The sequence below is a fragment of the Dipodomys spectabilis genome, unplaced genomic scaffold (assembly GCF_019054845.1).
Source record: "Dipodomys spectabilis isolate Male_0828 unplaced genomic scaffold, ASM1905484v1 ptg000096l, whole genome shotgun sequence".
Taxonomy (NCBI): domain Eukaryota; kingdom Metazoa; phylum Chordata; class Mammalia; order Rodentia; family Heteromyidae; genus Dipodomys; species Dipodomys spectabilis.
In genome coordinates this window covers 21855653-22100000 of record NW_024870773.1, presented here as the reverse complement: position 1 = coordinate 22100000, position 244348 = coordinate 21855653, and the positions used below count along the sequence as shown (strand labels likewise).

General features: G+C 44.7%; 3 protein-coding genes across 6 annotated transcripts in view; 2 read left to right on the top strand and 1 right to left on the bottom strand.

Moving 5' to 3' along the window:
- Il2ra (interleukin 2 receptor subunit alpha) overlaps positions 1–8468 on the bottom strand; it is a 38494-nt gene extending 30026 nt beyond the window's left edge. Inside the window, exon 1 of the mRNA XM_042686093.1 lies at positions 8208–8468. Within this exon, the coding sequence (XP_042542027.1) occupies positions 8208–8271 (64 nt within the window). The 5' untranslated portion in view covers positions 8272–8468. The remainder of the gene's footprint in view (positions 1–8207) is intronic.
- A 24906-nt stretch (positions 8469–33374) lies between these two features.
- On the top strand, positions 33375–56181 carry Rbm17 (RNA binding motif protein 17). The gene is made up of 12 exons (XM_042686212.1): positions 33375–33540; positions 38439–38579; positions 41462–41578; positions 43262–43428; positions 44391–44488; positions 47178–47234; positions 48821–48962; positions 52328–52491; positions 53455–53528; positions 54261–54359; positions 55637–55709; positions 55893–56181. The coding sequence occupies exons 2-12, from the start codon at positions 38457–38459 to the stop codon at positions 55994–55996; spliced, it is 1218 nt and encodes a 405-aa protein (XP_042542146.1). The 5' UTR covers positions 33375–33540; positions 38439–38456; the 3' UTR covers positions 55997–56181.
- Positions 56182–73883: 17702 nt separating this feature from the next.
- Pfkfb3 (6-phosphofructo-2-kinase/fructose-2,6-biphosphatase 3) lies at positions 73884–142526 on the top strand. 4 transcript variants are annotated; one of them, XM_042686060.1, is made up of 16 exons: positions 114571–114921; positions 122769–122894; positions 124119–124215; positions 124839–124905; positions 125459–125533; positions 125833–125889; positions 128234–128358; positions 129172–129379; positions 129983–130129; positions 130266–130370; positions 132421–132550; positions 133560–133622; positions 133740–133804; positions 135762–135935; positions 137816–137838; positions 141706–142526. In XM_042686060.1, the coding sequence occupies exons 1-16, from the start codon at positions 114846–114848 to the stop codon at positions 141710–141712; spliced, it is 1545 nt and encodes a 514-aa protein (XP_042541994.1). In that variant the 5' UTR covers positions 114571–114845; the 3' UTR covers positions 141713–142526. The 4 variants fall into 4 exon arrangements, with proteins under 4 accessions (XP_042541995.1, XP_042541994.1, XP_042541993.1 ...); XM_042686061.1 differs by lacking the exons at positions 114571–114921; positions 137816–137838 and adding an exon at positions 73884–74101; XM_042686059.1 differs by lacking the exon at positions 137816–137838.
- The last annotated feature ends 101822 nt before the right edge of the window (positions 142527–244348 follow it).

Below are 244348 nucleotides of genomic sequence, written 5' to 3'. Positions count from 1 at the left end.
TCACAGTTTTTCCTGCCCTGTCTGTCTTTGAAATGTGATCCTCAGATGTCAGCCTTCTGAGGAACTAGGATTACAGGCATGAGATACACTGGTACTTGGCTTATGTCACCTTCTTAAAATTAAAAAAAAAAATTCAGGGGCTGGGAAGGTGGCTCAGTGGCCTTGCATGCATGAGGCCCTGAGTTCGATTCCTCAGTACCACATAAGCAGAAAAAGCCGGAAGTGGGGCTGAGGCTCAGGTGGTAGAGTGCTGGTCTACAGCTGAAGAGCTGGGGGATAACAACCAGGCCCAGAGTTCAGGCCCCACAACTGACAAAAAAAAAAAAAATTCAACCACCTTGTTGATAACTTCCATTTTGCTCTTTCAAAAATGCATTGCTTTTCCTCATTTTTCTGAGGAAAAACAAATCAATTGTTTCTAGTCTAATCACAGCAGCCTGTTCTTTTACTATGTCCTACATGGCAGAAAACCTTTGGAAGAGGAGAGTCAGGAGGTCATGCCTATCTGGCCAAACCCTTTACCATGAAGGAGGCCTGTCAGGTGGCAAGGTCAGTGTCTGAGCAGTGTCTTACCCCTTCCTTTCCTTCTACATATATAGCTCCCAGCACAGTAGTCATCTGGTCAACCTTGGCCCATGTTCCCCATTAGTATCTTAGAGTTTCCTGCTGTCTAAAAATCCCTCCTAAGTAGGATCCCTGGTGCTGGGTTGAGAGTTGCTGTGAGCTAATCAGGTTAGGTGGGTGCAAGTAGGAGTGGGCTTTCAGGATGGAAGGTGTGGAACTCTGGCTTTACGGTTTGCATATGGCTGGGGCTGGGCCGGGGAAAACCTTAGATGTAGAGAAATAAGACCCAGGATTTCTTTGTTATCTAAGATGTCATGTGGTGAGACTGGGCCATGATACATTGTGTTAAAATCTATCCAATACCACTGATGCCTGAAGGTACTGGGGCATTCAAGAGAGCTGAGGAGCACTCAGATCTTTCTGTCTGGGCAAAAATACTCATTTCTGTTGGAGACTGACACACACCAAAAACTCATATGTATGTGAACTATGCTTCATGTATTTAGTTGTCCTAGCAAACCCCTAAGTCTTCATTTTTTACTACTCATGGAGTACATGTGTACAACATCAGCAAAAATCAATACAAAATATGTCCTTCGATCCATCTGTTAGTATTTGACAGCTCCATGCAGAGCCAGGCCCAAAGCTACCACTTCTGAGAGCCTGTCCGCGTTATCAAAGTGGCATATTGCTCTCCTAATTGTGATCACTTATGGCTTTCATCAGCTTTGAAATATATACCTTGCAATATTTGGTCTTTTCCAGATTAGATTTTTTTTTTCATTTTACTTGCAAGTTCTACCTAGGTGGAAGTAACGCATGCGTCTTACCTCACATCACAATCTCACCACTCAAAATGGAGCCTGTGTACCCAGAACACAGGCCTTGTGTTAGAGTTGATTTAAACCAAAATCTCAGATTCCAAACCCAAACCTGCCAAATCAGAACCTATCTTGCAAAAAGATCGCCAGGTGACTCATAAACACAGAAAAGTTCGGGATATACTGCTCCATTCCCAGTGAATTAAAATGAAATAATGAGATTAGGCAAACCATGGAAATCATTGTGTTTTTTTTTGCTTTGCTTCTTTTTGTTTTTAGGTTTTTTTAACTTTTTATTTTTATTGTTTTAGCATTTGGTTGCTTGGTTGTTTGTGGTTTTGCTGTGTAGTTCATGCTGGCTTCAGATTAATTCACTCTACTCCCGAGTGAGTGTCCTGCATGCTAGAGTCAACCACTATGCTCAGCATGAATCATCCCATTCTTTCTGGAAAGTGGTAGGCTGCAGTCCTAACTGCATCCCAAATCATTTGAGGAACTTAAAACAACTGTGATTATTACATCCAGTTCTCCTCCCCGAAGTCTGTCTTCTTTCATCTGAATTAGTTTGGAAAACACCCCAGATGCACGTTCTTTGTGTGCAGCTGGTGTTGGGAGCCATTGTACCTAAGACATTTCCCAGTAGAGCTTCCATTCTCTTCTCCATTTAAGCAAATCTCATGACCATTAGTCAAATAGCTAAAAGCTATCTGTGTAATATTAGAGTAGAGGACACCCAAAATTTCTAGAGGTCAGTATATTATTGCTCTCCCCTCAATGAACAACTCACTTGAAAACATGACAGGGGAATCACTGATGGGATAGGAACTCATTGGCAAATGCTGTGGGCTTTCCCTTAGCAATCTTCAAGATAGGAAATGGTCAGCAGATGTGTTTACCCCACTGCTAAACCATCAGAAGTTTGAGAGCAACATCCCTATAATCTTACTGAATGACCACACAGATGAAGGAATATCACTGAGAATCAGTGTAAAGAAGTTCAGCAAATACAGGGCTAGAATTTAAAAGCCTTTATCTGAAGCATTGTCAGGAATGAAGACCCCGTGTGTATGTGTGTGCAACTATTAAATAACAACCCATAACAATCCTTTATCTTTTCTCATAATAAATGGCTTGAGATAAACAGGAGACACGTTCCTACCTCTCCTGTGAGAAACAAGGCTATTGTTTAGGGACAGAAAATCACTTAACAGAATACCTTACCCAGAGCTGGTGGTGTTTATACTTTGACATTAACAACTGCAGTGAGGCAGTTGATGCACATTAGTACTTTCCTGGGGCTTGAACTCAGGGCCTGGGCGCTGTCCCTAAGCTTCTTTTGCTCAAGACTAGCACTCTACCACTTGAACCACAGCTCCACTTCCAGCTTTTTCTGTGATTAATGGGAGATAAGAGTCTCACAGACTTTTCTGCCCTGGCTGGCTTGGAATCATGATCCTCACATCATCTCAGCCTCCTGAGTAGCTAGGATGACAGGTGTGAGCCACCAGTGCCCTGCTCGTCAGACTCTCTTGACAGCTGGAAATAACCTACTATTACGAGACACCAGGGCTTTGGGTTGTTGGCACCTGAAGATCTCTCAACTCTGACCCTGCTAAGCATGTCTTCAGTTGGGAAAACCTTTCACTTCCTAAAGTACCTAGCTCAAAAATGACGTTTTTCTTTTCTTTCCAAAATTCTTGACACAAAGTGATGGAACTGGAAGAGAATTTCAAGACCTTTCCATTACCCTTCTCTTTTGACAGAAGTGGGTCCAAGGTCACAAGCTTTCATTTCCTTCCTTATTCTATTTGCCAATGACCTCAGGTGACCTTTTTCTTGTTTCTGTAACATTTCTAGTCATTATTGGTCCATGAAGGAAGCAGAGAAAGAGCTGGAATGCTCACTGAGGTGAAGGGTAGCCTGCCTGAGCAGTGTCTGTAGCTATCACAAAAATGATGTCCACAGCCGGGTGCTGGTGGCTCACGCCTGTAATCCTAGCTACTTAGGAGGCTGAGATCGAGGATCATGGTTCTGAGCCAGCCAGGGCAGGAAAGTCCATGAGACTCTTATCTCCAATGAACCACCAGAAAACCAGAAGTGGTACTGTGGCTCAAGTAGTAGAGCACTTGCCTTGAGCTGAAGAGCTGAAGGACAGTGCCAAGGCCTAGAGTTCAAGCCCTACAACCGACCAAAAAAAAAAAAAAAAGATGTTCACATGAAAATTACACAAAAATATCAGAATACTCAAGATTTTGGCCAAAACATTTTACACATCCTGTCATTGAGCCAAACGGAGCAGTGGAATGATGAGCCTGTGCCCCTTTACCATCCCCCCCACCCCCCAGTCATTCCTTGTGGACATCTCTGATGGCCATATCCATTGTTATGGGTGGAGCTAGTTGTTTTGTATAAAATTATAATGTAAATTCTCCTCAGTGCTGAAATTGAAAATATGCAAAGACACTCTATCAGACTGCCTATTTAAGACACACTGTTTTTCTTTTCTTTTTGATCCTAGAGTGGGACTCAAACTCAGTACCAAATGCTTTCCCTCATTGGCTAGTTAATGCTCTACCATCTGAGCTATACCTCCGACCTTAACACTGTTTTTAAGCAAAGTAATGATTGGGAGGGATTCCTAATGCTTACCAACTCCCTATCTCTCTAAAGTCTACCTGAACATGACTAAAGTAACGGCAGCAACAAATACTCTGGGATCTAGAGGACATGATGGGTTAAACATTTGGTGTGTTAATGACCAAATGGAAGGTGGGAAATTCTCACGTGGGCAGTAGGCTTTACAAGAAGGTAACATTTGACATTTCATCTTACTGGGTTTCTACACTTTTTTTTTTTTTTTTTTTTAGTCTAGGGGATGAAGATTTGATCCCAGAATTCCTGGAATGAAAGAGAGATAATCAAGGGCCAGGTAATCTCTGAGAATTTCCACCATTCTGAGCAAGGCACCTTCAATAATGTGCTGGGCTGGCAACATCAGGAGAATTCTCTCTTAAACCACATCCCAAGGTGCAGTCATACAGGGATGCACACCACCCAGGTTGAGTAATACTTCCCTTACACCCTGTCACCATGTCTTTACATAGCAGCTCTGGAAATTTTCAGAATGAGAATCTGCCATATGAGTCAGCTAGAAATTGCATCTGATGACAGTCTGTTTGATTTTTTTTATTAGAGGACTCTCACCTTGGAGGAAGAGAAAGATTTGTTTAATGAAGACTGGGTTTGTCTTAGAGGGATTATTTCTGGAGTCATCTTTTGATCTCAGAAACTCAATGTATTCTTTCTCTTGAGCCACTAGGAAGTCATGGTTGGACTGCTTTAGGAGTCTCAGGACTGCCCTTCCCATACCTGATCTAATAGAGGTCACTCTCTCATCCAGTGTGACCTCTGACCTCATTTACTATGACCAGCAGAGCAACTCAGGGAGAATGCTACTCTCTCGTGGCCCCTGAGTTCACCCAGGAGTTCAAGACATCGCTCTACAAAGTGCTCACAGATATTACAGTAAGATGACCTGTTTGATGCATAGAAGGCATTCCATAAGTGATTTTTTTTTCTTGTGCCAGTCCTGGTGCTTGAACTGTGGGCCTAGGCACTGTCCCTGAGCATTTGTGCTCAAGGCTAGTGATCTACCGCTTGAGCCACACCTCCATTTCCAGCTTTTTTTTTTTTTTTGCTGGTCACAGGGCTTGAACTCCATTTCCAGCTTTTTAGTGGTTGTAGATAAGAGTTTTTCTGTCCATGATCTTCAAGTCTCAGCTTCCTGACAAACTAAGAATGCAGGCATGAGCCATTGGTGCTCAACATAAATCACATTTATTTATTTTTTCAAAATTTCAAGTAGTTGCCTACTAACTGAAGTTCAAAAGGTTTTTAAATTATTATTTCTTAATCTATGGGGTATGTGCATGAGCGCACATGCATGAGCGTGTGTGTGTGTGTGAGTGTGTGTGTGTGTGTGTGTGTATGTGTCTGTGTCTGTGTCTGTGTGTCTGTGTGTGCCCTTACTGAGACTCGAACTCAGGGCCTGGGTGCTGTCCCTTGGCTTTTTGTTCCTCAGAGTTGGCACTCTGCTATTTCTGGTTTCTGGGATATTCAGCTATGAGAAAGGGTTTCATGGACACATCCTGTGTAGCTAGGATTATAGGCATGAGTCACTGGTTCCCAGTCAAAGTTTTAACTTCTTACCCAAGAATTTGGATCATTCTTAGGCCTCTTGCTATTTTTCTAGTCCTAATTCCCACCATGTCCACATCCCTGTCGGGTGCAGGACTGCTTGCCATTTTCTAGTGACTCTTCACTACCTAGAATCTCCACTTGCAGAAACTGACCAGGGCCTCAGGCTCTGTAAGCACACCACCTGCACAAGCTTTCTTTCATAGCTTGCATGGCATAAGCACAAGTCCACCTGTATTCCTGTTATTCTTCCCAGGCCTTTCTCCAAGCAGTCTTGATACCTAGATCTAAAGTGAGCCACGCGCCAGTGGCTCACACCTGTAATCCCAGTCACTCAGGAGGCTGAGATCTGAGCATTGTGGTTCAAAGCCAGCCCAGAAGGAAAGTCCATGACACTTTTTTTTTTTTTGTCAGTTGTAGGGCTTGAACTCTAGGCTTGGGTGCTGTCCCTGCACTCTTCAGTTCAAAGCCAGCACTCTACCACTTGAGCCAGAGCACCACTTCTGGTTTTCTACTGGTTTATTGGAAATAAGAGTCTCACGGACTTTCCTGCCCGGGCTGGCTTTGAACTGTGATCCTCAGATCTCAGCCTCTTGAGTAGCTAGGATTACAGGCGTGAGCCACCAGCACCTGGCTACCATGACATTCTTATCTCCAGTTAGCCACCAAAAAGCCAGAGAAATGGGGCTGGGAATGTAGCTTAGTGGTAGAGTGCTTGCCTAGCATGCATGAAGCCCTGGGTTCAATTCCTCAGTACCATATATGAAGAAAAAGCCAGAAGTGGTGCTGTGGCACAAGTGGTAGAGTGCTAGCCTTGAGCAAAAGAGCTCAGGGGCAATGCCCTGACCCTGAGTTCAAACTCCAGTACTGGCAAGCACACACGTGTGCTTGCACACACACACACACACACACACTGTATTGTGTTCATTTTTAAATATCCTATAATGCTGAAAAGGAGCATTAGAGATAATGGACAGACTTTTGAAGAGTTGAGTGAATGAAAAACTCTCCCTGGCATTTTTCTTGCCCCTTACCACCAGGACCAGTCCGATCCCCAGATGAACGTCAAATGTGTTCCCCAGAGATGGGCATGCTTGATTGAAAAGATCTTGCTTGTTATTCTTGTTGGGACCAACCTGGCAAAGACTCTGCTGAGGACGAAATGACATCCCACCACCTCTTGAATTCTGTAGTAAGAATTTTGTACGCCTTAGACAGACATACCACAATACAACAGGGCCACTTTCCTCAAACAAGCAAACAAACCCCACGCACACATCATTTTTCTATCTTTTCTTTTTCTTTTTGTGTGTACTAGTCCTGGACTTGCATTAACGACCTCGCACTGTCCCTGTGCTTTTTCTGTGCTCAAGCCTAGTGCTCTACCACTTGAGCCACAGCTCCACTTCTGGCTTTTGGCTGATTAATTGGAGATAAGAGTCTCAAGGACTTTTCCTGCTTGTGCTGGCTTCCAAATCTGATCCTCAGAGCTCAGCCTCCTGAGTAGCTAGGATTACAGGTGTGAACCATTAGTACCTGGCTATTTTTCTCTTTTTAACACCTTTTCTTTTTTTCTGAAGCCAATTAGTATTCTACTTCTGGAATTTAAGGTTATGAAGTTACATACTTTCAGAAAAATGTACATTCATATCTATCTTTCTAGGTTAGCAAAGGAAGATACTATTAGAAAATTCACACTCTATTAAGAAGGGTGGTTTGAGGTATGGGTTAGTGGTTTTATTTCTTAAAATATCTTAGAAAACCCAGGATGATAAAATTTAAAATTTGCATGCAGAGTCACCAACATTATACAGGCACTGAGAAACATGAAAAAAATAGTAGTCTGGTAGGAAGTATATTTGTATTTTCTTAAAATTTCTATATAAATGCACTTGTGCTGGGCGCCAGTGGCTCATGCCTGTAATCCTAGCTACTTAGGAGGCTAAGATCTGAGGATCACAGTTCAAAGCCAGCCCAGGCAGGAAAGTCCATGAGACTCTTATTTCCAATAAACACCAGAAAACCAGAAGTGGTGCTGTGACTCAAGTGGTAGAGAGCTCACCTTTAGCTGAAGAGCTCAGGGACAGCACCCAGGCCCAGAGTTACAGCTCCACAACCAACAACAACAAAAAAATGCCCTTGCATGAGCTTTCTAGTTATTATTAGTAACTGAGACAGCAAAGCCAAGAATCCATCTTTGAGGTAAAACTTATCTGAGATCTTAAATTATCCCATATTCTACTGTCTTAGGTAGATTAACCTGAATTCACAGAAGTCTTGAGTAGATTTTTTTAAAATATTATCTTACAGGTATCTTATCGTATTATGATGAGAGATATGATAGAAAACTAGATATGTGAAAAGAAAATTTCTCTGATATGGTGGCACATGCCTATAATCCCAGCATTTGGGATTCTGAGGCAGGAGTATTAAGAGTTCCAGACCAGCCTGGCTTATATACTGGGATACTGGCTCAAATTGGTATCCTAGTAAGAGCCAAGTATCATATATTATGTCCTTGAATTCTCAGAATCATGCGTGAGCCAGGCACGGTATGCATACCGTCATTTTAGGCAGCATGTATTAACCTTCCCGGGATTTCAAGGGCAATCCACGGCCCCTTACCTGTCAGACAGCTGGATACCATGAGGGATACACAGAATCCCCACATCAGCAAGCTGGGCTCCATCTTCTGGTCCTTGGGATCAGCCTGGGGCAGATGAGATTTCTACTGGGAGGCTGTCAGCCTCTTCCTTCCATTGTGCTAAGAAGATTCCAGAAGAAAGGACCGATCCACTCACCCAGTCCTCTTTGTTGGCTGACCCAGCATCACAGACTCAGGAGCTGCTGCCTTTAAGTCTTAGAGCAGTGTGTTCAGCCAGGAAATTGTGCCCATCTCTTCTCTGATCTCAAAGATAGGAAGTGTTTTCTGATGACAATAGAGTTTGCGGTAATTTTCAAAGTAGGGTTTTTTTTTTTTTCAAGTTCAATTGCTGGGAGGTGTGGGCTGGGGTGGGGGTAAGGCTTTAAGCTTCATGCATGAATCCTATCTTCAGCTTCACCCATAAAAAGAAGGGGGAGATTTCCTTGCTGTGAAGGGAGGGATGAGCAAGCCCTGGGGTCCTGCCCCAGCGGTGTAGCCTCCAGGGAGCCACGGGGTGTAGAAGCAAGGTCACATAAGTGTGGAAGGGCAGTATTGGCCATGACAACTTTCCAAACTGGTCTGATCCTAGGTGATCTCCCCCCCTCCTGCAAAACACTCAAAACTCAGGGCCTTGCCCTCTTCCTCAGCTTATATTCGCTCAAGGCTGGTGCTTTACCACTTGGCCCACACCTCTACTTCCTACTTTTTGCTGGTTAATTGGAGATAAGAGTTGTATGAACTTTCCTGACTTTGAGCCTCAGGTCCCAGATCTTAGACTCTTGAGTAGTTAGGAATTACAGACATGAGGCACCAGTGCCTGGCTATTTTCTTTAAATTAAAAAAAAAAAAAAAGTTGTTCAAGTTGTAAGATTTCCATTTTGCATACAAAAATGTATCCCCTTCAATCTCACCTTCTTTTTTTTTTTTTTTTTTTTTTTTTATTGTAAAGCTACTATACAGAGGGTCACAGTTACATGAGTGAGGTTATGAGTACACTTCCTCTTGAACATTGTTACCCCCTCCATTGTTTTCCCCCGACCATCCCCTCCCTCCCTCCCTTCCCCGAGGTTCTTTTTTTTTTTTTTTTTTTTGATTGTGATTAAATGATTACATAATTTCAAAGTCACAAGTTCATTCTAACTTCCCTGGAGCAAATTGTCTACCACAGTCTGTAATATATAACAGTGTTCACATGTTATATACCATATTTGTGATCAGCAGCATGAGGATATTTAGTAGTGGTTCAACCAGATGAGCGGGAGTTCTTTGTTTCTTAAGTCCTGTTAGTTTTGTCGTATCACTAACCTTTTGGATTTAGCATCCACTTATGAGGGAGACCATGTACCGTTTGTCTCTTCGTTCTTGGCTTACCTCGCTCAACATGATTCCTTCTAGCTCCATCCATTTCCCTGCAAATGCCATTATTTTGTCATTTCTAATGGCTGCATAATATTCCATTGTGTATAGATACCACAATTTTTGGATCCATTCATCTGTGGTGGGGCACCTAGGTTGTTTCCATATCCTAGCTATTGCGAACAGTGCTGCAATAAACATGGAGGTGCACGTGTCCTTGTATATTGGTTCCTGTTGTTCAGGGTAGATGCCTAGAAGTGGTATGACTGGGTCGTAAGGGAGGTCAATCTTTAGCTTTCTAAGGACCCTCCAGACTGCTTTCCAAAGTGGTTGTATAAGTGTACATTCCCACCAGCAGTGTAATAGGGTTCCTCTTTCTCCACATCCCCTCCAGCATTTGTCGTTGGCTGATTTGTGGATGTGGGACATTCTGACTGGGGTAAGGTGGTATCTCAGGGTTGTCTTTATTTGCATTTCCTTCACCACCAGGGATGATGAACATTTCCTCATGTGTTTCTTTGCCATTTTTATTTCTTCATTTGAGAAGTCCCTCTTTAGTTCCCTTGCCCATTTAGTAATTGGTTTGTTAGGTTTGGGAGGGATTAGTTTCTTGAGTTCCCTGTATATACAGGATGTTAACCCCTTGTCTGATATATTGCTGGTAAATATTTTTTCCCAATTAGTTGGTTGTCTTTCTAGCTTAGTTGCGATAGATTTAGCTGTGCAGAAGCTTTTTATTTTAAGGTAGTCCCATTTGTCGAGTCTCTCTCCAACTTGTTGTGACCCTGGGACTCTGTTCAGGAAGTTCCTTCCTGTGCCTATTAGTTCAAGTGTCTCTCCTACTCTGTCCTGCAGTAGTTTCAGAGATTCAGGTTTAATGTTAAGGTCTTTAATCCATTTTGAGTTGATGTTGGTGCATGGTGATAGGCTGGGGTCCACTTTTAGTTTTCTGCATGTGGCTGCCCAGTTTTCCCAGCACCAGCGGTTGAAGAGGCTGTGTTTCTTCCATTGTATGTCTTTGGCTCCTTTGTCGAATATCAGCTGGCTGTAGGCCTGTGGATTTATATCTGGATCTTCTATTCTGTTCCATTGGTCTTCGGGTCTGTTTTTGTGCCAGTACCATGCTGTCTTTGTGATTATAGCTCTGTAGTAGAGTTTGAAGTTCGGCATGGATAGCCCTCCCATATTGTCTTTATCCCCTAGAATTGTTTTGGCTATTCTAGGTCTTTTGTTGTTCCATATAAATTTTTGGACTGTTTTCTGTATTTCAGTGATGTACGTCATTGGGATTTTAATAGGAATTGCATTGAATTTGTATATTAATTTTGGAAGTATCACCATCTTTACTATATTAAGTCGGCCTATCCAGGAGCATGGGAGGTCTTTCCATTTCCTAGTGTCTTCTGCAATTTCTTTCTTTAACTTTTTATAGTTCTCATTAAATAGTTCTTTTACATCTTTGGTTAGGTTAATTCCTAAATATTTTATTTTTTGGGAGGTTATTGTGAATGGGGTTGCTCCCTTTATTTCCCTCTCTTCCTGTGCGTTATCAGTGTATAGGAAGGCAACTGATTTTTGTGGGTTTATTTTGTATCCTGCTATTTTGCCGAAGTGACTTATGATTTCTAAAAGTTTGGGGATGGAGTTTTTGGGATCGTGGAGGTATAGTATCATGTCGTCTGCAAAAAGGGATAGTTTCACTTCTTCTTTCCCTATGCGGATCCCTTTAATGTCTTTTTCTTGCCTTATTGCCCTGGCTAAGGGTTCTAGGACTATGTTGAAGAGGAGTGGAGACAGTGGACATCCTTGCCTTGTTCCTGTTTTTAGGAGGATTGGTTGTAGCTTTTCCCCATTAAGTATAATATTGGCTATTGGTCTGTCATAAATGGCTTTTATTGTTTTTAGAAATGTTCCTTCTATTCCTATTTTCTCCAGAGCTTTTAGCATGAATGAATGTTGAATTTTATCAAAGGCCTTTTCTGCATCTGTGGCGATAATCATGTGATTCTTGACCTTGGCTCTGTTGATATGCTGGATTACATTTATTGACTTACGTATGTTAAACCATCCCTGTGTCTCTGGGATGAAGCCTACCTGATCATAGTGTATTATTTTTTTTATGTGTTTCTGGATTCTGTTAGCTAGAATCTTGTTAAGGATCTTTGCATCTGTGTTCATCAAGGAGATTGGCCTGTAATTCTCCTTTTTGGTTGGGTCTTTGCCTGGTTTGGGGATGAGTGTGATATTGGCTTCGTAGAATGAGTTTGGGATAGCTCCCTCCTTCTCTGTTTCTCTGAAGAGCTTGAGGAGTATGGGTATTAGTTCTTCTTTAAAGGTCTTATAGAATTCTGCTGTGAATCCATCTGGTCCTGGGCTTTTTTTTGTTGGAAGACTTTTGATAGCTTCCTGTATCTCATTATAGGATATTGGCTTATTTAATTGGTTAACTTCTTCTTTGCTCAGTTTGGGTAACTTGTATTTCTCTAAAAATGCATCCATTTCCGCCAGATTTTCTTCCTTTAGAGAGTATAGCTTTTGAAAGTAGTCTGTTAGAATTGTTTGGATATCTTGGGTACGTGTTGTGATGTTTCCCGTGGCATCCCTAATCCTATTAATATGGGTTTCCTCTCTTCTTTTTTTAATTAATCTTGCCAACGGGCCATCAATTTTGTTTATTTTTTCAAAGAACCAGCTTTTTGTTTGGTTTATTTTGGTTATGGTTTTCTGATTTTCTAATTGGTTAATCTCTGCTCTCAATTTGGTTATCTGGCTTCGTCTAGTAGCTTTAGGTCCCATTTTTTCTTGTTTTTCTAGCTGTTTTAGTTGCAACATGAGATTATTTACTTGGTCTGTCTCCATTCTCTTGATGTGGGCACTGAGGGCAATAAATTTGCCCCTCAGGACTGCTTTTGCTGTGTCCCACAAGTTTCTTTGTGAGGTGTTTTCATTTTCATTGAGTTCTAGGAAATGCTTTATTTCTTCTCTGATCTCTTCTGTTACCCAGGCCTTGTTAAGGAGTGTGCTGTTCAATTTCCATGTATTAGAGAAATTTCTGCGGTATGCTTTGTTATTGAGAGCTAGCTTGATTCCACTGTGGTCAGATAGGATACAGGGGATTATGTCGATCCCTTTGTATTTGCTTAAGTTCCTTGAATGAACTATGATATGGTCTATTTTGGAGAAAGTTCCATGAGCTGCTGAGAAGAATGTGTACTGTGTTGTTTTAGGGTGAAATACTCGGTAGATGTCAGTTAATTCCGCTTGAAGTATGGCCTCACTTAATTCGGTAGCTTCTTTGCCAATCCTCTGGTTGGTAGACCTGTCCTTTGGTGAGAGTGGCGTGTTAAAGTCTCCTAGTATTATCGTATTGGGATCTATTTTATTCTGTAAGTTTGAGAGCATTTGTTTAACATATCTGGGTGCACCGATATTTGGGGCATATAAGTTGATGATGGTTATATCCTCCTCTTGGATTGTTCCCTTTATTAATATGTAATGTCCGTCCTTGTCTTTCTGTACTGATTTTAATGAAAAGTTTATTTTGTCAGATATCAGGATAGCTACACCTGCTTTCTTATTGGGGGAATTTGATTGGTAGATCCTTTTCCACCCCTTCACTCTGAGTTTGTTTGTATGTTTGGCTGAGAGGTGGGTCTCCTGAAGGCAACAGATGGATGGGTCTTGTTTTCTGATCCAGTCCTCAGTTCGTTTTCTTTTAATTGGCGAATTCAGCCCATTTATATTAAGAGAAAGTATAGAGAGATGCATTGTTGTCCCTGCCATTCCGTTTTCCTAAGTTTTTCTTCTTTCCTTTCCTCCTGTGCTTGCTCAGTTAGACTTTGAGTAATGCCTGTTTGGGGCAGGTCCCAGTTCCTGGTTGCTTTCTTCAGGTTGTGTCCCCCCTCTTAGAATTCTTTGTAATGCTGGCTTAATGTTTATGTATTCATTTAGTTTTTCTTTGCTATTAAAAGTTTTCAGTTCTCCATCGAATGTGAATGCTAGCTTTGCCGGGTATATCAGTCTGGGTTGGCAGTTATTGGCTCTCAGGGCTCGTATGGTGCTTTCCCAGGCTTTTCTTGCATTCATTGTTTGTGTGGAGAGATCTGCAGTGATTCTAATTTTTTTCCCGTTGTAGTATAGCTCCTTCTTCATTTTTGCTGCATGCAGGATTGTTTCCTTATTATTCAGATCCATCATTGTTACTATTATGTGCCTAGAAGTGTTTCTCCTGGGATCTTGCTTGTTGGGTGTTCGATAAGCTTTTGTGATGTAGTTAAGATGGTCGTTTTTGAGGTGGGGAAAATTTTCATTGACTATCTTGTTAAATAGGTGTTGCATTCCCTTGCTCTGGAATTCCTCACCTTCGTCCACTCCGATTATGCGAAGGTTAAATTTTTTAGCATTATCTGCTTGCTCTTGAATTTCCCTTTGGTTTAATTTGAGTGATTTTTCCATATCTGTCACTTTTTGGTCCAGTTGGTGTATTCTGTCTTCTGTATCTGACACTCTACCTTCCATTTCATTCACTCTGTTGACCGTGGCTTCTATTGTGGTTTGCATGATGGAAATGGATCCCTTTATGGATTCAATGTTGGTTCTCAGAGTACTGATCTCACCTCTCAATGAGGTGATATCAGTATGCATTACCTCTAATTTGGCGTTTATCTCACTTCTTACTGAGGTTTGTGCAGCTTCTATTTTTGCATCCAATTTTTGTTTGATATCCTGTATATCTTTTGATAGTTCATCCTTGTGCTCTTTCAATTTCTGATCCATTTCTCGCTTTATTTCTTGAGTCATTGCCTCCAGCAACCCTTGGATGTAGTTTTTGTCTTCCATTCCTGCTTTGCTCCCACTGGGGCTCTCCCCTGCGTGGCTGCTGGCTTTTGAGGTGAGCTTGCTGTCCTGGGTAGTGGTAAACCTTGTGATTTTTCTCTGTGATTTTCGCATGGGGGTTCAGGAGACTGCTCTTCAATCTTGTTTTGGTGTGTCTGTCTTTGCTTGGTTGCTGATTCTCTATTGGTAGAGAGAGTCTGTGTCTGATCTGGATTCTGTTGGGAGCCTATTTCCAGCTGCTATTCACTTAGGATTCTCAGCTCTCTGCTGTAGCAATTCCCGCCTTTGGAAGGGTTGAGCAGCCTAGACTGCTTGTGTTTGCTCCTGCGGGTGCTCTTGGGAAGATCAGATGCTCTGGATGCACTCTCCCAAATACTGGAGTCTGCTATGGGCTCCTGATGTGTTTTTGTTTGTTTTGGGCTGGTTGTGGGCTTGAACTCTAGGTTTGGGTGCTGTCCCTCAGCTCTTCAGCTCAGGGCTGGCACCCTACCATTTGAGCCACAGCCCCACTTCTGACCCTTTTTGCTTTGTTCAGGCGCCGGTCCCCTGGCCTGGTTCCGGCCCCAGCCTGGAGCGCGCTCGTTAGGCCTGTGCTAATGTGTATACCACCTTGGTTATGCAGCCTGGAGGACACAGTTCAAATTTCTTCTACTGTTGGTAGTCTTGACCCAGGGGCACTGTTCCTGGCTTGAGCATTTAAGCTCCCTTCCCGGGGCGCTCTTGCTCTGGCCTGGCCAGCAGAGTGTGCTCCACCGGCTGGTGGGGCTCTCGAACAGTTCCCAGTTTTAGTGGGTCCTGTGGTCCGGGTGTTGGGGTAGGGAGTCTAGGTCAGGGTCTGGGGATTCCCTCCAGCTCTGGTCTCCCTTGATGGATTCCCTGTCCCCTGATGGGTACTCACCCTGTAGGTCGTCAGTTGTTGTTGCAGTCCGTCAGTTGTTGTTGCAGTCCGAGTTCAGTTGGGGTGGTTGCGGGCTGGGTTGGGCGGCCCCCCGCCGGGTCGTTGCGATCGCGACAGGTCCCTTTGTGGCGCTGCTGGTGCCGGGCGGCTTTGGCGGGATGGAGCCTCTCCGCTCCGGTGGAGAGTGATGGGTGGGGTGGGATCCTCCTGGAGACTCCCGGCTGGTAGGTTTCTCTGTTCCTGGCGATCCGCTGTTCTGCAATCCGGTACCTGGTGATCTGCAAGCAGCCCCCTGTGTCTCTGTGGCTCCGGCAGCCCCCGCGGGGCCGGCTGGCCGGCGGCTTGGCGCACTGCCGCGCGGCCAGTAAAGGTTGGGGGAGGGGTCTTCGCTCTTCTCTGTTCTGAAATTCTTCTTTTCCTCTCTTTCTTTTTTTGTTATTTTCCACCTCTGGTTTTTCTCTGAGTGTTCGTCTTTTTGTTGTTGTCGGTCTCTTGGGGAGATTAAAGGTTGGAACTCGAACTCTCTTTTTGGTTGGAGAGAGCTGTGGCGTTTCCCTACTGCCCCGTCGCCATCTTGAGAACTCCCCCCTCCCAATCTCACCTTCTTAAAACAAGGTCAACTGGTTTCCTTGTTCTATTTTCATTCAAGCATACCTGGATCCTTCCCTCCTTCCTTCCACTTTCCCTTCCTCCTTCCCTCTCATATTTTTTTCTCTCTCGCACACACACAGTACTAAGGTTTAAACTCTTGGCCTCATGCTTGCTAGGCAAGTGCTATAGCACCTACACCACACCTCCAGACCTGTTTTTTTTTTTTTTTTTTTTGCTGGTTTTATTTTGGAGATTGAGTCTAGTGAACTTTTCTGCCCAAGTTGGCCTTGAATAGAGACGCTCCAAACCTAAGCCTCCTGATCCCAGGCGTGAGCCACCCCATGCCCTAATTGGATCTCTTTGAAAAGCACAGCAGGATTTGGAACTGGGCTTCCAATCACTCAGATCACACTGGAGCAAGCAGGCACTGACTGATACTGAGAATTCATGAGTAATTCCCTAAGCACTACAACCAATACTAGCCACAATCATTTCCCCAGGGTGTCCTAGGTTCCTGAAAGTATATTGTCATTTTACAAGATATTTCGCCTCCAGGTTTGCATTTCTCTTAAAAAAATCTTACTAAAATTGGATTTTAGTTCTAAACTTTCAGACTTAAAAAAAAAAAATAGAATTCAATCTTGCTTGTTTATCAGAACTCCCTTCTGGCTTTCATGAAACTGGTCACACAGTTATGGTAAAGAACTGTCTTTAGACTATTAGAAAACGATCAAAGACATCAAGAAGAGGAAGATGTTTGGGGGAGCAAAGGAATCCATGATTCCAAGATGCAGTCCATCTGCCATGAATCGTCGCTTAAAAAGACAACTTATTCTCTCTAAGAAAGAGACCAGGGCATTCTGAGAATGAACTAAATAGTTTCTAGGCTAAGTGTAAGAGTTTAGAGAGAGAGAGAGGAGGTAATGGGGTCCTTATAAAAACATGACAAGATTCTCTTTGAAGATGTCAAACCAAGAATAATGTCATCTCTAGAAAATGTAGATAAATGTTTTCCCAGTAATTTCCATTATCCTTAGTCTGTCCAGCTATGAAGGTGAAGATTTTAGCTGTAGTTATTATCTTTGAAAAAAAACAAAAGAAGATACAAATACCTTTTCTATGCAAGCTGAAAATATTTTCCAATGAGATATTTCATCACTCTTAAATCTTTTGGGTATTTTCTACAAACAAGGATATTTTCCAACATCAAAAAGCTAACAACCCCACAAATCAGGAAATGGATACTGATACATTACTATCATTCAGTCTTCATTCTCTACTTTCTCTACATTCTCTACATTCTCTACGTCCTCTACTTTCTCAATAATGTTCTTTGTAGCCAAAAAAGATCCAGTTCATAATCACTTGTATGTAGTTTTGTTGTTGGTGGTGGTGGTCATAGATTTTGAACTCATAGTCTGGGCACTGTCCTGAGCTTTCGTGCTCAAGGCCAGTGTCCTACTACTTGAGCTACAACACTACTTCCTACCAAGTGTCTTTAACAGTCCCTTTGGCTATTCTTGGCTCTCAGGACCTTGACATTTTTTTGAGAATTATAGGAAAGAGTACTTGTTATAGGAAAGCATACCCAAGGCCCTGACTCAATTTCAAGGCTATTTATCAGAAGAAAAGGAAAAGTTACAACCGTTTTATTTTGTTAGTAACAAAATAATAAAATATTAGCAAGCCAGGTTAAATATGTTCTATTTTACAGCTATGTGTGTGTATGAATGCTAGTACCAGGGCTTGAACTCTGGCTCTCCTCCCTTGAGCAACACCTCCATTCCAGCTTTTCTGCTAGTTAATTGGAGATAGGAGTTTCTCATTATCACTTGGGACACACCTTCACTTCCTTAGTTTGTATTTTTATGATCAAAAAATGGCATAAAATCTATTAAAATGAATGTAGTGATTTGGAGGAGGGGGGCTTTTCAATCAAATAAGTTTGGAGGAACCAGGTGCCGATGGCTCACACCTGTAATCCTAGCTACTCAGGAGGCTGAGATCTGAGGATCACGGTTCAAAGCCAGCCCAGGCAAGAAAGTCCATGAGACTCTTATCTCCAATAAACCACTAGAAAACTGGAAGTGGCGCTGTGGCTCAAGCAGTAGAGCCCTCGCCTTGAGCTGAAGAGTGCAAGGACAGTGCCCAAGCCCAGAGTTCAAGCCCCACGACCAACAAAAAAACAATTTTTTTTGGAGGAAAATATTGCTGAGTTAGAACTTCATTTTACATCCTGATGTGCACAGGTGTGTTGGGGGTAAGAGAATAACACAGAAAGTTCATACTGCTCTAAGAGTTAATCTGTTGATTACTTTTTGCAAACACCCATTTCTTCTTCTTCCTCCTCCTCCTCCTCCTCCTCCTCCTCCTCCTCCTCCTCCTCCTCCTTCTCCTCCTCCTCCTCCTCCTTCTTCTTCTGTTGGTCATGGGTCTTGAACTCTGGGCCTGGATTCCTCAGCTCTTCAGTTCAAGGATAGTGCTCTACCACTTGAGCCACAGTACCACTTCTGGTTTTCTGGTGGTTAATTGGAGATAAAAGTCTCACGGACTTTCTTGCCCAGGCTGGCTTTGAACCGTTATCCTCAGATCTCAACCTCCTGAGTAGCTAGGATTATAGGAGTGAGCCACCAGTCCCCAGCTATTTCTTCATTTTTAAGATGGAGAAGTGGAGTTGAGGAAGAGAGGGATTAAGATAGAGTAAAATAAGGTGAGTAACTTTGGAGGAATAATAAGAGCTTAAAAGGAAAAAAACTAAAATCATTTGAAGAAAACAGTTGACAGTTTGCTTTGCAATATTAGCCCTTTCCCCCAAACATTCCTAAAAACTTGGCTGAAATTCCCACTTTTTGTTCATGCAATTTGGGAGCTGAATTCCCTGAAGGATATGTGAAAACACCAAGTTCAGCTTTCTTTGTAAACTAGGGAAATGTTCAGAGCCCAAACCTCTCACAATCGCTCCCTTTTCTCTCCTGCTCTCCTCCTCTTGGCCATTTCATTGTTACCAACATCTTCACCGGGGAAGTTCCAGGAAAGGAGAAGCAGAGACCCAGGAGACTTCACTGCTCTTGAGAAATCCATCAGCAAATGTTGACTGAGTGTCGACAGTGGAGCAAAGCACTATGCTAAGGGTCTAGCGTGAACACTGAGAAATGAAGACGTAGTCTCTGCTTTGAGCATGCTCATAATCTACTCAAAGAGAGAAAGATGTGAGCCCTTCAAAGGGAAAGTGGCTGCTCACAGATCCTCTCTGATCAGACCTGCCCTGCTTTACCCATCTGGCACCACATGAAAGCGGCCCAACCCTGTCATCTCCATCACCTTTCTCTAAAAGAGCCATATGCTTAGCTGTGGTCTCACAACCAGAAGAAAAGGTTTGTGCTCCTGGAGACTGGAAGCGTTTGATCAGGGTGATCACGAGAAAGCCTGTGGTTTTAAGTATTTGACATTCTTGTTGGATTTGACCAGAGGTGGCTTTCCCAGCATATGGTGCCCCACACCTTTCTATCCTTCATCTCTTACCCAGGAGCCTGAAACATCCCTATGGGCACTGGCCAATTCCTTTTTCCATGTGCGCTTGGTTGCATCCTGGATTAGCATTATTCAATGTAATGAATACTAATTGAGGATCCAGGCACTAGGTTCTCTGCCTAAAGATGCAAAAATAAATTACAAAATGATTTCTATTCTTCCAAAGAAGTAACCATCTAACTGCGGGGAGCTAAAGGGCAGGAACAGGAAAAAAAACCCTTATTAACTGCAAATTTGTCTGCCAAATTGATAATCCTATGAGAAGCCCAAAAGAGCCAGTGCAAGAGAGCTTGGAGCATGTAGGTCTCTATTGTTACTTGCTGGGTAGCTGATGGATAGAAGGGCAATGTCACTATGATTGATACTTTCCACTGTAGACAGACATATGAGAGCACTTCAGATTCTGCCCCAGCTGGCACTACACAAACAGGTGTTCCTTCTCTCAAACTGGGGTTGAAGAGAATGTTACTGCTAATTCTGTGAAATCTACAGGTGCATCCTGTTGTTGTGGCACCGAGTTGAATTTCTGGGTGTAATCTCTACCAGATTTTTGTGAAATCTGGTGGAAAACCAAAATCCATTATGAATCAAAGAACCCCTCCTCTACCCAAATGTTAGGTTCCCAAGGAGCTATCTGCTTTGTGAATTGCTCCGCCAATAAATTCATGGGCAAAGACAGTTGGCTTGTATGAATCATGAATTGAGTCTTCCCTCCCTAACAGTTGAAAATCAACTTTGCTATAATTTTGCAGCTTGTGATAACCCAGATTCCTGTTTCTATTTTCTATTTGAATGCTTGCTGCTTGGGTATCAACAAAAACTCGCTCACCTCTTTTGTGGCGGTTCTAGTTTAGGGATGAATAATATTTAGTTCATATCTCATGCCAGTTACTACTTAGGGCAAGGAGCCTGAAGCCCTGAATCCAAGGACAATGGGTCTTTTGAGGGAGGTCTGTATGTATATGTGTTATGTCCTGTCTAGACATCTACATGGCTTTCCAACTGGTCTTGCTGACTCAAATGTCCCTCCTTACTCCTCCTTCATTCCTGTACATTACTTCCAGCTAAATGTTTCAGAAGAACACTGTTTTTCCTTTGGCTTCCCCATAGTATAAGAATATCAGTAGGAAGAGTAGAGCTGTGGCTCAAGTGGCAGAATGCCAACCTTGAGCACAAAAGCCCAACCAGAGCCAAGAGGTCCAAATTCCAAATACCAGCACACACACACACACACACACACACACACACGCGCACGCGCACGCACACGCACACGCACACGCAGAAGAATGTCTATAATGTCTTTGAAATTTATCTCTAATTCCTCATTCAGATATTTAATTTTCTAAATAATCAGCCCTCACCTATGTCTTTAACATCAATCCGCCACCTTTCCTTTCTAGGTTGTCTTTGCTACAAAACAAAACAAAATAGAGCCACTATTTACTGTTCTTCCAATATAGCCTCCTCTTCTCTTGCTTCTCTCTACAAACTTTGCATGCTCGAATGTCATTCATTCTTTAAGATCCAATTCAACTTCTATCTCCTGAGATAATGTCTCACCTTAAGGCTCCCTCTATATTGAAGTACTCTCTCTATATTTATTTTTTTATTTTTATTTTTATTGTGAAAATATTGTACAGAGGGGTTACAATTACATGGGCAAGATAATGAGTACATTTCTTATCAAGCATTGTAACCTCCTCCTTTGTTTCCCCTTCCCACCCCTTCCCATCTCTCTTTTTTGAGCTGTTACCTAGGCCTAGTATAGTGTGTGTGTGTGTGTGTGTGTGTGTGTGTGTGTGTGTGTGTGTGTATGTGTGTGTGTGTGTGTTGTAAGGTTTGAACTCAGGGCTTAGACACTATCTAAGCTTCTTTGTGCTCAAGGCTAGCTCTCTACTACTTGAGCCACAGCACCATTTCCCATGTTACAAATGAAGACGTGTGTCTAGAGTGGTCATGAAACTACTACAATTTATGAGATGTCCTGTCTAGGCCCTCAGGTCTTCTAAACCCTTAAATATGCTACTATTCCATCCCTCTCAGTACATTTACTAATCCTTGACACATTGTGGATCTCTGCAGACACAACTAATCACTCCCATTGTACTCTATATGTCTTTAGAAAAAGAAAAAATTTCAAAGGCTCTTCCTTCTCCTTCCAGTGCCAAATGCAGGACATAGATTGTGACAGATGTTCAGCATCTGTGGAATAAGTACCAGTATGGTTGGGGGATGCATAGTTAGAAAGCATCTGGCCATACTGTTTTGCATCAAGTATGTTAGTCAGCTTTCTGTCCTTGTGATGACATGCCTGAGAAAAGCATGTTAAATGGAGGAAAGGTGTATTTGGGTTCATGGTTTAGTCCATAGTCTCTTGGACATGTTGGTTTGGGCCTGCGAGGAGGCAGTACATTGTGATGGAGGCATGTTTTGGAGGAGGTCTGCTCATTTCACCGTATCTAGGAAGTGAAAAATAACTGGCTTTCATAACAAAGCCCCAGCTCCTGAAACTCATTAAGCTATGACTGCATGAAGGATGAGTCCATTTATATAAGGTCAGTTCTCTCATGACCCAATTGCCACCCCAAGGCCCTAGCTCTGAACCTTGCCACGTGAAGCTGTCAACAGAGGAGCAGTGGGGAGAAATTCAGGATTTAACCCATACTATCAGGCTTGTCACTACAGAGCTGTTTTGAGACTAAAAGCTACACTGTGTTACACTATATTACAAAGGGTTTTATGGAAACCCTCAGTGAAGGATGGAGAAAGCTCAGTGGGTTCAGCCACATATCCAAGGAATTGAATGCTATTGGCCTGTGGGTGTGAATTTCTTTCTCTTAGGAACCTGGTGTGCTCTCTTCAATTCTGGATTTGCCTCTCCTTTGGAGCAGATGGTCCCCAGGAGGGAGGTTCACATGGGACGAAGGTGGCCACTGGCATAAATCTTGACTGCTTTAAGTTTTAAACAATTTTGTCTTCCTTCATTAAGACAAAGCATCTCATGGGCTGGGAAGGTGGCTCAGTGGTAGAGTGCTTGCCTTGCATGCATGAGGCCATGGGTTTGATTCCTCAGCACTACCTAAGCAGAAAAAAGCCAGAAGTAGTGCTGTTGCTCAAGTGGTAGAGTGCTCACCTTGAGCTGAAGAGCTGAGGGACAGCACCCAGGCCCAGAGTTCAAGCCCCACGACTGACCAAAAAAAAAAAAAGAAAGAAAGAAAGAAAAAGCACCTCAATTTTCCCTCACATATTTTTTTTCCACTTCTAGTACCAGATCTTGAGCAAACAAACCAAACAAAAACAAAAACGGGGACTTTCTGGGTAATGAGGTCTGCCTCATATCAGGCACACATTTTTTTTTATATGATACTTGGAAGATTAAAATAGAACAAAGGGACCAGCCACCTGCCAGAAGGTCTACAGAACCCAGAAGTGACATTAGAAAAGCATTCAATTCATGGAATCCAAAAATCTTTGCATCAGATGAGGTATTAGCAATACCTCGAATTGATGAAATTCACTTTTTCTGAGAAGACGGAAACTTGTTTTTGGTTGAGTGACCTCATTTTTTCCTGGCCCAACGCACTGTGAGATATTCTTCCTTCCTTCCTTCCGTCCTTTCTTTTTTGATAGATAAGTAGATTGAGTTCTATTAAGGTTGGGCAAATTTCCTCCATGGTGGAGACAGGACACACATTTCACCTTTCTAATAGTCTCATTTGTATTTTTCTGAGAAAACCGTCCCCTCCCCCTCCTATCATGACCTATGGATCCCCACATGTGGACACATCTGTTTCTTTTATACAAAGAACAGAATTACTCAGTGACCAGAGCTCACTGTGTGCTGTGTGGATGACCTGTACTGTTTGTGAGCTCCTACAATTAAATACCTACTATGTGTCAAGTGAGGACAAAACAGACAAAACCCTTGCCCTCATTATGTTACTCCAGTTACCATGAGGCAGATAGACCACAAGCAAGTAAGTGAATACAACGCATAACGTTGTGTAGAGAGGATGCTCTTGGAGGAAGAAGTGGAGAAGAGCCTGGTTAAGGGGACCATACTTGTATAGTCTGGGATATAGAGGAGCAAGCCATGCTGCTATTCAGGGAATGATCAGCCCACAGCCAAGAACACATTTGATATTCCTGGGACACTAAGCAGGCTAGTACAGTAGGGAAGACACTGGCACAAGTAAGAAGTGCTGTTGGAAATCAGACAGGAGATGGATCATTTTAAACTTTGAAGGCAAAGTTGGGAGTTTGGGATTGGATCATTTAAATATTTGGAGGCAAAGTTGGGAGTTTGGGATTTTTTTTTTCTTTGTCTGAATTGGTAGGATGCTATTTGAAGGTTGAAGGCAGAAAAGAGAAGCTTTCAAATTATTGCTGTTGTCTATTCAAGGTGACAGTGGTGCAGTCTGAGGTGACAGCATGGAAGAAAGTGAGCAGTAGCCACTGAGAGACCTGGGTTTAAAAGTATGAGCTACAGGGACTGGGCATGTAGCTCAGTGGTACAGCACTCAGATAACATGTCAAAGGTTTGATCTCTCTCTCTCTCTCACACGCGCACACACACACACACACACACATACACACACACACAATTTGCTCATGGATTTGATTGGGACATGTAAGAAAAACAGAAGAATCAAATTCAACTCAAGTTTGGGGCTTGACTCATCAGTGAAATTGCTACCGAGCTGGAGCTAAGTAGAATCCTGTTTGGAGTTAGGAGGAAGAAATTTCACTAAGAGTTCTCATTCGGCAATATCAATTGGCATGCAAGTGGAAATACTGTACCGGTATTGGTTAAGTACCTCACTGGAGAAGTTGTACTGCAGTGTGGGACATAGAATATAAGAAGGAACTGGAAGAAGTTGGAGGAGAATAATAAGGTTTGTTTGCCTGATTTTAATAGATTTTTTTGTTGATGATGATGATCCTGGGGCTTGAACTCAGGGCCTGGGCTGTCCCTGAGCTTCTTTTGCTCAAGGTTAGCACTCTACCATTTGAGCCCAGCTCCAGTTTTAGCTTTTTTTGTGATTAATTGGAGTTAAGAGTCTGACTGTTCTGCCTGGGCTGGCTTTGACCTGAGATCCTCAGATCTCAGCCTCCTGGGTAGCTAGGATTACAGGTGTATGCCACCAGGACCCAGCTAATATCAGCTTTTTTGGTGCTTACTTGTAGATAAGAGTCTCTGCCTGGGCTGGCTTCAAACCATGCTCCTCAGATCTCAGCTTCCTGAGTAGCTAGGATTACAGATGTAAGCCACTGACCTGGCAATTTTCCATGAATTTTTGATAATCTTGAAAAGTGTGGAGGCAGACAGACATGTGAGTTTACAAAAACACCATAGAAAGGCAAGGCAAGACAGAAGACTTGGAGAGGATAGATGGCATGAGAATGTTGAAAAGTGAATAAATTTAATGTCTACTTGGAAGTTGAAGGCATAGCTCAGTTGGTAGAGCACCAGCTAATGAACAAAGCATAAGGTACCAAGTTAGAGCCCCAGTCTTGCAAAGGAGAGAGAAAGAGAGAGAGGCAAAGTTCTGGTGATATATTTGCAAGCAATGTTGCCAGTGAGGAAGACAAGCAATTAGGCATCAAGTTCTAGAAAAACTAGGATTGGATTTTGAAAGTCCATGTTAAAAAGAAAATGCCAACAAAGGCGATTATAAGATGTGGCAACATGGTAAGCGATGGATAACTTTGTGGCATAGTAAAGGAATGCTAATGTCCAAATTGAGCTTCAATTTGAAAAACGAAAAGGAGAAGGATGACCAAAATATCTTTGAATGCAATACTAAAGGTATATGAGACAAATGATCTTTTCTTGTCTTTGTTTTTTTTTTTTTAATATTTTTCAGAGGAAGAGAGAGTTGCATAGTAACTTGCATGTTTTCATGAAGAAAAGTCTACTGTGGTACATCAAGATCTACAAAATGAGATTTCAAACAGTGCCACTGCTTGAATTCATGTTTTAGGAACACAATTGTGCCTTCGTTACAAGATTTATGCTATTTATTTCATTTTTCTTGTCTTACTGCATAGGCAGAATTTTCCTCAGCAGTTTAACTCATGAATTTAATGAGACTTTACTTCTTCATTACAAGAAAGTATTACTTATTATGGCTAGGGTTTTTTTTTTATTTTTCTATTAGAGACCTTTTGCCTATGAGTAAATATAATGATATTTTTTGCAGTGTTGGAGATTGAACCTTGGGCCTTGCATGTGCTAGACAAGTACTATACCACTGAGCTACAGCCTTGACCTGTAAATGTGATTATTTTAACACAGTTATCACATAATATTTTCTGATATGCAGTCCAATATAATGAGTCAATCCAAGACTACTCATTTGAGCAGCTAAAGTTTACATTTGAGAGAAGATAGGCTCTGATAGCTATTAAGCATACCTAAAAGTTTTTTTTTTTTCTAAATATCTGTTATGCAGAAGAAATGTTAGCTTTATTCTGTTAACCTTGCTAAACAGGAAGACTTGGGGCCAAGTTGCAGCATCAGTTTACATAAGAAACTTTCTAGAAGCCACAGTTCAAGTATGGAAAGCTGTGCTGGAAATACTGGATAGAAATTGTTCCCTTCTCTCCCTTCTTTTCCATCAAGAAAGAACATGACTGATGGGTAATCGTTATGAGCATTGGCCTACATTTCTTCAATAGGATGAGGGTAAATGAAGGCTTTCCTTCAGACTTCGTGTTCTGAAGTGTTCAAGGTGAACTCTTCCTCCACAGAGCAATTGCACAGGGGTGTCTTGCACACTCAATTTTCCTCACATAGGTCACAAGCTTGGGCTTAGACTTGAACCTCAAATCCACCATGCATTACAAATTAGCTTTACCATGAGTACAGCTCATGCTGCAATTTCTGTGGTCCTCCTCCTTTTATTTCTCAACTGGTTTAGAACTCATAAAGGAGTGAGGTGAAATTACTTAGCACCCTGCCTTCACCCATTTTCTGTTGCTATAAGAAAGTGTTGGAATTGCCAGACACCAGGGGCTTGTGCTACTCAGGAGGCTGAGATCTGAAGATCGGGGCTCGAAGCCAGTCTGGGGAGGAAAGTCCATGAGACTTTTCTCTCCAATTAACTAACTGCCAGAAAACTAGAAATTACCCTGTGGCTACAAGTGGTAGAGTACTATCCTTGAGCACAAAAGCTCTAGAACAGTGTCCAGCTCCTGAGTTCAAGCCCCAGGAACAGCCAAAAAAAAAGTCTGAGACTCAGTGACTTACAAAGAATAGAGATTAAACTTGGCTCATGATTTGGGAGTCTGGGTAATCCAAGAACATGGCACCAGCACTGGCTTCGCTGCTTGGACTCATGGCCGAACGTTGAAGGGACAAGGAGACATATGTCGAATAAATAAAACAGCAGGGGCAGCCAGGCTTTGCAACCATCAGTTCTTGCATGAAAAAACCCAAGCCCATGAGAAAGGCATTCACCCCTCTCTACTACCTAACCTTAGGTCTCACCTGCCCACCAATGTCACACTTGGCAATGACATTTCACCATGAGTTTTGGAGAGGATAAACCATATTTAAAGCACAGCATATCTTCAAGCCCCAACCTTGTGGATTTCGTGGGAAAACCTTAAGCGCTGAACATGACAACTCCTTTCCACCCTATGATAGAGAAGTCTATGAGTCTATGAGGTTGTTTGATTCCTTCCATCATGCAGAAAGCAGAGAGGCCTGTGGGCACCTCTAGATAGCTTCTGACAGCTCCTGGCAGGGAGTAAAGCAGATGTTTCGAATTTACTTTCTTTCTGGAAGGATGCTCAGGTATCCAATCCTAAAACATCTTTCTTTAATACAAGGGATAGAGATCAGCAATCCCTAGAGGAGGCAAAAGAATTAATTTCTCATTTATAATCCTTCCTGTAATAGAAAGAAATGTGGGGTTTTTTTCTCTCTCAAGAAAGAGGCCTTAGATTTTATTTTAAATGAAATGAAAGGGACTAGAGAAGGGGAAAATAACAGTGGGGAGAAAAATAAAAGTCAAGAAATTCACCAGTACTTGTTATGGTGTTTCGCTGAAGGTCACAATGGTTGATATCTTGATAAAGACATCCTCTCTAAGGCATGAAGTCTTATTTTGTTCTTTTTGTTTGGAGGGGTAGGTAGCATTGATGCTGCTACTCAGAGCTCTGTAGATTACCTGGAAATGCACTGGCAGGAGGAGTGGGGAGCAGCAAAGCCTTCTGACTTCCCCAGAGACCATCCTCATTACTTTTTACCAGCCCTCGCCCAACCCCTCCTGCCCCTTCACACAGATTCCCATGTTCACCGTGAATCATCAGTCCTCTGGTTGAAGAAGGTGTGTTTTGAAATATGAGTGTGGGTGACAGCAAAGAATTATCTGGAATTATTTGACTAGAAAAGGAACTAAAGTTGCATACTGAATCCATTTGGGATTACACCAGTCATAGTCAATAAATTCCTGGAAGAGGAAATAACAAGACCCAAGAGACAGACTTTTCATGGGATCAAAATGTTCTAATCTGCCACATGAATGATTTTGTCCCAGCTTTGCTGCTACTTTCCTCCTTCTTTTTCTTCCCCTCTCTACTGCTTTTCCTTCTGGGACTGTTTTTTTCTCTCTCTACTTTTCATGTATTACATTTATGTCATAGATCAAGCAAGAGCACCTGCTAATACTCTTTAGACCTTTCCTTTTATTTTTTAAATTTGTTTTTGAATTAGCATTTTCAAGTTCATTGGGGAAAACACCTTAAATCCCCAAAGAGAAAAAATAAAAATAAAAAGTGCTTCTTTTATACTTCCCTTCTCTTGAGGCATTTGTTTCTCTTCCTCAAAAAAATTTGTGTGTGCATTCATCTTGAGTTTTTTTAATTAATGTGTATCAATGTAGCCTACATTAAGATATATGATCCTAAGTGTGGGTTAAACACTCAGGACACAGATAAGAAGATGGATTTGGAGTTTGGGAAGGTAGCTCAGTGGTAGAGTGCTTGCCTCGCATGCATGAGGCCCTAGGTTCTATTCCTCAGCACCACATAAGCAGAAAAAGCCGGAAGTGGCACTGTGGCTCAAGTGGTAGAGCACTAGCCTTGAGCTGAAGAGCTGAGGGACAGCGCCCAGGCCCAGAGTTCATGCCCCATGACCAACAAAAAGAAGACGGAGGAGGAGGAGGAGGAGGAGGAGGAGGAGGAGAAGGAGGAAGAGCAGGAGGAGGAGGAGGAGGAGGAGGAGGAGGAGGAGGAGGAGGAGGAGGAGGATGTGAGATTGGGGTCAACATCTGTGCAAGGAGAGGGAATGATAGATTGGGGACACAAGGAAGGCAAAATACTATGTAACAATGGGTAAAACCTGACAGAGTCCTAGGGAAAGTTCTAGACCATATACAGCACATCAGTAGGCTATGATGTGAGCCAGAGATGACCCTCTATTTGAGAAGGACATCTTTGGGGTGTTATATTAATGTACACACGTTCTGGTCTTCCTCATGTCTGAGCCCTATGTCTACCTACTGTCATCAGATGAAGAGTGACTAAGATACAGTCCATGTCCTGCAAAATCACGATTCCTCATCTACCCCATCTCTTCAGCGTCTCCTGGGTTTCAAATCCAGCCAAGAAGCATGTCTTGTTTTTCTTAGTTCCAATGGGGGAATGCTGGCTTTGTTTTTGCTTTGCAAAGCTGTGTCCCTGGGTGTCTGAGGAGTTCAGAGCTGGAGACTTCTGGGTTTTTTTTTTTCTTCTCTGATGCAGAAGCTTTTCCCATGGTCTAAATCCACAGATGTGTTGTGGTTAAAGCTAGACTTAGTACTTCTGTGTCACACTACACCTGAGGCTTCACATGACATCTCAGAGGACAATGTGCTATTTCTCCTCTCCCCCTTCTTGAAACTGAAGGGTTGGAGAGATGATGGTGGGGGGCAGACAATGAAAGGGGTGACATTGATTGGGATGTATCGTACTCATAATCTGACATGTGGAATTGAAACCCCTTCGGATAGCTACTTCAAGTTAATTAGAAAATCACCTAGCTGTGACAATCATATTCCATGAGACTGCTTAACTTCTGAAATGTAAAACTCATCTGCGTTGAGTTTGTGAGAAACTGGACTCCTAACTTCTCTTAAGAAACTGAAAGCCGGGCGCTGGTGGCTCACGCCTGTAATCCTACCTACTTAGGAGGCTGAGATCTGAGGATTGCGGTTCAAAGCCAGCCCAGGCAGGAAAGACCGTGAGACTTCTATCTCCAATAAACCACCAGAAAACCGGAAGTGGCGCTGTAGCTCAAGTGGTAGAGCGCTCGCCTTGAGCTGAAGAGCTGAGGGACAGCACCCAGGCCCAGAGTTCAAGCCCCACGACCGACAAAAAAAAAAAAAAAAGAAACTGAAAAATACTCACATGGATGGGCTGTCCTACAAAGCTAAGGAATCACCCTCAAGTGTTTTAAGTGACTCAGGAATGTTGCTAGAGGGAAAGATGTAAGTGGGACTCACAAGTAGGTTTCCCTACTTGTGAGATGGCACACCCCGGAGAACTGGGCCTTGCCCGTTGCCCTAGTCTGAATCTACCATGTTCTCCAAAGGCCTCTGTACTCAAGTCATGACTCTCCCGTTGGTCCCCTAAAAGGGGGCTGAACCTTAGAGGGGGTGGGGCCTGTTGGAAGGTTCTATATCATAAGAGGCATGCTTTCAAAGGAGACCACGAGATGCTGGTCTCTTCTTGTACTTTTCTTCACTCAGCCATGAGGAGAACAGATCTCTGCCAAGTGCTGCCACCATGATGTACTGGGCTGCCACCGCTGGCAAAGCCACAGCCAAACATATACAGAAGCATTCAAAACTAGGAGCCAAAAGAAACCTTTTGTCTTTGTAAGTGGATTGTATTTGGTATTGGTTGTGTTTAGTAGCAAGCGGACCCACTCATGTTTCATAGAGGGTGGAAAGAAGTCAAGTTTAAAAGAATAAACCAGGCATGGTGACACAAATGTGTGGTCCCAGTTACTCTGGTGGCACAGGTAGGAGGATTCCTGTCTGAGGCTGTCCCTCAAGCTTAGAAGTGTGAGATCCTCATCTGAAAAACAAAAGCCAAAGGACAGGAAATATGGCTCATGTGGTAGAGCACTTGCCTAAATGAGGCTCTGGATTCTATCCTGAGCCCAGAGGAAGGGAGAAGGGAAAGGAAGGAAGACCAGGAAGAGGGAGGGAGAGAGCAAGCTTTAGAATTCAAGAATTCCTTTGTTTGCAAATGAGGACATAATAGGTCATACCTAGGAAGAGTTAATGAAGGACTTATTCCAGGATCTGGCCCCCGGAAAGACTCAGTGACAGGATTGATGCAAAGGCTCCCAGCAGGGGTCGCTGTAGCTCTTCCCTGCCATCTGAACCATGATTTTCCCACTCAGAAGTAAAGCACTTGGCAAGGTGTTTGCCCCACTGAGGGATGGACTGTCTGTCACTCGAAAGGATTACTAATCTCCGGAAACCATCAGATCACAGATAAATTCATTTCCCCGCCATGCCACGTAAGCCAATGAGCTGGTTTTGATGACCAGGTCACACACTGGGGACTACAGGAAGGGAACCATTCAGAACTGAACTCCCCAGCAAAGTACTGGCTTCTGCTCACGTAGGCTGCGGATGCACTGGAAGATACAGCAAAAAGGATCGGGTCCCTCAAAGAGATCCTTCAGACCATCTACTTGCTGTGGCCGCATGAAGAATGGGACACTGACAAGTTGAAAATGATAAAGATGTTTTAGCATTTTATTTACCATTTTAGGCATATGCATATATAAACTTGGAATTAAAAAAAATATCCGCATGAAAGAAAGCCATAAGCACGCTCAGAAATTATGTGTTGGTGTGTTTTGCCGTGCTAGAGAATCAAACCTGGGCCTGGTTCATGCCAAGTACTCTCCTACTGAACAACACCTCTGCCCAGCAATTACATTTTCTAACAAGTTAATTTTTTATTGAAAAGACAAATACATGGGGCACTAGTGGTTCACACTTGTAATTCTAGCTAAGTAGCACAGTGGGTCACTGTGCAAGAAGCTAGACAGGAAGAAAATAACTGAAAAAGGAAAAGGAAGTCAGTGCTAAAGAATAAAACCAGAAAATAATACTGTGGATGCAAAAATAATAGTGAGGAGCAAAGACAGAAGATACCTGGATGGGCCTCTCTCCATTCCTTGCTCAAAGCACAAGTGGGTATGTAAAGGCCCTGGAGCTCTAGGGAAGGAACGCCCTCACTCCACAGCCAATCTGCTGCCCACCAGCTCCCTCACCTGCTCCATATTTCCACTTCCTAGTGTTTTCTCCACCATGCATTGTTTTCCCCCTCTTGTCCCTTTTTGGTTGGAGTTTCATACATTTGTTTTCATCTCATTCAATGATGACATTGTGAGTATGGGGGGGGGGGAGTACTGGGGTTTAGAACTTAGGGCTCCATGCTCTTGCCTGTTTTGTTTTGTTTTTTTTTCCACTCAAGGCTAGCGCTCTACCACTTGAGCCACAGCTCCACTTCCAGCTTTTCTGGTGGTTAAATGGAGGGAAGAGTCTCACAGAGCTTGCTGTGTGAGCTGGCTTCAGACTATGATCCTCAGATCTCAGCTTCCTGAGTAGCTAGGATCATAGGTGGGAGGAATGGGCGTCCATTCCTTCACATTTGAAAGGGATTTTTCATTTGAGAACTATATATTTTTGTCCCAGATCCCCATGATCGTACTACCATATGACGTCCCTAATTCTCTACGTTAGGTTTTCCATAGCCTCCTTATCAGATTTCTTTCACTTCCTACTCTCTCCTTCATTCTTTTCTCAATCACCATGTTTGAGGTGATCAGACTATTTTGGTGAGTTCCTTGTTTTGTTTGTTTGTTTTTTGTTGCTTTTTTTGTCTACCTAAATCCCCAGTGTGACTTACCTTGAAATACTTCTAATGGAAAGACTTGGAAAAACTATATTAAGTGAAGCAAGCCAGGCCCAAAGAAACTTAGGCCCCATGGTTTTCCTTATTTGCAATAACCAGTATATGTCTGAGTCAAGCAGAAAAGGTCAGATAAGTTGATCTTAGGGAAATGAACCCTAAAATAAGTATTCAAATGTTTTTCTTTCTTTTGTGGGATTGTTTCTAACACATTTATAAGATTATTTCTTTGTTGCTTTGTATGTCCCTCCCCCACAGTATAGCCTCTGCTTTCACTGTATTTGATGTCGGTATAATTTGTGGAGGGGAAGGGAAAAAACAAATTGTTTAAATAGGGATACAGGTGGACCCATTGCAACAATGAGATGTACAAGTCGTTATGTGGAAAAACGAACTTTACAACTTTGTGGGGGGGGAGGATTGAGTGGTGACGGGGAGGTGGGAAGGGATGGAAGGGTAAACAACGGAGGAGGCTACAATGCTTGATAAGAAATGTACTCATTATCTTGCCCGTGTAATTGTAACCCCTCTGTACAGTATTTTCACAATTAAAAAAAAAAAGAAATACTCTTACCCCCAACAAATGAAGGGCATCCTAGTTACAGAAAGTCCCATTTTCTCTTCCCCTCCTAATCTTTATGTAAATCCCTTCAAGTTGGGAGGTTTTGCAGTATTGATCCCCTTTGTGGAGTGTTCAGGGGAAAAGTCCGTTTCTTCACTTTGGAGGTTCGCCTGTGGGATTCATTTTCAGTTTTGGCCACACAAAGATGGTTTTGAATGAAGGAGAAAGAAAAACGCACGTCTTACCCCTGGGGTCAGCAGCTCACGGACTTGGAAACCTTGAGCAAGGGCGACCCCTGTTGTTAGCAGAGGAGGCCGGCGTGGAGGCGTGTGCAATGTGGTCCTCCCGCCACCAAGGGCGCGGTGCGAGCCGGCAAGGGCGGCAAGGCGCTAGCGGCGCAGGCGCAGACGCACGCGCACGCGCACACACACGCTGCCGGCCGCCCGCGCTCCTTCGCCCCGCGCCCCCGAGTGCCCTGCGGACTCGGCCGAGGGTCGGCGCCGCCGCGGGCCTCGGCCTTCGGGGGGGAGGCTTCGGCGGAGTGCGGGTGGGCTCCGCGCTGCCGCCGCCGCCGCCGCCGTCGTGCCCTATGGGCAAGATCCGCCCGCCAGGCCCGGTAAGTCGTTCTCCTGAGGCCTGGGGATGGCGGCCCGACTGGGAGCGGAGACCCGGGGCAAGAGCACCTTCCCCGGGAGGGCGCTGGACGCGAGGCCGCGGCTTTAGGCCGCGAGGGGGCTGGGGGGACTCCGGCGCGCCTGCCGGACCCCGCGGTCCAGCCCGCCCTCCGCCGCGGGCGCCTCGCCCGGCTCGCCCCAGCCCTCCGGCCCGCCGCCGCCTCCCCAGCCCCCCGGGTCCCAGACCCGCTCCGCCCGTCGGTCCGCCCGTCCGTCCCTCCCGACCCCTTCCGATCCCTCCGTCCTTCCCCGTGCGGATCTTGTCCTGACCATATTGGGTCAGTGGACCCCGCTGACCCCGAATGTCTGCCCCACGGAGGCTCGGGGTGCCCGTGGGGCATCCCCGTAAACCGGAGCTGGCCGGGCCAGGTGCGAGCCGTCGGGGACGAGGGCCGGAATCCGCCCCAGCTCGCAGACGGATGGGCGGGCGGCCTCGGGAGGCGATGTTGGAGGGCGTCACGCCGTCCCCACGTCTTGAGTGGATAAAAGCTGCCGCCGTGCAGAGATCACGAGTCCAGGGAGTGCGAGATAACTTACAGACAGACTTCCAAAAGGTTGGTTAATCCGTGTACCGCCTGGGTACCATTAGGACAGACCGCTGACTCGGAGCCAGCCTATCTATGGATCTGTCTCCCTGTATAGAGATACCTGGATAGCCGTATATACCTCCATGTACAGAGAAAGACACAGATGTTTTTACCTATATATGTTAGAGGGAGGAGTAGCTCTGATTATGGAGTTCATCAACTTTATGGAGTACGTGGCGAGAATTGCTACACCCTTCCTGTAACTTCATTGGAGTTGGTTTTCTTTGTACCTGGCTTTCATTACCTGCATGTCTTCCCCTTATAATCTTTCAAGCACAAACAGATGAGCCTAGGATACTGATTTTTCAAACTCTTTCATAGTAGTAAATAGGGAAAAAATGGAAAAGTGTTCCGTTGAACACCCACATTACTGCTTACCTGTAGTGGACTTTGGTTTTGGTCCCCGCTGGTCTGTTGTTTTTTTGGCTGTAGCACATTATGAGTGTGATTGGGAATATTAAAACTTGACCAGGTGGCAGGGATGGAGGAATAGGGAAAAAAAAATCTTAATTCTCTGAACTGACAAATTCTACACAAAGTTGTATATTTTGTGAGCGTCCAAGGAAACCACCCTTCCACGTCCTTTCCTGATTATTTTCCTCTGTATGTGTGCAATATTTCTCAGGCTTCAGTGAGGCAGCTCTTTTTATGCTTGTTAGACTATGGTTTGTATGGTTGTATGATGGGAATAGTTTTTTCCTAATTAATTATGGTATGTAATTCAAGTCTTAACAATTTTTACTTCTCTAAGTTATGCCCTCAAAGGGCAGATCTGCAGACCTTAGTGTGTTCCATAATAATTATTTTAAATAATGCATTGATATTTGCCTATTCATGCACTCCTACATTCGGGAAATGTTTTTAGAGTATTTAAGAGTGTCCCAGCATGGTGATAAGATAGAATCCCTGCCTTTCAGTGGCTTATGGTAAGAGACAGAGGTGTATTAGGTAGCATGTTACCGTTAGGTAAATGTGTCATGAGCAACCAAGTTTTGTTATGTTAGGGAAAACTAATTGGGAGTGGTTTTATTGTGGGGAAAGCAGTCAATAAAGGCTCTTAAGGTAAACTTAGAAAAATAAACAGCTGTGGCACTTTGGAGATTTCTTCCATGTTCTTTTTCCTGTCACTTGGACATGTTTTTTTTTTTTTTAATTCTTTCCAGCTTAAATGGAACCTTGAAAAATCACCGTCTGTCTTCTGGCTGAACCTTTTTTTTTTCTTTTAATAAACATTATCACCTTTTTACTGTACAATGTGAGTACATTAGCTGACCATGGACAGTGTCACCCTCACTTTCTCCAAGTTTTTTCCTCTCATCCCACCTACAAGCCTTATAGTTCATTTTCAACTTAGTGTGTAGTGAGCGCCACTGCCCTATTTGTTCACTCTTTGTCCATCCGTTTCTGTGCCCCCCCTTTACCCTACCAGATACTGATAAACAAGACAGAAAAGAAAACTAAAACAACAACAACAAAAGCCTCTAGCTTCTGTTTCCTGGACAGATGGTGTTTATTGTATTTTTTTTAAAATGGCTGGGCGTTTGTGGTTTATGCCTGTAATCCTAGTTACTCAGAAGGCTGAGGTGAGGATCGCAGTTCAAAGTCAGGTGAGAGAGTCATAGTCATTTTTTATGGGCATTGATTATTGTTTGGTTTACGGTTTGAGTTTTCCTATGTTAAAGTTTAAAGATACATACGTGAATAGTGAGTTTTTTAAAGTTTGGGGTTTTGAGCTGGGCGCCGGTGGCTCACGCCTATAATCCTAGCTACTCAGGAGGCTGAGATCTGAGGATCTCAGTTCAAAGCCAGCCTGGGCAGGAAAGTCTGTGAAACTCTTATCTCCAATAAACACTCAGAAAACCAAAAGTGGTGCTGTAGCTCAAGTGGTAGAGTGCTAGCCTTGAGCTGAAGAACTGAGGGACAACACCCAGGCCTCCAGAGTTCAAGCCCCACGACGGACCAAAAAAAAAAGTTTGTTTTTTTTTTTTTGGTTCAGGTAATGAGTACTTGTGTTTTTGAATAGTGAGTTTTGAGCTCTGAGAGCTAGAAGAAAGTGCACAGAAACCTCAGAAGCCATTTGGTACAATGGTCTTCATCCTAACTAGCAATTTCTAAACAGGTGGCTTGGAAAGTATTAATGGCATAGTCTCATTTCCTGTTTGGCTGTGGGTCAGACACTGGTTTTAGCCCAGGGACAGAGCAGAATAAAGTGGATTTGGGTTTTCATGTAGTCTACAGCAAGAGGATTAAATGGGTTTTGAAGCAGGCCCCAGAAGGATTCTCTCTGAAACTTTGAAGATATGCTTACATTTCTGCCATACCTGTGAAGAAAAATCATCACTGTTTGCTTGATTTGGTCTGGGAGTTTCCAGAGGCATTTCTGAAGCTGGGCGTGGTATCTCCAGCCTATAATCTGGTTACTTGGGAGGCAGAGGTAAGGGAATTATGGTTGGAGGTCGGCCTGAGCCTTGTTAATGAGTGTGAGTGGCAGGTGGTGTTGTCCACGTCATCTCCCGTCATCTTCCGTGACAGGGGGAAGCACTAGTAGGAGGATCACAATCCGGGATGGTCGAGGAATACAGCAAAACCCCTCCTCAGGAATAGCAACACTGCAGACGCTGGTGGTTTATGTCTTTAATCCTAGCTACTGTGGAGGCTGCCCTCTGAGGATCACGGTTTGCAGCCATCTGGACCAGGGGGGGTCTGTGAGAATCTTATGTCCAGTTAATCAGCAAAAAAGCCAGAAGTAGAAGTGTGGGGGCTGGGAAGATGGCTCAGTGGTAGAGTGCTTGCCTTGCATGCATGAGGCCCTGGGTTCGATTCCCCAGCACCACATAAGCAAAAAGAAAAAAAAAGGCAGAAGTGGCGCTGTGGTTCAAGTGGTAGAGCACTAGCCTTCAGCTGAAGAGCTGAGGGATAGCGCCCAGGCCCAGAGTTCAGGCCCTACAACCGGACCCCCCCCCCAAAAAAAGAAGTGGAAGTGTGGCTCAAGTGGGAAAGCACCAGCCTTGAGCAGAAAAGCTAAGGGACAATGCCCACACCCTGAGCTCAAGCCTCAGTACAGTTACACACGTGCACATACACACAACTAAACCGTGCCTATATGGGCTGGAGATGTGAATGAAGTGGAGGAGTACCTGTCTGAAGTGTGAGGCTCTTAATTCAAACCCCAGTGCCTCCAAAAAGAAAAAAAGGCCTCTCTAGATGCCCAAGGCGGGGGCTTGTGTGCTATTCTTTGTGGATTCTTTGTGGATCTCCACGCAAGGAGAATCCTAGGTCATTGTTTTGTTTCTCATGTGTTCAGTGGCTGCTTTTATAAACCTTGCTTCTCGGTGGCTTAGGGCATTTCATTTAAAAATCCGAACAGGCTGGGCCCTGTAGCTCACATCTGCAATCTCAGCTTCAGTAGGGAGAGATCAGAAGAATCTGTAATTTAAGGTCAGCCCACGCTGAAAGTCTTATCAAACAACTAGTGAGTGTTCCTGGCTGTGTCCAAGGCATAAAAGGATCTTGGGTCCAGGTGTGTGTCTCAAGTGATAGAACACCTGGGCTTAGTGACACAAGGCCCTGGGTTCAGCTTGCACTACTAAATAAAATAAGATGGAGAAGGTTTGGATAATCCCAGGGTTCATGAAGGAAGAAATAAAAGAAAGCAGGGAGAGCAACAAAGGTTTCTTGGGGCACTGACTTCTGGCAGGGATTCCTGCTGCTTTTAAAACTAGAGCAGCGGGGAGAGTAAAAGTTGGTGTCTACTCCCTGTTCCCCACACCACTGTGTGAAACCAAGGTCACACAGGTGTGGACACAGCCCCCTCTTGGGTGCCCTTGATGAGGGGGGGGGGGGGTAGGAATGCATCAGAGGAAGTGTTTGTCCTGAGTCCAACAATGCAAGCCGAGTGTGCTAAATCTTTGCCTCCTTTGCTCATGTGTGCCTCTCAGTCCCAGCACACAGCAAATAGATCTGGTTTATGTGGGAACGTGCTTTCCACACACCGATTTGGACAGTTTTGGAATGCACACATAAGTTGGGAATTCATACAATGCATTGACACATTTACTTGCACTTGTGGGGTTTGATTTAGTTATTTTCTCTTTCTGTGAGCAAGCGATTTCTTACTTTAAGAGGTGGGCTCTGCTGGCAAGTTTAGAATGTTGAGTTGGTTTTAAAGACTGCGGTTGGGGTGTGCTACAAGGGTGTGCTCAGTGTCGGGGTGTATTGTGCATTCTTTGATCTCTACTCTGCGTGCCTTTCAGCATTAAACTGGAGAGAAGATGTCCCTGTATGATGACCTAGGAGTGGAGACCAGTGACTCAAAAACTGAAGGCTGGTCCAAAAACTTCAAACTTCTGCAGTCTCAGCTTCAGGTGAAGAAGGCAGCCCTCACTCAAGCAAAGGTAATGGCAAGACAGGTCCAGTCTCAGGAGCCTGTGTGTGTGCGCGTGCGTGTGCTGGGGGGGCGGGGACGGGGGCGACAAGGAGGGAAGATTGTAGCCTGCCCTTCTTCCTGTTTATTGGCAAGAGGAAGAAAGGCTTAGGTCACTTTGCTTCTCCTGGGAGAATGTCTAGCCAGGGTACTGGTTTTTCAGACTTCAGTCTGTCTGAGTTGGAGGAAATGTATTCAGAACACTAATTTTGTAAGTACAGACAGCCCTGATACAGGCTGGAGCTGCAGCAGTGTGCCTCTTAAGTAGCACCTGCTGGATGGCAGTGGGGTGGTGTAGGCGGAGCTCTGCTGAGTAAAGCTGTTGCACACGCATGGCTACAAATGTGTCCTGTATACTTCTAGGTGGAATCAGTCCTGTTACGGTTGTGAAACATATTAGGAATTGGAAATATCCTTGAAATAACGACATATAAAATATGAAAAATACGTGATTGACTTCATTTGACAAGTTGACTTGTTGAATGTTTTTAAAGATAAAAGTGATATTGTGCTTGCTTGTGTTTAAGAGTCCTTATGTGTTAGAGTATGCATTCTTTTTATTATTATTTTTTGGTTGGCCGTGGGGCTTGAACTCTGGGCCTGGGTGCTGTCCCTGAGCTCTTCAGTTCAAGGCAAGCGCTAACCACTTGAGCTACAGCACCACTTCCAGTTTTCTGGTGGCTAATTGGAGATAAGAGTCTCACAGACTTCCCTGCCCGGGCTGGCTTTGAACTGCGATCCTCAGATCTCAGCCTTCTGAGTAGTTAGAATTACAGGTATGAGCCAACGGCACCTGGCAGAGCATGCATTCTTTTTTTTTTTTTTTAATTTTATTTTATTTGAGAACATACTGTACAGAGGGGTTACAATTACATGGGCAGGATAATGCATACATTTCTTACCAAGCATTGCAGCCTCCTCCTTTGTTTACCCTTCACCTCCCTTCCCCCCCTCCCCCCTCCCCCCCTCCACACCGACATTGTAAAGCTCATTTTTGACATGACATTTTGTACTTCTCATTGTTGCAACAGGTCCACCTGAATCCTTAAACGACTTGTTTGTCCCCATCTCCTCCACAAGTTATACTGACATCAAATATAGTGAAAGCAGGGGTTACACTGTGGGGGAGGGTCATACAAAGCAACAAAGAAATAATCTTATAAATGCGTTAGAAACACAAGAGCATGCATTCTTATTCCCCTAGTGAGGATACTACTGGTACTTCGATAATGAAAAGATTTTGTTCTTGCTTTTTTTGTTTTGTTTTTGCCAGTCCTGGGGGCTTGTACTCACGACATGAGCACTGTCCCTGAGCTTCTTTTGCTCAAGGCTAGCACTCTGCCACTTGAGCCACAGCACCACTTCGGCTTTTTCTGTTGATGTGGTACTGAGGAATCAAACCCAGGGCTTCATGCATGCTAGGCAAGCACTCTTACCACTAAGCCACATTCCCAGCCAAGATTTTGTTCTTTGTATAAAGCACACAAATAAAAGATCGCAGATAAGCAGCCAGGTGCTGATGGCTCACACCTACAATCAATGTTAGCCAGCTGGGGAAGACAAAACTGCAAAACTCGTACCCAGTTAATCAGATGAAAGTGAAGGTTTGGCTCAAGTGGTAAAGTACAAGCTTTGATCAACAAAGCCAAGTGAGAATATGGGGCTCTGAGTTCAGCCCTAATACTGGTGCACGCACACATACAAAGAAAAACCAAAAACTCCCCTAGTACTGGAATTATAGGAATGTGCCATCAACACACCCAAACTCAGATTTTGTCTTTAAAACAAACTTGCATCCCAAATGAAAGGAAGGTTACAAAAGAAATCTTTTCTCTTTAATCTTAACTGGCAAGTTTTTAAGGTCTTTTTACATTTCATGTCTTTTATTTACATTTAATGTATATGCTGTATAACACACACATATGGCATATATATGGGGGGGGCAGGGCTGGGGTTTGAACTCGTACTTGCTAGGCAGGCACTATCACTTGAGCCACACCTCCAGCCCATTTTGCTGTAGGTTTTCAAATAGGGTCTTGTGTTTATGCACAGATGGTGATCCTCCTGTTTATACTTCTCACAGTGCTGGCCAAGGGCATCCTGCTCCATTTACCTTTTGTTGGTTGAGATGGAGTCACGCCAACTTTTTGCCTGGGCTAGCCTTTAATCACGATTCTCCTGATTTACCTCCTAAGTAACCAGATTATAGGTGTGAGCCATCATACCCATTCTCATGTGTTTTATTCTTGAAAGTCTATGTGTGTGAAATAATTTGCTCTAACAAGCAATTTCTAATGCTTAGTAACATGAATTCGATTAGTTTTTCAATTGTTCAATTAATGAACAATCTTAATTCAGTGGAAGATAGCAAAATGAAAAGGCAAAGTCAGCCTAAGAGAGAGGCATTCAGTTTTCAAAGTTGCTGAAGTTACCAGGTGCTAGTGACTTTGAAAAGTTTTGAGGTAGGTTCATCATAAAAGTGGGAGATCAGGATAATAGATCCTAGGAGAAAAGGAAGTCCAGATGCTCAAGTATCTTGCTCAGGCCTTCCCAGCATAGCTGTTCCTTTTGAAGAATCCACACACATTACAGTGTGCTGCAGATTTGCCCTCCAGAGGCTAAAATCCTATGTGGAGCTTTCTCACATCTGAACTTCACATGTAAACTTAAATATGAGGGACCACCAACGTGGACTAAGCAAAGTAGAACAGGATTGTAATAACTTCTGAGTTAAAATACAGGTGGATTTTTATCATTTCAAATTTTGTACAGAAACTAGAAAAAAAATCTTTGGTACAGTATTATGAATGTTAATTTGAAACTTCAGTATACCTCTCTTTTTTCTGCTTTTAGAGCCAAAGGACAAAACAAAGCACAGTCCTTGCCCCTGTCATTGACCTGAAGAGGGGCGGTTCTTCAGATGAACGGCAGATAGTGGACACACCACCACATGTAGCAGCTGGGCTGAAGGTAAGCTCACATGTGCCTGTGACCCGGCACGCTTCCATGCAACAAATCCAGTTCATGGATTTGTTGCTCCTAATATACAAGCATATCTCAACATGCAGAAAAGAAAAACAACTTTGAATCCTGCTCTTCAGCAATTAAACCTAAGTATTTTTCTGTTATAAGGCTCCTCTGACTTCTGTAACTTGTTTATTTTGGATTAAAATAGAGAAAAGGGACTTTTAAGAAAAGAAAAACACCAAAACATTTTTGTTACCGTAAGTTTTATTATCCCAGTGACTTTAGCTTAGAAACAACATCTTCCTGTAAGCTGAGTTAATGAGGAATATCTGATAAATGATTATTCAAAATCATTATTAAAGCTGCACAGAGGAACAAGTGAATTTCATATAAATTGTAGCTATTTCTCTACAGATGACATTCAGATGATATGTGGTAGTATAAGTGACTGACTAAAAAAGATCAAAAGCTTAACAGTAGCCAGGCTCCAGTGGCTCACACCTTCTATCCTAGCTACTTGGGGCTGAGATCTGAGGATTGAGGGTCAAAGCCAGCCTGGGCAGGAAAGTTTGTGAGATTCTCATCTGCAGTAAAACACCAGAAAGCCAGAAGTGGAGCTGTGGCTCAAGTGGCAGAGTGCTAGCCTTGAGCAAAAAAAGCTCAGAAACAGCACCCAGGCCCTAAATTCAAGCCCCAGGATTGGCACACAAAAAAGAAACAACTAGTGGTTAGGACAAAAAGAAAGAGCTAGCAGAAGAAAGTATGAAAACTTAGAAAAGAAAGTTGAATTAATACCAAACCAATGGTTTCTAACCAACCTATTTTCTGACTGGCTGTATATACTGTCTCCCTTTTGTGTTTTCTTGTTCTCTGTTCTGTTTTTGCACTACTTGGGACTGAACCCAGGGCCAAGCCAAATGCTAATCAATGGTTCTACCACTTGAGCCAGTCCCATACCCTTTGGTTTATTTTTTACATAGGGTCTCAAAACTTTTTCTAGGCTGGTCTCAGAACTCACATCTCTGCCTCTATGGTAGCTGAGGTTACATATGTATACTATCATACCTGGCTTCTAATTTTTTTGTTAAGTTTGTTTCTTTTCTAAAAACTTGATTTTAGAGGAAATAAAATTGTTATCATTGGAACCTGATCTTAATGGACTTCAAAAAAAATGATGCTGGGATAAGAATTGTGTCAGACTCAGATTCTGAAATGCAGGTTACCTGGAAAGAAAGAATTTTCTAGAGAATTTTAGAAGTCCAAGAAACTGCTTTTTAACATCGTAATAATGTAATGTTGGGCCCATCTCATCAGAATCTAAAGTTATTCTAAATGATGACTAACCGTGAATATGTTATTCATGTGTTGTCTTAAGTTGCCCAGAATGTTTCTGTAGCTAAGAGTTTTTTTGCTCCCAAGTGCTAATATCTTGAATGTCAGTTCATGGTGACTTAAGTACAAGTGTCATAGAGTAGTGGAAATAGTGGTAAACTAAGAGGCAAAATTCTTCACTGTGGTGTAGCAGGAAAGCTGGCTGCTGCCTGGTGAATGGTGATACAGGCAATTTTTCTACTCGTCTATAAAGAGGCGGTGTAAGTGATCTTCAGGGCCTCTTTTATTCTGTACCTTAATACTGTGAGTAAACTTGTGCGATAATAACCTAATTGGGTGTTTTTCCTTCCCCAGGACCCTGTTCCCAGTGGGTTTTCTGCAGGAGAAGTTCTCATTCCCTTAGCTGATGAATATGACCCCATGTTTCCTAATGATTATGAGAAAGTTGTGAAGCGCCAGAGGGAAGAGCGGCAGAGGCAGCGTGAGCTGGAAAGACAGAAGGAAATAGAAGAGAGGGAAAAGTAAGGCTTCATTTGGGCTGGGGATATTTTGCAACTGAAATGTTCATTGGATATTAATGAGTGCCAGCTCTAGGACTGAAGTTAGTTATGTAGATCTGGCAATCACAGAAAGAGTTAAAATGTTTTTAAGAATTGTGAGGTATTTAATATAAATAGTTAATGTCTATCAAATACACGGACCGTAAATCATTTCATGAGTAAATATGTACCTTAGAATACTGTTACCGAGCTGGGCGCCGGTGGCTCAGGCCTGTAATCTAGCTACTCAGGAGGCTGAGATCTGAGGCTCATGGTTCAAAGCCAGCCTGGGCTGAAAAGTCCATGAGACTCTTATCTCCAGTAAGCCACTAGAAAACCAGAAGAGGCGCTGTGGCTCAAGAGGTAGAATGCTCGCCTTGAGCTGAAGAGCACAGGACAGCGCCCAGGCCCAGAGTTCAAGCCCTACAACCAACAACAACAAAAAAAATGGCTGGGAAGGTGGCTCAGTGGTAGAGTGCTAGTGCTTGCCTTGCATGCATGAGGCCCTGGGTTCGATTCCTCAGCACCACATAAGCAAAAAGAAAAAAGCCGGAAGTGGCACTGTGGCTCAAGTGGTAGAGCGCTAGCCTTGAGCTGAAGAGCTGAGAGACAGCGCCCAGGCCCAGAGATCGGGCCCACAACCGGGCCCCCCCCCCCCCCAAAAAAAGTTACCATTCATTTAAATGTTAAAAGTTAAATGTCAAGAAAAATATTTTTCTTGTTATATTTTATAGGCCAAGTTCAGGTTGTCTTCTGAATGTTTCCTTTTTATCTTTGCTCCTTTCGTCTTGCGAGCAGTTGAGGCCACTGACATACAAATTAATCATTTATTATGCATGAGGGTTTGTATATTTCTCTGCTAAGAGAAAGTCAAGGTGACATCTCAGCTTCCTGTCTCTAAAATGGTGGATGTGAGGTGAACGATCATTCCCTTGTTGTTCCAGGAGGCGTAAAGACAGACATGAAGCTAGTGGGTTTTCAAGGCGGCCAGATCCAGATTCTGATGAAGATGAAGATTATGAGCGAGAAAGAAGGAAAAGAAGTAAGGCTTGCGTGTAAACACTGTGTTTCACACATGAGAAATAATCCCTGTATTTGCTTTGTCATCTGCAGTCCCATCAGTCCACATTTTATATAACAATTTCAGCTTACGTCATGTTCATAGACCTTTTCCTTTGAGCTTCAGACAGTAACGTGTATGCTGTGAGGATAGTGTAGACTCTGTCCTTACACTTTTCCTAACCTGTTATCTGCCTCTAGTCCAGCTGCTCTGTCGCTTTAACGTTAGATGAGGAATGGGGATGCGAACTCGAGAGCATGCTTGCCACCAACGCCAGTGAATTTGAAGAGACTGCTTAACCTGTCTGCATGTTTCACATCTTGCTTGGGAAAGCAGGGAGACAGAAATTTGTCTCTCTCTGTACAATGTTGTGAGCAGAGTTTTAGTTTAACCATTACTAGCTATAATAGGAATTGAAAGAATAGAATGCTTGTTTAGGTTCATGGTGGTGTGATCACAAATGAGAATAAATGAAGAATTTGAATCTTCTGTTTGCCTGTTAGATACCAGACACTCTTTTGCATTCTCATGGAGTTTTTCCTGTAACCTTCACAGCTCTGAACAGGCTCTGCTACTCTCCCCTGCTTTGTAAGCCTGGAACAGGAGGGCATGAATGCTTTGCATATCATACAGGTCCATTTTTCGTCTTACCCATGATTTTTATTTGCCTGTAACCCTTGTTACAATGTTACTGTTACCATCTTATCTGAGGGGGTTCAATACTCCAGTGGACTATTGGACTGCCACTAATAGATTGGTGTGCTTTAATCTGGTTTGTAGCAACTTGCCAGTAAAAACCCAGAACCTTTCTTTATTGAACTTATTAACATAAGTTTGCTTTCCAAAGCACATCAGAATTTGTTTTAAAAAATGGTAGGAAATATTCCAAAGAACTGTAAGAAGGTTTTATTCGGGTTCATCTTCGTAGGTGACTTTTATCACCCAGGCTGTGAGCCGTAGTGCATCTGTAGTGGTTTTAATTCCTTTCAGACATTTTATGTTGATGACATAGCATGGTTTTGTAACCAATTTTAATTTACATTTTTAAGTTATTTTATTTGTTAAGCCATGCTACGTTGTAGAGGAGGGACATTGAGACCCGTTCTCCCTGTGTAGCCTGGGCAGGCCTGGAAGCAGCAATGTAGTAACTTTACCAGCCTGGGGCTCACAGTCCTTTTGCCTCCATCTCCTACTAGGATGCAGGATACTAGAATGCAGGCATGCACCACCATGCCTGGCCCATAATACCTTAGAGCTCACACCTAATGAAAAATTTCCTGATGTCCACTCATGTTCTCTTTACAGTTGTCACACAGCCAATGGAAAGTTCTCTCGTATCTTTTGGTTTGTTTGTGTCTACATTCCCTACCCAGTGAAGCCCAGCAGGGTTGTGACAGTGTGTTCTAACCACTTCTTCAGGAGCCACTTCCAATAAAGTGTTCAGTTTGGGTCACTGAAGCGTAGAGGAGGGGTCTCCCAGCTTTCCAGCTTCCCTGCAAAATCGCAAGTCCTTGAGAGCTCATAAAAGCATTTCAGGGTGTTTCACAAAAAGAATTACACATAAGGTGAAAGTTTTAACAAGGGTTTATTTTAGTGAGACAGAGTGAAAATAGGGAGAATACATAAAGAGAGAGACATTTCCTGCCTCTCCTGTGGGTAATGGGAGTTAAAGACTCAAAATGGCCATTCTTAGTTACAGCTTGCAAGGTTTTTTAGCTAGGTGAATACACCTGGTCTTGTCTATATAGCAATTCTCAGTCCTTAGACAGTGGTTCTGGGTGGGCAAGATGGCCAATGCCTGCCCAAAACCCACATCACCTCCAGGACTTCCTGTTGCCACATGTGTCCTTTATTCTTTCTCTCTCTATCCTTTTATGAGGAATTCCTAGATCTCTAATATTTCAAAGAAAGTAGATTTAGATTGCCCCTCCTATGTCCCCTAATCTTGTAACTTAACATTAAAGAAAAAAAGCAAACCCACAGTATGGTGAGTGAGGAACTTACCTGCTTTTTTAGTTGTTTGTTTTAATTTTTGAGTCTGGCCCTCTGACATTTGTTAAATAACATAATTTCCCTGCTTCTTCATCTGTCCTAGCTTAGTTTGCACCCTTTAGAAAAACTTGCTGTGTGCTGGCCACTTCTCATTTGTTCTCTGGTTACTTTCTGAGCGGGAAACGGTAATAAAGTTAGAGAGGTTGTGTATTACAAGCATCAGATGAGTGATGCACTTACAGCAAATAATTATGCTACTCTTAAGGATACTGTTAGTCTGGATTTTTATATTTTATCTTAAAATTCACTTGATAATTCCATTCTGGGGATTTTGAATGCCTGTTAGGACAACAGTTTTGTGTGTCTGAGTTTCACTAATTTTCTATACTTCTAATTCTAGCTTTAGATGCCTGATGACTTAGATGTTAGGAATGGAGTAGCAGGATTGTTTTTTCCTTCTCTCCAAGAGGGATGGGTGGACAAATCTGGCAAGTGGACATGACAGGTGTTGCAATCCTTATGAGCCTATGAAAAAGTCTCCTTTGTTTATTTGTGGGGGCAGTACTTGGGATTGAACTCAAGCTTTCAAGCTTCCTAGGCCAGTCAGTGTTCTGCCCTTTGAGTCATGCATTTAGCCTTGGTTTTTCCTCCTTTAAGCACTGTGTTTATATTTTTGCAGGTATGGGCGGAGCTGCCATTGCCCCACCCACTTCTCTTGTGGAGAAAGACAAGGAGTGTAAGTAGTTCTCTTCTGCTCTGTGATACAATTTTTTTTTTTTTTTTTAATTTCCGGTCGTGGGGCTTGAACTCTGGGCCTGGGCGCTGTCCCTCAGCTCTTCAGCTCAAGGCTAGCACTCTACCACTCAAGCCACAGCGCCACTTCCGGCTTTTTTCTTTTTGCTTATGTGGTGCTGAGGAATCGAACTCAGGGCCTCCGGCTTGCAAGGCAAACACTCCACCACTGAGCCACCTTCCCAGCCCTCTGTGATACAATTTTTTTAACCCTATTGTGGTGACTAAGCTTTGATTCCTGAGTTTCCTGGGTTTAGGTCTTTGCCTGGAACCTGTCTCCTCTCAGAACTCCTGATACCACTGGGGGTTGGGTCTGATGCTCACTTCCGCTCTGGTAGTTAGGAGGCATTTCTTACCGTGCCCTTTGTTTTGTTTTTGTTGTTTTGTTTACAGTACCCAAATTTGACTACCACTTGAGACATGCCCCCTTTGCTTTTTTGTTGAAATGGACTCTTGCTAACTTTTTTCTGGGCTGATCCTCCTGATCTCTGCCTCCTGGGTTGTTACTGAAGTTGCAGTTGTGAGCCACCACATTGAGCGTATCAGGCCATGTTTATGCCAGTCTCTGAGGCTTAGATTTTTATACAGTGGAGTTCATCTTTTTTTTAAGCAATTTGTTTTGCTTTTTTCCCCCCAAGTGTTCATTTAGAATTAATGAAAACAAAAGTAAACACATTACCAAAAACAAAAGTATGTGTTTTGCTCATAGGATTAGGACCTGTTATATTCATGACTTTTCTCATGGGGACAGTACCTTCCTTGATTAAATTGTTTTCCTGTAATTCTCAGAGTAGATAGATGTGTGCCTGTTATTCTGTCCTCTGTCAGAATGTGTCCTCCTGCTTCTCCAGAGCTCTTCTAGAATCTGGGGGTTGGGCTTGGGCTTGGAAGTTGCATGTAGATCATTTTTTCATGCACAGAGTTGAGCCATACCTGTGGTATCATAACTAAATGTGATCAACTCTAATATTCCTTTGATATAGTACACTATTTGTGCTATTTTTAAAGAATGTAATTTTTTAAATATTGCTACATACCTATTAACAAACATCCCCAATTGAAACCAGTCTTTGAGAATAGGACTCAGGTATCAGGAGAGTTTACAGCTTCCCATGGTTCTGCTGTTAATCTAAGTTGAAAGCCCTGTTGGTTGCATGGCTTTGACCTCATACCTTTCTGTCTGAGAGGCCAAGGAGGAAAGTTAGAGAATCTTAGGACAGGCACACAGATACTATGAGGATCAGGATTGCATGTCTTAAAGATTTAAGCAAGAAAATTGTAAAGACTTTAAAGAATAAATAGCCCTTGAGTAATGCAAGAACAACATTTGAGGGGATATAAGCCATGGAATAAGCAAAAGTACTGTCCTACCTCTGTTTAAAAAAGAATTTATATAAAAGAGGATTACATAAAATTTACCTTTTTCTTTGTAGTAAGCAAAAAAATGTAGATTAAATCATTTCAACATAAATAATTGATACAAGATCAGATTTAGTAGTATTTTAGTGAACTTTTATCTTTCTCCATCAGTACCCCGAGATTTTCCTTATGAAGAGGATTCAAGGCCCCGGTCACAGTCTTCCAAAGCTGCTATTCCCCCTCCAGTGTATGAAGAACCTGACAGGCCCAGGTCTCCAACCGGGCCCAGTAACTCCTTCCTTGCTAACATGGGGTAAGACTTGAGGGTTCTACAGAAGAAAATGTACACGTGGCTCCAGGAACTCTGTGAAACATTGGTGCCTTTTCCAGTAGAACAGCTCATTTAAAAAAAGGGACCTTTGGGCCTTCAGGAAGATTTGTGGTATATTTGATCACACAGGGCCCTCTGCTCAGGGATGGGCATTCAAGGCATGTTTGACTGTGTTCCAGCTGTGGTTTTGTGTTAAACAGGAAAGTCTTGACTACTAGGTGATGAACATTATTTTCTGTGCAGGAACAGTTTTTGCTAATGTTTTACAGATACTGTTGTAATACTTGCAAGAAAAATGGCTCAAATCCGGGCGCCAGTGACTCACACCTATAATCCTAGCTACTCAGGGGCTGAGATCTGAGGACCAAGGTTCAAAGCCAGCCCAGGCAGGGAAGTCCATGAGACTCTTATCTCCAATACACCACCAGAAACACCACCAGAAAAAAGAAAGTGGCGTTGTGGCTCAAGTGGTAGAGCACTAGCCTTGAACTGAAGAGCTCAGGGACAGTGCCCAGGCCTAGAGTTCAAGCCCCAAGAGTGACCAAAAAAAAAAAAAAAGGCTCAGGAATAGAATTAGAGCTTAGCTTATTTCCTTTTTCCTTTATGTATCTCTTTTTCCTAATCAAATGGGTCATTTGCCTGAAAGTCCTGGCCCTGTACCTTTGGTTTCAAACATGGTTTGAGTGAATGACCTGGGGCAGTACATACACTAAAATTAGAACCGTGTGGAGAAGATTGGAAAGACACACAAATTCCTCAGTGTTCCATATTAAAAACAAAAGCAAAAAAAAAAAAACAAACCTTGGTTTGAGTTATAAATACAAGTAGGTCACTCTAACTATAATTGGATATTTGTTTGTTAGAGTATAAAAATCAATTTTAAGTCTGACCTTCTGGTAGGACTTGTGGATTTTTCTTTTTAACCCCAGTAGACTAGCCATGCATTTCGGTTAAGAGAACATTTTTTATGTTGTTTATGATTCTATGAAGGACCATGGAATACATCAGAGTCACAGTAAGTTCTTTGTTGGGTGGGAACCAGACACTTCCTGTGGTGAACCACAGCTGGTAACAGTGAGCATGACCTGATGTGGCCTGGTGCTACTTTGACGCGCTCACTTGCCTCTGCTTTGGTTGTCAGCCCTCAGGGTGGTGACTGGTCAGAACTTGTTTCTCCTTCCCACTGCTGTCATTTCAAGTGCTCAGCCACTCGTAGCTAGTGGTAACAGTGCGGGTACACATACATTGCCATTACTGCTATGAGTCTTCCTGGACATGGCCGCCTTAGGATGTCTAGACGTGGAAGTGCTACTGGGTTTGGGGTGCGCCCCTCCCCCTTATGATAAAAGGTGACTATTTAATTCCCCTATAAAAATGAATTGGATCGGGTTGGGAAGGTAGCTCAGTGGTAGAGTGCGTGCCTTGCATGCACGAGGCCCTGGGTTTGATTCCTCAGCACCACATAAGCAGAAAAAGCCAGAAGTGGCACTGTGGCTCAAGTGGTAGAGCACTAGCCTTGAGCTGAAGAGCTGAGGGACAGTGCCCAGGCCCAGAGTTCAGGCCCCACGACTGGCAAAGAAAAAAAAAATGAATTAGATCTTAGCTGGGAATCAGTAGCTCACGCTTGTAATCCTACCTACTCAGGAAGCTGAGATCTGAGGATCATAGTTCAAAGCCAGCCGGGACAAGGAAAGTCCATGAGACTGTTATCTCCAGTTAACCACCAGAAAACCAGAAGTGGCACTGGCTCCAGTAGTAGAGCACTAGCATTGAGCTGAAGAGCTCAGGGACAGCACTTAGGCCCAAAGTTCAAGCCCCATGACCAACCAAAAAAAAGAATTAGATCTTGAGCTTATCCTTAAGAAAGATGCATTGTGCTGTGTATAGCTTTGTGGTTTTAGTCTTTTTTTGCCCTGGAATAGTTTGTTCAAAAAAAGTCTAAAATCTGTGAAAGATGAAGTATGGAGACGTAGTTCTAATAGAAACAGGATTTCATGCCTCAAGGCTAAGCAAAGGCTGTCATTCAGAAGTGCCTTAAGAGTCAGCAGGCACTGTAATGTAATAGAAGGATGCTCCTAACTGTTAAAGAGTTGAGAAGCCAGGTGCCAGGGGCTCATGTCTGTAATCCTAGCTGCTCAGGAGGCTATGACCTGAAGACTGAGGTTCAAAGACAGCCCTAGCAGGCAAATCCAGGAAATACTTTTCTTTTTTTTCTTTTTTCCTGTTTTGGTCAGTTTTGGGGCTTCAACTCAGGACCTAGGTGTTTTCCCTGACCTCTTTTGCTCACGGCTAGTGCTCTATCACTTTGATTCACAGCACCACTTCTAGCTTTTGAGTGGTTAATTGGAGATGAGTCTGCCCAGGGTTGGCTTTGAACCACAATCCTCAGATCTCAGCCTCTTGAGTATTTAGGATTACAGGTGTGAGCCCCTGGTTCCTGGCCCAGGAAATTCTTTGTCTCCACTTACCCAGCAAAAATAGAAGTGTCACTCAAAGGGTAGAATGCCAGCCTTGAGCAAAAAGCAAGAGTATTTGAAGCCCAGAGTTCAAGTCCCAGTATTGGCACCAAAACAAAATGAAACACACAAAAAAATGGGCTCAGAAACATGAGTTTGGATGCTGTTTCACTTCTCCCATAACACCAATGGAAATAATTCCAAATGAGACCTCTTTTATTGTGCCCAATCTTAGGTGAGTTACTACTCTTGGCCTTGTTGTTGTTTTCCATGTGTTTACACCTTAGATGATCTCCTAAGGTTCTTGCATTTGAAAGTTTATTATGCAATTTAGAAAAATACCACCATCTTCATTCTGAAACTTCAGTCTTAAGTTCTTGACAGTGATCATAAGCAGTGTAGCAATGCAGGCAGGGAGCACAGGGAGGAGAAGTCATCAGAGAAAAGTAAGGCTCCTCTAGAGGTAAACATTATCCTGGGTGGCACTCATTTGTTTTGCTTTGTTTATGCTGGTCCTGGGGCTCAAACTCAGGGCCTAGGAGCTTGTCCTTAGCTTTTTCATTCAAGGCTGGTGCTCTACCTCTTGAGTCACACTCCCATTTCCAGCTTTTTGTTGGTTAATTGGAGATAAGGTCTTACTGACTCTCTTGCCCAGACTGGCTTGGAAATGTGGTCCTCAGATCTCAGCCTTCTGAGTAGCTAGGATTATAGGCATGAACCACCAGTGCCCAGCTTCATTGTTTTCTTTTACATTGAACATCCTGAACATCTAAAGACTTACTGTTGTATGTGATCTCTCACCGGAAGGTGATAGCTATGAAACAAAATCCAGCCTAAGCTATACTTGGCAGCATTGACTCTAAGGGCCCTTTTCCATTGTTCTCCTCCTAGGGGCACAGTAGCACATAAGATCATGCAGAAGTACGGCTTCCGGGAAGGCCAGGGGCTGGGGAAGCACGAGCAAGGGCTGAGCACCGCCTTGTCTGTGGAGAAGACCAGCAAAAGGGGCGGCAAGATCATCGTGGGTGACGCCACCGAGAAGGGAGAGGCTCAGGGTGAGTGCAGAGAGGGGGTGCGCCCTCCCTCTGTCAGCAGATGTCAGTCCTGCGCTCTAAGAGGGTGCATTTCCATTTCTGTTTGTGAAGAAAGAGTCCTGAGGCTCATCTTTTGCTTTGTCAGAACTGAGGTAGAGAGATGAAGGCCTGTGGGAGGACAAGCTAAAGCTTGGGCAGAAAATAAATAGCCCTGAGGAAAACAATGTCATACCTGCTTTGACTAGCAAAACATCTTGTTGGCCTCAGAGGAAGTGTTTGTTTTCATAGCGTGTATGCATGCCTGTGTCTGATCTTTTCCATAGTTCTTTTCCCCAAAATTTGTTACAGATGTGGTTCCTCATTTTCATACAAACGGCTTTCTGTCTACTGTTGCTTTGTCATCTGTAGTTGATGTCTTAGTATTTTGTTCTCATATGATTTCTATAATCTTCTGTACTGAAGGCCTGTAGCAATAAGATAAACATGTCTTAGCATTTTAAACAGAAAAATGAGTTGATTTTTGAGTCCATGTAGCTGAATTCTTTTTCCTAGAAGAAAAAACTGTGAAGTACCCACTTGCTCTGCAACTCAGTGAGCCTGGATGTATTTGCTAAAAACAGTAGTGTCCTAATTGTGACAATATCTGAAAGCCAGTGCTTCAGATGTTCTTGCTTACTGCTGTGGGCTAGTGACCATGAACTCTTAGTCTAGCTGGGACTCACCAATCAGGGTCATACTGTGCTATGTCCACCCTTTAGGAGGTGAAATATAAGCCAAAACTGGAAGGTAGTGGTAGAAGCTAGAAACTTCCAGAAAATATTATGAAAGCATATACAAGAGCAAAGGAGGTGTTTATATTGCAGAGGTTGATTGCAGAGATACTCATTGATGACTTGGGGACACAACTATTGTGTTTACTATTAGGTAATTAGTCACAATAATAGGACTTAGTTCTGTAATGTCTGATGATTTGTTTTACTACAGATGCATCCAAGAAGTCGGATTCAAATCCATTAACAGAGATACTTAAGTGCCCTACTAAAGTGGTTCTGCTGAGGGTAAGAAGCAAAAGGATGATACCAGTCTTACCTTGATTTTTGTGTGTTGCCCCATCCTACCCCTACTGCTATCATAAAGGTTAAGGCTGAAGACTGGACATGGTGGCTCACACCTGTAATCCCAGCTGCTTGGGAGATAGAAATGGAGAGAATTGTGGCTTGATGCCATACTAGTTCAGAAATTGGTAAGACCCCGGGAATGGCGACACAAGCCTGTCACTCTAGCTGCACATGAGGAAAGTTAAAGAAAACTGAAAATTTTATAAGACATTAGCAAATAGCACCTTCAGATAGGTCCTGTGGTGATTGGTTTTTATCTTATCTGTCACTCAAGTACCAGTTTCTTTGCTAAATACATTGAGAATGTTGTGAGTAATTGCTTTAAAATGTGAAGTTGCTAGTAATTCTGCTTCATTTGATGCTTGAATAGATGACCTTGTAACTCTTTTCAAAGCTTAATGTACTTTTAAAGAAATGGCAGCTTTTAGATATGTCAAGGACAGTTTTTCATTGCATCATTTGGGATTAGGAATATTTGCCGTTATGAATGAAAGTTTTGTTTATAAAACTATTACAGGGGCTGAAAGCTTGGCCCAGCAGTTTTCACACCAAGCAAGGTGGAAGCCCTGAGTTCAACTCCACCCTTCCCCAAAATACACCCCCCTTCAAAAACAACCCTCTGTTACATATGTGTAATTGTACTTGGGAACTGAATATTTTGTTTGTTTGTAGAACATGGTTGGTGCAGGAGAAGTAGATGAAGACTTGGAAGTTGAAACCAAGGAAGAATGCGAAAAATACGGCAAAGTTGGGAAATGTGTGATATTTGAAGTAAGAGGGGTTTTTGTGTTTTTGATTTGTTGTTTTTTTTTTTATGTTATTGATTATGTTTTAATTGGCAAGTTAGAAAACATGCTACAAATAGAAAGCTAGAATATTACTGTATGTAACACCGTCTTGCTGTGACATATTGGTTAGTTACACTTCTCATTTATACCAATTTTGATCATAAAAATGATTTCAGATTTTATTTGGGGAAGAAGTGGAAATGTTTTATTTACGATTGAGGATCAGCATAGTGATTACAAGCTTTGGTTAAATGTTGAGATTTAGACATGCGTGAGATTCCCAATATTTTTATTACCTGTTACATATTCCCTTCTGGATTGGGAGTGTTTAGGATACAAGAAACATGTTCTCTACTCTCAGGGGTTATGTTTAGTTGGAGAAATACAAACACATAACTAGAGAATATTTAGTTGCTAGTTTGGTAATACTGATGATAAGTACAGCAGTTGAGAAAAAGGTCATCAAGAAAAATAGAGAAGGCTTTAAACAGTATCAGATGTGGGGCTGGGAAGGTGGCTCAGTGGTAGAGCACTTGCCTTGCATGCCTGAGGCCCTGCGTTCAATTCTTCAGCACCACATAAGCAAAAAGAAAAAAGCTGGAAGTGGCGCTGTGGCTTAAGTGGTAGAACACTAGCCTTGAGCTGAAGAGCTGAGGGACAGCGCTCAGGCCCAGAGTTCAGGCCCCACGACTGGACCCAAAAAAAAAAAAAAAAGTATCAGATGTAAGCTATGTTTTGGACTGAGCAGGCAGACATGGGTATGGGGTGAGGAGTACTTCCAGTGGGGTAGCAGGAGATGGTGAGCAGGCCTACCCCAATGGAATGGTGGCTGTGGTAGATGAGTAGGAGATACACTGGCATGAATGGATTGGAGCCTTTAGAAGGCCTAGAAAGCTAGACAAAGCCAGACCTGATCAAAATGTATGTTGGTGAAACGCAACTAGAGTATGAATTCTTTTCATCTGAACTTGTGCTTTTATTTCTGCTGTTGCTGCTTTATCTTTAGCTGTTTAATGATTACATAATTATTCCTTGTCAGCTAGCATAGACAGCTTACTTGAGGAAGTAAAAAAAGCTTCTTATGTGAGTGTTACCTGCTCCTAACATGATGCCTGGCATAAAACAGACATTAAGCACATTTGTGCTAATGAATAAATTATACTTGCTTAGTCATTTACAACTTGTTCATGCATGATGATAATTTGCTCTAACACAAGTAGTGTCTCAAATAATAACTACTCATTCTACTTTATTTTCCAGATTCCTGGTGCCCCTGATGATGAAGCAGTTCGAATATTTTTAGAATTTGAAAGAGTTGAATCAGCAATTAAAGGTAAATTATACCAGTAAGCGTCAAGGAATATTACAAGCGGTAGGAGTTTTTGAGTTCTAACCCCAGCAAAAATAATTTTGCAAGTTGAACTCATGATTTTAATCTTTAAATTTATTTAAAGTTATTTAAGCTAAAGCTACAGGATACTTCTATTAACTGGTTGTCTTTGCGTTTTCTTTTTAGCTGTTGTTGATCTGAATGGCAGGTATTTCGGTGGACGAGTGGTAAAAGCATGTTTCTACAATTTGGATAAATTCAGGGTCTTGGATTTGGCAGAGCAAGTTTGATTTTTAAGAACTAACGTCATTCCGATGATCCTCAAATAAGCTACAGACTGGGCAGAAAAAGGCATCAGCTCCATAGCTGTTGGACACTGAGACTCTTGGAAGGACTTCTAAGGGATATGTTGATTGATCCCTTTTTTATTTTGTGGTTTTTTAATATAGTATAAAAATCCTTTAAAAAAAAAATCTGTGCGCCTCTGGTGTTTTTTTTTTTATTGCTGGTTTCTAATCAATTATAACTTTTGCTGGGATTTCATGATAATTCTCAAGTGCTTCAGTGATGTGGCATGTCTTGCACCAAAAACAACTATAGGATTTTTGTTTCAAGGAGATGTGGAATTTGTATTTAATCCTTTTCTTCCTTTTTTCATTTTAATAAAGCCTACAAGTTACTTAATTGTGGCCTCACAAATTCCATAATAATAAGAATCATGTTAACAGTCTACCAAAGGTAGAAATATCTCCATTTGCTAACAGAGAGGTTCCTCATGACTCCTGTCATAGAAAAAAATGGTTCACACCTGTAATCCCAGTTACTCAGGAGGCTGAGATTTCAGGATCATGGTTCAAAGCCAGCCCAAGCAGGAATGTCCCTGAGACTTATCTTCAGTTAACCCTCAGAAAACTAGAAGTAGTACTGTGGCTCTTAGTGGTCTTAGAGCGCTACCCTTGAATGAAAGAGCACAGGGACAGTGCCCAGGCCATGTTCAAGCCCCACGACTAACCAAAAAATTATTTATAATCTAAGATTGAGGAGTTGTTTGCCTACCATGACCTGTTTGGCTGAGTCATAACTCACACATAGGATTTGTGATGGATTTGTGGAGTATATAGGTATAAAAATAATGATGACTAATGTTTATTTTCAGAGATTCAAGCATAAGTCTCTAGATCAGAAATGACAAAACCCAAAACCTAGCATGTACATGGTAAATGTGTATCCAGTTATGTTTTGGAATGGTAGTTCCTTGGGATTTCTTTTAGGTTGGAAAATTTTGCATTTGTGTTATTTCTGTTTTATATGTATGTATGTGTGTGTGTGTGTGTGTGTGTGTGTGTATAAAACATTTATACTATTCAGTCATGTCAGCTACTTAAGCTGTATTACCAACTGATACAATTCTGGAATTGTGAAAGATCATACCATTAAAGTATAAGTTGTTCATGTTGCTTAAAAATGTAGCAGAGGGCTGGGAAGGTGGCTCAGTGGTAGAGTGCTTGCTTTGCATGTGTGACCCTGGGTTCGATTCCTCAGCACCACATAAGCAAAAAGAAAAAATCCGGAAGTGGTGCTGTGGCTCAAGTGGTAGAGCACTAGCCTTGAGCTGAAGAGCTGAGGGACAGCACCCAGGCCCAGAGTTCAAGCCCCACAACCGGACCCAAAAAAAAAATGTAGCAGAAACTCAAAAAAGGAAACATGAAAAAAAATACTCTGTAGTAAGGCTCATTACCAGGGTAAGAGCTGTTTGGAGAAAACAGTAATACTGCTGAGCATACCTCTGCACACATTTAATATAGCTCTTGGGAGCCTGAGGTCAGGGATCTTGAGTTCAGAGTTTAGCCTGGACTACGTAATGAGAACCTGTCTCACAAATCCACAAAAGGCGCTAACGAATTAATTAGCTCAGGTGGTAGAATCCTGCTTAGTAGGCACAAGAATTCATGGCCCCGAGTTAAAACGCTAGTACCACCTCCCTGAAAAAGAACAAAATCCAGAAGAAAGAAAAAATAAAAAATTCTCATCCCTGTATTTTGTTCCTTGCTTTCCCCAACATTACATGGGACTTTGCCCATCGGACGGCTGAAAGGTGCAAACCTATGTTTTTTCTTAGGTTATTTTGATGAGAAAGTGCAGTGTATTTTTTTCCTCTTGGCCAGGAGAAAACACTTAGCATTTCTACTTACTAACTAAAATTGAAACGAGTTTTGTGATTAAAAATCCACATCACATAAAGGCTTAAAGAATAAAAGTTAAAAAGGATTTCATAACTCAGTGTTTTGTTGGACAGTACGAAGGAAAAACAGCCCTGAAGTTGAGACTGCTGTACCATGAAATTGCCAGTCATCACAGGGACCTGACCCATACCGAATGTGACAGTGCTTAGTGTAATCTGAATAAACTCTTTAATTGCTAAGGTACGAGTTCCAAACTAATGTTCACAGTTATGCATATGTAACTATGTATAATATATATTCACATTATGGTGTATTTGCCTTAGATGGCTTTTCCAGCATCTTTATCAACAGCTAAAGAGATGCAGGTGACTCACTATTGCTTTCATCTGATGGCAGAGCCTAGTGAATTGCCCCAATTTCTTCATTACTTTATAAATTGTAACTGCAGTAATCATTGAGTGCATCTGTAATTCAGTATTAACAAATACAAATTCAGTATGAATGAAAAGTTAGCTGAACTACACTATAGGTAGCAAGGTCCGATGTAACAGTGATTTGTCATTTTTGGTGGCCCAGACAAGTTTTCTTCCTTCACTCCCCTCCCCCAGAAACAGTGCTCTTCAGCTGGGCTTGCTAGTCATTAGGGTATGTGCTACAGTCATCCCATCAGACCAAGACTTGTGGTGAGAGGAGTTCTGTCTGCACTTTGTCAGGGGTTGTCTGCGCAGTGGAGTCTGGCATTGGGACAGCAGTGGATGGATGGGCATGCATGGTGCCCCGCAGGCAGGACGGAGTGGTATAGGGATTTCCTGACTTAGGTAATACCACCAGGCTTCCCCCTTGCAGCCTGAAGATTCACTATTGGATTTGTTTTTTAATTCCTTTTCTGCTTATAGAAACTAGAATGGGTTCTTTCATTCATTAAGAAATGTGACTAACATGCCTGGAATGTCAAGTGACAAATGATCAGCCTCAAGAGGTAGGGCACGATCAGCCAGGATGCGTCTTCCTTAGGCTGACAACCGTGAACCCATTCACTTTGGTAAAATATTTAGCCACCCCTGCCTGTGCTGTGGTCCAGAAAACTGAATGGACTGATGTCAGGGAAAACAAGATGGTTGACAGCAGGTCATTGGGCAGCTGTACTGAATCCCGAGTGGAGAGTCAAACCCTGGCTCTATCACTCAGCATGTGAAAATGGAAATGTAGAATTGTTAGGAGTCAGTAGAGCAAAACCAACTTTCAACCTTTTTTTCCCACTGGTTATTCCTGAGATAGAACCTCCATTTTTGCATGGATGCAAACCTGACCCATGATCCTCCTATCACACATCTGCTGTAGCTGGATGGCAAGTACCAGCTTCTGTTGAGATGGACTCACAAACTGCTCTGCTCTGGCTGCCGCCCAGAGCAGAGGCATGAGTGACCAGCACCTGGTCCAGTCAGTTCTTAAATTTACTCACATTAAGGTTTATTCGGCATTTCATAAAGTTTTGTGTGTTTTAACAAATGCTTAGGGCTGGGAAGGTGGCTCAGTGGTAGAGTGCTTGCCTTGCATGCATGAGGCCCTGGGTTCCGTTCCTCAGCACCACATAAGCAGAAAAGAAAAGCCGGAAGTGGGGCTGTGGCTCAAGTGGTAGAGCGCTAGCCTTGAGCTGAAGAGCTGAGGGACAGAGCTCAGGCCCAGAGTTCAGGCCCCACGACCGGACCCAAAAAAAAAAAAAAGTTTAATATTCCATTTTCACCATTATGGTATTATGTAGAATAATGTCACTTTTTTAAGTTTTAGCATGGATTTATTTTAGTGTTACAGGATTAAAGTGGGGAGAAAAGAAGAGAAACATTTCTTGCTCCCCAAGCAGAAAGTAGGAGTTATAGATTATTAATTTCAATGCCTTAGAGAAAAAAATCCCTATATTTCACTTGTTTCTTCAAACCCACCCCTGGCAACTATTGATGTGTTCATCATCAGTAGTTTGCCTTTTCCAGAATGCCTGAAATCATACAGTATATACCTGAAACCATACAGTATATACCTTTTCTTTGCACTTTTTTTGTTGTTGTTGGTTGTAGGGTTTGAACTCAGGGCCTACACACTCTTCCTGAGCTAGCTGAAGACTAGCACTCTACCACTTTGAGCAATAGCTCCACTTCCGGTTAGCTAGTGGTTAATTGGAGATAAGACTCTCATGGACTTCCCTGCTTAGGCTGGCTTTGAACCGTGATCCTCAGATCTCAGCCTCCTGAGTTGTTAGGATTACAGGTATGAGCCACTAGAAGCCAGCTTCCCCCTTCTCATTTCTTCCCATAGTTTTCTTACACCTAGTGAGCTGCTACTCATGCAAGGCTCTTTTTATTCTCTTACTTTCCTCACCCTGCAACTTATGATGGAAAAGTCCTCCCCGCTTCCTCCATGGTGACTGCTTTTAGGTCTTGGCCAAATCACTCTGGTGTCTGCCTCCGTGTTTCTAAATACATCTTTGCAGGCTTCCTGCACCTCTGCTATGCCGCTTCCTTGTCAGACAAGCATGTGCAGTCCGCATCCTCATCCATTCACTCTGCAACCCACAATCCAGAAACCAGGGCATTGACTCCATTGACTCCATCCCACCAGGACGAAAGGAAGCCCTTATTCAGCAGCAGAGCCGAGGCCCAGGGGCCACTCCGTGCATGAGGAGGCCAGAAGGCTGCCTGCAGGAGGAAGCCTTGATTTCATAGGAGCTATTGATGCATGTACTCATGAAAGGTAATCGTGGTATACAGTGAGCTTAGCTAAGAGCAACAAATACTGGGTACTGGTGTGTCTCCAGCTTGAAAGAATCAATTCAGAAGGTAGGAGGGGGTGGCGGAAGCTATGGGGAGACTTGGGATTTATAGAACCATCTGGTAAGTCTTTGCATCATTAACAGGGAAATCTAAAAGGAAGTCCTGTTTTTGGTGGGCAGTTGTAGGTGACTGAGAGGCTGATGGAAGAAGACTTCCTCCATTTCCCCTCCTCGTCGATCCTGGCCCAGGGACTCAGTATCTCTCCCTCTGACTCTATTTCTCTTCTTCACTCTCAGCTCAGTGACTGCTGAACACCACCCTCCCTGCCTTGGTGAAGGGATCGCCTTCAGTTCTGCCATTTCCTTGTTGCCTGGCCAGTTAGTGTACCTCAGCACACCTGGGTAAGGGACTGCATTATAAAATATTCAGCTCTGAACCAAGACTGGGGAGTGGGGAGGTGGGGAAAGGCTGGGAATGGGGATGAGCAGAGGACATGAGTGTGGGGCACAGCACCCAGACACCTCTCTGTCTTCCCCAAGTCTTACCTTGGAGTGTGAGACACTAAATTGCAAGGCATGGGTGAGGCATGTTTTAGAGATGGGATCTCTCTTGTTAGTATAGGTGGATATGGAACTTGTAGGTCCAAGTGATTCTCCTTCCTTAGCCTTTGGAGTAGCTGAGACTACAGGTGTGAACCATTACACCCAATGTATAGCTATATATAGATATATTTTTGTATTAAAAAAAAAAAAACATTTTTGCTGTTCCTGGGGCCTGAACTCAGGGCCTGGGCACTGCCCCCTGAGCTTTTTTGCTCAAGGCTAGCTCTCTACCATTTGAGACACAGCTCTACTTCAATCTCCAATTTTATTGGAGGTAAGAGTCTCACAGACTTTCCTGCCCAGGCTGGCTTTGAACTGCAACCCTCAGATCTCAGTCTCTTGAATAGCTGGGATTACAGGCATCAGCCACCAACACCTGGCTAATTTTAATTAATTTTTGAGACAATATCTTAGTCTATACACCAGGCTATACACAGTCCTCTTGCCTTCTCCTCCACAGTAGCTGGAATTACAGGCGTGCACCACCACTCCAAGCCTTACCCTAGAAAACAAAGTGAGTAATATTCACTAGAATAAAGAGACTTCCAAGGGCAGTTGCTTATAAAATGTATGAGTGCATCCACCTCAGCAGTAAGAGTGGGATATAGTTCCCACATTTTGCTACATCTCACCAACCTTATTATTTTTTATAACAATGACTGTGCAGGAATAAGGTGATTATTTTTTCCTCCAAGCATTTGGACAAAGCATATTTCTTGGTGACAAAAATAAATCTCCCTCCTCCCATGTCCTTTCAGGCTTCCCACCAGTCACCCACATAGCCTCTGTCTAATGACAACCTTTGGGACAACCCAGAAGTTGCTCCCAAAGACAGAAAGAACATTTCTAATGAAGTAGTGCTACCAAACTTACTGTGCCATTTGATGGCCTATAAGCAAGCTTGTCTGTGTGGAAATGTGTCATCTTCCCAGAAAGATATTTAAAGCTCTGTCTAAATCAAATGAGTTTGGAAACACTGGATAGGGGAGGCGGGGAGGAAGGGAAGAGCCGAGGGACAATAGTGATATCATTGGCTTTTTCCATGCTACAAGATGCCTTCGCTTCTTATTTACATACAGTAAGAAATGTTAAAGGAAATTATGTATTTGTGCCAATTAGCCACAGCAGTAGTGTTTGATGAATACTTTTAGACTCCATGAGAATGATCCTAAAACCATGGTTAAATGGTTCTCAAATATGTAAACAATGATGCTAATAAACAGATGATGGTATATTATGAGTGGCCTTAAGCTTAGAGCATGGAGAAGAGACACTGTTTTTCTTATTTATTTACTTGTGTTTGTTTGTTTTTGAGACAGGGTCTCATTAGATAGCCCAGGGTGGTCTGCAATTCACTATGTCCTCCAACCTGACCTCAAACTCATGATTCTCCTACCACAGTCTCCTGCTTTATTAAAGCTGTTGAATACTCTCATCCACACTGAACTTCATGTGTTTAACTGGATCTCAGTTTCCCTGAACCTGGAAAGGCCAACAGACTCAGCCTCTGAAGAGAGACAACTTGGCCTCTTAGAACCGTCTTGTCCATCCAGCCAATGATAGGACACAAAGCAGCCTTGGTCAAATGGGAAAACCCTGATCAGATACTAAAACATGGTGCTCAGTAGAGAGGGAAGGTAGTAGGCAGCAGAGAGTCAGCCATTTGCGGCTGGAGTGAGGGACTTCACAGTTGATGGTGAACAGTCAGTTTTAATATCACCTGACCCACAGATCTGAGCTACAGTGTAAACCAATGGGAAGAATTCACCTTGCTGATGTAGTTATTAAAAGAAAACTCTGCTACCTTGGTCTTTGCTACGTTGCCTTTGCTGTAATCATTTGCAGCCCGCAGGTCATTAGCTTAAGGAAGACAACCTCATACTTCTAGATATGTACATCTTGGTAAGGTGAGTGGAAAAACTTGCGAAGGCTCAGTATCTTCCAAATCCTTGTGAGACAGTGTGTTCTAACAGATAGACGGGCTGGGGGCGGGGGAGGGGGGCTATGAAAGTCCACCCAGTTCCCTTTCTTATATTGGATTTCTTAGAAATATTAAATAGTCTTTCTCAACTTTCCATGCAGCTAATCAATAAAACATTAACAGAACTCAACTGGCAGGGAGATGATTGTTTCCGAGAGTATTCCACTTTCCAGCAAAAGAAGATTTCTTGTATCTCAAATACAGTTGTGATTTCTGCCATTTTAAGGAAAGTGTGAAATCATGGGCACTATGCTAGAATTCTGAAGTGCACTTAAATAAGGTGCACTTAAAGTGCACCTCCCCACCCTGACTCTCTTGTTATGGGAGAAAAGTACATCCCTACTTGTTTAAGTCTGCATGAATTGAGTTTCCATGTAGCTGAAAGCATGTCTATATTTGTGTTATGTTTGAGTTGGCATCTTTTTCAGTATGAGAGGGTTTCATTGTGATAGTTCCACATACTACATTGTGAGCAAATTCACATCCTCTCCTTACCCCCGCTCCATTGTCTTAATCAGCAAATGATTGGCTTCATTGTATCAAAGGCATTTCTAATAGACAAGTAGGAGGATCACTGTCCAGGCATAAATCATGACCCAATCTTGAAAATCACTGATGCAACAAAAAGGGCTGGAAGTGTGGCTCAACTGACAAAGCATCTCCCTAGTAAGTGTGAGGCCTTGAATTCAATCTACAAAAAAATAGTAAAAAATAGATACATACCATGGAATATTATAGCCATAACAAAATTATGTCCTTTGCAGGAAAACAGATGAAACAGGAGATTATCATGATGGGAAAAACTCAGTGGCTCATGCCTGAAATCCTAGTTAGCTAATCAGATCTCAGCCTCCTCATATGTGGAAACCACAAGAAAAGTTGATTTCATAGAAGTCAAGAGTAGAACGGTGGCTACCAGAATCTGGAAAGAATGGAGCAGGGGAAGGTTGACCAATGGGCAAATAGTTGGTAGAGGCAAGAAGTTCTGATACACTTTGGCAACCTAAGATGACTAACAACGATGCATTGTACATTTCAAGAAGCTGCAATAAAAAGAATTTTGAAAGTTTTCACCTTAAATAAGTGGCTGTGTATGGTAGTACATGCCTGGAATTCCAGTTACTTGAGAAACTGAGGCTGGAGTATGACAAGTTTGAGGTAATATGATGACATGGGCGTGGGCAACACCAATGTCGCAAATCCCAATGAAAGAAAAAGGAGAAGGGAAAAAGAAACACTGTACAAAGTATACACGAATGGGAATGTGATACCCTATTAATATGGAAAATGTGTATGTTTTTATGCATCAGTTAAAAATAGGCTTGAGGAGCTGGGAAGGTGGCTCAGTGGTAGAGTGCTTGCCTTGCATGCCTGAGGCCCTGGGTTCAATTCCTCAGCACCACATAAGCAAAAAGAAAAAAGCCGGAAGTGGCGCTGTGGCTCAAGTGGTAGAGCGCTAGCCTTGAGCTGAAGAGCTGAGAGACAGCGCCCAGGCCCCACGACCGGACCCCCCCCCCCAAAAAAAATAGGCTTGATTTAAGAAAAAGGAGCTCCTATGATAAGCAGGCTGGGCATCTTGGGGCTCTTGGCCCCTCAGGACAGCCCCATCTTTTGGTTTCTGACACCCAGGGAAGCCCTGGAACCGGCTTACCAAGCCTCCAGCCACCCAGAGGTCTCCTTTAGGTCCTCTTCCCTTGAGAAGAAAGAGCTGACCTCCCTCAGGTCCACCTGAGGCACATTCCCAGCTGCCCCTGTGGCCACCTCTGGGCTGTGGTGAAGCTGGCAGGACGGCTGAGCAGAAAACATAACAGTACTTGGCTTCCATCAGAAAACATGAACCAGCGATGTGGACAGAATTTATCCTCAGAGGCTACATCCTGATTCCTGAGATCTCCACTGAAAAGCGGTGTGGGGAGGAATAATTGTAATCCACCAGAGTCAGGGCTTGTCCTTAGAGCTGGAATTTCAACAGGAGGTTTGGTTTGAGTCAGAAGGGGTGCCTGCTCTCTAAAACCTCTGTCACAGGGCAGGGCAGGGCTGTGGGGATCCCATTCCCCAAGGCAGGCAGAGGCAGGCGGACGGTGAGTTCAAGGTCAGCCTGTGGTACGAATGAGACTTTGTCTAAACAAACAACCCCACTCCCAATGAATCATAATTTAGTGTACTCTGTCCATAGTGGACAGAATTCTAATATGACCCCAGATTCCCAGCCCTTTCCAATTATCCAGTGCCACACTGACCTGGGTGTGACACCCCCCATCCCTTAAAGGCATTTGCGGATTGAACCCAAGTCCTAATCCATTGAACCAGGGAGACAGTCTGGGGAGCTGAGTCCTTTAGAGCAGGGCTTGGAAGAAGCAGAGGTTGGAGTTCGAATCATGGAGGGATCCAGCTGCCCCTCTGCCGCTGGAAGATGGAGGGTACCACGTGGCAGGGGATATAGAGAGGCCTCTCAGAGTGGCCCACACACAGCCAGCGTGGCCAACAGAAGCTCGAGGATGGGGAGAAGATAGCTCTTCTGTCCTCCCAGGACGTGGCCAAAAGCAACTGGGGACCGCAAGCTGACATTCTGTGGGTCGATCTGCCCGATGGAGGGGACCCTGCGTGAGACATCACCCACCCCACGGGTGTGCACTGGAGCTCTCCACCTGTGGTCCAGATGTCGCAGACCCAGCCAGGGATGCAAAATCTCCAGCCCTAGCCGCCACTCCTGGAAACTAGGGTGACGCCTCGCTCTCTGATGCCACCCCCCTCAGGTCTGAGAAGCGCTGTCCCCAGGATCGTGTCCAGGCACCAAGTTCTGTGCTGTAAAGTGGCCACTCTACAGCCATGACCAGAAGAGGACTGGAGCCCAGCCAGGCCTTCTTGCACTTTCCTCAGAATTCCCAGCCATTAGGTGAGATTGCTGAGAGCGCCTGAGTTGCAGAGCCAGCAGGCTACTTAATCAATACCCATTATCACCAAAACCAAAATGTCAGTGGGAAGGATTGAGGGCTCCGTGAATGAGGGAGAAATGACACTGTGTTGTTCACAGGCCTGGGATCGAGTCTCCCTTTCAAATGTCTTTGCTCTAGATCTGAAAACCAGAACGATGGGGTGCCACCACCCCTGCCCACCTCTCTCTAGGATGTCTGTGCTGTTAGGTTTTCAGCCCTGGCCCAGCAAACCTGCACCTCCCATGTCCTGTGTCACCACTGAGGGGCACATGCTCTGCCACACACACTGCATTTTTCTGTCCTGTATGTATGTGTGCATGCGTGTCCGTGTGTGTGTGTGTGTGTGTGTGTGTGTGTGTGTGTGTGTGTGTGTGTTGGTATTGAGACTTAGACTCCAGGCCCTTGAGTTCTTGCATGGCTTTTTCTGCTCATGGCTGCCTCCAGTTCTAGGGGTATTTTTTTTGTTTTGTTTTGTTTTGTTTTTTGCTGGCTAATTGGAGAGTCTCACAGATTTGTCTGGTCAGGCTGGTTCTGAACTTTCATCCTCAGAAATCAGTTACCTGAGTAGCTAGGATTATAGGTGTGAGCCATTAGCACTTGGCTATTTTCATATTCATTACCACACTGTGTTCTTATAAAGGTTCAAGTTAGGAGTGGCCACAAGGAAGAGATGCCCAGGGCAGGGTGGTGGTGGCGGGGGACAAGCATCTGGGCCCTTCATGTGCTTTCAACCAAGAGGCTCCCCAAATTCTGTCTTCAGGGGTTTGGATGGAGGCTTCACTGTGCAGGCTAGATCAATGAAATTGTTTACCCTGGTGATAAACTGACTCTCTACCCCACTGCCTCCCCCTTGGGCAGGGATGTGGATGGAAGGGTCCAGTGATCTAATCAGGCCTTAGTCTTTTTGGGTTACCTTCTCCCATCCTGAAGCCCAATCTCCAGTCATCCCATTGACACACAAAGTCTAGCCCCAGCCATCTCAGGAATCCATGGATTTTAGCAGCTCTGGGCCAAGAACTGAGACCAAAGATCATATGCTGCATAGATTTTTAAAAAATTATTATTGCATCACTTTCAGTCACCTAGTCCTGTGAACTTGTGAGTCCATTGGAGTAAAAGTGATTTCTAGGAAGAAAAAGAATCCACCCTTATTGGGGAGCATGCGCGCTGGCTTGACTGTAACAGCTGTGCGGCATCTGATATCCGATACGTGCCCATGGATGGCCTCTTTATCTGGACCCAGAGCCTTCCATGGTAGCTGAGTCCAAGGAGCTAAGTCTGCCTCCACTTGACAATGTGCACGTGTCAGGGGAAAGGTCAGAGGGCACGACAGTCTCTGATTGCACTGAATGGGGGTTTGTCCTCATTGCCTCGTGTTCTGGGACAGGCTGGCACACACCTCTATCCCCAGTGATGGTGGTCCAAGAGTTCATGGCCCAGCTCGCCTGTGTTCAGGAAACTCGGGCATCTAGATGAAGAGCCAAGATGTAAAACAGTAGAGGTAGATTCACTACCAGGAGTCGGTAAGGAGATCATGAGTCATTTCCTTTTCCAACAAAGGAAATATGAGGATTTCTATTAGGGAGGCGTGTGCATATTTCCATATGATGACACTTAGGAGTATGCTTATTCTTGCATGTGCTCAGTTTTAAGTCATAGCTCAAGAAGGAGAGATGATGGACACATTTTGGGGTATATACTTAGCTCAAAGTCACAGAGCTCATGTTTGAAAGGTCATCAGCAGACAAGAATACTTTGGCATATTTACCTTGTACCATAAAGGTTTAGTTGAGCCAGGGTTTTGGTGGCCCAAGCCTGTTATCTTAACCACTTGGAAAGCAGAGATCAAGGGATTGTAGTTTGAGGTCAGTGGAGACCAAAAAGAAGTCTAGGGGACTCCCTCTCAACTAATGGCTGGGCATTGTGTACATAACCTGTCATTCCCAGTGATATAAGGAAGTACAAGTAAGAGGGTCACAAACCAGGCTGGTTGGCATAAAGCGAGACCCTACCTGGAAAAAAATAACCCACATACAAAAGAGACTGGAGCCAGGTGCTGGTGGCTCATGCCTGTAATCCTAGCTGGGAGGCTAGAATCTGAGGATCATGGATTTGAAGACAGCTTGGGTAAGAAAAATCCAGGAGACTCTGATCTCTAGGTAACCACCAAAAAGCCAGTAGTGGAGTGATGGCTCAAGTGGTAAAGCACTATGTTTGAGCAGGAAAAAAAAAATAAGGGACAATGCCCAGGCCCTGAATTTAAGCCCCAGGACCAACCAGTCCACACCAACAGAGAGACTGTGGGTGTGACTCAAATGATAGCACCTTGCAGGTTCGAGGCCCTGAGTTCAGTACTCAGTACTGCTAAAAGAAAATGAATGAAAGATTTATCTGGCAAAAAGGAGGACACGTTAATGATATATCTGCCCCTAACTGTGTTAGAGGATAACAAATTCTCTCCTGAGACAGTTCACTCTTCACTCTTGAGATGAAGAGCTTCAGGGTTCCAGAAGCCTTCTATATACTACTATATTCTCTTAGAGGAATGAAATTCTCTTTATGCCAACATGAAATATATCTTGGCATCTCCAGCAGTCACCTAACACCATAGCTTGAGTTCCTTTCATAATTGTTTTCTTGCAGCCTTTGGAGGTATATGACATATACCATGAATAAAATATGACTTAAAGAATGACACTCCTAATCTAAGTAGCACAAAAAATATAGGCTTAATGTCCTGGAGAATCTAGGCCAAAATTTATCTATGCAAACAAGCCAACTCAAAGGATAAAAACAAATATATATATATATATATATATATAAATTATCGTGTCTTATATTATGATTTTTAAGCTTCTGATTAAAACACAATGAGTGAAAGCATGCAGAACATGAAAGCTGGACAAAAGAGAGCACTGTTTACTGCTTGGCTCTACTTGTTATCTGACTTGCTTTACCTTTATTTGAGTCCTGGTCGTGTTCCACAGGAGGAGACGTTTGGAGCTTCAATTGAGTCTTTCCATTCTTGTGCCCTCTTTTCTCTGGTACTGTGAGTTGGGAGAGAGAGGGTCATACTTTGATAAAGGAAAAGTGAGTAGTTAGTAAAATTAAGATCCTATCCACATTGGGTTAGGTGGTCCTGAGGTGGACTTTTTCCTTTCCTTTCCTTTCCTTTCCTTTCTTTCCTTTCCTTCCTCCCTCACTCCCTCACTCCCTCCCTCCCTCCCTTCCTTCCTTCCTTCCTGCCTGCCTGCCTGCCTCCCTCTCTCCCTCCCTCCCTTTCTCCCTACCTTCCTTCTTGCTTGCATGCCTCCCTGCCTTCTTTCTCCTTCTCTTTCTTTCTCTTGCTTTCCTTTCCCTCCCTCCCTCTCCCCCTTCTCTCTTCCTCTCTTTTGTGCCATAATTGAGCCTGAACTCTAAACTCAGGGCCTCACATTCTTACTTGGCTTTACTTGCTCAAGGTGAGCACTCTAACCATTTGAGCCACAGCTCCACTTTTGTTTTTTTGCTGGGTAATTACAAAGTTTTCTGCCCAGGTTACCTTTGAAGTGATGGTCAGATCTCAGCCATTGAGTAACTAGGATTACAAGCATGAGCCACCAGTGCCCAGCTTCAGATTTTTAAGTGTCCCCATTCCTGGTTCCTAGTGAATTTATCTTTGTAGCTCATCTCTGTGAACGTATCTCAGGAGGAGAAGGAAGTTTTAGGCTTGTGTACATATTAAAGGTTGACCTCATCTGCCCTAGATTGATTCTATTTTATTGCCAGTTCAATTTCCGTATCAGGGTGTACTTTAGAGCTATTTCCCCGGGGGAAGCACCGACCTGACAATGTTTGAAAGTGGTTGAGCTTGAGCCCTTTGAGGACAGCTCGGATGTAGGTCAGAGCAGACCCGTTTCCAGGAATTTCTTGACAGTTTGGCCAAGGTAATCGTAAGTGTATGTGTGAACCTTGTGGTTCTGTAGATGACTGGGGTCTCCACGCTGCACACAACTCTCAAGGTTACATCAGGGAAACCCACACACCACCTTTGAAATCAAAGTGGGTCGGTTGCTGGGTACCAGTGACTCACACCTGTTATCCTAGCTACTCAGGAGGCTGAGATCTGAGGATCATGGTTCCAGCCCAGGCAGGACAGTTTGTGAGACTCTTACATCAAATTAATCATTAAAAAAGCTGAAGTAGAGGGCTAGGAAGGTGGCTCAGTGGTAGAGTGCTTGCCTCGCATGCATGAAGCCCTGGGTTCAATTCCTTAGTACTGTATAAACAGAAAAAGCCAGAAGTGGTGCTGTGGCTCAAGTGGTAGAGTGCTAGCCTTGAGCAGAAAGAAGCATTAGGGATGGTGCTTAGGCCCTGAGTTCAAGCCCCAGGACTGGCAAAATACAAAAAACAAAAAACAAAAAAGCTGAAGTGAGCTGTGGTTCAAATAATAGAGTGCTAGGCTGGGGCATAAAACCTCAAGGTCAGAGCCCAGGCGTTCAGTTCAAGCCCCAAGACCAGCACACACACACACACACACACACACACACACACACACACACACACACAGTTGGTTGATTGTCTCTTTGGACACCTTATGGTAACATAAACCTGGGGGTCATTTCTTTGAACAGTGGTTTCCTAACTTATACTGCCTTTTCTTTTCGGCTAGAGAAGGCTTATAGTCCCTCAGAAAATGTACCTGTAAAAACAAAGAGATATTTACAACCCTACCAGGGCTTCCAGCATGATGGTGAACTGTATTTATCTGTCCTTGAGGGCAGCCTGCCTTTGGCTGCTATTGCTCTTTTCTAATGGGGGCATACGTGGTCAGACTGCATGAAGTATACTCATGACTCTGCCAGTTTGGCAATGATGTCCTTTAAAATTTGGAGTTGTACTTTGTATTGTAGAATGGGAACTTCTTTGTACAACTACTTAAAGATAATAAAAAAAAAATAAAAATAAATTGGAGTTGTGCCGGATGCCAGTGGCTCATGCCTGTAATCCTAGCTACTCAGGAAACTGAGATCTGAGGATCACAGTTTAAAGCCAGCCCAGGCAGGAAAGTCCATGAGACTCTTATCTCCGATAAACTACCAGAAAACTGGAAGTGGGGCTGTGGCTCAAGTGGTAGAGTGCTCACCTTGAGCTGAAGAGCACAGGGACAGTGCCCAAGCCCAGAGTTCAAGCCCCATGACTGACCCTCCCCCCCCCCAAAAAAAAAAACTGGAGTTGTTAGTCATCCAATAAGCTGGTTGCACTGTTTCTTTTTCCATAAGGATCGGAATTATAGGCAAATTAATCCCCTGGGCTACCTTTTTGACCATCTACTCCCCTCCCTCCCCAACACAGGAAATATGTGCAAACTGGTCCTTTTTTCCTTCCTCTTTGTCCTTCTTTGAGTAGCAAAGACAGCATCAAAAGCAGCTGCCATCTCCTGGGACAAGACTGTATGCTTAGCTGCAGAGTTGGTGGCAGGGTTTTCTTGGATTATTTCTGAGTATCCTCCCTAAACTACACTGTCATATACAGCTGTTCCTCTTAGGTCTTTTGTTTAGAAGTTTCCTGAGTACCTATTCTGAATGGTGCTGGACCCTTGCGTCAGCTAGTAGAATCTTGATGACAAAGTGGAGAAATATTGGGTAGATTCGAAAAGTCTATGTGGGAGCCAGGCATGATGGTGCACACCTGTAATCTCAGCCCTTGGAAGACTGAAGCAGGAGGATCATGAGTTTGAAGCCAATCTGGGCATATAATTAGCCCCTGTCCCCCAACCCCCCAAATAGGTCAAGAAAGAAAGATGGAAGATGAACATTTTAGGCCTTCTTGGCTCTAGGTCATGGAGCACAAGTTTGAAAGGCTGAAATAGAGGATAGGAATACTTTGGAGCATGCCCAGCTTATGTCATAAAGTTTTAGCTGAAAGAAAGCAAAAGAGGTATTAATATGAGACTACTTTGCTTAGCAGCTCACACCGCGACAAAAGGCCATCTGGAGTCACAGTCATTTCTTTCTCCCTGGAGTCCTCTCTTCAAAATGGGGAAGGAGGCCAGGGACCAGTGGCTCACACCTGTAATCATAGCTAGTCCAGAGCCTGAGATCTGAAGATCATGATTTGAAAGCCAGCCCTGGCACAAAAGTCAGTGAGACTCTTTTCTCCAATAAACTGTCCCTAAAAAAGCCTACTAACATGCATGAAGCCCTAGGTTCGATTCCTCAGTACCACATCAACAGAAAAAAAGCAGGAAGTGGCGCTGTGGCTCAAGTGGTAGAGTGCTAGCCTTGAGTACAGAGAGGCTCAAGGACAATGCCCAGGCCCTGAGTTCAAGGTTCATGACCAACAATAACAATGAAAAAAAAATATTCCCAACTGGGGAACAAATAAAATCCATCTCAAAGCTGGACACCTGTCTCAAAGGACACATCTGAAAAAACCCATCCTTTGTTTTAAACATCTGGGAGCAGACCAAATTTGGAATGTTGGTCTGGAATGTCTAGCCCCATTGATAAACCACCGTACAAGAATGACCATACTAGGTGTCTGATCAACACACACCCTCAATCTACTTTTCACCACGAATGCCTGTGATTTTAGAGCACTCATTGCACCTGTTATCTATGGGCCTGGACCTGTGTCTGTGTAGTGTATTACCTTTCTGTCTTCCCGTTGCTTTGCTTCACTAATATACTTTCTTGATCTTTACCTTGATATGTCCTAAAATTCTCTTCCCCACCCCACAACATCACAAACTTGGCACTCAAGGGCTAGGTGGAGCCCCTCTCTTTTGGAGATTTCTTTCTTGAAGTTGGGTTCCTGGTGGAGTTGATCATTGCTGTTTGGCAACATTAATTCCAGGACATTCGGATCAGGCCGTCTCACTAGCTGCACAACCCTTTACAATTAAGGTTTTTTTTTTTTTTTTTTTGCCAGTCCTGGCACTTGAACTCAGGGCTTGGGACTTGAACTCAGGGCCTGGGCGCTGTCCCTGAGCTCCTTTTGCTTCTGGGTAGCACTCTACCACTTGAGCCGCAGCGCCACTTCTGTTTTTTTCTGTGGATGTGGTCCTGAGGAATCGAACCCAGGGCTTCATGTATGCAAGGCAAACACTCTACCACTAAGCCACCGTCCCAGCTCCTGCCATTAACCCTTAAATGACCCAAAAGAGGAGTTGCCCTTGAGGCATCTGGACCAGGGCGTGTAGTGTGGCTGCGCTTCCCCAGGGTGCAGGTCTCTGACCAGGGAAAAGAACGCAGTGCCAAGGGGGCCCTCCGCCCTCCCCCGCCACGGCTCCCCGAGGACACCCCTTGTCTTGGCTGACTTATTGAGCCAGGTGTGCAGGGGTGTTTGGAGACGGGGAATCAGCAGTGAAGTGTGAGGGGAAGTAGTCGCCGTCGGGAACCTGCTGGACGAACAGTAACAGGTTTGTCTGGAGACGCGTCGGGCTTCAGGCCGGACCCAGGCCCAGCATGGGTGCTGAGCTCTGGGGGCAGGAAGTCAGTTAGAGATGGGGTTTTCTGGGCTCAGTTCATTTGAACACTTTTCAGGACACACGTTCCCCGCGTCCCTGCCCGGGAAGGCGGCGGGAGCGGAGCCGACGCCCTGCCCCTCCCTGCATGCATTTCTAGGCTTCGGCCAAGGCCCGGCGGCAGCTCCAGGGCCTGGCAATGCCCCGGCCCCGCGCCCTGGCCCCGCGCCCCGGCCCCGCGCCCGCAGCCGGCCCCGCTGCGCCCCGGAGCGCACGGGGTGACGCGGCTCCCGCGCTTCCTGCTTCGCGGAGGTGACGCGCCAGCCTTTGACCAAATATGTCCCTGTCCCCTCCCTCGCCGGCCCCACCGCTCGCTGGCGCCCCGAGCCGCGGGGCCGCCGCTCGCTCGGACGTCGGCCGGCCCGGGAGTCGCGGAGCTGCCCCACGGGGAGCGTCCCCTGCGCGATGCCCTTCACGAGAGGTAAGGGGACCCGCGCCGCCCCGCGCGCCCCGGAGACCCGAGGTCCGGGGGTGGGGGCTCCGATCCTAGCAGGGTGCGGGACCCCCGCGCACCCCGGGGACCCGGGGTGAGGGGGGGGCGGCTCCGATCTTCGCAGGGTGCGGAACCTGCGTGCCCCGGAGACCCGGGGCGGAGGGGGCGGGGGGACTCCGATCCTCGCCGCGTGCGGAACCTGCGCGTCCGGGAGACCCGGGGACGGGGGAGGTGTTCCGATCTTCACCGGGTATGGAACCCTGCGCGCCCCGTGGGCCCGGGGACTGGGGGGCGGGTGTCTAGGATCCTCGCCAGGTGCGGGACCCTGCGCGTCCTGGGGACCTGGGGACGGGAGGGGGGGCGCTCTGATCCTTGCCGGGTACGGAACCCCGCGCGCGGGGGCAGCGCGATGCCGGGGCTGCGGCGGAGATCCGCGCCACCGCGTCCCCTTGGGTCCCCGCGTCCCCTCCCGGCCTCGCCACGTGCGGAGTCGCGGCACTTTTTCCGCGGGTCCCGGAATCGTGCTGTGCGCGCGCCGCGGGTGCGGACGCACGGGGAGGGGGCCGGCGGGGCGGGAGACCCGGGGATGAGAGACCCGGGGACGCGAGGCGTGACCTTGGGGGCGCGGGCCGGGGCTGCGGGGCCGGGGAGGCGGGTCGGATGCCAGCTCTGGCCTCCGGCAATTTTCCTAGCCCCCTCCTCCGGCCCCCCTGCCGGGCACCGGGAAGTCGCCGCCCCGCCCGGTTTCCGTCTCTCCCTGGGCGGGATGGGCACCGGCACTGGGGCGGCGGGGAGGTCCGCCCGGCGCCGCGCACCGCCGCCTGGGGACCCGCACCTGGGCACCTTCCCGGGGGGTGGCGGGACGGGGGTGGCTCTTCTTGCACTTGGCTCAGAGACCCCACTAGACACTGCTCAGAGCTCGGTCGAATCTCGGGGTGCACCTTGGTCCGAGCCCAGGGACGGAAGGGCCGAGGACAGAGCCCCCATTCAGTCTGGAATCTGGGCTGTCGGATCCTGCGTTTTCTGTTTGTCTTGGGCGGGGCTCGGGCTCCACGGATCAACCCCGGGGTTTGTGCGGGGCGGGGAGGGGCGTTGCTGATGGGGAGAGAGAGGAAAGCTGGCCTTCCCGGGTGCGGGGACTGCGCTGCGTGGCTCTCTCTGCTCTCCTCCTCGGTACGCGTGAGATGCCAGGATAGGGCCATCTTGCTGGGGCGCTGGACTGGCCTTTGTCCCGCACTCAGAGAGGCCAAGGTACGCGGTGAGGCAGCGCAGCTATCGGTGAAAGGGGGCTGGCCGGCATCCCGTCCCTCCGGGAAACAGGAGGAGGGGGGTAGAGCGGGTTGAGAAGGAGGGTCAAAGAGCAGGGAGCTTGTACCATGAGTGGATGAGAATTGAACCAAGAGAAAGAGCCCAGCCGTGGTGGCTCACGTTGGGAGGCTGAGATCTGAGGATTGTGGTTCAAAGCCAGTCCAGGAAGGAAAGTCTGTGAGACACCCCCTCCCCCAATCTCCAATGAACGACTAAAAAGCCAGAAGTGAAGGTGTGGCGTAAGTGGTAGAGTGAAAAGTCTTGAGTGAAAAGATCGGGGACAGCACCCAAGTCCTGAGTTCAAGCCCCCAGCCGGGGCAGGCACAGGAAGAGAGAAAGAGAGAGAGAAAGAAAGGAAGGAAGGGAGAAAGGAAGGGAAAGAGACAAAGAAAGGAGAGAGAGACCAGGGAGAAGAAAGAAGAGAGTGTAAGAAGAGAGAAGAAAGAAACAAAGAAAGGGAGGAAGGAAAGATTCTGCTCTGTGCAGTCTGTTCTGTGTCCATCACTCCCAGTGTAACATGGGCACCTTGTCTTTGACACCCTCCTCCCCCCAGCTGCAATGTGAAGTCATTTGATGCAGAGCTCATTAACTCTCTGGCTGGCTTTCGTGTCCTTGTGGTCACTGTTTGGCAAACTCCTAGAAGACAAAGGTATCTGATTACTTCTCACCTTATGTGGTCAGATGGGAAGTAACTGGGTTGCTCAACGACTTTGTGTATGGAGATTTCGTGCATCCTTAGGTTATACAGAACTAAACATTTGTAAACTGCCATCCATCTTCTGTTTTGCCTTTGTGTATTGTTGATATCTGCAGAGTTGAGGCGGCCTTGGGTGGTGAAGGGAGTATTATTCTCCTGCTCTGTAGATGCTACTTTCTGAAGGGTCCCACCCAAGGTGTGAGAAAGAGCATTCCCTTGGAATCAGGGCAGTAAGAATTTTCTAGAACCTGTGGCAGGAGCCAGGTCAGGCATGGATCCTGGCAGGTTTTGAGTTTGGACAACTTGCCTGCTTCTTGAATTGTGAGCGCTGCAAGTGGGAATTGCAGGGAGTGAGGGCGTGGGTGGCGTTGGTGCCCTGCTGGTGTGTGGAAGTGGCCTGCAGGTGACCAGAGGCGCTGCAGGGGTGGCTGGGTCCCCAAATCCTGCCCAGCTCAGGCATGAGGGAGGCGTCTATGCACATACTCTTTGGTGCTTTTGGAGTTTTGAGCCAACTGGATGTATTCACTACTCAGAGTAATTTAAAGGAATGGGAAAGGAGGTGAGTATCGTGCTACCTGCCTGTAATTCCAACACTCTGTAGGCTGAGGCAGGAGAATCATGGGTTTGAGGCCAGCCCGGGCTACATAGTGAGATCCTATGTTAGCAAAACAAAAAGGAAAAGAAAAGGGTTAATGAAAGATTTTGCTGTCTCCCACCCAAAAATCAAGAGTGCAGCCAGATGGAGTACTCTTCCTCAGTGGGCTGCCAGCCGGGAAGGGAGGGCTGCGAATCCCTTCCTACGTTGTACCTCTGTGTCTTGATGAGCACAAGACTTGGGAACAGCTCTTCCAAAGGGCCTGGTAAGACACCCGTGAATGATGGGCAAGGGGGTGGTGGTGGTCGTGAAGAAAGGGTCATATTACAAAGGATTGGGTAGAAGATGGAGAATCCTCAGGGGTTGGTGCATGATCCTGGGGCAGCTGGCTGACAAGAGCTATGGGGCTCCCTTGTGGGTCATGGAGAGGAAGTGGGGTGTCAGGCCCCACACCCCACTGCTTCCGTTCCTCTGAGCTCATGGCATTACTACTCAGATGGCTAAGAGCTGATGGGGCTGTTCATGCAGAACGTCTCGCCAGGCTTGGCCTTTAGCAGAGCACCGATCTGCTGGGACAATAGATAACCAGCCAAAGGCCACAGTCCCTGTGGCAGGAAGTCAGGGCAGCTCTGCTTTCCCGTGGGTGAAGCTGAGCGGTTGTATGCCGAGTCATTCTTTCATTGTCTCCACCAAGCGCTTGCTGTGAGCCCGCATGTGCCAGGCCTGGACGAGCAGACATAGGGTGTCCCCTGTTTGGGGCTCAGCTCTTGTGCTCTCCGATAGTGCTGGAGGGGTCTGAGTGCTCAGTACTTGTGAACCATGAGACCCAGCTAAGGAAGTGAGACTGTGGTTCTACCAGCCTCACTGGAGCCAGAAGGGCTTGGACCAAGATAGTCCACTTTTCTAACCTGGACCACGGTGGCCTGCGACTGGTCACCCTATGGTATATGGGTGGGTGGGAAGGGCAGGGATGAGGCAGGTCTTTCACATGTTCAGCAGCCGACAAGCAGGGAGAAGGCGGTGCGGGCACTGTGCTTAGGGTGTAAGTCTGTCTCCTTGTTCTCTTTCTGACTGGTTTCCAGGGTGACTGTGGCTGCCGTGGGAGGGAGGATTCCCCCTCCATGGTATGATAAGTAGGTCTGCAAACACTGGTTTGAATGAGGAGAAGTTAATGTCCACACAGGAAATGCAAAAGAGATTGGTTAGAACAAGCAGGGACAGGAACCATGTCAGCTAGACACGTAGAGGATTAAATTTGGGAGCCATTACTAAAGGGGGACCTAAATCTTGGACTTTTTGAGCTAAAGATCTCTAGAGATCTTGAGATCTCTGGGGCAGTTGCGCGAGCGCGAGCGCGTGTGTGCACACACACACAGAGGCACATACACAAATGTACACACAAAAAGAAAATAAAAGAGTAAGAAAAAAACTGTATAATTCACATGTGGCTCAGCCTGGAGACTGAAGTCCTTATTAAAATTCTTTTTTTCCAACCTGGGGCTCGAACAACTCAGGACCTGCGCACTGTCCATGAGCCTCTGTGTTTAAGGCTGGTGCTCTGCCACTTGAGCCATAGCACCTCTTCTGGCTTTTTCTGAGTAGTTTATTGGAGATAGTCTCACAGACTTTCCTGCCTGGGCTGGCTTTGAACCTTGATCCTCAGATCAGCCTCCTAAGTAGCTAGGATTACAGGTGTAAGCCACTAGTGCCAGGTTTTCTTAAATTCTTGAGGTCCCTTTCATATCTAGAGTCCTACAAAATTACCTTCAGACAATGGTGTTTAACTATTCCTAATAAGCTAAATGAGAGGGGTTGGGAACGTGGCTCAGTGGTAGAGTTCTTGCATAGGGAATGCTTGAGGTTCTGTGTCTTCAACACTATGGATGTAAAGATAGAGAAAGAGAACTAACCTTTATTAATTACCTTCTCAGTACTGTGAGGGTGTTTTGTGTGTGAGCCCATTTATCTTCTCAACAACCCATAAATAGAGCTGGGGCTAAGATCTCTCCATTCTGCCTTTCCAACATGGACTGCTGAGCTATGACATGGCATAAGCTATGTCTCCACCAGGGAGAAACCTTGTGTAGTGACAAGTCTGTATTAGAATCAGCAAGTTCTTTACATTAGGGGGAAAGAGAGAGAGAGTTTCAGGTGCTGAGTGTTCTGGTTCTGTGAGATGTGTGCAGATGGAAGCAGAGAGAAAACTGCCATGCGTTGTGCTGTGTTACAGGTGCACATGTGCACACGTGCCTGTGTGCATGCACACCCCCTCCACCACACAGTGATTTTTGAAGGCCTGTCAAGTCCACATCTTCTCTGATGGCTTTTTCCATCCACTGGTCACACAGCACAAAGTTTAATGCCCATTTGTCCTTAGATGCTTCCTGCATGCTGTTTTTGTGAGCTATTGGAGTCAGGATCCATTCCTCATGCAGATATTTTGGGCCTTGTAATAAGTGCTTTATAAATCCTTGTACTTGATTATTCTTTTGGCAGCTCCCTCCACCCAACATTGAATATAAACTAAAGATAATACTAAGCCATGAATGCAAGGGACACAAACACATTTTTGCTTCTTCATGGTTGCCATCTTGGTGCCCTTTTGGAGGTACCAAATTCTAAATAATGACAATACCTGGAGCTAGTCTATGTATTGCTGGTTATTTCATTCTTGGAGTTTCATTCAGGGAGGGTTTTTTTTGTTTCTGTTTTTGTTTTGTAGAGTACTAAGATACCAACTGGGCAATCTTGGAGTTAGCTCCCAATGCATTCTTCTACTCCTTGTGGCCAACTGTGAGACCCTCCTGTAACTTCCTAGACCACTAGGAATTTCCCAGGGTAAGACCCCCCTTTTCTTCTCCACCCCAGCTCCCAGCACAGATACTGGAAGGCCTCTGTTGCCTTAGTATGGACTGCTCATGCCCCCTACCCCTTGGAGCCGGAAGTCAAGTCCTACTAGGCCCTTGCCATACAAACCGTCCTGTCCTCACCAATATTCATATGTGGATGAAACAAGCCAACATGAGCATAGGAGAAAAGTCACACGTCACACGAGGACAGGGGCCGACAGGGACATGCCCTCCTGTCAATCACATGTCTTTCTCTAGTGGCCTCAAATCTTCATAGAATGTCTGCCAGTTGTGCACTCCAACATAAGAGCCTCCAGGTGACCACACACAGAGGTCCCTCGCTCATTCCACAGGCCCGTGGTCATGTTTGCAACCACTCAGTGTAAGTATGTGCTGACTATATATTCCTGGGAGACAGTCTGGATACTACTCAGGCAGGAAGTCTCAGAGGGAGGAGAGGAGCCTGAAAAGGTGGAAAGCAGGCCCTGACAGGTCCACCTGGGTCGGGTACTGGCAGAGCAGTCACAAGGAAGGCCTGAAGATCACCAGCCTCAGGTTAGCCAGACTTTGGGTTGTGTTTTGTTAAAATGTGGTTTTAATTTTTTAAAATTTGTTACTATTATAAAGGTGGTATAGAGAGGGGTTACAGTTATGTAAGTCAGATGAAGAGTACATTTCTTTTGGGACAGCGTCACCCCTTCCCTCTCTCTCCCAGTTTTTCCCTCCCATCCTCACCCACATTTATGTAGTTCATTTTCAACATAGTGCCCAGTGTGTACCCCTGCTGCATGGTTCACCTTTGTCCCTCCATTTCTGTGCCCCCCCTTACTTCCCAAAGACAGATAAATGAGCAAAGTAAGGAACAACAAGGGAAAAAAACCTCTCATTTCCTTTTCTTGGAGCCCATTTTGATAAGTATTATTGTATATGAGCAGAAGCACATAGGCATTCCTCCTCTGAGAGTATCCTCCTTTGGCCTCACTGTGTGAATGCTTAGTGTTAACCACCTTTTGAAAATAAGGCTGAGCTCGTATTTCCAGCAGCTCTGATTTTGAGATAGACACTTGACTTACACACTGAAGAGTCTGGCCTCCTCATCTTTATGGTTATATTGGCAAAAAAAAAAAAGCATCCTACATGGGCACTTAAGCTTGGTGTCTGTTGGGGAGAGGTAATATTCTCAGAGAAGTGGAAAATGAAGAGCTCCTGACTCTGGTCTGCTGAACAGGCTCCCTGGGCTTGCACTGTGTAACTCTGCATTTTTGTAAGTGTTCTCAGTTGAAAGCACCCTGGGATGATCTTTGCAGAATCTCAAGTCTTTTACTCACTGGTCTGCTTCCATCCCTCGGGACACAATGATTACACATCCTCTGTGGCTGGCCAGAGACTTACTTAGTTCAAAAAGTTGGAAGCTCCTGACTTTTCTTTATATTTTTGATTTGTAGGGAAAATGCAGAAAATGACAAGGCAAAAAAAAAAAATAAAAGGTTTGCCAGTTCATGCTCTGCAGAGGATGAGCACCAAGATTTTCTGCTGAGTGGTAAGGACGGGAGGAGGGGACAGTAGTGACAGGGTGAAGAAGCAGATCTGTTGAATACCTCCTCCCGCCCTGTGCCTGTGGTTTGAACAAGGAGCTTTGGCTCTAGGGAGGTCACAGGCTGTGGTGGAGGCAGCTGAGAGAAGGGTTTGGTGGCTGTCTTGCTGCTTCATCATGTTTCAACAGGCATCCTGCCATGAGGGGTCAGTCTGTGTTACCAATCCCTGGCAGAAAGCGCCTCCTCATACCCCTGACTTGAGCCACATGGACACTGAGCCAGTTGTCCAAAGGCACTGAGGCCCTTGCTTTGATCATCATCCCCTGATGGGCCAGAATGCTAAGGTGCTAGGGATGCTTTTGAACTGCCTGGAGGAATGGGTTTGGTACCTTTACTATCTACTAGAGATGCTGACCCTTGGCAATGGGAAGCCACCTCCCTGAGACTGATCCAGGCGTTTGGGCAATCGCAGTGGAAACAGGGCTCATCAGTGGATGGCAAACAGAAAGTTGGGGAGACACTTCAAACCAAGTGTGGACTTTGGGACAAGGTGAAGGAAAGCAAAGGTCTGGCCTGGGCATGAGAAAGATCTGCATGGTGCAGGCAGACTCTAGAGAAAGGCTGGCCTTTAGCAGAGAAGCTGGGCGACTGTCAGTAGCCAGATGTCGATAGACCAGAGGTTCCACAGACATCAGTGTTGGTACTTGAAGGACAAAACCAGACCCCAGAGGTCTTGTTCACTAGGCAGGGCTGGGAAGGTGGCTCAGTGGTAGAGTGCTTGCCTTGCATGCATGAGGCCCTGTGTTAGATTTCTTGGTACCACATAAGCAGAAAAGGCCAGGCGTGGTGCTGTGGCTCAAGTGGTAGAGTGCTAGCCTTGAGCTGAAGAGCTGAGGGACAGTGCCCAGGCCTGGATTTCAGGCTCCACGACCAGCAAAAAAGAAAAAAGAAAAAAAAAAAAAAAAAGAATTCACTAGGTAGCCCTCACTAGAGGACTTGATGATGCCCTAGAAATTCTGATGAATTATTTTGCTTTAATACTTGGACAAGAAGTTTCATTGAAACAATAGTTAGGCTTAGGCAATGTAATGTATATATATATATCTGTACACACATATATATATATAATTATTATGGTTGTTGTTGTTGGTCATGGGGCTTGAACTCTGGGCCTGGGTACTGTCCCTCAGCTCTTCAGCTCAAGGCGAGTGCCCTACCACTTGAGCCACAGTGCCACTTCTGGTTTTCTGGTAGTTAATTGGAAATAAAAGTCTCACAGAGTTTCCTACCTAGGTTGGCTTTGAACTGTGATCCTCAGATCTCAACCTCCTGAGTAGATAGGATAACAGGTGTGAGCCACCAGTGCCTGGCTCTTTGATATTTTTTTAGTCTAGTCCATTTCACTGAAGAAGAGTATGGTTGTTCTAGTGAACTGATTACAAGGCCACTCCTGCACTGTGACCCTCCAAATTGAAGCCACTCTTCTGTGTGGCAGAGGTCTTCTGCAGAGACTGGGGGTTCTAATCTCCCCACCTGGGCTCACCTGTAGCCAGGGTTCCTGGTGAGACTGAGAATTCTGTGGCAAGTTCTAGATGGCCATAGATAAGTGTTCTTCAAAGGCCCATGTTTTGAAGGCTTAGTTCCCAGCCTGTGGCATCACTGAAATCCATGTAACCTTTAATGAAACCTTTCAGACGTGGGGCCTAGTGGAGGAAGTTACATCAATGGGGGTGTAGCCTTACAGAGGATATTAGTACCCCAGCTCCCGTCTCTTCCTGTGCTTGCTTCCTGGCTACCTTGAGGTGACATATTATGTCACTACAAGCCCCAGAGCAAAAGAGCCAACTCAGAAACCTTTCCTCCTTATCGACTTGCAATTATAAGCTGATTGTCTCAGATGTTTTGTCATAGAAATGGATGCACACTATTAACACACCTACTGCATGCCCAGTAAATCAAGTCTGTGTGTGAGTGGTAAAGATACAGGAGTGAACAGAGCACAGAAAGCCTGAAAAGGGGGGAGAAGACTGGCAATGAATAATAATAATTATTATTACATATAATTATATAGTATGTATTATATTATAATTATACTATATATTATATAGCTATCATTATGTATATAGTATAATTATCATAATATTAGATAAAACTGACTGAGTTCAATGGATGTAAGTGCTAGGGAGACAAAGGAGTAGGAAGGAAGAGGAAGGAGAAGGAGCATGGGGTGGGAGGGCTGCTTCAAATAGGACGGGCACTGCCAGCTGACGTGTGGGCAGACCACAGTGGGTGCGGGAGTGGACTGTGCCCTTAGCTTGGGGATCATACCAAGCAGGGCCATGACTGGCAGAGATGCCGGAGCCTGAGCATTGGTGAAACCACAGTGGCAACTCCTCCAGCAGGGTGGGTGTCGGGGGGGGGGGGGGGAGAGGGAAAGCGTGGAGGAAGGCTGGAGGAGGAATGGGCAGCCCACTAAGTCCTCATTGGGTCAGGAGCACACCATTGCTGCTTGCTGAGCATGAAATGTGGAGTCCCTGGGAGGTTTTCATGGAGGTGGAGTATGGATTCACTTGGTGCTGGGAAATATATATTCAAGTCAGTGGCTGTTTCCTGAGAATAAATTGTAGGGAGACGGGGATCAAGTGGAGCAACCAGGTAGGAGTCTGTGAGCAGGTAAGCAGAAGGCACCTTAGGTCAGAGATGGCAGGATCTGTTCTTGGGTGCCAGGTGGGATGAGGAAGAGGAGGTCATGGCTGGCTCTATAAGTGTCTTCTCTCTGAACTCGAAAGATCTGAGCGCAGTTTCTTTTTAAGCACTGCACAGAAGGGTAGAGGTGGTAGGCTGCAAAGAGTCGAGTGGGTCCCTGGGTCATAACCGCATTACGGGGGGTGTCTTCAGTAGCTGTTAGGAAGTCGCCATGACCTCCCAAATATCAAGTTGCTAAAGGCCCTGCTCTGAGCGTATGTGTGTACCTTAAACAGCCCACGTGAGGTCACCAGGACCTGCCTGGGCAGCCGGATTCAGCTCATAGTTCAAAAGGCCTGGGATTTACATAGCAAGCAGCTATCTAGAAATACTCATCTTGCTCTGGGCCAATCACCCAATCTGTTAAGAAGAAACAGCCTGGAAAATCTCAGTGGCCACTCAGGAGACTGAGGCCAGCCTGAGCTGTGTGGTGAGGCCAGGTCCAGAAACAAAAACCAAAAAGGAACAAAGAAAAAAAAAATTAAAGAAGAAATTTAGCTGGGCACCAGTGATTCATGCCTTAGTCCTAGTTACCACAGAGGCTGAGATTGGAAGATCATGGTTTGAAGCCAGCCTGGCTGAAAAGACCCTGTGAAACTCTTTTCTACAATTAACCACCAGAAAATTGGATGTGGCACTGTGGCTTAAAGTGGTAGAGCCTTGAGCAAAAGAGCTCAGGACGGTACCCAGGCCCTGAGTTCAAGCACCGGTACTGACAAAAAAGAAAGAAGAGGAGAAAGAAAGAGACAGAGAAAGAGAGAGAGAAAGAAAAGAAAGAAATAGAGAGACAGAAAGAAAAAGAAAGAAGGATAGAAAGAAAAAGGAAGGAAGGAAGGGAGGGAGGAGGAATGGAGGGAAGGATTTAAGCCTGAATTAGGGCCCAGTGCTGTGCAGTGGCACCATCAGGTGGTGAGAAAAAGAAAGGCAAGAAAAGACACTGAAAATTGGGGCTGATAATCACTGAGGCGCATAAAGGATTCCTAGCGCCATTTTTGTGTGGTTTACTTATGGGCACTGACTATGGCATCTCCCAAGCTAGTAGGAAAGCATTTACTAGGTTTTCCATATTCTCTGTTTCTGTGTATGTCATAGGCAACTGCCTTTCTCTCCTTTTATCTATTTGCATAAAACAATATGTCTGTATATGTCAAAGCCGCTTGCCTTTCTCCCCTTTGCATATAGCGTGAAGGGCTCTTGGGAGTGGAAGGGTGATGCTTACATCAGGAAGCCTTCCTGAACGAGCAGCCCAGCCTCCAGTGGACCAAGTTAGCTTTCCAATGGGGTGAAGGTTGTCCAACTTTCTCTGGTTTCAGCATCAAATCACCAGTTCGAGTGATGTCCCAGTTCCCAGGCAAATGTGGCTGGTTGATCATTCTGATATGCATCCAGCTTCCCCTTGTACCTAGTGGACCAGCTAGTGGCTTCATTTTAGAGAAATGGGTTTAAATGAACATAAATATGGTCCAAGGATTTTATTTGCCTGTGTAAAAATAGAACACTAAGGGGCTGGGAAGGTGGCTCAGTGGTAGAGCGCTTGCCTTGCATGCCTGAGGCCCGGGTTCGATTCCTCAGCACCACATAAGCAAAAAGAAAAAAGCCGGAAGTGGCGCTGTGGCTCAAGTGGTAGAGCGCTAGCCTTGAGCTGAAGAGCTGAGGGACAGCGCACAGGCCCAGAGTTCAGGCCCCACGACTGGACCCCCCCCCCCAAAAAAAAAACCCACTAAAACCACTTTGAAAAGAAGAGGAGTGAGATAGGGAGATAGAGGGAGGTTGATACATTGTCTACATATGTGGAAATGTCACAGTGAAACCCTCAATAAAACTATTGTATGCTAATTAACAAAAAACTTGTTGGGTACCAGTGGTACTACTCAGCAGAGATTTAAGGATTTAAGTCTGTGTGACTATTTCTAGTTAACCAGGAACAAGCCATAAGTGGAGCTGTGGCTCAAGTGGTAGAGTGCCAAGCCTTGAGAAAAAAAGCCAAGGCACAGCACCCTGCCCCTGAGTGTCAACCCTAATACCACAACCAAAACAAAACAAAAACCTCATTCATGTTTGACCAACAAAACAAAGAGTCCAAGTTAATCTTATGACTCTGGGTTATAGGCTTGAAACAAACAAACGCTAGTTTTTCAAAGTAATTTTTCCAGACAGACTTTCTAGAAAGTCAAAACAAGAATTTTATCATCAACTTGTTTCCTCATAGTAACAGCAAAGGAATGTCAACCTGCACATGACCTGGCTTCTTTGTGAAGAAATCTAAAACTCGAATGTGAACCCTTAAAGCAAAGATGAGTCAGTTGGCAAGGGCTCCATTAAGGGTCATGCTTGGCCCATCATATCCTGTGGCCTTGATACACATGGAGAATGACAAGAAACCCGACTTCAAGCTGAATCATGTTTTAAGCCCTGGATTATTTGAAAAGCTTTCTCATTAGAAATGATTTAACTGAACTAAAAGGTCATAGGCCACTACTGCTTTACCAGAAACCGATTTTCCCCCCTAACTTTCTACAACTTTAAAAATTGATTTGGGGAAGAATCCCAATAAACAGTATTTGTGGTGACAGTGTGTCCTAAACCATATTCTGGAAAGGCCAACTGAGTCTTTTTTATTTTTCTTTTTAATTCTATGGCTTTGTACTTTTCTCTAGCTTCAGTCAGACTGGTAAGATCTTTAAAAAAACAAAAACAAAAACAACCATGTTGTGCTGGACTATACACTCTATCTCAAAACCCGACGGCTGAGGATGTAACTCAATGGCAAAATACTTGCTCAACATACATCCCTGGTTTGAGCTCCAGCACCATATAAAGCCAAACAAACAACCAATCCAAAAAAGAAACAAAAAAGCTTGTGTGTGACAAACTGGTTCATAGCAGAACAGTTTTCCATCAGCAGATGAATGGATAAACAAAATTTGGTAAATACAAAGGGAATATTAGTCAGCCCCCTCCCCCCCCAAATAAAGAAATTCTGGTACAAGCTACATGGTAGCTGAACCTTAAAATCATGCCAAATGAAGAATTCAATGAATGAATTTCTGTTTGGGATACAGAAAACTCGACCAACTAAAAACCAAGCAGAAAAACAGAATGTGCTATCTGGAATGATGAAAATTCTGAGAGAATAACATTGTGACTGCACTTACAACCACTGAATTATATGCTTAAAATGGTATATTTTATGTATATTTTTAAAAAACTTTTTTTAAAAAAAGGCCAGACTGCATGTTACATAAGGAAATAAAGAAACTGAATCTTGAGCTAGTGGCTCAAGTCTATAATCCTAGCTACTTAGGAGGCTGAGATCTGAGGGTTGCTGTTCAAAGGCCAGCCCGGAAAGGAAAGTCCGTGAGACTCTTACCTCCAATGAACCACCAGAAAACCAGAAGTGGCACTGTGGCTCAAGTGGTAGAGTGTTAGCCTTGAGCTGAAGAGCTGAGGGACAGTGCCCAGGCCCAGAGTTCAAGCCCTATGACCAACCAAAAAAAATAAAGATCTATCTAGGTATAGAAGTTTGAAGCTGTGCTTTTGAATTAGTGTAACAAGGAGGTTTCATTGAGATACTTCCATAGTCGCACACAGAACCCTTTGAAGATCCCTCCTCCCTTATACACCTTTCCTCCTTTCAATGGATATTTTCAAATCATAAATTCATTCATACGGATCTCTTATTCTAAGCCGACAGCCCAGTGTTCTCTCTCTCCCTCCATTCCATTTTGCTGTCTTCAACTTGGGACTCCTCTGCGCCTGGGAATTTTAATGAGAAAAAATAAAACTCATGATGATGTCTGCCGGTCACCCCCTGAGCGGTGCCCTGGGGCAGAGGCAGCAGAGGTGAGGGCGAATCTCACCAGCTGTCCTGAAGCTGAATAAAACATCTGAAGTGTTTACCGACAGAAACACCTGGAAGAAAACCCATCGGGAACATTTTATAATCCTTCCATCATTGCACTACGATCATAGATTAATAACAACATCAAGAAGGCCACATCTGGCCTCCTCAGACATCCTAGGAGTCAGGGGGTGTAATGCGGGACGCACGCAGATAATCAAGGCCTCGGAGATAAGACAAGAGGGCGGGAGGTCAAGGCAGAGTCCGGTGGACTTGGAGGGGTCCCGGGGTGGGGACCCCACCCCGAGCGCACGCGCAAATCAGCCAGGTACCACGGTCCAGCCAGCACGCTCAGCATCTTCCCAGAGGTCAGGTGAGGACTCGCGGCCGCTGGCGGGAAGGGGCGGGGCCGAGAGAGGCCGTGCACACGGATTGGCTGCGGCGCCCGGCGCACGAGCTCCTCAGCGCACGCCCCGCCCCGCCGCACGCCGCGTTCACGTGCCGCCCCTCGCCCCCAGCCTGCCCCGCGCGGGGGCGCGTCGGCCGCCCGGGCCGGGGAGCGCGGCGTGGACACCGCCAGGCCACGGGCCCCCGCTCCGAGCGCCCGCCCACCCCACCCGGTGTCGGCTTTCCGGGGAGGACGTGTTCCGGGAAGCCCTGGGAGTGGCCGCGCTTTGTAAATAACTGTCCCGGAAGTGGGTCGGGCCGCTGTTTTGGCGAGTCCCGGAGCGGGGCCGCGCGGGCGGGAGGACGGCGGGTCCCCGTGGTCGTTCACGTTGTATACACTTTAAGACTTGTTTCTGACCCGGGAGCACGGAGTGTGCCCTTCTCGGCGGGGAGGTGTGTCGGGGACGCGGTGTCCCGCGTGGCGAGCGTCCATGGCGGCCGCGGCCGCGGCGGAGGCATCCTGAGGGCCGGGACCGCGGGCGCGGCTCCGGGCGCGGGCTCCGTCCCCGCCCCCTCCAGCACCTAGAATGGTGCGGACTCTAAATCGAGCGGGCCGGCGCGGGGGGGGGGGCAGTTGCTGACCCGGGAGGGGTCCGATGCCACCCGGGCTTGGATGTGAGGAGGGGGGGACGCTGTCTCCCCAGGCCGGGCAGTGACACCTGTCTGCCAGCCTTGGGGAGCCCTGTACACTAGGGGTTAGACTGGCCTTGTTCTGCCTGCGGGGACGTCACAGGTTTGTTTGTCGGTTATTGGATGTTAATGCAGTTCTCTCCAGGAGCCAGGAACAACTGGATGTTTGCGTCTACGTTGACGGGATGGCTTCCTTCGCAATCACAGAGTTGCGTCACGGTTTGGGCAGTGATGTGTCACATCGCACCGGACACTTGGTCCAGCCCTGATGAGCCATTTACCTCTCTCTGCCCCACAGGAAGAGATTCCCTCCTATCTCACCAGCCAGTCAGACCCTTAAGGCCGTTTTCTCCAACCCATTGCCCTTACAAGTGCCCTGGCACTAATGAAAAGTCATGATCTTGGGTTTAACAGGTTGGGAGGTAATAACTGTGGTTCATTGTTGCTGTTTCCCCTCGCCCCCCCCCCCCCCCCCGCCCCCAATCTGGCACTCCTTCCCTTCTTCCAGCCATCTTCCTAGATCAGGCTAGGAGTGAGACTTAACCAGAAGAGCAAAGAACTGACAGAATGAATGACTTTGACCTGAGTATGTTTTAGCCCATAGGCAACAGCAGATAAAGTTCCCTATTGTGGTGGGAACTGATTCAGTTTTGTGAATCCCCTAGACTTTAAGCCTCTCAAGAGGATTCATAAGGATTGTAACCCTCTTTGTAGTTCTGCATTCAGTGTATGAAAAAATAGCTTCATCCTCTCAAAAGATAATCCTTCTGGAGTCTTTTTGTTTGTTTTTTTGGGTCCAGTTGTGGGGCCTGAACTCTGAGCCTGGGCGCTGCCCCTCAGCTCTTCAGCTCAAGGCTAGCACTCTACCACTTGAGCCACAGCACCACTTCCGGCTTTTTTCTTTTTGCTTATGTGGTGCTGAAGAATTGAACCCAGGGCCTCATGCATGCAAGACAAGCGCTGTACCACTGAGCCACCTTCCCAGCCCCATGGAGTCTTTCTTATTATGTGTTTCCATTGCATTAATGAAATGATCAGATTTAAATCACTTCCACCCTGTTTAAAAAGGTAGGGATTAGTTAGGTGGATGCTGGAGGCTCACGCCTGTAATCCTAACCACTCAGTGGGCTGAGATCTGAAGATCACAGTTCAAAGCCAGCTTAGGCAAGAAAGTCTGTATAACTACCAAAAAGCCAGAAGTGAAGCTGTGGCTCAAAGTGGTAGAGCACTAACCTTGAGCAAAAGAGCTTAGGGACAGCACCCAGGCCTTGAGTTCAAGACCCATGAACCACACCCCCCACACCCCCCCCCCCTCCCCGCAAAAAAAAGGTAGGCATTATAGAATGTATATAATGGTAATGCTTGGTAGACATGGTTACAAATTCTTATGATGAATCCAGCCTAAAAAATACCAGCCAGTTCCCTTTCCCCTAGAGTAAGTGTTCATATCTGGTCACTTCTGTGTACTGAGCACTTTTTTTTTTTTTTTTTGGTTGGTCGTGGGGCCTGATCTCTGGGCCTGGGCACTGTCCCTTAGTTCTTCAGTTCAAGGTGAGTGCTCTACCACTTGAGCCACAGCACCACTTCATTGAGCACTATTTTTATAGCTCCAGAAGATACCTGCTATGGTATCTTCTCCACTCTTCCTCTTGGACTTGGAGAGTGTAATGGGGTCTTCGTATTTACAGTCAGAACAGGATCTGAGTTTGGATAAATGGAGAGTTAGAGGGAGCTTAAAACTAGGCCATGATGGGAGTTTGGGGTTGGGCTAGGAGAGAAGCATTATCAGTGAATACTGAGTAGACTCTGGGATACTTGATTTTGATTTGGGGCCATTAAATCTGTTCCCTGATCCCAAAAGATGAGTCATAGATGGGTGGGAGCCTAACTTCTGAGTGTAGCTTGAGGCAGTGGGTGAATAGGAAGGATATTGCTGGGGTTTTGAGGGGGTTTGCAGGTGGGCAGAACCTTTGAGAGTCATGCTAAACATTTGACACCTTTGAAATGTTCATGCTCTAGGGAAAAATCCCAGCTGCTGGGGTTTGAGTGCAGTGGTCTTGAGGACTGGAGATAAGAGGAGAGACTTGTCTCCTGTCTGACTCCCAAGTTTACATTTCTGTAAAGTTTTATTTCTTGGATGTACGTTTCTTTAAACTTTCCTAGCGTCTTTTAGGTTCACGTTATAGGATACTGAGAGCATTGGTATCATGACTTAATATCTGGGAAGACTTTGCTGGTTCACTGTTTGCAGTTACCTTACATTAGGTAATCTGTTTCTTGGACTTCTGTTGAGAGTTACTTTGAAGTGGGAGTGGCTTTTGGTGGGAGGAGGGTAGCCTTGGGCCGCTCTCCTGTTATTTTGTATTTTATTAATGTATTTGGTTTGTGTGTGTGTGTGAGAGAGTATGTTTGTGTGCATGTGTGCGTGCTGGTAATGAGGCTTGAACTCAGGGCCTCACTCTTTTGAAAGGCTCTTTTTATTCAATGGCTGGCACTCTACCATGAGTCACACCTCCAGTTTTGCCTTATTGCTGGTTAACTGGAATGAAGAGTCTTAGATTTGTCTGCCTCGGCTGGTATCAAGCTGCAATCCTCAGATCTCACTCAGCCTTATGAGCATCAAGGATTACAGGCATGAGCTATTGACACCATGTTCTGTTCTGTTCTTTAATGAATAGACCATGATTCTGCTTTCCAGCAAAAGAACCTGTTTACTAGCACTCCAGAAATAGATACTTAATCTGAAGACAGGGAGTGGTGTCCCTTGAAGCAACCTGGAAACCTCTGTGTCTGACGAGTCACTTTTTCCTGAGTTATATTGTTGAGTGCTCTAGAAATTAGAAGGAACACCAGGTGCTTTAGGATTAAAGAAATCCACCTTCTAGACTCTAACAAATGGAGTAATGAAGACATAAATTTAAGCTGGACTAGAAACTTCCATCTACAAAAATCCATGCAGGCATTGATGGGAAGATTAAGAACAGTAAGTGGAGGACAAGCTGGATGTATTGGCTTTCACCTGAAATCCTAGCTTACTTCAGGAGGCTGACATCTGGAGAACCATGGTTTGAGGCCAGTCCAAACAGAAAAGTCTGTTAGACACCATCTGCAAAATAAGCAGCAAAAAGCAGGACTGGAGATATGGCTCAGATGGTAGAGCACTAGCTGAACAAACAACCTGCGTAAGCCTAAGGCTGTGAGTTCAAATCCCAGTACTTCTGAAAAAAAAAAAAAGTGAAGGCTAGAACAGTGTAAGCTGTGGTTGAGTGGAGGTGGAGAAAGTAGAAGCAGGGAAAATACTTGGATGAGAAACTGGCATGTGATGGACAAAAGGAGCCAGAAAGTGGCCGGAAAGTGCTTTCAGAGAGGTGAGAGGAGATGATAGGTTTGGGACCAGAACTCCACTGAGAACATTTCCTTTAGCCAGCAGTGGGGGAGGCAGCTCCTGGGTCAGGTCCTTATGTTCCCAAGGATTGCTTTGAATGCCAGAACAATCTTATAACCTCACTAGTTTCCATTCTGTTGAAACAAGGTTTCCTTATGTAGTCTGGGCTGCCAGAAACTCGGAATCCTCTTGCCTCAGCCTCCCAGAGGTGGGGATTGCAGGCACAGGGCATATGCCCTGCTTTCTTTCTTTTTTTTCTATTTTTTTCTTTTATGTTTTTTCCTGTTTTATGTTTTTTCTGAGATTGGGCCTTGAACACAATACCTGTGGCTGCTTTTTTTTTTTTTTTTTCCTCATTGACTAGCACTGTGCCAACTGAGCCACACCTCCAACCCCCAGCTTTCTACTTTAAATCAGCTTTTATTTATGCTGGTCCTGGAGCCTGAACTCAGAGCCTAGCAGCTCTCCCTGAGCTGTGTTGTTCAAGGCTAGTGCTCTACCACTTGAGCCACAGCTCTACTTCTGGCTTTTTAAAAGGTAGTTAAGTGAAGATAAGAGTCTCATAGATTTGCCTGCCCTGGCTGGCTTTGAATTGTGATCCTTAGATCTCAGCCTCCTGAATAGCTAGGAATACAAGTGTGAGCCACTGGTGCCTGGCTTTGTTTTCAGTATTAATGTGTTTGGTCAAGGCCATAATGGGTCAGTACAGCAGCACACATATGCAATTTACAGTTCTTTACGGGCAGTAGAGTTGGGGGTCAGAAAAGCTTGAACTCCTGCAACTCACTTGGAGAGTGTTCGAACTCAGGTTCCATAGGTCTGAGCTGGAGTGCAGACTTCTGCAGCCTGACTCAGCATGAATGGGTGTGCTACCCCTTTTTTCCCATAATACTGGGTTTGAGTCTTAGTCATGGAGGGAAATCCGAAAACCACTGGCTGTCAGGGCCAGAACTGTGACTTCTGGAACATGCTGGTGCTGTCCTTGAGACTGAGGAAGTCCCTGTTCGCTCAGAAAGTCTGCTGCGTGCGCTCTTGTGGGGATGTGTCATTTGTTTCTGATGTCAGTTTGCTTCTTGCTCTGGATGACTTCTGCAGCTCACTTCAGGAGAGGGGAAGATGCTGGCAGAAGCAACCCCCTGCAGGGCTGCGCAGGTGTGGCACAGACTGGTGACTGGCTTGGTGGTGCAGGGAAGCAGAGCAGTCAGGAGTGGAGTGAGGGGCTGACCAGAATGCTGTCCCCTTTCTTTCTCTGCTGTTGACTTAGCATGCATTCTGTCAGGCAGGTGAGACAGTGCCCATGCTCCCAATGGGAAATGATGGCAGGAAGCACTTTGAATGTAGTTAAAGTTGTAGCTTTTCTGCTTCCCAATGAGGAAATGGGCCTGAATGGTTAAGGGGTTCACCTAAAACCATGGTATGTACAAGTGGCAGAACAGGTAAAAGTTTCTCTTGACTTCTTGCTCACCGCTCCCTTCTATTTAAGTTTAAAAAAAAAATGAAGACCTGCCTCTATTTTGGCAGTCTGAATTACTAGGTCTTAGTGTTTGAAGTTTACATTGTTCCTTATTAAAATAAGTACAGGGCCACATGCCAGTGGCTCACCCCTGTAATCCTAGCTACTCAGAAGGCTGAGATCTGAGGCTTGTTGTTTGAAGCCAGCTCCGGAAAAAAAAAAAATCCCCGTCAGCCTCTTATTACCAATAAACTACTCAAAAAAGTCAGAAGTGGTGCTGTGGCTCAAGTGGTAGGCACTAGCCTTGAGTACAAAGAGGCTCAGGGACGGCACTCAGGTCTGAGTTCAAACTCTAGGATGGGCAAAAAAAAAAAAAAAAGTACAGTATATCCAGTATCATTTTAGGAGATGAATTTGATAGTCATCATTGGCCTTAAGGAGCTCATGGTTTTTGGAAAGAGAAGGAATGAAGATGTATTACCTGGATGTTGAGTGCTGGGATGGGGGTCACTACATTGAAGGAATCTTTGTGTGTTTGGGGTTTCATTAGACAAAGCAGAGGGGCTTCCGAGAAAGATCACTGGGCTGATTGTCCACACTGTGAGGTGAATCATGTAGATGAAGACTGTATTTTCCAGTAAGTGTCAGAATGTGAACTTCAGGAACAACCCGGTAAAGACAAAATAGAAGCGATAATCCAAAATAGAATGAAGATAGTGCCTGGCTATCTACTGTCTTTAAGCTTACAAGAACTCAAGCTTATCAGGGTGTGGTGGTCCCTTCCTGTGATCGCTGGGCTCAGCTGGGGCAGGAGGATAGAGAGTTCAAGGTTGGTCTGGGCTACAAAGCCAATTCAAGCCCACTTTGGGATACATCATGAGACCCTGGCGTAAAAACAATGTAACAAGACCAGATTAAACACACATTCATATTCTCTCTCTCTCTTTCTCTCTGTGTGCACACTCCAAAGCCTCAATTCTCCTTACTTAGGGAAAAAAGGTGAGGAGGAAGTGTGAGAATGGTGTGATTCTTTCCATCTGTTTTGAGCCTGGCAAGTCAGATTTAAACATGGCCTGCTTTCTGGAGCTTTCTTCAGTGTCAGGCCTCAGGTCAGTGCCCTGAATTGACGCTTGTGGGGGACACATCTTTGTGTTTGACATGCTGATCTTCCATGCCATGCTTTTGAGAGGGACTTGGGAGTAGAGCCAGCCTTTCAGTCAAGCTTCACCCTGTCCTACAGTGGGGCTTCTGGCCTTTCTCTTCTAATCCCTTTATAGCCTAGAAAAGCCCACTGACCTCTTGCTAGCTCCTTGGGTTGATAAGGAGCGTGCTGATATCCAGAGGGTCACTTACAGAGGGGTGGGAATGAATATGACCTACAACCCCTGATAAAGTATGGAAAATCTCAGAGCAGCATTTCTACCTTTCACCCAAGCCTGGAAGGTGAGGAGCAGGCCTTGTTGACACTCCTGGGGTGTGGGGAGGGGGATCATTCTCTGTGTTCTCCTCATATAATACAGAGTAAGTATCCTAACCGGGTACTCAACCAAGCCTGGAAGGTGAGGGGCAGGCCTCGTTGACACTCCTGGGGTGTGGGGAGGGGGATCATTCTCTGTGTTCTCCTCATATAACACAGAGTAAGTATCCTAACCGGGTACTCTGCTGCCAGGCACACCTTACCGTTCCACTACTGAATTGCTCAGAGCCCTATCACAGTCTAGTGGTCAGTGGGAATGGACACCTTTATGACTGAGCTTTGAGAGGCTCCCAGATTGGAGCCTTTATCAAAGGTGAAAGGGTTTTGATGACCATAATATATATGATTTTATATATATATATATATATATAGCATATATATATATATATAGCATATATATATATATATATATATATGTATATATATTTTTTTCTTTTTGGTCAGTTGTGGGGCTTGAACTCTGGGCCTGGGTGCTGTCCCTCAGCTCTTCAGGTCAAGGCTAGTGGTCTACCACTTGAGCCATAGTGCCACTTCCGGCTTTTTCTGAGGAATCAAGCCCAGGGCCTCATGCATGCAAGGCAAGCACTCTACCACTGAGCCACCTTCCCAGCCCCCATAAGCAGGTCTTAAAGCCTCCTTAGAGGCAGCGTGGCACAGGATAAAAACCATCATCTTAAAGACTGAAGTACTGAGGACTGCAGCAATTGGCAAGTTTACCTAAGGCCAGGTGCCTTGTCCTGGAATGATAAACTAGACCTTCCATTTCCTCTCTTCCTGAAAGCAGGCCACTCTAGTAAGCTGCTTACCCAGTAGCCATCACCCATTGCAGCTATGCAGGTCTCCCCAGAGCCCCCATCAGTAGCTGTTCTCCCCCCTCCCCCACCCCCCCCCCCCCCAGATAAAGTCCACACTTTTGCCAGCCTTGGACTGTCTGTGATCTTCCTACTTCTGCCTCTCAGGTTAGTGAGATTACAGGTGTGTGCTACAGTTGGCCTGTGTTTCTGCCTCTTTGCCTTGACTGGAAACATAGTCTTTTTTCCCCAATTCCATCTTCCCTGGGCCTCTACTTGCCCACTTGGGATTATCCTTCACAGCTCACCTCCTACCATATCTTCTAGGAACCCTTCCCCGACTGCTTCCCTGAGGTTTGTGCACACTTTAAAAATAAATCATCACGGTTGCTTGTAGTCTTTAGCTTTTAACGCTCAGCACCCCAGCTGGAGGGAGTTTGTGAGGAGGCTGCCATGTGGTTTGTGTATTTGGCATCATGGATGGCTGTGTCTTGCTACACCAGAGTTGTGCTTGATGAATAGAAGAGCCAAATTCTGTAGAATCATGAAATGTGGGTGGGAACACACACCTCTGCACACATACAGGAAGAGGTGTGTACAAGAAAGGCTCTCTGAGGAGTGCTCTGTAGAAATGCAGAAGTGAGCTGCAAGAAGGCGTGTCTGCAGGGAAGAAGCAGGTCAGATGCAGGATAGGGAACCCAGGAAAGCTTGCTCAGTATCCCATCGAGAAGAATCTTCAGTGAAGATCAGAGAGGTTGGAGTTGGTGCTGGAGGCGGTAGGGAGTCCATGGTAGTGTAGAGGCAGGGGAAGAAGAGAACACGAGTGTTGCTTTGGGAAGACTAGACATAGTTTGAGTGGTGGACTGGGCTAGGAGAGGCCGGGGCAGGAGATGGGAGTGATGACTCAGGGTCTCTCTCGGTTAGGCTTTGGGAGTTGAAATCCATGTGGTGTGGAGATGAAACGAACACAGATAACTCACAAAAGAAAGAAGTCGCATTTGGTGACTAGTCAGATACAGAAAGTGAGGGATTTAAGAAGCAAGTCAGAGTGTAAGGAGCCTGCGGAGCCCTCACATTTCCCCTAACCTTGTTGAGTCTGTTTCCTCATCCATAAAGTAGGGGAGTTCCTATGTGGCTCCTTGTGGTCTAACAGATTTGCTAGTTCATCATTTTACCTGTTTACTAGAAGCAACTGACACTTAACTGACCTTTCCCTGACCAGCCTTAGCTTAGTTTCCTAATCCCAGGGCAGAGTTCCTAGAAAAGACATCTTCAGTACACAATAAACAAGCTCCATTCCTGGCTCCACCACAATGTCTGAGCACCTGCCTGCCCACATCACACCAGGCGTCTGGCTCAAGTTCTGCGAGGTGAGGGATTCCACAGCCAGGGCTGACTCCCTCAGCCACAGCTTTCTATGGCTTTTCACCAAGGAACCTGTTTCTTTGAGCCCAGGAGCTCAACCCCGAACTGCCACAGCCTGGGCAGGAGTGAGCTCTCCTCTGCAGATCAAAACATCTCTGTCCTCATGGGGGAGACAAGATTATACATCAGAAGGGACGGGACAAGTGCTCAGGAGAAAAACCAGATCAGGAGAAGATGTCAGCATCCATATGAGTGGTCAGCCTCAGACCAGAAGGCCTGCTGACAAGAGTGAGGGTTCCCAGGGGGCCTGTAGGGGAAGAAGATTCCAGGCCAATGTGCTGGTTGCCCTGAGGGTCCCTTTCCTCCCCACTCTCAGGACCTGATCTACCTGGCAGGCAGAAGATAGCTCAGGGGTGCAGCCAGGCATTACTCTCTTGCAGCTAGGAGGCAGACATCTTTGCCTAAAGTTTGAGCTCTGCAGGATGAGGGGCGGGTGAGGTAGAGGGATGCCCACCTACACAGGGTCAGTGGGGAGGGGTTTGAGGGCTGAGGGGCTCTGTTGGAGTCCCTGTGTGTGTCCATTGGACGCTCTTGATGAGATAATGAAAGAAGACACTTGTCACCACTTTTGTAGCTAGTTTCCCCCAGTCCTACTTGCCTTCTTGCTATGATGATAACCTCTTACAGCCAGGGATCCTGGGACAGACAGGTTATTTAATTCTGTAACTGTTTTCTTATCTCAGAACAGCAATAATATCTGTCTGGTTGAGAGATTCTAAAGACTCAATTGCCTCTTTAAGGTTCCTAATACAATGTCTGCCTGGTATATCCAAAGACATTACTACTTTTTATCAGTTGTGATTAAGTACAGCTAACCTTCCTTGAGGTCTGTTATCTTCCTTGATTTACTGGTGGGAAAGCTAAGGCATAGAGCTCAAGCTATTGGTGCAAGGTCGCAGAGCTAGCAGGTGGGGCAACTGGAACTTGAACCTAGGCAGGCTGCTTCCCATTTGGCCAGGGACAGCAGGTAAAAGTGGAGCTGGCAGGAGCCTCAGCTTCACACTGCGCTGCTTGTGCTCTGCTCGACTGAGTCCTTCATTCTTTGCTCAAACTTCTCCATTGACGTAGCAGCTGCAACTCGCCTCTTTCTGTGCTGAGAGACTGTGTCTACAGGAAGAAATGAGGTGCAGAGGAAGGCTGAACAGTTTCCTTGTGCATGCCTCCAGAGTGGACAGAAGCTTTCTTCCACTGTGGATTGTCCAGTACCCACAGGGATCATCAAGGGGTTGATGAAGAGGTGAAGCACCCCCCATCCCCTCATCTCCCCTACCCCCCTTCCCCCCCTGTGCTCTAGCCTCCACAGGCTGCGCCTTCTGCAAGTGAACAGGTCTAAGGCCAGTGAGTGAGCCGAGATGGAAACTGGTGTGGAGAGCAGGGTAGCAGGACAGATGGACACCCAGGATCTACCTGCACTGGAGCCTGGCTGACTCAGGTGCTGACTTCAGAGGGTGGAATGCTCAGCCTCAGTGTTTGTTCCAGTCTGATAAGCCCCAAGGGATGGCTAAGCCACCCCAGTGGCCACCAAGCACGTGACTAGAGACAGGGTCACATATGAGCAAGCTCCCAGTGAGACATAGCTGCGACCCACAGTGAATGGCCATCCTGTGCCAGGGACAACTCACTAGGAGAGGCCTTGGGATCTGTCACCTGCACAGGGGAGAGGAGGAGGGGAGAGGAAGGGAGAAGAGAGGAGGAAGGGAAAGGAGAGAAGTGAAAAGAAAGGAAAAAGGAAATCAAATTCCTCTGCAACCAGCCTGAGTTAACTAGTGACACCCTGTCTTAAAAAACAAAAAAGCCACAGAAAAGAAAATGCAGCAGTGGAACTTACTGGATACTATGTTAAAAGTGAACCATACACCTTGTGGGTGGGGATGGGAGGGAAAAATGGAGAACATGGAAAGGGTGACATTTTCCAAAAAGAAACTTCATTACCCGAGTTATATAATAACTGTAAACCCTCTGTATATCACCTTTACAATAACAATAAAAAATGGCAAAAAAGAACTTACTGACCTTAACATTCAACACTCAAAATATTCAGTTTTTAAAAATGTTTGAAATCAGCTTGAATGGATGGATAAATCAATCACAGCTATCTGTATAAGGCAGTGAGAAACCCAGGCCCTTGGGCAGGCCTCAGGCAAGCAGCGTAGGGGAGAAAAAGTAAACAATAGTACAAGTCTTACTGTAGAAAAGGGAGAAAAAATAGAAATCTGTAATTCTGTAATAAAACTAGACATTTCATCTTTTTTGTTTTCCACATTGGCCACATGTGTACAATTTCTTTTCATGATTCAAGACTAGGCAGGGCCCTGCCCTCCTGCCCCAGGGCCTTGGTCCCTCAAGGCCTCCAACATCAGACCTATAATCTAGACCTCCTGCAGGGAATGTGTGTGTGCTCCAGTGCATTTGGGGTGTGAGGATGAATCAGTATTGAGAAACTGACCAGACTCTGGCCAGAGAAACCGAAGTGAGGGTGAGAGGAAGAACTCTGGGAGAAAAGACTCACCCTGAGACAAGATGGAAGAACAGACACCAGGAACTTCTATCATTACTGTTGCTTTATTGTCATAAAACTTATCATTGAACTGTATTTATGTGACTAGCTCAGTGACCCTAAGTACATTCACATCCTTATGCTATCATCACTCTCAACTTTCTTCAGAACTTTCCGTATTCCCAATTGCAACTCTGTCCCCATTAGACAGGACCTGCACAATGCCCCTCCCCCTAGCCCTGGCAACCACATTCTACTTTCTACTTCCTGCCTCTGTGACCACTTACATCCTTCAAATAAGTAGAGTCATACAATCTTTGTATTTTTGCAACTGGCTTACTTTGCTTGTCATGTCTCCAAGATGCACTCGTATTGTGACGTGGCAGAACTGCCTTCTTTTTTGGTCAGTGTATCAGCCCATTGTATGTTTGTATATATCACATCTTGTTTAGCCAGTTGTGCTTTGCACTTCCCAGGCGCTCAGATGGCAGAGTTTCCACTCCATTGGCTTGGTGTCTCTCCCAGAAGTGCAAAGTGTTGGCAAAGCATCAAACGTGGATCTGTGGGCTAGAAAGGTGGCCTTGGTTGTGTGACACGAGATTCTTTCCCCTCCCCTCATCGTGGTCTTGTTCTCCCTCTAGACTTTGCCGTGGCTGCTGGCAATCACAGGCTTGATTAGGAGGTAAGGGGTAGTGAGGGCAGGAGGGAGAACTACTCTGGGCTTCACTGACTCCGCTGGATGCTGCCCAAATGTGGTCATGTCTGCCCCCTAGTCCGGGCTCTGGGCCAGGGCAGAAAGGCAGAGGGCAGGGTCTCGGCCAGACAGTGCAATGCCTTTCCCAACTCCCCAGGGTCTCTCCTTGCGGCATAGCAGGGGTGGCCAGGGCACTGTGGGTCCTCAGGGAGCTGCCCTGTTCCCTCAGGCTTAGGAAGTGGACAGGGCAGAGCCCAGCAAGAGCAGAAATTCAGAACATACACCGGCCCAACCTGCCCCTAGGTGATTTAGGCCTTCCTTGCCATACCTGCTCTTCTGCCCGGGGACTTCCTGTAGGCCTAACCGGGAATTTTCTCTGGAAACTCCCTGGGAGTTTAATATCATAAAGAGCGTTTCCAGCCTTTATTCAAAAAGTCAACTCAGTTTTTGGTTCTCAAAAATCAACCCCATTTTTAAATTAAAAAAAAAAAAAGCTGATCAGAGTTGCTAGCTTGTCATAAGCACCCTGTAAATTCAGCATGGACACCCCAACTTCAAGGTATTCTCTTATTGTAGGTTCTTAGTTTTCCTCACAAAATTCTCCAATTCAGCTGGCACTTCACATGGTTGTATTTACCAATTGCTTCCAGTGCATCTCTCTATGTGTTGTGTACTCTCAGCAAGGACTAAATCTTTATTGCCCTAGTCTGATATTTGGCCCAGAGCTGGCCCAGAGCTTCAGGGGGAGAAAACTGCTATCTTCACATGGCTAGACTTACAAATTGCTTCCAGAAGTTGTGTGTGTGTGTGTGTGTGTGTGTGTGTGTGTGTGTTTAACTGAAGAGGGTAAAGCCCATCCTAATAATTCAGACTTAAATTTGTCTGTGATGGACTTTACACACACACACACACACACACACTCTCTAAGGACTTCACTATGTAGTCCAGTCAACTTACACACACACACCCTCTAAGGACTTCACTATGTAGTCCAGTCAACTTACACACACACACACACACACACACACACATCCGCTCTCTCTCTCTCTCTCTCTCTAAGGACTTCCAGTCAACTTTGATTTTGAGATCACAGATGCGTTCCACATGGGTATTTTTTTTTAAGTTCCCCAGATACGTGTTTTTTTTTTTTTGTTTGTTTTGTTTTTAGGCCTCTCTGTTGAAGGCAGGGATCTCAAATGATCATTTTATGCCACTGTATTGAAGGCATGGATCTCACTTGGATTCTAGTTTATTCTTTTTCCTCCTTTAAAATTACTCAGCCCATCAGACTGGATCTCAACTCTGAAACTCAGACACCAAGTCCTGATTTAAATAGCCAGGAGGCCTGAGGCTTCCTTTCCCTGGAGGCCCTTGGAAGAAATGCTCAGGTGACTACAGTACAGCCAGGGGCTTTCCTGGCCATCTGGAGACACATGGACACAACCTTATCTGACCATAAAGCCTTTCAATCTCATACTTCCTCTTTTAAATCCCTCATTGTTTGGGACAACAGTGGAAACTGCAGTCTTCACTGGGAATACACTCCCCTGGCTCACATCCTGGGCTGGACTGTCTCTTGCCCACACCCGGCCCATCTACTTTTTAAGTGTTATATGATGGCTTTGCCCCAAGTTGTTTGTCAGTCTTTGGTACTTCAACACAAGTAGGGATCAGATCCCTTTCTGAAAGCATGTTTTGAAAAGGATGGGAGAACACAGAACATAAAAACAGGCCATGGAGGAGGTAAGATCTCACCTAGGGAAAGAGCCCAGCTAGTCTGTGAATGTACTGAATGCTTTTGAACTGGGCACTTAAAGATAGTTAAAATGGGAGTTCTAAATCAGGTGGTATGGATTATGCCTATAATCCTAGCTACTTAGATGCTTCAGATCTGAGGATTGAGATTCAAAGCTAGCTTGGGCAGGAAAGTCTGTAAGACTCTTATCTCCAATTAACCATCAAAAAGCTGGAAGTGGAGCTATGGCTACAGTACTACAGCACCAACCTTGAGTGGAAAAAAAGGGATAGTGCCAAGGCCCAGAGTTTAATTAAGCGCCAGTACCATCACAAAAAAAAATTACAAAAGGAGTCCTTTACTCCTATTTCCTGTTTGGGAAACAGGAGATGCTTCTCTACCCATTTCTCCCTACTTTATCCTTTTGCAGTAAAATTAATCCTTCCTAAAACTTAACAAAAACCAAACCAGTAGTTAAAATGGGACATTTCATGTTTTATATAGCATGCAGTTTGCTCCCTTCTGATCTCAGTCTTCCATCTGCTGTTGCTGGACCAATGGTCCATCTCAATACCCAGTTAAGTCTCCTGTGGAGCCCAGATTCTCACCTGCATGTACTACATCAACATTTGCCTCCCTTCCCCGACTTTTAAAGAACCAGGAGCTCCTCCCCTGTTGACTACCTGCTGGCAGAGATCGGAGAATCTCAGTTCAAGACCAACCTGCACAAAAAGTTAGCATGACCCCAGTTAAACCAATACTGGGTCTGGTATTACTCACAGCTATGCAGGAGATATAAATAAGAGGTCCAGACAAAGGTGGAAATCCCTACTAGAAAACTAACTGAAGCAAAAAGGTTAGCAGGTGGCTCAACTGGCAGAGCACCTACCTAACAGAGAGATCTTGAGTTGAAACTCCAATACTGCCAACTCAACCAAACCAAAAAAAACCTGAACTAAACTAAGAAGGCTTTGCAGATTTGGAAGAGCCAGAGAGCGTTCTGGTCCAGTATTTTTGCATAGGAAAGTAGAACTTCTGGGTACCATCTTTCCTTCAGAGAGGCAGTGAGTTAGAAATTAAAAAATTTATTTTGATTCTTTTTTTTTTTTTTTGCCCAGAGTTCAAGCCCCACGACTGACAAAAATAAATAAATAAATAAATAAAAATAAAAAATTTATTTTGGTGGTGCACGTGATAGGTGTGGCAAGTAAAACTTTCTTTGATTGTGTTATTAGTCTTCTAATCACACAGATCCTATTGATAGAATATTAGCGATACCCATTATATATTTATCATTCAGGGGTGCTTTGAGCTGTAAGTTACAGTGGCTTAATCAGACATTTATCACATGACCACATTCTGACAAGTCCCTGACAAAGGAGAATGTCTTGCCCAATCACAGTTCACCTCTTAGGTAGCATGAGAAACAACTGTCCCAGAACTAGGGGCCTCTGCCTCTCCCCTTCCTGCCAGGGGGTGCCTTCAGTGAAGTGTGTGTCTCATAGTCTATAAGAAAGCATGCACTTTAGCTCTTAGGGAAACAGATACATTCCAGCATGGCCTTGTCCAGCTGGATTGAAGATTGTATAAATGCCATCAGTCTTCTCTAACAGCAAAGCATGCCTTTTCTCATTCCTTTTTATGAAAAGGCTATCTTTTGGAAAGTGTTTGTTGGACATTTGTATTATAGGAGAAAGAACTGCTAACATTTCTTCAACACCCCTTCTTCCCACCTTCTTCCATTTCCTTCCTCCTTTGTAGCTGGGTATAGACCCGGACTCATTTGGCCACTGAGAAACTGTGGAAATGTGACATGGAATTCTGGAATGTTGTTGTCCAAGTGAAAATGCAAGCACTTAAGTGTCCTCTCCTGTCTCGTGCTGTTTCCTCTGACTGGCAGGAATGTCTTGGTCTGTGAGAAGTGTGGTATGTGTGCAGTTGTATTGTGTAATAGCTGGTAAATGCTGGGACGCACCAAGTTTCCAGCAGCTCTTGTAGGCTGCTTATAAACAAATGAATGGTTTCGCATTTGCCCAGTCTTTGTTGCCAGTAAATGGAAAGTGAATTACATGTATTTGTCAATACCTTTCAAAATGGTTTTTGAAACACCAGAGATGTCTTAATTCCTTGTACACTCAAAAAAAAAAAAAAAAAAGCCCCTAAGACTTTTTATCAGATATATGCAAATTTTAAATCTGAGGAAGAACTCTCCCCGCCTTCTTTTGAGATAGGCTTGTCTCAAACTCAAAATCCTCCTGCCTCAGCTTTCTGAGCACTGGGATTATAGTTTTGAACCACCAGCTCATAGTCTCCTTTAGTCCACATATAGGACTTGGACGATTGCTGCAGACGTGGTTTCCTTGTAGCCTGAGCCTTCTGATTGCTTGTGGCTGAAGGTGTAAGAGTGTGTTGACACTCCTCTTAAGCAGAATCATACAACTGAACGGGCTCAATCTTACTACCCATGATCACAGACCATTCCATTCTCGAACGTGAACACTGTGTTATGAATACAGCCCAGCTAGGGTTGGTTGTCCAACACCTACTTAGCTTCACTTTCCCAAATCTGCCATTTTTCTTCTTCTTCTTTTAGCTTGGTTCAGCTCTATTTTTAGGCTGTTTTCTATTTTTTTATTTTTATTTTTTGGGTCTAGTCCTGGGGCCTGAACTCTGGGCCTGGGCGCTGTCCCTCAGCTCTTCAGCTCAAGGCTAGTGCTCTACCACTTGAGCCACAGTGCCACTTCTGGTTTTTTCTTTTTTGCTTATGTGGTGCTGAGGAATTGAACCCAGGGCCTCAGGCATGCAAGGCAACGCTCTACCACTGAGCCACCTTCCCAGCCCCTTTTAGGCTGTTTCCTACTGGGAGAAAGAAGTAGGTGGGGAAGAACAGGGAAGGCTCCTAGCTCTGCTCAGCCGCCCAGGAGTTGCTCCATTGCCTGTGTCTGCACCACGGGCACAGGGAGGTCTTGCAACAGACACAGAACCTATCCCCTACTTTCTCAACACCGCCACTTTCTCCCGCCTCACTGGGGCACTTTCTCAGACTCAGCAGAAGACGGTCCAGTTGCAATTTCTGTTTCCCCAGGCCTGGGTTAGCAACCTCACTTGACTTATTTTTGACTCTTCCCCTTATCCTCTAGTAACTAGGGAGATGTCATTGCTGGTGTGAAGAAATCAAGTGGTGAAGAATGAATTGCCAAGCAATCAGAAGACAGGAAATCTACCTAGACAACAGAATCTCCCACCTGGCGTGGGTCTGGGCAGGTCAAGTTCATGTACTCCACTTGGAAAACCAGTGGAGTGCATGAACCTGATCTTCGAAAGGAGCTCTTGAGGTAGACAGGCTGTTATCATCCTAATTTTACAGAGGATGAACACAGTAAATGGCTGTCTCCCTTCTTCAGAGCCTGGGGCATGGAGGTTACAGGGAGGTTACTTCTGGTCCACCATGAGAACTAGTACTCATTCTTGGTTGATCAGTTGCATTATTGCAAATATCCACATTTACTGCTCACACAAGCATCTCTACCTGTATCTGACACTGTTAGGCTCTGGCCATTCACAGATGAAGAGTTGACCTGTTTTTAAGTTGTTGACTATCTAGTGACAAGGATCAAGTGTTTATTTGTGTTCATAGAGAAAATGGGCATCATTATCTTTGCTTTTGGGGGCTGTACCAGGACTTCTTGCTCTCACTTGGCCTTTTTGCTCATGGCTGGTGCTCTACCACTTGAGCTACATCTCCAGTGTAGCATTTTGCTGGTTAACTGGACACAAGAGTCTCTTGGACTTTTCTTCCCTGGCTGGCTATGAGCCTCTCTCCTTGAATCACAGGCTTTGGAGCAGGTAGGATTATAGGTGTGGGCCATCAGCACCTGGATGGTTCTTGTATTTTAAGAACTGGAAAAGATCCTCAAAGACTGTGGTAACTCATCAATGGATAAGGGAACAGGGTTCCAGATTGAGTATAGAAAGGGTCAGGAGCAGGGATCAGGGCTCCAAATTCCTGGGCCATCTTTCCTCTCTTTCCTGCCCTTCCATTCCTGCTGGCAAGAGCTTTGGAGGAGAGACCAGTCTGATCATAATGGCAGAGTATTTACACCTAGATGGTCCACAGCTAGGTGTTCTAGTGTTTCTTCTTTTTTCTCCCTTTTCTTTCAGTATCAGAGATTGAATTCGGGTCTTTCAGTTTTTAAGCCACTTAATCCAGATGTTTTGCCTTTTAGTTTGTTTCTTTCAGATAGAGTCTGGTGCTTTTGCCTTTCGCAGCTGCTTTTTTTTTTTTTTTTTTTCTTTTTGGGGCAGCTTCTAAGAACCTTTATCCATTATCTCCTGTGTAGGTGAGATTGCGGGTGCCTCCCACTCTGTATTTGGAGAAAGCCTTGCTATTGTTTTTTGCCTGGGCTGCCCTTAAACTGTAACCCTCACATTTCTACCTCCTATGGAACTGCTATTACAGGCATGCTCTACTCTGCCTGTCACCCCCCCATAATTGTCTATTCCTGAGACAAGGTCTCCCATAAGTAATCCAGACTGGCTTTGAACTTGCTACCCTCTTGCCTCTGTCCCTGAATGCTGAGATTACAGGTGTATGCCACCATACCTAACTTGTAGTGATTTTGAGTCCCTGCTGTATTTTTATATTCCTGAAGAATTAAGGATATCATTCAACATCAATCTTTTAGCAGTGTGAAGTGAATTTACTCCTTTTTAAAATTATGTGTGTGTGTGTGTGTGCGCGTGCACGCGTGTGCACATGCACGCCAATACTGGGGCTTGAACTCAAGACCAGAGTGCTCCTCCTGAGCTCTTTTTGCTCAAGGCATTCTACCACTTGATCCATAGCTCCACTTTCAGCCTTTTGTGGTTAACTGGAACTAAGAATCTTTCTGACCTTTCCTGCTTGGGCTGGCTTTGAACCCTGATCCTCAGATCTCAGCCTCCCGAGTAGCTACAGTTACAGATGTGAGCTACTGGTGCCCAGTAAATTCACTCTTTAGTGAATGGAATGATCCTTTTCATGTGTGTCATGAGAAAACCCCACTGCTGTCCTGAAGTCCACATGGGCTCCTTAGTGTGTGGCATGAACACTTGAAAGGGGATGTGACGCTGTAAGCCTCTGCTGTTGGAAGAGGGGGTGCAGAAGCATTGTATGTCCAGCAACTGAGAACCAAGGGCTGAATTCCAGGAGAACCAATCTCTTTCTACTCAGTGGCACTGGTTTACTAGGATAACAAAATCCCAAAGCCAGAAGTTCAAGGTGAGGTGTGCACAGGTTTCCTTGAGCAGGCCCTCAGCTGTCCATCCACTTGGCTGCACACTGTCTTTTGAATCTGCCTGGCCTCGGTTCCCATCATGACTGATGACCGAGAGACAGTTTGCCTTATTGATGCGGACCCTACCCAAAGAAGTGACTCCAGGAAACAGTCTGTGATGCACTCAGGAATGTTTCACCTTGTGAAGGTCACGCCCCATGGTTCTGGTGGGGTTTCTGCTCTTGTTTCTTTTCTTTTCTTTTTTTTGGGGGGGATCCAGTCCTGGGGCCTTAACTCTGGGCCTGGGCGCTGTCCCTCAGCTCTTCAGCTCCAGGCTAGCGCTCTACCACTTAAGCCACAGCACCACTTCTGGCTTTTTCTGCTTATGTGATGCTGAGGAATTGAACCCAGGGCCTCAGGCATGCAAGGCAAGCGTTCTACCACTGAGCCACCTTCCCAGCCCTTTTTTTTTTTTTTTTAAGGATGACAACAGCACTTGAATTTTTTATTTCAAGTCATAAGTTAAAGAATAATAGTTCATAAAATTCCTTTTTTATATCCATCATATGTCAGTATTTCTTATATCCTCCTGATTAGCCATCTTAGACATGGAGCAGATTTAAGAGACAATGTCAAAATTAAAAAAAAAAAGAGACAATGTGTAAAAAATTTTAATGATGAAATATGATATGAAAATCAAAAAAATATAATCTGAATTTTCAAAAAATTATACATTGAGAACCTTTTTTTTTGGTCCGGTTATGGGGCCTGAACTCTGGGCCTGGGCGCTGTCCCTCAGCTCTTCAGCTCAAGGCTAGCGCTCTACCACTTGAGCCACAGCGCCACTTCTGGCTTTTTTTCTTATGTGGTGCTGAGGAATCAAACCCAGGGCCTCAGGCATGCAAGGCAAGTGCTCTACCACTGAGCCACCTTCCCAGCCCATACATTGAGAGCCTTTATATATCAGAATCAGTACACTATTTACTGAAAGTACAAATTTGGTTTTAAAGTAACAATCTTGTTTCTTTTCCATCCATGATTGGGGAGAAATCTCTTTCACAAGAGACATGGCGTGTGTGTGTGTGTGTGTGTGTGTGTGTGTGTGTGTGTGTGTGTGTGATTGTCTAGACATTGGACAGGCCATAACTTCTCCTGACCCAGCATAGTTCTTCACCGAGATTGGTCCTATTCGTTGGATTGTCTAGACATTGGACAGGCCATGACTTCTCCTACCCCACCATAGTTCTTCACTGAGATTGGTCCTATTCGTTTAGATGTGTTACTGCATTTCTGGATTTTCCTCAGTCTCTCTTTATGGTATGTCTGTGTCTACAAAATAGTGACATTGAAGAACTTTTCTATTCATTCTTTAGGGCAGACTCTCATGGAAACACATGTGTCTACTCTTCAGATTTTTCTATTTAGATGCTGGATGTTGGCTGTGCATTCAGATACAGTCAAGGGAGACTGAGTCATAAACCAAACTGGTAAGAAAATGGGATATTGGTTTTCTGTTCTAAAAGAAAGTATTTGTGGCCATGTAACCTTAGAAGAAGTAGAGGTTTGTTCTGGCTGAGATGTTCAAGAAGCCACATCTGATGAAGGTCTCCTTGCTAAATGGGACTCAAGGAAGAACAGAACATTGTATAGTGAGAGAATGGGGTTTGTGTGTGGTGGCTTACTGCTATAATCCCAGCCTCTCAGGTAGGAAGATTATGGGGGTAGGAGGATTGTAGAGACATGAGATTACTCTTTGCATGTTCTTTCATTTTCTTTTATTTTCTTTTTAAGCCACCTGGATTAAGTTACCGGGCTTCACCTTGCTGTGTAACTCTAACCACTTCTCAAAGGCCTCCATCGAAATACTGGAGATACATTAAGCTTCTACCCTCCTAATAAATCACAGGGGGTATGGTAGTTACTCTTCTTTTGGCTCAAACTCAAGGTCACTGGCTTGCTCAGCTGATACCCTAGCATGCCTCCCTCCCTTCCTCCCTCCCTCCCTCCCTCCCTCCCTTCCTTCCTTCTTTCTTTTTTTGTGTGTGCTGGTCCTTGAACTAAGGGTCTGGGTGCTGTCCTAAGCTTTTGGCTCAAGGCTAGCACTCTACCACTTGAGCCACAGCTCTACTTTCTGACTTTCCTGCCTGGGCTGGCAATGAACTACAATTCTCAGATCTCAGCCTCTGGGGTAGTTAGGATGACAGGTGTGAGCCACAAGCCAAGTGCTAGGCTCAAGTTACTTTTTTTTGAGGCATGCTTTATCCTAGGGAAGGAGGCTCAGTATGAGCTCAGAGTTCTCTTTCTGTTGAACTTGGTGATTGTGTCTTCATTTTAAGCAAGTTCTTGGAGAGTCAAACTACAAAGCCACTGACACCCTCCAAAGATCTATATAAAGGTGAGAAATGGAATCACTCCACACTGAAATTCTGTGGAGCTGGCTCCTGTTTTTCCACCCTAGCAGCTGAATTTTCCCTGAGGCTCTATGTACACGACCTTGTCATTTGCAGAGTCCTTCACTAATTTTCTGTCTAGTCCTTCCTCCCTCTGTGTCAGAATTCCCACAATCTATACTTTATTTTCTTCTTAGAAGTCCAGCAAACTGACCTGTTACTGATTTAAAAGGTAAAACAATATAGCCTTTGGTTTTGAAATAACTACAGACTCACAGGATTGCAAAATAGTACATAGAGTACCACATACTTTCTGCTTAGCATCCCCAATAAGATGGTGATACATAAATGCAGTAAAATATCAAAAACAGGAGTTGGTCCTGGGTCATTGCTGTTATCTAGACTACTGTGTAACCAATTTTGGACAAACATCTCAAATCATGATAAAACACTAAATACTTTGTCTTGACATGGGGTAAACGGACTGATGAGGACTTTGGTATCCTCACAGAGCTGAAGCGAAGCTGTAGGACTGTGATTCCAGGCTGGGTGATGGATCATGTCTGTAATTCAGGAGGCTATTCAGGAGCTATTCAGAAGCTATTCAGGAGGCTGATATTTGAATGATCAAGAGGGAGGGAGAGAGACAAGGTCTCACCATATAGCTCTGGCTAGTGTAGAACTTACCAATGCTAGGATTACAGGTTTGTACCACTGTGTCTGGCTCCAGTCTCATACTTGGATTTTCCTTTTTCTTTTTTCATTTTCCCTCCCTCCCTCCTTCCCTCCCTCCCTCCCTTCCTTCCTTCCTCTTTCCTTCCCTCCTTCCCTTCTTCCCTCCCTCCCTTCCTTCTCCTACTATCCAAATCCCAGAGTGCCTGGAATTCACTCCATAGCCCAGGTTGGGCCCAAACTTAGGATCTCTTTACCTCAGCCTTCCAAGTGCTGGGATTACAGGTGTGTACCACCAAGCTTGGCAGGTGGTTTCAAAATTAATGACCCTTTCTGTCTATAATTAGCAATTTAGGATTGCTCGGTCTGCCATAGGTAGGTGTTTCTTCCTCCACCAGCATGGTGAGAACATTGGAGTCTAACTAGCCGGCACAGGTGGCTGGGAATGGGCCTGCTTATTGCCATCCTGGCAGCCATGTCTTGGGCGTGCTGGTTAGGGTTAGGTGACACTGGCCTGCAGAGGAGAGTAGGAACAAAGATTGTGGAGAAAAGCCATTCCCATGTCCTTTCTCTATGGTTGGACCTGGCTTATGAATTTACCTCACCAGGTGTTTGCAGCTTCTTTGTGAATATGAAGAGGCTGTTTTAAGTAATTATCTAGTTCATGTCCCAGCTACAAGGTCCTTCTCAGCTGTTTCCTTCCAAACAGCTTCATTGTTCTGTGTGACATCTCGTGACTCACAATCAGCTCTTCTCAAGGCCCCAGGCTTGAGCTGTCTATAATGAGATCCTGAGGGGAGGGGGGACAGCTAGCTGCTGTCTGTGTCAAATAGAGGACCCTCGCCCCAAAATAGAAACAAAAACAAGCTCTGTTCCTAACTGGCTTCCTTCCTTGAGCTCTGACCTAATTGCCTAACCTCTGTAATTCCCCAAAGTCTCTTTGCATCTGGCCTCAAATAGGGTTTAGGGCTGTGACTCAGAATCTAAGAGAGACATGGTCACCAACCAGCTCTCAGGCCTAGAGTAGCTCTGGCTATAAGAATGTTAGGTTAGGGGCTGGGAACGTGCCTTAGTGGTAGAGTGCTTGCCTAGCATACATGAAGCCCTGGGTTCGATTTCTCAGTACCACATAAACAGACAAAGCCAGAAGTGGCACTGTGGCTCAAGTGGTAGAGTGCTAGCCTTGAGCTCACAGACTCAGGGACAGTGCCCAGGCCCTGAGTTCAAGCCCCAGGATTGGCAAAACAAAAAACCCAAACTACCACCACCAACAAGAATGTTATGTTACAGGAATATTATTGATGTTTATGACAGCCTTTTCAGAAGGACCAAGTTTGTGTTATCCAGCAAGGGGTTTGGGAGTTACTGAAGGCCTCCAGGACGATAGTTAAGGTGAAAATGGGGTGAAAGAGTTAAGGGCATAGCTGGGCATGGTGGCTCATACCTATAATCCTAGTTACTGAGGAGGCTGAGACATGAGGATCTGGGTTTGAAGCCAGCCCAGGCAGGAAAGTCAGTGAGATTCTTACCTCCAATTAACCACCAAAAAGCCAGAAGTGGAGCCTGTGGCCTGTGGCTCAAGTGGTAGAGTAAAAGGAAGATTAATGACAGCCCAGACCCTGGGTTCAAGCCACAGGACTAGCACAAAGAGAGGGGGGAGAGAGAGGGGGAGGAGAGGGAGAGGGAGAATGTTAAGGATATTTAAACCAGCAAACTGAGCAGGTAAATTCTCAGAATATATTTGCTGTGGGGCTGTTTATAAAGCATTTCCTATTGAAGCAGTTTTGACCTCCCACTACTGTGCAATCTACCTGAGGCTGCAGGCCATTAAAAAGACACAACAAAACAAGTGGGGATTTGTCCTTGCTCCACAGGAACACCCAGGTTGGCAGGCCCTTAGACAGCTACGGGGGGTAGGGGATTAAGGCGACTTCCTTTTGCCTGCTGGGTATCTGGTAGGGTAGGCAGGGAGGAAGAAGTAGGCCTTTGTTGTGGACACCCTCTGTGATGTGCATTCAGGGAGAGAGTGCCTAACTGCAAAGGCTCAGCAGGAGACAGACGAGCGTTCTGGGTAGCCTGGGATGTAGAAAGATGAAAGGGTGTCTCCACCTTTCCACCTCTGTCTGCTCCCCTGGAACCCAAACCAACAACCCATTGTCGTCGAGCATTGGGGGGCGAAAAGCTTCCATCTGGGGCGTTCGATTGTCCTTTAGGTGTGTACCAAATCTCTAGTGGGCAGTCAGGAGTGGGACAGCAGGCCTGTAGTCCCAGTACCTGGGCAAGTAGAGGCAGGAGAAGGGGAAGATCTGGGCCAGTTTGGCAACCTAGCAGCGATAGAGCCCGTCTCAAAGGCAGAACTAGACCGCAGGCGCACAGGTGCCTGGGCCCTGCGCGCGCGGCTCCTCTCTGGGCCTGAGCGGCTCCGGTGCAGCACAACCCCTCTCTCGGCCCCCGTGTGGGGCGGGGTGCGGCGTGGGCATTCGCCGCTTTCCTTTCCGGGTCAGTCCGCTCTTATTTCAGGCGTGGAGTGGCACCGTCCCTGGGGCATTCTAGGGTGTCACCTCTGGCATTTGCTCCCATGGTGGAAAAACAAGTCCGCATGCAATGCATCGGGTTTCTGAACAGCTGCAGGAGCGCAGAAACCAGACGGTCAGCAAAGCTGGGCTGTGTGTGCGTAGGGGTGGGGTGTGGGGGGGGTGAGATGCAGGGAACACGAAATGATGGGGTGCGGGTAGGAGCAGGACGGGGCGGGGAAAGGGGGACCGTGGCCAGGCAGGCATCTCCCTAGGCGCCCGGGGCTCCCCGGAGGGCGGAGGCCCGGGCGGGGCGAGCGGCGGGGCGGGCCCGCGGTGCCCGGCACGGCTCGCAGCAGCGCATGCAGGACGTGCGCGACGTGTGGCGGCTCCGCGGCGGTGTGGGGCGCAGCGGGCGCCGCCCCCTCGCCTCCAATCACAGTCCGGCTGAGCGCGGGGCGCGCGCGTGCGCGCCAAACTCACATCCGCGTGGCTGTCCCCACCGCGGAGATGGTGTGTGTGGGGGGGAAATCCCCGCCCTGCGCCCCCAGGCGTCACCGCACAGCCTGGCTCGGCGTCCCCAGCTCACGCACAACTGCGCGGGGGAGGTGGGCAGCGGGATATGGAGAGGCGCGCGCACACTCAACGGCGGCGGGGCGTCGAGTTAGTCTCCGTGATCAGATTCCCCCGCCCCCCCCATAATTATTCCGGATTTATAGTCAGTGAATTGCAGGTGGAAATGGGGTGGGGGGTGTCGCGTTCCATCCAAGTTCGCTGAAAATCGCGCGCTTTGCATGGGAGAACCGAGGTGCCCGCTCCACCCTTGGCCTTCCCCAAAGTTCAGCCCGGCCTGCCCGGCTCTCCTGCCCCCCCTCGAGCCCCGCACGCAGAACCCCCTCCCGGGTTCCCGTGTTGGGGTGGGGCAGATTCCGATGGTCCCCAGGGAATGGTGACACCCCCCCCCCCCAGCACCGGGAACTTCCTGGTCGGTAGGGTCCTGGGTGAGGACTGGGATTATCAGAAAACTGTTTGGGCCTGGGTCTTTCACCTGGACAGAGCCTGCCCAGGAGCTGAGAGCCGCGTTCAGAGCCCCGCCCCAGGCTAGAAAGGTCGAAGCTAGTAGAGGATGCCTGGACCTGGGTGTGGACTGCCCCCGGCCGCTTCCCTGTTCTTCCCGGCACCCTTCAGGGAAGGGTCCGGAATTCTAAGGGGAAGCGGTGCCAGGTCTAGTTGGAGGTAAAGAAGGGGTTAAAAATAAAATAAAAGACAGCACCCCCCGCAGACGAGCTCCGGGGTCCCCGGGACCGGGTCGGGGAGCGGAGCCCGCGCCGCCGCCGCCGCCGCCGCCGGCCAGCAGGGGGCGCGCGCCGCCCGTCTCCGAACGCTCCCATCTCCGCCCCACGTGAAAGGGGGCTGGGACCCAAAGAATGCGGCCCGCCCCGCGGCTGACGCGCCGGGCTGCCGGCCGGGTGGATTAAAAGGCCGGGCGGTGCGGGTGGCATCCCCATAGAGCCGGAGCGGAGACGAGTGGCGGTGCCGGGCGGCGGTGAGCGCGGCTGTCACGGTGCCCCAGCATCCCCGGGCTTCCCAGAGCCGATCCTCCCCTTCCCCCGACCCGCCCGCCGGCGGCCCCAACCCCGCGCCCGCCCGCCCGCGTCCCGGACTTCGCACAAAGCACGTTCCCCACGCAGAGCCCCGGCCGTCCTCAGTCTTTTGTTCCGCGGGGGCTGCCGCTGCCCTTCCCGCGTCGGAGTCTTCCTCCCGGGGTGGCGGGGCCCCGCCGGGCGCAGTCGCGAAGATGCCCTTGGAGCTAACCCAGAGCCGGGTGCAGAAGATCTGGGTGCCCGTGGACCATCGGCCCTCGTTGCCCAGATGTGAGTGCAGCTGCGCGGGCTTCCAGGCTGCAGGTGGAGTCGCGCGCGCCCACCTCGGCCTTTGTAAGCGGTGGCGGCGGCGGCATTGTGCCGCTTCCCCGCTGCGGGGAGCGCGCTCAGGCCGGCGGGGCGGCGTGGCCGGCGGGGCCGGCGGGGCTGGCGGGGGCCGGCGTGGCCGGCGGGGCTGGTGGGGCCGCGAGGTGCGTCTCCCCGGGCCGGGCGGCAGGGGCGCTGTCGCCCCAGACACTGAGATGCCCGGCCCGGGGCTGCGATCGCTGGGCGCGCAGAACGCGCGCGCCTAGGGGGGAGGCCCGGCACCCGGGCGCCGGGAGCCTGGGGCGCGGCCGTCCGCCCGCCCGCTTCCCCGCCCCTCTCCTCTCCTCCCCTCCTCCCTCATCTCTGCACCTCTCCGCACGCCCATCTGCCCTCACGAGTCACACGTTCCGCACCCGTCTGCACGCCCATCTCCCCTGGCTCCTGTTGCACACATTTGTGCACCTCTGCACGCACGTTCATCTCTCCTCTCGCTTCGCACACGTCGGATTCTTTTTTTGAATATTTTATCATCTTTAAGTAGTTGCACCGAGGAATTGACATTCAACAAAGCGGGTTATGGATACAGTGGGTCCTTATCACCGTCACCCTTGATTTTCACCTCTCTCAACCCACCCCCTTCACTTCAGATTCGCATCCCCCCCCCCCTTTCTACTCGATCTCTCCATGCTTTCTCGCTGTCTGCCCGTGGTTCGTGACCCCCACTTTCCTATCGGTGAATCTCCACCTTCCTCTCCTATTCCGGGGGCTGCAGGTGCGTCTGGGGTTGGGGACGAGCCAAGGGCGACCCGGATCACGCTTCCTCTGTCGACTTTGCCGGGGCGGGGGGGGGGGGTGTGGACGGGCCGAGGGTGGGTGATTGCACGGTCAGTTGCATTTCACACGTGCGCACACACTCCCCGGACTCCGGATTCGCTGGCAGTGCGCCTGTGGTGCTCTGTCCAAAGTGGGTTCCCGCTTCAGATGCAGCGCCGCCTCTGGAAAGGGCGATTGGAGGGGCCAGGCGCCCGTAGGGTGGTCAGCGGTACGGTGCCAAGTGCGGGTCTGCCGTCTGAGGGGCCACCTCGGACCCCAGGTTTAACCCCTGGGAGGAGCCTGTGGGCACGGGGGACACCTGTATGCCTGCCAGGTGGCCGGCTGGGGTTTTCTCCACTGCCACGTTTCCCTGGATGGCCACCTCTGGATGGGATACTGGCCTGGAGATGGGCCGGTTCTGAGTCACCGGCTGCCCTGCGCAGACCTGTCCCAGCCTCCGGGGCGGGGCGCCCTCGGGGCCCTGTGCGGGACCCTAGGGTCTGGGGGGAAGCAGCCACTAGGAGGAGTCTTGTTCTCCCTCCCTTCCTGGCTAAGTGGCCAGTGATGGAGGGCTTGGCAGGTGTGCTGCTGGTTCCCTAGAGAACGTTGAGAGGCATCTGCTAAATGCAGGGGAGTGTGGGGGGGGGGGGGAGGGATTCTGGTTGTCTTTTACTTTGTTTTCATAAGAATACCTCAGCCAATGATCGGAGTGGTAGTTTATGTCTGTAATCCCAGCACTGAGACAGGACACTCTGGTGAGTTTGAGGCCAGACCTCAGAAGATCCTGTCTCACAATTAAATGAAGATTGAAGAAAATAAAATGATAGCGCTCACCAGGGGGATTTGGGCATGACCAGGTCTAGCGTGTGTCTCTTTTGAACTTTTGAATTAAACCAATATTTTGTACAGGGCACTTCATAAACTTTAGTGGGGCCCCTAATGCTTTTTGTGTGTGTGTGTGTGATTGTATGATGTACCCCCCCCCCCCAACCCCAAGTTTGGTCTGAGATGAATGTCCCAAGTTTCTTCAGGGTCACAGAGTTTGGTTAGTGTGGCTCAGCAGTGATTTAGAGGGACAGCAGCTTGCAGCCTCGCCTTCTCCCCAAGGCTTCACAAACCTGTCCATTAGACTCCACAAAGCTCAGGCTTCTCACGAAGCCACACGTTTCTCACGAAGCCAAGAGATTTTTGCAAGGAATGGCTGCAAGAACTATTCAGAACTTTGGGAGAGGAGAGGTGTGGTGTGTGTGCCTAAACCTAAGTAAGCTCTCTGGGCCTGGCCCGCCCCTCCGGGAAGCCTGCTGTGTGACTCTGGGGTGTGGGCTCAGCTACATTCCTTAGAAAAGTCTCCACATCTGGGCACTGATTACGCATGTGTTCAGGTGGTGACTGTTGGTTTATATGGCTCCATTGGACTCTTATCCGAATGCCAAAAAGCACATTTCTTCTCTAATGACATTTGGAATCATGCACAAATTTACTTTTTCCTAAATCTGTTACAGTCCAGATACCCTGACTCCTGAGGCTTACCACCAAGGGTGCGGGGTTCCTGCCAAATACAAGCAAATACTAGGAACAGTGGGAGATCAACCCAGATATGGGGATGGATACTTGTGCCTCTGGGTTAAGTGTTCCTCCACCAACATGGCGGTGGGTGCTTCTTTCAAATCAGTGCTTGCATCAATTGGAATCATGACTCCAGGTTAGGAGACGTACTGAATGTGTGAATTAGCTTAGCTGACAAGACAGACGTGAGTTCTGGGCTAGCAAGAGTTGGTTCTGCTTCTGTTCAGTAATTTTTTTTTTAAACTAAACATTGGAAGCCTTCCTACTTAACCTGAGTTACTAACCACTCAGAACCTCAGTTTCCTCTTCTGTAAAGAAGGTTACATGGTGGGGTGCTAGTGGCTCACGCCTGTAATCCTAGCTACGCAGGAGGCTGAGATCTGAGGATCAAGATTCAAAACCAGCTCAGGCAGGAAAGTCCAAGAGACTTATCTCCAATTAGCCACCAGAAAACCAAAAGTGGCACTGTGGCTCAAGTGTTAGGTAGAGTGTGGAAGAGTGCCAGGCCCAGAGTTCAAGCCCCAGGGATGGACAAAAAAAAAAAAAAAGGTTATGTTTCTACAGGCTTAATGAGTGTATGGAATAGGGGTTGGGGAAGAGGGTGGAGGAAGGAAGGTAGTATCCTGGATCCTCTCCTTTCTCAATATGATGGGTCCTCAAAAGTGCACTGGAACTTGACAGGCATTGGATGAAAGGTAGCATGGGGTGACTATGTGGTCTCAAAGTATATTAGGTACATGTACAGAAAATGTCTTAATGAAACCCATTAGCGTGTGCAGTTTTCTTTTTCTTTTTTTTTTTTTTTGAGGCTGGGTCTCTTTAATATAGCCCAGGCTAGCCTCAAACTCATAATCCTCCTAACTTTTAACCTCTGTAGGGCTGGGATTACTGTGCTACTACATCGGGTTGCTATTTTATATAACTAACATATGCTAATTGAAAAAAGAAGGATTAAAAAGTTGCCATTCCCCCTTGGAGCAAAGGAGGTACTGATATGAGTCAGTGCAGAGTTGTCTTAAAAAGTAGATACAAAAACAGTATCTTAAAGCACCAAGTGCTTAACAAAATTGTTAATCTCCAAAATACAGGAGAGTAAGATGACTATTTTTGTTCAGGATTTAATGCCTGGGATTGGTTGCATGTGAAGGAAGGTGGATGTGTCACATCAGATAGGAAGATGTTCCTCTCGTGAGAGTTAATAGACACCGATAGTTCTCTAATTTAGGGGAGAAGGATGGTTGTTCCAGAGAATTACCTCTGAAGTCTTTGTGCCCTACAAATTGTAGCAGGGACTCTCAGTGAGGATTGTACCTTCGAATAATTTGCGTGAGATTTGGAAAAGCAAAATCTGTACTCACCGAGTTAGAATTACCCCTGGTGGGACTCACATACACTGTTATTATGTTTAAAAAAGTTTCTAATTTCAGCCAGCAGTACCACTTGCTTAAGGAAAAGACATTTGAGAGGATTCCACAGGAGAACTAAGCCCGTGATGCTTTTGCCATGAGCCTCCAAAAGAGAGGTAGCCAAGATGGCTGGTACCCATGAAGGACATTACAGTAAGCGGTTCCGGTGACTTATGTCACGGTTCATTTTCACACCAGTGCCTGTGTGAATTGTCCCCTCATTGTACAGAAAGGAAGACAAAACCTCAGAGAGATTAACTTGTCCAAGGCCCAAGGAGGTGATGGCCAGGCTTTGAACTCTTGTGTAAGGGACTCCAGGCTGTGTACTTCATACTGTGCTATTGTATTGCCTTTCAGTTGTCAGTGAGTCACTGAAATGCTTCATCCTGGTGTTGCTGGCAGAGATTACACGGGGCTGGCCTTCCAGGCACCAAAGATGATCAGTCTACCAATGCAGAAGAGCTTTTGATAAAAAATGTCTATGGTCTACATTCTACCCCTCCCATCCCCGCCCCCCCTCCCCCCACTTTGCCCCTGTAATCTCAGGCCTGGCTCACTTCCTATTACTGTCAGCAGTCTTGGAGGGCACTGTCAGCTGATCCAATGATACTGGGAGAGCAGTGTGAATCAAGTAGCAGCTATATGATTCAGCCGAGCTGTCTGTGCTGGTATTTCTTGCATTCTGGTCTCCTAAGGACCAGGAAAGTTAAGCCTGTTTTCCAGAGAGATCTTAGGGTGGCAATGTTTCTGTATAGCTTTATTTTGCCCTTGTCTTGGGCGGGGGGGGGGGGGGGGGGGGGGGGGCGGGGGGGGGAATATTCAGGTAGGGATAGAGATAACCAGGTTTTGGAGACATTTGAGATATGCTGAGAGTTTAATAAAGGGGCTGGGAGTGGTAGTGCACTTCTGTGATCTGGAGGCTGAGGTAGGAAGATAGAGTTACATGACAGGCTGGGAATGTGGCTCAGTGGTAGAATGCTTGTGTAGCATGCATGAAGTCCTGGGTTCGATTCCTCAGTACCACATAGACAGAAAAAGCCAGAAATGGCTTTGTGGCTCAAGTGGTAGAGTGCTAGCCTTGAGCAAAAGACAGCACTCAGGCCATGAGTTCAAGCACTAGGACTGATAAAAAAAAAAGACTTGTACAGCTTGGGAAACAGCCCTCTCCCCTCCAGGGGTGGTAAGGGTGATGAAAGAATAAAAAGTTGATTTGATCCCTAGGCCCAAAAGATAGTAAAGGAAGGTACAGTTTCTGGTACTCATCTGAACCTATGGGTAGAGTGGTGTCTGCTTCTCCCACTAAAGGGAGTAATGGTTTGTTTCAGCCTGAACTTTGGTCTGAAGGAATTAACTCTGCTGTTTATGGATTTGTTTGTTTTCTCCCTCCCCAAATGTCTTCTGTCAGAGGAGATTTGCTCCTGTGATTAGTGGCTAGACTTAATCCCCGATTTGATAGCCCAGTCAGCTGTTGCCTGGGCTCCAGGGCCTGGTTCCAGCCAAAGCCTGGCATATGCGTGCACATTTGTGTCCGGGTCTGACTCTGGGCGTGTCTGCATATTCTCAGGAGTGGTGGCTTGGGGTCACGGAGACCCCAGAGAGGTGGGGAAATGAAGGGGGAGGACGACTGTGGCCAGTGGGTGAGTGGGTTTTGTTCCAGACACAAGTGATCTGACTTGAGTTGTCCCTGCCACTTACGTGCAAGCTCTTCCGCCGCTGCTGAAAGAGCCTCCTGGACACCTTTGGGCGTGCCGTGCTCAGGAAAAATGCTTGACTCCAGGGGCCTCCAGCCCCTTGGGGATTGTTCCCACAGCTGCTGCTTATCGCTAGTGAGGTGGAGGGCCGAGATAAGTTTCTGTTTTCTAGGAATCCGTCTTTCTAGGCCTCTGGATGTCAGAGATAGGGAAGGCTTTGTGTGGCTTCTGACACTTGGCCTCCAGAAAGCCTCACTTCTTCCTCTTCCTCACCTGGGTGCTGACCTCTGCCTCTCACACCCGCGCCACGCAACCCCAGCCTGCCCATCTGGAAAGCAGAGCCCAGAATGCACTGTGGTGTTTGGGAGATTATTTACTTTGGTTTGGGATCATGGTTGATGTCCATATTAGGCCTACAGGTATCCTTTCTTTCTTTTCCCCTCTCCCTCCCTTCCTCCCTTTCTCCCTCCCTCCCTCCCTCCCTCCCTCCCTCCCTCCTTCCCTCCTTCTCTCTCCCTCTTTCTCTCTCCCTCCTTCTCTCTATCTCTTTCTTTCCTCTCTTCTTCCTTTCTTTTTTCCCCTTCCTCCCTTCCTCCCTTCCTTCCTCCCTTCCTCCCTCACTCCCCCCCCCCCCCCCTTTCTGCTTGAACTCAGGACCTGGCGCTGTCCTTGAGCTCTTTTACTCAAGCCTAGTATTCTATCACTTTAAGCCCTTAGCGCCACTTCCTGTTTTCTGGTGGTTAATTATGATCTCAGCCTCCTGAGTAGCTGGGCTTACAGGTGTGAGCCACAGGTGCAGGGCTAGAGATGCTTTTTCTAATCATGTGCAGGCACCGATAGCATCATCATCCAACCAAGGTGGTGGCAGTCCCCTCTCCCTGCCTGCGCAGCCTTAGGCTCCTCCTTGAGGCCGAGCCTCTGTCCAGATCTGACATCTGCCTGGATTGGCCATATGGCCCCAGCTTCAGAAGTGATGACGGCTGGCTGGGTAGAGTAGGCAGGTGGCCTCTGGCATACGATCTCCTTTGTCACTAGGATGCAGTTGTCGCCTGAGAGTCTCACACAGCCTAGGAAAGAAATACTGGGCCTTCAGTTTCTAGGACTAGCTGCTTTTGTCAGCTTTCTGAAAACCTTGGCCCCGGGTACTTTGTTTTACTGAGGTTCTCAGGAATATGGGTCACTCATTCAAATGTGGAGACCCAGAGGGAATTCAAAGTCAAGGACATCTCTGCTAGAGCTAGCAGAGATCAGTGACCAGCAATTCCCTAGGTAGACCCTGGCACCCTTCAGAATGGGGAGGCAAAGTGGAGGGGGCCGGAAGATCAGGAAAGAATGTGAGCAGTTCGAGGTTGAGGGTGTTCACCTGTCCCCTCCCTCCCTCCATAGGGTCTGGGGTTCTGGGTCTCTCATCTACTTTCTTTTCATACTTTTAGAATTAGCTTTTAAAATTAAAATTATTTTAAAATTTATTTTAATTTTTAAAAGAAAGGTTGGCTTCTTTCTGTCTCTTGGCTTTCTGATTGTCACCTCCAATATCCCTCTGTGTGTGTGTGTGTGTGTGTGTGTGTGTGTGTGTGTGTGTGTTTTATGTCAGTTCTGAGGCTTGAATTCAGGCCTGACATTGTTCCTGAGCTTTATGCTCAAAGTTAGCACTCTACCACTTTGAGCCACAGCTCCATTTCTGTCTTTTTTGGTGGTTAATTGGGGATATGAGTCTCATGGACTTGTCTGCCCATGCTGGATTTGAACAATGATCCTCAGATCTCAGCCTCCTGAGTAGCTAGGATTACAGATGTGAGCAAGCCCCTGGTGCCTGGCTAATGTCCCTCTTTTGTCTCTTCAGTTTATATTCTGCATTTGGAAATTTCCTCTCTGTAGTGTTCACTTCATACTCCCTGGTACTAGGTTTCTTCCTTATTCCCTTGAGTTCTGCTCTGTAGTGTTAGTCTTTGGTGGAACTAAGGGCCTGTCATATCTGATTGTATTTGATACTGTTGCTTTGTTCATAAGTATAATCTGGAAAAATATGATTGAGCTGCACGAGGAGGGACTCAGGTCATGAGGGCATCTGATTTCATTGGATTGTCAAGTCCCAGGGGCTCTGGGATGGGACATGGCATAACGCTTTCGTACCATTCTTTGTGTGTATATGTATCTGTCAGTCCTGGAGCCTGAACTCAGGCCCTGGGTGCTAAGGGACAGCTCAAGGCTGCCATGCTATTGCTTGAGCTACAGCTCCACTTCCTGTGCTATTCTTTGAAGTCTGTAGGTTGTGGGACTCTGTTCTTCACCTTTTGCCACTTGAGTGATGACTTTTCTCTGTTGCTTTTTCTAGCCTGTGGTCCAAAGCTGACCAACTCACCCACGGTGATTGTCATGGTGGGCCTTCCTGCCCGGGGTAAGACTTACATCTCCAAGAAGTTGACTCGCTACCTCAACTGGATCGGAGTCCCAACGAAAGGTGAGCCAGGTCCCTGGGCTAAGGCCTTTACATCATGGCCTGCTTGCCAGGCCTGAAAACCTGACCTTCTACCTCTGGTTGTTGGTGCCCAGAGGCAGGGCCCCTCCTGGGTAGGTCTGTATCAGGGTCATAAAATCTGATCCCACCACCCATTCCAGCTGTGTTCCCAATCCAGCTGTGTCTACGCCCTTTTTTTCCTGTTGGGTTTGGTCTCATTGACCAATCCTCTCTTTCCCACTCCCCTAAGTCCTGCCTGACCCAGGTTCCACCTGCTCCATGGCGCTTCCTCCCATCACCTCATTCTCTGCAGCTCTTATCCTTGAAATTCCCTTTGTATTTAGAGGTAACATTGCTTTTCCTGCTGGTCCTCAAGTGCTCCATGCTGCTCTTCTGTTGCTGTATCTCTGCCTACTTTGCCCAAGTAAACAAGAAATGAGGATAGGGACTAGTAAGTTTTTTGTTTGATTGTCTTTGTGCTGGGACTGGGGCTCAAACTCAGGGCCTCATGCTCTTGTTGAGCTTTTTGGCTCAAGGCTGGTGTTCTACCACTTGAGCCACACCTCCACTCCTGGCTTTTCTGCTGGCTTAATTGGAAGTAAGAGTCTCTTGGATTCATCTTTTGGGACTAGCTTTGAACCATGAGCCTCAGATCTCAGCTTCCTAAGTAGCTAGGATTATAGGTATGATTCACCAGCACCTGGCATACAGAGATTAGTTTTTTTATATTTGCTATCTTTCCCGCAGTTCTCAGCAACTTCTTCTATGGAAGGGAGGGAGTGTTAGGATTGAAGCTAGCGCCTTGCACATGCTGAGCTACTCCTCAGCCCCTTCTATCAAGTTCATTTCCTTGGTCTGAGACTCACTCACTTATAGATACCACAGGCAAAAAGATCACTGTACTTGTTTTTTTTTTTTAACCAGACCTACAGCTCTCCCTTTTTTCACTATCTCAGTCTTGGCCCAGTAGTAGATTACTGGGTTTGGAGGCTGGGCTGTAGGGCAGGCTCAGGAAAAGCAGGTAGTGCTGGGCGCCATAGTGTGGTCAGGGAGGCGCGGGGCTGCTTCCTCTCTGGCTGCCTGCAGGAAGGAGATGGTAAGTCTGGACTGTGAATGCCCCGCTCTGCTTTCCGTGTCAGGTTGTCATTCTATTTGGAGTAGTGTTGGTGGTGGGTTTTCCCTTCTTCCCACTGGCTCATCCAGGGCTGTCCTTGTCGTCCCCTCCAGTGTTTAACGTGGGAGAGTACCGGCGTGAGGCTGTGAAGCAGTACAGCTCCTATAACTTCTTCCGCCCTGACAATGAAGAAGCCATGAGAGTCCGAAAGTAAGATATGAGCTGCTTTGCAGACACAAGTTCTTTTTTTTTTTTTTTGAGTTTTCCTTTGTTTTTAAGCCAGATTCAGTATGAGGAAGAGAAAGCCAGCCTGTGGTCTGGCTCTCCCCTGGTGGCCATCAGAGCTGTCCCGTGTCAGGGCAGATGTCTGTGAGACGCTCAGCTTTGATCTGCTCCCAGATAGTTTAACTGAGCTGAGGCCAGTTAGATCCAAAGCCGCTACTTCCCGGGAGTGAACAAAGTCCTTTTCATTGTGAATCATCTGTTTGTGTTGGGACACGATCTCTGGTTAAACTGGAGGTGGTGGGGAAACCCTTGTGTGGTGGCATTTTGCTCTGATGGCACAGTAGAAAAGTGGAGACCTCATCAAGATCCCTTTGATGCCAGCCCCACCCCAGGGCTGGTCCTTGTGGACCAGGTGGGCTCCAACCCTGCTTTTTCAAAAGCTCCCAGAGGAAAGATTGCAGTGTACCTCCCAAGGGCTCCTGGGACCTTGGATTGGAAGCCTGGGAAGATCTGGCTCAGAGCCGGCAGGGCCTGTGTTGGGACAGGTGAGGGGGTTACTCCAGCTGTCGCAGCAGATGCTCTGACACGTGGCTTCTCTTGTCTTGCAGGCAGTGTGCCTTAGCTGCCCTGAGAGATGTCAAGAGTTACCTGACGAAGGAAGGGGGACAGATTGCAGTAAGTCTGGGGGTGGGCGTGGCTAAACGGGTAGGGCTCTGTCCTCCCTGGCCTGAAGCCATGCCCAGAGCCATTTGCAGGGATGATACACAAGCACCTTTGGCTTTGAGGGTTGTGGGAAGCTGGTAGCTAGGGCAGCTAGTGACTTAGTGGATTCAGTGACTTAGCCACAGTGTCCTCTGTCACCCACCTTCTCAGTGGGCAGCTGGACATCACCTCCAAGGTAGGCAGGACCTGGGTTGCTGCCAACCAGTCACTGTGGCCCTTCCCCATTGCCCCCCCCTCTGGATATTACTGCTGGCCGATTCGCTTTTCCAACCCTTTCCCTTCCAAGCCTAGGAGCTGTGGGGGAAGTGGGGGAGGGGGCGGAGCTTCTGGGAGCATGTCCCTGGAGGCTGTGGTGGGTAGGGTACCACCCTCACTTCTGGGAGATCATCTCTTCTGTGGTTATTCCTGGCAATGGCAGGCGTGACAGGTTGGGCAGTTTTGGTTAACACTGTCATCTCATTCACATGTAGATTCCTCTTCCTGACCCCTCTTGCTTCCCCATCAGGTTTTTGACGCTACTAATACAACGAGAGAAAGAAGGCACATGATCCTGCATTTTGCCAAAGAGAATGACTTCAAGGTGAGCTCACGTGGCATGTCATTCCAGCGACCCCTACAGGAAGAACTGCCTTCAGCCCATTAGTGGGCTCCCTCATCCCCGCAGGGTCCTTTGCCTGTCCTGGCTGTCTGAGTTCTGCTCCCTGAAAATCGGGCTGGGGATTGTGGACTTATTTGTCTGCGGGAAGGGTGGAGGATGTGGTGGTTCCAGGATGACTTTGAGGTCATCCGGTATGGGATGGTGATGTGGTGCTGACGCTGACCTTGTGTGATAATTTGTTCTTTCCTAACATTTTCTTCTTGCCCCCCCCCCCCCACTAGGCATTTTTCATTGAATCCGTGTGTGACGACCCTACAGTGGTTGCTTCCAACATCATGGTAAGCCGCCAGGATGCCTTGCTTGGGTGGAGCTTACATGGCAAGGACTTTGCAATTCTACAAAAAGTAGGAACTCAGGCCAGCCCCCCCATAAAGAAACTAGGTCAGCCCTTGAACAGAAACCGAACCTTTAGAATGAGCTGCACCTCCCACCTCATGGTTGTGCTAAGAATGCACAAGAGCAGGAACTCAGAAGCATGGTCTGTGACCCCGACCTGCGTGGAAGTTACATCTAGGCTCTGTCTGGGGTCTTTGAGGACAGACAGACGTACACAGTCTTACCTAGGACATGGTGAAATGAGGAGACTGGGGGAATTTGAGTAGGTGGTGGGAGCAAGGCAGCTGGGGTCTGGGACAGGAGACAGTGAGCCATCGAGATTGCAGATGGGTAGGAATACGCATGTGTAATCAAAAGCTTTGAGAACTCAGAATGCTGAAGGAAGACCTTCCAAGTTTAGGGAGAAGGGTCATAGTTACAGTTACTCTGCAGATTACTCTTTGCTGAACCTGCAATGTACCATGCACCTTGATTTCACCATTTCAAGGGGAGCTAGCTTGGATAAATCCAGAGTAATTGGCAGCATAATTGGATTAAGTTCGTTTATTTTGTCGTTTGATGGCAAGAGATCATAAATAGAAATGATTGCTATGAAGCCTTTATCATAGATCTCTTTCTCATGTTCAAGATCAGTTTTTCTGCCCAGTTTAAACATATCAGAATAGGACATCTGCCTAAAGAAAAGTAGGGGATCCTGTGCATTTGCTGTATACAAATGCTCAGGGTGTGTTGGTTCATCTCTCCGAGGCAGTTTAGAAATGTCTATGAGCATTTCTAAGAAATGAGTTCATATTTCAGGAAAGACTATTTGGGGTGAGGGAAATCAGTTGAATCACCTGCAGTGGGTCCAAAGGAAGAGTCTCAATGCCAAAGGAAAGGGAGGTACTCTGAGCTGCACAAAGGACTCTGCTGGCATCTTTCAGTTTCATTTTCCTCGGTCTATTTGGTAACGAAGCGCATAGCAGCTGTGAAATCATTTTTTTCCCCAGTGAGTAGCTCCCAATGTGCTTAGCTAGGAGTTTATCTGTTAGCTTGTCCATGAACACAGCTTACCATTTGTCCTGATCCTCTGTGTTTAGAAAACTCTTTCCCCCATTAAGCCTCAGAGCAATTTTGTGGTGATGTCCAGGAATTTGTCATCACCCCTGGCTGGATAGATATTTTTATTGCAAAATAGACATACTTTGTGTATATGTGTGTATGTTGGTCCTAGGACCTGGGTACTGTCCCAGAGCTATTTGGCTCAGGGCTAGCATTCTGCCACTTTGAGCCACAGCTCCACTTCTAGCTTTTTTGGTGGTTAATTGGAGATAAAAGTCTCCCTGACTTTCCTGTTTGGGCTGGCTTTGAACTATGATCCTCAGATTTCTACCTCCTGAGTTGTTAGGATTGCAGGTGTGAACCCCCTAGGTCCAGCTCAATTATAACCAGTTCTAAGTGTGTGTAATATGGCATTATTAAGCGCCATTCAAATAGTTGGGCAGCCATTCTTGCCATCTATCCCTGGGCCTTTTCATTCCCTCTTCTGAAGCTCTGTACTTATGAAACAAGAACTCCCTGTGGACTTAGATCTTTGAAGAGTGTCTCCTTACACTTCCAAGTCCCAGAGATTAAAAAGAAGCACAAGCAATGGAAAATTCTGAGTTCCTTTAAGAACTACAAGGTTACTGATGTCTCTGCCCTGAAGGGCAGCCCTTGAAAAGCTGGGGTCTTGTCAGAGCAGCTGTAATTATAGACCGGCCATGAGTGAGTGTTCCTCTGTCTCCACAGAAGGAGATGAGTCCAGTCAAAGTCAAGAGTATCTCTCATCCACTAATGTGCTTTTTATCACCAGAGACCTGCTCTTAGTATGAGGAACACTGTAGGAACTACTTTTTTCTTTTTTTTTAATTAATAAGTTTTTTTTTTTAATTGTGAAAATACTGTACAGAGGGTTTACAATTACATGAGCAAGGTAATGAGTATATTTAGGAACTACTTATGTAGGGCCCAGCCCAGTCTGTCTGGTGGTGAATCCACTACTGGACTGACGCTGAGTTGATAGTTCAGAGCTGTTCATTATGACTTCCTTGTAGGTTGTCTCTCCTAGATGCCCTCTCCATGTCATCATGGGGTTTTGTGTCAACCCCCAGTTTCTTTTCTTTTCTTTCCTCTTAAATGCTGGGTAGTATAATCTTTATTCTGAGCCTTTCTGGGCTTTCCCCTTTTGAAAGCTCCAAATCCTGCTTAATCTAAGCAGAAAGCCTTCCAGCCTGATTCATCAGCTGCTTCTTTGTGATGTTATAGGAAGTTAAAATCTCCAGCCCGGATTACAAAGACTGCAATTCGGCAGAAGCCATGGACGACTTCATGAAGAGAATCAATTGCTATGAAGCCAGCTACCAGCCCCTTGACCCTGATAAATGTGACAGGTAATTCTCATTGGTGAGCCTCTCTCAATGAAGGATTCTTAGGACTTTTTTTTTCCTGCAAAAGCACTTACCCTCAGATATGTCCATATACTCATTAAAAAAGGTATTACTTTTTTTTTAAAGGCATTCATAAAAACGTCCTTGAAGCTGGACTTGGCATTGCATACCTATAACTCAGCACTTGGGAAGCTTAAGGCCAGAGGTTCTAGAGTTCCAGGTGGTCTGGGCACAGTTAGAACCTATCTCAAAAAACAAGAAATAGGAACAAAAGAACTTGGCATGACTTAAGTGGCAGAGAATCCTTGCCTAGGATGCATGAAGCAAATAGACTCAGTCTCAGAATTGTCTAAGTTGGGCATGGTATTGCATGTGTAATCTCAGTACTTGGGACAGTGAAGCAGGAGGATCAAGAGATCCAGGGCAGCCAGAACTATATACCCTGCCTCAACAAACAAACAAACAAGCCACACCAAAAACCTTGACTGAACAAACCCATGTCAATACAAATCTTGTAAACTTACTGTTGAATCCAGTATCACTATTGCCTTCTGACACTTCATTTTCTTTTCTATTCTCTTTCTTTTTTCTCCTTCACCTGAGAGATCAGTTCTCCTCTTGACTAAGATGTATTATGGAGATGGTTTTGCATTTATTTTATTCCCTGACTTCTTGGTTTGTATCCTGGGGTCATATGTCCAGTTCAACACTGCTGGTCTCTCAGGGTTGGAGTCTTCTGGAAGCTGGCCAGGCCTGGGGCTGGCTGTGCTGGTAGGGCAGGCTGGTCCCGTGGTCCTCAATGGTGTTTCTCTACAGGGACCTGTCACTGATCAAAGTGATAGACGTTGGCCGCAGATTCCTGGTGAACAGAGTTCAGGACCACATCCAGAGCCGCATCGTGTACTACCTGATGAACATCCACGTGCAGCCCCGCACCATCTACCTGTGTCGGCACGGCGAGAACGAGTTCAACCTCCAGGGCAAGATCGGGGGTGACTCAGGCCTGTCCAGCAGAGGCAAGAAGGTAGATATAGATAGAAGCAGATGGCAGGTGGTTGTTGGACTGACTCATGGAGCCTCGCAGGAGGCCAGCTCCCATTAGTAGGGGAGTGAATAGTTTAAGAGTCTCACAGACTTTCCTGCCCAGGCTGGCTTTGAACTGCAATCCTCAGATCTCAGCCTCCTGAGTAACTTGGGTTATAGGTGTGAACCACCGGTGCCCAGCTTGTGTGTGTGTGTGTGCGTGCACACACACACACACAGGCGTGCACACATATGCTCCAGTATTAGGACTTGAACTCAGTGCTTTGGTGCTGTCCCTTAGCTTTTTTTACTCTAGGCTGGTACATTATCATTTGAACCAAAGCTTCATTTCCACCTTTTTGGTGGTTCATTAGAGATGAGTCTCACAGACTTTCCTGCCTGGACTGGCTTGGAACCATGATCTTCAGCTCTCAGCCTCCTGAGTAGCTGGGATTACAGGCGTGAGCCTCTAGCGCCCAATTTCCTGGCACCAGTTTAATATGCTTTGGGGCACTTCCCTGCTCCCTGCCCCCTGTCCCGCTCCCCCAATGCCTCTGGGAGATGAAGTATCCCCGAATCAGTGAGCCCTGTGTCCCCTGAACAGTTTGCCAGTGCCCTGAGCAAGTTTGTGGAGGAGCAGAACCTGAAGGACCTCCGTGTGTGGACCAGCCAGCTGAAGAGCACCATCCAGACAGCCGAGGCCCTGCGGCTCCCCTACGAGCAGTGGAAGGCGCTGAATGAAATCGATGCTGTGAGTCTCAGGGCTGTGGAGGGGGCTGGACTGGGAGTGGGGCATTGTCTGGTGGATCTGCTGAAATCATATCCCTGCATTCTGGCTGCCCCTGTGGGTGCAATGCCCTGGGTTGAATGCTGCTGTTCTCTGCTAGGGCGTGTGTGAGGAGCTGACCTATGAGGAGATCAGAGACACCTATCCTGAGGAGTATGCGCTGCGCGAGCAAGACAAATACTACTACCGCTACCCCACGGGCGAGGTGAGCAGGGGGTCACCGTCTTGCAAGTCTTCTTGTATTCCACAGATAATAATCAGGGGTGTGTGCTATGTGTATGATTCACTTGAGAGCTTTGGAGGTCTAAGGGGATCCTCCCCCCGCCCCATGACCAGCTGGCTGGATAACCCCTTCCAGGAACCTTGTATTCTGTAGCTCATTCCTCCCACTGCAGCCTTGAACATGAGCTGTCCTGAATGGAGCCGTGTATGTGGGTGTGTTTTTCTCATAAGCAAAAGCGAGTGGTATGCATGCATCTCTCCAGGAAAGAGGCTAAGATGAGGGAATGAGGGAGGTGGACTCACTTCAGACAAGGTTCCCCCTCCTCCCCACCCCCACCCCCACCCCCACCCCCAGAGGTTGCAGTTGCAGTGGTGGACAGGCCCCTTGTGAGGATGTGGCCTTGCCTGTCTTGTGTTAGGGCCGGAGTGGGCACTGGTGTGGGAGGACATTTCCATTTGGGGTGCACATCTCCCAGTGTGGCTGAGCACGCGGCTGCTCTGAATGAGAATGGGGTGTGCCAAGTCATGCAGGGCTCCGGGAGGCAGGCCAGGTGGGTGCGTTAACACCCGGTGGGCGTCCTTCCTGCTCATGCCCTCTGACCATTTGTCAGCTCTCAGTCCCTGCTGGGCCAGCAGCCTGTCCCTCCTCTGGTCCCACACTTGCCTCACTGGGACCGGTTTAGGAGAGAAGGGAGGGTGGTGGAGGGCCAGCGTGAATAGGGGCTGTGCTGATCTCTCCAAAAACATTTCTTTTTATGCATTTTATTTTTTGAAAGTGACAACCTACCCCTTCTTACAGTTAAAAAAAAACTGGCATAAAGTTTATGTAACATAGACTTCATTATTTTAACCATTTGGAAATATATGATTCTGGATTTCCCTCCCCTCCCCTCCCCTCTCTTCTCCTCCCCTCCCCTCCCCTTCTCCCTTCCTTCCTTCTTGGATTGGACCAGGACATGAAGATAGCAAAACTACACTGAGTTGCATATCAAACAAACCAAAGACTCTACTTAATAGTTTTAAGAAGTATAGCTGATAGTCCATAGTGGGAGAAGCTTGAAGAAATGAGATGTTGAGTCTGTTTTGCAAGGTGTTAGACTGTGCAGGCCTTAAGCTCTTTTGCTCAAGGCTAGCGCTCTACCACTTTGAGCCACAGCACTACTTCCAGTTTTCTGGTGATTAATTGGAGATATGGGTCTCACAGACTTTCCAGCCTGGTCTGGCTTTCAACTGCGATCCTCAGATCTCAGACTCCTGAATGGCTAGGATTACAGGCGTGAGCTACCAGCATTCGATTTTCAAGTCAGTAACTTTTAAGATACAGTTGTTTCTTAGTGTCCTCAGAGGATTGGCTCCAGTACCATCGTATATATGTAGATACTCAAGTCCTTTATATAAGATGGTATTTGCATACGACCTACACATATTCTCCTACATGTTATAAATTCTGTCTTGAGCCTTCTGTACTCACAGTGCCAGGCTACCATCACCACTAACTAGAACCTTCCTCTCACCACAAGGAGACCTCAGCCTTGTTAAGAGACGGTCCCTCTGCTTTCCTTTCCCCTGGTAACCAGGAATCTCTTTTCTGCTTCTATGGAGCTGCCAACCCTGGAAATGGAATCATACTAAATATATGGACTTTGGTGCTCGGCTTTTTTCACTCACCATAAAGCTTTTGAAGTTCCTCCATGTTGTAGTGGTGTGTTAGGACTTCCTTCCTTTTGATGGCTGAGTAACATTCCACTGTAGACTTGTCCCTTCCCAACTTCTGCCATCCCTTACCAGTTAGGAAACGGTAGGAAGGAGATGAGATAGAGATAGACAGACAGACAGACAGACCCAGCAGGCTTATGTCCCCTCAGGATGATCTCACCAAATGTCCAGGGATGGGTTGGTGGATGAATGGATGGGAGGATGAATGGAGCTGTCTGGTCTGTGATGATGGAAGGCTAGTAGTAGGGAGGGAATGACACTGGCTCTTCCCCAAGTGCTTTCTCTTCCAACATGGCCCCTTATCCCTCTGTGTTAAGTCCTACCAGGACCTGGTCCAGCGCCTGGAGCCCGTGATCATGGAGCTGGAGCGCCAGGAGAATGTGCTAGTCATCTGCCACCAGGCTGTCCTGCGCTGCCTGCTAGCCTACTTCCTGGATAAGAGCGCAGGTACCACAGGCAGGCCGTGCTTTGGGAGGGAGGCAGGAAAGTGGCCTGAGTGTTGGGTCGTTGTTTACCCTGCTTACCCATCGGAATGTTAGAGCAAGCGGGCCTGGGGTCCGACCCACAGCCTTCTGCAGGGGTCTCTCTCCTCTAGCGCTTTCGTACTGGCTCTTAGGGCCCTTGTGGGCTTCATGACATCACGGTTCAGCCACTACTCATCTAAGGGCCTCTAGGCTGGGTATCGAAGGCCATCCTTCTCGGCCCCCTTCCGAGGAACACATAGCTCAGGAAACCAATGAAACCATCAAAATACCATCTTCATGTCTGCCCAGCTGCAGTTGAATCCCAAGACACACCTAAAATTGTGTGGAAAACGACTTAAAATGTCACAGAACAAAATCAACAACTTTTAATCCACCTTATGAGTTGTTTGCTTTGGTTTTGTTAGTTTTGGTTTTTGAGACAGGCTCATTCTCTCCCTAGACAGCTCAGGCCGATCTGGAATTTCCTATGAATCCCAGTCTAGCCTTGAACTAGACATACTCTTTCTCTGACTACACAGTGCTGGGATTGTAAGTGTGAACACCAAGCCCAGTAGTTTTTTTGTTTTTTGTTTTTGGGTCCGGTCGTGGGGCCTGAACTCTGGGCCTGGGCGCTGTCCCTCAACTCTTCAGCTCAAGGCTAGCGCTCTACCAATTGAGCCACAGTGCCACTTCCAGCTTTTTTCTTTTTTCTTATATGGTGCTGAGGAATCGAACCCAGCGCTTCATGCATGCAAGGCAAACGCTCTACCACTGAGCCACCTTCCCAGCCCTCAGTAGTTTTTTTTTGAAACTATGTTCTTTTGGCTAGGTGTCTTTATCAAGGGCGCCTGCAGGAAGGGCCAATACTCCTGTGTGGGCTCAGCCTTTGGGGTCCCTATAGGGCAGAAACTCACGGTGGGCCAGAGGATATCCTTCTCCCTCTCCCTGCCTCCAGCCTCATATCTAATTGTGGACCCTATGTCTCTCTCCAGAAGAGATGCCCTACCTGAAATGTCCTCTTCACACCGTCCTGAAACTGACACCTGTTGCTTACGGTGAGTCACAGCCTTTGCCAAGCCCTGCCCCGAGTGCCTGTGTCTTCCCGTGGGTGGGATGTTGTAGGTGGGGTGGTCCCTTGAACAAAAGTCATCTTCCTCTGTCTTCGTGCTCAGGTTGCCGTGTGGAATCCATTTACCTGAATGTGGAGTCAGTGAGCACACACCGAGAGAGGTCAGAGGTGAGTCTGGCCCTCTCCCTAGCCTGGCCTTCATCATACCAGGAGGTGATAGGGTCCTCAGGGTGCTCCATGCCTAGGTTCTTGCTCAGTACCTTGTCTGTACTAGGTCTGGCCGGCTGCCTGCCTCGGTCAGTCCCTCTGTGTTCCTGCCCTGTCTTTCCTGTGGCTTCTTCACAGGATCTATTTATCCTTTTCCCGTCTTTGTATGCTTTCTACATCTCCACCTGACTAGTAAAGTGAGTACTGTAAAGAGGGAGTGACATGCTCTTCTTTTTTTTTTTTTTTTTTGTCCGTTGTGGGGCTTGAACTCAGGACCTAGGCACTGACCCTGAGCTTTTTTACTCAAGGCTAGCGCTCTGCCACTTTGAGCCACAGCGCCACTTCTGGTTTTCTGGTGGTTAATTGGAAATAAGAGTCTCATGGACTTTCTTGTCCAGGCTGGCTTCAAACTGTGATTCTCAGATCTCAGCTTCCTGAGTAGCTAGGATGACAGGCATGAGCCACCTGTGCCTGGCTTTTTAAAAATTTTATTACTGTTATTATAAAGATGATGTACAGAGAGGTTACAGTTACATAAATCAGGTAAACAGCACATTTCTTTTTGGACAATGTCACCTTTTCCCTGGCTGTTTCCCAGTGTTTCCTTCTAAAGCCTCCTCTTTTAAACATAGCCCAAACCCAGGAACTATTGTTTCTTCAGATCCCTACAACTGTGCTTTCAGGAAAGTTCCAGAAGCCTGGTTCCAACAGGATAGGCCAGTCGTCTGCCTGTGGTTAAGTCAGAATTAACAAGAGTTTGATAGCATTGAGAAAGGCAGCAGGGCTGGAGGCGGGGAGACATGATGAAAGGCCAATGGGATGATGCTCAGGGACCCCGATGCCTGGCTGTCTTGTTTTTCACCTCAGGGAGGGCTGGGATCTGGGGTGGGTTGGTTCCATGAATCCTCTACAGAGCAGATCCTTTTTCTGTCCAGGTGTGCAGTGTACAAGTGAGTTTGAATTTGCTCCATGCAGGCTGTTGCTCCAAATGCAACCCTTTGCCAGTATAGGTAGGCCTTCCTCTTAGGCTGAGCATGGCTTTCTGTTGATGGAGTCTGAAACACAGGTGATTTCTGTATTTCCACGGAACTTAGCCATGGACTCTGGGCTGTGCGAGCACACGAGGCTGGGAGTGGTCTGTACATTGGTGGGCAGCAGGATTTCCAGGTTGAGGTCAGTCTGGATTTTATAGAGAGACCCTCAGGGAAAAACACAGCAAAACAAAAACCAACACAAAATCTACCACAACACAGAAAGAGTGCATGAGATGCCAGCCAGTTATCTGCCACTCTGGACCCGGTGGAAGCATTCCTTGCTGTGTCTCTAGCTCCCCTCTCTGGAATGAGGGATCCAAAGACACTGTGCTTGCCTAAGCTGAAGAGGACAGCCCTGGCCTCGAATGCTTGTTTGTGGAGCACTGGGCATATCGGATGTCCTATGCCCTGCTCTGTGGGGAGCTCTGGGACCTGTCATGGTGTCCTCTGATAGATGTTGGTGTTTGCTCCTGGTTGCCAGATCCATCGGCAGTGGATTTTTCCATATTGCTTGTCTCCTGGCTCAGTTGTCCGCTCTGTAGACCATGCTCAGTCAGGGTGAGGGGCTTATTAGGACAGGCAGGGTCCTTTTTCTCTGACTTGGTTAGCTGCAGTAATTTCCCCCCTGGCTTTACCCACGCCTGTGTGGGCACCTTAGCAATGATCTGAGGGAAGAACACAGGAAGGGATCACCCTGACACCACCTGAGAGACAGTACACATGGCAGGGTTCTCTGCTCACTCGTCTTGGGCTGTCTGGTTGTACCCCTAAATCCCACAAGCAGGTGAATTGTGTGTGTGTGTGTTGGCTTAGCTCCCTTCCTCTCCCTTCCTCCCCATTCCTTGTAACTGTCGCCTTCTCTCTTTTGTCTTTGTCTTGCTTAGGATGCAAAGAAGGGACCTAACCCGCTCATGAGACGCAATAGTGTCACCCCACTAGCCAGTCCCGAACCCACCAAAAAACCTCGCATCAACAGCTTTGAGGAGCATGTGGCTTCCACTTCTGCTGCCCTGCCCAGCTGCCTGCCCCCGGAGGTACCCACGCAGCTGCCCGGACAAGTCAGTGACTCCCCTCTTCTTCCTGCCTTGAAGTGGGGGGCGGGGAGGGGTGAGAGCCTGTGTGCTGTGTAGGCATGAGTGGGTATGTAAGTGTGTTCTGTATTGTGTGGTGTAGGTGGTATGTGCATGTGTGTGTGTGTGTGTGTGTGTGTGTGTGTGTGCGCACAAATTTTGGGGAGGGATAAAGAAAAACCCTATCTATCTTTCCTTACTGACAATGATTGTGACTGTCTGGGTACCCTATCTAAGGTGGTGGTGTTTACTGGGCAGAACCAGATAGAGCAGAAAACAAACAGTAAAATGCCTGAATCTGGTTCACTTTTCTTTCTCGTTCATTGTGGGACTTGAACTCAAGGCCTGAATATTGTCCCTGAGCTCTTTTTCTCAAGGCTAGCACTCTACCACTTGGAACCACAGCGCCGCTTCTGGTTTTCTGGTGGCTAATTGGAGATATGAGCCTCAGACTTTCCTGCCTAGACTAGCTTTGAACTGTGATCCTTAGATCTCAGCCACCTGAATAGGTAGGATTACCGGAATGAGCCCTCATAGCACCTGGCTTCTTGTTCTCATTTATGACTAGAGATTTCTAAAAGTCCATAGCAATCCTCAGTCCAAGAGCCTTCATCCATCTCTGTGGACCTTGGATACAATTTTCTGTTGTAGCCCACAGCTCAGTGCTCTCTTATAGTCATCCCCCACTGCAGAAAGGCTGGGTTTTCACAGTGATGAGCCACCTTGGCATTTGTAGAAGTATGCAGACCAGCTCTCAGGCTGGATGACCAGAAGGAGCCTTTTGTTTGTAACACCTATTTCAGCAGGTAGTAAGAACCAGAAGAAAGCAAGCCAACCAGATTTCACTTGTTTTCCTAGCTCAGGATCAAAAGCTAGAAGATTTTTGTACCTGGGCTTAATATGAAGGTTTGCTTTTGGCCCCAAACCTTTGCAAGTACGTGAGATATAGAAAGAAATCTCTGAGTTCCGATTCAGGTGCTACCCAAGAGTCTAGCCTACTGGTACTTCCATGTGTGGCCCCTTACAAATCAATGTAGGCTGAATTCCAGATTGGATTTGTTCACGAGCTTGATATCAACTCACCTTTAGGGGCATTGATCTACAACCCACCCACCAACTCTTTGGGTCTTTCCTGGTGGTTCTTTCACCTCCTGGCATCTGGAATGTGCTATGGGGAGAGCAATAAGGCCCCTGTAGGTCATTTAACTTCCCCAGGCCTCAGTTTTTGCATCCAAGGAATGGCAATCACACTTGCAATAATAAGGCTGTATCCAGTGAGCCCTCAGCCATTATTAGTTAGGAATCTGGCTTCAGTAATAGATCCACCTGTAGCACAAGTGTAGGAGTTTTCAAAATCTTCTGAGACCAGGTCTTACTGTATAGTCTAACCTGGCCTTGAATTCGTACTCTTCCTGTCCCCTGCTCTCCCCCCCCCCCCCACTTTTTTTTTTTCCCCGAGAAAATGCAGGTTACTTTTCCTCATTTCACCTCCCTGTTCTTCAGTGTCCTTTGCTGGGAGAACTCTAATAAATATTCCCTAATCTGAGAGTTTAAGATTGAAAACTGAGCAATACTGAAGTACCATCTCTAGGCCATTCTACAGGTGCATTACGGGGTTTGATACGTGAGGAAAGGGCCATGGTGGGCACAGAGGTCCATTGATTTGGCCATGTGGGGAGCTATGGCAAGGTCAGCCCTGTCCCTCAGTTCAGAGTTGCCCTGACTGTGCCAGGACAATCCGTTAGGAGTCCTGAAAATGTCGGGAGCTGTTGGCTGGACCACACGTGGGAGGTAGGCTGGGGTTCACCCTGGACGTGGCATCCTGTATCCTGACTGACTTTTCTCTTTCCCCACTTTCTCTCCTGCAGCCTTTGCTAGGGAAAGCCTGTCTGTAAGTATTTCTCTCTGAATGATTCTGTTGCTTGCATTTTCTTGCTTGCTGGGCCAGTTTAGCCTCTTGCCAGTTAAAATATTGAGGATAGGACAATTTTTTTTTTGTTTTTTTAGCATCTGAGGTTTTCTGTGGAGAAGGAGGAGGAGGAGATGGACTTGGGAGGAAGGAGAGAAGAGAATTCAGGAATTTTCTAGTGCGGGATGTAAGGTGTGGTGGGTCCACCGATGTTCGTTCAGGTGTCCCCACACTGTAGAGGTCACTACATGCTTCTTTGTAGTCCCTGTTCTAGGTTATGTCTGCAGTGCTTGGGGTCTGGGGCTTGGTATATATCCAAAATTTCCCTCTTGGGGTGGTAAGGTCTGAAGTTTGGGGTTTTTGATTTTTCTTTTTTTTTTTGTGCTAGTCTTGGGGCTTGAACTCAGTACCTAGGGCACTGTCCTTGAGTTTTTGTGCTCAAAACTAGCACTCTACCACTTAAGACATAGCTCCACTTCTGGCTCTTTTTATTTTTTTTATAGTTAGAGAGTCTCACAGGCTTTCCTGTCTGGGATGGCTTTGGGTTTGAACTTTTTATGTCTTATCTTTTCCCTGAAGAGCATCCTTTCATTCAAAAAGGAAATTTTACCCAGAGTCTAATCTATGAAAGAAATATATGAGGAAGTACCTCTCCTCTCCAAGATGTTCCAGGAGCTTTGGTGAACTGTACATGGAAACCCTACTTGGGCATCCAGTTGATCTTGTATGGAACCCTAGTCAGCTGTAAGTCCTGGTCAACATTGTGTACAGCTTGGACATCAGACCTATCACGTTACCTCTTCCTTCAGTCAGAGCTCTCTGTAGAAAGTTCTAGTTCAGTATTATCTCTGGCTGCTACCAGCTAGATGATGCAGTGTGTCTTCTGTGCTGGTGATCTCCACTGCAGATGGACCCTTGACCTTTGTGGAACAACCACCTAAAAAATGTCACCTTACTGTTCCAGTCCCATCTCCCTCAATATTCCTTTTGTGTGCATGAATTAACCTTGGTAAGCTGATGCAGAAACTGGGGAGGTGAAAGTTAGACTTAGGAGCTGAAGAGTAGGGAGCATTTTGGGGAAGCAGGAATGGTTTGGCATCATGCCTGGCTCATGGAGGTACCATAGAGCTCATGAAGAATGGACTATCCCAACCCTCACATCTCTTGTCCTTCAATAACACTAGGAGGTTGGCAGGGCAGTTCCTGTCTTGCTTAAAAGTGCCCACAACCACTAGCTGGTAGGCAGTAGAGCCACATGGGCAGCATGCTTTCAAAGGAGAGGTTTTTCCTTTCTACCAGCTTCTTAGAGTAGCCCGGATATTGTCTTCCCATTTGTGTGTCCCCAGATTGCTGATCTTTGCAGCCTAAGGAACATGTCCAGCTCCTTAGTTGATGTCTGGCATCTCAGCTTCAGTAAGCAGCACCTTCATTTGTAGCTGCTTCCCATGGCCTAATACTGGGCATTACCTTCCATCTTTAAAGAGTAAGACATCATCACAGTGCAATGTCTGCTGTCCCTTTGGAGCCACCACGCCAGCACAAGGGTTAGGGATCAGGGGTTCTTGTGTGAAAATCATTTGGGATGTTAGAGCCTGAAACAAATGTTTCTGCTATTCAGGCCATTCAGGTTCATCCCCCTATCTTCTGGACTTTGTCCATCACCAAGGTAAAGCTGACTGTACTTTTGGCCAGAATCCCTTCCATTTAACAAAAGTACCTCCTAAAGAATCTGGTCAGTTTCTGTTGTGGGGTGTTAAGGTCTAGACCAGCCCAGGAGTGTGAGCCATTGTGTTGGATCATAAATAATGTCTTGATTTTAGGAATTTTGATGGCCAAAATTGTTTATGAAATTCAGAACAAACCAGCTTTGTGTCTCAGTTTTACTGCTGGCCACTGTATTTGGAACTCATCTATAAAATGGAGAAAGTAACTCTGCAAGGGATTTTGAGCCTTTTTTTTTTCTTTTCCTCTCCCCCTTGGCAAAGTATTTGTCATCTTGGAGGGGCCTGGCGGATGGTAGCTGCTGTTACTCAGTAGTTGATGAGCAGACTCTTTGGGTTTGAATCTGTGTTTTTGTCCCCTTTGCTCCGTGCCACTGGGCTTGAGATTTCTATCCATGAGCAGCTGGAGCACTGAGATTTGGAAGGAGGGAAGCCCCTGGGGTCTGAGGCTGTGATCTTGGTTTTCTGCTCAAATTGGAGAATGACAATGGCCCAGACACTGCTGGGGCCCCCCCGGCTGTGTTAACTGTTTGAGACTGAAAGTCCAGTAGGCATTCAAGATGAAGCTTTTATTTTGAAATGACAAATGTATACTACAGACAAAATACTACTGATGTATACATATACTTCCCATTTCCAACCTGTTGTGTTTTGTTTTTTCTCTTTCCCACTACGCTTGAAAGACGAACTGTCTGTCACATTTTCTCAAAGTTTTCTCCTTACTAACTTTGGAAAGGTAAACGACCCAGTGCATGTCCCTCTCTGTCCCTTCTTGCATCTCTCCCAGTCATAGCATCTCAGCCACAGGGCGTTTTGGTCTTGTGCAGATTGGCCATTGTGGATTATGTGGCTTATGTGTTGGTGCTGGAGGGGTTTACGAGTGGTATCATTGTCATTAGGTCCTTTTCCCTCTGTCTGTTCCGCCTCCATGTGTCCTGCACCAGGGGCCCTGTGAGTGAACGATATGGACCTAACCATCATGTAGCTGTCCTCTGTTGTTGTTGCCTGGCTAATGCCACATGGGTACTGGAGGCCATGGGCCTCTTGATGTCCAGTGTTGGAGCTAGTAGTAGCCTTCACTCTCCCCGTGTCCCTGCTCAACCCACAACTTGGCTAGCGCTCTATAGACGCAAGATCCAGGACACTGCCAGAGATCCACCCTCTCACTGAAGGCTTTGGTCACGTGGGCTCCTGAGTCCCACCCAGCTGAGAGTGGTTGGCTCTGGGGTCATCTGGTTCTGAGAATTTCCTTTCTAGAGATGTCTCCAGCGGGCACCCTTAGTTCTATGGGGGTAAGGGCAGCTCTTTGTATACCACTGTCTGGATCCTCTCTCTAGGATCCTGTCCTCTGTAGAACATCTTGAGGTGGAAGGAGCTGCTGGAAAGATCAGAGGGAATACTAAGAAAAATCGTGTCTCTATTTTTGAAGGATAGACTAAAGAGTTCAGGGCCATCATGTGACCCCAGCTGAATGAAGGACATTTTTTAGAGGGGGTTCTTACCCCAGTGGCTGAGAAGGGAGACTTTCTGTTAGGACCCCTGAGTTCAGGGCCAGGACAGAGTTCCCCACCAGCTCCAACTGTCTCACCCAGTGCCCGTCTTCTCCCGTGACTGGATTCCAGACACCAGGAGCTGAGTGTAAAGCTCTCTTGTTAGCTGAGCTACACAAGAGAAGCCTGTCCTACTTGAGATGTCCTCATCCTGCCCTCTGTCTGGGCATGGTGAGGAGGGGCCCCTCTGTGGGGTACAGAGGCAGTTGGGGGGGGTGGGTCACTTAAGGAGGTGTGAGTAAGGTCTCCTACCTGTGTCCCATGGTCCTCCATTCTCTCTGTCTGATCTACAGGACCCGGAGGATCCTAAGTCTCATGTCAGTCTCCCTATCTTTCTTCCCTGCCTCCTTTCGGCTGGTGCTAAGCAGGCTGCTGGCTGTGTCTAGCCTCTTCTGTGACCGTGACCTGCAGTATTTTCTGTCCCGTTCTGAGGCCTACCTGGACCCTCTCATCTGTCTCATGATAACTGTTGTCTCGGGGTGTGGAAGGTGGGAAAGCGGTCTCCATGGCATGGCTTTGTGACACACACTGTCAGCAGTCAGTCCTGATTTTCTTCTCTCCTTCTCTCTTATGAACAGAACATGAAAAGCAATGGAGCTTCCAGTAAACCCTGAAGACGATGCATCAGTTCCATTCCATTTCCATTTCTGCTGCTTGGCTTCTGCCCTCCTGTCTACCTGAGACCAAATGATGCCAAGGACTTTTCTGGACTGGGTTGAGGTAGGGGAGCAGGGGAGTCTGCTGCATCCCCTCATCCCCTCTTGCCCCCCACCAGCGGTGACGATGGAGACACCGGAAGGCCATGGGGTCCCCGCTTCCTGTGGCAAGTGGCAGACCTCCTTGTCTTCTGCTCTCTTGGGGCTTCCAGGGATGTCTGGCCTTCAGCTACCTCCCATGAGGCTTGGGGGGGTAGATGACAGAAGGCCTGGAGAAGGGACACAGAGTGCCGCTGTGCAGTTTTGTTTTGTTTCTGTGATTCTGTCCTGACATGGTTATAGCCATGGTGATTGCCAACCTGGTGGCAATCTTGGAACTGAATAAGGGCTGGGTCTTAGTGTTCGAAGGCTAGGAGATGTCAGGAAGCCTTTACCTAGCTATTTTTATGCATTCTGGGACTGGGGAAATGTCCCTGGAGAAGAAGAGACTTGGGGACTTCTGTCTGAGAGAGATCCCTCGGCAAAGCTGAGAACTGCCCGTCAACTGAGCAGTACATGCCCAGCTCCCACACGTTTTTTGCAGCCCTGAGTTAAGGACAGACCGGCTACCTGAGTGGAAGGAAGAACTGTGGATGTGATCATTGGGGTCTCCTTTCCCAGGGAGCTCTAGGGGTCCCTGGGTTTTCCTACCTGGATCTGGAAGCACCTGAGCCAATTGTTCTCCTGGAGCTGTTCGCATTGCACTTTTTTCTTTTCTTTCTTTTTTAATTATTATTATTATTATTATTAGTGTGTGTGTGTGTGTGTGTGTGTGTGTGTGAAGTGTGATGTGAAAGTCACACCTTGACTTGGAACTTAGATGCTAGAATATGAGAAGCTGAGCAGGCCCCAGAGCGGGATGAAGCCGGAACCTTCCAATCATCACAAGACTTAACTGTGAGAAGACACAGAGAAGACCTGATCTCCTCTCATGTTTCTCAGAAGGGAGAGGATGGTCCAAGTTAGGCCTCCCTCCGGGGACACATTCTCTGCGGGCTGCCCCTGTGCTTCTGTCAAGTGTCCGCTGTGTGTCTAGCACCGTGGTGGGGTGTTCAGGACTGAGGAGCGCCTTTGCCTTGCTGTCCTGGTGTTGTAACATGGGGAGCAGGGGTTGAAAGTATGGTCTGTGGGACACGTGGATGGAAATACCCATGGCTTCTGCTGGCCAGTGCCTCCTCCTTTGTCATCTCAAATTCCAGGGCGGTGGAGGTGGCGGGGTGGAATGTCAGAAACTTAGGGAAAGAAAAAAATTGAAAACTCAGCAATACAGTTTTCCCAAATGACCCTTTTAAGGATATCTCATGTGGTGCCAAAAGTCACTTTATGCCTTCTGCTTGTGAGGTCTGGCATCCTGGGGTGAGGGTTGGAGTAGGGGTTACAGACACATGAAGCTTGCAGTGGAGAGATGAGTTATTTTATTTGTCCTGGTCCCTGGGCTTGAACTCAGGGCCTGGGCACTGTCCTTTAGCTTTTCTACTTAATGCTGAACCTCTGAGCTGCAGCCTACTTCTGGCTATTGTGGTTATCTGGAGATAAGAATCTCATGGACTTCCCTGCCTAGGCTGGCTTCAAACCACAGTCCTTAGATCTGAGCCTCTTGGGTAGCTAGGGTTACAGGTATGAGCCACCAGCATCTGGCTCTGTGTTTTGAAAGAGTTTAAGAATATACATTTCTCTAGATGGGACTAGATGGGGCACAGAAATATTCTTCAGATACTCTGCAATAAAGGTTGTATGTTTTCCACACTAAATATTCAAATTCTCCCCACTAGCCCTACCCCTCTTTGAATGGACAGTCCAGTGAGTCCTGGCAGACTGCTGAGTGTGCACATGCACGTGAAATGTGCGGCTGGCTGTATTCTGAGATCAGAGGCACTGGTAGTCTGTGTGTGTGTGTGTGTGTGTGTGTGTGTGTGTGTGTGTGTGTGTGTGTGTGTGTGTGTGTGTGTGTGTGTGTGTGTGTGTGTGTGTGTGTGTGTGTGTGTGTTGGTACTGAGGCTTGAACTCAGTGCCTGGGCACTGGCCCTTAGCTTTGGCTCAAGGCTAATGCTCTGCCACTTGAGCTACAGCTCTACTTCTGACTTTCTGGTGGCTAATTGGAGATGAGTCTCTCTCATGGACTTTGCTGCCTGGGCTGGTTTCGAACCATGTTCCTCAGATCTGTCTCCTGAGTAGTTAGGATTACAGGCACTTGAGCCATCATCGCCCGACTGTAGCTTTACATTTATTAGTTGCCACTTTCTGGCCTCTTCCTTGCTTGTTTTCTTTGGAGCCAACTCTTTGAACATAAACTCTCCAGTCTGAGACAGGTAGGGGCTGGATAACAGTGGATATTTCCCTTGCATTTGTGGTGACCTAAAATCAATACATGAATAAAGAAAGATTTGCCTAACACAGGACTTCAGTTTGGTTAAAGGTCCTGGAAGAGGAGAAAGCACAAAACTAAGGTCAGATCTTGGAGAAGGTAATATGCTGCTTCATTGGAAAGCCAGTTTGACCTGATTTTGAGGGCTTGAGGAGTCTGATGTAGTTAAGTCATCGAACTTTTTGCTTCTATTGGTTTCCTCCCCAATCTCCGCAAACAAAACAACAGGGACCAATGTCTTTAACTTTGCATATGTTTTTGGGTGAGTTTCTCATTCTCCATTGATCATGGGCAAAGCTCTTCACTTTGGGAGAGTAGAAAAACTGAACCACACCAATGATCTTTTCATTTGTAATACTTGAAATTTATTTTTTTATTATTTTGATAGCAGATGTGCTATTTATTTATTTAATATGTATAAGGGAGCCTAAACAATAGAAAGCTGTCTAGATTGGGTTTCATTTGTTAATTGGTTTAGGGGGGCCTTATGTGTGTGATTTTTTTTTTTTTGACTTCTGTATATATATTTGTCTGAATTAATGACCTGGGATGAAGCTATGCTACATTTTCAAACAAGGGATGCCTTTGAGAAATTTGTATATTTTGCAGTTGCCAGATCAATAAAACATTGAAATACACCAACGGAGTGCATTGTGGGATCTTTTTTGGAAGGGAGGGAGGGGTAAGAGTCTTTAATTGACATTTATGGTGGGGACCCTTCAACTTCTCAGCTACCCTTTTGTTCCTTTAGAACATTCGAACAAAGATCATCTAGTGCCTGCATTTTAGGAGAGAAGATGTGTCAATTTAGTTTACATTGATATAACTTTTTTTATTTGGCCTTGAACTTTTAGATACCTTGCTTAAGCCTTTTGTTGGGATTCCAGGTTTAGGTTGATGGGAAAGTGCAGGAAATATAGAGAGCTGTCTCCCTCCCTCCTCCACTATACAGTGTTCCCTGTTACAACTGGCTTTAGTGAGGTTTATCTGTTATAGTTGATGGGCAGATGTGAGTACATTACTAGAAAGTAGAGTTCATGGCTTACTGTAGATTTCATGCTTTATAGTGTATAGTTCTTTAGGCTTGACAAATATATGGTGCTGTGTGTCTCCACCAAGGTGTTAGAGATGGGCATGTCAGGCCTTATTCTCTCCATACCTTTCCCTCAGTCCTTGCAAACAGCAGCAAGTCTTACACAAGCATTTCATCATGTAATGGGCAATATTACAGAAAGGCATAATTCATTTTATGTGCTTTCACCTCCTGCCTTTTTTTTCAACCTCTTCTAGCCCCTTCCAAACAGGGAAAAATACTTGATCAAAGTTCTTTGTCTTTGATGATGGGTTGTCAAAAGTTGGAAGGGATGTGGGGTTCCTTTATTTGATCTGCTGGGTTTTGAATCCAGGGCCTTCGGTTGGCTGGACAGGTGCTCTATTATTTGAACTGTGTTCCCCCGCCCCTTTTCACTTTAGTTGTTGTTTTGATAAACTCTGACTGGAGAGCTTGGCAGGGCCAGCCTACTAATCCTACCTATGTTGTTGGATGTCAGGTGCATGCCATCACCCCTAGCTTCTTGGTTGAGATGAGGAAAGGGGAGGGTCCTGCTAACTTTTTGGCTGGCTTTGAGCCCCAATCCTCCTGATCACCATCTGAATAGATGGGATTATAGGCATAAACCATTCTGGTCTTGAGAGCCTGCCTCTTTATGTCCAAGCTTCAGGGTCTTCATCTCTGCAGACAAAGCGATGTTGAACACTAGATGAGAATGTGTCTCCTAGCCTTTTCCCCAGAGACAGCCCTTACTCTCAGAACTATGCTTTTCTAACCAGAGCTGAGAACAGCTGTTTTCCCTTTGGCAGCTCCTTGTGGAAGTGACTCCCACGGTTCAGATGTGGAAGCTTTGAGATAGGGTAGAGCATTCTGATAGAATTGAGGCAATGCTCCCTCAGTTCTGAGCCAGCTTTGGCTGCTCTAGAGGTTGGGTGCAGGTAGCACAGCAGTGGCCTTTGACAGACAATCTGGTCCCAAATCTGGCCAGTTTTCCAGGTTATCATCCAAGAAAAAGATTGTTCATGCCTATAATCCTAGCTATGAAGGAGGCTGAAGTCAGAGGATGACAATTCAAGGCAGGAAAAGTCTGAGATTCTTTATGCCAATGAACCACCAAAAAGCCAGAAGTAGAGCTGTGAGGCAATGCCTGAGGTCAAGCCCCAGGACCAGCACACACACACACACACACACACACACACACACACACACACACACACACACACACACACACACACACACACACACACACACACACACACACACACACACACACACACACACACACACACACACACACACACACACCACGCACACATCTCCCAATATTTCAATTCCTAGGCTTGATTGACTGAGGAAATCTGCAAATGATTCCCGATCTTTGAGACAAGTTTTGTGGTTCATCTGGGTGGGCTTGGGCCGCTCCACAATCATAAAGGGAACATTGAAGAATGGAGATCCAGGCAGATGGTTTTCCATTTCTATCTCCAGACAATTAGGAGGCTCAAGTTTGTTATGAATATTTTCTTAGCTTGCTGTTTTCCTTTTGCTTACAGTGGTTTTTGATGACCTTTTCATTGTGGAATCTCAACAATTCCTTTGTAGTTTCTCTGGCTTTTAAAGTTTGGTATTTTTCACTTCTTAAGCTAGATATTCACCAATAAATATCTTCCTTAATTTTTTATTAGCTTATGTTAGTTATATGGGGGTGATTTTATTGTCAAATTTCCACACGTATTTCCAATATATTCCAATCAATCTCAACCCCTTGGTCATTCAATAGTCTCCTTAAGCACCTTAATTTAAAAAAAGTATTTAAAATGTATGTAGCATCATGCTATTATCTAATTAACTTTTTTTTTGTATGTGTACTAGCACTGGGGCTTGAACTTAGAACTTCCCATTCTCGCTTGGCTTTTTTGCTTAAGGCTGGCAGTGTACCACTTGAGCTATAGCTCCACTTCCAGCTTTTTGCTGGTTAAGAGTCTCATGTAGATAAGAGTCTCAAGGGCTTTTCTGCTCTGATTGGGTTTACACTTTGATCCTCACAAGTTACAGGCCTGAGCCACCAGCACTCAACTATAATTAACTTACCCCCAAATAGTTAATCTCCTGTTCCGGTGCTGTTCATTAAATCATGCTAAATAAGTAAACATGTTCTCAGCTGTGTCTACTGGGAAGTAGAATGTGGGCTGGAGGGGAAGTGAGATGCTAATCTGAAACCAGAGTCCACTACAGAGCCTAGCCTGGCCCTTGACAAGAGGAATCAGGGTTCAGTCTAGATCCAGATGAGAGAAGGACACCTTAAACTTCTTCGCAACTCACAGGTCAACCTTCCAAGTGGAACTTTGCTCTGTATTTGGGAGTGTGGATGTTTACAGTCTACCAGCCTTTGCTTTTTGGAACAATGTGTTTGACCCCTTAGAGATCAAGCCAGGCTTGGGGACAAGCCCTGATTATGCCAGTCCCATCCCATCAGCCTTTTGACCTCCCTAGTCCCAGCCAAATGGGATTGTGCTTGAGCAGTTAGATGTCAGAGCTCATTGGTTTGAATTCAATGAGTCTTAACCAGAGTTGCACAACACGGAGAGATTTTTTTCCAAAATGCACATCCTGGCCTCACTCAGGGAGGTTGTGACTGAGAAGTCAAGGGCTGAAATCACTTGGATGTTGTAGTGTTTTGTGTGATTCTGAGAGAGATTATCTGATAACCGCTGGCTGACCACAAGTGCTAAAGGGAGAGTGGGTCATATCTGCCCACATGGAATATCTGAAGTGGTTAGACTCATAGAAGCAGAGGGTATAATGTTGGTAGCTAGAGGACAGCAAGAGGGAGATGTTGGGGGCTGTTTCTCAATGGGCACAAAGTTTCAGTTGAGCAACACAAACATGTTCTGGAGATCTGCCGTGTATCCCTACTGAGTTAAGAACATACTATTGTATGCTTTATGTTAAGACATGGTATAGTACAAAACCTGCCATCCTAAATCTCTAGCACTTGAGAAGTAGAAGCATGAGGATTTCAAGTTCAAGGCCAATCTGGGTGACAGAGGGAGACCCTGTTTCAATTAAATATATATGTGTGTGTGTGTGTGTGTGTATACATATATACATACATATGTCAAGAAGACAAATCTCCAGTTAACTGTTCTTAACTCACACACATTAGAAAAAGTTCAGAAACAACAGAAAAATACAAGAGCCAGGTGTTGGTGGGTCACACCTGTAATCCTAGCTACTCAGGAGGCTGAGATCTGAGGATCCTAGTTCAAAGCCAGCCTGGGCAGGAAAGTCCGTGAAACTTATCTCCAATAAACCACCAGAAAACCGGAAGTGGTGCTGTAGCTCAAACGCTAGAGTTAGCCTTGAGCTGAAGAGCTGAGGGACAGAGCTTAGGCCCAGAGTTCAAGCCCCATGACCACCACCAACAACAAGAAAAAAGGGAATACAAGAAAATCTCTTGAGGTGACAGGCTTAATGGTATTATGGGTATATGCATAGTTTGTGGGGTGGGGCAAAAACAGAAGTAAGTAAGCCCATTTTGTTGGGTTAGTTTTTGAGATAGGGTCTCGATTTCTGCCTAGGGCTTGGCCTGGGCCGTGATCCTCCTATTTATACTTTCAGTGTAACTGAGATGACTGTGCATAATTACATTCAGCCTTTTCTCTTGAGATAAGATCTTTTGAACTTCCTGCTTATGCTGGCCTAGAACTCTGATTCTCCTAATATTAGCATGTGCTATAAGATGATATCTGCAGAGCACTGTACCCAGGGATTGATTGGGATCCTAAGAACTTTTTTTTGTTATGTCTGGCCTTGAACCACAATCTTCCTGATAGCAGCTTCTCAAGTGGCTAGGATTACAGGTGTGAGCCATTGGCACTTGGCTCACATAAAAAATTTAAAAAAATTAGAAAGGTGATATACAGAAGAGTTTCAGTTACGTAAATCAGGTCATTAATACATTTTTTTTTGGACAATGTCACTCCCTCCTTAGCTCTCTCCCAGTTTTGGCCTCTAATTGTTTTGTTTATTTATTTATTTTGAAGACAGGGTCTCACTGTGTATCTTAGGCTGGCCTCAAATTTGAGATTCTCTTACCTCAGCCTCCCAAGTGCTAGGATTACAAGGATGCATCACCATACCCAGCTCGAAGACTCCATACAACCCCTCCAACTGGAAGTCCTCCCACTGGAGGCTCTCCCCTTGGCCCCAGAGGTTCTTCTGGGCTGCTTTCCCCTGGTGTGTGTCTGCCCTGCTAGGCCCAGGCTTGCTCAATTACCCATTTAAAGGGTGTATTTGCCTGTGTGACAGTGCATACCTATAATCCCAGCACTCAGGAAACTGCAACAGGAAAATGTCAAGTTTGGGACAGAGTCTAGGCTGCACAGTGAGACCCTGTCTCAAATGCAAAGAAAAAAAAAGTGACATCCATGAAAAAAAAAAACAACACGTTGGCAAATTTTCCCAAAGAAAATACTGAAGCAACTCGAAGCAGTTTCCATCCAAATGAAAACCAACCACAGAACACAATCCTTTAATCCCAGAACAATCACTTCAGTTAGCAGCTCTAGCTGATCAGAGGAAAACATCAGTGGTACAGGATGAATGCCAAAGATGCTTTCTGATGGCTTGCATATAAAGCCGGGAGGCTGGTACGGTGCCCTCCCCGTGTGCAAAACCCAGAAATGCCTTGGGTCATGGACAAAACAAGATGGAGGGTTGAGCCATCTTGGAAGTCAACCAATAGCAACACTGGCTTCATCATTCACTGGAGGCAGAAACAAGATGTCTAACATACCGCACTCATTCTAAGCTTGTCAGCAAGAATCACACCTCTGGGTATTTGGATGTTAATATTCCTCATGTTTAGGGCCAGAATTTCTGCTAGGGGGAAAACTTGAATTCAGATCTGCAGACAGAAACACGGTCAGGTAAATAATACTTGAAAACCAAGCAAAATTGCTTTTATTTTTTCAGAGCCAAATCTTGATCCCAACTGGGAAGGCTTTGCTTCTCAGACAGCCGGATTTTAATTGCTGAACAAAGCTTTCTTTTTGTGGGGTAGAAAGACAAGGACTCTCACAATTAGCCCTCTAAAATGTAGGCCTGTAAAAACAATGAGGAGGAAATAGGCAGCGACATCCATCCGCCCACTGCTTTTTTGGCTTGTCCAGGCCAAGGCAAAACAAAGGAAAACACAACCAGGCAGTTCAAGAGTTCAGCTCTCCCTGAGCTGAAGTAAGAGAAAAATAAGAGAAAAGCCTGGTTTCTCTATCCTAGCCTGTCTAGGCCTCCACTCTGGACCTGTCTTAGCTTCCAGACCTTTCCTACAGCTCTCTCTTCCTCTGTCTTTCTCTCTCTCCCTCCACTCAACCTCCCTTTCCCTGGGACTTGAACTCAGGGCCTAGGCACTGTATCTCTGAACTATTTTTAAAAAATAATTTATTTGTTTACTTTTTTGTTTTGTTTTGTTTAATCGTGGGGCTTGAACTCTGGTCTGGGCACTATCCCTTGCTCAGAGCTTTGAGCCATAGTGCCACTTCCTGAGCTTTTTCTTGCTCAAGGCTATACCTCTACCACTTGAACCACAGCTTCACTTCTGGCTTTTTGGTAGTTAATTGGAGACGAGAGTCTTTTGGACTTTATTATCTGGGCTTACTTCCAAGCATGATCTTCAAATCTCAGCCACCTGAGTAGCTAGGATTAACAGGAGAGAGCTACCAACACCTGGCTTTGGATCCCTTTCTAGTCCGGGGAATCACAAATTCGCTCAACTTAATTTCCTTACTAGGGAGTATAAGAGGAAATGATTCTAAAGAAGGAACAAGAATAACAAGAATAGATGCCTGCTAGGTATTTTAGTCTTAAATCATTGCATTCCATCTTCCCTATAGCTTTATGAGCCACGCTGTGCAGCATAAGAGAAAAACTCCACCTCAGAGGTTAAACCTTTTGTTCCTGATCACACAGATGGAAGAATAAATATGTAAGTCATATAGATAAGCATGGTTACCAGGTAAGCATGAAGACAGTGTCTTTTTGTTGCTTCGTTGGACCCAGTTTTATTAGTCAGTAAATTTCCAGAAGGGGAAGCAATTCTAGGGGGTGCAGAGAGTCTTGTGAGATGAGCAAACTGGCTATACACTACACACTTCTTTTTTACAATTAGAACCTTTACATCTATTACTTTACTTCAAAGCCACTATCAAATAACTTTTCGTCCCTTTTTGTATGTCCCTTGAAAGATGAAAAAGGAATTCTCTTTTCTAGGGCATTACTTTGGGACTGAATGGGTGATTGCTCACTGGTGCATTAGCTACCCAGAGAGGTAAAAATGGAGTCTTGTTAAGGGGAATAGTAGCCATGTCACCATGAGCAAGAGAATGTGGTACTATATGGTGTTTGGATCAGTTCCAGGCTAGGGTGCCAATGTGCCAGCCAATAACCAGCCATTAAGATATGTTCTGTGGCATAGGTTGGTTACTAAGACACAGCTCCCACCATCCTTGGTTCCAGTATTCTTCCTTCTTGGCGTAGAGAAGAGAAAGGAAATGAGATGTTGCCCAGCCTGGCAGTAGGCGCAGAGGGGCAGGGAGGGAAGTTTGTGGTCTATTAGGACAAGAGAATGATCAGTCTCAGGGCAGCCTTCGGGAGAAGGTGGGGTGTTCCTGGGAACATGGACTGAAGGGTATTCTACTCCGTGACCTTTCTTTATTTCCTTCTGGTTGTCTCCTCAGGTCAAGCTACAGTGTGCTCCTTCCTGTGTAGGAGTCAAAGCATAGAGCTGCTGGGAAGGACCCTGGCTTCCTCCCCCTGACTCCCCCTCGCCCTCACCCCATTGATGGGCAGCACATGGATGCCCAGAGGGGGCTCTCTGCCTCACATCAACACATCAAGTCTCCCTGGCCCAGGCTGGCACAGGTACTGCTTCTCCACCTCCTGCATCTCTTGCATGTGGCTCCTGGTGGTGCTCGGCAACCAGGTGAGCCGCAGCTTACCCAACTCGCTCCATGATCATCTGAGATTCTTTCTCGTCAGTGTCTATTGTGTAAAATACATTTACCTAGGTGTTTGCTGTGTCAACACAGGTTGGTCAACACGAACAGTTATTAACTTTGCAGGAATATGACTTGGATTTTTTCCAGTTCTTTCTATTGGGTTCCCTTTAACGCATTATGGTGTGAGTGTGGAGGCTTACATCTATTTCTTTCTTTTTTTTTCTACTCCTTATGAAAATGAAATAGTAAATTTATCTTGGGGCAGGGGAATGCAGTAAAAAGAATTCAGTGCATATGGAAAAATGAGGGAAGAAGTGTGTTTGGAGGGATGGGCGAGAATGTTGAAGGGGTGACATTGCCCAAGAAACATTGTATTAATAAACTGCTTTGTTGAACGGCAACTGCACAACTACTTAAAGATATACTTAAAATATATATATATCTTTACATATACATATTATATATTTATAAGGATATACTTAAAATTACATACAATAATAGTAGGTAAAAAACAAGTAAATATAAGAAATAAATCAATTGTAATGAAAAGTGCAAGTTTATATACAAATTGTATATATACATATCAATTATAAATTAATATGAATTAGTGCAATACATTATAAACAAATATGATGTATATAAATTATATATAGCTGGATAAATAAATTATATATACTATATGTGTACATATATACTATATGTATGTAAAACAATTAATATTATATATAAGATATTATATAATATACACATATAACATATTACATATAATATATAATATATAGTATGTACATATATTATTTATAATATAATGTTATATGACATATAATTTATGTATAAATGCATATATACTATATGTATATATAATATATATTGTGTGTGAAGTATATATATACTATATATATATATACACTTATGTCTGGATATATTACTTCAACAACTGTCCCTTTTACCTATGTAAATTTGACACAGCATCCTTTCTTTTGGTTTAGTTTTGTTTGTAGCCAATACTCTGCCAGACCAATTAAATGCTGGTGCTTGGTGGGCCAGGCTTTGCCCTGGAGCAAGTGTGGATGTGTACACTTGGGAGTGGAGCACTGTGTGTTCTGAGCAGCAATACCAGTGATGGGTGCTCTGATTTCCAGGTCCTGAGGAGTGACTTGGGTAGCCAGCCATATGCTCAGTTGATGGAACAATGATCCAACCTCTTCTCCTCTGTATGCCTCAGCTTCCCTGTGTGAGAACAAACTGTGCTTACGGCAACATCATCATAATTAGGGATGATGTTAGCAGGAATAGCCGGGCAGCCCTGACATTTAGCCTGTACTCTTTGATGCTCATTGCATTTATAATAACACTGGCTATGTTGTTCTAGTGGAAGAGATCCCCAGGCCTGGAGTAAAGGAGGCAGGCTTCCTTCTCTGCCTTGTTATGAATGAGCTGGTTTGGGGTAAGCCATGTAAACTCGTGAAAATTGTCATTCATTTCCCCTGCCCCTGATGTTAGATTCTCTTTTAACCCTTGAAAGTTTAGAGGCTGTGTCCTTTAAACACAGCTTGTCTTTGATTTTCAGAATCAGGACTGTAATATTTTTCTGGAGAAGATTTACTTCTTCCCTTCCTGCATGGGTCCACTCCATATCTCTTTCTGGATTCCCAGGGTTGAGGCTTTTGTTGTCAAGGTAGGGAGAGATGGGCCATTAGGAGACTATGAGAGGAGGTAATTCAACTTCAGACTTTGTCAAATCTGACTGAGAAAAGAAAGAGAGAGAAAGGGAGAGGGAGAAAGGGAGAGAGAAGAGGAAGGGAAGGAAGGAAGGAGGGAAGAAAAAGAAAAGAGAAAAGGAGGAAGAAAGAAGGGGAGAAAAAGGAAGGAAGGAAGAACAGAAGGAAGGAAAGAAGAAAGGAAGGAAGGAAGGGAGTGTGAGCATCCTAGGCTGTACATGACAACAATCTGTCCCAGCTGGTCCCAAGGATGTGACAAAGCCGTCAGATGGGTGGTGTCTTCTCACAGTCTGTCTCCCGGCCACGCGGTCATGCAAGCTGGGGATGGGAGCTGTCACACCTCTTTCATCACATGATGCTGTGTGTTGTAAAGTAGACCGACTTCATTCATGGCTATGGAAAGCTTTGAATATGAAGTGGGATTCCTGCTAAGCGTATATAGTTGTTGTAACCCAGAACCTTCATTTAGAAGCGATTCAGTGAGTAAACATCTATAGTCAGAGACGAGAAAGCTTTCCAGACAAATCTACCCATACAGAGGGGAAGAAGAAGGAGCTAAATTATTGCTGTGTTGCCATCTGAGAAGAAAGCTTGGCGATTCCCCAGTGAGTGAGACACTTTAGGTTATCCCCAGAGATCTCCTAAACCTTAGGGTTCCCACTAGATTTCCATACGTCTCAGCATGTCCTCTCAAAAATGAATACTTTAGGGAGCTGGGCACCAATGGCTCATGCCTGTAATCCTAGCTACTCAGTAAGCTGAGATCTGAGGATCGAAGTCCAAAGCCAACCAGGTCAGATAAGTCCACCAAACTCTTATCTCTAGTTAACCACCAAAAATCCACAAGGGAAGCTGTGGTTCAAGTGGTCAAGTGCTAGCAAAAATGCTCAGGGACAATGCCTGAGCCCTGAGTTCAGTTCCCAGGACACCCCCTCCCCCCAAAGCTTTTTAAAGCCTTTTTTTTTTTTTTACCGATTCTCAGATGTTTTCATAGCAGTATTTAAATTGAAGTCTTCCCACCATCCAGTTCCATCTGTAGTTGGAACCGTGTCAAGAAAAGGTGGGCACAAAAGGGACCTTGTGGCTTCTTAGACCCAGGAGACTTGGACCCTTCCTGAATTCCTGATCTGAAAAAAAGACACCAGCAGGCTTGGAACTGTTGTATCCAGGTGTATGTATAACCATTGATTACCTAGGAATCTGAGCCATGGTGGTTGGGGAAGTTGTGTGGGTTGAACTTTTTGATCATCACTGCAGGAAAAAAATAAACAAACGCACTGAGTCATTTATCTTCACGGTGGCTAATAAAGGTAGTGGGTTCCTGGCAGCCGTGTTTACATTCTTATTTCCCTTGTTTACACTCTTATTTTGAAACTATAGCAGCAGGAGGCCAGACAATGGACTTGACCACCAAAGCAACCGTGGGAGTGGTGTAGGCGGAGCATAGTTGGGCGCTCAGTTAGAGGAGTGTGTGCAGATGTCTATTCAGCATGCTCTAGGATGGGGAAAAGTCATAAACAGCTCAACAATTCCTTAATATGAAGCGCTTGTTCTGGATGGTGGAATATTACATAGTTTGGGTAATCTCCCCAGACACACCCTGCTGTGAGAATTCCTGTACAAGTGATTATTATGAGAGCATTCCTAGGACAGCCTGGTAAAGGAGTGGGAAAGCAGGACACTAAGACAGAAGAGACAAATTAGGTTGCACACACACATATAATTTATATACACATACTATGCATATGTATATGTATATATCTTCATAGTGTGTGTGTGTATATGTATGGGTGTGTATGCCTATGTGCATATGGGCAGGTGCTGAGGCTTGAACTCAGCCCTCTTGACTGAGCCGCAAGTCGGGCATTTTGTTGGTTAATCGGTGGTGGAGTCTTTTGGCCTATTCTGCTCAGGCTAACTTTGAGCCATGATCCTTCAAGTCTCAATCTCCTGTGTAGTGAGGATGAAAGGCATAGGCCTTGAAAGTTCATTCATGGCCAGCCCTGAGTAGAAAAAGAAAAACCAATTGATTGAGTAGCATATATCATTGGATATCTTAAAATGAGGACTATGTGTAGGTCCTTGCTTGCATGCAAAAAGTCAGAAGGGAAAGTGATTCTAATTGTGCCTTAGGAGAGGGTAAGATGGGGGGCGGGTAAGTGTGAAGGTACAGGTGGAGACATTTTGATTTTATGAGATGCATGTTTTGCTTTGTAATAGGAATAAAGCATAACAAGGGACAAGGCCCGTGCCTGGGCAGTGGGTGAACTTCTGTCTCCAGTCCTAAGAACCCATGCCCCTAGGGACCTTGGTGACCTTAATGATGTTTCCTTTTGAATGAACAAAGCTTTGAAATATGCAATTAGGTACAATACTGGACTGGAAATTGCGGCTTCACCTCTCTCCATTTCAGATGCCTGGTTGTCATTTTAGGATGCTTTGGGAAAACATGTTCTTAGCTTAGTGCCTCATCTTCCTGCATGGATAGCCATTAGATGCTCATTAGTTTAGTCTTTGCTCCCTGCAGGGGACTGTCTGAGTGGAAAAACGACTCTCTTATTTGGTCTGAAGCCTGAGTTGGTAGCCTTGGCAGAAGATTAAGTTTGAAAGGGAAGTAAACTCTCTCCTTCCTTGGTGGTAGATATTGGAGACCTTAATTGAGATAATCTTTTTTTCCTCAGTCTATGAAGAACTATAGAAAGGTCATCCCTGTTACTAAAAAAACCTTGAAATTAAGCCTTGTTTTGATGAGATGTTGTATTGAATTCTGGGCAAGGAGAATTGTGTAGAAGAAATATTTGTATTCTTAAGGCTATGAGATTCGTATTAGATGAACAAATTTCAGTCTATCTATTTGTCCATATAGTCATTGATTGATCGATCGATCAATCTATCCATCCATCCATCCATCCATCCATCCTTGTTTCAGGTCTAGTAATGTAAACCAGGTTCCTCTTATACCTTTCCTGTCTCAGCCCTAAAACCAGCAATGGCCCCCACAAGCTTTTGTTTCTGGATGTGATTGCCAGTGAATTCATGGCTGTTGTTGCTTCTACAGTCTTTGACTTGCTAGAGCGAGGATAAATAATAAATATACATTTATATATGTATGTGTATTTATATATGTAGGCAAAAATAAAACTGTACAAGAGCTATAATTGATATGTGTGAGCATTCACATAATTATTAGAGACTTAACTATGCATTGCAATCTCTAATTCTAATTCAACCCTCAGGGCTCTACCTTACCATTAACTGGTGAAATCCTGTATAAAATGAAGTGTGGGATGCCATGTTTCAAAATATATTTAGAATTTCAAGAGAGAAACGGCAGAGTATTAAACCAAGCAAGAGGCCTGATGCCCTTCCTGTGTATCTTCTCGGGTCCTGTGTATCTTCTCGGGTCTCATGGGTTAGAGTTGTCTCTATCATTCTTATTTGTATCTCTCATCTTTTTAAACACTTAATTTTTTATTGTTATCATAAAAGTGATATTCAGAGGGGATACAGTCACATAAATCAGGCAAAGAGTACATTTCTTTTTGGACAATGTCTTCCCTTCCCTCACTCTCTCCCAATTACATTTCTCATCTTTACAAAGAGAATCTCTACTCATTAGCAACACTGGAACATTTTCTCAAACTAAAATGAATATGCAGAACATTTTATTAAAAAAGAAGGGAAAAGTGCCATTAAAGGTACTAAAATATAAAGTATCTTTCTTTCATCTGTTCTCTCTTCCCCCCGCCCCCCCCCCCCCCCCGGCCCCACACATACATTTCAGGACTGGGGTTTGAACCCGGAGCCTTGCTAGGCAGCTGCTCTATCACTTCAGCCACACCCCAGCTTCTTCTGTGGTCTTTTGCTTTAGCATGTTTTATGTAATTTGCTCTTACATGTCATCCAAAGAAAAGAAAGATCATAATTTTAATTATTAGCATGAATTCATTCTTATGGTTCATTCTTCTATTGTACAGTAGCGATTTCAAATTCAAACATAGGAATTAAATTCAAACTTAGGAGAGAAATCACCAGAATCACATGACTAATTTTATTTTTCCTGGCATGTTCCTGTATACAGATTTTGTTCTTGCCAAAGCAATGGAAAATTGCACCATACCAACTCAAGTGTTTTGAGTTTGGATTACTGGTGAGGAAGGAAGGACTGGAGACAAAGGAACTCTGGTGTCTCTTGCTTTCTTTTTATGTGTAAGAAGGCTTATCATTTCTGAGAACACCATTGCTTGCTTCTTAGTAGTCAAAGAAAATTCTTAGTTCAGCAGAGGTGTGTGGTCCATTGAGTTCATAGTGTTCTCACCCACCCAGTATAGACATAACACAAAATCTTTCTAGTTAATTTGAGGCTGGCTGAATTCTCATGCACTATAGCATCAGTTTTCACTTTACAAACACCAGTTAAACCAGGTGATGATGGCTCAGGCCTATAATCCTAGATATCCAGGAGGTGAAGACTGGGAGAAGGAAAGTTAGAGAGTACCCTGCATAAAACGTTTATGTGACCATTTCTGAGAAGAAAAATCTAGGAGTAGTAGTATGAGCCTGTTAGGCCAGCTACAATAGAAACATAAATAGGAGGATTGTGGTCCAGGTACACTTGGGCAAAAACTGAGACCTGATCTCAGAAATAAGATCAGAAAGAACTGGGATATAGCTCCTGTGATAGTGTGGCAGTCTAGCAAGCAGAAAACCTTGAATTCAAATCCTAGTATCATCAGAAGACACACATTTAAGATGGCGACAACAGTGTGTTAAACTGAACATAGTTTCCAGGTCTCCTGTTTTCCAGAATTTCTTGTTTCCTCTCCCCTACATTTCTTCCCATGTACTTGAAGCCACAGGCAAAAAATGCTTAGCAGTAGCTTTGTTTAGACTTGGGGCATATTTCTCTCATAATTTCTCTCATAATATTCTGATCATAGTGGAAGTTTGTGTGTTCTGTTTGTACTCCTTAATGAGCTCAGGTTTCTCTTTGGAGGTTGTGTGGGCAGTTTTCTTCTTGCATTTTATACTAGGAACTTTTTTGATGTATTTTCAGATGTTATTGTAAGAATGATCTTTCCACAACAAAACATTGTATGATTGAAAACACTTTTTGAATAAATATACAGCTCAAGGTTTAAGGTATCATTTGAACTCTCTCTCACTTTCTCTCTCTCTGACTCTCTTTTCTGTTGTGGAGGTTAGTGGAAATCTGTGGACCTTTATCTTCTTCAGTGGCAATTCTTCATTAATTTTATAGTTCCTGATATGATACAGATTTTGGTGTGATGCAAATATGGCCATACAGACTCCTTCCTTCCTTCCTCCCTCCCTCCCTCCCTCCCTCCCTCTCTCTTGTTAACATTTTCTAGCTGTTTATTCTCTGCAGGATCTTTGATGAGAATGACCTGTTCTCCATTATTTGCAATGAAAGTCCTATTATTTCCATTTTATAGACACTGATACCACAGGAAATCAATTATTTCCCTAAACAAATTTCCCATTAAATTATGTTCTCAGTGGTCTAGAATGATTTAGGCTTGTCTTAGGGAGTAATATGTAATTTTTTTCTCTACCTTGTACAGACTCTGGAGACTGTCCTATCTGTGGTGGAGAGATCCTACTGATGTGCATATGTCTTTGCCACAGATAAGCCATGGCAGAAAGGAAGTTGGGAGGGACACAGTACAAGAAAAATTTGGTTTAGAGTGGGAGAGAGAGGAGGTGGTAAGGTCCCACCATTTCTCAGAGTAGATTTTGGTGGACTATATTTTTTGGCCATCACTGAGATACTATGTGTACCTGGCAAACTCAGAAGTGGGTATGTCAGAATGCATAAAAATGAAGGTGATCTGATGTGATTCTGACTTTAAAAAATTCTGCATTTTTTTAAAGAAGGTAACAAAGTGAAAGTAAAGGCTTCTCAGGAGAGTGAGTAGTGGGACCTGAGCTGGGTTTTAAAGGATATTTTTAGACTTCTCCCTGCAGTCAATATGTACAGGCAATCATATCTACTTTTTCTTCTTTATTTTTCTTTTGCCAGTTCTAGGGCTTGAACCCAAGGCCTGGTCACAGTCCCTGAGCTTCTTTTGCTCGAGGTACTCTACCACTTGAGCCACAGTACCACTTCTGTTTTTTTGTCTGTGTATGTGGGTACTGAAGAATTGAACCCAGGGCTTCATGCATGCTAGGCAAGCACTCTACCACTGAGCCACATTCCCAGCGCAGACCTTTTCTCATTTCATATGAAAAGTGCCATGGAGTTCATATCACATCCAGGAGGCTGCATTAATGATTTTGATAAGACAGACCGTGTCATGGCTAAGTTGGATGTCCTTCAATAGCTCCCTGTTGCTCTCAGGTTTCAGCCCCTCAGCACAGCTTACCATGTTTCAGGGGTCCTGGCCCTCAGCTACCTCCTAAGTCCCCACTAATAACCTTCACCAGACTTTTCTAGTTACATGGACTTTTTCTCAGAAGTACTGGGGATTGAACTCAGAGCCTTATATTTGCTTGGCAGGCACTCTATCACTTGAGCTATAATCCCAGCCCTTTCAGCTTTGGTCATTTTTCAGGTAGGGTCTTTCCTTTCTTTCCCGGGGCTAGCCTGGATGGTGATCTTCCTACTTTATGCCTCTCGCAGAGCTGGTATGACAAGTGTACAGCATCATGCTCAGACGGAGGCAGGCTAACTTTTTCCCTCAGACTGGCCTTGATATCGGTACTTCTAATATCCACCTCCCACGTGGCTAAGATTACAGGCATGAGCCATCACACCCAGCAATAGGGACTTTCTTGAACTTCTTTTTCTCTTACCGTATTCCTTTCCCTTGCAATGCCTTGTACTTTCTCTGTTACCTCTGTCTAGCAAGCACCACCATCCTCTTCACCCAGGTTGCTCCTGATGCCTCAAGTATCATGGTGCCAGGGCAGTCTTCCCAACCTCACGCCTGGATCAGAGCCTGTGAAATGCATTCATTGGAACATCTGCTCTTTTCACTCACAGGGTTCCCGGATGTGCAGCTCTTCCTTTATTGGGACGATTATTGACTTCATGACTGCACTTCTCACTAGACATAAGCACCTGGAAGGCAGGAGCTGTGCTAGCGTCGGCTCATCCCTCCCAAGCCGCACACAGCCTGCTGCCTGCAGCAATAGTACACCCTCACCAAATACTTGCCAAAAAAATGAACAAAGGAAAGAAGTATTAATTTTGCCCTTACTCTAGCTTTTGCCAACTTATTAACTTATTTTCTAAGTTCAAGAAAAAGAATTCTCTGAGGACAAGTGACTGACTTTGTAAGGAAACTGTGAAAGATAATCTTCAAATGTCCTTGACTCAAGGTGTTTCATTAGTATTCTACCACTTGTACACTGGGAAACCTGGCTTCAAGTGCCAAAGGAAAATGTGTGTGGCCTCTTAATGGATTCTTCTGGAAATACGAGTGTCCATGAACTCACCACAGCATCCAAGCTCAGTGTCAGCCTTAGAGATGCACACATCTTGGGCTGAAGAAGAATGGAGCATTTGCAGTTATTTTGGGATGTTTGGGTGACAGCAGGGAAGGCCAGGTCTGTTCCTATGTAGACACTAAAAGACTCTGTAGGCGGCTTGCTGTGGCATGGGAGCCAAGAGGCAAGAAGTCAAACTTTAGATGTGGCTGTTGAATAGCAGGATGAACAGTGTGCTAGCAGGGCTTGGAGAAAGGCCGAGAAGCCAAGAGTTCTTTCACAGAAACATTACCTCTCCCAAGCAGATAGCACAATGAGCTGTTCAAATGCAGGGCTTGATTCAGATGGATTTGAGCTTGAGGCCTGGATCAGACCTTTCTAATGGTGTGACCTTGGACAAGATGTTCCACCTTCTGAACCTACGTGGTTTTAAATAAGGTTATTGTTCAGAGTAAATAAAGAAGTGTACATAAAACCTTTCATTAAAAAAAATGAATGCCCAATAAAGGTTGTTGAAATAACATTACCCTAACTAGCCCCAGGGGGATTTTCTAGTGCTTTGGCAGTAGATTACTAAGTACCTTCTGCTTCCAGACTGTGGGCATGCATTTCTTTTATTATTTTATTTTATTTGTCATCCATGGGGCTTGGACCCAGGGCATGGACACTGTCCCTGAGCTATTTTTTTTTGTTGTTGTTGTTCACAGCTAATGCTCTTCCTCTTTGAGCTACAGCCCACTTCTGGTTTTCTGGTGGTTAATTGGAGATAAGAGTCTCATGAACTTTCCTACCCAGGCTGGCTTTGAACCATGATCCTCAAATCTCAGCCTCCTGAGTAACTAGGATTACAGGCATGAGCCACCAGTGCCCGGCACATGTACAGTTTCTAAAACTAAATACAAGTGAACCTTACCGAGGTCATCTGATAATAGGTCATCAAAAAGGTGGATGTGGAAGGAGAAGATGCATTTTTCCAATTATTTAGGAGACATTTACCAGTTCTCACAATGTATAGAAATCTGTACGTAGCATAGGGGTATACTAGTTGGTGAGATCGGTAATAGTTCCTGCCCTCATACTGGTTATGGTCTAGCAAGCCATAAATGTAGCTGAATTGCCATTGGGCATGGATTGTATATACTGTGATGGAACACCAAAGGCCCTGAACCTATGGGATGCGCAGAGATAGCGAATCTGATCTGGTGCCAGGCCAGTGGAGGCTGGTGCTCCTCCATGATCAGTGCCCTCATGGTTTTGGATTATGGGTCTCTCTCTTCATCTCTTCCATTGACTTAGGCTCTTTAATGGAGGCGATCATTTGATTTGGCTTTTATAATACTGAGGTGCTGAGTTCAGTCAAACTCTGCATGAGATATTGGATTTATGGATTCTAGAAAATATACCAGGTTAATCTCTTTGGGCTCCAGCAACTAACCAGTCCACCAGGCCTGTTTCTCCCCTGGGATGTATGCTTGCCAAATGGCTATGTGAAATGATTTTTATTTCAACTCCTTCAAGAGCAGATCAGATGGAGGAGATGGGATTTCATTGTGTGTGTGGGTGGGGGAGATGTGGGTGGAGGGGATGAGTTTCATATTTGAAGACGATGCCTGAGCTTGTCAGAGGAAGATAGACAAGAGGAAAATGTCTCCCGTTTTCCTAAAGTGTTCAAATGTCCTCTATGTAGTAAGGGAAGTCAAGATTGCAGGCATTGTCCTGGTGACACCATTGAACTGGTACCCCATTGCCTGACAGCTTACGTGGAAGACTGCTCACACTTTATTACAATGGCTGCAAAGATGAGCAGTGGGTGCTGGAAGTTTTTCCACTCAGGGTGTGGGCACTGTCCCTGAGCTCTTTTGCTCAAGGCTAATGCTCTATCAGTTTGAGCTGCAGTTCCACTTCCAATTTTCTGGAAGTAATCCAATATGGCTGGCGTCCTTATAAAAAGAAGACAAGTTCTGATGGCATGAAGAGACACTGGGAGAAAACAGCTATGTGCAGGCTACAGAGAGAGGTCTGCAATAGTTCCTTTCTCATAGTCTGAGAAGGATCTAATGATTACAGACACCTTGATCTTGAACTTCTAGCCTCCAGAACTGCCAAGATGAGAAAATATCTGTTCTTTAAGCTCTCATCTGTGGGACTTCACCATACCACTTGAGCCTTAGCACATCAACATGATGTCCTTACCCTTCCCTTTCTCCCTCCCTCCCTCCCTCTCTTCCTTCCTTCCTTCTCTCTCTGCCTCTCTTTCTTTCTTTGTCAGTCTTGGGGCTTAAAATCAGGCTGTGGGCACTGTCCCCAAGCTCTTTTGCTCAAGGCTAATGCTCTATCACTTTGAGCCGCAGCTCCACTTCCAATTTTCCGGTGGTTAATTGGAGATAAGAGTCTTGCAGACTTTTCCTGCCCAGGCTGGCTATGAACTGTGATCCTCAGATCTTAGCCTCCCAAGTAGCTAGGATTACAGGTGTGAGCCACCAGTGCCTGATTAATTTAAGTATTTTTTAATGTAATAGACCTCTCTGATAGTTTAGGTTGAGTCTAGACTCCTCAGAACGCTTAAATCTCCTAAGTAAAATACGTCATCTTTACAGGGAAAGGATTTTCATGGGATACCATTATCCAAAGATACCCAACAAAAACCTTTTGATATACAAATATATATATGCTACATTGGATAATGATATATAGCAGAGATGAAGGGTGAGCCATGTTGTAAGCATCTGTAGCAATATATGGGTGACATGCACAATGTTGCTCATATTGGATGCGGCCTACATTCACAATTAAAATGCTAAGTATCTGTCATTGGTTAATGGAAGCCAACTTTTTTTTTCTTCTATATGTAGCTGAATTCTATCCATTCTTGCACTGCCTTTTGAAGTCTGTGATTAGTCATTCTGGGTTGATTCCACTTTGAGACGATGCCTGTTTTTTCTTGTCCAGGAAAGAATGGAGGCTTTAGAGACCTGGTGCCAGGAGCCAAGGGTTCTCAGCCACCTCTTCTTCCCTGGCCTGCTATGTTGTCATGGCAACAGGACCTAGTTGGCTTCTGAAAGTTGCCTGTTTCTTAGTGCTAGGCACCAGAGCATTCACTTCTGCTCTTGATTTCTTTGCATAGCTTGTCCCTGACTCAGCGAAGGAGGTGGATTGAGGAGGTGCCTCTTAGCACCAAGAGCCGCCCTCAGCCTGCTGTGTGAATCAGCTGAGCCTTCCTAGATTGGGCATAAAGGGGAAGTAGCTTGAATACCTGGCAGAAACCTCATCCCTTGTCCGTGATGGCGTCATCTATTGATGACTCAGAGACCCTGCATCAGCTAGGCTGTGCTTATGTATAGTCACTCCGGTGTTGGTAGCTGGGATTTTGTCATGAGGTCATCTCCTGAATACCAATAACCACATAATCTTTCCATTCCCCATATTGCTCTTACTATGCAAAAGAAAGCCTTTGTTTGGATCTTGTGCTGTAAATGGAGGAATTATTTCAGTGCACAGGGAAATATTTCTTTATTCAGGAAGGTCTTGTTCTTTTAGTAAATGAAGTTTTACATTTTCTTAACTCACTAGCCCACAGATTCTTAGACTTATTTTTTTTTGCATGCTTATATATCTCCAAATAAGGAGCAGTGTTAAAATTTATGGAGTCTTTCACTTGACAAAATAAAGTACATAAAGTGAGAGAAAGATACTATTGGGAAATCAGAGGATTTGGAGGAAAAATAAAACCAAGACCAAAGCTTCTGCGGACCTATGATGTCTTTGGTCACATATGGTGTACCTTTGGCCAATTATATCCTTTATTTTGTGGTATTTTTTTGGGGGGGGTCCGGTCGAGGGGCCTGAACTCTGAGCATGGGTGCTGTCCCTCAGCTCTTCAGCTCAAGGCTAGCACGCTACCACTTGAGCCATAGCACTACTTCCAGCTTTTTTTTTTTTCTGCTTATGTGGTGCTGAGGAATCGAACCCAGGGCCTCATGCATGCAAGGCAAACGCTCTACCACTGAGCCACCTTCTCAGCCCCTATTTTGTGGTGTTTTGGCTTGTATCAAAATCATTGGTGGCATGTTATTTAAATAAATAAGGTAACTAATTGATTTCAAAAAGGAAACCTGAGGAATGGTAGAGGCTGTTACTCATGAGTCCTAAACACAGGTAAGATTGTAATTAATGAAATAAGTAGAAGAATAAAACATTTGTTTGTGAATATATTTAATTAAAGGACCGTAACAGTATAGAAGACTGTCTTTTGACAAGAAAGTTGAGGTATCCTCAGCTCTAATAACCCCAATAACTGCAGTTATCAGCTATAATAACCCCAATTTGAATGTTTTCAAGTACTGATAAAATCTTTGCTGTGAGGCACAGAAAAGCAGTGCATATACTCTCACTACAGAATCAGCTATAAAGTTTCAGTCGCTATTATTACTATTGGTAGATAATTAATCCATCCAAGTAATACAATAGCTAATAATTTTTATTGCTTTTGTCCTGAAGTATTTTCGTTCTTCAGATGAAGATGTATAATTATGTAGCTCTGCATTTACGCATATTTAAATTTTGTATTTAGGTGTATATAAAAATTTAAAATATCAGGCTGGGCGCTGGTGGCTCACGCCTGTAATCCTAGCTACTCAGGAGGCTGAGATCTGAGGATCACGGTTCAAAGCCAGCCCGGGCAGGAGAGACCGTGAGACTCCTATCTCCAATAAACCACCAGAAAACGGGAGTGGCGCTGTAGCTCAAGTGGTAGAGCGCTCGCCTTGAGCTGAAGAGCTGAGGGACAGCGCCCAGGCCCAGAGTTCAAGTCCCACGACTGACCAAAAAAAAAAAAAGTTTAAAATATCAAAATGTATTTCTTGCTCTATGTTAGCATATTCTCCTATGAGTATACACATATGCAAATACCTATGATTCACAGGCATATTTTAATTCGGAAGGGTCACAATGTTATTTCCATTTTTTATGTGCTGGAACTGGGGCTTGAACTCAGGGCTTTGAGCGCTTGCTTAGCTTTATCGCTAAAGGTTGGTGCTCTACCACCTGAACCAAACCTCCATTCCAGCTTGGTGCTGGTTGGTTGGAGATAAGAGTTTCTTAGCTTTGCCAGCTCAGGCTGGCTCAAACCATGTTTCTGGATTACAGATGTGAGCCACTGGCGCTTGGCCCCAAATGTTCTTTTCTATGGAGCCATTCAAGAGGTTTCTCTCAGCAGTTGGCTCCTGGTTGGCCAAGGAGCAAGCACCCAGAGAAGAAGGAACTCTCTTCTGTCTTGTTTGCTGTGCCCACAGCCTTCATGCCTTGGGTCACATTGGAGGAACGTCTTTCCAGTGACCTCCTAGGATGTCATTAGAGCTCTGAGTCACGCAGAACCTCCTGCCAGACAGCATGAAGCAGCAATTAGAAACTAACGATTAACTAGCTACCAGGGCAACAGGAGGTGACCAAAATTTCCAGCTGTTTGACAAGTCCAGTGATATTTATCCTATACAAATGATGCCGCGTCACGGGCTTTGACTTTTCAAGACCTTTCTATGAGAAAGGTGCTGGGTTGGGCTCTGTTGGGTTTCTTCAGGTTAAATAGACATTATGGCTGCCCTTGGCAAGATGCCTGTGTGGAGGAAAAGTTATTAATACTTCTCAGAGGAATCTGGGCTTTGCAGGGATGTGCAGTGTCAATAGACAGGAATGATGAGACAAAGGATTCCAGAACTTTCCACACTGCTCCTGTCACCCAGTAGCCATATCTGATTAGTTACCTTCATATTGAGGTATCTTCGCTTAGCTGTCCCTGCTATGTAAAATTCCCTGCTCTGGAGACATTCTAGTTATCAGTAAGACTCAGTTTAGCGTCCTTACCTCTATGGGGCAGAATTAATTGGTTTCTTCCTCTGGGTGACATAGCCCTTTGATCATAGGCCATCTTCTCCCTCTGATGAATACTGCCTACATGGAAAAATTTGTTCATGTGTGTCCCTAGAAAGCTTATGTGGTCCCAAGTTAATGGAAGGTATTCAATGATTGTTTGCTAACTTACCTTACTTGAAGGTGGGGATTCTGGATATGCAGTTACATGATGGTATTTTGGTGTGTTTTGCCTCCTAAGTGTTTAGTCCTGGACCAGTATTTCTAGCCCAGTCTAGAAATCCTTTGTACATATAAACCTTGCTCTCTATCTTCTCACTGAATAGAGAAGACCCTGAGGCTCCTGAGATGAGTCAGAGCCACAAGATAGTAGAGTTGAAACCCTGTATGGAGGGCTGGGAAGATGGCTCAGTGGTAGAGCGCTTGCCTTGCATGCCGGAGGCCCTGGGTTCGATTCCTCCCACCACATGAGCAAAAAGAAAAAAGCCGGAAGTGGCACTATGGCTTAAGTGGTAGAGCACTAGCCTTGAGCTGAAGAACTGAGGGACAACGCCCAGGGCCAGAGTTCAGGCCCCACGACTGGAACAAAAAAAAAAAAAAAAAAAGAAAGAAAAAAAAGAAACCCTGTATGGAAAATAAGGGAGGCTGCTCTGTCAGGTAGGACCAATTGGTTTTCCATGAGTGAAACATAAGCTTTTTTTTTTTTTTTTTTTAAATCAATGACATTCCTGAAGACTTCTTTGTTACTGCACTTAGAGTAAGCAGTATGTACTTTAACTAATGCATAGATGCAGGGTTCAACTTCCTGTGTAGAGAAATATCTCAGGGTAACTGCAAGTAAAGCTTGGAACTGTGATTTTGATCATAACTTTTATCCCAGCTACAAATTCAGTCTATTAGGAGAAGAAAGGATGGCATGTTCTGGGACATTAAGGGCAGCACCTTTAACTTATGAGAAGATAACTCTTTGAGGTTTCAGATGGGTTCCACTGCTAACTGGATCCAATGGTTGCCTCTCATCCAGCTACATCATATAGAATCTAGTTGGAAAGCTCTGGAATCATAACTTTCTATACATTCCACACATCCCATGGGAGATCTGTAGTGAAAGAGAACATGCAGAAGACATACAGAGAAAATCTACATGGAGGCTGAAACCGAGGGAGGCTTTGTGCTAGAATCAGAAGGCTACACTATTCATACTCCTCTCTCAGAAGATAGGGTGGTGACCTGGGCTGACATGCTCCAAGAAAGCCCAGCAAAGACCCCAGGCAATTCTAGGCTCTGAGTCTCTTTCTTTCTCTAATGCCAAAAGAATATAATAAGCCATTTGTCTCTCTTACCACTTCCAAGAAGCAGGAATGAGAAAGGAGGAAGTGAACCCTAAAAACAACCAAATATTCACTCCAAAGCGGAAAGAAAACTAATCCAGAAGGGAGTTTGTGTTGAGTTGACAAAGACTATGTCTTATTTCTGCTACTGACAAACTTAGGGGCTAAGGTTGACTATAAAGTTGTACAAAAAGTTCGATTCAGTCTTTATGCACATCCAACTGAAATAAGTGACAGACCAGTTCTCTAGGTCTGGGGAACAACAGGTGGAGTGTAATCTGGATATACATGCGAGAGAACTCCAGGTGCATGCAGGAGGCTGGAGTAAGAGAAATATCTATAGACAAAGGGCAGAACTCTTGAAACAAAGAGAACATTGACTCAGTGGAGTCTGTAAGGTGGAATGTTCTTGTATGAAGTGCTCATTATCCTTGTAGGCTAGCTGTCCTTGGATGCTTGGGTGACTCATGTAGCTGTCTTTGGGGGGAAATTGCCTCTGTGTGTGTGTGTGTGTGTGTGTGTGTGTGTGTGTGTGTGTATGTGTACATGTGTGTGCCTGTGCACGTGTTTTATGTGTGTTCTTTTTTTCTTTTTTGGTATAGGTATATCATGTGAATTCCCTTCTTACATATTTTCCTGGCTCCATTTCACCTTGGTATTGATAACTTGCACATAGGCATAAAGTTTAGTTTGTCTACAAGTGATTCACTCTTCTCCTGTGTCCTGTATTTTCCTCCTGTGCTATCTATTCTATTTAAACAGTGTTATTCTGTGCCTATTGCAAAGGGAGGTATGTGTGTGTGGGGGGGGAGGGGTGGATATAGCATGACTGAAAGCAGAAGAGTTTCCTTGGTCTTATTTTTTCAAAGCCTATGGCTTTATGTGAATGTCAGGGATGCCTAGGCCTCTACCTCATGCCCATAATACACTGTCTGGGATAGAAAACAAAGGAGTGCTGAAAGACAAACTAGCACTCAAGAGAGAAACTGCATGTGTACTTACAGGGATAGAGTCGTGGGGGCTGCTGTAGCCTGGGGCAGGTAGTAGGATTTGAAACTAAAAATATTCTCCAACTATAATAGTGGATTCATCTTTTTGCAGTTCTGTCCATTTGTCTTGTGCATTTTTGATGTTCTGTTATTTGATGCATATATAACGACTGTTAGGACTTATTAGAAATTGAAACATTTTTGTGTGAAAATACTATACAGAGGGGTTACAATTACATGGGCAAGATAATGAGTACATTTCTTTTTTTTTTTGGGTCCGGTCGTGGGACCTGAACTCTGGGCCTGGGCGCTGTCCCTCAGCTCTTCAGCTCAAGGCTAGCGCTCTACCATTTGAGCCACAGCGCCACTTCTGGCTTTTTTCTTTTTGCTTATGTGGTGCTGCGGAATCGAACTCAGGGCCTCATGCATGCAAGGCAAGCGCTCTACCACTGAGCCACCTTCCCAGCCCATGAGTACATTTCTTATCAAGCATTGTAGCCTCCTCCTTTGTTTCCCCTTCCCATCCCTTTCCATCCCCCCCCTACCCCGCGCCCCTGGCCCAATCTTCCCCTCTCCTCCCACCCCCCACCAAAATTGTAAAGTTGTTTTTCGACATAACAACTTGTACATCTCATTGTTGCAATGGGTCCGCCTGTATCCCTATTTAAACGATTTGTTTTTTCCCTTCCCCTCCACAAATTATACCAACATCAAATACAGTGAAAGCAGGGGTTATACCGTGGGGGAGGGACATACAAAGCAACAAAGAAATCATCTTATAAATATGTTAGGAACAATTGCATGAAAGAAAAAGCATTTGAATACTTCCTTGGGGTTCATTTCCCTAAGATCAACTTATCTGACCTTTTCTGCTTGACTCAGACATGTACTAGTTATTGAAAATAAGGGAAAACCATGGGACCCATGTTTCTTTGGACCTAGCTTACTTCACTTAGTATATTTTTTTCCAAGCTTTTCCATTTCCTAACAAATGGGGCAATGTCATTCTTTCTGATGGAGGCATAGCATTCCATTGTTTATATATACCGCGTTTTCTCGATCCATTCATCTACTGAGGGGTATCTGGGTTGATTCCATATATTAGCTATGGTAAGTAATGCTGCAATAAATATAGTCGTACTGGTAACTTTAGTGTGGTCTTGTTTGTGATCATTTGGGTAAATACCCAAAAGTAGGATTGCTGGGTGGGGGAGCTCTATATGGAGTCTTTTGAGGAGCTTCCATACTGCTTTCCAAAGTGGTTGAACAAGTTTACACTCCCACCAACAATGCAGTAAGTTTCCCTTCTGTCCACATCCCCTCTAGCATCTGTTGTTATTAGAGTTCTTGATTATAGCCATTCTAACTGGGGTGAGGTGGTATCTCAATGTTGTTTTGATTTTCATTTCTTTCATGGCTAGAGAGGTTGAGCATTTCTTCATGTGACTATTGACCATCCTTCTTTCCTCTTCAGAGAAGTTTCTCTTTAAGTCTTTAGCCCACTTATTTATTGAAGATTTGTTATTAGCGGATTTAATTTTTAGATATGAGACCCTTATCTGTTGTATGGCTAGTGAAGATCTTCTCCCAATCTGTGGGCTTTCTATTGATCTTGTGAGCTATGTCATTTGCCAGGCAGAAGCTCTGCAATTTCATGCAATTCCATTTGTCCAACCTTTCTTTGATTTGTTGTGTTTCTGGGTCTGTATTAAGAAAATTTCGGCCTGTGCTAAGGAGATCTGGAATTTCTCCTATTCCATCCTGTAATGTTTTCAGAGTGTCTGCTTTGACTCCGAGGTCTTTGATCCATTTGGAGTTGATTCTGGTACAGGGTGATATATAAGGATCTAGCTTAAGTTTTCTACAAGTAGTTAACCAATTTTGCCAACACCATTTACTGAAGAGACTGTCTTTCTTCCATTCTATATTTTTAGCTCCCTTATCGAAGATTAAATGGCTATAGGTCTGTGGGTTCATTTCTGGGTTTTCAATTCTATTCCATTGGTCTGAGGTCTGTTCTTGTGCCAGTACCAAGCTGTTTTGATTACTATGGCTTTGTAGTAGAGTTTGAAATTTGGTATTGATATTCCTCCAGCACTGTTCTTTCTGTTGAGGATCGTTTTTGCTATTCGGGGTCTTTTATTGTTCCATATGAATTTTTGGATTGCCTCTTCTATTTCCTTGAAGAATGAGGTTGGAATATTGTTAGGTATAGCATTGAATTTGTAGATAGCCTTGGGAAGTATTGCCATAGAAATGGAAACTTTTATCATTGTGTAATTCTCTTGTATCCTTGATAATTTTCTTTGCTCTTAAGTCCATTGTGTCTGAAATTAATATTGCTCCTCTAGATTTCTTTTGGTTGGTTGGTATTAGTAAACTAGTATGCTAGTATCTTTCTTCATCTTTTAATGTCAAACTACTTTATTATGATAAAATGCATATAACTGATAATTTGCCATCATAAGCCATTTTTATTATACATTAAGTTCAGTGGCATTTAATATATTCATTGTGTTTGCTAACTATTACTACTACTCATTTCCAGAACTTTGAAACAGAAATTCCATACACATTTGACAGTTCCTCCATTTCCTTTTTCTCCCCTTCCATTTCTACTAGACTTTATTTTATTGGCTATAAATTTTCCTATTTAAAGCATCTCATATAAGAGGAATCATAAAATCATAAAATCTGGGCCCTTTTGTCTCTGGCTTATTTCATGTAGCATGATATTTTCAAAGTTCATCCATGTTATAGTAGGTTGAATATTATTTAACAGTATGTATATGTCACATCTTATCTATCTATCATTTGTTACTATATATTTGGGTTATTTCTACTTTTTAGTTATTGTGAATGATGTTGCTATATTCGAGGTCCTGCTTGAGTGCTGTACACCTAGTAGAATTTCTGGACCATATAGTTATTTCATATTTAATTTTTTTGAGGAATCACCAAACTATGACACTTATCATTTTATATTCCTATAGCAGGGCATAAATGTTATACTTCTCTTTAAAAAAAATTTTTTTTTTGGTCTGGTCATGGGGCCTGAACTCTGGGCCTGGGCGCTGTCCCTCAGCTCTTCAGCTCAAGGCTAGTGCTCTACCACTTGAGCCACAGCACCACTTCTGGCTTTTTTCTGTGTGCTTATGTGGTGCTGAGGAATCGAACCCAGAGCCTCATGCATGCAAGGCAAGCACTCTACCACTGAGCTACCTTCCCAGCCCCTCTACTTCTCTTTTTAAGATGTGTGGTGAGGACTGGGAAGGTGGCTCAGTGGTAAAGTGCTTGCCTTGCACGCATGAGGCCCTGGTTTGATTCCTTAGCATGACATAAGCAGAAAAAGCTGGAAGTGGCACTGTGGCTCAAGTGGTAGAGTGCTAGCCTTGAGTGAAGAGCTGAGGGACAGCGCCCAGGTCTAGAGTTTTAGGACCCACAACCGACAAAAAAAAAAAAAGTGTGGTAAGCATGCTTAACACAACCTCTTAACAAATATCTTAAGTGTATGATTCATTGTGTTGACTATAGATACATTCTTGTGAAGTGGCTCTCCAGAGATGATTATTCTTGCTTGACTAAAACTTCATGCCTATTGATTAGTAACTACTCATTTCCCCCTTACCTCAGTCTTGGGAAACCACCATCCTACTGTTTTATTCCATGAATATTTTACAAATGTCATATAGAAAGAAACTTATAGTACTGGTCTCCCTATGATTGCTTATTTCACCTGATACTATGTGCTCGAGATTCATCTATGTTGTGCAGGTTTTTCTTTCTTTTTGTCGGGGGGTGGGGTGGAGTGAGGTGGGGTGGGCTTGAATTCAGGACCTGTCCTGAACTCTTTTTGCTCAAGGCTAGTGCTCTACTGCTTTGAGCTCCACTTCCGGTTTTTGGGTAGTTATCTGGAGGTAAGAGTCTCATGGGGACTTTTCTGCTTGGGCTGGCTTTGAACCATGATCCTCAGATGTCAGCCTCCTGAATAGTTAGGATTATAGATGTGAAACACCAGTGTCTGGCTTCTACCTCTCTTTTACTTCTGCTATTCTGATTATGTGGGTGTTGCACTCTTTTGAATTATGTTACATTTCTTATCCTGTGTCATCTTTCATTGTTTGTGCATCTTTCATCTCTTTGCACGTCAGTTTTGGAAACTACTACCAGTTCCTAGTTAAGCTCACAGGTCCTTTCCTCAGCTGTGTTTAGTCTACTGATAAGCCCATCAATAACATACTTCATTTCTGTCATAGTGCTTTTTATCTCAAGCATTTCCTTATGATTCTTCTTTTAGACTTTCCAGCTCTCTGCTTACAATGCCTATCTACTCTTGCATATCACTCAGCTTTTCCTCTAATAACCAGTTATTTTAAATTCCTGGTTCATCTCATCCCCAAATCTCTCCCATACCTGAGTTTGGTTACATTTGTTTGCCTCTTCAGAGTGCTTTTTAATAGTGCATACAGGACTTCAGCATGAGGCTTTTGTTTATCTGTACAGGAGTTAGCCTGTGTTTACGGAAACTGTAGTTGGAGGCTAAAGTTTCCTTTAATGTTTTTATTTCTGCATTCCCCAGGGTCTTGAATATTCTGAGAAATCCCTAAGGTGGGGTTGCAGGCTTGCAGCTTAAAAGAGATGTCTTTAAAGTTGTAGTATTAGAAACAATCCCCTTAAGGATGTGAAGGGTAAACAAAGGAGGAGGCTGCAATTCTTGATAAGAAATGTACTCATTATCTTGCCCATGTAATTGTAAGCCCTCTGTACAGTATGTTCACAAAAAATTAAAAAAAAATAAAATAAAATAAAAAGAAACAATCCCCTTTGACTTGACTTAAGGTGTGGGGCAATACGAAACATTCTTTTATTTTCTCACTAAATGCCAGAGAGTGAGTACTTTTCTATCCTGATGCCAGTTAGGCTTTAATTAAAAATCCCAGCAAGTTACAGTCTGGTAAAATAATTTACCCTGAGAACAGGCATTATCAAAGGGAGCAGAGAGCTCTGGCAAGTTATAGAATAGTTACAAAATAGTTAATATTAGAGAATTTTCTATGATCATCATAATGGAAAGCTGGTAGAATTTCTGGTGGTGAAACTCACTCAAGTGTGGGGAATCATCTCTCCTGAGTAGTTCTTTGGGGTTTTAAAATTTTAAACTAGTCCACATGGAGTATCAGCCACCAGCCACCACGCTTGAATGTATTCCTGCAGATACTGGCTCCAGCTACGGGGCTTCTCTCTCTGTGGGCTGTCACTGTCTGCATCTTCCTTGTCTGTCTCTACAGTTTTGGAGGTCACCAGCTTGTCACATGACCTTAAATCTCAGATGGGCCTAAGAGTTGTTGATTTTCAATTTGACTTCTTCTGTGTGTGTGTGTGTGTGTGTGTGTGTGTGTGTGTGTGTGTGTGTGTGTGTAAGTAAACCTACATTTGTGGATTGAGATTTGCAGATGGATCTCGGAAAGTACTGTTTGAATCTTCTTGGTAGCAATTCCATTGGAAATCCCAGTAGATAAGAACAGGAAGAAAAGGGAGGATTAAAGCCTAAATTAATGATGATAATCTGGGGAAATACAGCCATATATTCTTCAGGTAGAGTCTGTCCCTTCCACCAACAGAACTTTCTGGGCATATTTGGGAAATGGGAGTTTTGGTGCCTGAAAGTAGAAGCTGAGGATCAAAGTCTGGCTAAGAGTTGGGATGAAAATGTCCCAGTGCCTCTCCACCAGCCCCATAGGGTGATGTCTGAACTCTAAGATGTCTTACTGTAAGGTAAAAGATGAAAAGGCCACATCCCGGAGACATTTCGTATGACCCAAGAAGCATACAAGCAGGGCTGCTTCAGGGCCCAGGTGACCAAGAGGAGGTGACTGCCAGGAGTCCTTCCTAGCCCTTGGGAAGCAGGTGAGAGAGCATCACTGTAGGGAAGTGATGTAATTCCAGCTGGCATTTCTTGGTGAGTGCCAGTTCGCTCGCTGGCAATGGCACTCTGGAGGCTGTGGCAGGAGGAGATTGAGTAAGCCACTCTTTCTTCTTGTTATATCACTGAGTGGCTGTCCCCTCTCGGGCCTTCCTGTGTACATTTCTAGCCCAATTCCAGGCATCTTCAGTTTTGTGTAAGTCATAAATAGGTCACAGGTTTCTGAGTCTTTCTTCCTTAGGCTAACAAATTCCTAGGAGCATTGGTCTGTTGTTCTGTCAAGAATATGGGTGGCAAACATACCCATTATATATGCAGACTCAGGTGGCTCTTAATAATTGGGCTGGGATCATAAGTCACTATGTTCTATTTAATGAAGGAATTTACCAGAACAAAAAAAGGCGACTTCTTGACTGGCAGTCTATTAATCTTGTAAATCAATCTGATCTCTTGAACAAAAGTTGAAAGGAAAAGGTGACAGCTAGTGCTGTGAGCAGCCAAACCAAACATAGTTCTGTGTTTATTTCTCTGAGCTCAGTATTAGTCCTACCACAAGTATTACAGGATGTCCTTGGGCAACACTATGGAAGCTGGCTCAGGAGAGAGAAATGGATGAACAGAGAAGGCCAGAGTATCAAAATGCACCACTGGATGGATGCAAGTGATTCTGATCATTTTGAAGTGTTTATTGTGATACACCAAGTACTGTTCACTTAACTTCCATGTCTTTCCCATCTAATTCTAAGTGACTTAGAGACATAATGCTTTTTCTTACTATTTGTTACATAGCCCCAAACCTGTGTAGTATATAATAATTTCATTTTTTCCCCTGTCAGACAGTTATCTATTGCCTCTCTTTTAGATGGAGAAATGAGGATTTCCAATTGTATTTTTCTTAGGATTCTCTTTTATGAGACCTGAACATTAGTCTTTGTTTTATTTTCTATGTTTCTCTTTATTTAGAAGCAATTTTTTAAAGTAAAAACTTTCTCTCTCTGTGTGTGTGTGCGTGTGTGTGTATGTGTGTGTGTGTGTGTGTGTGTGTGTGTGTATGTGTGTGTGCCTGTCTGTGCACATGTACAGTTGAACTCAGGGCCTGGGTGCTGTCCCTGGGCTTTTTTTTTTTTTTTTTTGCTAGTGCTCTATCACTTGAGCCACAGCCCAACTTCTGGTCCTTTGGAATTTATTGAAGATAAGAGGAAGTGCCTTTGTCATGGAGTTTCCTGTCCAGACTGGCTTCAAATTCTGAGTCTCAGATCTCAATCTCCTGAGTAATTAGGATTACAGGTGCATGGCTGTACATTTTTCAAGCATAAACGATAGTTTTGATAATGCTTTGAGTAGTGGAGTGGTAATGGCTTCTATGGCTGGAGCAGTCCATCAATTGGTAACTTACAAAACTTTTTTTTTTTTTGGTCATGGGGCTTGGACTCTGGGCCTGGGTGCTGTGCCTCAGCCTTCAGCTCAAGGCTAGCACTCTACCACTTGAGCTATAGCATCATTTCCAGTTTTCTGGTGGTTAATTGAAGTCTCACGGACTTTCTTGCCATGATCCTCAGATGTTAGCCTTCTGAGTAGCTAGGATTACAGATGTGAGGCACCAGCACCCGGCTGGTGATATCCATTTTTTAATGGATAGCTTAGATACAGTATTTGCTCTTACCTTTACTTAGAGGTAGCTAGGATTTAAGCTCTTACATGTACACCCCTGCTACAGTTTGCAAGCAGGCATGAATCACCTGACCAAGGAGGGTGCATTCCAGAGCCAGGCCAGGGAGAGACTGATTAGCATGTGTCAGGCCTCCTCATTGTCCTGAATTGCCTCTGTGGAGGTGGCATAGCTGAGTCAATGTACACTGAGTCACCAGCGCTTGGAAGTGAACTTGAGCCTCTCCCTGGCCTGGATCTTTCCACAGAGCTATATGTTAGCTCCTATCTGTTAGAGCAGATAAAGGATGATGATTTGCAGGCCTCAAGTTTCTCTTTTCTTTGATTTTGTTCCTTCTGCTCCATAAGCAGGATTTGTTCAACCTTGGGTTCCCAGAAAGTCATCTAATTGTCTGAGCTCTTGATGTTTCCTTGAGGTTAAAAACCTTACCTGTAGCATTGTTTTCCTCTCTGTCTGCTGCCTTTCTTTTTCAGCTCAGCAGAGTCAGAACCTCCTTTCAGGACATCCTCAAATTCTAAAAAAATAAAAAAGCCCCCCTACCCCCCCGCTCCGCAAACCCGCAAAAGCCTTGGCACTGTTTTATTTTATTTTATTTTTATTGTGAAAATACCATACAGAGGGGTTACAATTACATGGGCAAGGTAATGAGTACATTTCTTATCAAGTATTGTTGCCTCCTCCTTTGTTTCCCCTTCCTATCCCTTCCCATCTCCTCATCCCCTGTCCCCCCACAGCACCCCCCTTCTTCATCATCTCCCCCGCCCCCCGCCAAAATTGTAAAGTTCGTTTTTTTGACATAACATCTTGTACATCTCATTGTTGCAGTGGGTGCAGCTGTATCCCTATTTAAATAATTTGTTTTTTCTCCTTCCCCTCCACAAATTATACCAACATCAAATACAGTAAAAACAGGGATTATACCTTGGCATTGTTTTATGTCTGCTATCATCTGACTATTGTTTGAGTGTGTTCCCTAAGAATTCCTGTGTGGGAACATCACCTGTGTGGTGATGTTGGGAAGTGGTAGAATCTTTAGGAGGTGGAGCCTAGGAGAGGTCTTTAGGTCATTGGGAGCCCTCCCCTCTGAAGAGGGGAATGATACTGTGGTCCTGGATTTAGTTGTTCCTGTTAGAGCAAGATGCTAGAAAAAGAGTAAGACTGGAGAACATGATGCAAACCTATAATTCCAATACTTGGGGGGCGAAGGCAGGAGGATATTAAGTTTGAGGCCAGACTGGACTACACAGCAAGACCCCTGTCTAACCAAACAAACAAGAATAGAACAACAAAAGAAAAGGGCAAGCTGAGTGCCTGTGGCTCACACCTGTAATCCTAGCTACTCAGGAGGCTGAGAGCTGAGGATCACGGTTCAAAGCCAGCTGGGGCAGGCAAAGTCCGTGAGACTCTTATCTCCAGTAAACCACTAGAAAACCAGAAGTGGTACTGTGGCTTAAGTGGTAGAGCACTCTCCTTGAGCTGAAGAGCTGAGGGATAGTGCCCAGGCCCAGAGTTCAAGCCCCATCACCACCACCACCAACAACAACAAAAGAAAGGGCAAAACTGGGTCCTCCTGGTTATCTGGCTTCTTGTCTCGCAGTGTGATTTCTCCCTCTTGCAGATGCTTCTTTGTGATGTTCCTGACCACACTGTAGTCACAAGGGCCTCAGCAGAGTCTGAATGTATACCATAGAGCCCCTCTGTGTTAAGTTGTTTAGGATTCAAAAATGGTGAGCTAAATAAACCACTCTTTAAACCAAGTACCTAGCCTCAGGTAGGTTATTATAGCAATGGAAAGCAAACCAATGGAGTGGCTCAGGGGCTCATTGGCCCTCACATTCACTCTTAACAGCTGAACACTTTAAGTAAGGCATGAATTTAGACATTTCTGTGCTTGTATTCCTAGAGCCTGGCACAGCACCTGTTTATCATATCCCAGTATTTTTTTTAAAACAAAGAGAGTGAAATGCAGTTTAAATTTCACTAAGGAACTTATTGTAAAGGTTTTCTACCTTTTTGGAATTTCTATTTAGTCAGAGTTAGCATCCATGGTCTGGTTCTTACTAGTTCTCTAGCATTTGGTCTTCCATGTCTGTCTCCAGGTAGATGTGAACCAGTCCAGAGTGGAATCTATTCCTTATATTTCTTTCTTATCCTTTCATGACCCCCACAGTGCATTCAAGTCATACAATGAATCTGTCTTTGCACACAAGACTGAGAATTCTACAATATGAGACTGTATAACTCTTCTTATTGCTTCTTACTGGAATTACATCTGGCATATAAATGCTACTGATATTTATTGACTAAGGGGTAGGTTTTAGAGACATGGTAAACTCAGGTTACGTTCAGGTTTATCAGTGAAGTTTTCCTTGGTGGTCACGTGCAATGCACCTCCTTCATATGTATGAAACATTTTTTAGTTGATAGATATCACTTTGACAAGCCAAATTCGTCTTTTCCAGAAGGCAACTCATCTGTATTCTCCAGAGCCAGAACAGCCCTAAAACTAGAAGAACATGAAGCCAAGCACTTTTTCATGCTGTTTTATCATGAATGGTTACACAGAAGCCCTCAATGCAGCAAAACTACTCTTGTGATGTGGAGTGGACATCATGAATTCGGTTGTTTTATTTTCTGGGCTGATTTTGGAATTCCTTCCAGATGCTGTTCTGACTCCTCCCTCCCCCTGGCTTTTCAGATAGTTCACCCAGTACAATAACAGATAAAACAAAAAAATTTCCCTTGTATTTGCTTAGGAAAGCATGGATGGACAAAATTGGGGATGAACACTTGACTCAGAGGTTAGTACATCTGCCTAATGAGCAGTTTAGCTCAAGGTTGGCCATGGAACTGCTGTACATACTGGAGGCAAGAGCAAGGGAGATACAATTCCAACGTGTCGGAGTCCCTCTATCTTAATGAAAGGAACCAGATTTCAAGTCACTCCCACTGTTACAGTTCCATACAAGGAAGCCAGAGATTGCCTTATTCCAGTGCTTTGTTATCTTCTCTGATATGACTAGTGACAAAGCATCTTATGTGTTCCTCATGACACCATTTAGTTATCTACTTCCTTATAGGTGCTCTATTTAAAGTTTGATGAGCACGCATTAGTTGTACATATTAATGGGGTTCAGGGTGGTATTTCACAGCAGACATTGTATTGATTACACAGAGCTAAGAAATGTGATTTTTCTCATACTAAAAAAGCTCCCCCTTCTCAAACACCACTTTAATATAATTTTCCTTGACTCACAAATTGAGAGAAAAAAGTCAAGTTTGAAATAATAAAACTCTATTAGGCCATCAGAAGGGATTTTGTTGATCAGATCTACCTAGGATCTCGTTGAAGGACTAAAAAAAAAGTTGGTCAAGGCAATGACATTTTGACATGCTCAAGTTAACACAGGAAGATTAGAATTTAGAAGCTGTGGAGTCTGGTCCCATGCATAGTGATAAAAATCAAGAATATGAATAGTCTTATAAAGCACCAATATTTATTTTTCAACAACTTAATTTAAGAAATATCTAGCCAGGCATGGTGGTATATACCTGTAATCCCAGTGGCTGGGGGGCTAAGATAGGATGATCACAAGTTTGAGTCCATCCTGGGCTATATAAGCAGGACTGTGTCTCAGAAATCAACCAAATATTAGTGTTTTCTAAGCTTATGGACTAGTAAATAGATTGTATATTCTATACAAAGTAGGTTTATTCATTTTCAAAAGCAGCACCCTGATTGAAAAAATAAAAAAAAAGAAAAGGAGGAGGAAGAGGAGGAGGAGATGAAGGAGAAAAAGAAGATGGATAGGCTGATTTTTTTAAATAAAGAGAAGTGAAAGTTCTAATAAACATATTACCTTGTGGTTATAATGAAGCCATGCCCCAGCTGGCTCAAAAGTAAAGACTTTACTAATATAAATGTCACGTAAGTCCAATACCAAAAAGCTTGTGACTTCAGCCATGGAAACACAGAATCAGTGCCATCAGGTAGCTCTGGGCAATGCCATAGAACAGCAGTGACATGTCCATCTGTGCACGTGGGAAACATGGTTGTGAAGACACAGGTGCTTTCCATGCTCTTGCTCACCTGCTGCTGCTCATTACAAACCTCAAGCCAGGATGGTAGAACCACACAATGGAAGGATCTAGAGATTCACAGTCAGCATGTTGATGAGCTGAGTATTGCTTGATTTTATCTTTTATTTATTTATTTTTTGTCAATTGTGGGGCTTGAACTCAGGGCCTGGGTGCTGTCCTTGAGCCTCTTTGTGCTCAAGGTTAGTACTCTACTACTTGAGCCACAGCGCCATCTCTGGTTTTTGAGTAGTTCATTGGAGATAAGAGTCTCATGGAGACTTTCTTGTCTGGGCTGGTTTCCAACCTTGATGATTCTCAGATCTCATTCTCCTGAGCTGCTAGGATTCCAGGCGTGAGCCACCAGCATCTGGCTTTTGGTTGTTTCATAAGCAAAAAGTAGATCTGTGTTATTTAATACATTGCAGATTTAAGGTCAATGCACAAAACAGTTTAGTGTACCCTAACAACCTTTTTGGCTCTCTACTCTGTCATTTCTGTAGGATCGTATTCCAGGACACTAATTATCTCCAGGACTTAACTACAATTAATTGTAGTAATTGTATGCAATATGCTCCATCACATGGTGGCATTTTGGTGTCACAGGCAGGTGAAGATGAAAACCTTTGCAGATGTGTAAGTGGGGAAAGTGTGGAGGAGAAAGCATCATGGTCATCATTGTCAGCATCATTTGACCTGGATGCCACTGACTGCAAACACATAGCTCTCACCTCTCCAGAGAACTCTCAGAAAAGAAACTGACTTTGTGAACACACCTAATTGTAGTTAAATAAAGATCAGAGTGTGGTTTAGATGCCTTTACTTTATTCACTCAAGAAAGAAAAGGTCCTTAGGCTTGGATCTCTTTTTCTTTCTTTTTTTTTTTTCCTCTCTAAAGTTGTGGTCTGTAACTAGGCTTAGTGCTAAGCCTCCTATTTATTGTGACACAAATTAATCCATTATGCTATCAAGAAAGAGCTTTATCATTTACTCATCAGTATGCATTCAATAGGATTATATATTTGTCTTCTCAGTCTGCTTAAATCTTTCTTCTGGGGGGGCTGGGAAGGTGGCTCAGTGGTAGAGCACTTGCCTTGCATGCATGAGGCCCTGGGTTTGATTCCTCAGCACCACATAAGCAGAAAAAGAAAAAAGCCAGAAGTGGCACTGTGGCTCAAGTGGTAGAGTGCTAATCTTGAGCTGAAGAGCTGAGGGACAGCGCCCAGGCCCAGAGTTTAGGCCCCACAACCGGACCCCCCCCCCAAAAAAATATTTCTTCTGGGATCTTCTGCAAAATCATTTAAAAAATATGGGTCAATGTAGCACGTATGTGTAATATCAGTTCTTGTGAAGTTGAGGTAGGAGGATTGGGAGTTGGAAGCTAGCCTGGGCTAAATAGTGAGGCCTTGTCTCGAAAGACCAAAGGAAACAAAACAAGGACATGTGAGTCACCAACCCTATGAAGTGATTTTGCCACCATGGAACTGCCAACTGACCATGCATATAGACCCAGGAGAAGCAGACATATGGGAAGGCACCAGCATGATGCTGGTCCTAGGAAATGCCACAGGACAAATGACCTGCTTTATTCAATGAAATGTCACCAAGTGAAAATTAAAATAAAGATGCATGTATTTTTACAACTTAAGGCTAAATAGAAATAAGCAAGTCTATCCTGAAGTGCTGAACATTATGTGTTTTTACATCCATCCTTTCCCTCCTCCAACCTGAAATTCTTCTGCCTCGGCCTCCTGAGCAGCTGGGATTACCTTGGAGTTTCACATATATTATTGAATTTCATCTCTTTTTTAGTATTATGGTAGTATAATTTAAACTTAAGGCCGTAAGCTTACTAGGCAAACTTGCTCCTAGCCAATTTTGTTTTATATAATTTATACTCTATTTATATTCTGTTAATTTATATTATGTTATTTTACAATTATAATTAATTATATATAATTTTAAACATTTTACTTATTAATTTTTTTGGCCAATTGTGGGGCTTGAACTCAGGGCCTGAGCACTCTCCCTGAGCCTCTTTTTTTTTTGGTTGGTCATGGGGTTTGAACTCTGGGCTTGGGCGCTGTCCCTGCGCTCTTCAGCTCAAGGCGAGCACTCTACCGCTTGAGTCACAGCGCCATTTACGGTTTTCTAGTGGTTTATTGGAGATAAGACTCTCACGGACTTTCCTGCCCGGGCTGGCTTTGAACCTGGGTCCTCAGATCTCAGCCTCCTGAGTACCTAGGATTACAGGCGTGAGCCACTGGCGCCCGGCCCCTGAGCCTCTTTGTGCTCAAGGCTAGTAGCTACTAATCAAGCCACAGTGCCACTTCTGGTTTTTGAGTGGTAATTGGAGATAAGAGTCTCACAGGGACTTTTCTGCCCTGCTGACTTTGAACCGTGATCCTCAGATCTCAGCCTCCTGAGTAGCTAGGATTACAGGCGTGAGACATTTGACTAGTTCTATTTTCTTGGAACATTTTGCTTTGAACAACCTTGGGCCGTGATCCTCCACTTCTTCCACTTCTGTAGCTAGAATTACAAGTATGTGTCCCCATGAGCAGCTTGCTTGTTCGAATGGATCTCTCTAACTTTTTTCCCTGGCTGGCTTTCAAGTGCCATTCCACTCCCCACCTCAGCCTCCTAAATAGCTGGGATTGAGATGTTTTCTTTTAAAGTTACAATTCAAACCTACCAGTAGATAGTGGCTATATAGCCAATGAACAACGAAGTCAGAGCAGAAGTGCACCTCTATCTGACAGTCTCCCCAATATCAGGACCCCCATTTCAGCCTGCCCATGATAAAAAAGGAAAACATACTTCTTTTTTTTCCTTTCTGAAAGTGGAGACCATTCTATCAGTGAAGAAATGTGATTTGACTTTGCTTCCTTTTTCCAATTGCTCATGCTCACCTGCCTGTCTGCTTTGGCAGGTGTGTAGTCCAGCCATAAACTCACCTCATTTTAGGGTGGTGTCACCGTACATGGCGTCTGTCACACGTACATTTTGCTTGTCCTCAAGACAGGACACTTCCCTTTGATTTCTACTTATCTCAGATAACAGCCACGGGGTGCTGTGTACATGGTTAAACAGGTGTCCGTGTGTAACTGTGGTGTCATCAAAGCTTCCAGAAAGTGCTGCAGTCAGGTGTTTCCAGGCTGAGAAACATTACATTCCTGTTCATCTGTCCTTATAAGGTCTGAAGGCTGTGTCTGAGGCAGCTCCAATAGTCACACCTGGAGACAGAGGCTGCATTTCAGGAAGACTTTAGTAAGAAAGGAGGAAGGGGTACAGCCAGAAATCCCCAAGGAAATAAAAATGGCAATAAAATGATAACAGGAAACTCTGGGTGGATTGATGTTGGGGACAGGAAGTTTGGCTGTGTTCGTGTTTGCTGTCTGCTGACAGTCCTTGCGGGGTCAGTAAGGCGCATGGAAAGACTTTGATCCTTGTGTACAACAGGAAAGCTTGGCTGAACTTTTCCATAAAGAGAACGGAGGAGGAGTGGAAGGAGCCTCCTTTCTTCTTTGTCAGGATGATTTATCTCTTGGCAAAATTAAATGCTGATTCTTTCTAAGTTGATTTTCTATTTTGCCTGAATTCCACCAATCTGTCCTTATCTCTCACCATGGAATCTCTATCTCAGCTCCTACTTTATGTGAACTTTTCTTTCCGGGAGTGATATCTTGAGATGAGGGTAGCTTAAGCCTCCTGCTCTGGGTGCTAACAACCACAGGCATGTGGTCTGTAGAGAAAAGAACACTAGAGTGAGCTAAAATTGTGTCCCTTTGTATTGTCCCCTGTACTTGCAGGTCCAAGTAATGTCAGCAGTGGAAAATACCTGCTAGAAAGAAATCTTTTGCTGGCATATGTTCTAAACAGTTGTTGTGGTTTGGGTTGAGTTTTAGTAAGTCAGCATGATAGCTTTCTCGCCATGGTGGCACTGACTTAAAATGAAGGAAAATTTATTTTGGCTCATGGTTTTAGAGGGTTCAGTCTACTTCTTGGCTAGAACATCATGGCAGGGACGGGGGGGGGGGGGGAGGAGGGCTACGTGAAGGTGAAGTTCCTTCACTCATGGTGAACAGGAAGTGGGGGAAGGGAGGGATAGAGAGAGAGAACAAGGGAGATAGAAGAAAGGAAGGAGGGAAGCTGGAAGGAGGGGAGCGGAGGGGGGAGAGAGATGTATGCTAGGGACAAGGTACCCCAAGGATCCACCCAAAGGGACCTACTTCCTCCAGTTGGACTCTGCCTCCTTAAGTTTCTAGAACCTTCCCTATATTGTGCCACCAGTTGGGGTACCAAGCATACAGCATACAAGTCAATTGGGGACACTATTCATAATACATAGGTAGGTGGCAAATGAATAGATTTGTATTACTTAATGTTCTGTACTTGGAAGTTTATTAAGAGAACTCTCAGTGATACAATTCGCCTGATTAACTACACGCCTTTTGTTTGGAGTTGAATTTGTAACAACTCAGCTCTTCCTAGTTTATTGTTGGATACAGGACAACCTATTCCTATGTTTAAGCTGTCTCTCAAGTCAGCAACCAGATCGGGGATTGGAAAGGCAGAGAAACAGTACATGAGTGATTTCAGTTGGTTGTACTATGGTTCCATAATATGAACTTATAAGTTAGGGTTTTAAGATTTAAATCAGTTAAACTATACCTACTGGGAGGCATTGTTTTCTTTTTTACTGAAATGGATAATATCTTTAAAATGAGGTTTTTTTTTTCTGTACTGGAGTTTAAACTCAGGGCTTTTAACTTGCTCAGCTTATGTGCTCAGTTGGTGTTCTACCACTTGAACTACGCCTCCAGCCTGGTGTTTTACTGGCTATTTTGGAGATGGAGTCTAAGTGGACTCTTCTGCCCTGTCTGTCTTCAAAGTGCAATCCTCTTGATTTTATCCTTCTGGGTAGGTAGCATTATAGGCACGACAACTTAAAAAAAAAGAATAATAATGAAATAATTGTTTTACATCTAAGAGAAGCAAGAAATTCAATGTCATGATATAATTTATTCTTCTCTGCTTTTGGCAGAGGCTTCGATTTTAGTACAACTTAGCAATTAGTTTTATAACTATGTCATTTTGTACACAAAGTTCAGTGACAGGAAAGTGCCATGGTTGGTACTTTTACTCTGACCACTATTGGTCAATCTCATGATTGCCACTGAAGATCAGTCTGCAGAGGAGGGAGGTATGGAGGCTGCTGGGAGGATGGTGGATTCAGCTGTGCAGGGGGTGGGGCTGTATCAGGCCTTTGGTGTCCTTCTGTAGGAAATGCTTTTTCCCTTTGCCAGTTCCTATCTCCACCTTCTGACTTTGTTCACGTATCACTTCCTCTGTGAAACATTTCCAATTCAATCTCACATTAATGACCAATTTCCCCCTCTGCTTGGCACTTACAAGTACTATATGCTAGTTGATGCTAGATTGGAAGTATTGCATTTAGTTATTTATTCATATGTTTCTCTGCTACGACATGGTGAATGGCAGGGATTATAGTTTATTCAGTTGTTTTTGTGTCAGAGCTTTGTGTTCTCACTTGTCTTTCTGCTCAAGGCTGGCATTCTACCACTTGAGCCACACTTCCAATTTCAGCTTTTTGCTGATAAATAGGAGGTATGAGTCTTATAGACTTCTCTATCTAGGATGGCTTTGAACTGCTATTCTCAGATCTTATCCTCCTGAGTACTTAGGATTACACACATGTGCCACCAAGACTCAGCTGTTTATTAAAAATTTTTATTAGCATAAATTAATCATACAAAGGGGCTTCATTGTGACATTTCTGACACACATATAATATGATTTGAACAGATTCACTCACCTATGTTATTCTTTCTTAATTCTTCTTTCCTTCCTTTTTAATGGTTCTTGGGGGGGGGTTATTGTGCTATTTTCAAATATACATATGAATATATATATACATACATATATATATATATATATATATAATATTCTTCTCTGCTATTCACCTCTTTCCATCATCCTCTTCTTTCTTCTTCCCCTACCTGGTGGTTCCCTCCCCAAACATTCTTCCTTTGTAATCATACCATAATATATTTTTTTTAAGTCTAGATTCTACCTATGAGTGAAAAACATGTAATAATTGTGTTCCTGAATTGGTTTATCTGGTTTAACACATTCCAGTGATTTTTCTCCAAATGACATGATTTCATTCTTTTAAAACTATGTTGGGCTGAGAAGGTGGCTCAGTGGTAGAGCGCTTGCCTTGCATGCATGAGGCCCTGGATTCGATTCCTCAGCACCACATAAGCAAAAAAGGAAAAAGCCGGAAGTGGCGCTGTGGCTCATGTGGTAGAGCACTAGCCTTGAGCTGAAGAGCTGAGGGTCAGCGCCCAGGCCCAGAGTTCAGGCCCCACAACCAGACCCCCAAATAAATAAATAAATAAATAAAAATATTTTAATTTCTATTAAAAAGGTGATGTACAAAGGACTTTACAATTAGTTAATTAATTAATAAGTCAGGTGAAGAGTACATTTCTTTTTGGACAATGTTACCACTTCCTTGCTCTCTCCCAGTGATCATTTCATTCTTTATGGTAGAATAATACTCCACTGGATATATGTACCTCTTCATTTATCTTAAAATACTCAATTTCTACCCCAGTCTCTAATGTGCAGTGGTTGCTAAGTAGCCACTTTTGGAATGAAGGAGGAGAATGACAGGGTTCCTAAATTGAGCTTGGCGTAGAGGTTATGCTTTCTGCAACTTTTTTCCCCCTGTGCCTTCAGCTTAGCAACTCAGTATCTCCATCCACTACTGTTGTATGGATTCTAGCACATTCCCCTGAGCCACATAGTAGCAGGTGGAGCAGGCAAGGCATGCGCAAGGGTGAGTTCTATAATCTAGACTTCTAGAAATGCAGGGTGAGGCACAGAGCTGTTTAGTGAAAAGCCCAGCTTCAGGATGATCGAGTGTGTTTGTGAGCACAGTTATTCTACTTCTCCACCTCCCCCAACATGTTGGAAATTATCTGAAAGCAAAAGGGCCTTGACCCTTGACCCATGCTGTTACCTGGATTAGTGTGTGGTCCAGTCCTATTCTAGAATCCCATGTTCACTGCCAATAATTAGAAGTGAAAAAGTTAAAAATCACTCGCAGATAACCACAATTAGGCTCTGGCATACTTTCTCTTTTCATTCTTTCTGTGTCTCTGTCTCTCCATCTCTCTGCCTCTCCACATATGTATTCTGCACAAAAAGCAAATGTGTTCTTCATAATACACATCTTGGATTTTCAAAACATGTCAGCACATACATCTTCCCATGGAGTTATGTGCTCTGCACTTTTACTATATTTAATAGCTGACTAGTGTGATTGTACAATTCAACTCACACTTTATTATTGAATATTTTTATAAAAGATTTATTTTTACTGTAAGAGCAACACCTATGTGCCTTAGCATCCAACATGAGTCATTGGACAAATGCTTCACTATATTTATAAGACAAATGTGTGTAAGTGGAATTTTGGGGTCAAAGGGCAGGAACTGATAAGCTGCCCGTACTACACAGGAAAGGCTTGCATGGGCTTGTTACTGTCCTATAATTAAAATATATGTATATATCTGATCTGAGGCAAGGGTGGCATCCTGCCCTAGTGGGCAGGGTCTTCTGTCTTCTCTGTCATCTTTAATGTGTTGGCCAGGCCTCCCATCATAGCAGATGACAGATGTTATGGCTCAAAGCTTCATGGTCTCCCATGACACAGTCCAAGCAGGAAGGAACAGGACAGAGACGAAAGACTGTCCTTCCTTTGCTCAGTTATTAAGGAAGAAAAGCCTACACACCTCTCAGCAAATGTTGACTTATGTGGCTTTCTCTGACTTGGCTCATTTGTCTGCCTTTAGACTAGAGGTACTGGGGACTGCCTTGATGAACTTCCTTTAGCTGTGACTCAGTTCCGGAAGTGGAAACATAGTTCAGACTGCCTGATCCCATCCAAGTTTCTTAAACAAAAAATGAGTGTGGGGGGCGGGGGCGGATATCAGAGACCCACAGAGACTACTTTAGGGACTTCATTGGATACCCAGACATTCCCCAATCTGTGAAGCTCATGAAATCCCCAAGGGACTTCTTGTCTACTGCACAGACTCAGGGCCTCACAGAATATGACACACTTAGTGTTGACCAAAATATTATGTGAGCAAAGAGGAAGAAGAATAGTTCAGGTTCCAAGGAATCGGGAGGAGTACTTAGCTTTTCCTATAGCATCTTGTATTGAATTTCCGATCCAAGCCTGATCTCCAGTCTTCACATATTTAATGTGAAAACTTTCAAACATACAAAACCAGTTGAACAAGGAACACGATTGCCTTTGTGTATCTTCAAATTACAGTTACAGGAACCAGTCTCAGGCAGACCCCAAGGGACAGCATTAGTTATATCTCTGGAATGGGCAGAGTTATGTTTTTGCTAGGTGATTATTGTTGAGAGTTGAATTAATCGGTGCGTGTGGGGGAGGGGTGTTGAGCTGGACTTGGGATTGCTGTTGCCATGACTACCTTCAGTCCATCATGAGTTTTTGATTGCTCCAGAAGTTCTTTATACTTAAGGTGCAGTGTGGGATATGGGGAGGGAGGCTGCCTCTCAATGTCTCAGCTCTACCCTCAAATTTTAGCTTTGCCTCAATACCTGCATCAGGGTCTGCTGATGCTCTGCAAACAGCGTGGATGAAGACAGGTTCTGAAGGAAGACAGGCTCTGCATGAGACCTCCAGCCTTTTGCATACAGCTGCTTTCCTCCTCCAAGTCGGCAACACCAAGGGACGTCTTCTCTGATCTCTTGTCCTAACTTTAGTCTTATGAACATCCAGGAGATCTGAGGATCTGTTCAAGGTCAAGTTCTATTTGGAATTGGCTGCTCCTAGCATTATAAATTCCCATGGCGGCCCTTTCTGTGTTCTGGAAATTTGTTAAAGATAAAAGCTCTTCTTGCTCCTATGGGGGTTCTTGCAAGTGTTTCATACCCTGGTCAGTGATTGGGCAAAGTGGATATAGTCAAGGCAGTTGCCTCTGGAAAGTCCACCAATGAAAGGCCTGGATCTACAGGTCTTCCTGTTTCCCCCCAGATAGAACATAAGTAAGTCAAGAAGAGTATGAGTTTAAAATTCCTTCAAGTGGGGTGGGAGCAACGTTTGTCTTCTGGGCTTTTTCTGTCCTCAGCATGGTTGCCCTTTATTTTTTCGGAGCTCCCTGTTAGACTTGCAGATACTTGGTAGGCTCTGTATCATCGCTTGGCCTCTCACCTCATTCCACTTCCTGTCCAAGGTTTCCCACCCCAGAGCAAGCTTTGCACTCTGAACACCAGGTCAGTCCACTTCCAGAAGACTTCAGCTGACACACTGATCCTTCAAGAAATCAAACTAAAATAATGATTTATTTTCCCAGGGAAGAAAAGCAATCTATCCAGAAGCCCAAAACTCTAATTCAAAATGAAGCTATTCACAGATGCCATGAAGCCTGAAGAACCCCAAGACTTGACTCCTGCAGAATTTTTTACTTCTCTGGGAACAAGCTCTTGATGATTGAGGAACATACAGCTCTGAGGATAATGGTTGCAGTACTATGGGTGGAAGAAATTGGAGTAGTGCTGGAGTGATGTAAGGCTAGTAGCTCTTCCCTCTTTTTTTTTTTTTTTTCAGTTATGGGGCTTGAACTCAAGGCCTGGGCACTGTTCCTGAGCTTTTTCACTCAAGGTTAGCTCTCTACCACTTTGAGCCACAGCTCTATTTCCAGTGTTCTGGGGGTCAGTTGGAGATAAACGTCTTATGGACTTTCCTGCCCAACATGGCTTTGAAACACAATCCTCAGATCTCAGCCTCTTCGAGCAGCTATGATTACAGGCGTAAGCCTCTAGTGCCTGGCTAGGCATTCGTTCTTATTTCTCTTCTTCACTGAATTTTCACAAGGAGCTTTCATAAGGACAAGGTAACAGATTCACCCTAACTTTTGATACCGAGAGATGGCTATAGTTGGCTCTAGAGAAACAGGAGAACATATATTGGGACCTCAAGAGGCTGGCATGTAGAATAAATGATTAGGGAACAAAAGGCAGAGGCAATTTTCAGATTTCTTCCTATATTAACCACCTCAAACAAAGCAACGAAGAAGAGTGGGAGCCCAGACAATCATGATGCTGATTAACGTATGCATTCATTCAGAGTTGTATCCTGGGTTTGAGCTACTCTACAAGCCAGTGCAGTGGAGGTTAATGTAGCAGGAAAAGGGCACTAAGCGCTGGAACTCAGCAAGGCAGAGAAATCAACACCTCATTGTTCCTACCTGCCCTTCTTCCATGCAGAATGATGGTGGTGGATATGAGCTAACACACATTGCTGAGGGAGTCAGCGCATATGAAATGCGCTACAATATGGAGGATGGAGGTTAAGGGCCAAGATGGCTGAACAAAAGTCACAAAGGAGTTGGTACCTGCAGGAGAGGTAGGCAGACGAAGCTGAAGAGGGGCTTACACTCTTGGGGGGCCCGATGATTTGATGTTTGGGGGGCTAGAGAATCTTTGGGAAGTGCCTCAGCAATTCTCAGGATGATTCTTTTTAAACAACTAGATGTTACAAAATCAGTATATACTCCGGACCCTACTTCAAGAGCATACAAGAGAGTAAATGTGAAAGTTGCTTTTCACTTCCTTCTGTCCCTTTTGCCCTGAACCTAATTCCCGAGAAATTGCTCCATTAATAGGATGCATCCCTTTGGGTTTTCAATGTGCTCTGCATCTGGTCCATCCTCACGCTCATTGGGCCACCAGTGCTTCCCCTGGGAGCAGGTGCATCTTTAAGTGCTTTAAGTGCTTTGATGAGGAGGGAAGCAATGTCAGAGCGCGGAGTTCGGGCAGGACATCACTGGCTTTCTTCCATTAGAAGGAGTGGTGTTATGGCCTTGAGTGTATAGGATAACCTGATTGGCTAATGGTTTGTCTCCTGGGAGTTTGGGCATGGAGGAAAACCAGGAGGTCCTGCCCTCCTTTTCCTTAGGAAGAGCCCTGCCCACACCCCCAGAACTGTGCTATGGCTCTGCCTGCAGCTTGATTCTGACAACATTCACTGCTATATTTTCACTTGAAACAGGGACACTCATTCCATGTTTATGCCTGACGGTTAAAGTTTGTCTACTGTGGCTTTTTGGTGATTGATGTCACTTGTTCCACTGTGGAAAAATCCCAGGAGCCTCACAGATCAAGAGCCTGAAGTAGGAACATGTGGGAAGCCTCTGGTAATTTGTCTCAAGGGGAAAATATTCTGCACAGCCAGCAATCCATCCTTAGTACGGTGACCTCAAGCTAGTGTACAGAATCATGTTTGTGGTGTAATTGGGGAATATGTCATGTGCAAATGCAGATGAGACAGGCAAAAGTTTGGGATCAAGTGAGGTTTTTCCAAGGCTGTTTTCAGATGCTTCCTCATCACCCTGATTGACTGGCCCAAAGCCTGGCACTTGGCCATTTGAGACCCCATGTTTCCTCAAATCCTAAAACAATGTCTACTACAATGGCTGACGATGACTAGAGCTTGAGAGATCTTCACAGGGTGGAGACCTTTCAATATTAATGTGCGTACTTTTGAAGTAGAGTATCTGTATATGGCCCAGGCTAGCCTGGAACTCCCTATGTAGCCCAGGCTGGCCTTGAACTTCTGATTTTCCTGTACCTGCCTCACAAATCCTGGGATTACACATGTGCCCCATCACATCCGGCAACCTGCATCTTCTAAGTCCCCTATTCAGCTCTAGATGTTGTAAATTTGATTCAGAAATAAACAAAACGGACAGAAAAATTTGCTCTTGTGATCCCCTAATGAATGAGCTTCCTTGATATGTTTTCTTCCTCTGTGGTATAGTCTTTGATTCATTGATCAATTTGGTTTACTTTCCCTTCAAGAAATAAGGACAAAGTCAAGTCTAAGTCAAAAAATACCTAGCAAGCATTTGTCTTCTAGGAGACATGGACTATATTTTATAAATAATGAATGAGACAAAACTCTAGTTCCTAGGGAGTGTAGGGGTATGATTTTGATGAACAAGAGGTAGACAGCAAGAACATAGTAGGTAATTTTACAATGAGGGGAATGTAAGTTCTCAGGAGCAAAAGTCATTCCTTCCTTTCCTTTCTCTCTCCCTCCCTCCTTCCCTCCCTCCCTCCTTCTCTTTTTCTTCCTCCTCCTTCTCCTTTTTTTTCTCTCTCTTATTTCTGGAGACTATGAACTCCTTTGAGAGCAAATTTATACTGGAAATTAAAAATGATGTAGACATTTGGGAAAAAGAATGGTAGTTTTTCAAAAAGTTAGAATTATTAGTGTGATCCAGCAATTTTCCTACTAAAAATGTTCCTGAAATACTTGAAGCATGGATTTAGAGGTTGTATATCCATGCATTCAGCAGCATTAGTCATCTTATGCAAAAGAAGGAGCATGCTCAAGTGTCGATCTACAGTCAAAGATATAAACAAAATGGGGCACATACATACAATGGAATATTTATTACCCAGTCATTAAAAAAGAAAGAAAGTATGCCTTATGCTAAAATGTGGTTAAACCCTGAGAACATTATGTTAAGCAGATTAAATACAAAAGGACAAATATTGTATGATTCTACTTATTTTTTGTATATAGAAAAAAATATCAAGGCTTGAACTCAGGGCTTTGCATTCTAGCTTAGCTTCTTTTGCTCATGAATGGTACTCTACTCCTTGAGTCACACCTCTACTTCTGGCATTTTTCTGGTTAATTGTAGATAAAAGTCTCATGGATTTGTCTTCTTGGGCTGATTTTGAACCTCAGATCCCAGCCTCTTGAGTAGCTAGGTGTATAGGCATGAACCATCAGCACCTGGCTGTATGATTCTACTTACACTTGGTTCTTAGGGTTAAATCCACAGAGACAGAAAGTAGATCAGTGATGAGCAGGAGCTGGGCTGGGGTAGTAATGAAGAGCTACTGCTTAATGAATATAGAATTTCAGCTTTCTGGGATGAAAAATTTTTGTGGGTATGAATGGTAGTGAGGGCTATACAACCAAGTTAAGGTATTTAATGCCACTGAAATATATACTTAAAAAGATCAATGTAACAGATTTTATGTATTTTTTGAAACCATAATTAAAAAAGAAGAAAAAAACATAAGTAACAGCCTACCCTAATTTAGGGGACTCACAACTTCTTTTACTCTCTATAAATATACACAAACTACCCCCTCCCCCACATATAGTATAGCATATTTTTAAAAGTAGAGTACATTGCTACAAATACTCAAGAAGTCAATAAATTGTATTTCTTTCTCTTTTTTTTTGCCAGCCTGGAGCTTGAACTCTGGGCCTGGGCTCTGTCCCTGAGCTTCTTCTGCTGAAGGCTAGAGCTCTACCACTTGAGCCACAGCACTACTTCCAGCTTTTGTTGGAGATGAGTTTTTTGGACTTTTCTGCCCGGGTTGGCTTTGAACCATGATCCTCAGATCTCAGCCTCCTGAGTAGCTAGGATTTAGGTGTGAGGAACTGAAGCCCGGCTTCTTCCACATATTTTATGAAAAACACAAGGAGCAAAGGACACAGAAATTATCTGTAATCATGACCAGGGATGTTTTTGGCAGTAGTGTGGATTGAACGCAGAGCTTTGTGCTTGCAAGGCTCTCTACCATGAGAGCCACATTGTAAGCCCTTTGGCATTTATTTTATTTTATTTTTTCTTAAGATAGGGCCTCATGCTTTTTGAAGAGACTTGTAGAGGTTTATGGGATTCAGGTTACGAACCCCCATGCTTACAGTTTTTATGTCTCTTTCTGATTCTACAATTGCTTTGCTAAGAAGAGACAAGATTTCGCCAAGTCTTTAATGCTCTCTGAGTGGTGCTCAGGCCTTGGAGAAAGGCATTTCCAGTCACTAACTGTCATTCTGCCCCTGGGTCTCCTCCCTGGGGAGAGAAGTGTATGACTCCCAAGGTTCCTGGCCATTTTGAAAGAACTCTCAGCCCCAGCCAGCTTCTCGTTGGCACGTCCTTCCACCCCTTTTCTTTCCCTCTTTCCTTTCCCATGGAATTTGCTCCTTCCATCTGTCTTTCAAACTTGCCCTTAGACACAGCAATTCAAGCTCGATTTTCTCCTTGAATGCACTCTCTCTGTGAAAGAGGCTTTTCACCAAGAATGTGGTGCTTGATCTTCTTCTTGCCAACGGGTTAAACAAAGACCTCCACGCTGGGCAAAATTTTTACAGCCACATTCACACATGCCTGCTTTCCTCTATTGCACTGGTGAAAACCAGTGCCACAGGCATGAAAAGACTTGAAAGGGTGAACATAATTCCTGTGGGGTAGGAGAGATCCTTCCAAAAATGGAGTGATAACTGTCATAATCTGACAGAATTATTTTTGCCCTTTATTATTGAAATCATATAGTGTTAAAATTATTTTTATTATTTGTATTTTTGGAGTCCATTATTTAATTGAGGCCTTGGGTGTTAAAATTATTTTTTATTATTTGTATTTTTGGAGTCCATTATTTAATTGAGGCCTTGAGGCTCAAGTGGTAGAGCTCTAGCCTTCAGCAGAAGCAGCTCAGGGACAGAGCCCAGGCCCAGAGTTCAAGTATAAGTGAATGAATCTATTGAGGTTATTAATCATCTACTGTTAATTTACCTGAAGTTCGAAAACTTCAGTTAATTATCTAGATGTGCCCACACTTTCCACAGACATAATAGAATAACTTATTTCTTTTTTTTTTTTTTCTAGAAGGGACTGTAAGAAACTAGTAAACTAGGAAATCTTGGTTTTCACTAAGGGAATTACAGTGGAATGTCACCCTTTTCTGGGCTCCCTAATACCCTGAAAAGTCCTCAGGAAAACAAATATGAGATCAGCACTTGAACCTCTGAGTTGGATCCAACCTGAGTTCTGGCTTCTGATTGGTAACTGACTGCAAGGCAAGGCTATGGGAAGTGTAAAAATTTAAGCATGCCCAACAATATATCTGTCATTTTTTTTTCTTGAACTCATGACCTTAAACTGAGCATGCTCCGGAATGTGATTTCCTATATGAATATAGAAAATAAAATCTCCGCTCTGCTTTTATTTGAAGAGAGGCATTGCTTTGAAATAACTCCTTTGTTCCCCTTACCTACATGCAGGTAATAAACTTCCTTTATTGTTTTATTTCTTGGTCATGCTTGTTTTGGCTTTGCCTTCACCAGCATGTGAGCCTACTGTGTTTTGTGACAAAACTACTATCTGACCTAATCAATGCCTCATGTGTTTCTTATAATTACAAGAAAACTAAATTGTAATTTTTAGTTGCTTGACAATCATCTAATGCTTTAGAAACGGAGCAGATTTGACTTCTTTTAGAAATAGAATATAATAATAAACTGTCCAATGTTGAGACATGTCTTTAAACCCAAACCAGCAAACCACTTGAGTCAACTCTTAGAGATGTACCTGCTTAGAATGGAAATTGCTAGACAGGATTAACAACAAGCAAGATCACATAAAAGTCTATCCGTCATCAATCAGTCAATCAATGAATCACATGCTCTGCATTTTGGAACCTCTTTTTGTAGAGGCTTATGAACAGTGAATTATGTGAGGGAATAACGCACAGACTTGGTAATGAGCTTAGTCACATGAGGTGTGTGTGACAAGGTGGGTCTGGGATATACAAATGTACAGGTGCTCGTGGCAGATGCTCAGCCCCTTTTATGAAGACAAGTACTGTCTTGCTGTCTATAAGCTTCAGCTCTGCTTCCAAACAAAAGCCAGAACAACAGCCACCCCACACAGGGCAGGACTCCCCATCATTCTGGCATGCGCTTCATGCTGTGGGTGAGAGAGACAGAAGGACGAGGGCCTGTCCTCCTGAGCCTGTGCTCAGCTAGGTAGGTCAGACTTTGCTGGAACATGATGGATACTTGGACTGGAGGAGCAGAAGAATGCTGGATGGAGGTGATGCCCGTGTGAAGGTGGTGCAGTGCAGACCTCCGAGCGTTGAGTCATCAGAAGAGTCAGCGAGGCTGGAACCAGAAGAGCAAGGGGTTGAGTGAAAAAGAGTCAGAAAGTCAGGGTGGACCAGGGTAAAATCCCAACCCTTGTTTACCTGCTGACCAGGTGCAACTGGAAGTCATCGTAGGGCTTTAAGAAGAAAGATCTTGGGAAACGTTTATTTTGGTTTTTAAAATCTGAATCATAGAATTACTCTACAATCCAGATTCCCTACCCCTGGGCACCATACCCCAAAGGATTAAAAGTAAGGACTCAAATAGATCTTTATATACTTACGTTCATAACAGCATTATTCACAATAGCTTAAAGGCAGGAGCAAGCAAGAGTTCTCTGACAAAAAGATAAACACAATGTGATGTATGAACACAATGAAATATTACTCAGCTTTACTAACAAGAAATTCTGACACATGATTTAACACGAATGGCCTTTCAGGATATTGTACTAAGCGAAACGAAGCTAACAGGAAAGGACAATTACTCTCTGCAATTCCATTTATGTGAGGTACCAAGAATAAGTTAATGGAGACAGAGAGTCTCTGGTGGCTGCCAGAGGCTGGGAGAGAAGAGTGAGAAGTTAGTGGTTATATAAACACATCACACAAACACACCTACACACACGCACACACACACACACACACGTAGCCCTGCACATTTTTAATTATCTTTAAGTAGGTGTACAAATGAGTTGCCATTCAACAAAATAGTTTATGAATACAATGCATCTGGTCAATATCATCTCTTGAAACATTTTTACCCACCCCTCCTTTACCCACACCTTCTTTCATTCATCTTAATTCTGTAGGATATACATTGGATTCTTGGGAATTCATGTTTTAACGGGTATGTTGTTTGAATTTTGCAAGATGAAAAAGTTTTGGAAGGAAGGGTGATGGTGATGTTTGTTCCATGTGAACGTACTTATGACCACTCAACTGTACACTTAAAAATGACTAAGATGGCCAGGCGCCGGTGGCTCACACCTGTAATCTTAGCTACTCAGGAGGCTGAGATCTGAGGATCGCGGTTCAAAGCCAGCCTGGGCAGGAAAGTCCGTGAGACCCTTATCTCCAATAAACCACCAGAAAACTGGAAATGGCACTGTGGCTAAGTGGTAGAGCGCTCGCCTTGAGCTGAAGAGCTGACAGCGCTCAGGTCCAGAGTTCAAGCCCCATGACCGACCAAAAAACAAAACAAAACAAAACAAAACAAAAAAACAAAGAGAGTGAGAGGGTGAGTGTTAAGTGTGCTTTACCCCAGTAAACCAACAACAACAAAATAGTTGTTTGTTATGGTTGCTACACAGGAAGTTGGGGTGGAGACTAAAGTGGAAAGGGAAACTGGCTTGTGGGGCTCTTGTTGTAATGTGGTGAGAAGCTAGGATGTCTTGGGTTGCATGAAGAAGGGGAGATGAGTAGAAAGACCAGGTTCTTCTTGTGTGGTGACTCCATTGGGTGCTGTAATGGGCTCAGAGGAGAGGGAGGTGAGATCAATGGAGAGCCGAGCATCAGGCTCTGGTGTGAGCAATGAGAAAATACAACGACCAGGGGTCGCACTTGACAAGAATGCTAGGACAAAGACTAGAGTTGCACGTGGAGAGTCCAGATGTTCTCTTTGAGATGGCTGAATGATCCAGATGTCCAATGTGAGGTCATCTGCACAGGTTTGGAGCTCAGAGGACATACCAGGCAGGAGGTGAGAGGTGGCAGAATGGAGATGCTCCTGAAACCACAGGAAGGCATGAGATTGCCTAAGCAGAGGGTGGAGACCAACCAGTGAGGAAAAACACACAGTCCAAGAAACAAGAGACAAGCCCACACCAGATTTGGCAGGCCAACCTTCAATTCCAGCAAATTAGCTTGTTTTTCCCTTCAATTCGAGACGTGGACACTTGGATGACAGTTGTTGGTGGCCAGATACAAAAAGTGCATGGAAAACAAGGGGTCAGGGGAGGGACTAGCGCCTACAGGTATCTGCTAATCACCCGGATCCATGGTTATCCCAAGTTAAAATCAGCAGATGTCTGCTGATTGAGGCAACAAGGGACAAGGTCGGGGCTGTGGCTCGTGGGTGTCTCATTAAGCCAACCCTGTCAAATCCTCTCTTCCTTAGGGTGAGGGGGTGTTGAACATGAGGAAGAGAAAGGACTGATCATTGCTCAAGGCTCTTTGGCTAGGAGCAGGGACATGCAGCAAGTAGGCCCACCGTCTACCCTGAAATGTGAAGGCTTTTCGTGTCCCAGTGTTTCTGTAGTAATCTTCCTTTTTTTTTTTTGGCTGGGTTGCTTGATGGTGGCAGGCAAAAGCATGAACTAACACGCAGACAGCAAATGTTCTCATCTTTAAGAGAGTTACAATAACAGTCTCCAAATATAATGATCATAAATATGTCAGTTACTAGAGGGCTGGATGTGGTGGCACATACCTGTAATTCCAACTACTTGAGGAAATCTGGAAGATTAAGGTGTGAAGCTAGCCTAAACAAAAATATTAGCATGGCCACATCTCAACAAATAAGATGAGTGAGGTGGGACATACTGTAATCCCAGAAATGCAGAAAGTGTAAGTAGGAGGATTGCAGTCCAACTCTAGCCTTGACCTTATCCAGACTTTAATTAAAGTCAAAAAGGCAGAAGGTATGGCTGTGGTGGAGCAGGGTATGGAGTTCCGGCCTAGCAAGTATGATTCCCTGAGTTCAAACCCCAGCACCACACACAAAAAAAGTCAATTACTGTACCTTGTACATGTAATTGGTGGGAATTCTTTGTCTCTGTCTCTAATTGCAGACAACTTGTTTTGGAACTCATAATTAGTTTTAATTTCTTGAACATGCTCCAGCTGGATCAGAAATGTGAAGAAGTGAGGAGCTTTTGAAAATAGTCAAGATTTTTTTTTTCCTAAACGTGTCAGAGCACCCTGACAGCCAATGCTATTTTAAAAAGTGGATTGGAGAGATTTAGGTAATGTTTGGTTTAGTGATTAAATATTGGGGTACAGAGAGAAGAACAGGGGCACAAGCTTCAACAAGCAGTGTGATGGTCTAAAGGTGAATGGATTAAAAAATTATGTCACAAAGATGATCATCTTTTATTTTACAAACCCAATAGCCTCATGAAAAAATTATCTAATTTATCTTCACCACTCACTGAACAAATTAGACAACTGATTTCATTTTCACAATGATTCAATGTGCTTCAATGACTATCCTGGGTGACACTGTGGATGTGGGTAGCCAAGAGAAGAATTGCTTTTGGGTACTCTTGTCCTTTCCTGCAAATATTAGTGGATCAAAGACCTTCATGTAAGATCTAAAATTCTGAAATTCCTGTAGGGAAACACTAAGGCTTATTGGAATAGAAACTTCCCAAATAAATCTCCCATGGCTCAGGAAATAGGAAAGGATTGACCAATAGGGTAGCTTCTGTACAGCAAGGGATATAGTTACTATGATGAAAAGACAGCTTACAGATCAGGGGCAGATCTTTGCCAGTCTTTGCCACTATACATCTGATATGGAATTAATAACTAGGATATACAGCGAGCTTAAAAAAAACTAAACGCCTAATTAGTAAATGGGCAAGCAAACTGAAGAAATGAATCTTAAAAGAGGAAGTACAAATGGTTGAAATATTGAATAGCTCTGGCTATAAAGGAAATGAAAATCAGGACAACTTTGAGATTCCCTCTGACTCCAGTCAAATGACCATTATCCAAAACACAAACAACCAATGCTGGGAAATACCTGGTGGGGGGGGAAGGAGTGTGAATGTAAGCTAGTGTAACCACTATGGAAAGCAGTTTGGAGGTAAACGTAAAGCTAGAACTCCCCTGCTATCAGCTGTTTTGTGGTATTTATCAGAAGGAACACAAGTCAGGATATAACAGAGGCACCTGAACACCAGTGTTTCTGTAGTATTATTCACAAAAGCCAACACATGGAAACAGCCTTACAACTGAGAAATGGATCAAGAAAATGTGATATATAATATATAATGGGATATTATTCAGTCATAAAGAACATTTATGTCATTTGCAGGGAAACGGGTGGACCTAGAACACATCATATTAAGCAAAGTAAGTCAGGTTCAGGAAAACGAAGGCCACATGGTCTTTCTCATATGTGGTAGACTGATAACAAAAGTGTATGTGTAGACATACAGAAATCATGATGAATCTGATTAAAGCATGGTATTTGCAGGCATGAGATTCCAGAGGTGGAAACCTCCTTGAATAATTAACATGTGGTTTATAACCAAACAATATCAGGAAGTGAGACTGGAGTGTAGTGGCTAGTGTGAGGGGTGGACAAATGGGGGGGGTAGGAATGAGGGAGAATATGGGAATTCCTTCTCTCTGCCTCGGTGTCTAATTGTACAACACTTATTTTGGAGCCCAAAATTTGTTTTCATTTCCTGGCTATGTTCCAACTGGCTCAGAGATATGGAGAAGTTAGGAGTTTGGAGAATAAATAGTCAAGTTTTTTTTCCCCTAAACATGCAAGAGTATCTTAAGAACAAATGCTACTAAAATTGTTATTTGGATTGAGCAGATTTAGGTAGAGTTCTGTTTGATGATAAATATTGGGTACAGAGAGAAGACTCTGGTAAAGTCTATTGCGGTATCCCAGAAGCAGCCCTGTACATTTTGTGTTTACCTTATACCAAGAGGCCATGCTGATGACTGACATGCATCAGGTGTCAATCATATAGGTCGTATATGTGCACCTGGAATGTTTTGTAGCGTGTGAAACGGTCTAATCACAAACTCCTCAGCATATACCCATTGTTCCTAGAAACCTCTCTCTCTCCTTCTGTATCAACCTGTCAATTACTGTTTTAATTTAAATTTATTTATTTACTTTTTATTTTTTGGTAATTGTACAAAGGAGGTTTAATTCAACAAACCAGCTTCAATGTATCTTGATCAGTGTCATCCACACTATATTTTAAATAACCTTCATAATAACCCTGTGAATATTGTTCTACAAGTTAAGAAATTCCACAAATTAAGAAAAGAAGCTGAAAATAGTTAAAAATCTGCCCAAAGTCAAAGAGCTAAATGCAGAATACAATTTGAATGTGTCTGTGTGCTCCCAAAGAACCCTATACACACAACCACTCTGGCTAGGCTGGCTCTATAATGGGTCACAGGTCCATTTCAAACAAACAAACAAACACAAAAAACCAATGTGCACTGATGGTACAGACATGAAACAGATTTTACTAAAAGTGTTTGTTTGATGGCCCTTGATTTACAAGGCCTTGTGTATTTGTCTTTGGGCCATGTGGCTGCAGAGGATGCTATCCCATTCTTTTTGGGGGGGGTGGGATGTGGTGGGTAGGGCACTGAGGTTTGAACTCAGGACTTTGTGCTTGATTTTTTTTTTTGGTTGCCAAAGTGGGTGCACTACCACTTGATACACATCTCCCCTTCCAGATTTTTTGCTGGTTAATGGGAGATAAGAGTCTCATGGACTTTCCAGCCCCAGATGGCTTAGAGGTTTGGATCCTCAGATTTCAGTCTCCTCAGTAGCAGGGATTATAGGCCATGAGCCACCAGCACTTAGCTGCTCTGCCTTTCTTATGACCCACTGTGTGGAAAGGGAGACCAGGGAGGACTATGCATTACCTGGGCCTGTCCTTTCAAACTGCCTTCTAACTCCTTCCCAAGTTGACAACTTAAGCATCTCTAACTGAAAAGACAAAAAAAAAAAAAGCTTGCCTAGCATACATGAAGCCCTGGGTTCAATTCTTCAGTATCACATACACAGAAAAAGCCAGAAGTGGTGCTATGGCTCAAGTGGTAAAGCGCAAGCCTTGAGCAAAAGAAGCTCGGAGACAGTGCCCAGGCCCTGAGTTCAAGGCTCAGGACTGGCAAAAAAAAGAAAAAAAATAGGGGCAAAAGTGATCAAGACTCCTTCATTTTTTTTTTCAGAGAGAGAAAGAGAGGGGAGGGAGGGAGAGGAGAAGGAAGGAGGGAGGGAGTGCACACTGGGGCTAAGCAGTGGTGGCCTCTTGCTGCTGACTTCCTGCCTCTGCCAAGCAAGAAGGGAGCCTGGCGTGTCCTCACATCACCCTGGCTAGGCCAAGCTGTATGCAAATGAGTGGTTTCAGTGTCTGCCCATCTGAGACTTGCACATAAAACAGCAAAGAGGAAAGGAAAAAAACCACTGTCGCCACCACCACCAACAACAAAAAGGACCCTGAGACCAATTAATTTCAGTGGGTCCCAGCAAAGAAAGGGCCTCAGGGGCCACACAAACAGTTAACCCTTGCCAATAAGCTCCCCAGTGAACTGCACTCGGTGGGCGCACAGAAATCAGGGGTGACAGGGAATTCAAAACACTCACAGGACATTTTTTTCCCCCCTAACCTTTGGCCATGTGGAATGTTCTTTCTTTAAGGCCAACTTGCTTTGATGGCAAAACAGGGAAAATAATCAGAAATCTTAAACTATGTTTGCTAGACTTATTTTTTTTTTCCAGCTAGGTTTGAGGTCAACTAAGTTGGGTTTTGATCTTGTAAATACTAAGGAAATATCAGCATCATCTTTGCCATTTTACTAGCTATGGTCAAGTAGGACCAAAGAACAGAGCTCCGGGCTGCAATTTTAAAGTCTTCTATATGTACCACTTCACTGTCTAGGCTATAAGAGGATTTTAAGTCGGAGGTTATGCATGTTGTCCCTTATAGCTATAAGGGACTAAAGCAGTAGTATTATAAAACGACCTGGGAAAAGCATCCATTTCCTGAAGTTAGAAATAGGACTGGTTCAGAAAAACCTGCAGCTGTATTCTGATGGTGGATGGTACCTCTGTAGCTGTAAACTGGTTACTGTAAAACAATTTCACCCTCTCTTGAAACACCACTGCCAGTGAATGGTGCACAGTCCCTAACTGCCCTTTGAACCAGATGTGTTACTGTGTGCTCTGTAACTTCACCAAAATGCCTAGTTCCAACATCTTTTTCCAATCACACTTCCTGGGATCTGTTGTATAAATCCATTTTTGCATGTCACGTGCATTACTGTTCTAAAAGATATTTTGTGTACTATATATAAGTAGTGTACATTGGCATGTAATGTAAAAAGCTATATATGAACAATGCAACACCTATCCAAATGTCAGACTAAAACACCAAATAAACCTTGAACAGTGAAAAAAAAAAAAAAAAAAAAAAGAACAGAGCTCCGGGCACAGGAAATTCTTCTGTTTCTTGTTTCTGTCACTCCGATTCCATATTTGCCTTAGGTTACCTTTGAAGCCAGTGCTGAAGATGTTGCCAGCTGTGTTGGTCACTTTTTCATCATTGTGACAAAATAAGTGAGGAAAATCAAGTTAAAGGAAGAAAGATTCATTTTGACTCACAGTTTTAGGGGTTTTTAATCCATGGTTATTGGGGAGGGGCAGTGACTACATCATGGCAGAGGGCATGGTAGAGGAAAGCTGCTCACAGCAAGGTAGGCCAGGAGCAGAGAGACAAGGAAGAGGCAAGGACAACATATATATCTTTTTGTGCCTCTGATACCCAGGGACTATCAGGGATTCACTTCCTTCAATCATACTTCACTTTCCACAGTTTCTACCACCTCCCAATAGCCATTCAATTATGAATTAATCTGTGGATTAATCCATGCATTAGACTCCCCAGGTTCCACTTACCACCCAAAAGCTTAGCTGTGAACTCAAGAGAACTACAGGAGACATTTCAGATTCAAACCATAACACCGTACAACTCTGTGTTTTATCCTCCTTGGTTTGAACTCATGGCCTTGCACTTGCTAGGCAAGAACTCTATTACTTGAGTCATACCCTCATCCTTGACAACTCTGTTTATCCTAGAGCTGGATGAAGAAAGTAGAATCCAGCCAGAAAGACATGATTTAGAGGTGGTCAAAGAGCCTATTAAATTGATTGAATTGAATAGAAATCTAGGAAGTGAGTTTATTTTTCTTTATGTTCTCTGTTGTCAAACAAGACAGATTTTTCAAGTCATCACTTTTATTTTACTTTCATCTTTAAAAACAGCCCTTTTTTAGGCTATTGAATAATCTAGTCTAGCCCAAATAGTACATCACAGTGGTGCACCCAATCCAAAACTCCTTCAATAACTTTTTGGATAGTCCTCAGGTAAGATGGGTAAGATAATGACCTGAGATGAGGAAAGGAAGTATTACTACATATATTTGCAAGGTGGTCTTTCGTCAGCCAAAGCGCTCTCTCTCTCTCTCTCTCTCTCTCTCTCTCTCTGTGTATGTGTGTGTGTGCAATCTTTCTGCTCTGTCTTGCATAGTGTTTGCCTCCTCCCAGAGTTCTTCTCATGCCCCTGGCTAATGTCTTACACTGTTGGTTCGTCTTTTCCCACTTGGAAAGCCCTGAACATTCCAGTGCTTTCTATATAGTTGAGAAATAGCAAGCTTGCCCACAGGGACTTCTCAGAGCTGACTGAACTTTTATATTCCAGCCCCTGTTTTCAGGGATGGTGTCAAAATAGGAATGGGCACAATCTCAGACTTCAGGAAACTCTTCTCTGCTATTTTCTGCACTGGTCTTCATGGTCTTCATGGTCTTACAAGTGGTTTTCTCTCAACCTCATTGCAAATGAAGGGATGTGGCTGGATATCCATGTCAGGGTCCTCAGTTCAGGAATGCTGCAAAGCCCAGCATCTCACTGTCCTGCCAGCAGGTTGATCCAGCTGCCCAGGACAGGCGGAAGACTTTCCCACCATGGTGTGGCTATGTTCCATATATTTCTTGCTGGGATCTGACTTTGGCTTCTGATGCCCACTGAGAGAAGGATAAAGAACAGGCTTTGGGGAAAGACAAATCTGTGTGCAAAAACAGTTGTAGCTTGGATGTGCAGAGTGGCAAGTTTGTCATAGAGGAGAAGAAACAGAACAGTTCCTGTTGAGATATCTCTCCTTCCCATCTTCCCTCCTTCCTTCCTTCCCTCCCTTCCTTTCTTTTCCTTTCTCTTTATTTGTGGTAGTACAGGGGTTTTAATCCAGGAATTTGCACTTGCTAGCCTCGTGCTCTACTCTAGACCATGCCTCTAGCCCTATTTTTTGCTGGTTATTTTTAGGATGGGGTCTTGTGTCCCACAGAGGTGTGCATCTGAGCCCAAACCCAGCTACTTTGGGTATCCTGTAGTTTATAAGAGAACAGGTGCGCACCATGTATCCAACATTCTTCTGTGGAGATAGAATCTTGTGGACTTTCCTGCCCAGGCTGACACTGAACCATGACTAAGCAGCTAAGATGGCTGATGGCCTGAGCCATTGGTATCCAGCTCCTGTTAGAGTGTGCTTTTAATTAGAGACTGGGGAGACTGAAACTACTGCTAAAGAAGAATGCACCAGGGACCAGGCATCCTTGGAGAAACAAGTGATCCAGATTGAGGTTAGGAATTTTACGAGAGGACCCAAGATCACCTTGTCAAGACAGTAAGGAATCCACAAAGGAAAAGTTTTGTTTGACAAAACACATCCCATTGGCCAAATGGGGGTGATTTGAGCGTCCCAAGGAATGATGAACTTAATGTGCAGAAACATATATAAAAATTAGACTACTTAGATTTACCATGCATTTTTCATTTTTAGGATGCAGCTGTATTCCATAGCTTTTCACTGGGGGCTTTTAGGTGCAATATTTCATTAAAAATGGATGCTAGGTTTATAAAATGTTACCTAATGCTCAGTACCAACCATCAACCTGGTTCTACCTCTCTGGAGAAAGGATAGGAGGACTTTGGCCAAAAAAAAGTCTTAGAAATAACTAGCTTTAGTTCTTGCCTTCCTTTGGACAAGTTAAGCTGTGTTTGTGCTCAGATTAAATTATGCTTACATACAAGGAAAGTTAAAGCGCCAAGGGAAGAGGAAACTGTGACAGCACACCATTTAAAAGTTGTTTTTAAAAAAAATATTCTGCTAAACTCAAACCATTGGAACACTAGGAAGGGATTCTTTTAAATCTACTGGTAATGTTGCCAGCAGCTGCTGTAGTCATCCGGGAATTCAGCACTGTAATTGCTCCCAGCACTGAGTCCTCTACCTAAACTGGATTTTAAAGGACTGCCTGGGAATGGACTGAGATTTAATTCCCTGCCTGTCAGAGCCTAGCTTCCAGGCCTTTGTGAATCCTGACACCTCTCTGTGGTACCTCATCATCATCTATGGAGAGCAAGACCTGTCAAACTACTTCCTAAGTGGAATCCAGCAAAATCGCCCCTTGTCAGGGCATAGACAATCTGGGGAGGTGATGTGGCCCCATGGGAAGAGTCACCATGGCAAGGGGCAATGTGACCTTGGGCCCTGCAATCAGTGGCACTCACGGATCAATTCTAAATGCCTTCACTTGGTTTACAAAACCGCGAGCACTGTGGGACCCGAGTGCCTTTCTAACTTTTCCTCCTTGGGTACCCTAAGAACCCCATGTCCCAGTCACACTTCTGTCCCACCAGGTCCCTGATAGATCATGTGCTTTCACGTTTCCGTGACTTTGCTCCACCTGTTTCCCCCTCCCAGGTGATTATTTTCATCTGCCTTTGCTTGGTGGAAACCCACTCATGCCTTAAGGCCCAGCCAGGCAGAATGGAATCTGTAGAAGGAAGCTTATCTAACATGATTGACACTACGATTGGCTGAATAGTCAAAAGAAGGAAATAAAGTAAGAGAACCAACATGCTGGAACATGCCCCCTACAACATGCTGAGGGGACTCACCTGTCTACTCTGTGAAGTAGACGAACGTGAGTGGCTTTCACTGATTTAAGTGTTCCAGTGACTCTTGTCATAGGTGAGACCTATTATGTGTCTTTTCTGTCCCATTTCCAATTCAGGTTCCTTACAAAGGAGTAAGAATGTAAGGGTGCTCGTAAATCAAGGTAACTTTCTAAACTTAAATTTTTATCCCCAGTTTTTCTTCCTGTCTGTTCCATTTACTCCTAATTAGATAGCATTAGAAATGAATTTTGTAGGCTCAAGTCTGTCATCCTAACTACTCAGGGGGCTGCGATTCGAAGGATACTAGGTCCACTTCAGTCTAGGGAATGTGTGTGTGTGTGTGTGTGTGTGTGTGTGTACTGGGGCTTGAACTCAGGGCCTGTGCTCTGTCCCTGAGCTCTTTTGCTCAAGGCTGCTGCTTTACCACTTAGAGCCACAGCTTCACTTCCAGATTTTTGGTAGTCAATTAGAGATAAGGGTCTCATGGACTTTCCTGCTTCGGTTGGCTTCAAAGTGTGATTCTCAGATCTCAGCCTCCTGAATTGCTAGGATTACTGGTGTGAGCTACTGATATCTGGCTCATGTGCCTTTTACCAGAAGCACAATTTGAGGAGTTGCCCACCCAGAAAGACCTTTCTCATTAGGAAAAGGAGAGTGGGAGGGGGAGGGAGGGCGAGAGAGAGGGAGAGAGAGGGAGCTCTTTACTACAGTCCCACCTGCCTAAAAAAATGAGCAGTTTTCTTTTCTTTTTTCTTTTTTTTGTCGGTCATGGGGCCTGAACTCTGGGCCTGTCCCTCAACCCTTCAGCTCAAGACTAGTGTTCTACCACTTGAGTCATAACACCATTTCCAGCTTATGTGGTGCTTACGTGGTGCTGAGAAATTGAACCCAGGGCCTCATGGATATAAGGCAAACACTCTATATCACTGAGTCACCTTCCCAGCCTCAGTTTTCTTTTCATATGAGGCTAAATGTAAATACCTTGCAAGAAGTCAGTGTGAAGTGAATTTACACTAAAGTATTAATGACATGTTCAGATTCCAGTTTTGATTTATAACTGAATGGGAGAATGAGAGTCCAGTACACTGGAAGAGTTCAAAGAGTAACCTGCTAAAGGTGGTGCTTTAATCTCTGAGCTCATAGTGTGCATATATATATATGAAGTCTTAGATAATGGGGTCATGTAAGGGAACCCAACAGGGTTGGGAGAAGAGAGAGGTGCAGAACAGAGAAATTGGGGGATGCTATCATCCATTTTATAGCTATGCTGATAATCAGCCCTGTTGAACTAAAGCCATCTTGTCTAAGAGGTATACCCTACTTCTACTACCCTGATTTCCACAGATGGCCCTGAGCACAGCCCTTGCTCCAAATCTTTGCAGTCTTGAGTTCATAACGGCCCTGTGTCTCCAACAGAGGCACATGGTAATTTTCTATTTTCTGCCTTGTGTAATATATAAAACTGATAGTAGACGAGATAGAGCACACTGCCTCCTGTATGGTTGAGAAAACTGCGTCTGGAGTGAAGTGATTCACTCCAAAAGCCCCTGCTGGCTCTGGCCGTGGAGGGACAGTAGGTGTTGATGTCCCACTCGCACCTCCCATGGGAACAGCCCCACCTGCAGCCCTTACAATGCAGATGACCTTGGGAATGCGTGACCTAGGTGTTCTGGGATAGTCCATTTGAGCTGGGAGGCTGGCCTAAACCCTTTATAGCAAGCCTGTTGGTCAATGCACAACCTTTGACCCATGAGCTTAGCCAATCAGAAATGGGTTTTGAAGCTGCTAAAGTAGTGAGAGGAAGTATTGGGACAGCTGTGGAGAAGCCATGCCATATGGGAGCAGAAGCAAAGAATGAAGAGAGGAGACAACAGTATATATGCAGAGTAAAGGGCCTGGAAGGTCCTGGAAGAAATGGTGTGATCCATACAAGAGATGAGACATCAGTTTGTATTTTCAGGGCTCTTAGGCCTGCTGTAGTTCTAACTGAAGACAATCTGTACCAAAACATCTGTGCTTCTTAAACATAATTTTGGCAGCTACTGCTTGTTACTAATACATGTGATTGGGACAACACGGCCAAGCACAGTTGCCATATTTCATGAATCCCAGCTTACACTCTGCACAATGCTCTGTCCTGTGTTTGGCCACTGTTATTTTTAACCTACTGAGGGCCAAGAATAGGTTTCTTGTCTTGGTATACCTTCACATATATTCAGACCTTCATATGAATGGACTGTCTTGAATTTTCAGTAAGTCTAAAGTATGGGTAGTGTCCTTTTTGAATTAATTTTTCTAGAATACAAAATTTTCTTTTTAATATATATTTTTATTGTAAAGATTCTGTACAGAGAGTTACATGAGTAAGGTAATGAGTACATCTCTTATCGAGCATTGTTACCCCCTCCTTTGTTTTTCCCCTACCCTCCCTTCCCTCCAACTTCCACAACACCCCCCCCCCCATGTCTGAACAAACTTTTCTTCTTGATGAAGCACCAACACTCTAAAAAATATTTTAAGAGGGAAATTTACACTTTCGAAGAAATCATTATCTGTAGCATAGGCACTCTGGCTAAATCCTGAAAACATCTCAGAAAAGTAGAGGTAGATGATTGCTGTGCGATAAGCATCCCCCAAAAACCCATATATTAAAAGGCTGAGAGGCCATCCATGATACTATTGGGCAGTGGAACAATCAGTCTTTAAAAGGTGGGGCCTGGTGGTAGGAAGTTATGTCATGGTGGGTGTGTCCTTGAGCGTAGCAGTGTTGCCAGCCCCTTCCTTCCTCTTTGCTTTCTGGCCACCATGAGGTGAACATCTATCTCTGCCACGTACTCCCCTCTTGATGTGTTGCCCTGCCACAGGTCCAAAAAAGCAACAAGACCAACTGACCTCAGACCTGAACAACTAGAACCAAGAGCCAGAATAGACCTTTCCAATCCAATTGATGAGCTCAGGTGTTTGTCACAGTGGAAAGAAGACTGGTAGAGACTGAGGCTCTGACACAGAGATGCCTTGGTGGACGTTGATTCTACTTCCCAGTCACTGCAATATAGAAACCATGAAATCAGATGAGTATGGTAGTTCAAGCTTGTAGTCCTAGTGACATGGGAAGCAGAGATTGGGGGACTGTGGTTTGAAGCTAGACTAGGCATAAACTCTAATCTCAAACTATTGTCTGAGAGCCGTGGCAGGCACTTCTTATCCCAGCCATCAGGAAAGTACAATGTCTGGTGCATGACAGTGATGAGGAGAAGCATAAGCAGGAGGATCATAGTCCAGCATGGCCTGTGCATAAAGGAAGACCTTATTTGGAAAATAACCAATGCCAATGGAGGCTGGAGGCGTGGCTCAATTGGTAGAGTATCTGCCTAGTCAGCAAAAAGGCTTAAGCTTGGTCCTCAGTGCCATCAAAAAGAGCAGGGGGGTGGGGGAAGGGAGAAATGATAAAATCCATTGGCAATTTATGTGCAGAAAATGTAACTGTCAGGAGGCAACATAAACAACTGGACAAATACGGTGTCCCTTGAATGACTTTAAAAGTGGTTTGCCTGCAATCTGACAGTGAACTGAAATTCTCAACTACTGGCCTTAAGCTCTTTGCCAGTCTTATTCAAGTCCTTCTCCAGGCCTACTGCACTTCTCTAGATCACTCAGCAAATACTTACTGACCTCTTATTTCAGGCAAGTCATTATAGTGGGAATGTGGGCAGAGAAGGCAAACCAGCCCAGCACTATTTCTCTGCAGTCCTTTATACTTTGGAAGGGAGGCAAGTATCCTACACAAATCTCCATTAATTTAAATAAGTATTTAGTATTACAAGACCTGTTAGAGACTATGGGAATTAGAACAAAACCCGTTTGATGTGTGGGAGGTCAGGTAGGATCAGGGAATAAGAGTAACAGAAGTGATTTTGCAGAAGGATTATTCTATCTATTTATTATCGATTTATTTTTGGCAGTACTGAGGCTTGGACTCAGAGTCCCTATTTGCTACTCAAGTGCTCTACCATGTGAGCTATGCTGTTAGTTCTTTTTGCTTTAGTTATTTTTAAGATAAGGTCATAGATCTAGACCTTGGACCATGCTCAGCTAAGTACTTCAGATGTGTGTGTATGTGTGTATGTGTGTGGGGGTGTGTTTCACTAACTTCTTGCCTGGGCTAGCCTTGAACTACAATTCTCCTGACCCCTACCTATCAAGTAGCTAGAATTAGAGGTAGGAGCCCCTTCCCTCAGCCATTCTGTAAGTGGTTAGAGGATGTATAGGAAAACCTGAGCCAGGAGGCAACAGACAGTAGATACGTGGGTAATTAGAGAGTGGATAAGTAGATAAGTAGAGAGTATAGATAGGCAGAGGCAATCACGTGATGGGGAGCACTTGTGAGAGAAAGGGAGAAGCTGTGAGGCTTGAATGCCAAGTTAAGGCGCTTTTATTTCATCAGAAGAACTGTCAGAGGTGGCCATGCAAGGCATGACCTGACTTGGGTAGCTGTAGAATTCTGAACTCTTGCGTCCCTAGAGCTGAGTCGGGGGTCAGCACCTCTTCTTCACAGTCCAGTGAGGACTCTTACACCATCCTCAAAAAGCCAGGCAAGTGGTGATGGTCAGCAAAGCAAACGTCGCATTGGCTGGCCCTTCTGCCCTTTTCAACACCATTATTTGCAGCTAGACATGGTATTGAAGAGGCCGGATGCATTCTTAGTCTCGTGCTGTCCCAGTTGTTGGCCCTTTCTCCCTCTTGCAGGTTCCTCTTTTCTCTTGGCTCTTCTCCCTTCTTCCATGCTGGCTTCAGCTCCCCATGCTCTAGAGGCGATTTTCAACCCGTGCTCACTAGATCCTAGAGACAGCAGTGGGGCTGGAACCCTGGGTGGGCCTCCTTGGTGAGCTTGTATCCCAGGGAGGACTGTGGCTGCGCCACCTACTGGCTTCTGGTTGTCAAAGCAGCCTCTCCTTAGGGGGCTGGGGCAGTACCGGCCAATGTAACATAGGCTCCTTTTGGGACTGTGGGAGGAGGCAGGGGAGTGTAAACTTTATATTTTAAAGAAGTTTTGGGTTCACAGAAAAATGAAAAGAAACAACATCCTGACCACACAGAAACATTATAATTAATGAACTTACACTGACATATCATTATCACTCATGATTCAGCAGGATTCCTTACTTTTTTTTTTTTTTTTTTTCAGTATTGGAGTTTGAACTCAGAGCCTTACATGTGCTAGGTTGGAATTCAACTCTTAAGCCACTCTCCCTTGGACTATAATCATCCTACTTTTATCTCTTATCTAGACACGTGCCTGGCTCTTGGTTGAGATAGGGTTTCGCTAATTTTTTGCCTGGCTGGCCTCAAACTATGATTCTATACTTCTTGAGTAGCTGGGATTACAGGAGTGAACCATTGTTCCTTACAATGACTCTTGGAGTTGGACATTCTGTAGGTTTGAACCAATGCATGATAACGTAGTATCATACAGAAGAATTTTGCTGATGGAACAGGTGTACTGTGTTACATCTGTTTATCCTTTCCTGCCCCTGCACCTGAGGGCAGCCAGGACCTTTATACTGCCTTCAGTAGTATGCCTTTTCCAGAATGCCACATTTGGAATCATACAGTACGCAGTCTTTCTGGGATGACTTGTTTCACTTCATAATAGTCATTCACACTTCCTCCACATCCTTTGATGCCCTGAGAGTACATTTCTTTCTTTCTTCTCCTTTTTGTTAGCAGTGAATCATATTCCATTTCTGAATGCCTGGCAGTTGGTTTATCCATCACCTACTGAGGAACATCTCAGTTGCTTCCACATTTGGATAATTATGAATAAAACTGCTATGAATACCCAGGAGCTGAGTTTTGTGGGGATGTAAGTTTTAAACTCACTTGAGTAAATACCAAGAAGCATGAGTGATAGATCATGTGGTAAGAGTGTGGTTAATTTTGTAAAAATAAATTATAAACTGTATTCTGAAGAGGCTGCACCATTTCCTATTCCCAGCAGCGAATGAGGAGTTCCTGTGGCTCCACATCCTCGTTAACATTTGACATTGTCACTCTCCTGGATTGCAGCTGTCCTAGTGGATAAACATGTGGCTTTTGCCCGTTTCCTTCTTCCTTCCTTTCCCTCCTTCCCTTCTTTCTTTTTTTTTTTTTGGTCCGGTCGGGGGCCTGAACTCTGGGCCTGGGCGCTGTCCCTCAGCTCTTCAGCTCAAGGCTAGCGCTCTACCACTTGAGCCACAGTGCCACTTCCGGCTTTTTTCTTATGTGGTGCTGAGGAATCGAACCCAGGGCCTCAAGCATGCAAGGCAAGTGCTCTACCACTGAGCCACCTTCCCAGCCCCAAATATTTTTTTTTTTTGGTCCGGTCGTGGGCCTGAACTCTGGGCCTGGGCGCTGTCCCTCAGCTCTTCAGCTCAAGGCTAGCACTCTACCACTTGAGCCACAGCACCACGTCTGGCTTTTTTCTTTTTGCTTATGTGGTGCTGAGGAATTGAACCCAGGGCCTCGAGCATGCAAGGCAAGCGCTCTACCACTGAGCCACCTTCCCAGCCCCCCCTTTCTTTCTTTTTTTAAAACTTTTTTTTGGGGGGGTCCAGTGGTGGGCCTGAACTCTGGGCCTGGGCACTGTCCCTCAGCTCTTCAGCTCAAGGCTAGCACTCTACCACTTGAGCCACAGCGCCACTTCTGGATTATTTTTTCTGCTTATGTGGTGCTGAGGAATTGAACCCAGGGCCTCATGCATACAAGGCAAGCGCTCTACCACTGAGCCACCTTCCCAGCCCCCTTCCCTTATTTCTTTCTCTCTTTTTCCTCTTCCATCCTCCCTCTTTTTTTCCTTCCTTCCTTTCTTTCTTTTTTTTGGGTCCGGTCGTGGGGCCTGAACTCTGGGCCTGGGTGCTGTTCCTCAGCTCTTCAGCTCAAGGCTAGCACTCTACCACTTAAGCCACAGCGCCACTTCTGGCTTTTTTCTTTTTGCTTATGTGGTGCTGAGGAATTGAACCCAGGTCTCATGCATGCAAGGCAAGCACTCTACCACTGAGCCACCTTCCCAGCCCCTTTTCTTTCTTTCTTCCTTCCTTTCTTTCTTTCTTTCTTTCTTTCTTTCTTTCTTTCTTTCTTTCTTTCTTTCTTTCTTTCTTTCTTTCTTTCTTTCTTTCTTTCTTTCTTTCTTTCTTCCCTCCCTCCCTCCCTCCCTCCCTCCCTCCCTTCCTTCTTTCTTTCTTTCTTCCTTTCTTGGTTCTGGGTCTTGAACTTAGGGCCTGGGTGCTGTCTCTGAGCTTTTGTCCCAAGGCTAGAGCTCTACCACAGGTCTGCCTCTGATTTTGTTTTGTTTTTGTTGGTTAATTCAAGGTAAGAGTCTGAAAAACTTTCCTCCTGGAGCTGTTTTAGCTGCAATCCTCCGATCTCAGCCTCTTGACTGGCATGAGTCACCACCACCCAGCTTTTGCTTCTTTCTTTAACCATAACTTAAAAACATAAAACTACAGAACTTCCTGCACTGACTCTTTATTATTAATGAGCCATTAAAGGAGGAAGCTACTAACTCAGAGTGATACTGAAACAGAGCCAAAGTCAGGGAAATGGAACTGCTGCTCAGATGCTGCGCCAAAAACACCTTTTCTCTTCATCCTTGCAGTTTTCACAAACTGGATGCTATAATTTTTTTCCTGTGTAACTTAGCTCAATGTTCCTCTGTATATGCAAAATCTATGATGGAGGCTTGTAGAGCAGGAAGAAAACTAAACCTTTGTCATGCCAATCTGTGATGCCCTACAAGGTGGACAGCATTGCCCATGCAGTTCAAGTTGTTCTACACTCTTCCAGCCTCCTTTCTCTCCCAAAATCCTGCCCCTCCTTTAGGCATGAATTAGGAATCAGATCAATTAGATTGCTTTCCTTCTCTACTCCTCTTTCCTGTCTACTCTGCTTGTAGTACACAGCCAGTCTGTCATTTCTTGTAGAAGATCTTACCCACCTTTAAAAGCAGAAAACTCTGCCTTTTGCTCCAACACTTCAATCACTTCTATTGCAGAAACTTGTACTAGAAACCATCTCAAAATAAAAAGGTAGAAGCTAGGTGCTTCACACCTGTAATCCTACCTACTCAGGAGGCTATTCAAAGCAAGCCTGGGCAGGAAAGTCTGTGAGGCTCTTATCTCCAACGAACTACCAAACAGCTGGGAGTGGAGCTGTGGCTCAAGCCATAGGACACTAGCCTAGAGCAAAAGAAGCTCAGGAACAGTGCCCAGGCCCTGAGTGTATGCCCTAAGACTAGCACAGGAACACAAAACAAGAAAAGAAAAGGAAAAGGAAAAAAAAAAAACCAACAAACCCTAAACAAGATAAAGAACTGTGATTCTGATTCGCAGTATCTGCCAATTTCTGAAGTGTAAATTCTCCCAGATGGCTCAGTTCAAGAGACTAATGTTATACTTGTACCTGGAGTTAAGCAGATGCTTAATATCAATATTAACCAGCTCCTGCACACCCTGGCACTGTATAGGCCTGGCTCATGGTGGTACAGTGTTTATGTAGACTGTGCAATCACTTAGGGAAGGGAGGGAGGGGGCTTGTCTTTATGTATCTTTGTTATTATTACATTTTTGGATTTTTAGCATATGGCAAGCCTCAGTGAATATTTATTTCTAGTGCATGCTCTCTCTCCCCTATGCATGACCAGGTGGTGACTGTGTCTCTCTTGGACCAGCTTGATGGCTGACTTGTTTGGAGATGGATCACTGACTGTCCTATAATGGTCTTTAAGCAGATAGGGTGCCCTAGGGAAAGCCACATGCCCTGCATCAGATGCAGGACAATATACAAACAACTGGGAACAGGGACAGGAATCTGAGAACTTGGAGATCAAGACCCTCTCAACCTCCTCCAAACAATGCTAGGATGAGCATTTGTCTCAACTGCAGCTTCCACAGAGACTTCTTGTGGAAGCGTCCTTGGGCACAGAGAAGTCCCATTGGCACAGGTGAAAGGCTACAGAAGGAAAGGCTTTGACAAGTCATTGGGACGATTAGGACAGAGGGAGGCCATAGCTCTTGGCGCAATTTGTGACACTTTTGCTATGAAGGGCGGCAGAAAGTGCTGTGGTAGTAATTTGAAGGCCCATTTGGGAATGGTAGATGCCCAGTATGTCAATATTTGCAGGCATAAGAAGAAAGAAAAACAGAGGTGAGTCTAGTGGGGAGCAGCCTAAGTAGCCAGAGCTCATCCTGGCCTGCGGGTTTGCTGCTTCTTTGAATTCTTGTCTGGATTTGGCCCAGCACTTTGGGCCATGACCAAGGTTTCACGACCTTTGGAGGTGCCGGTAGACTTCAACACAAGAAGATATTCTCTGCTGTTCAGGTTGATTGGCAGAAGCACTGTTGAGGACCAACAAATGTTGGCCTTAGACTTTTATTTTTCCTCTTATGGCATTTAAACAGGAGAGGACTTTGTCAAAATTGCTTACTGAGGTTGAGGGGCTGATTTGAACAAATAGATCAAAAACAGTGGGGCAGGATATTCTAAGTGGGGGACAGAAGCAAACACTGAGATCTGTCTCTTATTATGGATCACTGTATAACACCAAGAGGTTTCATTGGAGTAGTCTTTGCCTCAGTTTTTTTTTACTGCCTTGAGCCCCCTTTCCTCAATGCATGTGTGTGTGTGTGTGTGTGTGTGTGTGTGTGTGTGTGTGTGTTTAGGTACCAGTCCTGGAGCTTGACCTCAGGTCCTGGGCACTGTCCCTGAGCTTTTGTGTTCAAGGCTAGTGCTCTACCTCCATTTCTGGCTTCTTGGTGGTTAACTGGAGATAAGAGTCTCATGGACTTTCCTTCCCTGGGCTGGCTTTGAACCATGACCCTCAGATGTTAGCCTTCTGAGTAGCTAGAATTATAGACATGAGACACCAGTGCTTGGCTAGGGCATTTTTTTTTCTCTTTAGGATTTCTCCTTATTTCAGGAGATTTCCTCTCTTTATGCTTCATTGTAACACAAAACATCTCTGGCTGTTGTATCAGTCATTTATATGCTAGTGTGAATTTAACGAATATTCTACCACAACCTGTGATACTTCACTTCAGATATCCCAGCAGCAGGACTTTTCCAGGAGCAATAAGATAAAAACCCAGCCAGCCAGTCATCACTGGTGGCTCACACCTGTAATTCTAGCTACTCAGGAGGCTAAGATCTGAGGATCATGGTTCAAAGCCAGCCCTGGCAGGAAAGTCTGCGAGACTCTTCTTATCTCCAATTAACCACCAGAAAACTGGAAGTGGAGTGTGGCTCAAAGTGGTAGAGTGGTAGTCTTGAGTGAAAGAGTTCAAGGGCAGTTCCTAAGCCTTAAGTTCAAGCCCCATGACAAACAAAACACCCCCAAACAAACAAAGCCCCTAGCCATTTGCAGGTTCTTTTACCCTGCCCCTCTATAAACTATAAACATAGAGATGAGAAGGACACTTTGAGAAAAGTGCATGCAACACTCCATTCTTTTCACCCACAACGTGAGTGCATTGTTCTCCTAATCTGCTTCCCACCGTGGAAACATTCGCCTCTTTCCTCAGTGAGTGCAGGAGGATCGCAAACTGGAAATCTCAGCTCAGAAGTCTGCAACTGGAACCAAGTCTCTAAAAATGTGGTGCGTTATATAATTCAGGGGATGGCATGGAAAAGTACCGGCTGGTATGCAGCTGGAGGCTTTCCTGCCTCTGACTCACCAGGCACAAGTACTGGAATTAAGATGCAGCTCAGAAAAGCCAGACAAAATCCATTCATTGTCCATTCATTGTCCTGCTTCACGTTCATTGCAGGGAAGCCGAAATGTAACCACGGGACAGAGCTGGCCCGGAGGAGTCACACAAGCTCACAATGTTGGTTCTTGTGCCCCTCCAGGCTGGCTTCCAGGCCTCCCCCATCCCTCTGTAGATGCCCGATGCCATCGCTGTATCTAGGGCATCATTCTACCTCCAGGAAGACCAACTCTGACACCAGCTGGTCTCCTTTGTCAACACCTCCTTCTCGGCCCCACGGTCTCTCATGGTGCTCAGCGCTGGAAAGTATTATCCTGAATGAACGCTCAGGTCCTTGTCAGCTCACCAAATAGGGTGCCTCTCAGGAGGCTGAGACCCAAGGATTGTGGTTCAAAGCCAGCGTGGGCAAGAAAGTCCGTGAGACTCTTATCTCCAATAAACTTAGAAAAAGCCAGGAGTGGTGTTGTGGCTCAAGTGACTCAAGCACTAGCCTTGAGCAAAAGGAATCTCAGAGCAGTGCCCAAGCCGTGAGTTCAAGTCCCAGGACAGGCCAAAAAAAACCCAAAAAACTCACCATATCTTATTCCCAAGCAGTGTATGGCTTCCATAGTCAGTGGCAGAATAATCTATCATGCATATCAGGAGTGAGGAACCTGGCCTAGCGAGGAGATGCTTTGGGCCAGGGAGCATCCCGATTCAAGATGTCTTCCAATTGGAGCTAGCACCCCTCTCTACCATGACCCTTATGTGAAGGAGCCCATCTGGAGCTTGCAAATGCTCTTCTCAGCCCTGTGGCTGCTTCAGAAGTTGAGAGAATGTACACACATACTTGCATGCACACATGCATAAAGACTACACACACACATGTGTACACACACATAAGCATATACACAAAGACACAAGAACACACATGTATACAATGAAATATATACCATACACATAGATGATGTCCATGTACACACATGTGTGTACACACCATATGTACATACATGCACACACATGTACAGATATACATACACGCTCCCTTGGCCGTGTCTGTGCATCACTGAAAATTTAACCTTTTCTTAGGTGTCCCCAAGCCTTGCTATGACAAATATGACATTTTATGTCAGTTAAAGAGTCTGAGGAGGGTTCTTTTGATTTAAAGAGCTGAAGACAGCCAGAAAAATCTTCGCTCTGTCTGAGTCTAGCACCTCTTGTCTTCAAGTTTGGGTGAGTCATCTATGGTTAACACCATATGTAGTATTTAGTAAAAATGGCATAACCTTACATGGAAATAAATAATATTGATTCAAAAAGGGTATGATTGAGTTTGCCCCTGTCTACTGTGCATTCAGAGTCTCCCTCCAAATCCTCCCCTCTCCTGGCTGATGGGACTGCTGGTTTTTGTTGTAGGATTTGAACTAGGGCCTGGATGCTGTAAATTGCTCAGGGCTAGTGCTCTAACCACTTTGAGCCACAGCACCACTTCTGGTTTTCTCGTGGTTCATTGGAGATAAGAGTCTCATAGCTTTTCCTGCCTTGGCTGGCTTGGAACCATGATTCTCAGATCGCAGCCTCTTGAGTAGTTAGAATTACAGGCGTGAGCCACCAGCACCTGGCTCCCGCTGGATTCTTCGATGTTTGATTTTTCTCCTTTTGTTTCTTACGTTTTTCTTATGGCCAGCTGACCAGAGCATGAGCGAAGGGCAGGTATTCTAAGATCCACCCGCATTATCAACAGTCTTTAAAAAGTAAAGATGATTTTGATGGACATGCTGTACCTGTTCACCTTTATGAGGTACAATGTGACGATGCACACATACAGTGAGTTGAGATCAAGTCAGGGTACCTAGCATATCAACACCCTGAATTTACAGTGTTTGTGACGTGTCCATACTAATTCCTTTCTTTGTGCTCTTCTGAGATTCACCCTGCATTGCTGTGAATTCTAGGCCCCCAACACCAGCGTGTTTCCCTCATCTCTCGCTGTCACATGGAGCCATCGCTGGATGATGAATCTTTCCTGTGCTCCTTGTCGCTACCTGTCTACTCTCAGGTCACACAAGATCAGCTTTTTAAGATTCCATTTATAAATGAGAGCAGGCACATCTGTCTTCCTGTGCCTGATTGATTTCACTTAAGATAATATCCTTCATGTCCATCCCTATGGTCATAAATGGCAACATTTCGTTTTAAAAAAATAGCAGTGAAATGAAGGATACAACCACTGTACAAATGAGCAATCCCACGACTGCGTCCAAACCCAAAGGAAATGATGTCAGCCTGCCCAAACACATCCATTCCTGTTTCTTGTAACACTATCCACAATAGCTAGGATATGAGGTGGAGCTAAAAGTCCAACACTGGACTGGTAAAGAAAATGTGGTTTATAGACACTGCTGACCCTTCCGAGAGATTGGCTCCACATCTGGGGTTTCCTGCAAGGTTCAAATATGCACAACTCGGCTTGTTTTATAGACAGCTAACCTGAAACCCAGAAAGACTGGGTATCAGGCCTAGCCCATGAGACCGTGGGGGAAGCCATTTGAGTGGTCATACTTCCGCCTCTAATCACATGGCCTCTACACTCACTAGAATCACAAGAACCCCAGAAGACCATTAGGACAGCCATGGGTGGTCTTGTCAGCATGCTCTATACTCTGTCAGTAAGAGGAGATGTGCTGAGTACTAAGCTCTTCAGGTGTGTGTGTGTGTGTGTGTGTGTGTGTGTGTGTGTGCTGGTTCTAAGGCTTGAACTCTGGGCCTGGGCATTATCCTTTTTACTTAAAGCTAGCACTCTACCACTTGAGTAACAGCTTCACTTCCAGTTTTTTTGGTAACTAATTGGAGGTAAGACTTTCCTGCCCAGGTTGGCTTTGAAAGCACGATCCTCAGATCTTAGCCTTCTGTCATAGCTAGGATTACAGATGTGAGCCACCAGCATCTGGCCTGCCCCTCAGTTTTGTACTTAAAGAACTCTGGATTTTCGAGTAATAGCCTTTGGAAGCACAGAGTTTTCTCTTGCTTAGTTGTGAGGAAATAGAATCACAGGCCACCAGCTCTGCAGGGTTCAACCCAACATCCTCCCTTTACGGGGAGTACACTGAGATCTCTAAGAGTCAGGCTGGTTTACTGGATATGTCTCAGGATTGTTAGTGCCTGAAGAAACCACAAACTTAACCTGATTTCTAAATTTACCTGGGACACGCCTTTGCCTCCTTCAGGGCCCAATCATCATGCAACTTTGGACGGCAACGGTCTCTCTTTAAGTTTCATGGTTCAGGCTGTACTTTGAAGTCTCCAGGGAGAGGGCTTACTGTAAAGTTTTACATGCATTCCCTGTGTGACTTGGCCTTCTGTTGCTATACCTGAGCAAAGGTTAATGTGGGACGTTCTAGTCCTGTTGCTTTGGGGCTGGAGATGGGATGGTGCATCTTAGTGGAAGTGTATCATGGAGGAAGTTGTCAAAGTCACAGCCGGAAGTGAAAGAAAGGAAGAGAAAGAGACCATGCATTCCACAATCCCTCAAGGGCACTCTTCTGATGACCTATGACTATTGGCAGGCTCAACCAGCTAAAGATTCTGCCACTTCCTGAGAGAGCCATGAAATATGGAACAAAGCTTGTTTTTATGCCTACGTCTTTGGAGAACATTCTAGATCCAAGCTTTAGCATTACAAAAATGTAAGACCTAAGAACAGGGCTGCAGGGATTACCTGCCATTGACACACCTTGTGATGAGAGTGATTCCCTTCTCCCACCAGAAGACAGCCTGGGGCTGGGATGGGTGAAATGACCCTAAGCTCCAATGCAAGCTGATCCCAGAAGTGATTCCAGTTGGCCGTACGGAGTGGGAGGGGGTGGTGGAGGCAAGGTGAAGGGGAGAATAACTGTATTGTAGTTGGACCAGGAGAAGAGACACTTATTACTGCAGATGAGACTTTATCCCTTGCATTGGAAACAGAATAGCTCTTAACTCTCGTCCTTCAGTTTATGTCCATGATATCTACTTCAGACCTTGAGAGACCCTTCAGATCCAAACCATAGAACACAACCCACAGAAAAAAGCCACTGAGAGTTGGATTTAGGGAAATAGAAGTTCTAATCCACAATAAAAGTTTTGAGACTGTAAAAGGTGACACCGGGGCTATCTTAGAGAAGTCAACACATAAGATACAATTTCTTTTTCTATTGAAATCATCTTAGACATTCAGAAATGGCAAAAAGAGCACAGAGAGCTTACATCTGTCCTTCTCTGAAAGTTAATGAAGTCTTGTGCTATATGGGAATTTGATCTTGAGATACAGAGAAGCCATGAGAGTGGCTCAAAAGTGGAGGTCGAGGCACTGGGGCCTAAATAAGATCATGATCAGGAGGCAGGGTTACCGGGAGCTGAGAGTTAGAGTCTTGTGAGTTCATGGTATAGTCCTGGCAGGTCCAATAGCCTATTGTCCCAGTCACCACCCCCTGGCTCTAGGAATTCAGGCACATCATTCACCTGGGGTGGGGGTAGGACTGTACCTCTGAGAGTTTTGGGGGATTCCCTATCATCCACCACATTGCCAAGATGGTGCCAGTTAGACTCAGTATCCATATTTCACTTGCATATCTGAAAACCAAGCATGAGGGGCTGAGGATGTGGCTTAGTGGTACAGCCCTTGTCTAATATGTTTGTGGCCCCAGGTTCCAATCCTAGCACCACCGAAAGGGGTAGGCAATTGATTGGTGTATCTGGTGTACGTAGGCTCTATTTTACTGACTTCTAACTTAGGATATCTTTCATAGATACCACCTCCGCCCCTCTGCCACCCAAATAACAATCTGAAATATAGGAAGAGATACAGATGTTGAATCAATTATCACAGAGGTATACCCTAGGATCTGGGACCTGAAAGTTGACTGATGGTGTTTTATTCTCCTAAAATACATTAAATCCATTTAACTTGTAGCCTGAACCTCCTGTCTGAGCTCAGGTCTGCCTCCTCTAGATGTTAAGGTCTTTTAGGGCAGTGTCTCCACCTTGCCAATACTTTTGACCTTCTTAGAACACTTCTAGGGTGAAGCTGACAAGCAATACACTGGGGTTAAATGAGTTGACAAAGATATGGAGAGGAACAATTTCTTAGAATCCCCGTGGAAGGGAGCTGCTGGGGCCATTTATATATATGAGATCTGATTAGTTTATCTGTGAACGTGCCTTTCCAACTACCCTTATCTGTAGTGATAAGTAGGGTTCAACTCGGGCCTGCTTGCTTTTGGTATTCATGCTCTAGGTTCACTGGTCTCCAGCGCAGAGATGTGCTGTGGCCCTGTTATTTGAATGCAAACAACCCAATATGGCTGGCTAGAGTCCTTGACCTACATCAGTCATATGTTTCTGATCTACTACTTATTTCCTACAGTAGAAGGGATGAATGTGACACACATATTTTAAAAAGCAGGAAAGTAGGGGTACCAGTGGCTCAGGCCTGTCATCCTAGCTATCCAGGAGGCTGAGATCTGAGGACCTCAGTTCAAAGCCAATCCAGGGAGGAAAGTCTGTTCAGACTCTTATCTCCAATGAACCACCAGAGAACCAGAAGTGGAGCTGTGGATCAAAGTGGTAGAGCGCTAGCTGCCTTGCACTGAAGAGCTCAGGGACACTGCCTAGGCCCTGAGTTCAAGCCCCATGGCAGACAAAAAAGCAGGAAAGTCCCACAAGTCATTAAGTCTCTGATTTTCTGCTTCAGTGAGTAGCCCCTTTCCTCTTCCTGACATGAGCACAACTTGGGGCCAGAAGCTGGTATGAGAGGAGATACCTACCTGCTCAGACCTACGTGAAAATGCCAGCTCCACATTGGAATTGGAATATGCTCCGGGTGAGCTGATGGATTAAATGAATCCACACTAAGACTGGTTGGGAAAAGGGTGGGAACCCTGTGTCGGGATGGGAAGGGCAGAGAAGGTTAGCTGACTTGGGACGTGTTTTTCGGGGCATCCCTGCTCTGTCCATTTGAAGGCCCTTCACACACCAGGGCGGCGGCATCCAGGCAAGACTCTTTCAATCGGCCACACCACGGAGGTCCTGCCCGCTGTGCAACCTCCCCGAGTCCCAGTCTCAGAGGCTTCCTCTGCTCCCTCTACCCCTGAGCTGTTGCAGTGTTTGCTCCTTGGTATTTTTGGGTGGCGTTCATTTTCAAAGGCCGTGAGATTTGAACTCAGGATTTCATGCTTCCAAGGCAGGTGTTCTACTGGTTGAGCAATACCACCAGCCTGTTTTACTCTGGTTATTTGTGACTTTCCATCATGGCTGGAATGGCAGATGTATATTACCATGCTCAGCTTTTTCTGTTGAGAAGGAGTCTTGTGAAATTTTGTTGGGCCTGGGTGCCTTGATTGAACATTAGTAAGGATATACATAGGTCTGGCTTTGATCCCCCCAATCTCCAACTCTCAAGTAGCTAAGACCACTGGCAGGTGACCAGTCTTTGGTCTGTTTTGAGACAGTGTCTCACTGTGTAGTCCAGGCTGGTCTTGAACTCATGATTCTGCCTCAACCTTCAAAAATGCTGGGATTAAAGCATGTGCTGTGACACTTATTTTCCTCAAAGTTCTCTCTCAGTAAGATGCAGGAGACATCATCCTTGAGCAATCATTGAGCATTAAGACATAACTCATGGGACAAAAACAAGGAGTAGATATTAACACTTCCCAATAGCAAATAAGTTCTGATAGTGCTATCACATTTCTAGGAACTTAAATACTAATATTAGTACTTAAGTGGCTAATATGTTACAAAACTCACTGATAAGTATTATGTATAACAATTACTCTTATAATCCACTAGATTTTAATATCTTCAGTAAAAGTAAGTCTCTTTTTTGCCTTCAAGAGTGGACATATTTTATGAGCAAATTTTATTTATTTATTTGCCAGTCCTGGGTCTTGAACTCAGGTCCTGGGCACTGCTTCCGAGCTTCTTTTGATCAAGGCTAGCACTCTACCACCTGAGCCACAGAGCCACTTTCTGGCATTTTCTGTGTATGTGGTACTGAGGAATTGAACCCAGGGTTTCATGCATGCTTGACAAGCACTCTACCACTGAGCCACCTTCCCAGCCCCGAACAAATTTTATTGACAGGTAATTCTTACATCATAAAATGAACCATAATATAATCCAGTATTTTTACTTAGTTACAGTTATATAATCTGATTTCAGAACATGTTCATTACCCAGCAGAGAATCTGTTCATTAGCACCCATTCCTCTGATTCTTTTTTTTTTTTAATTTAATTTTATTTTATTTGAGAACATACTGTACAGAGGGGTTACAATTACATGGGCAGGATAATGCATACATTTCTTACCAAGCATTGCAGCCTCCTCCTTTGTTAATTCCTCTGATTCTTAAGATTATAGGTTTGAGCCACCACACCCTGACTATTTTTAACTAAGACTTTTACTGTTGAGCTGTAAGAGTCATTTTATATACTCCAGACACACTAGGCTCTTCACAGGTACATATGATTTGCAATGTTTTCTTCCAACTGGCCTTTCCCTTAGTTTCTTGAAGCTGTTGTTTGAAGAGTAGACATTTTAAGTTTGGGTGAAGCCTGGAGTATCATCTTTTTCTTCTCTCATCTCTGCTTTTCTTTGTTGTCATTTCTAAGAAACATTTGCCTAACTCTCAATCAAAAGGGTGGGCTCTTACTTTCTTTTAGTTGTATACTACTATTTTGTTACATTTAGATGTATGATCTATCCCCCATTAAATTCTCCTGGCCCCCTTATTGAAAATCAATGGCCATAAAAGTAAAGGCTTATCGATGAGCCCTATTCTACTCCTCAATCTATATACATCTACTCTTATGTCAGTACCACACTGGGTGGTTTTGTGGTAAGTTTTGAAATTAGGGAGTCCAAGTCTTCTCATATGATTCTCTTAGAGATGATGCTTTTTTTTAAAAAAGGAGTTACTTGTCATATCACTGGACAGTGCCTTTCAAGCCACATTTAGATTTTCAAAGGTTGGCAAAAGTCACTCAATGTCTTCTTGTGAAGGCCAAAAAGCTTTGCCTGCTCAAAATTACATCACCTGGTTTTGCGCCCATTTGTCATGGGCACGAGTTCTCAACCTTCAGCGAGTTGTTGAAACGTTCTTGAATAACTTTATTCCAAAAGCGTGACACGATCAGCGTACACATGTTCCTCATTTCTCCTCACATGGCTGCATGGAGGAGAATGATAGATCAGACACTGTTTCTGCATTCGAGGTGCTTATGGTCTATCCAACAAGGTACTAGTCAGAATTTTAGAGGTGAATTTCTTAGATTGTAAACTAACCCTTTTATAGATAGCCAAAGGAATCCTAGGCAGAGACAGACATTTATTGGGGAACTATAATGCCCACACAAGTTACTAATTATGTGTCAGTGGTCTGCATCCTTAATCCATATTTGCAATGATTGAATTACTAAATGGTGTGGAGCTTAGTGGCTGCAATATTTAACTGTGGACATACATAGAATATTAACAATATGCTCTTTTTTTTTTTGCAGACTGGATTTCAAATTTAAAACTTCTTTTGTGCTCCCTGCCTGGCCCGGGGTCTAGCTGAGGCTTTGAGTGACATGATCCTGATTGAACCCAGCAGTCTGGACCCTGCAATCCACGCGGGTAGTTGCTTTTTTTTTTTTTTTCCCTTTGGCACAGAGTGGCTTGAGACTGGTTGAATAACCACTAGGGTCATGAGATGAGGAAGGCAAGAAACAGGAGAAAGCAGCGTGAGGAGGAAGAGGACTGAGCGAGGGACAGGAAATTTGACATCATGTGGTTTCAATGGTTCAAACATACTTCATGCCAGCATTAGGGCAAGCAATTTTGCCTTTCGGGAAAGCCGGCTTTTTCTCCTAAAAGCCATTTGTTTACTCCTGTCTGGCAGGCTTATCAGGTCAATTCCCCAAAGTCATAAACCAAATTTTCTTAGGTGGAGCAGGACGTGGTCATTCCGGCTGGGGTAGACCCGGAATTCCCAGGCCCCCGTCTAGTGGGAATTTAAACTGCATCCCACATTAAGTCATTATTGTAGTGGATGTTTGGCCTAGATGGTAAGATACTGAGTTTAGTTCAAGAGAAGGTTGCTAGGTGTTTTTCTTTTCTGCCTCTTCAGGAGGAAATACGTTTGAATGTGGTGGCAAAGTTAGACAGCTGTCAGAACTGAAAGAGAAAGCCAGTGTTGAAGTTAAAAAACAGGAACTGGGCTAGATTGCATGGTTAGATTTGTTACTGAGCCAATAGAAGCATTGGAAACTATGTGTCACTTTTCTTGTAGTTTCTCATTCAATACTTCAAATCCACCATGTTCTAAACCCTCATTTATGGGCAGTACACCTCCTTTGTAGTATATGATGAGATTTACTTGTTTATTATGTTTATTATTTAACTGCCTGTATTCTTTATCCTCTACTTAAAAAAAAAATAGTACTGAGAGTTTTAAATTCAGTTTTACCCTTGCTTAGGTGGGCACTGTAATACTTCATCTATGCCTCCAGCTCTTTTGGTCTTGAGCTGTGCTCAGTCCAAACTAGACTATGATCCTTCTATTTCAACTTCCTCTTATAGCTGGGACGACAGGTGTGTGCCACCAAGCCCAGGCTTTTCTGTTGAGATAGGGTCTCAAGAACCTTTTCCAGAGACTAGTCTTGGACTCTAATTCTCCCAATCTCTGCCTCCAGAGTAGCAGATTCTAGATATTATAGATGTGGGCCACTCTTGCTTGGTTCATCCTTTCAACTCTGTGTGTGTGTGTGTGTGTGTGTGTGTGTGTGTGTGTGTGTGTGTGTGTGTGTGTGTGTTTATGTACACATGCACGCCAGTTCTGGGGCTTGAACTCAGGGCCTGGGTGCTATCCCTGAGCATTTGTACTTCATGTTATCACTCCACCCCTTGAGCAACAGCTTCACTTCCAGCTTTCTGGTGATTAATTGGAGACAAGAGTCACACAGACTTTCCTGCCCAGGCTGACTTTGAACCATGATCCCCACATCTCAGATTCCTGAGTAGCTAGGATTACAGGTGTGAGCCACTGGTGCCTGACTGTCTATTCCACTCTTAAGGGGGACTTGTTTTATGATGGTCGTTATCGATATGGTCGTAGATGACTCTAGATTTTGGAAGATTTTGAGATTTTGGGACACATAGCAATTGGTGAGTAAATCTTTGTTGGGTATGACTAGCAGGTCAAACTCCACAGGGTGGTTAGGAAGATGAAATGACTTAGTATGGTAGACCCCGAGCCCTGTGGCTTTCATCAGAGGGGTGTCTGAGTCGGTCCACATTGCAGGTGGCTCAGGACAGGACCACTTCCCACCTGTTTCTTGGAAGTAATTACTCACAGTGATTCTTACCACTGAAAACAAATACATACAGGACTGGTATCGTGACACATATCTGTAATATCAGCACTCCAGTAGCTGAGGCAAGAGGATCTGGATATTGATGCTATAATGAGAGCTGTCTCAAAAAAAAAAAAATCAAACAAAACAAGCAAAATAAAACTCATTTTAGTAGTAAATTATGTAATTTTTTTCCCCTATGGGTGTTTTACTTAGTCACTTAAGAAACTCAATGAAAGTCATCTCCTATTTACCAACCACCATCTTTGATGCTAAGTGCAATAGCTGTAGTTCCTTGCCTTCCGGAACTCTCAATGGAGAACTGTAAGAACTCATCCAAGTAGACAATCTCATGGCTCAAATGCCTGGTTAATAGGAACCATTGTGTTTACATCTATAAGATTCCTTGCTCTATAATTTCCTAAAAGTGTATGGAGTATCCTCTATTAAAAGCAGGTGACATATTTTGAGTCAATAAGAAGGCTGAAATACCTAACTCCATTTCTCATCTTGCCTCCAAATGAAGCATTGACTTCTCCAAGCAGCTGTAGCTTTTCTCATGTTTCTCTGCTGCCACCTAGCGGCCCAAGCTCTACATTGCCACTTTGTATAAAGCATGGTTTGTGTATTACAGTTGGTAACTACTGAAAGAAGTTACCAAGAAGTTGAGCCTTATCTACCCTCCCTTCCGCCCTCACTCCCTTCCTCTCAAACATCTACTATGGGTAAAACACGGTGTTAAATTCCAAGGACACAGAGATGAACATCCCAGGCTGCGTTGCCCCACTTAGGATTTCTTGGATATACCTCAAGAAACAAAGAGGGCTTAGAATTTGGAAGGGGAGTGGCAGGGGTGACTGTTTCCCATCTTTCTGGTAGAAGGCAAAGCTTTGAGAGCTCTTGAGACTTCCACTAAGGAAAATGAACCGTACGTGTGTGTGTGTGTTCTGGGGCTTGAACTCAGGGCCTAGGTACTTTCCCTGAGCTTTTTTTTTTTCCCCTCAAGACTAGAGCTCTACTACTTGGGCCACAGCTCCACCTCCAGCTTTTCATGGTTAATCAGAGAGAAGAATCTTAAGGACTTTCCTGCTCAGGCTGGTTTTCAACTGTGATCCTCAGATCTCAGCCTCCTGAGTAGCTAGGATCACAGGCATGAGCCATTGGCACCTGGCTTACCAAGCATTCTTAGTTCAACATCTGCCCACAATATCTTAATCACCACACCACTGCGATCCTTTTCATCTTCCCCACGTCTGTCTGTCTGTCTCCTCCTATTCTTCTGTTCCTCCTCTGGCACTCTTTTAAGTTTATTTGATCTCCTTTGCCAGTCAGTGTACCAGGCAAGGGCACCGCGCGCGGGCCACGCTCAGGCTTGAAGAGATCGTTCCTGCCTTGCTACAACACCCAGGTTCCAGCGGTTTCCAGCTATTCAGCACTCAAAGGCAATGGGGCACGAGTTGGACTTTTCAACAACCTTGAAGGACTTTTCACCAACGTCTTAAGTCACCGTAGGGTGGAGCCCACCACGCAGGCGCCTCCTCCATCTGCAGGGGAGACCTGGGCTCTGCAGCTGGGTCAGGCGCCATCTTCCTTCCAGGGTGAACAGAGAGCACGTCTGCAGGCCTCGTGCATGTGGACCTAGCCCCTCGCCTGGCTTGCTGCAGACCCGGGTGTTTCCAGTCTCACTGATAAGCAGTTGTTTCTTTGTATCCAAGCCTCCAGTTTTGTGGCCCAGTCTCAAGGTTGTGTGCAGGCTGCTTGTGTGCAGTGAGTCTACGATCTCAGTCCCAAGCCTGAGGCCTTCCCACCGCAGAGCTTCTGGATGCAGGTCTGTGAGTTGGGAGAAGCAAACAGTTATCCCCTAGGAGGCTAGTCTGTGACATGGGGTAAGTCACTGCACCCCCCAAATCCCAGAAGAGGTGTCCCTATGCTTGTGGAAGGTGTGGCTTTGTGCTTCCACTTGGTCTATCATTCTGCCTGGTGTTTTGGGTGCTGGGGGCTTGGCTCCCCTTCCTCCAGGGAGCCCACATGTGGGGCTTCAAATTTTTCCTCCTTCTTTCTTGTCTCTGGTCTGTTTTGCCACATGGTTCAGCCATCTGGTTCCTCTCTTGTGGTGCCTGGTGCTCTTCCTCAGATTTGCTTTTCTGCACATAGTCTCTCCCTGGTTACCCACATGCTTCCCCTTCGCAAACTCTGGCAGAGAAAGCTTCTACTCTGCCACCCTGAAGTCCCTCCTTTCCATGCCCAGCTGGTTCCAGGCCATGCCATTCCCTCTGTGCAAAACCATCTATGTGTTTCTAAATAAACACACGGCGTATCTACCTCCAAACTTCTCAAAAGAAGCCCTTTTAAAAATACAAGCACAATACTATTGTAATACCAAGAAAATGAATGCTAATTCTTCATATCAAAGCTCTGGTCAGTGTTCAAATATCCAAATGGGCTCATGTAGTTTTTATTTTAGATTTTGGAATCAGGATTCAGATTTTGTCCATATGTTGTGATCAACATGGCTTTTTTGTGCGTTTTCAATCTATGGTTTTACACATCCCATTTTCTTTATAAATTATTTGTTGAAGAAAATAGAGGTCTTATAGAATAGCCAAGTTATGATCTTATTGATGTTAGTTAGATCAAAAAGGAGAACATCTGTAATTCTGTACCTCTTGGGAGGCTGAGGAAGGAGGACTGTGGGTTTGAAGGCAGCTGGGGCTGTGTAGTGAGATGAAGGAGGAGACAGAGGAGGAAGAGGAGGACAAGGAGAAGGAAGAAGAGGAAGAGAAGGAAGAAGAGAAGAGGAAATAAAGGAAGAGGAGGAGGAGAAGGAGGAAGAAAAGGAGAAGAGAAGGAGGAGGAAAAAGAGAAGAGAAGGAGGAGGTAGAGGAGGGTAAGGAGAAGAGGAGAATAAGAGGAGGAGGAGGAGGAGAGAGAAAAAGTTAAAGACACAAAGTCAGCCATACTGAGGAAGAGGTAACAAATCACACTGAATGTGAGGAGTCATGTTATGACTGCTACCATCATTATATCTGCCTTTATGTCAACAAGTCTGGAGCTGTAGCTTCCCTTTATTATTCTGTTTTGATAAAGGGTTAGATCCATTTATGGACTCCCTGACAAATGAGTCTTGGGTTTCTACTATTCACTATGATATACAAGTTCGAATTTCTGCTGTGTTTGATCAGACATTCAAAGGAACACAAATCATGAATGATTTTTTTTATTATACTTTCAGATTTGGGCATATTAGAATCAGACTGGGCTCTAGGATTTATGTTCCTCTTAATTCACTATTATAGAAACCACGTGTGATATATTCTCGAAGGAAGTACAATGAGGGGGCACTAGAGGTCTTCACCTTACCATTGAACAAAGAGCACCTCAGAGAAAAACCACCAGAGCTCACACAGCCTCCCAGGCAGTAGCCGTGGCGTCTCACTTCTGCGGGGTTGGAAGGAAGGACTCGAGAAGGAAAATTGCTGCAGAAGCAAACTAGAAACCAGACGTGGTTTTTAGCTTCTGTGGTTGGATGTCACCTGCTGGTGTTTTGAAATATGGATAGAATTTCAGTAGGCTTTGGGGGACTTAGATTTTCCATTTGTTTTTCAGATTTTTATCTTGGGCAGGACTTCCAAAGCTTCTCAAAGCCTATGGCATTGGTGAAAAAAAAATATGAGGCTGAGGAGTTCAAGTGGAAGAGCACTTGCCTAGCATGTGCAAGTCTTGGGGTCAATGATTAGTATTCAGAAAACAATAACAATGACAAAGACAATTAAAAAATAACAACTGGGTCTGGCTTACTTCACTTAATATAAGTTTTTCCAAGTCTTTCCATTGCCTTACAAGTGCTGCAATATCGTTCTTCTACTAGATGAGTAAAATTCCATTGTGTATAACACTACATTTTCTTGAAACACTTGTCCATCAAGGGGTATCTGGGCTGATTTTCTACCTTGGCTATGGAGAATAGTGCTGCAATGAACATGGTTGTGCTGGTGTCTTCACTGGAACCTTGTTTGTGTTTTATTGGGTAAATGCCCAGGAGTGGAATAGTTGGGTCACAGTGTAGCTCATGAAACAAAGGTTGTATGGTTCCCCTCATTTGTGGCAGATAGAATGTGCCTATAAATCTAAAAGTAAACATGTTGGGTGGTATGTAAGTTGTTGCCAATGAATTAGCTGAAGTTTAATAGGCTCTATGGAGAACTCCAATAGTACAATTTTTAGAAAGACTAGGTCAAAGCCCAGCAAAATCAGTGCCAGGAAGTGGGTATGTGGGAGATGAGGTTGGGGCCAAGAGGAGAGGAATAGACAGATGAGGAGGGAAGGAAGAGGGAAGGCAGTCAAGAATTCATTGTATATGCCACAAAATTAAGAAAAGTCAGGGAAGGGGTGGGTGGGGAGGGATAGGCAAGAATGTTGAAGGGATGACATACATCAAAATGCATTGCATTCATTAACTGCTTTGTTGAATGGCATCCCCCTGTGTACAACTGCTTAGAGGTAACACAAAAAATAAAAAGCAAGAGAACTTCAACCAACCAACCAATCAAAACCAAAACCAGAACCAAAACCCACCCCAATGGTGTGGGATTACTACACCCGCTTGCAGAAAAATCTTCATCCTTTTGGCAGCCCAGGTAACTTCAGCTCTTTGATGCCACTTCTTCACCTTCACTTTTCCCCAGACACCATTGTTTTATTTTACCTTCCTCCAAAATGCATTTCTTCTGAAAGTCTACCTAAAGCAAGAGTTTGACTTCAAATAATGTTCTTAAAAAAAAATTGGTTAAATGCTATTTACATATAAAAGTTCACTGGTGAAGTCAGAGAGCCCCTGAACACTGGTGAGAATCTGTTCTTCACGCCCCACAAGCAGGCTGCACCCTGTCTCTGGCTGGCCACAGGCTGTAGGGAGCAAAGCAAGGTCTGGTTCTTTCTCGGTTTCCAGCCTATGCTCCTCTGTCCTCTCCATCCTTGTGAGCTGCCACAGAACCTGCTGGGTGCTCTTCACACAGGTGGCCAACCCTTGCTCACACCCTGCACTCGGCTCAGGAGCCCCAGGGCTCTTCTTTGTGTAAGCTCCTTGAGAACCATTGAATTTGCAGGGAGCCGTGGAGATTGTTCTCACCATAACGACCATGAAAAGTCCTCTAAAGCATTTCTGACAAGGTGATTGTATTTCCTGTGTTTTTGTAGATCATGTTGCAAAGAACTGCCTTTGGTAGAATCTATTATTTATACCTATTATTTCCTATGTATGTATGATTATCTATCTATCTGTCTGTTTGCTACCTATCACCAATCTACTTACCTATCACCTTTTTAAAATCACTCTGCATCTATCCACTCATCTATCTATTTTATATCCATTCATTTATCTAACCTATCATTTATCTAACATCTATCTACCTATCACCCCATCTATCATATCCTTTCAAATCTTCTTTCTCTTCTATTTGATCTATATTTTCAATTTCTGTCAGGCTCTTGATGCACTTGTTTCTCTGTCTGTCATCTTAGCTATCTAAAAGTGTGCACACATCATATGTATGTGTGTGAATCTTCGTAAGATGTATGTTCAATGTAACAAAGGCACATAATTTATTTTTTCTTTCGCACATAGTTTATTTACAGTGTATCTCAAGTAGATTTGTGCATGGCCCTTTCTTGCATTTTACATTTTGAGATTCTCCTTTGGTTTCCTGTTAAGCAGGATGAGAGTTTATTTTGCCTACTCCATCATATACCATTCATTCATTCTCCCTCCGTCCCTCTGTTCTTTCAATTATGTTATAACTCTCAGTTTGCATTTACATAATTGTTGGCATGTGAATATTTCTTTCCAGTGGATCTACTTAATGCATAGCACTTTTGAATAAATTTTTATATTAGTCATAATAAGTACTTCGATTTTATAGTATTTAATTTATTAATACAGTTGAATTACTGGTGTAACATTCATCTCCCCATCTCTGACAGAGACCTCTTCTCTTCTCTTCCTCCTCCTCATTTTGCTCCTCCTCTTCTCCTTTTCCTCTTCCCCCTCCTCCATTTTCCTACCCCACCTCTTCTCTCCTCTCCTCTCTTCTTCCTTTCTGCTTCTTCTTGCTCTTTTCTAGAGGGCTCACCTTTAGTCTGTGGGCAGTAAGGGCTTGTTAATAGAGACCGTGTCTGATGACTGCCCAGCAAGGTCTTGGCTCACAGCAAAGTCTTGCCTCAAGAACAAATCACCTCTCATCGTCCACCCAACACCATCATCCTCTATGATCTCCATCATCCAAATTTCTGATCTGCTTTAAGATTCTGTGGGATAAATACTCTTCGGGCTGGGTATATATTTTTTCTTTTTCTGCTGTGCCAAGTCTTCAACTGCTTTCCAGCTTCCAAAATTCTCTTAACATCTTTCATCTTTCCTGTCTCCTTTCTTGTTCTCTATTCTTATAAGTAATATAACTATATTTAAAAAATTAAATGAGCTTGGGAAGGAAATGAATGAAAATGCTGTCACTGATCTGACTTCCACATAGGGTGTTTCTCAGATAGTACAGAGCTGGAAGAGTCTGTTTTAATTAGAATACAGTTCTCACATGCCTCTTCTATTTTTTTTTTTTTTTTTTTGCCAGTCCTGGGGCTTGAACTTAGGGCCTGGGCACCATCTCTGAGCTGCTTTTTGCTCAAGACTAGTACTCTACTACGTGAGCCACAGTTCCACTTCCAGCTTTTTCTGTTTATGTCGTACTGAAGAACCCAGGGCTTCATGCATGCTAGACAAGCACTCTACCACTGAGCCACCTCTCCAGCCCATGCCTCTCTTATTTTACTAACAGCTAATCTCATTTTCCCTTGTGCCAATATCAAGCCAACTGAAACAAATACAGCCTCTCTTAAACATAACAACTTCATTATTTGACAACAGTGGTCATAGCTTTTTAAAAATTCTTCCTGGTCATGACTTTACTATAAGTAAAATATCTTCGGTTCTTTGGATAAGTTTTTTCTTTTTTTTTGAAGAATTGAAAAAGCAACAAGTTGGTTTCCCTTTATCTTTCTGGTCAATGAGCTTTAGTTCCTCAAGGTCCCATTTAAAATGTAGCATCAAACTCTCAGCACTGGCTGATATTTTCAGAATATGACATTATTGGTATTTAAGATTCGCTATCTTTTTTTTTTTTTGCTTTTAGGTCTGGTCATGGGGCCTGAACTCTGGGCCTGGGCGCTGTTCCTCAGCTCTTCAGCTCAAGGCTAGTGCTCTACCACTTGAGCCACAGCACCACTTCTGGCTTTTTTCTTTTTGCTTATTTGGTGCTGAGGAATCGAACCCAGGGCCTCATGCATGCAAGGCAAGTGCTCTACCACTGAGCCACCTTCCCAGCCCTGGGATTCGCTATCTTTAATCAACTTCCAGGCCTTCTCTGAGGCAGAAAGGGCCTGGGTCCCAACACTGGAACGGAATAGCTCTTCCTAATATCACAAAATAAACCATAGTACAGTATTCTTCAAACTGAGAGTTCACTAGTGCTCTGATAAAATAGCTATATGTTTGAAAATTTCTGTGATAAACATATGCTACACATTTGAAAAAATTTATGTGTGCAACCTACCTGCATTATATTGATAAATATATATGATCTATAGGTATATCATAGGTGTGTGTGTATATATGAATATACAAATATGATATGCATGTAGGCGTAGAGATAGTTGCATGGGATCAAAGTGCTACATGATAATTCAGAATAGCAGTACTCCACATGATAACTTGTACGATACATGTAGCTATTAAAGGTTAAGTAATGAATACGGATAATCAATAGCTAATTATTTATATTTAAATTTCAAGTATATTGCAAGCATGCAGTAGTGTAGGTATCCCAAGGTGTCTAGTGGCTGCCACAATCATTTCCACTGTGGCAGAAGGTTCTGTTAAAACTTCAGAGTTGGAGGGCTGGGAAGGTGGCTCAGTGGTAGAGTGCTTGCCTTGCATGCCTGAGGCCCTGGGTTTCATTCCTCAGCATCACATAAGCAGAAAAAGCCGGAAGTGGTGTTGTGGCTCAAGTGGTAGAGCGCTAGCTTTGAGCTGAAGAGCTGAGGGACAGCATCCAGGAACTGAGTTCAGGCCCCACGACTGATAAAACCAACAAAAACAAACAAACAAAACAAAAACCAAAAAAAAAATCTTCAGAGTTGGAGCCAGGCACCAGTGGCTCATGCCTATAAAAATCCTGGCTACTTAGGAGGCTGAGATCTGAGGATTGTGGTTTGAAGCCAGCCCAGGGAGAAAAGAGACGCTTATCTTCAATTAACCCCTCAAAAAACTGGAAGGGGAGAGTTATAGCTCAAAGTGTAGAGCACTACCCTTGAGCAAAAAAGAAAAGAAGAGCTCAGGGACAGAGCCCAGACCCTGAGTTCAAGCCTCATGACAGACCAAAAAAAAAAGAGTTAGAGTTGGTGGTATATTTTGTTTGTGGCTGTATTCCTACCCAGTGACTAATTTGTCACATCCTATAAAAGCAGATCTGAACTGAAACATTTATGTGCAAATGGAGATCAGAGAAACCAGGAAGCACTGCAGTGGTCCCAGTGGCGAGGGGCTGAAGCATTGAGTTCTCACCTCATGTATGGTCATCTACCTCCAGATTTGGAATTTGCATCTTGGTAATTAGAACATTGAAGGGGTGGTGGTGATTTGGTTTCAGCCTCCCCATGTCCTCATCACATAAAATTGTATTACTTTAGTGTGATCACTTTTTTTTTTTGGTCGGTTGTGGGGCTTGAACTCTGGGCTTGGGCGCTGTCCCTGAGCTCTTCAGCTCAAGGTGAGCGCTCTACCCCTTGAACCACAGCACCACTTCTGGTTTTCTAGTGGTTTATTGGACATAAGTCTCATGAACTTAACTGCCCAGGCTGGCTTTGAACTGCAATCCTCAGATCTCAGCCTCCTGTAGCTAGGGATTTCAGGCGTGAGCCACTGGCACCCAGCTAGTGTGATCACTTTTATAGCTTTCTGTTATATTAACATATGTGTGCATGTGTGTGCATGTGTGTGTGTATGTGTGTTTATGTGCCTATACTGAGGCTTGAACTCAGGCCCTTCCCAACTCACTTGTTTCCTTCACTCAAAGCTGGTGCTCTACCATTTGAGCCACACCTTCACTTCTGCCTTTTTGCCGGTTCACTGGAGATAAGAATCTCATGGACTGTTTTCTTCCCAGGCTGGCATTAAACCATGATCCTCACAGCCTCCTGAGTAGCTAGAATTACAGATGTGAGCCATAAGTGCCCCCACTTTCTTACAACCCATCCCCACTTTTTTTTATGATGTGCTACCTGGAGCTTCTCTGAAGAGCCAGCTCTCTGCCTGAGGGGTTTTGATAAGGGCAAACGCCTAGCTGCCACTCTGGATGGTAATTTAGGACTTTATAACTGCTTCCTCACCCCAAGCCTGGTCTTGATAGAGGAGATCAGAGCAAACCCTGGGTAGCAATCTCTCAGTGCTGCACCTCGGGTACCCGGTAAGGCCTCCTGTCTCTGTCTGCACGTGAAGCAGCTGTGCAGGGGCTGGGAGAAGAACTCAATGCTCCAAAGTTTTTGGTTATTGCCAAGAACAGTGGCATTTTCCACTGGTAGGCTGGAATGTGGGTAGGAGGTGTGATGCAGAAGGCGATTGGGGTCTCTGAGGCTGTGTCCCTGAGCTGACTTCCCTACACCTGGAAGCAGGGATGACTCTGGAGAGTCATACCTAAATAAAAGTCACTGGAAATAGCAGGTAGACATTGGTAGTTGGGGGTCCTTTACTTTAGAGCAAAGCAGGAACAGATGTTATAACATCTGGACTCAGCTACCTCTCTTTCTCTTCCCACCTCTTTCTCTCTCTTGTCCTTTTCCTTTTATTCTTTTTTTTCCCCCCTCTATTTTGTATCTTCGTATAAGGGCTTGAACTCAGGTTCTCCTGCTCTTGTGCTCAGCTTTCTTGCTCAGTCAGACTTCTAATCCAGCATCTTGCTGGTTAATAGAAGATGGAAACTGTGACTTTTCTGCCTGGGTTGGCAGGCAGAACTGAGATCCTTCAAGTCTCAGCCTCCTGAGGAATTAGGTATGAACAGGGGTTCTGTAGGGACCTAGAACTTGGGAGAGGAGGGATAAAGGAGAAGAGAAGGCCCAGATGGCTTCAGGCAATCAGAGAGTAGATTCAGGAGATGCCTCTCTCTCTCTGTGTGTGTGTGTGTGTGTGTGTGTGTGTGTGTGTGTGTGTGTGTGTATGTGTGTGTGTGTGTGTGTGGAAATAGTTGCTCACTGACGTTTCCACTTCTCAGGATTTGGATTCTGATTAGAATCAGAAAACATTCTAGCCCGAAGGGGCTTGAGATATCATCTTGCTGACCCTCTTATTCTGAGGCCCCAAAGATGAAATGACTCATTCAAGATTTCACAGAAAATTCAAAGCAGAGGAGTGCCCAGAACAAATGGTATTTTCCCCAGCTCCCAGACCACAGAATGGATTCTCTTCCTCCTCCAAGTGGGTGAACTTGCAGCATGGAATTTTAAATTACTATACTGCAAAGATGTTTTTGGAAGATAGGAGACAGAATAGTATGAAATACTTCTGAAGCAGTCTAAAGAAACATCTCAGATTCCTCTTGTATTGTTAAATATTCCAGTTCTTGGTTCCATCTCTCTGTCTTTCTTTCTTTCTTCTTGCTTGTTTCTTTCCTCCTTCCCTTCCTCCCTCCCCTCTTTTTCTCTTTCCTTCCTTCCTTCCTTTCTCCTTCCTTCCTTCCTTCCTTCCTTCCTACCTTCCCCAGTCTTTTGGCTTTAACTCAGGATCTGGGCACTGCCCTGAGGTTTTTTTCTTTTCTCAAGCCTAGTTCTCTGCTACTTGAACCACAACTCCACAGCTAGCTTTAAAAAAAAATTGAGATTAGGTGATTACATAATCTTCACATATTTACAGTATTGTGGAATAGTGATACTTAAAGTCACAAACACATTTTAACCTTCATAAGGCAAATTGTCATTATCATGGTCTATAAAGTTTGTGAATTCTACGAGCTTTGACAATACAATTATTTCTTCCACATCAGGTGATATTTGAACCACAACTCCACTTATAGCTTTTATTGGTGGTTAATTGGAGATAAGTGTCACAAACTTTCCTGCCTGGGCTGGCTTTGAACCACGATCTTCAGATCTCAGCCTCCTGAGTAGCTAGGATGACAGGTGTGAGCAATTGGCACTTGGCTTTGCTGTGCTGCCATTTTGATGTGGCTGGGGGTTGGGTGCGGAAGGTTGGCTGGGTGGGGGAGAGCTCTTTGAGTGAGTGAGTGTCAGAGTAGGTCTTAGGCAGTACAGGGAGTGCTTCTTGAATATCTGTTTGCTCTAGCTGGGCCTCAGGACCTCCAGAAAGAGCTGCTTCTTAGTGGAGCCACCCCAACCAATCACTCTCAAAAAGAGGATAGGCAATTAAGGCACTGCATGGACCATCTAAAAGTCAAATCCAGAATTTAACGACTTCCAACCCATCTGTCACTGTGTGGCTTGCTAGATTCGGAACATCAATGGTGGAAGAAAAGTAAGTGACCAGCCTATTTGTCTAGGACATAACCCTTCTGCTCATGACTGCTTTTCCAAACTCTGCACAGACTCGCATTGTATAGATGTGGCCAATTAGAACACAGGCCAGCTGTCACGTGTTCGTGTGTTCCCGTCTGTGTGTTCCCAGTGAATTTAGCCCAGGAGATGAACTTCTCTGTGTCACAAACAAACTGGGATATAAAATAACAAATGAGAGAAGAAAAAGGCCAGCGTCAATAAGCTCAGGGGCTGATCAGAGCCATTGGTGGGAAGGCCAATCAGGCAGAAATAAATAGCAACAGCAAAACTAGCTTTTCAAGGATTCATTAAGAGGGTTATCAATCTGCCCTGCTTCTCCAGCAGCTCATTTCTTCTGGGTGCTCTCGCTAACGAAAAAGACACCTGCAAAACAGGTGAAACTACATTAAGAACTCAGGCTAGGTTTCCCCTGAATCTCACAGGGTAACAGCTGTTGGCCTGAGAGCTCCTTGGGCAGTGTCTGCTCCTTGGGTCCTCAGTTTCCCTTTTTGTTGTCTGCAAGAAAGGCCACGAGACTAACCCCATCACCAAAGCTAGCCTAGACGGAGACATTCCTGCATGGCAGGCCAGACCCACCATCCAAGATCCCAGGCCATTGGGGTGTCTTGGAAAAGAGCATTGAAGTCATTCCTCTGCCTCCTTTCCTAAAGGGCCCACAGCCAGTGCAGCTCTCTGGTAGCTGTGTTTCTGTTGTTTTACTTTAGTAATTGCAGGGGCAAAAGTCCCAGGGTAGCTGTGGAGCAAGTTGTCAATCCTAAGAAAGTGTTTTCCTCTGTCCTTTTTAACGGGAAAAACTTTTGAAGGAATTAGGCCAATTGAGCTCCAGGAATCGAGTCCTGATAAACGTATAAAAGCTTTTGAGTAAAAATAAGCCTTGGAACCAACGTCAGTAACAGATTGGTTTTGAACTAGATGTCATTCTCTTTTTAAGCCTTTCAGGGAGCTGTAAGCCGCTCTGCCTGTTATTTGTCAGGGGGTCTGAGTTGTGGTCTGAACTTTGCTACTGGATGAATAAAGAGGGTAAGTTTTAAGAGATCTCTGAAGTCCCCTTAGTAGAAGTAATAGAAGCATCACAAAAATAAAAACACAGAAAAGAATGTTTCTTTTAAAAAGTTACCCCCCCCCCACACACACTTACATTGTAAGGCCTAGATGCGCTGCAATGGACGAATGGATAAAAAAAGGTGGCATATATACACATGATGGAGTATTATTTAGCCATACAGAAGAAAGGAATGATGTGTTTTGCAGGGAAGTGGATGGAATTGGCTGGAGAACTTCCTGCTAAGTAAGTCAAGGTCAGAAGGACAGAGGTTCTTGTTTTCTGTCCTATGTGGATCCGAGACCTAAAAGTTACTTTTGAAACATGCATGTAATATCATGAAATAGGTGAAGTGGTCCTAGCAAAAATAAATCAGAGTAATAGATAATGCATATTTTTCCTTTGTGCCACACCATCCCTGCTCAAGCCCTCTGTCTTTCTCCTGGTAATTTCTGTTATTAGCTCACAGTGGAACCACCCAGACTTAGTTTGAAATGATTGTGTAGGAGTTCTTCAGATATTCTGGATATTAGCTCAGTAGTCAATATATGACGCATAGCTTGTTTATAGTTCCTCCTATTCTACAGATTGTCTGTTCACTTTGTTGATTGTTTCCCAAGATTTATTTTTGTCAGTACCTGGGCTTAAAATCAGGACCTTGTGCTTGCTTGGCTGGCTGGCATTCTACAATTTGGTCCATACCTCCGGGCTAACTTTTTGATAATTATTTTGGAAGTGGAATCTCACAAACTTTTTTTTTTTTTTTTTTTTGGTTGCCTGGGCTGGCTTTGAACTATGATTCTTTAGATCTTAGCCTTGAAACTTCATGTTAATTTCAGGATGACATTTTGTACTTCTGCAAAAGTTCTACTGAGATCTAGATAGAGACTGTATCATGTAGCACATAGATTGCTTTGGGTATTCTTGACATTAACAACATTAAACATTCAATTTTTAAAAACAGCCCTTTTTGCTTTCTTTACATTTTAAAATTGGGTCTCTCTTTTTTTTCCAGGCTGTCCTGGATGAAGATCCTCTTATTTACCACTCCCAGGTAGTTAGGATGACAGGAGTATACCACCACATCATGTTTATTGGTTGAGAGAGGGGGTCTTGATTTTTCCTTGTGTTAGTCTTGAGCCATGATCCTCCTAATCCCCATTTTCTGAGTAGCCAAGACTACAGGCATGAGCTACTATGTCTGGCTTTGTAGTAATACTCTGTGTGTGTGTGTGTGTGTGTGTGTGTGTGTGTGTGTAGTACTGAGTTTAGAAGTCAGAGATTTGTACTCATGAGGCAGATGTCTATCACCTGACCCACATCTCAGGCTCTGTCCTATGACTCTTAAACAGCATAGACTGACTTGATGAGGAAAATCAACCCCACATTCTTCTCTCTCATTAGAAAAAGTTAACTCACTGACATAGGCTGTGATTAGTGACATGCTTGAACTTATTCCTCTGTTACATGATGTGTCTATTTACTTGTTTGTATTTTTTATTTGTTCTTGTGATTGTTTGGAAGTGAACAGCTTATTTCTCATCTTCTCCCGTGACCTGTACACTAAGACACTATGCACATCGATGGTGTTTTCTGGATCTTCCTCTCTATAAATTCAGCCACATGATCATTGTACTTAGTTTCTTTCTAGTTTTCTCATTGTAGCCTACTCACTGTTGGACCACTTCATCTTCATTCCTGCTGTGACCACTTTTGTTTTTCTACAATGAATAACGAGCCGATTACAAGGCAGCTAGCTGCCCAGCATTTACCAAGTCTCATTGTTCCCATGAGTGGACATGTCTTTGGATTTATGGAGTCTGTTGACATTTTCCAGTATCTTAGGAATTTCAGAGTAGAGATTCTGACTTGCTTAGTATTTTATTAGGTTGACCCCTTTAATCAAGTCAGGATGTCTTTCTTAAGTCAGGAAAGAATGATCTTCCCTGATTCCTGTTATGTGTTTTCTTTTATTCTTCTAGATATCACGTGTGACATTTTGTAAGGGGGATAAGGAGTCTGTGTGGAGGGTGTTTTCCCTAAACTCTGATAAGAGTGAGCCACCACAGCCCTGAGGGACGCCTGAAGCTTCAGAAGTTGGAGGAGGCAAGGAAGGATCTTCCCTCAGAAGCTCCCACACAGGACAGTTTGGCCTTGCTTTAAACACTCCCATCATCCCTCAGAAGGGGGAGAAAATTATTTTCTGTTGTTTCAAGCCACCTGATCTGTGTTGATGATCACTTGTTACAGCAGCCAGAAGATAACTTGTTCAAACTCTTGTGTGGGTTTGGATGCCCACTGATGACAGACAAAGAAATGGGATATATGTACACAGTGGAATACTATTGGGCCATAAAGAAGAATGACATTGCAGTCATTTGGGAGAAAATAGAATTACAGGTCAGGTTGTGAAGCCAAATAAACAAGATGTAGAAAGACACCCATCACATGTTTTCTGTCATATGTGGGAGCTAAAATAGTATTTAAAAAAGACAATCTGAAAGTAGTAAAAGAACTTATTAGAGAAGGGTGTAAGGACTGAGGGGAGAGAAAGAGAGGGCGGAACAAGAGAGGATATTTGGGAGCGTGGATTTAA

Bases quoted from the DNA above. Each gene is read 5' to 3' on its own strand.
- Rbm17 (XM_042686212.1), top strand. From the start codon at position 38,457: ATGTCCCTGTATGATGACCTAGGAGTGGAGACCAGTGACTCAAAAACT. The intron at 38,580-41,461 runs GTAATGGCAAGA...TTCTGCTTTTAG, and splicing joins CAGCCCTCACTCAAGCAAAG to AGCCAAAGGACAAAACAAAG. The intron at 52,492-53,454 runs GTGAGTGCAGAG...GTTTTACTACAG, and splicing joins CGAGAAGGGAGAGGCTCAGG to ATGCATCCAAGAAGTCGGAT.
- Pfkfb3 (XM_042686059.1), top strand. From the start codon at position 114,846: ATGCCCTTGGAGCTAACCCAGAGCCGGGTGCAGAAGATCTGGGTGCCC. The intron at 114,922-122,768 runs GTGAGTGCAGCT...TGCTTTTTCTAG, and splicing joins TCGGCCCTCGTTGCCCAGAT to CCTGTGGTCCAAAGCTGACC. The intron at 130,371-132,420 runs GTGAGCAGGGGG...CTCTGTGTTAAG, and splicing joins ACCGCTACCCCACGGGCGAG to TCCTACCAGGACCTGGTCCA.